General features: G+C 43.5%; 7 protein-coding genes and 1 non-coding gene across 24 annotated transcripts; 4 read left to right on the plus strand and 4 right to left on the minus strand.

Moving 5' to 3' along the window:
• Window positions 1-52,960: 52,960 nt before the first annotated feature.
• On the minus strand, window positions 52,961-67,982 carry KLHL28 (kelch like family member 28). 3 transcript variants are annotated; one of them, XM_055715166.1, is made up of 6 exons: window positions 67,850-67,948; window positions 66,987-67,144; window positions 63,985-64,883; window positions 60,513-60,956; window positions 57,578-57,786; window positions 52,961-56,947 (listed from the first exon to the last, which is right to left on the minus strand). In XM_055715166.1, the coding sequence occupies exons 3-6, from the start codon at window positions 64,881-64,883 to the stop codon at window positions 56,784-56,786; spliced, it is 1,716 nt and encodes a 571-aa protein (XP_055571141.1). In that variant the 5' UTR covers window positions 66,987-67,144; window positions 67,850-67,948; the 3' UTR covers window positions 52,961-56,783. The 3 variants fall into 3 exon arrangements, with proteins under 3 accessions (XP_055571141.1, XP_055571140.1, XP_055571139.1); XM_055715165.1 differs by having other exon boundaries at window positions 66,929-67,144; XM_055715164.1 differs by lacking the exon at window positions 66,987-67,144 and having other exon boundaries at window positions 67,850-67,982.
• A 276-nt stretch (window positions 67,983-68,258) lies between these two features.
• Window positions 68,259-113,302, plus strand: TOGARAM1 (TOG array regulator of axonemal microtubules 1). Of its 3 annotated transcripts, none has more exons than XM_055715157.1 (22): window positions 68,259-69,808; window positions 81,030-81,186; window positions 82,474-82,608; window positions 84,656-84,949; window positions 86,928-87,193; window positions 89,131-89,366; window positions 91,424-91,524; window positions 94,986-95,141; window positions 97,179-97,280; window positions 97,703-97,872; window positions 99,045-99,213; window positions 99,511-99,645; window positions 100,358-100,511; window positions 101,120-101,225; window positions 101,632-101,867; window positions 105,669-105,827; window positions 106,394-106,520; window positions 106,828-106,946; window positions 108,482-108,671; window positions 109,608-109,827; window positions 110,600-110,686; window positions 112,759-113,302. In XM_055715157.1, the coding sequence occupies exons 1-22, from the start codon at window positions 68,333-68,335 to the stop codon at window positions 113,010-113,012; spliced, it is 5,049 nt and encodes a 1,682-aa protein (XP_055571132.1). In that variant the 5' UTR covers window positions 68,259-68,332; the 3' UTR covers window positions 113,013-113,302. The 3 variants fall into 3 exon arrangements, with proteins under 3 accessions (XP_055571132.1, XP_055571133.1, XP_055571134.1); XM_055715158.1 differs by having other exon boundaries at window positions 99,568-99,645; XM_055715159.1 differs by lacking the exon at window positions 94,986-95,141 and having other exon boundaries at window positions 97,182-97,280.
• Window positions 113,303-113,713: 411 nt separating this feature from the next.
• PRPF39 (pre-mRNA processing factor 39) lies at window positions 113,714-130,002 on the plus strand. 9 transcript variants are annotated; one of them, XM_055715161.1, is made up of 14 exons: window positions 113,714-113,832; window positions 116,932-117,295; window positions 117,560-117,685; window positions 118,326-118,444; window positions 119,223-119,390; window positions 120,168-120,333; window positions 120,993-121,100; window positions 123,241-123,405; window positions 123,723-123,849; window positions 123,943-124,211; window positions 124,818-125,002; window positions 126,367-126,441; window positions 127,080-127,200; window positions 129,160-130,002. In XM_055715161.1, exons 2-14 carry the CDS (start codon window positions 116,966-116,968, stop codon window positions 129,208-129,210), a joined length of 2,010 nt encoding a protein of 669 aa, XP_055571136.1. In that variant the 5' UTR covers window positions 113,714-113,832; window positions 116,932-116,965; the 3' UTR covers window positions 129,211-130,002. The 9 variants fall into 9 exon arrangements, with proteins under 9 accessions (XP_055571136.1, XP_055571137.1, XP_014137567.1 ...); XM_055715162.1 differs by having other exon boundaries at window positions 113,762-113,846; XM_014282092.3 differs by lacking the exon at window positions 113,714-113,832 and adding an exon at window positions 115,105-115,167.
• LOC114016567 (small nucleolar RNA SNORD127) lies at window positions 124,303-124,387 on the plus strand. The gene has a single exon (XR_003561081.1). It is a non-coding gene; the product is annotated as a small nucleolar RNA SNORD127 (small nucleolar RNA).
• A 567-nt stretch (window positions 130,003-130,569) lies between the features above and the next one.
• Window positions 130,570-135,460, minus strand: FKBP3 (FKBP prolyl isomerase 3). Its single transcript, XM_055715168.1, has 7 exons — window positions 135,299-135,460; window positions 135,121-135,222; window positions 134,935-135,045; window positions 134,464-134,599; window positions 133,403-133,470; window positions 131,682-131,779; window positions 130,570-130,812 (listed from the first exon to the last, which is right to left on the minus strand). Exons 1-7 carry the CDS (start codon window positions 135,410-135,412, stop codon window positions 130,758-130,760), a joined length of 684 nt encoding a protein of 227 aa, XP_055571143.1. The 5' UTR covers window positions 135,413-135,460; the 3' UTR covers window positions 130,570-130,757.
• Window positions 135,461-135,508: 48 nt separating this feature from the next.
• Window positions 135,509-211,411, plus strand: FANCM (FA complementation group M). Of its 4 annotated transcripts, none has more exons than XM_055715153.1 (23): window positions 135,509-136,140; window positions 136,827-136,999; window positions 138,693-138,770; window positions 139,451-139,609; window positions 163,258-163,389; window positions 164,175-164,307; window positions 166,162-166,290; window positions 166,785-166,886; window positions 171,740-171,933; window positions 172,655-172,861; window positions 175,748-175,982; window positions 181,008-181,165; window positions 181,805-181,963; window positions 196,571-198,332; window positions 200,475-200,554; window positions 200,674-200,742; window positions 201,282-201,419; window positions 204,005-204,161; window positions 205,123-205,226; window positions 207,238-207,798; window positions 208,522-208,906; window positions 210,406-210,697; window positions 211,162-211,411. In XM_055715153.1, the coding sequence occupies exons 1-23, from the start codon at window positions 135,651-135,653 to the stop codon at window positions 211,307-211,309; spliced, it is 6,045 nt and encodes a 2,014-aa protein (XP_055571128.1). In that variant the 5' UTR covers window positions 135,509-135,650; the 3' UTR covers window positions 211,310-211,411. The 4 variants fall into 4 exon arrangements, 3 of the variants coding, with proteins under 3 accessions (XP_055571128.1, XP_055571129.1, XP_055571131.1); XM_055715154.1 differs by having other exon boundaries at window positions 196,574-198,332; XR_008733041.1 differs by lacking the exons at window positions 204,005-204,161; window positions 205,123-205,226; window positions 207,238-207,798; ... (1 more) ...; window positions 210,406-210,697; window positions 211,162-211,411 and having other exon boundaries at window positions 196,571-196,723; window positions 201,282-201,352.
• On the minus strand, window positions 141,586-155,459 carry LOC102058438 (heme-binding protein 1-like). Its single transcript, XM_055715167.1, has 5 exons — window positions 155,153-155,459; window positions 148,760-148,851; window positions 147,338-147,479; window positions 145,782-145,965; window positions 141,586-145,334 (listed from the first exon to the last, which is right to left on the minus strand). The coding sequence occupies exons 1-5, from the start codon at window positions 155,376-155,378 to the stop codon at window positions 145,163-145,165; spliced, it is 816 nt and encodes a 271-aa protein (XP_055571142.1). The 5' UTR covers window positions 155,379-155,459; the 3' UTR covers window positions 141,586-145,162.
• A 1,386-nt stretch (window positions 211,412-212,797) lies between the features above and the next one.
• MIS18BP1 (MIS18 binding protein 1) lies at window positions 212,798-240,207 on the minus strand. Of its 2 annotated transcripts, XM_014282074.3 has the most exons (16): window positions 239,605-240,207; window positions 236,561-236,686; window positions 234,845-235,350; window positions 233,040-233,116; window positions 230,943-231,073; window positions 226,375-226,462; window positions 225,807-225,967; window positions 224,455-224,621; window positions 223,393-223,501; window positions 220,983-221,811; window positions 219,900-220,072; window positions 217,287-217,429; window positions 214,970-215,133; window positions 214,240-214,324; window positions 213,544-213,601; window positions 212,798-213,334 (listed from the first exon to the last, which is right to left on the minus strand). In XM_014282074.3, the coding sequence occupies exons 1-16, from the start codon at window positions 240,131-240,133 to the stop codon at window positions 213,237-213,239; spliced, it is 3,444 nt and encodes a 1,147-aa protein (XP_014137549.3). In that variant the 5' UTR covers window positions 240,134-240,207; the 3' UTR covers window positions 212,798-213,236. The 2 variants fall into 2 exon arrangements, with proteins under 2 accessions (XP_014137549.3, XP_055571135.1); XM_055715160.1 differs by having other exon boundaries at window positions 212,798-213,601.
• Window positions 240,208-285,816: the final 45,609 nt, after the last annotated feature.

Below are 285,816 nucleotides of genomic sequence, written 5' to 3' on the forward strand. Positions count from 1 at the left end.
GACACTTGGGTTCTCACTTCAGTAAGCACAGGAGAAATGCACACCTACATGGATTAGAGAGTGTCTTTTTGAGGTTGTTTGGATGGCTAGCTTTGCTTAGTTTGGGGATTTTTATCTAACATATTTTATAAAAGCATCTGAAAACAGGTTTGCGCGTGGAGTACTTTCATTATATATTATGAAGGACCAGTGTTTTGATCGTTATTTTAGAGTTCAATTAAACAACATGAAAACCTGTAAGAAAAACTGTAAATCAATCACTCAAGTCTTCAGAAGCAGCTACACCAACCATCTGAGCAAGAAAGACAAGATTGCTTGGTATGACACAAACTTTGTTTTCCTGGTGCATCGCTGCAGCACTAACGATGCACTAAGGGACTGAGCCACAGGCTCAACAGAGATATCAAAGCAACACAGGGCTGCAGGAGCAACCTGCATGACGTTTTGCAAGAGGAGAAGGAAGATGGTGATATTCATACTGAAATAATACAGCCAAACATCCGTTTACCACTTCAGGGACTTAACATGTGGGATTTAGGCACACAGATTTGATCTGTTCCAACCTACCCATTGCTCAGAAGACAAACAACCCTTTGAAATTTCACCAGGAAATCTCACTTTTGCATCATCCATAGGTATGCCCTTTCCAGCAGTTCTGTCTCTAAAAAAAGCACCCAAGCATTTCAGCTTTATTGAGGTGAAACGGGCTCATCCCAAGTTGGATAATATCCAAGGGTGGGTGCACCCACTCCTCTCTGGACTGTCTTTCTAATTCCTACACATTTTGGGAAGTCTGGCCACCAAGATAATTTCCAGTGGATTTGGTGTGGCCATCACTTCAGAGTTAACAAAACATGCAGACACTGTTTCTTTGGGCATGTTACCCCTGAGGATGGGCATCAATCTGCTCACGGGCACCAGTCCCCGTTGGCTTACTGCTGTGATGCGTTTGCAGCAGTGGTCCCTGGCATCCAGGCTGTTGCATATACATATGACTCCTCAGATGTCTGCTTACAGGATGGATGTGTGCTCCTAAACTGTCACCTGGCCCCCACACACCATCCACCTTCACAGGAAAAAGATTGATAAATGCTTTGCACTTCCAGCTTGCTCCTGTTGTAAGGTCTGTGTTGCAGGAGGAAGCCTACACGTAGAAGTGACCATGCTCCTCCAAGAGTTAACATCTCAGCACAGCAGGCTGCACTCTGCCCACTCTTTCTACTTGAGTCTCTCATCCAGCAGTCTCAGAATTTGCGACATGGAGGATCTAAAGTGGAAAAATGATGAAAAAGAGAAATCTGTGCTCAAGTTGTGCTCCCTATAAACTGCCGTAATTGGATTTGTGAATCCAATTACAACTGTAGCGTATAAGGCCACAATTGAGCTCTGTATTGTGTTTGTGAAACTGTGCACCTTGTGTCTGAAAAAAAAAGTGGGCAGAAACGAGCTAACTGCTTTTACCCTGGAACAGCTTGAGAAAATACCTCCTGACCTAATTCTAACCTCACTGAAGTCAACAAACCCAGAGCCTGAGGCACTCTAATTAGAAATCCCCAAAATGTATCAAGCTAGGGTTTAAATAAGTGCAACTCCTCCACTAGAGCACTTGCAGATCTCACATTGTAAAGGGACCAACCCAGAGCTCAAAAGACATATATAATTAGAAATAATTCAGCTGAGTTACAAAATTTCACAACTGCAATAGGTGACAGAAGCCAAACAATATTGGGGGACAGTGGGTAAACTGCTGGCAAATAAGGAAGGTGGGAAAAATGAACCAAGCAAAATGAAATAAATTGTTAAAAAAATAATAAAATTAGTGGGTTCACATTGCTACGGTAGAGAAGGTCGTGCCTTAAAAATCTGTTGCAGCCCCTTGATGACACCAACATCTCTGTGCATAAAGGTGGGTCAGTCAGTCGAGCGTCTTGGGCGTTAAAAACATCTGTCATCAAGAGCTTTGGAGAAAAGAACCTGTTGTAGGACAAGAGGAAAGTCTCTCTCCTGGGTCACTTTGTAGGGAGAAGACGACAGGCAGTCGGCCAACTAGGCAGTCATCGCACTGGACAAGAGTGCCAGGGGGCTGGCGTACAGGGAAGCACACTCAGCAGGATTATTTTGCTCCAAGAGAGGAGACGTGCAAGGGGGAAAAATTTGTTAAAGCAATAAAATTATCAAAGCTATTCACTGTCAAAACTGAAGTTCACAGACAAAACATTTCACAGTACAGAACAAGTTGGCAAGAGGAAGGCTGATGGCACTCAGTGTTGATCAACCAAAGTAACGCACGTGGGAAACCCACGGACCCCCATCAAGGGCACGGGTCTGGTGCCCAGGGATGTAGCGGGGGAGGCAAAGGGGTTCGGGGATGTACCTCAGAGATGCTCAGCCGCAGCACACGGTTTCTTGCCAGGTGCCTGAACAGACCAGCTTTGCTCAGCCTGGAAAAGGCAGGGAGACAGGCTCTGGGGCCTGGGAGACACAGAGAGCCAGAGCAATTTTTCATTACACAGGTTGTAGGTTATCTTGTGAAATTATTAGGCATTAAGCTGAAAATAAAGCTTAAGGGGGAGTTAATCGCACAGTACATAATTAAGTTGTGGAATTCACTCCCCCACAGACTATTGCAGAAACTAAATTATAAGTAGTTTCAAAAGGCCTAGACAAACTCGGGAAAAATAGATCCGCTGATGGATATTAAGCATGATATGACTGCCTTTAAATTTCAAGCAGCCATGAGGAAATGCTAGAGGAAAACCCTCCTACTATTTTTTAACCCCATAGCCTTTCCCTAAACCTTTTTACTGCCCTGAATGGGAGTATATCTTTTCCAGGATATTTGCTAGAAACATCCCATAAAGGATATTTTCTCATGGAGAGTTGTTCCCATCATCAGTCTCCACTGATCCCAGCTGTGCGTACTGGTACATGCCTGTGCTTTGTGCAGCCGCGCTCAGCGCTGCCTGCACAGGGGCTTCTCCTGGGGGCTGCTGCGCGATCGCCACTGATTTAAAGAATCACTTTACCAATATTCGAGCGAGCGGAGGTTATCTATCTTTATTCGGCAGTGCTGGGTGCATGGGGGATCAGCCCCCTCTTTATACACATCACTCATGTCTATTCATTAACTTTCCGGGAACTCATTAACATATCTTGCACCTGGACTATTAGCACAACATTCCCTATGTCACCCATTCAAGGATTTAGTACATCTTCAAGTTAACAGTATTAGCATATCTTGTGCCTGGACAATTAGCACACTCCCTATGTCACCCATTCAAGGATTTAGTACATCCTCAAGTTAACAGTAAGGGTCTCCTCAGATAAACATGAGCACACTGTTCTTTAAATAAATCGTATATGGCCCATTATTCACCACACAAATCACAGCAATGCCTTAGCTTTTCCTACAGAAAACACTGCTACCGCTCATACATGCATCTCCTACTGCCTTTAAAATTCAGGTTGTGTACAGTTACCCACTTTAAAAAATGAAAACATTTTCCTGTACGTTGATGGTTTGGTGTATTCAGAACCTTTGCTTTCTAGCCTATAGTGAATTTTACTTTTTCAGACATTACCAGCTGCCAGGTTTTGGGGTGAAAAACATCACATGCAAACGATATAAGGTTCAATTAATTGTTCCAACATTAGCACTTGCTGGGTTTCTGAGTGGAAAATGTCGCATGCAAACAATATAAGGTTCAATTAATTGTCCCAGCACTCAAACACGATTCTGATGGAGCCCTGCTTGGACTTCCAGCCCTCTTTCCAAAAAACAGGTATTTCCACATCTGACAATACCATGGCTGACACACAACGAAAACTCCTAATTAAAACAACTTAAGAATGAGGAGATAAGCAAAAGAGCTACAACAGGACAGGGCTCCCACATGTCTTCCAAATCTGGATCATTTACACTGTGTCACTATCTTGAGAAGAACTACTGGAGAAATGCAGCAGGAGGAGAGGGTCTGCAGGGAGCCCCCCCGCTTTTGGTGACAGGGCTTGTCACGGGTGTCGACGGCCACAGTGCTCCCCAAGCAGGGTGGCACAGGGGGGTCTCCCTGCCTGCAAGGGTGTTCGGGTGGAAGTCAGTTATCCTTTCAAACGTCTGGGAGAAACAGAGTACTTCAGAGAGAAAACCAAAAGGCAGAGGGTTTTATGTGACTTGATACAGTGCATGTAATGTGTTGTATATATTCCGCGAAGTATGAGAAAGAAACACGTAGTTGTACAACTTAAAGAATATGCCTTTTTACATTTATATTGATATTTCCAAAACGAGTATGGAATTATGAGGGACTAAAGAAAAATTGCAATGAGTTCTTAGAGATATGAGGAAGAAATTGTTCCCCGTGAGGGCGGCGAGGCGCTGGCCCAGGCTGCCCAGAGCAGCTGTGGGTGCCCCATCCCTGGCAGTGCCCAAGGCCAGGCTGGATGGGGCTGGGAGCAGCCTGGGCTGGGGGGAGGGGTCCCTGCCCGGGGCAGGGGGTGGGAATTAGGTGGTCTTTAAGGTCCTTCCCAACCCAAACCATTCTGTGATTCTATGATATACATCAGTAGATGATGGACACTTCACTTCTTCCCCTTGAAGGAGTACGTTTGTGTAGAGGTAGCTGAGGTAGCTGGGTGGGCTGCAGATCTCTAGGTGATGGCTAAAGGGGGAAAGGACTTTGTTGTGGTCAGGCTGGCCATGTATGTTTGGTCTCACCAAACCAAAGAAATCAAGTGGAGTATCTGTTCTGGAGCCATCTGACAGAACTGTCTAGCACAGAAGAACTGGTGGTGAAGGAGGGGATTTTAATTATCTGGACATCTATCAGCAAAAGTGCACAGACGTGCCACCACCCTCACCTTGAGCTGAGCACCGGCACAGAGCCCTGCTGCCCACAGTGTGTGCACAGCGCAGCCTGGGTTTCTGCAGGTGTGTTGGATGAAACCGAGAGGGCTGGGTTATTTATTCTAGTTTCCATTTCTTTTGCTAACAAAAGGCTCTTGCCTGATGCATGCTTTGAAATGATAAAAGATAATCCTTAAAATCCTGAAGCATAAAAGCAGCAGAGGCAGCATGTGGTGCTGCAAACCTGCATAGCGAGCTGGCCGGGCAGCACACAGCATATTTTTTAGGTATACATCTCCAGCGCAGAGGAGAAAATTGTTACAGCAAGGAATTCAACCACACATCTGAGCCTCCCGATATTTATCGCTGAAAAGCAGAAGCAGCAGAAACAAGCAACGCTCAATCATGAGCATGGAGCAGCTGAGATGTCCCCACTGCCTCAGTCGCTCAGCTGCTGCGGCGATGCACAGGGGAGCGAGGCGGCAAGTCATGCTTCACCTCCAGCTGGGACCTCAGGTGTGCTCCAAGAGGGATGTGTATTCAACCTCTTTGTTTACATATTTCTCCAAAAATATCTCTCTGGCATATTTTCTTTAAAATACATTCGGTACTCTCTGTTTCAGAAAGTGAAAAACAAGGGCCAGGAGCAATTCACAGATGCAATTTAAATTTAGGCATGAAAGGGAGAAGCTTGTGCCTTTTCCCCGTGGTGTTGACCTACATAATCCTCATATGTCCAACCACGCAGGGACACCAATGTCTTTTTAGACAGTCCAGATCTACCTTCATCTGACCATCCTCTCTATGTAGATTATACACACACACACACACACACCCCTCTATACCAGTACATATATATACATATATACACACACCCCTATACCAGTACACGTGTGTGTGTGTGTGTGTATATATATATATATATATATAAAAATATGCCTATACCAATACAGTACCTGAATTTTTAGGAGCAGATGGAACCCAAGTAACATTAAGAATAGTGAAATTTTCTAATCCAAAATGATTGTTCAGTAGAAAAGGAAATTCTTTGAAAAGACAGTCACAACTCAAAGGAGTAGAAATCAGGTAGAGATGCAAAACTTTGATTTGTACCTATATACTTGAATCTGCTAATTGTGCCCTCTGGGAGCTGAGCCTTTTGAAAACAGTATTTCTTTATACATACATGAAATAATTCTTGAATATTTCAAGCACAGTCTTTATGTATAAAGTAAACATATGTTGATCAGTTATTTCTAGAATAATATGCCATCTGCTATTTGACAACATGTTCCTCTAAGTGTAGTGATTAGTGATGTGTGAAAGTGGAAAACCATTTTCTATGAAATTTTTGCTCACTTGCAGACATTTTGTGCAATTCAGAATCTAGAAATATGAAACCTGAAAAACGATCAAGAGGTTATTTAATCCGACCCATGTGACTGTGGAAAGAAGACCCCACCAGAAATTTTCTAACCTGCCTTTGTAAACAGCCACTGGTGCCACACACCATAGCCACCCTCACCAGCTTCTTGGCTCCAAAATTTAAAAAGCTTTGCTCATCCTGAACTATTTCTGTTGAAAATGAAGTTTGCATTTTTTTCCAGATTATTGTATTAAAATATTATGGTGAAAATCAACTGGGAGCTGAAAGCTCACTTCATTACATCTCCTCAAGACCTACCCTGAGGACAAAGCCCCATGCACTGTCATGGTGGATGGGATCTACTGTGCCTCACACTCTTGAAGCAAGATGCCTTTTAATGGGGCTTTTTAGCCTGACATAATTCCATCCACCAGTCTTAACCATGCTCACGTGAAGACCTCCCTGCAGGGAACTCAGGGGACTCCCCAAACCACCTTCCCAGCTCTCTACCAGTTGAGTGATGAAAAAGTCTGCCCTCTCCTCAAGGAGGAAAATGAGACCTGTCAGTGTTTTACAAGTCAAACCATTTGGACATTATTTAAGATTAATCTGATAGCTGAATCAGGCAAAATCTAATGTTTGGTGGTGGGAAGGAATGATTAAAATATAACCGCAAGACATGTTGAAACAGAAATTCAATTCAAACTGAAAAGAAACAGTATTTTAATTTCATAAATACTAACTACAACCAGTACTCCAGGATCACCAGCACCTATCTGAAAAGCAAATTATGATTTTGAAAGATTTAGGTCAATAATCACTTCAGTTTTCACTGGACTAAGTCACAGAGAAGCTAATATCTTCCAGAGCAAGAAGTGCACTTGCTTTCAGAGCAGATGGAACAAGATGGAGATAAAACACCATAAATCTCAAGAGAGATACAGCCCAGCACATTGGCGGATCGTGAAAACTGGTCTGAAAGCTTTCATCAGACTGTGCTGTGGAAGAGTCTCCTCACTTTTCAACTACAAAAAAGCTTGAGCAGCACCTGAAAAGCTCTTCTCATCTTGAAGCCTGGTGCAGGAACAAAGTAGGAAGGGCAGCGAACATGTAGCACACCTTGTAGAGCCCAGAATAAAAGTGCTTTTCTCATGTCAGACTCTCAGGCCTTTCAGCATGGAAGAAATGAAGAAAAAAATTCTAGGAGCACCTCATAGTCCTCACTGCCAGAGGAGGCTGGCACACCTAATGGTATCAGTGTGGGCACCTGTTCTTCATTCATGGCCATTGCAGATGGAAATCAGGTAGCAGATCCAATTCTCCTGCATCCCCTGCTGACCTATCTCCATTTAAGTCAAGCTCGGTGGCAGTAGACATCAACTGCAAATCTCACTTGACACAAATGCTTTTTTCTGTCATGCACAGGTTGCATTAAAGCCTGTCTGAGATGAACAAAGGTGACAAAAATGAGCAGACCACAAGAAGGTCATGTGTCTCAGCTCATCATCCTGCACTCACATCAGGAGCCTGGGCTTCCTCGCGGCTCTTCACAGCTTCAGACATGCAATGCCTGTAGTGCTTTCTGGCCTCGTGGCCATGTCAGTGACAGGCAGACTACAACACTGATGATGGAGTTGAGGTTAGTCTTTCCTTTTGTCCATGCCTTCCTTCCCGGCCCCTCATGTCTTTTCCCACAGCCCCTTTCCTAGCAGTGTCCCTGGTCACCCCCTGCACCATGGTCCTTTCTGCCCCAGCAAACCAAGCATGGACACACTGACCAACTTTCAGACTGTGCATGCATGTGGCAGCACTAAAGGAATTTTAAAAAAAATTACATCTTATTTATCAAAAGAGATGTTTGTCTGTTGATTGCCTCACCCTTAGAACATTTTCCTACCTTATATGTACTGGGAACATCAGCTGACATCACGCTAACTCCCTCTTCCCTCACTAAGCACTAGTATGTAGCTATGTAAATGCTGTATTGCCTTACCTTGATCATTATTACCCTTTACAGAAATGTTTATTTCATTCTATGGCTTTCATTTTGTCACTGAGATTTACCTTAACACCTGTAGTTAGCATGTGCATAAATCGCTAATCCTGCACATGCAAGTTCTCCCTTCCCCCACCCTCTTCCTTGTCATTAGTGAGAACGTACATATTTTGTTTAAGGCACTGCACCCCCCCTTGCTCATTTTTCTCTGTATTAGCTGAAGTGGCTTATTTTGGAAAATAAGCTCACAAACATGTCTGATCCACATTCATTAATCCTCAGCCAAGATCATTGAACAGAATTCATAATAATTAAAAAAGCAAAGTGCTTTGTAGGTGGTATACAGTTAAAAATGTGATTTCTTTCATCAGGTAGCAGGAAAAAAAAAGTTTATAGGCCTGGCAGTATCAGTGAAATAACCAGCAGCCGAGCAGGGAGGGGGACCCCCAGGGCAGCCCTGGCTGCCTCTCGTGGGCACTGCACCCCCTGCCCACTCACCTTCCTGCAAAGTGAATGGTCAAAGTCACCAAAATATAAACCTGCAAACACAAAACTTCAAAACACAAGTTTGAAAATATATATCAAAAAATGGGCCCAGACCAGCTCTATTTCACAGCTGGGAAACCGCAGAAAAGTATATTTTAGCTGCCAGCAGCAACATTGCAAATGGATGACCAGATGGCACATCCTCTGCTGAAACAACACTGTATAGACTTTGTATAAATACATCCACAAACGTGTACCTGTATTTGAATATGAGTTCATTTATGTCAGCCACATGCATTCTGTGTGTTATGATGTAAAAGTGTAGAGACTAACAGGTTCTCAAGCAAAACCATCTATTTCTGTGTATTTTTTTCCATAAGCATCCATGCCATCAAATGTCTGGGCTATCACAATGCAAAAGATCATAAATTACCTGTAATACGAGAGGTGCTAATCCAGCCCTTTGCATCCGCCAGGTGAGGCTGTAAGGGCTGAGTTTTGCAGTTCCTCATGCACACATGTAACGGGAGTCTCCTTCTCACTCCATCCCTTGGGAAGCAAACTGTGGTGGATCAGGATCTCCAGTCTTCTCAGTTGACTTGCTTTACCTCCATTCCTGGCATCAAGAACTTTGCCTTAGTCCACCAGCAGAGAATATTTTTCTGAGCTGCCTATTGCGTAGGTACAGCCATGGCAATGAGCCAACAGGACCACGCTGCTCTCAGAGTTAGTGCTTGGCTCTGCTCACCTCTCAACGGGGAGCTCTGTCTGAGACCGTCTGAAAAATCCTTCGCTCCCAAATGCAGGTCCCTGGGTCAGCATCACCCCCAGGTCACCTCTTGTGGAAGTGGAAGCAATCGCCAAAAGCGTTGGCTTGTTACCATTGATCTGTGGCTTTTATCACTGACAGAAGGGAAGCTTTCGGACAAACACACGCAAATTTTCCTTTTCCCACCTTTCACTGAGGTATGTTCAGAGCTGAAAAGCATTCCTCTCCTGCCGTTGCCCGAGGGGCACAGCATTAGTAGAATTTCCAGGTGATCACCAACGCATCTTCCTACTTTTCCATCTGCCAAGGCTCAGAGATGGATTACAGAAAGATTTTCAGAGCTGTGTGCCTTCAGGAGGGAAAGCCCACAATTCTTCAGATGTTCGGGTCCCAGTCTGTAAACAGCCTGCCCTAAGCAGAACTCAGAGTTGTTTATCCACAGGTACACAGCCATTTAGCACATCTCCATTCAGGAGACATGAAGAGTTTACCCTGAGCTTGTCAATGTTTCTCAGAATTAGACTTTGATGTTTATCCAAAGTGAGAATATTTGTTGAATTTGCTTAGGAAGTGCAGCACTACTTTAAATGCAAACAGGCCCAGATAAAGGATGGTTCTTGCAAAAGCAGCTCTGCTCTGGGTATCTGCAGACCCTGCACAAAGTCAGACAAATCCAGGAGTGGTCTAAGTCTCTTGATTCGGGAGACACAAGTGATGTTCCTCTCATGTCTTAATCTGCTTTTGTACCGGTCTGGAAGGAAGCAAGTGAGCAGGAAGGCTTACAGCGGCAAATCTGTCTGGCTAGGTGGGAGTTCACCCGCCACGTCCCATTCCAAAAAGGTCTCGAGTCATGGAGAGGTGGCGTGGTTGGTGTCTGTTCCTCCCATGGCTCAGAGGACAGGCACCAGCCTCCAGTCACTCTGGGCAATGGCTGTGGGAGCTGCAAACCCTGCCTGCACCAGGCGAAAGGTGCGGGCAGCTTGCCAGGGACAAGCAGCACCGGCTTAGGAGAGGGAACTTTACCCTCAGCTGTGGGCTGGCTGAATTTCTCCCTGGAACTCTAAAATCCCCAGCTGGTGAATACTGCACGGCATGACACACACGGCTGCACAGAGCTGCCAGGTGGGTGTCACGGGGGCTTGGGCTCATTGCACTCCTCATACAGTCCTTCTTCAACAACAGTACCTCTGCGTGATGCCTTGTGCCTCCTGTGTCTTCCCCCAGAGGAGATGGGGAAGGGTAGGAAGATGGGAACTATAAAAGAGAAGGGAAGGGTAGGAAGATCAGCAGCTTGATTTTAGAGTCTGTTAAAAAGATGTATTTTTTAAAAAAAAAGCCCAAGAGGGAAAATACCATAGCCTCACCATCCCTGTCCCTGCTGGGCAGAAAAGCAGCGCAGCACCGCGAATGAAGGGTGCTGGCACAGGGAGCTCTTCAGCACTTTAGCAGGGGAGCTGGGCCATGCAGAGAGCTCTGCTGCTTCCTTCTGGGATGGGTCCAAGAGCCAAGGAGCAAACGGCTGCTCCTGGAAACCCACGGGGCTTGTGCTTTGAGTGACCGACAATGCAGAGACCATCTCTGGGCATGCAGGGTGCCCAGAAATCCTGCCTCTCCTTCTGGCTCCTGCTGCAGGTCACAGGACAATGTGCAAACTGAACTGCTGAGCTGAAGCAGTCTACAGAACAGAAGAGGAAACAGAAATTAAACGTCTATTTGCATGTGGCAGCTAGGATGTAGTAAATCCCTGTTATTTTTGCAGAGCCAACTGCATTGGCCTCAGCATCCTGCCATAGCATTTCAGGTTAGAGGACAAAGGGAAGGTCCTGGCTCTGATCCCAATGCCCTAGATGTTGTCCCATTCGGTGGTGGTGTAGAGCTGTGAGGGAAGTACATGCATCCATCCCAGCACACACCCCATCTTATTCCTAAAGACCACACAAGGCAGAGGCTCCTCCAAAATGTGCCGCTAGCAGAGGACTGTCTTTGCTACTGCCCATATGGGTGTGAAGCTAAGGTGGTGCTTTTCTGTCAAAGAAATTCAAGCTCTTTTGTCATCCTTTCATTAAACATATTGAAAAGCCACCTATGCCTGTGACAACTTTCAGCATACAACCAAGGCGTTACTGGGAGCCTTCACCAACACAAACATGGGTGGGTGGGAAGGGTAACGGGGACATAAGCAACCCCAAGGTGGATGCACGGGAGGCAGGATTATCCGTGTTAATTCCTCGTGTACGTGCCCACTGGGAAGCTGGTAACACAGGGAGAACAGAGACACAACAGCATGCAACATGTAACACAGCTGATAAAACATTGATTATGTCATCTTAATAGCTCTGCAGAGACTGAGGCTGAAAATTCAGCTGCGTGGCCTGGGCAGAGGTATTGCACCAGGAGACCAATTAGGCACCAGTCACAGGTAATTGCCAGCCCCAGCCCACCCGTGGGTGCCTGCGCCTGCCCGGGGAGATGCCAGAAGACAACTCTAGGATAAGCAAGGGGCACCCAGAGCCCAGCTCTGGTCTCCAGGCCCACAGCTCATGAAGCGTGTCTGGCCTCGGGGTTGGGGGTCAAGTGGTGTGGGCTCCTCTGTGATCCCCCTCGGTGCACCCTCGGCATCGGAGGCTGGGCACCCACCTCATCCAGCAGTGACGTACCCTCCCCACTGGCAGGAATGAGCTGAGAGCTTTCCTCTCCATGAAAACAGAGAGTGCCTGGGATCACAAAAATCAGCAAAGCAGAAAAAAAATATTTTCTGGTTGTTTTTCTAGATGGTTAAACACAGACCTGCAGAGAGGATTGATTCAAAAGGGTTCAGCCAAGAGACTGAAGATAAAATGTGAACACTTCCAGAAGTCAGTCTAAGCAAATAACAGCCCTTTCCCTCTCGGGTAGCTGCCAAGGTTTCGTACATCTGTGCAATTCTTTTGGAGGCAAGGGCAGTGTGCTCTCCTCAACCCTACAAGTTCTTTTCAAATTAAAATGAGCAATATTGAAGATGGTTTCTCATTGCACGAGTTGTACACAAACCCATTTTGTGTAGGTAAGTGCATGCCTGTATTATTGGATGCATACTTTAACATATACTAGGTTGAAAATATCAGAAAACTATCCCAAATATATATATATATGTATATATTTGGGATATGTATGTACGTATTTATTTATTAGAATATTTCAGTTCAAGGCACTTACAAAAATCATCTAGTCCGACTGCCTGACCACTTCAGGGTGTCCAAAAGTTAAAGCATGTTGTCAAGGGCATTGTCCAAATGCCTCTTCAACACTGACAGGCTTGGGGCATCGAATCCCTCTCTGGGAAGACTCCTCTAGTGTTTGACCACCTTCTCTGAGCCCCAAAACTGAGTTAGCATGGAGAACAGCAGCCATCCCTAGTGTAATGGCTGTAGACTTTTTGGGTGATCTCTCAGTAAATCTATCGAAGTGAACAGAAGTTATTTTGGCAGGTACACATCTACTGCACCAATATTTAGAGTTTGCAGCATGAGTCATGTGGCCATAAATCACATGGAAAACAACAAAGCTTGAAGAGTGTGTCATGGCAAAATCAGAGCAAAAGTATATTACGACTTTCAAGAGTGGGCAGAACATTCATTAATTATAGGTCCAAAAGATTGCTGTGAGTTACTAAGATGACAGTATAGTGTATTAGTAACTCCTTAGATATTATTTTGCTCAGTTTACTTGTTCCCATGGCATGTAAATGTTCTGATTTAACACTTAATGATTGGTGCACAGAAATACATGTGGAGCACTTTCCCCCTGATAATGATACTTTTCAAATTTCTTATGGCCATAAACAGGCAGATGAAGAAAGGCTGAAATAATCACATTATATATTACAGCCATTTAGTTGTAGAAATGAAGCATGAAATAAACACTTTAGTTCATTAGCCCTGGTAAAGTAGCACAGTGTGAGCCTGCTATCCATAATCACCAGTAATCCATGCTTAACCTGGTGACACACTTTATTACCAAACCTGTGAAGCGGCACAGGATCTCACCCTGGAAATGCAACTGGTGGCCCTAGGAAATGGGTTTTTGGAGGCAAGAGGCTGCGTTTCATTAATGCTGTGTGTGCACTGCCTTGTTTCCCCTCTGCTGCCCGCCCTGCCCAGCAGGTCCCCGCAGGGGTCCAGCAGCTGCGCCACAGGCAGGCGATGCCAATGTTGGCAGTGCTGCCTCTCCTCGCCATGGCCAAGTAAAATCTGTACCTTGAGGTCTGGCTGACCCACCACCTCAAACCATTGCCTTGAGAGCGCAGGGGAAGGCACAGCTCTCCTTTGATCAGTGTTTGTTCTATCTGTTAATTCATAGGTGCAGCATCCCTGATATTTAATGCAAATGCAGCTACATCGGTGCTTGTGCGCATGCCTGGGAGGCACCAGAGCATCAGATGGGGACAGGAATAGGGATGGGGGTAGAGGAAAGTCCTGGATTTGTGCCCCAGGCAGCTTGAACCCTTTCTGACATGGTTTCCCGGGATGGGCCCAACTCAAGGACCACAATACAGACAGCCACTTCCACAACAGAGAATGTAATGATTTTCTGGGATTGAGGATGTGCCCCAGGTTGTTCAGTAAAGCATAGTTTTGCATTTTTTCCATGACTAGGGCCAAGCTATATCCCTGTTTTTTGAGGTGTGCTATTTGGAAAATGTAGCTACGATCCATCTTTGCAACGTCTGATCCACAAGGCCATCGGAGTCGATGTAAAGGCTTCCAATGGCACGAGAGCAGGTTCACCTGTCCCAAGACTGCCGGGCAGAAGCGCCACAAACACTGCTGACCTTCAGAAGAAATCGACCTGGTCAGAACTTCGTATCAGATGCGAGTTCCTCCACCCTGAGTCTCTGGGGTCTAAAACTGGAGGCTCAGGTACAAGCCTGATTAGCTGAGAGCCACAGCGGCGGCTGATTCCTGTGGGCACACGCAGCCCTCCAGCATTAGCAGGAGCTCCATGCATGGGCATGTGCTGGGGGCTTCTCCTCCCACCACAGCGCACTGCAGAACGGCCGTGGCTGGCTGTGGCTGATGCGTGCCCTGGGCAGCAGCCCTCACAGCACCTTCTTTTTCCCCCAGCACCCCCAGGCAGGGCTGCAGAAGAGGGACAGTGCACAGAGCCGGAACTGATTGCAACCAGTGGCTGCAGCATCTCTCTACCCAGCCTCCAGTACTGCATTTCCCTGCAGGGAATTTCAGCCAGGGAAGGGCAAGGTCAAATCACCAGCAGACAGGGGCTCAGGGGCTCAGGGCCAAGCACAGCACTGCCACTTCCCCGGGCAGAGCCCTCCTTTCCCTGCTTTTATTGGTGTATTCCTCCTGCTTGCAGCGTGGTCCTTCTCTGGGAGAAAGCGATGCCAGCACTTTCAGGGAAAGTCGAACTTAATGACAAAATGGGCATGAAACAATCTCACTTCATTAAAAGCAAATGGAGTAAAATCGACATGTAACAAAGCAACTAATTTGCCACAGCTGTCCGACTGGCCCTCCTCCAGAAACTGTTCCTCCCAGCCTCCTCCTCACTGCTCGGGAGGGTGGCTTGAAATTTTGGGAGGTGGAGGCCAAGGTTATGCTGTTGGCACAGGACCTTGGCGGTGCACAGCCCTTGCGGCTCCCTCCGTGGTGCTCAGTGCCCTGCAGGGAGCATCCCCTGCGCCCCAGCAGTGCCAGGGCTCGGCACACACATCACCCGGCTCAGCAGCACCAGCAGCAGGATTGGGCCCAGCACGCCAGCAGTGCTGCTTTGTTTTCTTTCCACAGACCAAAGCCTTTGTTTCATATCCATCTTTATTTCTTTTTCTTTTTTTTTTCTTTTTTCATCTCCGCCCTCATCACTGCATGGCCACAGAGGCTGGCAGAGGACCCTGCGCTCCCCACAGCCCCCATGGGAGGAAAGGTAGCAAAATACCACAACAGACTTGACTAAAAACCTAGCTGAACCTGAAAGCTTTGGGTTTGGTTGTTTGGGGTTTTTTTTATATTCTCTTTTTAACAATAATCTGGCAATAATGAGAAAATCATATTTTCCACAGAGGAACAGAAGGCTGTTGTAGGCACTCCAGAACCAGAGAATATTTGAAAACATATTCAGTAAAATATATGCATGTTATCTACAGCTTTACTCTGTGGCTCAAATAGCTCTGTCTTCTTGGAGGGAAAAAATGAGATGGTTTCCATCGGAGGGAAGGAACTACATCTCCTTTAATAATTTCATACCAAACCATGTCAAATGCAACTCCTGTTCCTGTGTTCTTTTAAAAACCTGCACCCGATAGAATCGCAAATGACCAAAAAAAAGTATTCAGAACTCATTTTCATGCTCTGCAGGCTCTAACCTTGCCTCCAAAAGCCAAGGTTGATGTGTCCCATGCCAAATTACATCCAAGATGTATGCAGTAATGAAAAGGGTAGCATTCCATGAAAATCCCCGCTTTTCAGTTAAAGAGGTCATGGTTTATTAGGTATGCAAAAATTACAATGTCAGGGTAACTTTGCAAGTTGAGTCTTTTTCCTAAATGCTCAAGCATCTCACTGGAAGGAAGAGGTTAGTTCAAGATTTTCATAATTTATTACCTGGATACTCTAATTCAATAAAAAATTTCTCTAGCAACAAGAAATCATTTGTCTCTTAAAACATCAGGGAAGTATCCCCCAACAGGGTGGGGGCGGGGGGCACCGGACACCAAGCAAAGCAGGATCCCCACAGCAGCAACCTCAGAGCAAAGAAGCTCATGATTACATGGTGAGGCATCAGCAGAAATTTCCATTCTCTTACAAGATTTTGCTTCCCAACACAGAATAAAGGCCCCGACTTCCAGATCTGTGTTTGATATCTGACCTATTTACATGAATTCCTTCGCTGTTAGCAAGCTACAAACGAGAACAAGAGCTCGTTACCGATCTGCATAGCCAGATGAGTACCCAAGGGAAGGCAGAGAGAAGCAGATCCCCGGGTCGGGGCGGGGGGGGGGGGGGGGGGGGGGGGGCGGGGGGCAGGAATTAAACACAGTCACTGAGTCATCAGGGGTGAAGCCCACTGGGCTTGGTGCGGTCCCACTGCTGGGTCCGTCCCTGCGCAGCCCCCGTCCCTCCTGCTTCACAGCAGAGGGCAGAAGAAAGGAAAAGGCAAACAGCATTTTACTGCATTTGTAAAGTGAAACTGTGCATGAAGGAATCGAAAAAAAGAGCAGATTCAAACTCATTGCAATCCACAGAGCACATTTAATCATGATTTCTGTTTTGAAAGAAAAACAGTATTAGAAATCGGCAAGGCCCAAGATTTGCATCTGAGGCCAATATGCTTTCCCTTTCTCATCTCCATTCCCCTTAAATCTTTTATAGGAGTCATTAAAAAATGTTGCGCACTACCACAGTCATAACAAATAAACTTATGCCCATTAACAACTGCCTGGAGCGCAGCAGGAAATCAGGCAGATATATCAGTACCCCCGTGCAAAACAAATCTGCTCCCAGCAATCACAGGGCTCCCTGTGAGCCCGTGCCACGGAGGGCATGCAGCCCTGCCTCTCCAAGAGAAACAGCCTTCTTCCTCCACACGCCCCACGCTACCCCATGGCCCCGGCTCCCGCATCGTCTCCCCATCACCTCTTTCATTCCCCAGTTATTGCATGAAAAAGCACATCAAAGAGCACCGCCCAGCACAGGCAAGAGCAGGTGAGGGGAAGGCGTGCAAGGAGCCGTTCCTCACACCGCGGCGGCCATACGAGCCTGCAGAGCTCTCCTGGGAGAAGCCTGCTTGCCAGCGAGGCTGTGGTCAGCAGCAGCATGGTCCTCAGCCATGCCTGCCCCTGCACAGGGCTCTCCAGGAGTGGGCTGCACCTGGAGCATGGGGGCATTCCAAGGAGAGTTTTACGAACGGTTTATGAGCCACGGCAGGTTGGTATAAACCATGTTTGCTCTGTGCGAAGCCGGCTGAGGTGAGCCAGGGGCTTTGCGTCTGGTGCTGGTTTGATGTCTGCTACCCTGATGGAGTCGGGGGAAGTGCTGCTGTGATTTATTCATATCCTAGCAAACAAGTCTTCATTAACTACTAAAACTTGCATGTGGAAAAAGCATGTACTGCCAAGTGCTGGGTGATGTCTAATGAAGAAAAATGAGGCAGCCAGCAAATACATGGCAGCCAGAGCTGGATCTCTTATTGGCTTTCTTCCCTGGGCAGCTGTTCCCTCCTCCCGTGTCACTGATTAATGTTTTAAGATTTCTGCAGCATCTCCCCCTGTGAGTCTCGGCTGGTGCCCTCTCATGATGCTGCCCAATGCTGGTACAGCCCCAGGGACTTTATGCTATTCGCATACATGCATGGCCGCATCCTTCCCACGCCTGGGCTGTGCACTGGCACAGTGCTCAGGGCTTTTTGGACCTCTGGCTCAGCTCCTGAGGACAGTTAAACCATAGGGTTTAGCTAGCTTAACATCCATCAGAATAAAGGAAAAATCATGGCATTATCTTTTCCTTATTTTCTGCGCAGTCGACAAGAGCTATTTCTCTGCTTCAGGCCAAGCAAACTACACATAATACCATATTGCATATAATATATTGGGCTGCATTCAAAATTCACTTTCAATTTTAATGCATTTGAGGTTTAGCTGGCTATTCATGGGGAAAGAAATAATACAGGCAGGCAGCATAGTAAGACATGCTCAGTGCAAAACAGCAGCCTGAAGGGCAAACAGCTTGGGGAGGAGGTTTCCCCTGCTCCCCATAGTTACCCATGTAGGACTCTGTATGCACAGCGGGGGTACAAGCACTCCACTGGTTGATGGAGATGTAGTAAAAGGCAGGGTTTAGGTTTAAAATGTTCAGGTTATAGAAGCTCAGGCCAGTCTGGGATGTTTCTTCACAAGCAAGATGAACCAGTTCCTCCACAGAGGGTGGGACACCCAAAGCATTGCCACAGCCAAGAGGACCTGCTGCTGACGTTCAAAGCCTGTCCCACTGCAGCACCACTGCCAGCACCCAGCGGGTGTCCGGAGCCACCGTGGGTAGTGAGGCAGTCTCTGCTGCCTGCACACGGCCAGCCCATGTGCACACCCATTTGATTAAGCTTTCCTTTTTTTTTAATTGAAATATTTCTCACGCCTGTTCAAACACCTCTTCAGAGTACTGATATTTATCTAACATATTGAAAAATTATTGTAATCTTCAGATATTTTTTTTTTTCCTCCTTGGCAAACTGGCATAGATAACAAAGCAATGAACAATTCTCATTCATTTCATGCATTTCTGAACATCATGGCAACCACTGTCAGAAAATTTAATCATGTTTCTTTCATAACATTTATTTTGCATATTTCCACAGTCACTGCATGGAGCATGGCTGTGGCAAACATAACTTCCCTAAAGTCACATGCAGAAGATAGTCCAGTACTTCATCAAAATTTGATACTGAAAAGACCTGCAGAAATAAAAGCTTAGAATATAAAAGGGAAATGTTCATTACACCCTTCTTGTGCTCTTCCCTGCATTTAATTTAAAGCTTGCTTGTGGTAAATAGGTAGGAGTCTGCTTTGCCTGACTGCATAGGGAAAGGGTAAGTGCATCTCAAGAACCACTTCATGTGAAACACTCACTTATCTTTAAACTGACTCCGTCGATATCAGATGTGAAACTGCCTCCAGGTTCATATATCTCAGCTTCACTTACCTGGATTTAGCAGATAATAATCAAGGAAATATTATGTGCCTATGGCACCATCTGTGCACTTACACTGCTCAGCATCACTAATTAATTATGCCTTGAACAGCCTTCTGGACCAGCCATGGGGACGTACAGTACCGGTCAGAAGTCCCAGACCACCCTTCCTTTGAGGCGATTCATTTGCGATTGACATTTCAGAGCTCTCCAGTTTCATAAAATTTATTTCTGACTTGTTTCATGTAAATCAAATTGCATGAGACTTCTGCCTTCAGATTATAAATGATCACATTAAACCAGAAGATGCTTTTGGCCACAGTGAGTCTAAAAATGAGATTTTGTACAGTTGCTGTTCTTTTTCTTTTTCTTGTTTGTTTTGGTTTGGTTTTGGGTTTTTTTGGTGAACAGGCAACTTTGTATATTCCCAAATCAAGTAATTTTCATCTTTGTCTAAATAGAGATTGGTAGCTGGGCACATGCTGTATTTGGGTGAGACCCCACCAGGAGTATGGCACCTGGCTCTGGGGTCTTCAGCACAGGAAAGACATGGAGTTGTTGGAGTGACTCTGGAAAAGACCACAAAGATGCTCAGAGGGCTGGAGCCCCTCTGCTGTGGAGACAGGCTGGGAGAGCTGGGGCTGTTCAGCCTGGAGAAGAGAAGGCTGCGGGGGGACCTGACAGCACCTGCCAGTGCCCAAAGGGGGCTTGTAAGGAAAATAAGGACAGACTTTAGCAGGGATTGTAGCAATAGGAAAGGGGTAATGGTGTTAAACTAAAAGAAGGTAGATTTAGATTAGATATTAGGAAGAAATACTTTACTGTGAGGGTGGTGAGACACTGACACAGGTTGCCCCATCCCTGCAAACATTCAAAGCCAGGTTGGATGGGGCTCTAAGCAACCTCATCCAGCTGAAGATGTCCCTGCTCATTGCAGGGGGCTTGGACTAGATGAGCTTTAAAGGTGCCTCCCAACCCACACGAGTCTGTGATTCTCTGATTCTGTTTTGGCACGGGGTCACCGCTACCTGCCTGGTGCCCTGCATGGGCAGGAGGCTGCTGCGCTGCCTGGGGCATCCCTTCTCCGGAGTGCCCGACCTTCCTGCCCGTGCGGCAGTACACAGGCAGGCACACCGCAGGGCTGTAAACTCTTCTGTTTTCTGCTTTGCCTCAGACATGCCATAAACATGCTCTGTTCCCGCTAGCAACCACCATATCGTTCCATTTCCAATGGAAACATGATTCCTACCGTAAAAATAAGTCATAGCAGCTCAGTGAACAATAACAATAAGGTTTTGCTTCCTCTTTCCATTTTCCTTTTTTTCCTTCCCCCAAGCTGGCTGTTGCACGAAGCTAAGCACTGCAAAGGAAAAAGGAAAAGAAACATGTAACATCACAAAGGGCCTGGGGACTCTGCTGGGGCATCCATCCAGATGCCGATCCACCCAGATATGCTAGATTATTTTTCTAACGGTATTAAGATGGAGCATGGGAAGATGTTAGTGGGGTGCAAAGGCCTGGCCAGTAATGTCCTCCCAAATACCCACAGTTGGGATCAAAAGTGATAAAAGAAAACCCCAGCATCTGGGAAGGGCTTTGGGAGCTTTACCCGTGGGTACAAGTCAGCCCTTAGGTCACACTCTGGGGGAGGGGGTGGGGGGGGTGGGGGGGGTGAAACTCCTTTGATCAGGCATCTGAGAAAAATGTGCATCCCCTCCCATGAGCATCCTCCAAGTGGGACCACATCTGTGTCTGCACCCTGGAGTGGGTCCCCAGATCCCAGTGGGCATGAGCCCAGCACCTACAGCCACCAGGCAGGGGGGGAAATTCCTGGACTGCCCCAGCCCTGCTCACACTGCTCCAGTCCAGGCTGTCTCAGGCTGCTTTGCTGTTGTTTCCTTTAATGAAGTGGGGAAATATCTCCCTGGGCTGAAGGTATAATTGGCAAAGCAGCCTGGGCACTCAGGAACTTCGTAAAAATAAATGTGGGAGGCTAAATTAGTTTCAGCATTTTTAAGTTGCAGAAGTGCTAAGGCAAAAAAACAACCCGACAGCAGCAACAACAAATATTCCCACTGAGACCCGTTTTGCTTGAGGCTGAGGGAGGGAGGAGGAAAGCTGGAGAAAGACCTTGGCCTGGGTGGTCCCAAACCCACAGATTCCAGCCAGAACAGCCAGAGCCAACACAGCACCAGATCTCAAACATGAAGACCATCCGTGCCCATGGGCACCTGTAGCTGCTGCTCCAGTCCCACCTGCCCTTTGGCCACCTCCATTTCAGGACTGACCTCACATCTGGGCATAAGCCTAGTTGTTTGGCTGGGTCTTGATGTCTCCTCTCTTAATGCTCCCTGGCAGGATGCCAAGCAGATGGTGCTCCTGCTGCATTGCCATGGAAATCTGTGACTTCAAGGGAAATGTTCAGGCATCTCCCTCGGGGTGGCAGGACCACTGGAACAGCACCAGGGTACTTAAAACTGAGGTCATTGGATCCATCCTTGGGGGAAAAAAGAGAGCGAGCTGTGGTCAATCCTATGCTGTGTCACAAACCCGCGAGTAGGGCAGCTCAAGAGGTCCCACTCTAGACTACCTGTAAACCTGTAATGAGCTCTGCCAGTTACACTTGAAATGTATTTAATCTCCCTGTTGACAGCCTGCAGGGACCCTCCACTCACAGGGCTGCTTGGCAGGACACCGAGATGGACAAGGGAAACGGTGCCCTAAATCATGATGCTTTAAAAGGACAGGGCACAGGTGAGTATGAAGCCAAAGTCTTCGGTGTATGAAATATTTAAATCAAGAAAACACTCCTGTGCCTGATCCCAGGCATCCTGGAGGCATCCTGCAGCTCCAGATCATTTAAGCACCCTGCCCTGACAGCCAAAGTGCCCTCCCAGCCACGACTTGCTGCTCAACCCCAACCCAAAGCACTGCAGCACATCAGGGAGGGAAAAAGCCTCGCACCCTTTTCCCTGCTGGTTCTCTCCCACTTCCCAGGAGGGAAGAGGATGCTCTCTCCCTTCCACCATCCCTACCCAGTGCACCCCTCCCTCTCCCAAACCACCCAGTGAGGTTACCCCATGTACTCACAACCTTTTTTACCTTTTCATTAAGTCAGTTCTCACACGTAACCACACAGTCAAGGAAATTTAATGTGACACACCAGTAGCTGTGGAGTGCCACGAGGTGATGTTCGTGGGTATTCTCCAAGTGATGTCTCCACCCAACACCCAATACCAACATGCGCAAGCAATGCACAAGTGTTGTGGTTTAAGCCTGGCCGGCAGCTCAGCCCCACGCAGCCCCTCACTCACTCCCCCCACAGCGGGATGGGGAGAGAACCAGAGGGTCAAAGTGAGAAAACTCCCGGGCTGAGACAAAGACACTTGAAGAGGCAAAGCAGAAGCCGCGCACAGCAGCAAAGCAAACCCAGGAGTTCCCCCACCGCTGCCCAGGGCAGGCAGGTGCTCAGCCATCCCCAGGGCAGCCGGGCTCCATCAGGGTGACGGGGGCTTGGGCAGACAAACGCCATCCCTGCCAGCGCCCCCCCTTCCTTCTGCTTCCCCAGCTTTACATGCTGAGCGTGACGCCGTATGGTCGGGGCCGTCCCTGGGGCCAGCTGGGGTCAGCTGTCCCGGCCGTGTCCCCTGCCAGCTCCTGGTGCCCCCCAGCCTGCTCGCTGGTGGGGTGGGCTGAGGCGCAGCAAAGCCCTTGGCTCTGGGCAAGCCCCGCTCAGCAGCGACTGGAACAGCCCTGTGTGCTCAGCGCTGTTCCCAGCACAGACCCCAGCCAGCCCCACGCGGGCGCCGGGACCAGCAGTCACTCCAGCCCGGCCAGCACTATCAGGTGCCAGCAGCACCGCACTTCCCACTGGGCAACACTGGGCAAAATACGGCCATGGTGTGATGAGAAAGAGATGGGAAAAAGGGAACAGCTGGCATCTTCTGCAAATTAATAACATAACTATATAACTAGATGTACATATACATGTGTAAGCATTGCTTATATAATATTTTAATCATATACAAATAATATTTTTATCTTACGTGACTAATATTTTGCAAAAACCAAACACATCAAACACTGCCCCAAATCACTGCCTCTGCCCGTTAAACCTCAGTCCCAGGGGGCTGCGTCCCACCCAGGGCAGAGCATCCCTTCAGCCCAGGCACTCGTAGGGGCTCAGCTGGGCAGAGGCCCCCTCCCTCACACACACAGTGGGGCACCCACAAACAGCGTCCCCATGGGGGAGCATGGGCCAAGCCAGGGGTGAGCTGCTGAGGTTCCATTGTAGCCATTTAATTCTGCTTTCAAGAAGTCTGAACTAAAAGAGTCTGTATCGAGCCTTTCTGTCAAAGACCACAATGGGTTCTCTCTCTCAGTCAGGCTCTTCCAGCAACACTATTTAATTATTTTCTGTGGCTGGTTTCCCCAGCAGGCAAATAGCCAATGTGTCGCCCATCACCCATTGCCCAGCTCAGCCCCGCGGGACATTTCCACTGCTGTTTTCAGCTTTCCTTCCTGCAGAAACCAAACAAGCAACGTAAAAACCCTCAACAACCTCTAATCAGCTTCCAAACTTGTGCCAATCAAAACAGTTATCTGGGGAGCCTCCAGAGAGACAGAGACTGGCATTGCAAGACAACATGGCATATGTATTTTCAAAAGAAGAATAGAATAGGAAATAGGTGGCAATTTGCTTTGTTATTTTGCTGGTTTGCTACCCTGCGGTCCTTTACGTTATTTTCTACAGCCCACCCAAGGCATCCTGCAAACGGTTGCCAGAGTCCTTTGTGGCAGGAATGCTTGGCATCCCTAACAGCAGTAAATACTAGGGAAAAAATATCTTCTGTTGTGTTTCAGGGTCAGTCAGCCCCTGTGTAGGGATCTGTGGGGACTGTTTAGCCCCCCAAGGCAGCAAAACACAGAATCTCAGCCTAAACTCTTACTATTTCTAGCTAAAGCTCTTATTATTTCTTTCCTGAGGGCAACACTTAGGTACCCACTAGGAGGGGGCCAAAATGTCAGCCAAGGTCCCAAGACAGGTCCCCACCAGCATTGGGAAATGCTTGGGTCAAACCCGAATCTCCCAGGTCCTGCACAGCCTCCTGTTCACCCAAATTTCCTGCCTATTTTAAAGCATTTATTTAAAATTAAGTTTTGTGTACAAGCTTATTAAAAAAGTGTGGTTTATGGATTTAATTAAAGTACTGCATATGAGACCTTGCTAATCCTGTTTGTGCTGCAACTGTATTAAAGTGCTAAAAATCAATATATTTGAGTTTAAATATTTTATTATGGCAAGCTGTTAAATATTAATGATGTAACAAGTAATCAGTGTCACCGCTTCTGTCTGTTCTGTAGGAAATCTGCAAGAAATTAGGGAGGAAAAATAAGAGAAGATCTGTTCAGTTTGATGGTCAGGCAGCTATTTATTTCTCTGTTCAGGAAACAAGGGGTTTTGGTGATTTACATAAATCACAAAAGCATCTTCCCATGGCTGTTCTCCACCTTGTTACACATGGATGGAAAGGCATGGGGTGCAGAGTGGTGCTGGAGGGCTGGGAGTATGCTCATGTGCATCAACTTCCACAGTGCAAGCCAAGATGTGACCTTGCATTGCGTCAGCAGCTTGGACCTCTGGGTGCCGTGTCCTTCTCCACCGTCTCCATGGCCCCAGGGGATTGCCCAGCTCATCCCACTAATTGCTCTGGCAGTGAAAATGCCCGTTTTTTGCCCTTCTTGGGATTTTCTTCTGGGTTGCTCCCACCAGTGGAAGCTGGAAGAAAGCCCCAGGTCACTCAGGTATGAAGGAAGCAGGCAGGTGGCTGCGGCCCCACTGCCTTACTGATATGCAAATATAATCATGAACCTTCTCGTGGCAGATAAAAGGCTATTTTTAGCACACTACATTTGGCCATGGCAGCAATCTCTGGCCTGATGGAAATCTGAAGGTTGCAGCCAGCTGCCAAAGGACTTTGGAAGTTTTTCACCCAAACCTTGTCCCTGAAATACACAATCCTTAACGATGCTTCTGCTTCTGTCAAATTATACTGCACAAAATGAATCGCAAACACGGGTTTTGTAATCACATTTTAGAGAGATCTGAGCTTATTAATATACATGATCTTGTAAACCTGGCTCCCACAAAAAGGCAATGAAGGAGCCAATTTGTTTGCGATCAAATCCTAATTCTAGAGCAAGTCAATCTTATTTTCTCTCCTGCCACCTCGCACACAGCACCCAGCGGGGTGATTTCTACCAGGACAACCCCTCAGCCGTGCCTTGCTCCCGGAGGAGGACAGCGGGTGCAGATGTTCCCAGGGGAGGATGCAGAGCGTCAGGAGAAGGAGCACCGCACAGGCTGTGTGGACCAGCGGCTTTTGGAGGACTTTCTGTGGCTGATTGTGATTAACCCTGTTTTTAAGAAACACACCCTGAGCATAACTGGGGTGGGAACTATCTGACTGTCTGTGGACATTGGCCATGTAGCTATCGACGACTGAGACAGCCTGGTCATGCTTCCCTCACGCCTTCACCCCCAGGAGACCCTGCACCCCGGGGGCAGGGGGGGTGTCTGCGGGTAGCCGGTGAGCACCCTCTCAGGGGTCCGTCAGTGATCAGTCACAACATGGGATGCAGCCAGAGACTGGGAGTATCTCCAAGTGTCCACCCAGAAGCCGGGCACGGTGAGGTCACTGAGACCATGAAACTGCGCATGGCAGGAGGCTCCGGGAGCAATGTGGGCCTTGGCAGCTTTATCCGAAAATATGGGTTCTCTCCTATTTTGAAGGCCAGATCTGGACATATTAGACCCCTATTCCCTCTGTGGTATGAGGACACACATCTCCAGTGCCTGAGCCCCAGGGACCCACAGCACCCCTTTCTCCCGTACGCCGGTCCTCACCTCTGGCACCTGTTTACCCATTTCCTCTCTACGAGGTTGTTTACACACTCTCAGGTAAATTTATGCACCAAGTTTCTGACACAGACTTGTTCAGCAGCACTGTGCATCTAATTTTTAATCTGACTAATAGAGTTGAAATGTTACACAAATAGCGACTGCTATGCCTCATGGTTTTCTCCTATCAATCAGTCCTTCATTATCAGGTAATTGGAAATATTTATCTCATCCTACATCGCACATTTTTTACCTGAACAAAACCTAAGTTGATATTTCCGAGGTGTAAAAAGCCATCAGGGATGGTGCAGGGGAATGGCCTGGCACGAGGATGGGGTCCCTGGGCTGAGCACTGCCCAAGGTCAGGTTGGAGAGGTCTTCTCCTGGGCTTCAGATCCCCATCTCACACCTCATGCAGCCACTCCTCTCAAGGTGGGATCAAATCTTTGCCTTACTGGAGGGCAGCACACCTGCAGTGAGCTCCAGCCTGGTCCAGAGGCAGCAGGGACCCCCGTCCCCCACCCCCACCTCCCTGCAGTGGGGCATGGCAGCAGCTCCCCGGGTAAAGCCAAGGTCCATCCCACTGCCCTGCGTCCCACAGGCAGCCAAGGAAGCCCACAAACACCAATCTCTGCTGGGGCGGGGAACGGTAAACCCTGACGGTGGGTCCTGAATGGGAATAACCAATTATCACCAAAACCCAAACCCCCAGCAACTACTGGAAATGTCAGGGGGTCCCTGCCCCAACCCCACGGCTCTGTGCTCCGGGGAAATGCACACATGCAGAGACAGGGACATGGGCTCAGCCAGGACTGGTCCCCTGCCTGCCGGCAGCAGGGACAGGCACACAGCCCTCAAATCACAGAATTCTGCTGTCACTTCTCACTAGCACTTTTCCAGAAATATTATTTCTACGTTTCAGTTTGTTTTTTCTGGGTTGTTTTTTTTTTTTTTCTAAGAAAACAAAAGACTGGAGAAAAAGACCCTTTCAGGTGTTTGATATATGGTAAGAAAAAAAAAAAAAAAGATGAAAACAACAAACTGATTCTGCTTTAAAAGTCATTAACAGGTTCAAATGGAGAAAAATCAAGTATTTGTAATTACTACCACTGGAAGTGGTTATTTTTCCTACTCTTGTTAAAATCTTCTTTGAAACTAATAGCATCCTTCCTGCCAAATCAGAGCCTCTTCCGTTACCTTAATTTTTTTGCTATAAGGAAAATCACATCTTTGCAATTCAAACTGAAACCAGCACCCCTGGCTCCTGATGCACATGCTGAGCCCCTGCAGCTCTGGGTGCAGCCCAGATCCCGTGGGTGCCCCAGTGAGGACGAAGGAGGGGCAGAGCTGATAGGACCCCCTGCCCACACTGAGGGGCTGCCCCATTGCCCACCCCTGCCCCAGCGGGAGGCTTCAGGGCTGTGCCCAGCTCCCAGCTTGGCTCTTGGTTTTCTGCCAGGGCAGCAGGTTTCTGCTTGAACATCTGCATGACCCTGGGCCTGGCAGCGATGCTCCACGTGGCAGCGTTATCCGTGAAAACACAGCTAGCTGAGCCTGCCGGTGATTTCTGCCTGTACGTACCGTTACAAATCCTAATCTCCGCTGCAGTAGCCCTGTTCTGTGTAACTCCCTGCAAACACCGTGATATCACATCACACATAACCTCTTACCTAATGCTATTTAAAGAAGACAGAGGGAGTCACGTGCTACTGAAAATGCCTTTTCGTCTCACAGCACTTGTCGCTGTGGAAAATACTTGCCAGCGCTCAGCTGTTAAGTTGGAAATCTGCTGTGGTTAGGTTTAAGGGAGATCAGGAGTTGTTACTGAAACCCCCTGAGGGACCCCTCCAGGCAAACCCCAGCCGCCCATCAGCTGCTGGTGCCATCAGTTCGGGGTCTACACACCATGGACTTCCTTCAGTCCTGCTCGGGCTTGCAGCCAGACTGTGAAGATGCTTCTGAGCGAGAGCGAGCAAAGGCGCCTTTTCCTTTTCTAGAAAGATGTGCAAGAAGCGCATTTCTGAGCAGTTGAATTCAAGGCACAGAGGTGCTCGGCACGCTGCTGCCTGCCAGCCCAGGATGGAGGCCATGGGCTGCAGTAGAGCTTTGCTACCATCTGCCGGGCACCCACCAGGCTGCTGCGCATCTTTAAGACCTGGAAGCCTAAGGCCAGCTGAAGGGAAGCTTCACCTATCCCTTGGCTTAATTCCCAAAGGCAAACCTGGACCTCATGCCAACAGCTATCCCAAACGGAGAGTCACACGCTCCATCATGGGCAGCTTCCCCCACCCCTTTGACCTGTTTTTAATAAAACACAAGCACCAAGAGTCAAAGGTAGTGTTTTATCGGTGCCCCACAAAGGGAACACCAGTGCCAACACATTACATGCAATAAATATTTCTCCAGCTCTGTCCTTTGCAGGAGGCACCCACCAGCTTCTGGAGCCTCCAGCTCCAGGACCACTGCACCTCACAGCCCCTGGCCCAGGGTGAGGGACCATCTTGGAGGAGATGAGAATGTCATAACTCTGTTTCCATATTTCATTTAGAAAAGACAGAGAGTGATGGAAGGTGGCACTGCCCGCAGGGACGGCATGAAGCCCAGGAGGTGATGCTCAAGTGAGGCTCGTGGTTCTAGCAAGCCCATCCAGCACCCCTCCCCACCCTGGCTCCATGTCTTCCCAGCAGAGCTAGGTGAGCACCTTGCTCCTGCTGCTGTAGGGACCAGACACATCTGATGGCGGGCAGGTTTCTGACCGCAAGGTGGGAACGCATCCCACCCCGTCCTTGCCCTGTTTTCCTGCTCCTTGGGCACCCAGTACTGCAGAGGTGCCTGCGCTTTCTGCATGCTCTGATTTCCTGAAAGAGCATCAGCATTTCTCAGCCGAGATGTCAGAGTTGCAGTTCCACAGACACCTCTCTAGAAGACAGACTGTTCAGCCATGTGCATTTTGCTTCATGTCTCCAAGCGACTGACACCCTGCGACAGCAAGTGCAGAGGAATAGCCCGCCTGCAGCAGCCGCCCCCTGCTCAGGAGGTTTCACGGAGCCACAGGTAGCCTTTGCGAGGAGATTCCGTGCCAAAAGCCAACCTCCTGCCTCCCATTGCTGTTTCTCTGTGGCACAGGACAGACCTCATCCTTATTCTTACATGGAGCCACCCAACTCCACGCCAGTGCTGTGATGGAGCACAGTGGTGCCATGCGGGCGGCCCCTACAGCTCCATCCATCTGCGGATCAATCAGGGGATTTGGGATATGAGGTGATGTTGAGGATCAATACTAAACACCCCAGGCCAGTGCTTGCAGGAGGAAGTTTTCCTGGCACAGAGCTGGAGGACAGCACCACAAGGGTCCCAGCAAGCACCAGCTGGAGGGTCCCCAGCGCCCCTGGCACAGCGGTGCTGTGCAGTGCCCCTCACATGCCCACTGCCTGCCGCATGCCCGCACATGGCAAATCCCATGGCAACACGTTACCGCTGTACAAACGCCAGATAAACTAAAATGGAAATGACTAAAAGCAAATTCCATCGTCTGCTCCGGTGACAGAGCCAATATCTGCACCCATCTGCCTGCATTACTCCTATGGAACTGGAGAGAGAAAAAGAGAGGGAGAGCAAAAGCCACAAAGTGAGTGTACACTTACTGAATGCAACTGTCCTCAACTTCAACTGAAAATCAGTCCCCCCCCTCTGCCCACCTCCTGCCATCCCACACCGGGTCACTGGTGAGGCCAGCAATGCTGGAGGAGAGCAAGACCCCAGCCCCGGGCAGTGGTGCTCAGCCTGCCTGCAGCATCCCCCCAACCCGCTCCAGGGGTGCTCCTCAGGGTGAGGACCTGCGCCAGGGTGGGCAGCTGGCCCCACACCGCCTACTGGGGCTGCTCCAAAGCCCGAAACACTGGAGGCAGGAGGAGCTGTAGCTCCCTGCTAATTCCTGCCCTGTCCTCCTCTGGTGAAACTTGTAATTCACTGCTTGATGGTTCAGAGAAATCCTGTGGCTTGCATTATTATTCAGTACAATCTCATCAGCTTTTATCCTTTAGCAATGACCTTATGATAGTAAGTTAAGCCTACAGAAATAGCATTTGTAATTAATCTATTTCCATAAGATTAGCATGTCAAATGTCACAGGGATACATGTAAGATCCCTTCAGAGCTTAAAATCCTTTTGTCCAAATTGCTTTAAAACCATGACAGTCTCATCAGTAAGCAAACAGCCCAGCGGGGTCAAGCAGGGCTCTCCATGGACCCCTCCCGGCTGGCCCCAGCCCGCCACAGAAATCACCTGCTCCGGCTGGTGCTGCCGAAACCCGCTTTCTGCCCCAGAAAGTTGACTCCAAAGAGCTGCTGAGCTCACCCCAAGGCAGGGAACAGTCCCCCGCGCTGCTGCCATCCCACGGGCTGAGGCCGGGTGTTTGACACCCTCACTCCCTCCTCTCCTCGATCATCCAGCCCAGCTCCAGTGCTGCTGCTGTGGGATGAGTCGGTGCCATCACCAACTTCTTCCACTTCAACACTGATGCATCATTTAAAAAACAGTAGAAAAATAATGCCAGAAGATATCGGGAGATTTATTTTATCTTTCTTTCACAGGAAAACATTGTGTACAAAGTCCTATTTACCTGTAAGGCAAATCCCTGTTTCATTCCAGCACAAAACATTTTTCGAGTTTAACGCTGTGTATTCTCCTGGGGCTTGTTAGAGAACACCCCAGATCCCTTCAGGTCTCTGCTGTCGCTCCTCGCACAGCTTTGGTGCCCTCTGCTCATGCCAGCATTTACATTTCAGCTTAGCCACACCGCTGGCTCACAGCTCAGCCGAGCTCGGCTGGTCAGGGGTTGGCAGCAGGCTGCAGGGGATGGTGAGCCCCAGGCTGCTGGGGCAGGATGGCATCCGCAGTGTGCCCAGCACCCTGGCACAGGGGTTTGCACCCCATGCTGCCATGGGGGTCTGCACCCCATGGTGTACCCAGCACCATGCCAGGGGGATTTGCACCCCACGGTGTGCCTGGTACCGTGCCACGGGGGTTTGTATGTCCCCTCAAGGAGCCTCCGTACCCACCCCAGCCCCTGCCCTTGCTGCCACCGGTATGGGATCAATGCACCAAACCCCTGCATTACCCCCAGGTGACAGCATTGTCCGAAGGAGGCCACAGTCATCACTGAGCAGCAGCTGTGGGGCGCAGGGAAATGCTTTCAGCGTTTCTACACCCTCCCCAGCACCATGCTCAAATGCATTGGTACCAAAGCAAAGCAAACACCCGCTGAGGGCGAGCAGGGGCGATTGCATTGCATGGACTTAAATATCACAGACCCCCAGCACACCCTGGCCCCATCCCACCGACCCCCACGCCCGCCCACGTCCCCTGCCCAGACGGGGGCTGGCTGCAAGGACTCCTGCCATACAGGGCTGGGAGTCAGCACAGCAGTGGCAGGGGCAGGCAGCATTATAACTTCCTTCCCTTCTGGGATGGAGGAACTTGCCCATGCTGAAAATTTTCTTTTGAATTTTTATGCTTTTGTAATAAAAGGAAAAAATCCCCTAGTTTGGAAGCACAATTTTCTTCCCTCTCAAAAATTTTCACCTTTAATCAAGTTCTCTGTTGAGTGGGGCTCTTTCTTTTTTAGTAATTAAAGAAGGGTATGCCCCAAATAAGAATATTTTTTTCTTTTCTTTCTGCAGAATAAACTAAGTTTTCCATCATCACATCCACATTGAAGGCAAGTGCAGGTGCAATTCACTGGAGGAAAGGCTCCCCCCTAATGCCAGAATGGGGGTTATCATTAACCCTGTTTTCTGACACCTCAGTTATTCACAGTTTACATCCCTCAGCACCTACCCCAGGAACAGGTAGGGCTACTGAAGGACACTGTGTGTGCATCCTCTGAGCACAGAGATGTTCAACTCCCAAACTCTCTCACTGAGATGACTTTGCAAAAGTCATTGAATACTTTTACCTCCACAAAAGCACTTTAGAAGTGCACGTACACACAGACAGGCATGCACAAACACACGTTCCTGGGTCTCTGCACCTCCTCTGCAGCTGCTCCAGATGGAACTTTGCTTGCACCCGCACCCACATTCACCCATGGCCCTGCTGCATGTGCTGCCCCAGGGACCCCCATGTGCCCACAGGCACTGGGAGCCCCTCACCCAGGGCTCAGGCCATGCCACAAGCAGCCAGGACAGGCACAGCCAGACCAGTGCACCCACCAGCCACCGTCTGCACGGGACTGGCCCTTTCTGGCCCTTTACCCTGCAATTTCCCCACGCTTGTTCCTCCCTAAATCACCTGCATTCATCCCTTTCTCCACCTTTGGTTCCTCCCTCAGTATCCCAAGCTAAATCCTGTGCAATCTCAAAATACTCTCCCCCACATCCCACAACGTGTCCATGCCCCAGGGTAGTGCCCCCAGCCCCAAAGCTGCTCTGGCGTCGTGCAGAGCCCTGGCTGCTCGCTCCCAGGAGATGTCTGGGGCACACCAGCCTCATCCCCTCATCTGCTCCCAGCCCTGTCTGTTCCCAGTGACTCCATACACCCCCAAGCTCCCAGCACTGCCACCAGTCCTGGTGACAGCTCCCAAACGACCCCTCTGTCACAGCTCATTGTACAGCAGCTCCAGGGAGTATTAAAATTATTATTACACACTCCTCTCCCCTCCTCACCCACCCCTACCTCCCCACCCCCCTTTTCTCACTCTATTTCTCTTTTTCCTCTTGGAAATACAGGATGACACTGTGTGATAAGGTCTGTCACTTTAAATTAAACCAGCTAGACTGCTTTTTATCCTGTAATAATCCGAATGCAGATAAAATGCAATATCCCTGGGAAGAAAGAAGCCATCAGAAGGAAGAAAGGGACCAAAAACCAGATACCCAGATATCTCCCAGGATTAAGCAGGCACTCTTTGACTCTAGCCTCCCGACTCTTTTTTAGTAACATAACACAAATCAGACTTTGTTGTCTTCAAATATTTATAGTGCAGCCTCCGCGGAGTCAGTATTTGGGGTCCCAGTGCAAAAGAGATTCCAGCAGAAGCAGTGAGCCCAAGGGGCTGTGGGACAGTGGGCACAGAGGTCCTGTCAGTTGGAAGCCCACCTGCCAGAGCCCGAGCAGGCAACCAACACTTCTCCATCACCATCAGCATGTTTTGCTCTTTAGAGAGCCATGGCCAGCCTTCATAAGGACTTGGAACAGGTGGGTGACCACGTTAAAAGGAACAGAGCACCTCAACCTTTCCCACTCACCTTATTAGCTGCTCATTCAAAAGTGTTCGATGGTTTTGGAAAACCCAGCTTTGAGTCATAAATGAAATTGGTAGTGACCATTCAGAGCAAAATCCTACAGCTACGCTGGGCTGACATGACCCCTTCGGTGTTGCGCCTGGCTAAAGGGGTTTAGGCAACTTGGGGAAAATGAGTCAACGCCATCAGTGAAGACAAACATGTCTCTGGGATTACAGGCACTGGATATCACATAAGGCAGAATTAGAGATCCTTCGTCTATCCGCTGTGCAAATCACATTACTGGAGCTGAAGGCCCTTCAGCAGGGAAAACCACAGCAGGCAGATGTCTCCCACAGGTGGTGCCAGGAAGGCAAGAGGCTCAAAAGGGTGAAATGTCACCAACCTGTTTCAGCTTGTCCCTAGAAATATTTCTCTTTAATTCCAGTCCCTGCCTCCAGATTTACCACCTCTCTGACTGCTCCAGTCTCTCTGACCCAGTCTTGCCCCCAAATCCCCAGGAGTAGCTGTGGCTCCGTGGGCTGCAGCACCATTGCTGACACACAGCCAGGTGGAACAGGGTTGAAAACAACAGCAAACAACCAAAAATGTGTTTAAAACCTGACAAGAGGCATTTCTAGGAGCGGTGCCTGCTGCTCCTTGCACACCCCATGCTCCATCTCCTCCCTGTTGGTCACAGCCCACACACCAGTCCCACTGCCTGGCTCAGACCAGGGACTCAGGACAAACCTCACTGTTTGGAAAGGGCACCACAGCACGATCCAAGCCCACCTCATACAAATCTACTTTTTCTCTGAGACCTCACTGGGGCAGGGCATTATTTTTTCCAAACTCATCCCTACACCCTCAGAAAACGAGGTGCTTATGGACTTGTGTCTTTGCCTCCCACAACCCCTTTTTCAGTCCCTTCTCTTACATGTTTCACTGTGGGGGGAAGAAAAAAAAGCCTGGACAAGTGGTTTGTGGGCACTGAGAAGCAGGTCTCTGCCGACACCTGCCTGGGATCCCAGGGGAGTGGGGGTCATCCTGTAGGTCCCCCCAGCACCAGGCTCATATGCAGACGTGCTGGCTGAGCCTTCCTGCGAGCCCGGCCGTGCCCGCATGCTTCCCTGGCTAGAAAGGGGGGAGGATGCCCGTCCAGATGAGGGGAACATCTGGATAAATATATTTTCAACTGGGATGCTTGAATAATACTGGGTATGTGGAATATGCTTACAGCAGTATAACACCTAAAATACACTGAGCAGCAGGTTACTGGGCTCCTCAGCTCTCCTAACGCTGCCAGCGGGTGCACACTACAGGCACCAGAAAAGATTTGCTTGCACGTGGTAGTGCTGTTTGTTCAGAAATAGGATGCCTTCATACGCACAGCTAGCCCATACAGCAATCCTGCAGTGCCTAGAAAATGCCCTGCTTTCCTGCACCATGTGCATTTAACCCTGCGCGGGAAATGTTTTGATTAGCCCATCATTTCTGGCTTTATTCTTTTTCCTCCACTGTCAGAGACTTGCCCTCACCAGGAGGAATACACGAGCTCCATGCTGAGGCCATATGCACAGTGCTTCTGGGTGCAAAGCACCAATTACCGGCCCTGGTAGCGGCTGCGATTTTCAAAGCTGTGACTGGGGGAGAGAGCCAGGTTTACAGACCTCGCAGATGTCATACCCAGGAGCAAAGACAAGGGACAGCGATGATGAAGACTTTGGGCCTTACATCATCTCATAACCATTAGTCCCCCATCTGGACCAGGGAAGAAAACACAGAGAAACAGAAGAGCTGTTTAAAGAAAGACAAACTCAGATTATCTCCAGAAGGTTCAAAGGGTCCTAATTTCAGCCAGAGGTGGGCGAGGGATGGGTTAGGGAGGAGTGTGAGCACCGCTTGTGCCTTGCCCGGGGTCCCTGGCCACAGCAGCCCTAGCACCAGTGGAGGAATGGGAGGGAGGACAAGGACAGGGGAGAGGTTACTCCCACCACAGGCACTACCATTGGGAACAGGGTACTTTTCTGAGGAGCACTGGACTGAAGGACGCAGCCACCATGTCTTTGGGAATAGCTGGAGCTCCACGTGCCACCCGATGCTGGTGGGAAGGCACCGGCTTTGCCAGGAGCACACCGTGCTACCAGCACTGCTCACATCTTTAATGCTCAAAATAAATAATCAAAAAAAAAAACCTGCTGGAGATTTTGGGTGAGTATCTGACCGCCCTCAGCCCCTAACCTGCTGAAGTCCTCCCCACTTCAGACACTGCTGTAACTGGAGACAGTGGCCGCATGGTCCTGCCGACGGCTGCAGACCCGGCTGGCTGCTCGCTGGGTGCCTTAAGGCACATCTTCAGGATGAAGGTGCTGTGTGCCACCCTGCCGTGCTTCCCAGGCTGGCCAGCCATGTTTTGGGGGCAGGAGGGACACTCTGGTGCCCTTCTTGTCCTCCTGGGGGGCTCTGCCTGCTCCCCACACTGCCACCCAGGCCAGTATCTGGTGCCTGCGGTGCTGAAACTTTGTGGTGAATGCAAAGGAGGGGAGACAGTGCTGGGGAGGGCACACCTGGGAATTGCCATTCTGCCAGCCCCTCCACCTGCCACCGTTAATATTTGCTGTGTTTCTCGCAGCTGTTAGCACATGCTGTCTGCTGCTTTATTCCCACTGCCAAAGCCCTTCCATCCCGCTACCCGGCTCGAATGCTAATATCTGACCATGGCATATTATTCATCCTATCAAAGGCAGAACAAGTATTTTAAATGCTGCAGTGATTCACAGTGATCAGAGAAACTCTTGCAAATACTCATTCTCTTCTTTTTCTCCATCCTCCTGATGCTGATGGCAGAAATACAAAATATTTGTTGTTTAAGATGATGGGACGGGGATCATCAGCAAGCTGACATCCCCCCCAGATGTGCCTAAAAACACTTTGTGAGCCGCTTGCTCACCCTGCTTCACAGTCCTGCCACAGGGTGAGACAGCACCAGGGAGCACGTGTTGGACCCCTCCTGGCCCCCAAGCTGGTGTGGATGCTGCTGGCCCCAGGGACACCGGGGAGCTGCCAAAGTCTGCATTGACGCATATGTGACCTCAATATTAATTAGGCAAAAGCCAGATTTCCACTTGCCACATGCTCAACTGTACAGCCCAGCCAGGCACAGGGCTGGGCACTGCTGGCAGTCCTGCTGGGGGCTGCCGGGGTTGGGGGCATGGTGGGGGCTTCAGGGGGCCCTGGGGGGGGGGGGGGGGGGTTACGGCAGGAATGCAGTGGAGACTTCCAAGGTCTCATGCTGCAGCACCCTGCAGGGCATTTGCACCTCTTCCCTGGTATGTGGAAAGTCACCTCAGCACTGGCACAAGAAAACTGGTGCCCTCCCAGTCCCCATGCTGGCGACAGTGGTTTCTGCCCAGAGCCAGTATTTGGTCCTTGCCCATGCTGCACTGGGACTGTCGGTACACCATCCCAGCCCCCACGATGCCGGCAGCTGCTTTCGCCCTTCCTTCACTCTGCTGCAAGCTAGCACTGCCTGGAGATGACAGGTGACAGGGACATGGTGAAGGATGGCTTGTCCTCAATGAGGCAGCATCCTCTGCACTGCTGCAGAGACCCCAGGCTGGTCACTGCTGCCCTTGTGGCTCTGCCCACCAAGGCACAGAGGACAGCAGCAGCTTCATGCCAGGAATTGGGTGCAAGCAAGGGGGCTCTCTTCGATGCTGAGATGCTAACATGGCTTTGGTGATCACCCGCTCCAAGCCATGCTGCTGGGCACCTTGTCCTGTGTGCCTTCAACCGATGGGCTGCCTGCTAGCAGGGCAGCGATGGTGTTAGCACATGGAGATGGCCAGGATGCCCTGTGTGGCATGGAGGTGACAATGCCAGGATGGGGGTGAACACAGCTCCTCCCAGCTATGCACCTCTACAGAATGCTTCTGGGGCAGAGCCCACAGCAGGGTCATGCCCATGCCTGCCATCCTGCTCCCTGCATGGCTTGCTGATGGTGGAGAATTCCTTGGAATGGCAGGGATGTACCATGGACATGCCCTTCCCATCCCAACTAGGTCGTGCCATGGTGCAAAGCAAGGGTGGTCCAGGCACCAGGCTGGGTGATGGGATGCCCTCACCCCCCCTGGACCTGTACCTCCAAACATCCCCTTTCTCGAGGTGCCTTCAGCCCCTCCTGCCCCTGCTTCATTTGCCCTTTCCTGCAGCCTCAGGCATGGGGGCAGTCATGGGGAAGGTTTCTGGGGCAAGAGGATGCTTTGTCCCCCTCTGCCTAGCAGCCAAGATGAGGCACCACCCCACTCCCCCGCCACCCGTCCTCTCCTTCCCTTGCCCACCCTGTCATCAAGGACCCAAACCTGGTCCCCTGCATCTGGGCACATTCAGCCTGGACAGCCTCCCCTCTCCTGGGATTTCACCACCCCTTCATTTCACTTTGTGTTTTCACAGATTTCTCGCTGAGCTTGGTGAGGATTTTGAAGAAAAAAAACCACACAAAAGACTCTGTTTGTTTCCTAGTTGGGTACCAGCCTGAAATGAATTAGTTTAATCTGAATAACCACAAACCCTTTGGGAAATTCATGTTAAATTTATAAAATATTATTATCTCTAGCTCTCCAAATTAATCTGCACAAGTACAGCACTTTTCATTTAGGACAATTCAGGGTTTAAAATCAACAGTAAGGCAGAGAAAACTCAAAACATACTTTCTGTATGCGCCTGCATACCTCCAAATATTAACTTTGATTTCCAGTACCACATGGGAATGAAGTAGATGCTAGAATGCTGTATTTAAGAGACACTTATTCATAATCTCCACTGCCCAGTGGGAGCTGAAGGGAGGCTGGATGCCTCAGCGCTGGCACTGACGGCTGCGTGAGTGTGGGTGAAGTCAAACAGCAGCTTTGGCCAGGTGGGCAGCGCCTGTGACCTTCCCATACGGGGTCTTTTCCCCGTGCGCTGCATCAGTAGGTCTGGAGAGGGGCTGGGGTGGGGGGAGCTGCTCAGCGAGAGGAGGGTCCTGCCGTGGGTTCTTGGTCAAGGAGAGCAGATGTACAGAAGAGGTGGGAGCTCTGCCGAGGTGGAGATGCTCCCTGGGGCATGCAGGGCTGGAGGCATCCCACAGAGAAAAAGGGACCCCAAAGCAGTTCTGCAGGGAGAGCTGCAGGTGAGAACCAGGTGGGAGTTAGGAGTTGGTGTTCCCTATGGAGACATCCAGGGCATACCCCGGAGGAGAGCCATGCCAGCAGCGCCCAGTGGCACAGAAAGCCTCTGCCTGCCTGAGGGAAGAGTCACTTGGACAACAGAGCCCCCTTCATTGACACATTCCCTCTGCCATCTGTAAAGGCAGCCATAAGCTGGTGGGGAGGAGGAGGAAGAGGACATGAGCGAGCAATGCTGTGAGAGCCGATGGAACCTGTTATCAAGACATGGATCTGCGAAGGGAATTCCTGGTGGTGCTGCTGCAGCCCCAGAGCTCACCAGGACATGGGCTGGGAAGTGCCCAGTTCATTAAAGCACATTTTGCAGTAACTAAAAGGAGGAGAAAAACCTCCTTGTAATGCCTCCACTACAGCAGAAGGCTTTACAGCAAGAGATCACTGGTGCCTTAGTACGTTTAACTCCAGCTAAAACACATTATGCAACAGCTCAGCTGCGAAGCCCGACATTTCTCAGCCAGCTGGCAGTGTCTCCCATTACAGCAACCCAACCCAAACCATTATGGGCCATTTCTGCACCTGCACCCTGGTCCAGGGGTGGGCTGTGCAGGAGAGGGGGGCAGCCTGTGGCAGGGTGAACCCCCCAGGACGGGAGCACCCCCTGATCTCAGCACTTCTCCCAGCGTCGGTACTGGGATGCTCAGGGCTGTCGGTCCCTCCAGCAGCTGGGAAGAGTGGAGGCATCGGCCCTCCCCGCAGCTCGCTAGCACCCTGCTTTCGCAGGGGATACAATTTTTCCTCCTCCTTCTTTAACCACGGGCCAAGACCAAGCATGTTCCATGACTCCATCCCCACAGCAGGCTCCAGGGCTGGAGGGTAGCATTGAGGGGTCCTTCTCTGCCCCAGCTGTGCCATTTCAGGCTCTTTTTCAGCCTCCAAGGGCAGCCTCAGCAGCCCAGACCTGCATTCCCTGCCAGCCCAACGCTGCCCAAGACCCACTGCGCCGCCCTGCCAGGGCTGGGTTTGCAGGGGCAGCCCTGGCAGCAGCCCAGGGCCAGGAGTCCCCACAGCACCCACGCTCGCACCTTTCCACTGATCGAGGAGGGGTGCCGGCGAGGGGGCATGGATCACACCCCACAGCCCACTCCCCAAATCGCTACCGGTGGTCCTGCCAGGGAGAAGGCCCTGCTTGCCCACCTTCCCTGGCCACGTGTGGCCTTGCAGCAGCAGGGACAGCTGGTGGGACAGGAGGTGGCAGCCAGGGAGAGCTGGGGACAAGCAATGCTGCGGGCTGGGACACTGCTGATGGGGGATGGAGCGCTCACCCGTGGACGTCGGGGGAAACATCATGCCTGAGACAGCGGTGACAGGGGCACCCCGACATCCATGCCCACGGTCTCAGGACAGCACCACGCCGCGAGTGCGGTGGTGTTTGCTTTGATTGAACTCACGGCAGCTGGCCCTGGGCTGGGGGGTCTGGCTGGGTGTGGGGGGCTGAGCCTAGGGGTGCTGAGACCCCCCCACCCGTGCCTATCCCTGCATGAATCAACACTGACATCCAGTGACCACCCAGCCCCACTGCAGGCTCCTGTTCCCAGCCATCACTCGGTGAAAGAGCTAGAAAATCTTTTTTAAAAGAAAGGCTTTTCATTTTCCTGAAAACAGCCTTTGAAAGCCCGTTCCTCAGGGAGACGCTCACGTTTTCTCCCATCTTTCTAAACACAGCGAATTGAAGCCGACAAGGAAGAGACGCGCATCGCTGGAGGAGCTCCAGCAGCCGTGACCTGGGCAGCCTCGGGCACCCTCCTCAGTGCTGAGCTGCCCAGCAGCCTTGGCACCGCGTACCTCCCCCCAGCTCAGTATCACCTCCCACCCCCCGGTTCGGGTACCAGCCCTGGGTAGCGACAAGGGAGCTCTGCCACCCCTAAAGCCAAGGTGGTCCTCGAGCAGCGCGAGCCAGATGTTGGGGTGTCGGAGCAGCGTGAGGCTCTGCCCAGTTCCCTTTGCCTGGGGATGGAGGAGCTGAACTCCTCCCTTCTGGCCCCAAAAACGCGTCCCTGAGCCTGCCGGGCTGTCATACATCCTGAACACAATGTCCCTTGGGCTGTTGCCTTTTGCAGTGCCTCTAGTGCAGCCGCAGCCCTGGGCTCCCCCAGCATCCTTCATGCAGCACAGCAGAGCCTGAAGCTTGGGGGTAGTCTGGGTGCCTGTCTGAGAATATATGGGTGTAAAAAGCATAAATGTGAGTATAAAATATCCTCCCTCCATCTCTCCTCTCGCTGTGCTGTGGACATGGCAGAGCCACCCTCCCTGGGCTGAAACATGGGTGTTTGTGAGCCCCTGTGTGCCCGCTGCCATACGGCAGTTTGGAGCTGACGGATTGGGGCTTTCAGCATCCCCTGGTGACTCAAACATGTATCTGTGCTGGTGCAGAGGGAAGCAAACACTTTACCTCAATTTATTTTTCCTGACAATATGCGTATCAGTAATTTGGAAACATTAACTTTTTATTTAGGGTATTTAGGGAAATATATCTAGTTGTTCATCCCTGAGGCAGACAGCGGGGGATGCCTGAAGCTTCAGGTGCATTTTTTAACCATATAACTGGGTTCAGCACCCCCCAGGCTCTCTTGAAGCTCAGCACAGCCTGAGCATTTGCTGATCCAAAACAAATGGTCCCCAGGGCCACCCTGTGCTGGGACCACCCTGTGCATGCCGGGAGCAGCACTGGCTCCCTGCCATGCCAAACCTCCCAACAGAGCGCTCAGTGTTGCTTTTAATGAGAGCAAAATTTGGAAGCAAATTAGTGTCAAAATAAATCCAGTCCATCCAGCTCCTGGGAAGCGGGAATTGTTCTGAGATCACCCTTGCTTCTGAGGACAGAGTATTTCCACTGCTGGTGACCCCTATTAGAAAATATCATTCAGAGAATGAGCTACTGCTGCTTCACGGCAAGGTCCAGCGAGGAACCGCCATTGTCCTGAATCCAAATTATCCAGAGAGTGATGATGAGACTTTAAACCCATATTTCTTGCTCTTGGTGTTTTGAAGTTTACCCTTTTAAAGTCAGAAAACTTCCAAAATAACAGGTTATGTCTGTTCATGGCAGGTATGTATAGTTTCTATTGTGCTGAACTCCTTTCAAGAATGAAATGGCATGTTGTTTTGTGAGTGAAGGCAGGGAAAGGTGGCTGGTTAAACAAGGAGGAGGAATGGGGGTGATGGGAGATGTGACCAGTGAGCAGTCACTGATGGGGGAACCACTGGCAGAGGTTTCAGCCGCTCCTCCCTGGCATTGCCAGGCACCGCTTTGCCGCAGGGCACAGGGCACCCCCCGCCCAGCTCCCACGTTGCCCCCTGTGCCCCACCTGCGCTGCCACACTAAGGCATTCAGATCTATAAAAAAAAAAAGGCTTAAAGTGGCCCAAAGGCCAGCATTCAGCACTCACTGCTGGCTGTTTCTGTGTTTCATGCTGTAATCGTAACAAGCGTTATTGTCTAAGTTTGTTGTGGGCAAGTGTAAAATAACATAGCCCCTGTAGCTGCTGTAGCTGCCCACAAAAGCAGTAGCAGCTTTGCAGGTCTCTGGGAAGCTGAAGCTGGGTGAACAGGGTCTTCCCCAAAAGCCTGGCTCTGCCGGGCATCTTCTGCCACCAGTATCTCAGCTGGGGACCCACAGTCCCGCACGGGGTGGGCAGCACACACGTACCCCCCCGCAGATGGGCAGGCAGAGCTGTCTGCAACCAGCCCTTATTTCTGCTTTGGTTTACCTCCTCATTTCACCCTTTCTCTGCTTTAAAAAACACTCTAGCTTGTCTTCTGGGAAAGCCCGGCCTTTGCTGTTTGAAGCGTGAAAGCCCTTCTCTGTGGGAGCGCTGCCAGAGCCAGCAGAAGGGCCGGGTGGCACAGCAGTGGCACTAGTCACCATGCACCAGCCCCGTGCGTGGCACGGTGTGTCACCCCAGCAGGCATGGGGCAGCTGGTGCTGGGGGCAGCCTGGCAGTGAGGTCGATAATCTCATCGGTGACCCAGTGGTTTTCTGCGGAGAGGCACCAACCAACTGCAGGGAGCCCGATTTTAAAATTCGGCAGATAACACCCTGCAAGGTATAAAACACAATCCGCATAACATCAGTTGTTTTTTCCACTGCTCCTGCTACTTTTAGGTACTTCCAGTATCAAAAAGCCTGCGGGAGGAAAGGCTGAAAGTGGTGGGGCAGGAGAGGAGGATCAAGGCTGGGGAGCAGGTCAAGCAGGATGGAGAAACCCAGGCTCCCCGCTTGTCACAGCACTCTCAAAACTAGCTGGCTGCAACAAGGCTTTTACCACCCCATACCAGGTTAACCTCAATAAGTACTTAGCTCACCTTGCCCCGCACAGCCACTGATCCCACACAAGGTTTCAACAGCCCATCTACTGTTTGTGCTGTTTCTTCATACTCTTCAGGCCAGTCCCTCTGTTCCTTGCATCTGCTGCACCCTTCTCCTTGTCTCTTCTCCATCCAGGGCACTCTCTCTCCTCCCTCTGCTTCTTCCAGGTCTCCCTTCATCAGCTGCTCCTCTTCCCTCCCCCTTAGAGCTATTTAACTCCTTAGCAGGAACCAGCCACAGCTGCACCTTATCCACATCAGCCAACCCACCGCCCCCAAGCCAGCCCACAGCTGTATGTTATCAATGGTAATTAACCTGCCTGCATTCATCTACACCCGTTGTGCCTAGCTGGGTCATGCCCAGCCAGGCTGGCTTTGCAGTGCTGAGGGGAGAAAAGCTCCCTGCAGAAAAAGCAGCCTGACAGAGGAGATGCAGCCTTCTCCAGTCTTTAAAGACAAACTGGGAAAAACCCAACCTGCAGCTCAGCTGCTTCCATGCTCTAAGGCCCCTCCATGCTGCCCATGGGCAGCACGCAGAGCGTGGCGAGGCAGTGGAGGGTTTGCAGCCCTGGCCGCACACCCCTTCCCTCTGGGCATGCTTGGGGGGTCCCTGCACCGCGCTCTGAGCTGCCCCTGAGCTCTGACCGCAGCTTCCCTCTCTTGCTTCATGAACACTGAGCAGAGCAGGAGGCACTTGGCTCCAGTGAGGACAGCCGCAGGGATTTCTGTCTTCCCGGGCTCCTTCTGTGAGACAGAGCAACCTGATGGGTGGGAGGGCAGGGACCGCTGCCCATGGGCGCTCTGGGCCCTGCCTGCGGGAGGGCATTAGCCAAGGCATCAGTGCAGGCACTGGCCAGGTCATCAGTGCAGGCACCAGCCAAGGCACAGCAAGACATAACGCTCCCTGCCGTCAGAGCAGTAATGAGTACATTTTCCTGTGGTCATTTAATGTACTAAGACATCTTCACACAGGGCATGCAGTATATGTGTGCATGCAGGTCATGGTTTAACCGCAGCCAGCAGCTAAGTACCACGCAGCTGCTCACTCACTGCTCCCCCCACACCAGGATGGGAAGGAGAATAAGGAAAAAGGTAAAATTTGTGGGCTGAGATAAGAAAAAAATAATAAATGAAATAATAATCATAATCATAATAATAAATAACAATTGCGATGAAAAGGAGGGAGAAGGGGAAAGGAATAAAACCCAAAAGAAAAAAACAAGTGATGCACAATACCATTGCTCACCATCGCTCTGACCAATGCCCATCCCATCCCCAAGCAGTGATCAGGGGCCCCTGGCCAGCTCCGCCCAGTTTATATACTGGATACGATGTTCTATGGTATGGAATAACCCTTTGGCTAGTTCGAGTCAGCTGTCCTGGCCCTGCTCCCTCCCAGCTTCTCGTGCACCTCCTCGCTGTCAGAGCACAGGAGGCTGAAAACTCCTTGACTTAGGGTAAGCACCACTTAGCAACAACTAAACCATCACTGTGTTACCAACATCGTTCTCCTCCTAAATCCAAAACACAGCACTGCACCAGCTACAAAGGAGAAAATTAACCCTATCCCAGCTGAAACCAGGATAATGTGTGATTCCCATGGGCAGGGCAGGTGGCAAGGGGCAGCCAACTCCTTCCAGCCTTTCGCTACCTCTCCTTCAAGATGCATCTGTTTCATCGGCAAAACCACACAAGGGCAGTTGCAGGCAACTGATGTATTATTACCTGCTCTAAGGCTTCGCCCCCACCCATATCCAGACTCCTACCATCACACCACTCCTGTGGCTGTGGCCCCAGCTCAGTGCTGTGCCTGCAAAACAGGCAGCAGCTGCCTGGACGAGGCAGCAGATCCACGCTTGTGCGCAGGAGGCTGCGTTTGCCTCCACTCGTCCTCTTTTGCTTGCAGAAGGGCTTGTGCCTGGTGCTGCATTATTTTCCATGCTGTTTCTTTCAGTGCTGACTTCCCAGCAGCATTTTCCTGCGTGATTTGTGCAGTGGCTGGTCAATTCCCCTGCTTTGGCTCAGATCTGGCATCTGCAACTGAGAAGAGATGGCAGCAAGCTTCATTTTAAGAATTACTTGGAGAGCAGCTGCATCACAAATAGATCTAAAAGGATGCTGGCTACATGGGCGTGCAAGGTGACCGTGCTGTCTACAGCTTCCCTGCTTTAAAATGCTGTTTGGGTTAAAGCTTTGGGGGAGTTTTTGTGTTTTAGAACCTGCATGCCGAAGAGGTGGCCCTCAGAGCAACAAGGTCAGACACACGCAGTGCATCACCCTGTTCGTAAAGCACAAGCAGACCCTGCAGTGGTCTATTCATGGGGGCAGGTAAGAGGCTGGAGCACTTGGGGAAAGGCTTTTCATACCCTTACATCTGCATCTTCAAATGCTTTCCCTGAAAGAGACAAAACATGTTGTGCCTTTAGGGACTGGTGCTGGCAGAGGGGGACAGGATGGGTCCGGGGGGCCCACAAGCACCCCCAAAGGTTGGACCCTCGAGGTCCTGAGCACCTTCCACAATGTTGGCTGTGATTTGGGGTGCCAGCACCATGAGGGGAGCAGGCACAGCCAAGGTCCTTGCTCTTGGAAGTTCATGCAGGGAGACCACGTTTCCCCATGCAGCCCAGGCACGGGGAGACTGGGGGGCTGAGCTATGGGTTCCCATTCCCTTTTCTACAATAAAGCCCCATGGGCACATCCAGAACAAACAGTGGATCTGAACGTTAACTCCATGTTACTGGAAGATTTTTTTATTGGAAGCTGGAAACATGTAGTTTATCATGTCCATACAAGGGACATAGACCGGGCTGGGTTTCCCATCAGAGCTGTGGAGCTCTTCCCTGACCCTTCACCCCTCTCCATCCTGCCCAGCCCACCCTGCTGGCGATCCCAGCAGCTGGGAGCAGCACCCTGCAGGTCCCCCCTCCCTCCTGACTCCAGTGTTCTGTAGCTGGGATGGACTGGGGCTCTCACAGACAAGGTCAGAAACACACAGCATTTTCCGAAGGGCAGCCAAGCTGGTTTCCCCTCTGCAGGAAGCTCAGTGACCCGGTTGTGTTTTGTTTGAGGCCAGCCCCCGGTGCTGTGCCGGTGCTCTCCCAGGTTAGGCAGGAGGGGTCCCACAACCCCTTATCCACCTCCCTGGGGATGCTCTTGGCACCAGTGGGTTTATTCGGTCCAACAGCAGCAACTTGGCCGAAGAGTTTTCTTTTCCTTTTTTTCCCCTTTTTTCCCTTGCCCTAGGCACTACTGGAGGGAGCTGCCCAGTGACACGCGTGCCCCCCGCATGCTCTGCTCACCCACACTAAAGAGCTACGATTGCTCCCGTGGGCAGGGGAGCAAATCAGGCTGTTACCCAGGCACTTCCCTGAACTGTAAATTGGTTTTGGCTTCAGCAGGGCTTTTCTTCTGTGTTTGATTGTTCCACTTTCCCGCAGACAGCAGCCCCTCTCTTTCCAGGCTGTAAGGCTGCGTTTTCTTCTCCCTGGCTTATGGAAGTCTCTTCCATGGGCTCATGCATTGGTAGCAGTTGTAGGATCATAGTATTATAGATTGGTTCGGGTGGGTAAAGGATGACCTTTCAAGGCCATCTAGTCCAACCCCCCTGCAATGAGCAGGGACATCTTCAACTAGATGAGGTTGCTCAGAGCCCTGACCAACCTGGCCCTGAATGTTTCCGGGGATGGAGCATCCACCACCTCTCCGGGTAATCTGTGTCAGTGTCTCCACCACCCTCACTGCAAAACATTTCTTCCTTATATCTAGTCTATACCTACCCTCTTTTAGTTTAACACCATTACCCCTCGCCCTATTGCTACAATCCCTGCTAAAATGTCCCTCCTCATGTTCCTTACAAGACCCCTTTAGGTACTGGAAGGCTGCTATAAGGTACCCCCTAGAGCCTTCTCCTCTCCATGCTGAACAGCCCCAACTCCCTCAGCCTTAGATCAGATGTTTCTGCTCATCCCTGCTCTCCTCACACCCTTGATAGCCCTGGGGAACCAGCCTGTTCCATGGAGTCCCACTGGGATACCTGCTCCCAGGCAGCTTCTTCCCCACCGCTGGCATGTCCCTTGGCAAACTTCTGCTGATGGCAAGGAGAGTGCAGTTCAGCCCTTTGGGGGTGGCAGAGGGGGTTTATAGGACTTCCGATTCCTTCATCACACCCCCTTTGCTGCCTGCAGTTGTAGTGTAGTTGATAGGTACAGCATTTAAGTTTAGCGTACACAGGAACCTTAAAATGTACCTATTAATAGTGCAGAAGGTGATCTCTTCGCTCAGCACTGTTCAACAAGCACGGAGGGATTCTGCAAGGCACATTCAGATCTACAACAGAATGAAATACCTGCTGCATCCTAACATCTATAATGGGCCAAACAACTGTTCTGCAGCCTGGAGGGTTTAGGACTAAAATATCTACCAAAATGTGCAGCTCAAAGCTATTAGTATTTGAATTTCATCTCCAATTAAATAAAGCACTCAAGCATGCACTCAGCTCTAATTCAAGTAACATCACCAAAAGCAATATCATTTTTCTACTTCAGAATTCATAGGACTTGAATTTCTAATAGCACCACCTAAGAACACAACCTGCTGCGTTGGGGGGTGGGGTGGGGGGCAGGGAGAGAGGTGCTTTTTCTCTCCTCTAGAGAAGAGAAGGGCCATGGCTGTTTCAATGGCTATTTCCCTTCTAGCTAAACACTGTTCTACCTATTCTGAAAAACTAAGTTTTGAAACTGAAGCGCTTTCCTTTTCCCCTCCAGCTGCCCCAGGCCCTGCTGTCCCTTCGGTCCCTAGCTGTGGCACATCTTTGCCCCAGGGTGTATCAGCTTTGGAGCGGAGGCAGTGAGAGAGCCTGCCCCTTCCCACCCACCCCGAGAGCACCGGCAGGGTCACACCGTGTCACACCCCACCCAGGAGCCCCCCGGCCGGGTGTCACCACCAGCCAGCACAGTGCACCTCGTTACCTGCATTTGTGTGGGTCAGCAGCATGAGCTAGGGAATTACAGTGCGAGCACGGCCAGTTAGTCGAAGCATTCATTTACAATAAAATAATACCGAGAGCACTATGGTGTGAGAGCACCTTCGTAGCACAAGCCATGCACAGAGGAACAGCATCTCGGTACTTTGCGCACAGGTGCTGGACCAGCCCGGGTGAAGGATGGGTCTGTGCAAGGATGCGGTGCCCCACGCCTGCCAGGCAGAGAGGCGGGGGAGCAGGGACCCCACCGGGCTCCTGCCCGGCCATCTAGCCTTCCCAAGGACACCCCCGTCAGAACAGGTATTTACGTGACTCCTCCAGCTAAGAAAAAGTGTTTTTCTCTGGAATGATGAATAACAGAAGTCACATTACACAGTTACCTTGCTCTGGCATAATCCATCTATTGGGCTGCTCCTGCCACCACCTCCCTCCAGCTCCCCGCTGCAGCAGCGTCACTGTGGAGCTGCCCAGGGTGGCCGAGGGGACAGACCTGGCAAAATGCTGCGGCCAAAAAGGGCCCGAATCTGAGGGTCTGGGCAGGCGGGAGCTGCTTCCCCTCAGGCAGGGGGCTGATGGAGCTTGGGTGCCCGCCAAAGGCATGCTGTGAGTGCGGTGGCGGAGGGCGCGCAGGGTGGGCACCTTGTTTCCCCGAAATGCCTCCTCGCTCAGGCAGCGCACGGTGAGGTGAAGCGTGAGGAGCAAGGGCTGCAGGGCCGGCGGGACAGCACGGGCTGGCTGGGGGCCGGCTCGGGGCAGTTACAGCACAAGGGGTGACTTGGCTCTTCTGACCACAGCTGGCTTCAGGGGCCCCGAGCTCCTTTCGGCAGCCCATGGGCTATGGTGAGCATCCCTCCTCCTCGCCTTGGCCGTGCCATGGCAAACCTCTCGGTGCTGCCCCTTCCCTGACTCCCGCGTAGCTCAGGCATGGCTCTCGGGGGCAAACCTGGGCCGTTTGCCATTTGTCGTTTGCCAAAGGGATGCATTTCTCTCATGACTGTGTGATGGAAACACCAACATTATTTGGACAGACGGTCATCACAGCACAGTTACAAGGAGAGTAACTCATTGCTGTGTTGCTTATTTCTAAGATGACAATTAAATTGCCGGGGGAATATTTATATTCTCGAGTGTATCATGTAATGAAATTATTTCAGTTTTGCCAATGTCCTGACTTTTTGCAGCTGATACGTTAATGTCTGGAAAGACTTTAATCTGTCTGTGGAAGATGAATGTGTGCTTCCAGCTCACACACGGTCTGAGGACTGTATAATACAGTTTCCAAATCTTTTTCTCACTTGCCAAAGGCGTTTCAAAATTACAGAAATGCTGGGAAATATTCAGGCATGGGGTCTGCAGTTTGGGCAGCTAGTAAGTTCTCTAGCTATTAAAAATTACTTTGCAGAGTCATTAAGACTTCATCATTGCAATTTTCAATTCTGACAAAGTTCAAGGCAATGGGAAGACACTTTAAATGGCTGGATACATCTCATTTTACAGTGCAATAATTGTTTTTATGTCAAGTCTTAAAATTGGAGTACTCTGATCCTGTATGTGCTGGAGATTGTGAAACTGCATTAATAGTAAATTAAAGCAATATCTGGGTAAAAAGTGATTTGATCATAAACTGGTTTCACAGACTGGGGGAGAAGGGGCCAGTGGCCACTGCAGCGTGTTGGGGCGGAGGTGGGAGCAGCCCCTGCAGCACATGGGGCTCCACGGCTCTGACTCACGAGCTGGCTGCTCTGCAGGGGAAAAAGGCGAGGGTGTACAGGGGGTGGCACTGCCTTGAGAAAAGCCTTTCACACCTTGGTGCAGGAAGGCTCAGGCTTTAAAAGGGGGCAGGAGGCAATTGTAGGTCATGTCTGTGTGATGGAGGTTTGCCCAAGAAAGGGCTCAGTGGGGTGGCTGCGCTCAGGAAATCATCCAAACGGCAAGAAAGGGGTGTGAGAGGAGCTGGGTGCACACCCCAGCCATGCCTGTTCCCTCGGCCAGATCCGCTGGCACAAGCGGTGTGCTGACCCAGCCTCTTCTTGGAATCACTCAGGTTGGAAAAGACCATTGAGATCATCAAGTCCAATTGTTCTTGGGCTTGTACTTTCCCTGGAGGCCCATCGCCAGGCCTGGTACGGACCTGAGCAACCCAGTACCACCTCAGCCTGCTCCTCCTGCTAACGTGGGCGGTGGCGGGGCTGGCCCTGCTGACCCTCGCAGGTCCTCTCTGACCTACGTGATCTTCAAATAATTTGTTCCTGTCCTCCCCTATTCTTTCTATGTAAAGAGTTTCAGTCTGTGCTGAAGCTCTTGGATTTTGTTTTGATTTACCTTACGTACAAGTAGAACCAAACTCCTACATTTTCAATTTACAGCAATATTTTGTGTATTTTGAGATGTACGTTCTTGTTATTTGAATAATGCATGAAAATATTAATCAGTCAAGAAAATTTGTCTTGTCACTTACAAGGTTAGCACTTTTGCCTTCCATTTCAAAGTGGGTAGGATACAGGCAAGCAATACTTTTAAAATACATCTTCTTTAATCTACTGTAAAAAAATCTAACTTTCACAAAATGGGTCTTTTTTTATGTGTATGACTTTTAGAAACAATTGTCATTATTGTTCTGCACTAGCAGATTATGGCAGTTTAATAACCAGGTCATGTGATTGTGATTATTTCCATCTTTCACAAGAAATTCCTCATGGAGCCCATACTCAGCTGCTGGACATCCCCAGGTCAGCATGGAAACGTGCTGGTTCTTTTTCTTTTATCTAGTAGTCCTTATTCTGGCTTGGGAAGATCACAACAGCTGAAATTTTCTGTGCCCACATCTGACCTCCACCATGCCCGTGCCAGATGAGGTGTGCACCCACCTGCCCACAGCAGCTCTGCCAGGAGACCCGAGCACGCGGGTGGGTGCCGGCACCCCCAGCCGCCCCTGTGGCGGGAGGGAAGTGAACATGGGGTGGGACGGGAGCATGGAGACATGACGATTTTTTGTTTGGTTTCTCTTGGTCTGTAATGATGGGAATGACCCTACCCAAGAAGGAGACCACATACTAATGCAAAGTGGCAGATGATTAATCACTTGGACTCTCATTTAATCCAAAACTTTTAAATAACTGAGTAGAAGCGTGAGCACGCTGCAGCTGGTAATAAACAGTTCTGGGGTTTTTCTACACCAGAGCTTTAGTGGCAAAGAGAGTCACCACTTGAGAAGCTTCAGATAACACTAAACCAGTTTACTTTGCCGTATCTCCCAGATACCACTTCCCATCCGATAACGCTGGCGGCGCGGTCCTGCCTGGGTACCGGATGCCAAGGAGCAGGGAAGCACAGGCGGCCTGACTCACCGCACCGGGGATCGATGGCCAGAGGGGAGCCCAGATGGCCAAAGCGGTGTTTTCCAAGGAACGTACCAGTCCTATGAAACCTTTATGAACTTTATAGGCAGCTAGGTCTGTTAGACCTGAGTGCCAGGCACCTGCCTTTTCCCTGGGGCAGAGCAGTCTCGGACCAGCGCTGGGCTGCCTGGGGGAGCCCAAAGCCATCCTTTGGCTGGCAAGGGATCTTCTGGCCTTGCATGTTGACCACCTCAGGGAAAAAGACAGGTTTCTGAGAGCTGGGTTCAGGGATGACCCATCTGCAGGGGCAGGTGCCTGCCAGCCACCTTTTTCCATCAGCAGATGTTTGTGCTATCCCTGTGAGCCTTTATTTTCAGATATTTATGGGAAGGTGCCATACTTCTTCCATAAAGAAAGGCACTATACTGCAGCTTTCCAAATCAATATTTACTGGATGCACCTACGGTGGGCTTAGAAATATTTTTTTTATAAATACTTTTATATTTTCTCCCATCTCTGGTTAATACTAGACAGCTAAACCCCTCTAAGCTGCACGCCTTTTACCATTATGTTCCTGGGGATTCCTAAAATTAAAGTCTGTGTACTAAGTACACTTGGGACCCGGAGAACGAGTAGGACTGCACTAGCTGTGGATTACACTGCCTAGTGCTGTTTGAAGCCAAATACTATTCAAGGTGTTTGTATTTTTCTGACACAATCTTATTTTTTTTAAATATAGGTAACTTTTATTTAACTGGGAAAAAAAATCCTCACCTGCTGTGTCTATCCACCAAAGGTGTTTTGAAGTACCTGCTACATCAATGTGTAATAGCAACCCTTAAACCTACAGAAAGCTAAAACTAAGTCCTTGATGGGTATTACCTGAAAGTCTTTTATTAATGCAGTATTTTTTTTTTTTCTTTTTACACCCCAAGGAACTCCTTTGCGTATTTTCCTTTTGTGCCAGCTTCAGCATGACTAAGCCTATAAAAGGCAGTGTTTTCTAGCTGGAGTTCATAGATGACGTGATATTGTCTGGTTTACGAACAGTGTTGTTGAGTACCTCTGAGTACCAGTGGTAAATGGCATCTCCTACAGCAGCAACCAGAAGCTGAATTCAGGCCTTGGGCAAGAAAGAGAGTTGAACACACTAATTCCTGCTCTCGGTTATGTAAAATATTAGCTGTTTCTGCCTGTATTTAGGTTAAGACAGTACAAAAATTGTTTCAGCGCACAACTGCCAAACCATAAACTTCCATTTCACTAATGGACAGAGGGGTGCCTGGTGTTACTTCATGTAAACCATCTCCCAGAGTGAAACCACCACCTAACAGACAGGTGCAGAGCTGTCTAACAGCAAACTACAATTATTTAGCTGCAAACCCCCTTAGGCCCTGAACAGATCATGTTTCTGCACTCACTCAGTGACTGCTGGGTCTTTACCAGAAGAGAATAGTCTGCATGAGAGCTTTCCAGAGCATGCTCTTCCGCCAATGAAAGCGGGAACAAGTGGGTTTCTGTTCCTTTGAGGGTTACTGGTTCCTCAGGGAGGTGATAGTTACAGCTACAGGGGCAGATGGAAAATAGCAAGCCACATACTAAAATCCTCTTCCAGAGCTTTTAATACCAATGGGGGTAAAGACCCAGTAACACTGTTATTGAGGTCAGGGTCTTCCAGGCAGCTCAACCCTCCCCCAAAAGGGCAATTGTCCTTCTGTCCCACCTGCCCTTGGGTCTGCTGTTACCTTGCAGCACTGAGGCATCACCATTTTTGATCAACAACTCACAGAGATGTTACTGGCTTAGAAGAGAAAGCTAAAGCATTATTTATATGCACCATCCAATAGAAGTGTAACAGTGAGGGGTTTTTTTCCCCATGTTTATTTACTAAATCGTTTCACATTCAATGAAACAGTTACAACAATACTTACAAGAGCATTATCACAAGAGCAAACACATTGAGAACACTAGTAAAGACCGAGAATGCAGGTTACAGTTATTTTCCTGTTGAACTCAAATGCCACTTTTGTAAACAATAACAAAACCAGAACGTTGCTGCTACAAAAGATGTACACATAAAAACACTCTACGTACACAAAACTACATATATCATTTTATACTCTCAACCAAAGCACTCTGGTCAACTCCGAGTACAATTTGGTAATCTCTGTACAATTATTAAATCCTGCTAAAAATTATACTTATCATTGGGTTTAAAATACAGCACAGCGCATAAGGCAAAAAAATAGGAATTATCATCCAGTTCTTTGTGTTTCAGTTAAAATATCAAGAATTTAAGGCAAGTTTGGACATTTTGCATTGTTTCATATAGTGAATGGGGACTTACAGATGGCAAATTCACAAAAGTAACACGCTATCTTCCAGAACAAGTTAACTAGTTGTAATGCGTACTGGACACATTTTCCCCTCTAGGAATTTCAACAAGACTTTCTGAAAGAAAAGCATATTCCTAGTAAGAGAGACTGTCAAGAAGCTTACAGATGAGTAACTGGAGAAGGAAAAAAAAAAAAAAAAAGCAAAAGTTCAGGAACTGTATGTACACATATAAACTCATACCCATTTTAAAGTGCTTTACAGATAATTTTGAGTGATTAAGAAATAGAACTGGATGATAATTTATAGTTGTATGACATCTTATTTGAAGGTCCCTAATTTTTAAACTGCAAGACAGACATTACAATGAGAGTATTCTTCTTTAAATGCAGATTTAAACTGATTGTTGTGTCTGCTCTTCCTATAACCAAGCACTTCAGTGAACAGGACAAGCACCCAGAACAGAAAGTGAAGATGGCATGATTTTAAGTGACACAATCCCTAAGCTGATACCATGTTCAATCCATGTCTAGCTAAACAGTTTATTCAAGAACAGCAGTATAGTTCATTACATGTTTTTTCCCCATTTTTCATACCAAGCCAGCATTCTAAAAAATTGTTTATGCTGCTATCTTAAATTTAGCAATACCATGTGACACAATAAAGGTCCAGTCTCTACAACCTAATTTAACATTACTGCTGCCTAGGTAAAGAGAATAAAGCATTTTGCCATTTTAAGTGCTTTGACTTCCATAAATCAAAGGTGTTTATATACATATTAAATAACCATCAACACCGCCCTGACCTATGTATTTTTTTGTTCTGATGAAGCCAAAACACCTTTTATACCTTGCTATATCACTGTCTACTAACTGAAAACAGTGTTTACTAATACTTCCAATCAGAACATGTATATGAGCATCTTCATTCACAAATTCCTATTGGAGTTAAACTCTAAAAGGTATGGCATATAATGAACTGCACGGAAAGCCTCCAATAAGTAAAAGGCATAAACTTCTCTTTTAGGCAAGGAATTTTTATTATTTCAATATTAGTTTGTTAAGCATCTTTATCTCCAGTGTATATTGGAAAATCTGATAATCAATGGCATCTCTGTGAAACAGACTGAAAAGTAAAACAGCACAGGTAACCATTCCGCTTGTGCATTTACCTGAACAGAACGAGAAGGCAATCTACACAACAGGCTGAAAAATCTCTGTTAACCCCTAGCCCCAAACCTATTCCCCTTCCTTCTCCTCCACATGCACAAACACACAACATACAACCAGGTACCTACTTGTGTCCTATCAACAGATTCACTGGAATAATTAAATTATGCTATTATTGCTATATAACTAGAATCCTTAGTGGGTCAAACTGCATGGAAAACTCTGAAATTTTTTATTTTATTTGCTTTTAAAGTCCTGCTTAATTCTACCAGATCTGAAGAATACGTGCAGGATTGTAAAATCTGTGCAAACACCTGTTACCTACGAATAAATAATGTTTTATGGTGAAAACACCCTTGTCTCCTTGACTGTTTAAAATCTGAACATTAGCATATGGAAGAACAAGGAACACCACTGTTTGCCTGGCTGCAATTAGCTTTGCAGGAGCTTAGAATAAATCAAGTACACTCAAAACCCTTCCACTTAGCATACTTTTAACAAAATGGCTTTTAAAGCAACTATTTCAAATATTATTGCACCTTCAAAAATAATACTATATGGGCTTGGAAAAAAAAGGGGGAAACATTAAATTAACGTTAAACAAGGGGAAAATAACTCTGGAGGAAGAATTCTTCAGTACTAAGCCTGGCAATACACATACAAACATAAAACAGAAATTCAAGATAACCATGATTCCTAGTTAAAAAGCAGAAGACAAACTGAAACATTCTAAATTAGCTAAAATTCATATTTATTCAGTCATCTATTTTAAATAATGGTTGTAACGCACAGCATGGCTTTCTATTTCTCTGCCCAAACTTTCATTAAGTTTAGGGCTATCACAAAGTTTTATCTCTTGAGATTCTGGTTAATCACGGGAACTGACCTTCAGTATTCCATGGCATAGGACACACCAGGGATGATGAACTATGCCCTGTGCTTTTCATTCATTGCGACTTGTGTCAAAGGCAAGACTGAAGAACCCAAGATGGGATCTCACTATTCACTCCCTATGTATGTATTTGTGAGAACAATAAACAGATCTGAAAAAAAAAATAATGTAACAAACAGAGCTCGTTCAGCACACTGTAATTCTTGACAGTTTTCATAGGCACAAATGTATCAAGCAAATAAAAACACTAGAACAATCAAAACAATCATGCTTTATGCATACTGCACTAAAATCAGTAACAGCCTTATTGTTAAGTCCTACATTTAGCACCATTTTTATATCTGAACACTCTGAGAAAGCAGTCATACATTCTTTTAAAAAAGGAAGTTATACGGAATCTGGACACAAGTGCGCTTGGGAGAAGGATGGGATGGATTCAGTTTTGAGTATTTATTTTATTTCATGCTATGAATGCTGCTGTGGCGTCTTCCGATGCATTACTGTTGTAATTTTTCCGTGCATTACCATTGAAAAGACACAGCAGACTAGCAAGACCAAGTCATTTAATCTAGTACTCATTTATCCACAAAAATAAGGGAAAGATAAAAACGTGATCTCTCTTCACCAGATCCAAGTATTTCATTAAGAAGCAATAAATTTGCCTCTTCATTTTTTTGAGTAGTATCATCCCAGCCCTCCTATCAGTAAGCAGGTAACAAAGGGGAGTGTACAGGCAACATACTATGGCATTTATTATTTACAAACCTTGAGATACAGAAACAAGGCAGCCCTTTAGTTACTGTTCATAAAAAAAATTATGAAGCACTGGCAATTTCTTAATATGAAGACACAACCAGACAACAATCAGCAAACTGTCCAGTCATACAACACATTCACACATCTCCCACCCAAGCACAGTAAACTTCATGTTTTATAGTAGGCAGGAGGAAGAGAGAAAGCTGTAGAAAGTGAAAGGGTTAGATACACAGTAAGTTTTCTAACCATATCCCAGGCATGTACAGTACTCTCTAAAATTCACTGCCATTAACAGGACGCTATCTAAACCCAGCCGGTAAATAAGCTTTCCGTTCCTTCTGCCCATGTCACTACGCTAACAAAGGCCAAATACCAGAAGAAAACAAATCCTTCCTCATTTCTTCACCACATTCCTCCAACCTTCCAACTTCAGAAAATGCAGCTTATGGTCTCCGCCACCAGGGTTTGTTTTCAAGCAGATTAAGCTCCACCTTTGCGTCAGGTCCATAAAGTTCTGATTTTCATCAAAGTGCAGTCAAACCAAAATTGCATCGACAGTACATCATCCCAGCAGAGTCCAGCCAGGTATCCGAGATGGGATCGTATTTCTGTACAGTGTTCAGATAGGATGACCCTGAATGACCTCCAACTACATAAAGGTAGTTATCAATTACAGCTGCACCAACTCCTATGGGGGGAAAAAAACCCAATAAATCTCAAATAGATTGCATGATCACCAAACATGGAAATAAGTAGTACTTCTGTTCCTAATTGAACACTCTCCCTCGCCTCACACCAGCTCAAGGCTGAACAGACAAATTCTCACAGCCTCTATTTTGGGCTGTTTTTAAAGAAAACAGGTGTAAATTAAGAGTCCCTCTCTGTTCTGGTCTTACACTCCTTTTTTACTGTTCTCGCATCCTTTCCTATAAAAAAAGCAATGATCTTCTGTCCCAGTGCTCCTTGTTAGGGAGACAGAAGAGGGGATGCACTACTGAGTCTCAGCGTAAAGTAAAATACAGCAGAACAGTAATCACAGCATTGCTGAAATGCACTCAAAATCAATGAAGAAATGGAAGGTAGAGTAGAAATATTACTACGTATTATTTTTGTTACAGGTCTGTATTAATACACTGGAGTAATTAAAAACGAATAAATACTTATTCTTTCACACAGCTCATTAAGTGATATATATTTACAGATGAAATGCAACACTCTGTAGACAAGTCACCGCAACTTTATTGCGGCTTCTCTGAGGTCAAACAGTTTATTTCTGAATGGATATCACAGTTAACTGCTGAGTTTCGTATGCCCCTACCTGTTCTGGGTTCCTTCATGGGTCGACACACAGTCCACTGATTTTGATGAGGATCATACCTCTCAATGCTTGATAGGTGAGACACACCATTGTGTCCACCTACTACAAAAATGAAGCCCAGCATGACACCGACGCCAAAGTTTATTCGTTTATCAGCCATCGAAGCTACTGTCTCCCACGAGTTTTTACTTGGATCATAACGCTCCATGCTGCAAACACAAACAAATAACTTGTGAGGCTTGGATTTTAGTGACATTTGAATTTCGCTCCACAAGCAATCTGCATTTGTCAGAGGTACATCTAGTTCTGTCAACCAGCGTTACCACACACAGCAATAATGCAACATAAAGAGAAAGGGCTTGAGCTGATGGAAAATTCTGCAATGTAGTTGCTTTGTCCTACCCAATGGTAGCACACAAGAAGCTAACGCCAGTGTTATCACTTCAGAAGCAATCAATCACATCCTAGGGTCCTTTGACAACAAAAAGCAGCTGGAGGTTCTCAGCAGAGCATTGCCAAAAAGCAGTTTTAACATATTTCATCCCAACACAGCAACTGCAGTTCAGCTGCTTCTCTGATGTCTTCATGCCGCTACCCTGGATCTTCAGGTTACATAGTGAAACAAAGCAAGATTTTTCAAAGCTGGCCTCAGAACTGAAAGGTCTTCCAAGGATGATTGCTGCTATTTATAAAAAAAGCAACCCATGAAAAAATGGACACAATGCAGACCTGAAGTATATCTATTTGGGTAACACATCAAATCAAAAACTTAATTGAGGCTTGCCTGAAAATAACAGGCAAAAAATAACCCAATGTGGAGAGCATATTCCTCAAGAAAAGTAGTAAAGAGGTTGCTGATGAAAAGACTAAGGACAGAAGAGGCCTTCAGGATAAAATGGAAATGAATTATTATTATTAATTTTCACCACTGGAGCTGTACAGATGGTCACAGCCATTAAGACACTCATGACACACAGCCATTCCCTGTCCGAAGCGCGGCATGAAGGGGCAGAAAAAAGGGGAGGAGAAAATCAGAAGCACTACAGCACTGGAAAAAAGGTGCTTAATTACACCGTAGTGCTTGTATGAATCTAGTGACTGTATGGTATAGCATATTACTCACATCCTTGAATAATTAATAAACCCCAAATTATTCAATAAAGTAAATTACTTTTAAAAAGGCAAACAATTAAATAACAGATTCCATTAACTCTACAGGAACTGCTAGCAATTCTTTTCTGACCGAAAAAGAGTGAAGGAGTAAGGCTACTGCAGAATTCTAACGCTGTTAAGAGCTTTCCCTTTAAAGGTACCAGCTTGATAAAGACATTTCCTCTTGCTGCAGTGGTAAGTCTCACGCTTCCTGGAAGGATGTTACCAAGTTTCCCTTCCAAAAGCCTTGTGTACACTGAGTGTTCAACTTTTGGGAACCAATTCTGGCAAGATCGAGAGCTCGATCATCTTCCCTGTGTTACAGTCTGGGCAACAAGGCTGCAGTGGAGTGAGCACCCCCCAGTAACTCCCCATACACCTGCTCTACTCTGCTTCTGACTCTGCTTTAAGCTCCTACTCAAGCTAATAGCTCTGTATGGTACAAAGGTGGTACAGAGCTGAGCGACCACAAGAGGCATCAGCACAGCTGAATTACTGCTGGTCAAGTTCTCACGTAAGGAAATCCTACAGTCAACAGAAAACTTTTGGAGATGGTTTCCAGGTCTATTAAGTATTTCAACTGTTCACACAGCTCAATTTAAAATATAGAACATCAGAATGATATCACGTTACATTTCATAAAATCCTGTCACAACCATACCAAACAGTTTAACTTATTGCTGGTTTGTATTTCAGTAACGGAATGAAAACTACTTAGTTATACTTTCCTATTTGGAAACCAATCCTTTGCTTCATAAACTGTTTTATATAGAAACATATCAAGTATAAAAAGTAAGTACCATTAATGAATAGTGTAATGTCATTACACTACACTGTTAAACAATCCATGTATCCCTTCCTATAATAAATAATAAAAATCTTGCTTCAGCTATTTAGATTTGTATTTTATTAATTTGCTTCCTGGAGGTCCATATGGCTGATTTGTTCCCATTTTAATAAAGAAAAGGGAGTACAAATGACTTTTTGGTCTAACTAAATGCTCCTGTCCATCTGTAGACAGCGATGTGGAACAGAACAATTGAAAGAGCCGTGCTGGTACCAGAAAACATTCTCGTGGGTATAAGGCCTGAAGGAATCCTAGTTCTACCCAGGGGCCAGACCAGTAACATCATCCTGAACTTTACTATTATCATTGAGACTACTTTAAGATTCCAGCTGAGATAAACACTTATTTTGTGTATATTAAGCACGTGAAAAATGATACTCATTTCAACAAGTGCTTTCAATGTTAAAGCTAGCCACACATCCTAGTGTTTTCCAGGCTTGAGGTACAAGGATTTACAGAGCACTGGCAAGGTGCTAAGCAAGCCTCTCCACAGACCTCAGTAAATGAGATGCAACAGCATGACAGACACAAAGACACTACCTTGGGGCCTGAGCACATGAGCCCACACAACATTATTCTGCTGAGTTAACCAGCTTGGGTGTGTGCAAGGTCAGGTGTCTTGCACCACCTTGCTTAGTAATATGTGTATGTGTCTTTGTCTTTACTATTTTTCCTTCTTGAGGATTTAAAAACAAAACACCACACAAAAACCACAGACAAACCAGCTCCGAGCTGGAACAAGTAAAGGTAAATTAAAATAAAGATTTCCCAGTTGAGTTATTAACCTGATACGGCCCAACAAGGATTAATGAGCTACACCGTGGATTTCCAATCTATCTTAGAATATTTTTAAATAGTTGCTGAACGTAAGCTTAGCAGTGAGTTTTGCTGATTTCCAGCCGATGATATTGAGCTAGACACATCAAAAGCACATACCTGTTCATATGGGCAGGACCATAACCACCAATGGCATATATCATTCCATCCAAGACAGCTGCAGCAAAACAACTTCTTGTTTTGTTCATCGGGGCCACTAGCTGCCACTCCTTCACTTTAGGAATGTATTTCTCTACAGTTCGTAAATAAGATTGCCCATCGTAGCCACCTAAGGCGTAGAGTTCTCCCGCCAGAACCACCACTCCCAGAGTACTCCGGCTCTCAAACATCCTTTCAAGAGATGTCCAAGTGTTTGTATCAGGGTCCCAGCACTCCACTGAATTCTCATGCTTTCGGTAACTGATGCCTTGACACACGTGGGTTGCAATCCCTCCTACCACATATATTTTCTGGTCTAGGACACATATTCCAAATTCATAGCGGGGAATGCTAAGAGGTGCCAGGCCTATCCAGGAGTCATTCTGGGGAAAATACATTTCAACACTGAAACAGAAAGACAAAGATTATGTGAGCAAACCTAACTTGCTAAAGCTCTGTGAAGTGCAAATGAGCATCAAGGAACATAGCCTTAAGATTATTTCCTATGTCCCATCTGATGTTTGCTGTTGCTTCCAATAGCCCAAATGTAAGCTAAAATCAAATGCTGTTTACTGTTCTGATGAGTTAAAACCCCAGGGCCTCACCATCCAGTGCGATGCAGCAACGCAGCAAGAAGCCACAGCACTAAGTCTGAGACCTAAGATGATGGAATTTTGGAAGTACAAACCAGACAGACTCACAGAGAAGGCAGGACAGCATCATGGATAACGCAAGGGAAGACAATATGGTGCTGATGCCACAGCAGCTTTTGCAGATAGGCTGTGACTGAGGTAAGCAAAAAATATAAACCAGAGAGTAAACTGGGGGTGGTGGAAGTCAGAACAGCCACAGAGATGGGAGAGAAAGGAGAATTAAGAGGGGGAAGCGCATGCCTACACATGTGTACAAACACACATTTAGAAAGTACCATTTGTAGTTTTGTAAATACCTATTTTACATGTACTGTATAGTTTAAATAAAATACCAAATTAGAACAAACTAATTTTGAAAAGACTTTTCAAAACACTGCTTATTTGCATTTTCTTTCAATTATACTCAGTGCTAAAATACGGTGAGTTTAGCCTATCACTTATGAAGTCAGGTCAATCTACCTAAGTAGTTAATAAATTACTTAAATGACTTAAAAGAATATCTAGTTCACAGGGAATATGATCTGTTGGAAGAAGGGTTCGCCAGAGTCAAGAAGACACTCAATATGAGTTATGCATCTTGCTCAACTTTATTAGTTTCTAACGCTACTTATATAGAACCGATACACATGCACATTTGTAAAGCAGAAATATAACTGGTTAGTAGTCTCTAAATGCGCGCGGTTCTCACACCCCTAATTATCATGACTAAAATAAGCATTCTATCCATGTAGCTAATTGTGTTGCTGTGCTTCAGCCTTGTAGTTTGTTAGTTTGTTACTCCCTATTTTCCCATACCGGTCCCTATCTTCCTTGGCCCTGCACCTGCTTTCCCAGCAGCTGTAGCTTGTTACAGCCACGGCCTGTTGGCACAACATAATTACTTGGTCTCAGGATTCAAGAATAGCTCAAGGCCACCTTTCTTGTTAACTCCAGCACAGCAACTTCAGTACAATTCTGATTACAGGCCTATTCTAATACCAGGCCTGGATTGTGCAGATCTTCAGAGACTCTAAGGCCACGCTTCTGCAGCCATTCTTCTACAATGATCCCTTCAAAAAACGTACAAGAAAATGAAGCCACTGGAGAGCCATTGATAGTCACCAAGAACCCAAAAGCAGAGACTGCCGAAACAGCACGCCGGCTCTTGATATCAACAGCCGGGTTAGAAAAGAGCAGTACTCAGTGTATTCTAAGTAATTTTGTTATTATGAAGCAGCAGCAGCTAACTGTAAATGAAAAACCAGCCTTCCTGCAAGTCAAGAGGAAAAGTAGAACAAGAATAGTGAAATTAAGGTTTCCTGCTTCACAATTTTAATTGTATTAGGACTCGTTTGTTTAATCCATCCGAGACTTCTTTTTTTGTATGTCGAGAGCAATTGTTTAACCTTAATTCTTAACTGAAACAACAATTTAGGAAAGACTAAAATGGATAATAAATTAAGGAAGAGTAAGTTTTTGTACACATTACAACATGGTTAATAGTAGTGAAGAGCATTTTTTTTTTAAATATTAAAATAATCCAAACTACATTGTTATGTAGTATCATTACAATCACTGAAGAAGCTGTGAAAGAAACAGAGCTGAGGAATATCAGAGGATGGAGTTTATTCACTCACACAGATTTTTTTATTAAGCACAAAACTCCCTTTATTTTTTTAATTTATAAAACCAACAATTCCCAGTCCCAACATCTAGTTTACTATTGATCCCTATTATCAGGACGGTTAATTTTAAATAACTTTAACATCTCTAAGCACAGCAAAAAAGAACATACAGATCTTCCCAGGCTTTTAAGTATATTTATATATACAGAAGCACGGAACTGTCACAGAAGAGAGTATCTCAGAGTAAACTATTATCCCAGAATTCAGCTATGGAACCAGTCTGGGTAATCTGCTATAACACAGAAAACGTTTACCGAGCTGATAATGGTACATTCGACATCAAAGCACTATACGTGTAATTGTAAGTACATGATATACGCAGACCCACATATAGTTTATCTACCATTTCTGGTAATGTTAGTACAATGTTTTCAGTAAACCCAACCATATTAGTACAGGGAAGAAATTTATTTTTCTCCCTATTATTTCCTTTTGCTCACATCACTAGTGTCAGCGATGTACTCCAGTAATTGGAGAATTATTGTTTTTATTTATTTATAAATATATCTATATATGAATTAAAAAAATAAAATCATTTTGTAAACAGAGTGAAGAAAGATGGGTACGTACCTGTTCCTGCCAGCAGAGAATAAAGTCATGATTATATTTTGACCAAGAATGTGACATGGCTAAGAACTACCTCTTCACTCTTTCCTGATTAAGTCTATTTTAATTCCAGTAACTTTTGAGTTATCAGAAAGCATATTTGTCATATATTAGGTTAAATTTTATGATCTGATTGTCTGCAATAATAATAGATCAGGGAAAAAATTACGTAAAGTGAAAAGACCTGAAAGGATAAAGAAGTAATGTACAAACTATTACTAACCAAATTCTTAATCAACAGTATTAAAATCCCATTTTATAGCTATTTGTGTTGGCACAAACAAAACCCTGTGACAGATTACTGGTGAAACCAAAGAGCATTCTGAATTCAGAGCTTGTCTTTTTTTTTTTTTTTTTAATCTACTTAAAGAGATCTTATGAAGGAAAGCAGTAACTACAATCCTGCAGACCACAGCTCTTCAATGACTGTCTTAATCCTGACCCAAGGTGATAACAAACATGCGGGAACATCACACACTCAAGCGCTGCTACAACTTCACTATTACTTACCTTTCCAAACACGCAAACAGTCCAGCTTTTCCTCCTACAGCACAAAGAACTTTCGGGGCACAGCGAGGTCGTGTCATCAGCATGGTCTGGTGGGAAAGTCTGTGTTCAGGCATAAAGTGGTATTTTAGGGCCTCATTTAGCAGATGTTTACAAGTATGGTCATCACGAATGAGATGGTTTGCTTCATATAACCTCGTAAGAAACTTAACACTCAGCAGCGGCAACCGAACGCAATGTAGCAGCTGTGCTAAGTACTTCTGTCGCTCCTGCACATCACATTTGATCCATGACTCTAGTGCATAAAAAACTGTTTCTTCTGTCACAACATTCAAGCAGTCATTGGAAACAATTTCATCCAATTCAGAATGTGTAAGCTCAAAAAATTCTTCCGTCTGACAAACATCTTCAAAGTTTTGACAAATGTACTTGTTAGCAGCCAAGTAGAGGTCGTGGCAGCCATAGGTCTCTGCAAAACGGGAAATCCCGATGCAATTTCCAGGATCAAGCTGGCTTTCAAGAAACGCACAGCACTCCTTCACTACCAGTTTGATCTGAAGAAGATTTGCAGCTGGAAGAAGCGACTCCACAGTGTCTTGTGAGATAAACACAGTTCCCGTGTAGGCATACTCCACGATGGCCTGCAGGGCCGTCTCATCAATGCACTGGAACTCCACCTCCGAGTTTTCCTTCTCAGAAAGATTCCCAGTGAACATGGCTTTGAAGTACGGACTGATGCTGGCAAGCACCACTTTGTGGGCATGGATCTTGACATCACCAACTCTAAGGATAATGTCACAGAGCTCGTGATGTTGGCGAAGGAGGTTCAAGCCTTGCAGAAGCTGTTCAGAATGCAAGTGGGTTAAGTTGGCAAGCATGTAGGTTGGAGACGACTGGTCCATCTGTGACAAACAAGAATTTTAACGCATTACTCAGGGCTTCACTTCAACAGCTTCATTAGTCATGTTACTTAGATATGCCACACATAACATTTAAAAAAAATATTTTTCCATTTTTGCTTTTATCTTAATTAGGTTTATTATTTCCCAATTTACTTTTTCAATCCCTGTGCACTATGTTTTTTCAGGCAAGTTAAATCCAGGACAATCAAATGTTTACTAACAGCATATACTATATTAATCTTTGACTTAAAACAACAAAAATAAAACAACTGCCACCTTTTTTCTTGTTGTTCTGGAGTAAAAAGCATATTATCTGAAACACCTAATAAACAATAGGATTCTATATCAGGTATTTCAGAGAACCGAACAGCAACTGAAATAAAGAATAGAACCAGCTCATTTGCAAGAAAGTTTTAAAAGTTTTTAAACTACTTTGTGCTACTTGCCTGGTGGACTATGTAGGACTACTGTGGTGCAGTCAAGCCCTGCTGTGCTTCCCCTCCAAGCAGTGCTGTGGGCAGGGCCCCACCAGGCAGGCAGGGACCAGCTCTCCATTCCCACCTCCTTGCCCAGAACAGAAAAGGCCCTCCCTCCGCACACAGAGGGAAGACTCACAGAGCAGGCTGGGCCGTATGTGCAGGAGCAGAGGTTACTATACTCCGCACAGGCAGAGGAACACAGGAGAAGGGGAAGATCCTCGCCTCACCTTACAGAGTGTCTTCCACTGTGACAGAAAACCCCCCAGCGGACATGCCCTCACCCTCTGGAGAGATCAGACCCAGGGAAGACCGGGAGCTGGGCCTTGCCACCACCATCAAGATGCAAGAGGTGGGAGCTGGTGCTTCCCAGGGTGAGCAAGGCGTGGTCCCAGGTGGGCAGGTCAAGCATCCTAGTATCTACCACCTTTTCCACACCCTCACAGCACCGGCAGCTACCCACACTTCCCCACACCACTAGCAAGGGCAGAGAGAAGGATGCTCATTCCTACTTACAGCTCCACAAAACCTCCAAACACTTCTTCCACAAAATTTTAGTTTGTGTCATGACACTTGAAGGCATTATGATACTTGCTCTAATTTCAGTATCGTTACAATTCAAATGGTGCTGCCCACCACTACCTGTTGGAGAAGCAGTTCTTCAGTTCTTTATTCAGACTGAATCATTATACCAGTGAGAGGGTGGAGAGTATGAATGTGTCAGGATCCTGGACCACGAGGAAACAGAACAATAGTTCTACAGAGAACACTGCAACCATCCAATTTCTGAACTGAAAAGCTGATTTAATTTTGATTTACTAAATGACTACACAAACTTCAAGGACTCACTACTTTTATCTTAAGCAGTTCATTTTTATAGCTCTTTAACTGACATCTAATTTGCAGTGAGCCTACCTAAGAAGTGCTCAATCTGAAAGAATAAAATTAGTTGCCAACATTTAAATACAGAACATAATAGCATCGACAGAGAAGTGAAGGCTTACAGCTAGGAATAGAAAACCTCTCACCCATTAAAAGACAAGTTCACAACTCTATACTGGGGAAAAAAAACACCTATCTAAAAGAAAGTATTTTAAGCAGCACAAATTTTTTTTTGGGAGGGAAGCTGTTCAGCAGCTAAAACTTTATTTTCCTTTAATGTTTGCAATCAGTTCTTAACTTGATTCTACAAATATGTAGAAATCATAAAACACAAGGTAATACTACACAGAAGGCAAAAGGAATAACTACAGTTGAGACACAAAACCTGTAAGAACAGTTATAAATAGCTACACTTAAGCTATTCTGCAGAAATAAAACTTTTTGTACCAACTTGGTAAAGATGCCTACTGGTGTATCTTGCATCCTTCCTGCAGGGCAATGCTCGCCCACACCACACAATTGCATGTATTTATTTTTTTGTTGAGCAAGAAGACAGAGGCTGGAATGTTAACCAGCCCTGAAGAAGGTACGCTAGCCCAACAATCTGCACTCACAAAAAAAAATCAAATAGTTGCCCCTAGGCTCTGGACTATCAGATTCTTTTCACAGTCTGTAGGTAAAACTTACCTTGAAGAGCAGGGAAAGAGTTGCTGGAAATAAAAAGGTTAACTAGAAGTGTAAATACCTAAGCTCACTTAATGAAGGCTTTTACTTTTCTTGAAACCACGGTATGCAACAATGCCCAGTAAGCGATGCAGAGCACAGCATTTTCTTTATGTGAGCAGCAGGAAGAGCTCCAGGCGCTTTTCTGTTCCACGGTAGAATTTAAGTGCTCGCTAGTTCCTTATTTAGGGTACAAAATGGTTGGAGGCAGTCAGCAACTCGTCTAGTTTTGTTACTCACTACACAGCATAAAACCACAAAAGCACCCACCCCAAGCACCGAGCTAACTTTGGTTCTAAACACCCGACACATCACAAAAACCATCTTCTGCATGCCAAAACCAGAAATCCGTATGCCAACTGCAAGAAATAAGTTACAAGCGTAAGCTCTCTGGCTTACGAAATCTTAGGATCTGGGAGCCGTTGCCCTCAGCCCCGTGCCCGCAGGCTGCCCGGGGGGCGGAGGGGCGCGGGGCAGAGCCGGGCCGCCCTGCCGAGGGGCTCCCGGCGGAAATAACAGCAGTGCGGACCCCCCCGCCTCTCCCGGGCAGACTGCGGGGAGCTCGTGGGACCGGGATCTTGCACCAGCCACCCCGCCGCCAGCTCCGGCACTGCCGGGACGGGACTGACACCCTTCCGCCACCGCTCCACTTGTACCAGTGTCTTCCCGGGGTGGGTGGCCGCCCCCCACCCACCGAGTACTTGAGGCCGCCCCTGCCCCGCAGCACGGTGCCGCTCCATTCCGCCCGCACTCCGCGGAGCCGCTGGTCTAACAGCGCTCGCCGCCACGCTGCAAACGGGCACGGAGGCGCTGCCGACACCGAGGCAGCCCCGGGCGGACAGACCGAACCTCTCGGCCGCGGGGACCCGCGCCGGCCGGGCTCACCTGAGGGCGGGGGTGGCGCAGGCCGCGGCGAGGCCCGGCCCGCGGTAGGCGCCTCGCTAACCTCCGCTCGTACGGCAGCGCCCGGCAGCGGCAACGTCACTTCCGGGCGCCACCGCCCCGCCCCCCCACCCAATCAGTGGCGGGGGAGCGCCGCGCACGCACAATCCCCTGGCTCGGGCGGTGCCACTCCACACGCCGGGGGGGGAAGGGAAGGAGGTTCCGCTCCACCGGGAGCCCGGCAGCGCAGCCCCGGCCCCGCCTGCTCCCGCCCCGCGGGTCTCCGTTTCGGCAGCGGCGCTCCCGCGCTCCGCAGCGCCGTGTGTGTGTGTGGCGGGGGGCGGCGGTGAGGGGTGTGCCGGTCTCCCCCAACCCGCCGCGCCGTGGGCGGTGCCGCGCAGGCGCGGTGCGGGCCGGCGCCTGGAGACGGCGGTGTTGTGCCGCGCGGCGTTGCCGGGGCGGGGGCGGCTCCGTCCCGCGCCGCCCATGGCCGTGGCTGTTGCGCTGCCGCCGGCCGCCTGCGCCATGGAGGAGCCGGCGGGCCCCGAGCGCGGCGGGCGGGCGGCGGGGGAGGGTGATGCCGCCGCCGAGGAGCTGCCGTGGGGGCTGCGGCCGGTGCTGTGTGGAGAGACCCTGCGCGGCCGGCGCCGCGGGCCCGCCCGGCCCCCCCGCGCTCCTGCCGCCGCTTGCCTGCGCGCCCTCCCGACGCCGCCCGCTGCCCGCCGCGGCCTAGGTGAGCTCTCCCGTAGCCTGGCCTGGCAGCTGGGCGGCCCCGGGCCCGCCGGGCAGCGGGAGGAGGAGCCCGGCGCCGAGTCGTGCCCGCCCGCCGGCCGGCCGGGGCTGCTGGAGGGCCAGCTGGTCGCTGAGGGCTCGGCCCCGCCGCCGCCCCCCGCCCCGCCCGGCAGCACCGGCCTGAAGTTCGGGCTGTTGCCGCCGGAGCTGCACGCTCGCCTGCTGGACCAGGAGGACTACAAGAAGCGCACGCAAGCCGTGGAGGAGCTGAAGAGGGTGGTTGAAGGTGCCAGCCAGGCTGCGGTGACCTCCACGCCTGCCCCCAGCCTCCTGGGCCTTGTCCAGTTCCTCTGCTCCCTCCTCGATGATTCGAACTTCAAGGTGGTGCTGGGGGCTTTGGAGGTGATACATCTGCTGGCCCTGCGCCTGGGCGACCAGGTTCAGGCCTTGCTGGCACCTCTGGTTTCTGCTGCTGCTAAAGTCCTGGGGGACAACAAGCTGGCCATCCGGCAGGAGTACAACTGCCTGTTCCTGTGGCTGATGAAGGCAGCAGGTCCCCAGGAGGTGCTGAGCCTGCTGCTGCAGCAAGAGTACTTGCAGCACAAGAACTCCAGGGTCCGTGAGGAGGTGGTTAACATCTGCATCGTGGCCCTCCTCACTTACCCTGGTGAGGAGCTGGACTTGGTCAGGCTGGCATTTGGGCTGGCTCCTGCACTGGTGGACAGCAAGCGCAAGGTCAGGCATGCTGCCATGGAAGCATTTGCTGTGCTGGCATCTTCCATGGGACCGGGCAACACCACCCTTCTCTTCAAGGCAGTGGATGCAGTGGAACTCGAGGATGATGGGGATGGAGTGATGCACGCAGTGCAGGCCAGGCTGGCCAGGAAGACCTTACCGAAGCTAGTGGACCAAGGGTTTGTAGAGTATGCTGTGCCCTTACCATCATCTGGTCCTAACAGGGGGTCCTGTTTACCCCCTGGCGCAGATACAGACTGGCTGTTGATGGGCAACAGGACTCAGAGCGCACACAGTTACTGTGGGTATCATTCAAGGGATGATGCTCTGCATAACGTTGGCTCACACTATGCATGTGCCGATCTGGGTGTAAGTCCGAGAAGAGTCTTGAGTGCGGGTAAAGGAAAAAACAAACTGCCTTGGGAAAATGAGCGTGCTGGAGACAGGGAAGGTGGATCAAGAGTTAAGATGCCTTCCACAAAGGGTGTGGAGCAGGTATGTACTCATAGCTTACTGGGCTCGTTTATTCTAAAGCATGTTCCAAAGGGGGATTGGAAAGTTGTCAAAGGCTTATTAAATGCCGGGTATTTGCAAGGTATGGTTGATGCTATAATATTTTATGTGCAAGGATCTCTGTACATGTATCAATCTGGAAAGACAAATTTGAGAACTCCTTATGTCAGATTTAACACTAGTAGGAACCAGACAACTTACCACAAAAAAAAAGAAAAAAAAAAAATTTTTTTTTAGGTTAGCTAGATTCCATGTGACACTTACGTCTAGCCATAGTGACCTGTCTCTGACAATGATTAGATAAAACCCAAGGAATGAGTAAAAGAGTAGGGAAACTATTTCAGAGTTTCTGTTTATATATTTGTATTTCAGAGTACTTGACTGACTGCAAAGGTTGTCCTAAACACAAAAGCTGTTTGGAGCAAAAACTGACAAGTTACTTCATCTCAGGCTTTGAAGGCAGAGCACTGGAGTTTGGCTCAGCCAGTGCTTTTTGGCAGTGCACTGACCGGTAATAAAACTTGAGGATTGCCAATGTCTATGTGGCTCTTTTTCCTCAGTCAGATTTGACTACAAAAAATGTAGGTCAGGATGAAATAGCAATTCTGATTGACTGGAATTTTGATTTTATCAGTTACTGATCATGTCGGCAGCTGCAAAGGGAAGGAAACATTGAAAAATTATTCAGGTCCTTTTTACTTTGGCAGTAGTTCTGTTCAGTGACATCTGTATCGGGTACTGTCCACGTATTTAAGACCTGGGAGTGTATTTGTGTGTGGTGGGTTTTCTGTTGTGTGTGTTTTTTTGGTTTTTTTTGGGTGGGGAGTTGTTTTTGGTTTTGGTTTTTTTTTTTTTAAACTGGACAGGTTTAATTTATACTTGATCTTCAGCAAGTGCGTTTAAACAAGTAGATCTTTTTAAAATTTGAAAGCTCTTTAGAAAAGACTTCCTCACTACTGTGTTTACGTATTCAGAATTTAATCCTTAGTTGCTTAGTAACTGTATTGGATGAGGTCATAAACAGGGCTAATTGGTGAGGGCTAGCTTTTAGTGAAGTCTCTTAATAAAAAGAAGTGCAAGTTAATATCATTGTAGTGATAAAAACTTGAACTTCACATATATATTTGTACGCACACATGCCCATGTCCTTTGTTGGTGTGTTACCTTATTCAGACCCCTAAAGAGATTGATCTGTATCTTTTTGGCTTGATGAATCAGGCTACTAAGTTCCTCTGGGTTGTCTACAAAGCAAACAGGGTCTGCACAAGACATGTAGGAAATGCCTTTAGATCAAGAAGGGTTTTCTGTTTGAAACAGCTTTTCAGTATTGACTAATGCAACTTGTATAAGTAATCGTTAATTGCCAGCGTTCTCTAGGCAAATTGGGCAGAGTTCTGCACTGCTGTTTGGTGCTGGCTGGGTTCATGTTTTTCTGTAGACTTCAAACAAAAAGCAAGCCAGTACATGCACCAAAACCTGGCTGTTGCTTGGCATGGTGGAAGGTCTTCTGCCTCAGACAGCCCTCTATTGAGTTCACCCTTAGGTGCTGTGGAAATCTTTCCTTTTTTTTTTTTTTTTTTTTAATCTCTTTGTACTTGTGGTTGGATTTATCCCTGTAAATGGGGAGGTGGAGCCAAAGTTTCCAACCCAGGTGAGAAAGCAATTAATTTGTGGTTTCATGGTTTCATGTTGCATATGTAAAGTGCATTTAGAAACGGTGTGAACTACATATTCATGGCTTCAAGTCACTGATGAGGAGTTACTCAGCTTACTGGGGAACATCCTTGATACTAAATGATAAAAGTTCTTAAGAATATATGCCCCATACCTTGAAGTGTTCAAGGCCAGGTTGGATGGGGCTTGGAGCAACCTGGACTAGTGGAAGGTGTCCCTGCCCATGGCAGGGGGTTGGAATGAGATGGTCTTTAAGGTCCCTTCCAACCCAAACCATTCTATGATACGTATTTTTAGATGTGTACTATGAGCTTTATGGGCATAAATCCCATTGCATAATACTGGGATGAAAACCAGCCCAGCTGCTGGGGATCTGGGGTGTGAAGTGTGCACATGTGGGGTTTGGGGTTTTATAGTGTTACTCTCAAAGGTGTGCAAATCATAAACCAACTGCTGGAAGCTCTTGTGTAAGACAGCTAGTTACCCCCTGTACGTAAAGCCTAACAGGATAAAATAACATGACTTTCAGATCAGCTTCCTGTGTCTGACAAGCGCTTAGCTTGTCTCTTCGTCATCCCCGCATTTGTCTGTGTGACTGAATTGTGGTGGGATGACAGGTTTTCTGCTTTTCTCCTTGAAAGACTCTTTCAGTTACATAACATTGTGCAAATACTTCAAGTTTAAATTAACATTTTCCTTTGTGATCGTCTGTTCCTATGTTCTTGTGTTATTATGCCACATTTTTCACTTTGTTCTTGCTTATGAGCAGATGTAGAAGTTACATTTGTGCCATCTATTTTTTCAGAATCAGAACAAAATCAATTTCAGCCCTTATTTGGTAAAAGCATTGTTCTGAACAGGGACTACTTGGGACTATCAGTGCAGGTTACTTTCCCATATCTCTTTTCCTTTGCTGCTGTGCGGGGACTTGAGCTGTAAGTTAACCAGTCTCGTTCTGCTTTCGCTGCTGCACACAGTATGGAGTAGTACATGACAAACAGGAGAAAATCCTGTTTGTCATGTACTGTATTTATTCCTTTTAAATGAGAAGTATTTTTTTTTTTTGCAGCTAATGACTGATTCTGTAAGATATCCCGTGCCTCCTAGAGATTCTGTTTGTTCCTGTCTCTTCCCTCTGCTTTCTGACTTGCTCTGTTTGCCTCTCACTTCCATTTTGTGTTTTCTTGCATATTTAAGTTGGTAGGAAGCAGGTCGATAACTTTGAGGTGTCAGAATTTGAAGACTTCGTCAGTTGCACTCTGCCAAAGGAAACATGTTAATGCGCCTTTTGCACTCTTACTTGAAAGATGTCTGAATAACCAGAAACCTCCAGTTAACCAGAATTCATTTTACATGGAAGTATAACACCTCTCCACATAGCTTTTTGCTTACATGCGGGTAAGTCCTGACAAAAAACCAATTTGATGTCATGTTTGATAGAATTTGAAAGTTGCCAATTTTGACTTGGACATAAATGAACACAGTACCAAAATTACATCTGCATTACCAGCTTATTTTAGTTGTATTGGTTCACCTGATGTGAACAATGTCAAAAGTGTTCTTCCCATCATTACAAAGAAACATCTGAGGGCTGATACAATACAGCAGGTAATATTTTGCATTCAGTGGGTTTTAAAAATTTGGTTCAGTCCATGTGAGAATGGAAGCTTTTTCTTTGCCAGTGGGCAGAGTGTACTACTGGCAGACATGAGGTTTTACAATTACTCTTCAACTGGCTTTTGGGAGCAGTGGTTTTAAAAATTGCTGTGGATTAACAGCTGCCCACTTGCCAAGCTCCTTGAAGACACAGTAAGTTGAATGTAAGTTGAACCTGGCTCAGGGAGTAGCTTTGTGTCTATATACAGTCTCATACCAGTTTAGTCTGCTTAGCTGCTGTAACCATCATGCATCTCTCTCCAATAGCGGTGGTTTAACTAGTGCTGGTGGCACTTGTTTGTCACTCAGAAATAGTGGTGGTACTCAGTTTTCCAGGTTCCAGTGATTTCTTTTTACTTCAATGTCTGTAAAGATAAGTCTAGCTGTAACATTGCTCCTGTGACAGACAAAACCATAATTTAAGGTAGCTACTGCATCTTTGCCCTCTGTGAGGGAAAGGAACAGCCTTGTTTGAAAAAGCACATCAGGGAGGCCTTTTATTAGAAGGTAAAGCAAATGCTGCTCATCATCATGTATAAGGGAGGAAAAGAATAGGGATTCATTTTAGTTACCTGAATGGTGACTGCTTAAGCAGCCCCACTGTCAGTGGAGAACTAGTTTGTGCAGTCAGTAGACTGTGGAAAGCTGTCTTTGCTACCAGGGGCCTGATTTAGCATGAGATTATTTTCAAGACATTGAGTCCTATTGACTAGACTCACTTTTACTGCAAAGGAAATATAAACACAATTTATTGATTTTTATTATAAATTGAAATTTATCTGATTTCTGTAGGTTGACAACTTTGCCACCCTGTCTTTGTATCATGATCATTTGTCTTATCTTACTGTTATGTCTTACTTAATAGATGGTAAGGCTCTCCGGGGTGGGCGACATCTTTTTATATGGCGCTGTGATTTTTGGTACGGTATTTGCTGGCTTGTTTTGTTATATCTGTGCCATGAAAACCGCTTTATCCCATGGAGTGTATGTATCTTCGATGCAAGTAGTAGGTGAACTGCGTTTCCACTTGAGGCACACTGACATGAGTAAACTTGGACAGTGTTTCCTGTACTTGAAGACATTCCTTCTTAACTGAAGGAGATTGCCATAAGCTGTATAAATAAAGTTCTTTTCCTTGTTCTTTATCTCTTCACTAAGGTATATCATGCATAAAATTTGGGTAGTTGATTTGTTCATGTAAATGTAAAAAATTAATTATTAATTCAGACATTCCTTTGAAATGAATTTGTTTAAAAATTAACTTTTGGAGTCATTCTGTGGCTGAAAGGAAGCATGAAATGAGCTTAATGTTTAAAGTTGTTTTTCTACTAGTATTTTTAGGGTCATGTTACACAGTGATTGTCCAACGCAGTGTGTAGACTTTCCTGATCAGATAAGATGTAAAGTAAAACATGTGTAAGTTAATGTGTACTAAAAATACAAGGTGATAAAGCACATTGCCTTCAAGGATTTGTCTAAATGCAGCTTCTGTCAGTGATGTTAAATTAGATTATTGATGAAATGTTTTCCTGTAATCCCTGAAGTCCTTTGGCACTGATTTTATTTCATACCCATCTGTAAACTTCGGGCTGCCAGCTGTGCTGCAGGATTCAGAACAATGATCCAACTGTGCTGACAGACATAAAATAAACCAAGGGTGTCCGTCCTGCACGGTGTGTTTCTGTATGGCACAGTCCAGGTGTGACTGTGGTCACACATGTGGCTGCCACCTCGAGCAGCGAGATATCACTGGCGAGTGATGCTTAGCCTGGCACTAGAGATGCAAGCACAGAGTTTTTCTTAATTTGCTAGATTCTCAGGAGACTGTAGTTATGTTCAACATTAAAAACACCTTAGTGAGAAGCTCTAGAGTCAAGAGATGCTTGAACTGCCACCACCCCAGCTTCCAAAGGATGCTTTTGTTCTGCACTCGGAAAGGAGTCTCCTCCCTAGTTGTAACAGCAGAAGAAAACAGGATGGATAGGTAAACACTGCAAGGTTCTTCTCAGGAAACCAGTGCCTCCAGCTGTCTCTTTCAGAGCCAGAGAGTGCAATCAAAGGCCTGGAGAGAAGTGGTGAGTGCAGCAGGACTGTGTGGTCACCCAAGGAGTTGCCTTGCCCTGATGCTGTGGCTGACTGGGAATAAGGCACAGAGGCACGGAGTTCTGCTGGAATGGCACCAGTGACATAGCTCAGCAGTGTTTGGTCTGGAGGTGTGCTCACAAAATGTGGTACTCATGGGGTGTATAGTATGCATCTCTTAAAAAGGTTGTTAAATAAAACATTTATACCAGTCTTTATTTAATCTGTGGGTCTTATTTCTGCCAACTAGTATCTTTTGTTAAAGTGCGTGATTTCACGCTTCAGTGCTTTATATGTTGAAATTGAAGGCTTATGGCTTAAAAGCTGTTTACAGTACCTCAGGTTTCCATTTTTCTTTCTTTCTGTAAGCCAAACCTCAGTTTATCAAATAGAGCATCATGATCTGTGCTTCTGCGCTTCTGGTTCTTGGCAGCTGCACACATCTGTCAAAGCTTGAGGACAGACTCTGCCTTTGACTCTGTCCTCTTCTAAAGCCAGGTTTGAGTAGCCTGACCTCTGCCTCCTTACATGGGACAGGTAGTTACTGTCACCACTCAGCTTGCCTCGGTAGGCTGAAGCTTCTCTGGTTTCTAGCTAAATTAATAAACTGGTAACTGTTCTGGGTTTGTTTGGTTTTTTTAAGTACCTGCAGCATATTCTAAAGCAAATACAGGAGCCTTAGAACAGCACCAGAGGAACACTTTGTTTGCTAGAGATGGGAAACACTTGGCAGCACAGGCTGGTAATAAAGTGTATAACCCCATGATGTTTTTCCTTTGTACTTTGGTAAGGTCCTGTTCATTTCCAGTCTCAAGCTGGTAGAGCCAGGCTCCTGATGTTCCATCTGTTACCTGTAAATCCAATGGATAAAGTTGCCTGAAGTTGCTGAAGTGAGCGTTCTCTTTCTGGAGACACTGATGTGCTATGTCTGCTCCCATTCCTTAGGTTTAGCTTTTTAAAGTATAAAAAATTCCCATCTGATCCAGACCAGATCCTATTAAAAAAAAAAAATGTTTCTGTTGTTTGCTTTAGGACTTGACATGATCTACTGATCTTTTGGGTGCTGACGTTAAGTAATTGAAATTAGCTTGCAGTGACCAAACACGTTGCATTCTCCAGTGGTTTGGCAGCTTGTGCTGTTTGTGAGGGGTCACAGAAATGAGTTTAAGGACAGTGTACTAGCAATCCCCCATTCCCTTTTTAACTCTCATCTTGTATATTTCCAGTTTAAGCAAGCTATCAGAACAAAACCGCTCTGGAGTTTGGTGTACAATTTAAAGAACTAAACGTTGCTACTTGTGTAGACCTTACTAGCTCCACTGCCCTGCTGAAACACGAAAAACAAACTGGTTGCCACAAGATTGGCTAATAGTGTGCTGGGTGTTCCTCGCTGATCTTTTGGTAGCTAAGCCTTCCTGTGTTTACCTTGAAAACTCTATGTATTTTGAAAACATATGTATTATGTGCTCCGTGTAGAACATAGCATGCCTAGTAATTATTGCAGGATTAGAGTTATCTTACCCCGATACTGTGAAAACATGTCTCCTTGTGGAACACACTCTGTGGGTCCCTTTACCTGCTGTAGAAAGCAGTGCCCTTTGCTGGGGAAGCAAAAGCATTTCAACATTTTACTGATGTTTTAAACCATGTTACAAAGTATACCTGAACTCTCTGCAATTTACCATAGCTGCCCTGTTTGGCAATACGTGTGGAATTCTTTGCCATTTACACACTGATCTGATAACCAGGTAACTCAATAGGTGGACTTTATGAAGACCTTAGTGAGTGTTCAAATGATCTGTGAAATTAGTTTTATGAAACAAATACTCTTTGTTTTCCACAGTGATAAGGAGGAGTAAAGGGACACAGAGGCCTGTGTGATGAAGTTATCCTTTCGTTGTGAGTTGAGTGTCCATCTCTGGGACGAGAGTTGTGGGTTTTTTTGGAGGCTGGGAGAATATTTGAGGAGATACCATTGTATACTTGTGCTGTTGTCGATCTGTTCCCTGGTCACATGTTACTGATGGCTGCTGGGTGTTATTTGGTTAGGAGAACCTTTTTGTTTCATCCAATGCCACTGCTCAGCTGGGAAGGGAATGTAAGAACAGAGCATTTGTCAGTGATGGGTCACTCACAAGCGCTGTGCTTTGGTGACCAAGTTAATATTTCATTTGGTGGATGGATGAAAAAATTTTCTGACATTGGTGGTACTAGTGGAATGTAAATGAACCTGAAACCTTTTGAGAAATCCCTTTGACAGGGTCTACGTCAATGAAAAGTCTGGCAGCTGTAGGTTTGCATTTATTTGCCACCACCCTGCATGCTTATGTTTAGGAAATTTATAATCACTGTAATTATAATTTGCATACAATAAAGCAGACAGTTTTTATTCCTGTAGCGGGGGTTGGAACAACTGAACAAAGCTGTACAATCATGTTAGTTTTGTGCATTTTGCTCCTTCTGCATATATTGTTTTGTCTGTGTGAAAAGATGGGGTGTAAGTAATTTGTGCAAGTAACATTTATTTATGGACTGAAAGATACATAGATTGAAAGTGATGTTTTCTGACCGGTTGATCACAGAAGCAAGAATGCCGAGCTCTCCTCTCTTCTTTTGTCCCAAATTGTAATAACTTGGAGAACAAACCATTTCACCCATTTGGCTGCTCTTCTTTTTTCTCATTTGTAGAGTAAAACTGGTGTCCCTCAGGGTACCTGGGTGATAAAAAGCCAGCATAGCACTGAGGGTTATCGGTGCAACTGCTGTGATTTAAATCATTGTTCTTACTGTATACCCAGCAATCGGAATTTGCGGGTTTTTTCTTTGCAAAGCTTCCTATTTCCTGCTCTGGCCTTACTAGTAATTTTGTACCTGCTGGATTCCTCTGTTCTTCCATCACAAATAAGATTTAGACAGATCCGTTTTGTATCAAGGTTCCTGAAATTTTCCCTCGCTGTCATATGCTTTAAGCAGTTGTGTGCAAATATTTTAAGTGAGAGTCAAATCCCTGAAAGCCAATTAAAAAGTCTGGTCCTACATTAGCACCAGCTTTCAGGAAGGAAGGTTTTATGTAAATTTTTAAGCTTATGAGCATTTCAGTGTGTTTGCTTAAAATACCTCAGGCTGAAGACTTTGCTATGCGGATGACTTCAGTCATATCTGCTGAACTTTGAGCCCATGAAGTGCAGTACATAACAGTAAATTGGAACGTGCCATTTTGTAAGTAAATAAAAAACAAATTGCCATTTTTATTAACCAAAGATGTCTCTGGGAACAGGGAAGCTGTCTCATCTGAGAGCCTGTGTCCACGTAGCTGTGTACCTTGGCACTCAATGCAGGGAAGAACCGCGGTTCCTTTGGGAACCAGCTGGGTTTTTAAAGCACTGAATGGAAATACAGGCAAATTGCTGCTTCACTTATTTATGTACTGCTAACAGGTACCCTGTGTGAGTTATTGTTTTCGTTTTTCAATGAAAAGGAGGAGGAGGAAAACTAGAAATACGTTATTTAAAAGTTTGAATTGTGGCATTTATTTTTTCAAGAGGAGTCTTGTTGGTTGGGTATGGAGATTGAACTTCTCTTGCCTTGTGTGTGTATCTTGCTAATGTGTTGTGAATCACCTTTACTTGGGAGGGTCCTGAAGGTTTTGTTGAAACTCTTAAGTATATATGCTGTAACAAGGAACAATTCCATTTTTAGGATACTATGTGAGACAGTAAATTTTATAACATTTTAAAAACAATTAGTGTATGCGCTCGTAGTCATGCTACTCATGTCATGACTGTGCCGCTTCAAGTTGTCTGTGCTTTATTTTGTGATGCTTTTGTGAAAAATTTTTTTATGGTATTAAATTAACCTCCATCAATATACTAAATCAGAGCATTTAGCTGCTGTTTATTTGACCTAGTCATTTAACTTTCAAGGCATTGTAATCTGTTGAATCACTGTGCGATTTCTCCCGGCGCATGGAGGATGTAGCAGAGTGGCCGTTTGCAGGCGCAGCGCGGCATGCCGTGTCCTGCGGAGCTGGGCGCTGACGGCGTTCTCCCTGTCCAACACAAGCTGCATTGTGTGGGACGCTGTGCACTGAGGAGATGACTGAGTTACGGACTGATGGAGAACTGCAGGTCCGTATTGCAAGAGTTTATGTGAAGTTCCCAGTCTGAGAATCCATCTTTACGGTCAACTAAGATCTTCAGTGAAATTAAAAATTATGTATTTTTGTAAATGAATGTACTGTGTATGTGTTAGATGACAAATTCTCCATTCACACAACCAGTATATTGAGTAAAGGCGGGTGCTAGACTTAACATGATGCTGTTCTTTCCAATACTGAATAAATATTTCCATTTCTGTTCAGACTTCTCTTTTGACCTCTGTGTGGAGCCTTGACTGTGAAAGGGCAGAACAGAGTTAATATAGCCAGGAAGCGATTAAGTTACCGATTTTACTAATTAAATCGGAAAGCAAGAAACCTTTATATAAAGCATGATCTTTTCTTGGCGAAGTAATTATATGATTCAGATGTTTCCTTTACCTATAACCAGTTCTCATTACAAGGTGCTGATACTGCCAGATGCAGCTTTTAAACTAAATCTGAAGCGTGCTGTTTTCATACCTCAAGTAGCGGCTGTCTGTTTAAACACTTACATAGCTAATATACATAATTTAAAATGTTAACATTTAATTTTTAAAATTAATGACTAGGGCAATTCTCTACCATTTTTTTGTTGTTTTTTTTTCCCCTTCAGTGTGAGTAGTGTCAACCTGTAAACCAACTAAAATGCTTTCTAACGCTTAAAGAAAACTTTAGTGAAAGTGTTTTGCATTTAAAAATCAACTGCCTTTACTAACAAAGGAAGTCGTGGCATTTTGTATTGATGACCCGTGGTGCTCAGTGCTAAATTTCAAGGATTTAAAAACGTTCTCACACAGTGTCTTTTCATGTGAAGGATCTGATTTTTTAAGCCAGTGACCTGGCCGTGCTGCAACAAACATCACACTTGGTTTCACGATGGTGAAAAGCTTCATATCTTGTCTTACCCATCTCTTAATGAAGGCTTAGGTGAGACTGTTTAGTGTTGGGAAATAGGATTAGTTCTTTTTAGAAAATTGGGTGGTGCTTTGGGTTTAGGCAGGTGGCTGCTGGAGGGTGAGGCTGAAGACAGACTGAGCCATGTCCCAGCCCTGTGTCAGTGCCAGGGGCACTGGGGACAGCTCGCCCCTTCTTGGCACCCTGGTGGCACAGCAGCAAGTCACCCCAGGGCACTGTGGAATACATGGCTGGATGGCTTCTGTCCATGGGTGCTAATTTTGGTGCCTTTTGCAGTTCACGCCCCACACCACTGCAGTGCACAGGAATAAATACACGGGGGAGGCTGGGGACAGCCGGCACTGGGAGCTTCTACTCTGGTCTGCTGTCACCATTCTTGGGGTCTACTTTTTTTTTTTTTTAAAAAAAAACTTTTCTGCTTTTTGCTCTCTTTGTTCATTAAGCTTTATCTGTGGATACATGCATGATGAAACCCATTTACTTCTGTGGATACGGCTCAATGTACACACGCTCTTCCTTTCCGTTGTCTGAGTGATAGGGAAGAAAAATTTTCTGTCAATTCTGTCTTCTTAAACATATTGACAGTGTTTTGTGTAGCTTTGTTATAAAGAGAGACAGGTCTGCGTGGTGATGAGGTCTAGATGACATTTAAGTGGGTAATTCTGCTGTTCTTACAGAAAAGGGTTGTGCATTCATTTCACACACATGATTGTTTCTTTATTTTCCTTTCTCCTACAGTTCTCTACATCTAATGATTTTCTTCATTCTCCAAAGTTAAGGCCCTCTCAAGGAGAACCAGTCAGTGATGAGTTATTTTTTAGTAGAAAAAGAGCTTCAAGGAATTTATTTCAGAATAGTATAGATTTTAACTCTGAGCATTCTTCTGTTTGTGCTGGTAAGTATTGACACAAAAATGTGTTTGATCTCCCATTTACAAAATAGATTTAGAAGAACCTGAGAATGAATTTGTAGCTTCATGAGCATGTTTTATCGTCTGTTGATTATTTGTTTTGTTATTTATTTTCATTTACTGCAAGGAATTGAGTACTAGGCAAAGGGCTACGCCTCCAGCTGAAGCAAGCGGCAGCAGTCCCATCCCTGCCCCTGGTGAAGCGTACACCATCTCAGAACTGCTGTTTTCCACTCCTGCTGTACACACACAGATTTTCACTAGTTTAGATAGCCACAAGAGAGTTTATAGATCAGCCTTTTTTGCAGACAGCAAGACCCAAAAGATACAGTGTGGTTACGTGAACAGATGTATTGAAGAAAAGGGCTCGGGATATCCCTGAGATACAGAGCTTTCTGCTGCTTCTGTAGAATTAGGGAAAAGTACCATGTAGATCAGCAATAGAGTAATTCAGCCAAAGTTCTTTCACACTGTAATGTGAATTGCAGGTAATGTAGCAACTTAAAAGGAGACACAGAATTTTACTGACTTTTGAGGAGGAGTACGTTGTTTGCTAAAATAGCAGTTGTTATTGTAAAAGGTGTGGTGGCAGGGTATGAAGTATCAAACCATAAACCGAGCAACATGTCGGGAAGATTGTATTTATGTATGGTGGGCTGTTCAGAAGAGCAGATCAGCACATACATATTGTACATTGGCATATTTTTCTCTTTTTGCGGTGTATAAACACCTAGGGTAGAAAGCTGTCTGGAGAGTGAGCTCTAAAGTTTGTTTTAAAGGATGAAAAGTGTCACTTTGTTGAAAACCAGGTCTGTAGAAGATTATAGGCATAGTCCTCCACTTAATTTACACTAGCAACATAAACTCAGTGATTTGTATTTTAATAGCAAAAGGCGTGTGAAAAGGCTGGGCAAGACAAGGCCTGATTTCTTCTCTTCACTTGGTGGAAGGTTCTATTCTCTGCTTTTCCCGAGGAGCACTGGCATGTGTGGCATGCCAAGTTTACTCACTGTTATGCTATGAGTGAGTGACATCACTCTAAAGAAACTCATTGCAAAAGTGCCCTGGAAGAACAGCCAGCCATTTGTCCTTTTTGTGCGTATGAACGGTATTACAAGGTTACTTAGAAACTAAAATTAAATACTTTGATGGTAGTTATATTTTACACTGGAAGTTAGACAGAGAGTCTTAATTCAATATTAAATATTATTACATATATTTTTAATACCATATGGTAAGTTTATCTAATTACTTGTTTTTTTCTTTTGAAAGGTGTTATGGGCTCTCATCAGCCACAAATTTCACGGAAGTGTGGAATGCTTGGATATACGCAGACATGTGGGAAGAGTGGTAGTGTGGACTCTGATTTACAATTTTTAGGATTAAATAACTGTCAGCAAGACAAAGGTATATGGATTCTAACTGTATTGTAAGTCAGTGCACATTGCTTCGGAAATGTCTATATGCTGCCTTAAGAAACAGCAACTATTACTAATATGTTGTTCAGTCCCTATTCAGATGTATTTGTGCCTCCCTCCTGTGTAGTGCTTTTCATTTGTGGTTGCTAATTTGCAACCCACACCTTTGGTATCTGGTGGCATCAGTGTGCTATACAAAAAGTGGTGCTGGAACAGAATCTGAATTTTTCTTGAAAAACCGATTTTTAAGATTTCTGTTAATATTATAGGTCAGATCAGCCTGCTTAACAGCAAGGGCTGGGTCTGTTCAGAGGTTAACATACCTCTCTTGGTCCCCTCTAAGGTGTGGAGGGCGGTCAAGGTGTCTCGGCAGGAGTGAGTGCAGGAGGAGGTACAGGCTGCTCCTTTCTGCTGAGCACAACAGCCAGATGGAAATGTCCTCGGTGTGCTGCAGAGACACTGTGTTGGTACAAGTAAAACTCCTAATTCTTACATCAGTGCTTTAATTTGTGGTGGTTTGTCTACAGCTTTTAGTAGACAGATAGCTGGGGCGCTGCCATGTCAGGTGGCTTTTGCTGCTAGCTTCAAAAGTGAGGTTAGGGATTTGATGGAGTGCACCTTACCCTTAGAGCTGGAGGCTGAGATAAATCAGGACCTGTAACAAATAGAAACTTTTCTGTTCATCAGTAATAATAATAATAGTAAATGCCAGATAAACACTTAGTGAAGGAATAAACTCACTGTCTGGATTAATAGATGGTAACAATACGAATCTGTGGACAGAGCTGCTTTGAGCGGTCCAGATGTGTTGGACAAAGGATAGAGCTGACAGCCTTCTTGGAAATTATATAGGAACTTTGTCTACTTCTAGACACTTAGGGGCTCTTAGATCCTGTGGTTTTCTCATGCCTACGGAAAGAAAGAAGAGATTTCCTCTTTTTTTTTTTTTTTGCCTCTCTACAAATCAATGTTCTTTTCTCTTAGCCTTGGCCTTCAGAAGGGCATCAGGTACTTTGCCCACACTTGCCAATTTATTTCTCTGCAAACAGTTTTTGTGCCAGATATTACTGTTCCTTGAGCCTCTCTCCAGTAACACAACCCAAACCTGACTTGGTTCTCTTGGTTTTGCTGCCCCAGGGTATCTGGGGAGCGGCAGGATGCTGCAGCCTTGGAAAGCAGCAGGAGCAGTAGATAAGAGACCTTGGAGCAACCTGATTTGTAAAGGGATTTTTTAAACTATAACTAAAGGCACAATTGAATGGTTCTCTTTGGAGTGACACAGATGATTAATAGAATAATAATCTCTGAGCCTGACTCACATTGTCACCTGTTCTTGCTCCCTGGCTCTGCTTTCCCATTCTCCCAGTTATGCCAGTGGAATTACTTGTGGAGCTGTTCTCTCAACAAGATTGCTGAGGTGGCTGAATGTACCATGATCCTTCCAGAGGCTGTCAGGAACTGTGTTAATACTTGTCCTTTTTTTCACTTGCACGGTTAAAAGCTTGAGTGCATGTGGGGGAACATTTTCCATGGTGAATAATTAAAACAGTCTAGTTCCAAATCTAATCTTTCTATTTTTGACCTACTGGTTTCTGGGAAAATAATTTTTGGATTATTTTTTTTTTTTAAGGAATAGAAATAATAACATTTGTGCTTTATGTGTACTTTTGTATCACTGAGTTTTGAGAGTGGCTGCAAATTTTATGCTATGCAGGCTTGGAATACAGAGAGCAAGCAACAGAACAATTTTCAATCTACTTGCATCATTCATTTTCTTAAATATAGTTCTTCAAAACATAACTGCAAAATAGCTTAGGCTTAAACTCATTGGATCAAATGCAGAAAAAGGAAATTGCTGTTTTGAGGAACAATGCAATTTATAAAATGAAGTTAACTGATTGGCCTGTTTGCTTTGGTAAAATGCTGATCTTCAGCTTTTGACTGTCTAAATGGTATATTGTTTCCTTGTAAATTATTATTATAAGAGCTGTCAGAGGCTAATTACCACAAATACTGTTCTCTTTTTCTTTGCTCAGGTTGTGGCAGCCTAAATCTTTCCAGCAAGACCCAGAGAAGTTTTTGCAATCAAGCAGAGCATACGATGTCCTTCCAAGGTTCTAATGTGAGCCAGGGCTCCTTCATTCTGCCGTCTTACCCTCTGTCATCACCCAGGAACAGCCCAAAGCACACCTCTCTGGCTGACTCTCCAAAGAAGTCACAAGATAATGGCATGAGCTTCTCAAACTCCTGGCCTCTTAAAAGCTTTGAAGGACTGCCTAAGCCTAGTTCACAGAAGCAGCGTCTCAGACAAAAGTCAGGAGACAATACAGGTAGGAATGCTGTCAATATGATGAAAACTGATTTCAGGTTTGCATTTTGAGTGACTTCAAGCAGCGGTCAGAAAACCTACAGTGGCAGGTAAATGCGGAATTATGCAATGCCCCAGTTTTGGTTAGAAATGTGGTTTATAGCTTCACTAGGCTAATCACGTCACTGGATGCTTCTCTTAAAAAGTGAAATCTTTGTATTTTGTCATAAAGCGTGATAAGCTACAGCTCTGCTTTTCTTCTCAGTAATGTATCGGGGAAAAGTTTTTCTTCAAACTAAAATAAAATAAAAACAAACTCCAAAATCTAGCATTTTTAGAGAAAGGCAATACAGAAATACCTGTTACTTTTAATACTTTTAATTAATACATGTGCAAAAAATATACTACTCATTGTATTTTGCCTTTTTGCCTCTATTCTCATTTAGAAATGTGTGTGTTGAATTCCCCATGCTCAGAATAGCTCTTTAAAACCTGGTTACAAACAGCTACATCTCTAATGAGCAGAACCTGTGCTGATTTCATCCCAATTCACACTGACAGCTAATGGCACAGACTGCTGTTTATCGTCTGATTTCCCATCTTTGAAGACCTCATGTACACATTGGTTAACCTGAAATAGTTTAAAGTTTATTTAATTACAGTTGCTTAAACAATTTATCTTGCTTTCAAATACTTGCTAAAGACAATCTTATTTTAGGTTAAAAATAGCTTTGCAATCTGTTTAGCCTAAATTGATTCCTAATCACCCATGAGGCATACCTTCTGTAAGCAAAGTAACAGTTCCCACATAAGATTTTGCACTGATGTAAAGAAAACTGTTTTAAACGTTGTCTTCATTGAGACTGGTATTCTTGTGCATATGTAGAAAATTTCTAAGTTAATGCTTTGGAAGCCACCTGTCCCTGGAGTGCAGGTAACTTTATCTTCTAGGTGTGTGTTCATCACTTCTTGATTTTCTGTACATTGTCCATATGTATTTAATTTTTTTTCTGTTTCTTTGGAGTAACTTTATTGTTGTTAGAGCAACTAGTCTTTTTTTCTTAATTAAGGAATTAATTACTTTTTAAAGGTAGTATATGTTGGCACACACATGGATGAAACACTAGTTTATATTTTTTTAAAAGGAGGAGACACTAAGTAGAAGAGATTGGCAACTGAGCTTGGAATGCAGGGGGGTGAAAGAGGTAGAGTCAGGAGGTAATAGACAGTACTATGCAAAGAGGCAAGTCTGGTAATGTTCCTAATGATTTTGTAAAATTAAATATTGCAAAATGTGTGCAAATAAATATTCAGGAACAGGAGTTTGGTGCATTTGGAAAATTGATGTTGAGAAGGAACGTTGAAAGCTTCTCACATGAGGAATGGTATAAAAATAAAGTTAGATAGGGACTCACTATCTACTCTTGTTCATGTGAGAAACTTTCATCTGTGAGTGTGCATATTTGTACACATGAATACGTGTATACACACATACATGGAGGAGCTAAGAAAGGGGTTTGGTGACATCAGGTTTTATAAAAAAGGAAGTGCTTTTTTAATGCTCATTGTAGAGCTGACTGCTGCAGGCTGCTGAAGATGCCAAAAGCAAGAGCTTATTGATAAAGCAAGCCGATGTATGTACCAGGACGGTGCGTCAGCTTATGTCAAGCCTCTGACCCAGGAACTTCCTAAAAGTCTGAATACTCTTTAAGTGTTGGTTTCTTACCTTGTTAGGGGACAGTCCTTTCATCTGACTCAGTACAGCTGTTTTATGTTCTTACTGGTTTTATTTACATTTGCTGATACTCAGCCAAACAAAACGTCCTTGAAATGTATTTATAATAGTAGATAAAATTGCATGCATAATTATGTTTAACACTCACCTCATTGCAAAAGGAGTTTTCTGGTGTGATACAGAAATGAGACATGAAGTTTATTCTGGTGCATGCAGTGTTCTGTCATCCCTCCAAAGGGCTGAGATCTGCTTGTATCTTGTTCAGGGGACAATATGCAGGAGAAACATTCTCCTCTGCAGCTGAAACCCACCCTGGTGAGACACCCAGCCTCCCGCTGGGGCCTGAATGGGACCAGACCTGTCCCCCCCATACCCCGCCTCACCAGCCCACTGCCTGACAAGATTGACTTAAACGTGATGAAGTGGAGGAACGAAGAGTGTGAGGACATATGGCTGAATGAAGTGCATAGGAAGATTGCAACTGATCTTTCAGAGCTAAATGTTGATGGCGAGGAAGTGGACCAAGAAGAGGTTCGTTCAAATATGACATAACACACTTTTAACAGTTGATCTGTTGTAAGCTTTTTTTTTTTTTTTCTGAACAAGAGCCAGAAAATACCGTTTCTGACTTAAATTTTGTGACACTGTCATCTACAGCAAGTTTTGATGAGAAACCATTGAGCATCTGACAAAAGCTAAGTAAAGCAATGAAAAGTGATGCTGAAGCACTCTTCCCATGTTTGTTCCAGATAGCTTAATTTCCCTTGTTTTTCTCAGAGCTCAAGTCTGAATATTTTCAGTTGTTGTAGTACCAAGGCAGAACTGTAAGCCTTTCTACAGCTTCTGTTCTCATTACCTTTACTTCATTTTAAATTTCACGTCAGATTTAAGTAATAATCCTGCCTTTAGTTATAATAGGGGGCTCAAAATAGCAAATAACTTCCTTGATGAAGGGTTTGTTTGACTCAGCCTGGGAGCTTCCTCAGCCTCCTGACTTTGCTGAAGCGGGCTGTCACTGATATCCACGCAACTTGTCACAGCCCTCTCAGAATTCGGTCATTTTTTCATGGAGTAAAATGAGAAGGACTGATGTGAAGCTGGATTAGTATGGTGTCACCTGCAGCTGTTTGGTATGACACAGACATATTTGACACAAGGCCTGGCAGGTCGGCATCCCTCCTGGATGTGGGAATCCACTAGTAATAATTTGAGCCAATTATGTGTATTCAATGGCCAGTGTTCTGGCCTTTGTGTGTGCCACTCCACCTGTGGCTTAGAAAATATTTGAAATATTTAATACCTTTAAAAATATTTACCTTCTGTGACACGAGACTTGTTCAACAGACTTTATTCTAGCATCTCCGTGTGCTGTTCCATGAAGTACTGCAGCCAGTGTAGCTGCACATCCTGCATAGCTGTTTCTCAGTTGCATGGGTTGTCTCGTGAGACCCCCCTGCATACAGGAGCCTAGACGTATGCCAACCCTGGCCACTGTGCCCAGCGCATCCCAAAGGAATCTGTTGCTCAATCTGTTGCTCGAGTCTCTCTGATTTTTGAGAAATACCAAATAGCTGCACCAGTCTGAGGCACAGAAAAATACTGCCGAGGCTGCTGGATAATTTCCAGGGAAGGTGGAACTGTGTCGGCAGTATCCCCATCAGTACAAATTGAAACCATTGCAATGTTGATTATGTGGGAAGCATAGCTATGGATTTTGTGTCATCTTCTCCGCATGGTCCCACGCAACATGTCCTTATTTCTGTCACAGTTCATGGCGACTGCTTGAATCTCAAATTCCTTTGTTCCCTGTGGATCTGAGAGCAGTTGCAGTAGGGCTTAATGGCTTTGCCTCACTGTCTTTATCTTCCATCCTCTAGTCACTACTGAAAGTAACTTGAGGTGGTAGTGGTAAATGGACAGAGGAAGAATGTTTTCTACACCAAATATATTTAGCAAAAAGAGGAGAGAATATGCAGTAGCATGAAGCTTTATTCATTATAGATTTTCCTTCTTATTTGAGTAGGCGCTCTGCTTGCTAGGCACAGTTTTCAGGATTCACTTCTGCAAATTTACCAGCTGGGCACAGTTCTGTTGTGAATAGCCTGAAGGTCCCAATGTGTGTACTAGCAGCCATCAAACGCTTCCTTTCATCTAATAAAAAAGAGAAGAGCAGCTCATGTATTTTTGTAGGAATCTATTCTTTTTGCAAAATGAAGCTAGGATACAGTATCGCTGTGAATTTGCATTTACTTGCAGGATAATTATTCTTGTGAAGTAAAACAATGAAAAGCATCATTATCATACTGCATAACCTACGTAAGTGGTCAGTCACATTGCCCAACAGGGACATGTGCACTGAACTCCTGTGAATTGAACTCAACACTCAGAAACATAATTTCTTTTGCTTAAAAAAGCTTTTTACCTGTGCAGTGAATAAAACCTGTCATTTTGTTTTCAATCCTGTTTAGATGCAGAATTCACTTAGATCTCTACGAAACAGCGCAGCTAAGAAAAGGGCAAAGCTAAGCAGCAACAGCAACATTTCAGAACTTGAAAGTCCCGATTCTGCTCTTAAACTTGATCTCTCTGCAGACTCCCCCTCCCATGATTCTTCCCCCAGCGCGGGCTCCTGCAGCGAAAGTGGAGTTTACAGCCAGGAGTCTGTCATTTCACCTGAGTCCATAGTCCTCCAGAGAAGAAGAATGTGAGTGAAACTTGTGTGTTAACTCCGCCCTGCAATTCTTACACACAGTCTCTGCTGTTGTTAGTTAAATATCAAAGGGGATGAAATCTGTACTGTATTTTTTCTATAGGATTGCTTTGCTTAATAGCTTGATTTTTAAATGTGAATTATTTTCCTATCTAAAAATATAGTGCCCTGTACAACAGCTGCTTAACTATATTATTCTAGATTGTGCTTGCTTTTAATTTGAAAGAATTCCCTGGTGCAGCCATAGTAACACAGTGCCATGAAATACTGCCAGTGGTAGTAAATATTTTATTAAGACTTTAGCCTCCCATAGAAGTTATGTGAACCATAGCCTAAACAAATGAGTAAGAAGGCAAATGTGTTAAGAGGAAGGATAAGGTTTGCCAGTTATAGCTTGGAAATTGAAGAAGGAATGAGTTGGTTTTTTGCAATAAAAGGACATTGTAGATGTTTCTTATTATTGCAGATCATGAACTATTTCCATTTTATTACTGACAGACTATTGTCAAGTTAAAACGCTTCACAGAGCTGTTCTAGAAGGAAGTTGTGTGATAACACATGCTGCTGTGACTTTAAACAGCAACGTTCTAGTTGTTGATGAGCAGTATATTTTATTTTTTAATGAAATAACAAGGTTTTTGAGGATTTTTGCAAATTTTTCAGTACAGAATTTCCTTTTCTGCTGTCAGAGCCCATGAGAAAGCTGCTTGTAGCTCTGATCCAAAGATGGATCTTTTATTTTTGTGTGTACTCGATGCATCTTTATTATGACTGGCATACAGCTGTATTAACAGAATAGGAAGGAAGAGAGACAATAGACAAAACAAAGGTTTTTCATACAGAGGGAGACTGGAGTGATTCAGAAACAGAAGGTTTTCACAGTTATGCAGTCTCAGAACTAATGAATACATACATATCTTCCCTGTATGCATTACTGCTGAATCACAGTTGTAAAAACAACATATTCAAATGCTAGAATACCTAAAAAGTCAAGACTATAAACTTCTGTGTGTTATGTTCTTCCAGGCAAGGTTTTGGCTAAGGACACATCCTATACGACATGCCGTTTCCATTATTCAGTGACACACAAGCTTGATGTTTTGCAGAATTCACAGATACAGGAATTCTGATCTAGCAAGGAAGAGAGGGGACATCTGGCAGTAAGACTGTATTTGTAGAAGTGACAAAATATATCCCAGCAGACACTGAAAGCTTTGGAACGTTCATAAAATATCAGAGAGTTCAGTTCAGGTGCTTTGTGAGCATTGGAAATTGGTATTGTCTATTTACAAAATGTGTGTAGCTGGGCAACAAGAACACAGGCTTTTTGTGTCTGTTTACTTTTAGAAGGATTGGTTTATCTACTGATAAACTACCATGAGAAATGGGAGCTTGATACTGGTATTAGTGAAGTTTCTGAAGCATGTGCTGTCCTCAGGGTCTTAAAAGCAAGTCCCCTAGCTGTGTATATTTTGGTCCCAGCAGAAAGCGGAACAGCTGCTGTTTTGCTGTGACTATGACATAGCTAGGCACAGTATGTAACCGTGCAGGGCTCTGGGTGCCATCGGCTTTAATAGTCAAATGCGTAATTTTAAAGATTTTCTTGTAGATAACAGCATTTTCCTGGTGAATGTTTGTCTGCTAGACACTAAGCTGGAAACAGCTCATTCCTGGAAGTGAAAGGTTAGTGTATTTGGTCACTCTCGTTTGCCATTCTTTGCTGGATTGGAACCAGCATCATCAATCCCTAGGGCAAACAGTTCCTTCGCTTTTCCAATGTATGTTAAATTTCATCTTAGTGGGAAGTTTACTTTTAAGGATTGTCTTTATGGTGTTCTTCATAATGGACCTGCACATCAAATAATTTCTACTGAGTTTTCTTTTTCTACTCAGTGTGAACATTTGTGGAAGTATACTGGAAATGTTTGTCCACCAAGTACATTGGGGATGAGAAACTGAAATCTGTTGTCTTTGCTACAAAGTGTTATGTAGCTGGGCTTTCACTACTGTGTAGAATTGTACCTATAAAAAATCCTTTTCTATTTTCACAGGTCAGACACCTTTCCACTACTTGGCAGCAAATCACAGCCTGCAAGAGTGTCTTCAGCAAGAAACAGAGACCCAAATGTGGCAGAACATAACTCCAGCACAGGTATTGCACTGTGCTTTTCAATATCTACCTTGCTTCATTGATGTAACAGAACAGTCACTTGCTGTGTCTGTTCTTATTGTTCAATGAGCTCACATCCCTTCAGCATTTAAAAAAAGGTAATTGCTAGATGCTGTTTGGTCAAATTAAGATTATACTGTGATGCTGCAGGTGAGAAGGAACTCCAGGGTTCTGCCTTTCTATGTCAGGATAAAATGTGTGTAAATTCATTGGACACCAGCTGGGTAAGAGCAGGAAGGGTCACAATGTTGCAAACGGTTAATTTCCTAGTAGGAAATTGAATTTAAGTGATGCTATTCTATTTATGCTTACAGTGAAGTACAGGTAACTGCAGATTTCTGTAATGGGCAGAAACCAATTGTTTATGATTATTTATGCTTAAACAATTTTGATTCAACTGGGTGGACGAAAGGAACCGAGGGAGTTGTGTCCACAAAGTTGTTTTCAGACCTCTCTTCCCAAAGACTGCTCTGTTGCACCCCATTGCAGCCTCAGCAGCTAAGTATTTTTTCCAAAAAGTTTACAAAACTTAGTTAAGATTGAAGGGCACCTTACAGGCCTGAATTTGCAAAGCCATTACATTCACAAACGAGTAGTTGCTACTGAGACTCACGATCTTTTTTTTGAGAAATTGAAGCTATTGATCCCCATTTCAGTTAAGGCTACTTTTCTCAGGGTAAATTAGCAAAAAGGTTTTTCAAGTAACAGCATAAGCCAGAAAAGCAAATACTGCATGTACATAGTAATACATACTGTGGTTAATGATTTTCTATTCTTTATATGAAAAGACCTTCTGTGAGAAGTTGTCCTTCAGTGTTAAATAATGAGGAGTGCATTTATTTTGCTTATTGAGCCAGTTGATCAACCAGAATGCACAGCACTGGACCTCCTGCGGAGTGCTGACAGCCTACTACCGATAAGGCTGGTGTAAGACCTGTGCAGCTAATTGGTAAAGAAAAGTAATTTGCTCCTACTGCTGGCTGGACTCGACCCATCACACAATTCAAATCTCAAAAATCTCTGAATTTTCACACTGGAACTTGGAGAACTTGTAAAAATCAGTTTGATATTTAATGGGTCTTACCAGATGAGGTTTTTTTCTAGCACTGAATATAAATCCCCCTTGCTGTAACTTACCTCACTGCATTCTACTTTTATTTCAAAGGACAGAATGTCATCTTCTTCCAAGCAGCTCCCTTTTTTTTTTTTTTTTTTTTTAATTCTTCCCCCCTCTTTTGTTTTCTGTCCTTTAGACTAACTCCTATTTTTTCTAGCCTTCCTTCATAGGTCAGACTCTATGGACTTTCTAACTGCTGTCATCTAGGCTGTTTGCAACAGATCTGTCTTTCTTGCAATGTAGTACCCCTGCAATACCCGTTGCACAGTTAGAGTTGAAAGGGTTGCTTTGTTGTAAAACATGCAAAATCAGTCCTGTCCTTCCTGAGTCTTGTTCTTCTTGTATTGTTGTTCTATTTTATCATGAGCTCCTTGAATTTAGATCCTGTCCTCAAGCACGTGTGTATGCTTCCCATTTGCTAACCTTTATTTGAATTCAGCGTGCTGCCTTATTATCCGGCTGTTTGGGCAAACTGCTGGATAGTAGTGCATCCTGAACAGACTGTGGCAGAAACCTGCTTGATATATCCCTCCATTTGGAGAATGAAGCTTTTGGTAACTACTCTGTGTATGAATGCCTGGGATGATACATGGCATCTCTCGCTTCTTTCCTGCCAGATCCTGCCAACAGTCTGTTGCTGTGTCATAAAAGGAGACCAGATTTCTCTGATCATGCTGTTTTCTGGTGGATGCTTCCAAATGCATTAATTTACCCTGATAGAGCCCTGGGAACTGAATTGCCCAGCATGTGGGTCAGTCGTTCCCTGGCTCCTTCTTCAGTTTTTTTCTATTCTTTTTTTAAAGAGTTTTACACTTCTGCTCCTTTTTGTTCTGGAAATCTATTTGTCCCTTACCTATCATTAACTTGCTAATTCTGCTCAGATTGCTTCAGCTGTTTCTCTGAGATGAATTTTATCAGCTCCTGTTAGCTTTGTTATAATAGAATGGCAGCTCTCAGACATTTCTTACTTCCCAAATTCTTTCTGTAAGAGGAAGTTTGTGCAGCTTTTAATAGTCGACACCTTGAAAACCTCTCTGTGGCCCATCTTTCCTCGGGATCCTGACAGTTTCAGAGGCCAGAGGGTGCTGTCATACTAAATACAGCAAGATCGGTCCTAACGTGTGAAGTCTTAATGTTGATACATGAAACACTATAATGACTAGACTCCGTTGGGACAGTGCAGAAATTCATGGTTGAGGAGTTGTTGGACCTTCGGGGATCTGGCCATGTAGTAATTTTCCAGAGCATCTCACACCAGTCCGCAGTGTTCCTTGCTGGAAGAGCCGCACCTTCTCAAGCATCCCACAGCAAAACATGCCCTTCAGTTTTTGTCCCCTAGCAGAGCAAAAGAGTCAGCTCTGATCCAAGCTCTCTGCTGAAGAAGAGAAGACAAGAAACCTTTGTAAGGATTTCAGTACAGCTCTGGACCTCATGTGGATGTGGGGGGGGTTTGACAGTGACAGCCGCCAGCGCAGAGCTTCGAGGCAGATGGGCAGGCGGGTGTAGAAAAGGCAGCAGCACTGTCACGCCTGCGGCTGTGGGAAGCAGGGCCACCCCAGTAGCCCTCGCAGCACACTGGTCACCAGTGGTCAGCATTACCAGAGTTGGGTCACCCGGGTCGTGCCTGTCAATCTCTTCAATTAAATGGGAGGCTAGTTCAGTGGGATTTGTGGAACATGTAGTAAAAACATATATATAAAAGGACTTTTGTCTTCTTAGGTATTTGCATTTTAGGGGTATTTGAAAAAGCAGAAATGATGCTTTTAAGGATTCTTGAAGTAATTAGAGTTGGGGTTTGTTGTTTGTTTTTTTTTTAAACCAAAACTAAAATGTATTGAGAATGGCATTGCACAATGCATTGCAGACATAAAAATGCTCCATTTCTGTTGTCTGTAACTGTAATGTAAAAATGTGTTTTATGACTTCTAGGCTATGTAAATTGAAAAATTTCATGTGTTTTAACTAGTATTTTACTATTTTCACTTAGTTGACATATGACTTAATTTGGCTTTTAATGCGTAATTACTTAGTATTCAGTTGTTCATATTTGAAAGATTTTAAACTAAAAAATAATTTTTCAAACTTTGAGTTAGACTTTCAAACTGGGAATATCTGTTGATGACATGCTTTGCATGTGAAAAATGAATAAAGCTTGAGCAGTTTTGTTGAAACACTCAGATTTCTGTAGGCAAAAATGCTCATACTGTAGGCATAAAACTAGTATGAGGGTCTCTGAAAAAGTAACTATTGGAGAATCCTGTAGTACACAGGAAAAACTATTACTGATTTTCTTTTAATATTTGATTTTTTCCTTTTGTATGGCTAGCATTTGATGATAAGGGGACTTCTAAGGTTAGCGTAGTTGGCCAACATTTGAACTGTGGCAACGGATGTGGAGATTCTGAGCACAAGAAGCAAGAAGTGTCACAGACTATTTTTCAAAGTCAAAATACGGAACACCAAAGAAACTTTATGTTTTCAAAAGTTTTGTGAGTTTGTTACGTTGCAGTTCATCTGAGCTCTCATTTATGGCAAAAGCTGAGGCTATGTATAGCCTTCTGTAAAATAGGTTATATAGAAAATACATTTCAAAGTTTTTAGCATGGTTTCCTCTTTTCTAGTCTTTATACCTACGCTATACAAGTAGGGTTTTTTCCTGACATTAACTGAAGTTACACTGCCAATTAAATTACAATTAAAAGTCAAGCGACAGTACATGGCATGACAAAAGGACCAAATTGTTCATTATCTCAGTCTGAATGAATGAACAGCTTTAAAAGTTTGTGTTTAAATTACTCTGTTGTTCATTGGGAAAATTAAGGAACTTCAACCATTATATTTTACTCAGTTTTAACTGTGTCATTTTAATGTGTCCTAGGAGCTGCTGTTCCCTACATCAGAATTGTTGTGTGTGCAATACAGATGTGTTTTGCAACTATAAGCTTGTTAGAACAGAGCAGCAACTTTTTTTTTTTTTTTTTGACATCAAAAGTGAAATGTAGAAGTCAGCTTAAGGAGCTTGTGGTTTCACTGCCTCCTGTTCAGATCTCCCTCAGACCTGGCAAAAATAGATCTCAAGTCATTATGTTTTAGTGACAAATAGAAAATTAAATAGATATTGAATAACGAATGTGAACTTTATGCCAATAAGATTTTTTGTTTTCTCCATCTCTTGTTTCAACATGGAGAGTTTTGTCTGTTCTCAAGGTTTTATCAGTCTGGTGGAGTGCTATTTCATGTGAAACTTCTAAAGTTGAGCAATGGAAGTAAACTTTATAATCAGATTTGTAAATCCTTCTGGTTTTCGTTTTTAACACCTGCGTATCCTGCGATGCCTGTGAAATGGAAGTTTCTGGGTTTTTTGGGCTAGAAACTGAGGTTAGGACAGAAGGTCCTGATCTGGGGTAGGTTCCAAAGAGGACCAGTATTTGATGCCCATTCAGTTATGGTCTAAGGGAGAATTAATTGCTCGTGAGTCCTCAAGATTATGTTCAAGAAACTCCCAAAAGACCAATTTCAACAATTCTCAAATGTTAAAACTTGGAACATTCAGCAACCAGTGACTGGGTTTGTGGAAGGACAAAGCAACACTTTCAGAAGAAACCTTTTAACTTGATCTTTCTTCTCATAATGTATAAAAAGGACAGCTCCAAAAGTAAAACTGTGGAACTGGGTCATTTGTAAAGTAAAGAGGCATCTGTCATACTCTTACCTGTGATTATTTTTGACAAACTGAAAACTGAGATGAGAGCAGAAAGCACAACAGAGCTGTCAAGAGCCCCAAACGACATGTTGGGATGCTGCAGTTTGCCTGGCAGAGGGCATTTTACAGCAGTCGTCATTGCAGACAGAAGCTGTCAGCTTACTGGGGTGTTTTGCAGCAGGGACGTTTCACTGGTCCACTTGACTTCATTTATGGACTTTCTAGTAGGTGATCAGGCTTTGCGGCGTCATCTTTTCTGTTCAGAAATTTCAGTTTTTTCAGGTTAAATAGCAAAAGCAAATGGTCTCCTTATTTTACCGCAAACTAGCATTTTTATTTGCAACTAGTTTAGCCAATATAGAAGTGCATAATACATGTCATCCACTTTGGTGAAGAAATTGAGGCACTGCTTTATACAGGAAACAGCATTATGTGCTGTTTGGGGTAAAAAATATTTTGGCAAATTCTTGTTTGATTAAATTGTGCTGAATTATATACGAAACAGTGCTATACTTCCACTAAGCAAGTTTGAAACATCTAGTGGTTTTTTTCCAGTGGAATCAGTTGATTTAAAAATTCTCTTACAAACATTGGTTTTCTTTATGGTCTTTTGGCAAAAAAATTTGTTTCCTATAATCTTTGCATGATTTTGAGGGTAACAATATTTAGTAAATCTTGTTAACTCCAGTAACTTGAAAATATACTGATTCATAAAGGTGATAAATTCAGATGTCAGCATATGATGACATAGTAGAACAAAACAGCTACCTAAGTGTAAACTGCATGATTTACTTTGGGTGACTTTTTTGTTTCTTTAAGGTCTTGCAGAGTCAGCGCCTGGTTTCCCACAGATGAACAATCTAGATTTCATTTCACCAAGTGTCCTGTCTGAAGATGCAGTTGTGATTGTTCATAAAGGTATTAGAAAACCAAAATTATCTCCTATATGCCATCATGTTATTAAAATGAGGGACACTGCACCTTTAGGAGGGGGGGAAATAGATTCCATACATCATTTCAGATTGTGAACAATCTCCAGTTTAAATTGGAATAAAAAGAATTACACTTGGAAGTTTTGCAGTTCCATTCCAACAAAGAATAGTGGCAGTTTTATGAATTATGAAGGTTAGGTTGTGGCTGAGCGCAGTGTGCACGCATGTATGTGCATCCATCCTACCTGGTAGAGTAAAGGAAGAGTACTTTTGGGTGGAAACTGGCACTAGTGGTATAAAGCAGTGGTTTTTCCTTCTTGAATTACTTTTAGTTTTCTTCAGTTTTTACTATGTTCTGCTGAATAAAATGGTTATTTTGGTGAGGGCACAGCATGATATGCCTTTCAGGTGTTTTTGGAACGCCTCCTTCTGCACGAGCGTACAGCCCGTCCCTAACATGTGTAGTGAATGGAGATGACCAAGCTGTCAGAGAGGAGGCTGTGCCATCGTCAGGAGTCTGTGGGAGAAGCATCCAGCAGCACAGTGCTTCTCATTTCTATATTGAAAATGAAAAAAAGGTAAAAGTTTCAAAACTTTTTTATAGTCTCACTTTATGTTTTTATATGTGTGAATACAGCTTGATAACAATTTTTTAGCCTGTATGTTATGGTAAAAAAAATTTTGATTATAATAGCCTAGAGCCTGCTTTTTCTTTTGGTTCCTCATTGGATATTTTATAATGGCAAACTGCTGTGTCAGAATCTTCCCACCTAACTTGAAAGTCTCTGGGAGAAGGGCTGCAGGAGGGACTGGAGCTGGAAAATGTCCTTTTCTTGGACTCCCACAGCACATAAAAGGTGGAAGGAGGAATTTTCTGGGTTTGGTCTTGTCTTGTTTTTTTGATGGACATATATTAATATAGCTCCATTCTTAAGTTTTTTAAAAAACACTGTCTGAATATCTGTCCCGTAATATGAGATCATAAAATGAGGAATGGTGCTGCTTTGTTAAATACTATTTTCATCCGTTATAATGTGGAGCAAGATTTATCTGAATGAAGTATGATACAAATTTTAAAAAATTTGAATTGAAAATGACAAGTCTTTCTGAAAGCATTTAAAATAACATTTTAAGATACTAAAACTTTTAAGTTAATTATTAATAGTGTCTTAATTTTCTGATTCCCACTGAAAAGATGAATACTTGGAGAGATCAAATTCAAAGCAGTAAATGGAAGAATGTTTTAAATGTTACTAAGTTTTCATGAGGAACTGTGAGGAACTGTGTCTTAAATATATGAGAGAGTAGGGTCAGATCATGCTGTTAAGGACCACCGTTTAAAAAAAACCCTGTGCAAATAAATGTGAGTTAGCCCAGCCTGTTCATTTGTTAGTTAAAATCCTAGGAAACTACTCAACGCTGCCAAGGAATTGGTCTCGTAGACCTTAATTCTTTAACTATTCAGATGTTTTAGAGTAAATGATTATTTCTCTTAAATGTTTAAACCCGGAATGTTGCTTCTTTTTGCCAGTAGGACTGCTTACCATGCAGAAAGCCTACATTCAGCTCTTTTCAGGATTTGAGTTTAATATTTATATGAATAATTTCCTTTTGCTGTGTAGAATAATGGTAAAAATAGTAATTTTCCATGCTTCCCTTAGACAATATCAAGAAGTGGGTAATAAGTTACTGTGTAACTTCTGCATTATGTTACATTGCATATCATAATGGGTGCATTATTTTTTTGCAGATAAAGGTGACCATGTCAAAATCTGCCCAGGATAAGATGAGGTGGAAGAAAAAAGAAGAAAAAGAACACAATCATAAAGAACATCAGGAAGTCAAAGACTTCGAAAAAAAGGAAGAAAACCCTTGGGGAAGTATTAAACTGAATGAACCAGAGCAAATGACAACAGAAAGTGAGGATTAGTGTTTGTTTTAAATGAATGATATACTGTTAAATGCTGCTGAAATGGAAATTACAATTTTATAATTACCAAAAGTCATGACTGTTTAGTGTGACGTGAGGTATTACTATAATTAATTTGTTGTCAGTCTTATAATGCAGATATTGGAGAGTAAAGTGCTTATGGGAAATAATTGAAAGGCTGTAGTTTAGAAAAATTTCATGAGACAAATTGGGACTGGAAATACTAGGTTTTTCCTTTTTTCTTATATGTTGCTTTGTAGCTTGGGCATTTTATTCTATTTTCTAGAGTTAAATCTCTGTGGGGATATATTAACATCATCAAGAAATGTGTCTTTGTCATTAGAAAACATGGCCTTCAGTCCTTCATTAAAAAGAACATGCAGTTTGAAGAAGACAAAATGTTCAACCTTGCTAGATTCTGGTAAGCTGTTACAGTAAACTAAAGACTGTTAAAATGTTTGGACATGTGGACTGGGACAGTTCCACAATCAGATTTAATATGTTTTGTTTGTACAGTGGGCAGTCCTGAGGTGCTCTGGAAGATCAGAAGTTTGCGGGTGGTGGTGAAGGGGATTTGAATTCAGCATTGCTCCCTTGAAACATTTTTCATCTGTAATGTCTTAGGAAGATTTTGGAAACATGAAAGGGTTTTTTATTTGCTCAGATGTAATGTATTAATGGCACCTTGTCTCCCTTCTGTCTCCCCAAAAAACATTTCTGGGTGCATTTTGTCACCGAGATGCCTTTAAAATGTGCAGTAGAAATTTTTCAGAACAGAAGCTCATGCTGCTGATGGTCAAGGGTCTTCAGATTTTCACAAGTGGCTCTTCAAGTTTTACTGTATTGTATCTTAACCACACTGTGGTTTAGCACATTGTGCATCTGCTTTTACATTAAACAACCCACTACATTTTGTTTGTGATTTTTTTATACTCGTGATTGTCTGCAAAAAAATTAATTGACATGAATGACATGCTGAAAGATCGAGGATGTAACTGGAAAAGCTGTCTTTTTGAAAACCTGGTCCCTCAGGAGCAGCAGTCTATACCTCAGACTTTTTGTATTTCCTTCCTTTGAATGAATGCGTTTCTTCAGGTTATGCTAATTATTTCTTATGCTTCGTGACTTTGCAGATGAAATTTCTCTTGGGGCACGAGGACGCTATAAAGACCAGACCCCATCGGTCACTCATAGCCCTGAAATAATGGACCCATCAGAACTGCAGCCCTTCTCAAAACCAGAACTGGCACTGACAGAAGCCTTGACGCTTTTAGCTGATGATGACTGGTAGGTATAAACATCTACCTACAACCTGAATGTAATGTAGAAGGTGTTTATTTTGATAACTTACTTTAAAAAAAAACCAGCAAAATGGACATAACTTCAAAAATAGTGAGAAGGATTGCAAGTGATACATGGGAAAAAAGAAAAAAAGTCATTTTAGTCCAAATCTGCATTAAACTGTAACTGTTGTAAACTGAGGCTTCATAGCTAAACCTTCAGAGATTTGTAGAGATGTCTGAGTTTAAGCCCTGTTTTGGAGAGGGCCTCCACCAATACCTTCTTGTCACTTTCTGTGGAAGATAAGGCTTCACTTTGCTCTGGCTGGTGACATGGGCTTACAGTGCTGCTGCCTTTGCAGACTGGGGGAAGCAATCCTTTAATTGCCATTACTGGAGCTGTGGACAGAACTGTAGGAAAGAATTGAGAGACTGGTATGCTAAAACATTCCTGCTACCACATTAAAAGACTCACGTTGAAAGAATTTCCTAGATTATGTGTCACTGCCTTATTTTACAATAATTTGTTTGCTATTTGGTTTGTTAGAGTTCTGCATTTTAATGTTTTTATAAAAATTTGCAAATGTTTTGAATTTAAATATTTTTTGTACATAGGAAGAAGAAAATCAAAGGTCTGAACTCTGTTAGATGTTTGTCTGCCTACCATGCGACTATTCTTACTGCAAAGCTACATGAAACAAGTTTGGCTGTGGCTCAAGAGGTTAAATTTTACTATCAAAATATTTCAATGGCTTTATGTGTGTATATGTATTTTATAGCTCTCAGGTACACTGAAGTGAAATGGTATGTTCGTCTGTGGTTAGTTTTCCTCTGTTGGACAGTCTTGAAAGGATGAGTTTGTCATTTGGCAAAGCAGCTCACACTTCAGATTACCAACACTTGATCTGATTTGCTAAGAGACTAAAAAAATTTAGATTGTAACTTTATAATATTCTTCATGTGTGTGTGGTTTAATTCTCACATATTGTGAATCAAGTTAGAAATGTATTTCTTAGTTGCTTTTAATGTTACTTAAAAATTACAAAGGGAAACATTAAGTTTTACTTATTTTAACGTATATTTTATAAACATTATTCATTGTTTGTTTGGGTTTTTCCTGTGTGCAGGTCAAGAATTTACGCTCAGGTGTTTCTCGAGCTGCTGTGGTCTGTTTAGGGGATTTGTTCACCTACCTGAAAAAGAGCATGGATCAAGAACTAGATAATACAGTAAAAGTCCTTTTGCACAAAGCTGGTGAATCCAACACATTTATAAGGGAAGAGGTAGACAAAGCACTGAAGGCTATGGTTAATAATGTGACTCCAGCACGTGCACTTTGTTCTCTTATAAATGGAGGGCAAAGGTAATTCTTATAAAGACTTTATAAAGAAATAACTTGTTAATAGATTAAAATTATCAAATATAGTCTTTAAAAAAAATATCTAAGTACAATAGGCAGAAATGGGAAAATACAGTAAGTCAGCTCTGCGAAACTTCTACCCAGGGCAACGTTTGTTGGGATGAAACCAAATTGTCACCCCCCTGTTCCTTTCTGTACATTATGTAAAAGTCGGCTCTTAATTTTGGATCTTAGTATATTTTATGGTCATTTTGCAACACTTTGGTGGTTTTATTCACTGTTAGTATAGTATTTTTAGGAAGCTGCTACTTGGCTTTGCCTAGTAAAGCTCACATAGCATTCTCATTTTTCACTTGCTCTGCAGTCAAATGCCTGGCTTTTCTAGTTTTTAGAAATGCTTTTTATTTAGAAAGATGATTTTTAACTTACAATTTTCTGTCTTCAACTATCTTGATTCATTTCCTCTTCTTCTGCAGACTTAGCTGGTTAATAGTCTTTTGTCTGCATTTTAATTTCCTTTGCAGTGGTGGTGGCCATTATTTTCTTGAGTACCTCAAACATACAAGCTCCATTTCTGGTTGCATGGTTTGCTTCTGACCTCTGGCTTACCTCACTCTGTAGTAGAAGTTAAATTCCTTTCTTTCACTTTCCCTGTTAAGTATATTGTTCTTTTATATCCTCATTCACTGTAATGGCAATACTTAATTAAGGCATTAGGCATTCCAGTATGTTAGAGACATATATACCTACTTATACTTAATCTCTTATCTACCTGTCATCACTTAATGACATTTAATAGGCTACATGTCTTGTAGCCTATCCCTTTCATTAAATATTTCAGATGCTACATTATAAATCAATCCTTAGGCTTTCTGCACAGCTACAAATTGTGAGAGTAAGTCTTGATTGAAAGTGTTTTCTTTGTTGTTTTGTTTCTGGGGAAGCTGGTTGTTGTGGAATACATTGATCCTGTCTCCTGAAAGCCAATGAGAACTGTACTGCAATTACCTGCACTTGAAACTGAAAGGCAAATATCAGCCTTGGGATTTAAATTATTGATGAATCATGCCCGCACATAATTGTTCTTGTGAATTTAAGAGCAGCAGACAGTAACTGCACATCGCTTTACTTCAAAAGCCATGCTAAGCGGTCTGTTCATACACTCCCATCTTTTCTTTACAAACCCTTGGCCAAGCAATACTCATGATCGTAACTGGCAATGTCTGAGCTCCGCATTTTCAGTGGCTGAGTCAAAACACACTGACCTATCCTTATGGGTTTTCTAGACCTATAAAGATCTGACCCCTCCAGTTTGTGAACTCAGACACATTTTCAGATATCTAAAGCATCAAAATTATCTGAGCTGTGAGTCTAAATACAGCATTTGAAGCAGGGATTAGTTTCTTCACAGCTCAGAAGACTTCAGTCTAAGTGGTGTCTCAGTTGTGGAGTACAGTATGTTTTAAATGCATGACACATCAGTGGATGGCCTAAGTAGCACTGTGAGTTTCAGCTTTTCTAGTACTGGCTTCAGGAAGCTTTGGCCGTATTAGCAACAAAGCCTGTGCAGCACATACAGAGCTGTGATCTCTAGAAGCTGCAACAGTGAATATGAGAATTATCTTTCAAAGTGGAAATCTGGCAAAAAATGGCATGTCTTCAGTTCAAAGTGGAAAGGTTCTGTTTGACACCACTGTGTAATTACACAGAATATGTATTTTCTAAATTTGTCTCCTACATTGAGTTGCTTATGTTCACCCCAACTTACATATTCAAGTTAACAGTTACGGTTTTGCCTGCGATTAGACCTTTTAAAATCTACCTATTTTCTGCTCAACACATTTTAAGCCTACTGTGATCATAAGTATTAATGCTGGAAACCCTGAGGAGATATATGTAGTGATTCCTTATCTGCTACAAAGTTGGTTTTGACTTCACCAACAAGAATAAAAACATTTTGTTTGCTTTTGTGAGCTGCTGCTCTAAAGACACTGGACTATTGCTGTAAATTTGCCTCTGAACAGATGCTTGATCCAAGAACATGATTCCAGGACTAGATCTGAAAGTGATTGTATCTCAGAAGTTTTTAAATCATGTTTCTTATCTATATGAATTCTGTTTAATTCTAAGGTTTTATGTGCAGGCAAAAAGATTTCCAACGATTTTGCACCAGCAGTGGGCATTCATGGGGAGCGAGGGTTTATAGTAGGGCCTATAGTAATAAGACTAGGGCCACAGTGCTTTTAAACTGAAAGAGAGTAGATTTAAATCAGGTATTAGGAGGAAATTGTTCCCCGTGAGGGCGGCGAGGTGCTGGCCCAGGCTGCCCAGAGCAGCTGTGGGTGCCCCATCCCTGGCAGTGCCCAAGGCCAGGCTGGATGGGGCTGGGGGCAGCCTGGGCTGGGGGGGGTGTCCCATGGCAGGGGGGTTGGAACGAGATGGTCTTTAAGGGCCCTTCCAACCCAAACCTTTCCATGATTCTTATTTGTTTCCATGGAGCGAGGCCTTTAAGCCTCATAGTTTGTGTTTCCCCATTGGTACGTGCTGCAGGAGTTGGTCTGTTACTGTCACACTTCTCCCAAGCTCCCAGGACCTGTGGCTGCCGTACAGACCTAACTGCAGGCACTGAGCACCAGCCAAAGCTTGTCTTAAAATAGGTGCCTCAGCAGCAGCTGAGTCCTGCATGGGAGCTGCCACGCCACAGGATAAGATGTTGCAGCCTGGACTGTATTGAGCTGCCACGTTTTGCAATTCGGATAGACTCGGTTAGTTGCCTTTGTGCAATTAAAGCTGCTTTGTGCAGTATAATCCAGTGGCAGCTTTACTTCCAGTGAGGCCATGGTAATCTATCCAACCACAGAAAACTAAAATCTTGGTGAAATGGCAACAGTCATTCAGAAAGAACACCTTGAGGATGTCTGTGTCAAACTGCAAAGCTGATGTGGTTTACCAAGTCAATTCTTAGCACTCTCCTCGAAACCTGTTTTTCCCTGTGAACGATGAGCCATACAAATGTGTCATTTACTGTGCAGGGAAACTGTCCTCAAAGTAGGATTTTTTCATCCAAAGACAAAAATGAATTTGGAAAAGTTTGAATTTGCAGAATTGTGTACTCTGAAAACACATGGGACCGGCAGGTACAGCAGAATTTCTATACAAGTTTAGTTTGCTGCACAAGTTTGAAAATGGATTCCAGTTTTTCTCTCATTTTCATCAGCACAGGTGTTTAATAGCCCCCATTTTGTAGAAAATAGACTTCTGCAGGATTTTTAGAAGTCAATAGAATACTGCTTTATTTAATACTAAATTTATATAAAATACACAGGATGTGTTTCTGAGCATAGTGACTTGTTTTTCGTATAATTGATGGAAAGAACAACCAGAAAGTGTGCTTTCTAAAACATTCTACAACTATTTTAAGGAAAACTAGAAATTAAATTCTAAAAGGAAGAAAACTATTAGTTTTATTAATCCAAAAGTTACAGTTAGAGGTTGAAACTGACTTTGAACAAGAGGATATATTTTTTCTTTTTTCATTTGCATTCTTGTAGTTTCGGATTTTAAGTGTATGAAATTAAATCTAATCAAATGGATTATCCTTTTAAATAAAGTAAATAAAATAAAAGACTTCGCTCCACAAGGTCTTCTCTTGTACAGCCAGAATACGTATCTGCGTATCAGCAGCATACTAGTTGTAGATATGCTAAAGATGAGAAAACTTGTGTACCGTATGTGGTAGAGCACATAAATACTGCTGTTTACCTCCTGTGATGAGTTTTTATTAAGCAGCTGTGTTTTCTTTAGCCACCTGCATTCAGCGGTGAGAAGATGCACAGCCCAGCACCTGTCAGACATTGTAGAACACATGGGACCAGAGCGGATTCTGTCTGGAACCAAAGCTGTTGCTGATCGGATTTTCCCTGCAATAGCCAGATTTGCACAGGATAGTTCACAACAAACCAGGTTAGTAAGGTTCATAGTTACGATAAGCACATTCCAGGTGGCTGAAAGCTCTGCCTAGCTCGGTGTGTGTTCCTCTGCAGTGACGGAGGATAGAATCATTTTGGCTGGAAAAGACCCTTAAGATCATCAAGCCCAACTGTTAACCTAGCACTGCCAAGACTGTTCAGATAGCATCTGTGGCAGGAACTACCTGCATGCCTGCTGCAGCTGCGCTCACCCTGGCTGCAGGAAGAAGAGGGGCTCAGGGGACATACCGTGCTGGGCACAGATGGGATACAGGCCATGGAGGGAATGCTGGCACTGGGATCCACGGCATCTAACTGACAAGGCTGGGTCATCCTATTCAAAGATGGCTGAAATGGAAGATTGTTCTCATTGATTTGCTTGATTGTTGATTAAATCGTGATTCTTGAGCATAGTTTCTTTGTGAGAGGATGAAAAGTGGGTCTGGTTACACATATAGATAGCAGTCTTCCTGAGCTTTTTTATTTTGGATTTACACACCTATAATTATCAGTAGCAAATCCATGTTTATGGATGTATATGTCATGGTCTGTTTCCTGCAGGTATTACGGTCGAAAGATGCTCTTCAGTATGATGAGTCATCCTGAATTTGATAAAATGCTTGAAAAGTATGTGCCAGCCAAGGATTTGCCTTACATTAAGGAATCTGTTAGCTATCTATGTGAAAAGGTATGTGGCAAAGCTCATGTTTAACGGCTGAGAAATGTAAACGTGTACTAGTGGGTGGGAGGTGTAGACAGTGAACCTACAGGGAACGGGGGAGTGCATTCAAAGCAAGACAAGCAACCAAGTGACTACAGCATGGCAAGGTACTGCTTGTAAGCAGCCCTGGGCATGCCTTTACTCCTTGCAGATGCACTGAATGAAATGTACTTTGCTCCTGTGCTTTGCATGACTATCAGACTTGCTTGTACAGGGTCTCCAGCAGTGCAGAACTGTACCAGACATGTTAATTAATGGTTACAACTTTGTGCAGGGTTTGGGGGAGATGCCATTAGATACACCGTCAGCAAAAGGAAGACATTCCCATACCAGTAGTGTTGGACATCTGAGGTCATCATCTACTTCCAGAGATGCTCTGAACATCACTGACAGGTAATGATCCTCAGTGTTTTACACTGTTAGTAACTTGACCGTTAGGATAATAGTCTCACTATTATCTTCACTACAGAAGAAGAGAGTACAGAAACATTCACAAAAGGGTTATGAAAATTAAACATACCTGAAGGAAAAGGAAAAAGTTGACATGTCCCAGGTAAACTCCTTTAAATAGGGTAATCAGTAACATTAAAATGGCTTTGTGAATTTTTAATCTTAATTTGTCTGTTGACTGTCTGGGAAAACACACACACAGCATACAAGAGACTTTTTAAAATTCATGGTAGATCCATGTCACCATCACTTTAAGATACTGCTGTTCGGACTCTGTAGAAAAAACTTGCCTAGTGGTAGCCACAGTACCAGTTACCTATTTTTGTGCACTTACCTGTGGAGTAACCATTTAGTTAGCTCCTAACTGGGGATGCTGAAGGTTTTAAATGATACTCTGTTCATTTTTAGTTTTCTGGTTTGTCTTCTGATAGGTCTTCTATTGAAGTGAAAAAAGAAACCCTTTCCAAAATTTAAACCAAACCAAAAAGCTGCATCCAAGAATACAGAGTTCCTAGGGGCAGTGACTGCCTCCAGGTTGAAGAAAGTGTGTCTGTTCAGGAATAGGATTTCTTTAGCACACTCTCTACTATTCAAAATAATAACTAATTCCACATTTGATGGTATATTTTGCTTTGGCATGTGAAACTATATGTCCGCATCCTTAGAAGAGGTGCTATTTACGGCATTATGCCAAAGACTCTCTTATCTTTGATTCAGATACTTTTGGTAGCCTGTAATACACTAGCAGGACAGGAGAGTTTGATGCCGCCTTTTGTTCTCGCAGAGCTGATAGGTTTGAATTTGAAAATGCGAGAAAGATGCTTATTCCATTCTCCATCAAAGACTTCTGTTCACGAATCAGGCATGAGCTGGTGACTCTGTCTGGACTGGTCTGTAAATGCAGGGTACTTATGTGGACAGTGGAGTGATTCCACAGATTTTATAATTCTTTCCATGATTGTGTAATGACACTAGATACTACAGAAAATTTGTTTCAAAATATTCTATGAAGAGTTGTTGAATTACCACCTCAGCACAGCGTGTGGCTTAGATGCCACCTTGATTGGGATCAGTGTTTAAAGCACTTGAAGAATAAAGAATTAAACTACAGTACCTTTTTTTTGACCTGTTGGTGTGAAGGGAGGTCACAACTGTTTCTGGTCACAAACTCAGCCGCTGTCATCCAGAAACGTGAAACAGCACAGGGCTTCTGCCTAGCCGAGGCTTACCTCTTGTGCGATGGGTATAGATGCATTTAGAGTGGAATGTGTATTGAGACTTTAGGAACAACAATTATTGTAAGGTGGTTTTTTATTTTTTTTTAAATAATAGCACCATGTTTAAAGTGAAAGTCCTTCATCAGAAAATTTTCTGTTTACTTCTCATATTTGCACTATATGGAAAGAGGATGCCTGAAATTAAAGCCTCCTGTTTCAACTTGCGTATGGATTGACTGAATAACTTTTCCTTTCCAATAGAGAGGCTACAGAAGCCTGTGAAGTCTCAAGAAAACCAGCTCCTCGTAATTCACTAGAAAGCGAAGAATATGCTAAAAACATTATAAGTTTATTGAATGCAAAAGATTTCCGTGATCGAATAAATGGCATTAAGCAGCTCTTATCAGATACAGAGAACAATCAAGGCTTTGTTGTTGCAAACATTGTGAAGGTAACTATGCAAATATTTTATATTAAAGGTCTTCAAAGTTGTGTCACAAAGTTTTCTGATAAAAATCACAGCTCCCTCTTTCAACAAGAATGTATGATTAACAGGAAAACATTGAGGAATAGGTGAGGTAAGCTCAAGGGGGAGATATGTAAGCTACAAAGTTAGTAAAGGAAGTAAATAGGAGGAAGAAGCTGGAAGCTTTCACTTAGAGCACTCTGAACTATTTCTGGAATACTCTGTGCAGATTTTCTTGCCACTGTGCTGAGTAAGTATCAAAATATTGAAACAGGTTACAAAAAGAGCAGCAAGGATCAATAAAGATCTGAAGAACTGTCTTTGAAACACAGCTGTGAGTTCTGCCTGCTTTGTTTGTCTAGAAGCTGAGGAAAGGTCTTTATTATGATCAAGCTTGAGTTAAGTATCCTTTCTAATAGGAAAGGAGGTTCTTTAGGAGAAAAGTACTACAATGGGGTCCAACAGTTGTAAACTAAAAATAGGTACAATGAAAGGAAAACCAAGATCGTCTTCTAACAGTGCAGTGTCTTTGCTGTGAAACTACAAAATGCTTTTGTGGAACTTCACAATGTCTTAACTGTAAATGTTTTTGAAATCTTTAGAACATTCTTTTTGCTAAATAGAGCTGTGTCTTCCTAAAAATACTTGCAGAAAATATTAGTCATACTGAAAGTTACAGATGGCTAATTTACCTCCCATTACATTGCATAGGAATGATTCAAATTCAGATAAGGTGAGATAAAAGTATGAAAGTAATCAAATGTTGCTTTACTTGCTAAAAAAGTATTTCAGGTACTTACATACCAGAGCCATCTTTTGCTGAGATGGACAATTAAAGTGTAACAATAAAGCAGGAAATGTAATATCTGCCTCAAACATTAATTGTTAATTCCAATGAATGCTGTTTGGATACTTTTTCAGATCTTTGATGCCTTCAAGTATCGCTTACATGACTCAAACAGTAAGGTAAATCAGGTTGCTTTGGAGACGATGCACAAGATGATTCCACTGCTGAAAGACAGTTTATCACCTGTGATCAACATGTTAATTCCTGCGATAGTAGACAACAACCTGAACTCCAAAAATCCAGGGATTTATGCAGCTGCCACAAACGTTATTCAGGCTCTCTGTCAACACTTAGGTAAGTAATTTACTCTTAATTTTGAAGAGTTTTAATTGTATTAATGAAATTCTAAATGTAGAGAGTTACTCTTTCCAATAGTTTCCATCCGATCATTACATTTTGTAATGAATTATTGGTTTTACTCTCACAGTTCTTAAACCATACAAGTCACCTTAGTGTTTTGCCAGTCTGATACAGAAATACAGATAGCTGGACTTGTAAGTGCATAGGTGGTTTTGTTATTTTTCTATAGCAGGTTCTTCTTGCTGTCAGGGTGACCAAGTGCTGTCTCAGGTTGCCCAGGGCAGCTGTGGAGTCTCCATCCTCGAAGATACTCAGAAGCCATCTGGACACAGTCCTGGCCAGCTGGCTGCAGTGGCCCTGCTTGAGCAGGGGGTTGGGCCAGATGATCTCCAGAGGTCTCTTCCCACCTCAACCATTCTGTGTGATTGTGTTTCATTATCCAGAAGCTTGTCACACTGCCAAATCTCTTAAAACAGGTCAAAGAAATAGATTCTTGCTGATTTGTGTATGCCACAACTATTTTCCTTGGCTTTGTAGCAGAATCTTGGTGTTTTCCACAAATTAATATACTATGTTCTACCACATTCTAGGAGTCAGGGCTTGTTAAGGGTATATTTTTCTGCTTTTATGTCCTTAAATATATCACTGTGTTTTCTGAAGTTTAAGTAAGTAAGGTTCTTATTTACATTCTTCCATATTGTATTTATTACCAGACTGTTTAATTTTCTGTTTAAGAATTTTAACGTGTTTTGTTCTTTGCATTTAGACAACTATTTGCTCCTCCAGCCATTCTGCACAAAAGCCCAGTTTCTGAATGGAAAAGCAAAACAAGACATGACAGAAAAGCTTGCTGGTAAAGTGGTGTTTTACTATGCTTGTTTGTTTGCTTGTGTACCATCCTAATTAGACAAATCCACTGTAGGATGGTGGTGGCTATATATCTTCCCTTCTGTCACAGTAGATTGTGGGCATTAACGATGCAGCAGTTGTCAAATTTCACCTCCTTCCAATGCAAATTTAAGCCACTGCTGATAAACCAAAAGATTATTATTATATAGTAAGATGGAAGATGGATAAATACCTGAGAGATGTATAAATACCTTAAGCTTATAGTAACTTTAATATGGAATTGGAGAGAATTAGCTGAGTTTTGTTTTCTAATGAGTTTCACTCTGTCAGTAACCGAGTGGGATGTACTATATTGAGGCTTGGCCCCCACATGCCTACTTCTGCCCAGCCAGCACGTATCTGTTTGTGTGTAGAGCCAGAGGTGCAGGGCTGACCGAGGAGCTGAGGCTTGCGTGCCTCCCTTGCTTCAAGCCATATATTCCCTCTCACAGTACTCATTCCTCATACTCTTGCCAGGAAGAAATGAAAGGAATGAGTGACTCTTTTTTTCTGAGATTTCCCAGAACAGAAAATATTCTGTTCTCTGAGGCTGGCTCCTGCAAACTCGTGATTTTTACTTGTGTACCTTTTTGCTTTTCGCAGTTGGTCTTGTTCTCATTTTAAGGCTCTTGGTAACACATACTGGCATTCAGTCAAAGGAGACAAGCTGGCAAGCTGAGCTGCAGTCCACAAAGACAGCAGACTTCATAATGGTCATCTTCCTAAACTGGTGTCAAAAGCAGAAAGACCCATTTGCTTAAAAATTGAAGGCAAATTTTACTTAGATTTTATATATTTTTTTTAATAATGGGGATTATTACTAGCAGTGCTGAATTTTCTTTTGATGTTTTAAGTGAACAAGGCATGTCTTTATGGGCAATATGCTTGACCCACGCATGTTATTTGACTTACTTTCAGAGCAGCTGGGTGTGTAGTAGCTATGAAATTCAACTAAACATAATGGACAGTCTGTTCTTGAAACATTCCTAGATTTATGCTGTCTGAATGTGTTAGTCACCAACCTTTAAAGAATTCATCTCTTGCTGGCATTTTTGGGAGTAGTTTGTATATCAGAAGAGTCCATTTTAGCAAAAAGGCAAAAATTTGGAAAAGAAACACTTAATTCATGATGTAATTATCCAAGTAGGGGAAATGTTTCATCTTATATATATTTATAGTATAAGGCTACTTTGGTCCTGAAACTCAAATACTTACTGCCTGTTTTTGAGGTAGAGGGGAAATCGTGAAGTATTAGATGTTACACAGTGCACTGTGAGAAATAAAGGTCCTTATGATAATCCAAACTAAAAAAATCTTAATTTCTTTTACTTGTTTTAATTTAATGGAAGATTGTAATTATCAGCAGTGTAAACTCCTGAGAGAGGATGAAAGGGGAATTTTTTGATTAGAGCGCTGATGCTATTCCAACAACAAGCTCATGTGTATAGCAAGCATTCCTTCATTAGTTGCCCTGAGAAGATGATTTAACATTAAGTGCTTTTTAACACCCCTCAAAGCAGGGTATTACTTCTGAACTGTATTTTTAAAATTAGAATAGGCCTGTAATCAGAATTGTACTGAAGTTGCTGTGCTGAAGTTAACAAGAAAGGTGGCCTTGAGCTATTCTTGAATCCTGAGACCAAGTAATTATGTTGTGCCAACAGGCCGTGGCTGTAACAAGCTACAGCTGCTGGGAAAGCAGGTGCAGGGCCAAGGAAGATAGGGACCGGTATGGGAAAATAGGGAGTAACAAACTACAAGGCTGAAGCACAGCAACACAATTAGCTACATGGATAGAATGCTTATTTTAGTCATGATAATTAGGGGTGTGAGAACCGCGCGTGTTTAGAGACTACTAACCAATTATATTTCTGCTTTACGAATGTGCATGTGTATCGGTTCTATATAAGTAGCGTTAGAAACTAGTAAAGTTGAGCAAGATGCATAACTCATATTGAGCGTCTTCTTGACTCTGGCGAACCCTTCTTCCAACAAAAAAGTCTTAAAACACTGCTCAATCTATTATCTTTCTTGCAGATCTTGTTACGGAGTTATACCCACGGAAGCCTTGTGCTGTGGAGCAAAAAGTTCTCGTTGTCCTTTGGCACCTCCTGGGAAATATGACGAACAGTGGCTCTTTGCCTGGAGCAGTAGGAAATATCCGAACAGCCACAGCGAAATTATCAAAAGCACTTTTTGCACAGATGGGTCAAAGCCTGTTAACTCATGCTGCATCTCAGCCAGCACACATCAAGAAGAGTTTAGAAGAATTTTTGGAAATAGCAACCTAAAATAACTGTCTCTTGTGTGTGCATGAAAAATCACTCAACCAACTGGCCTGGGCAGAGGGACAGCTGTTTACATGGAGGCAGGCAGGCCCGTCCCCATGCTGCTGGCTGGCAGTGACAGCGTTCCTAGCATGGATAAGCTGCTGCGGGGACAACCGGCCGTGGGGACAGCCCGCCGAAGGAGGGCCAGGCGCTCCTGCTCGCCTGCACTTGTCTTTAGAAGTTAACAGCACAGCACCCAATTTGTAGTAACGGACGTCACGTTGTAATGAATAAAATACACTTACCATATAGTCATGTTTTGACTTGTCTTAGCATCTAAGCTATACGTTGATAAGTGGAGGAAAACCCTGGAGATAATTATACAGGGGTTTGTGTGGTATTTGTGAGAAATACGTATTTTTTTAACCCACTTACAGAGCTGTGCAGCATTAGCCGGTGACGTTGCCGGGGAACGTCCAGCTCCGGCAGCGCGCGGGGAAGCGCAGAGGAAACCAACGAATCTTTTCCTTTTCCCTCTTCCTTTTCCCCTTGGCGCCAGTAGCCGCCGGCCGCGGTGCCCCGTCCCCGTCCCTCCCGCTGCCGGTACTGTACGCGTTCTACACGAACCTGACGCGAACAAACGGATTTATTTCTGTAACGCCGCGGCCGCCGCCTGCCTGCCTGAGGAGGGAGGGCGGGGGGAGGGGGCGCCGCCATTTGGCGGGAGAGGGCGCGTGCTCCAGCGCCTGCGCGGTGCCCTGTGCGCAGGCGCAGCCCGCCCTTCCTGAGGCCTGGCGGCGGCGGGCGCGCAGCGGGCTGGCGGTCACCGGCCCCGCGGCAGGTACCGGGGCCGAGGTGGGGGCCGCCCTGGGGAGCATCGGCCCTCCGCGGGGCGAGGGGAGGGCTGCCGGGGCCCGGGGGCGGGAGAGGTGCCCCTCGGCCCGGGGAGAGCGGGGCTGGGCCGGGGCCTGGCGGGAGGCGGCGGCAGGCGGGGGGGACTCGGCCGGGCCGGCAGCGGCGGCGGGCGGAGCGGGCTGGCTGTGCCTGAGGGAAGCTGCACGCCTGCCCTTGCATCGCCCCGCCGGCTCCTGCAGCCGGCCCCCGGCTAGCTGCTAGCGGGCGCCGGGGCAAACCAGCGTGCCCGTCCTTTTCACTTCATAGTGTAAATTTTGTTGTTAGGAAAAAAACTCTTTTATCTTTATTTTATGTGCTAGAATAGTCGCTAAATCTCTGAGCGAATACTACGCCAACTCAAAGCTTTACAGGACTTTACTGTTCATTGAATTACTGCTATGTTTTGGCCACCAAAACGCTGTTCTGTGGGCAGCGGCCGCGCAGGGCCCGGCCCGGGGAAGGGCCCGGCAGCTGCTTATCGGCGTTGTGCAACGGCGTCGGGAGAGCTGGGAGAGCCGGGAGGCGAGGCTTGAAATCCTTTGGTGCTGCCCGCTCGTATTTTTTCCTAGATGCCTTCCGTTAGTTCAGTATTTATAAACGCCAGTATTGTATGCAGTAAACGTTTAATGGAAGCAGGCTAAACAATATATGTTGACGTAAATGATTTAAAACTAGCGCATGTAGTTATCTGATATGCATATTATTTAGCCTGAGTCATGCGAAAACGCCAGGAACTTAGTTACTCTGTTACGTGGATTTCTGTACTTGATGTCTGTCAGCCTCATCTCAGCTGCCTTTGTAGCTCCGTGGATTGGATTGACGGGCGCTTGTTCGGTACCGGGCAGGGCTGATCATATCGGCTGTTTTAAAAGTCAACTGTAACCTCTGGTTACTGTGGGAGTCTGGGATGGGCCTTGGCTGCCTGGGGGTGGTTTAGACCAGCTTCTGTTGGTACTGAACTGTCAAATAGACTCTTAAGAGTGTGTTGAAAACCTTGTTGCAGAGGTTACCCGATACCGCTTCTCCCTCAAATCTGAAAACCACTGGGTTTGAGGGAGTTGGTTTTTTAGGCCGGAATACATCTGAATTGGCTAGAGGGGGAAAGCATCTGTCGAATGCCAGAATAAGTTTAGGTCATAAATTATTGCATGTTTAAAAACAGTTGCATTCATTTTCTCAAATTTTAGAGCTGTAAACTTCCTTTGAACTTTTTTTCAAGTGTTAGGGCTGCTGTTTGGATAACGCACTCCTCTTACACCTCGATTTTGTAATCTTTACAGAGGTAAGCTATGAATGGTAGCACTTACTTTTAATGATGCAGATGTCTTCTCTATGTTGCACTGGAAAAGACATAGTGATACTGCTGCGATATTAATTTCTTAACTTGCAAATTATGTTTCTTCTCAAAATCAGTACTGAAGACTCATCTCCAGCACTCACTGAAGAAGCTGGCTTTTGATGCAGGCTTTCTAGAGTGGGCCAGGATGTGGGCAAGAACTAGTTATTAATGAAATAAACTGCTTGTCTTACACAAGCATCCTCTTTTCCTATGGAACAAAAGCACTACAGTGCTTTGTGGAGTCACATCGTGTTTGTGTGACTTCTAAATGGCATGACCCATTCATTTTTTCTGAACGCTTACCATAAAAAGTTGCAAAATTATGAACTGTTTACCTTAAAGGAAAGAAATTGTGTTTACACTAATGCCAGATGTTGCATACAATGGAGAATAGAAATACTTTTAAAAACCTGTTATTAGAAAACTTACAGAGTAGACCATGTGGGCTTTCTAACGCTATGCCAAAGTTACTTGGCTTAGTGAACTCCTAGGAAAACATGAATTGTTATCTCACATGTTGAAGCAGCTGATATATATAAATACTTTTCCTTTCTGTCAAGAATTTCCCGCTCGCTAGATTATTGATGGTTGAGCTATGTGTTTGATGTGTTTATTGATGTGAAAACAAGTGATTTGTTTGTTCCATCTTCAGGATTTGAGTGGGAAAGAATTCTGGAGATACTGGGTGGGGTGGGCACTTTTTTTTTTTTTTTTTTACATGCAAAACTTATTTGCCATCTTCTCTGAGGAGAACTGAAGGGAAATAGTAATGACAGTTACTACAGTGCATGTGAGGATGATAGTCTCACACTGTTCTTCATCCAAAATAGATTTACAGCTAAGAGCTATTGTATTCGATGTGAGTGTTGTATTACCTAGAATCAGTTAGTCAGTAGGATCTAGGTTGTGTGTGGAGAAAGTTCTGTTGAGCGCCTTACAGCCAGGCTGCAGGCACTGATGGCCGAGATCAGTTGAGGCTGAGCAGCATGCAGCCAGGTGGGCTGGACTGGTGTTTGCAGAGGTGGGTAGAGCTGGGCAGAACTAGGCAGCAGCATTTGGCAGGAAGATCAAAATGAAGAGTAGGGGGAAGATGGGAGTCTGTCCTGAGGGTTAGGAGGAAGCACCTGGCCCACGAGTTTTGTGTGGGAGCGAGTGGCTACGTATAAGAGGCTATCCTAAACATTTTTGTTGCCCTCTGATGCTGGGTAGTTTACATAGACATCCTTGATACAGACTGAATCTAGTGCTGATAGTAACTCTTCTTTGCAAAGTTATCGCTTAAGCCGGCTCAGCTGGGCGTTGGGGGTACATTTTAACATGTATTTATTTTGCGAAGAAGTTATTGATTTGTACTAAATAGGAGAATTGGATAAATGTGAATGTAATTTTTTATTTGGAATAAACCGCTAGACTCGTGCAGGAAAAATATATTGGTTCACTTTTACACCTTGTTGGCTACTTGTGATAGTTTTTTAGAAAAAAACAGATGGGCTTTGACCCATCTGTGCAGTTTTTAAAACGTGTGACTGCTATTAACAGTTTATTAATTGTGAATAAGGGTCATGAGTGAAGCAGATATAATTGATGACAGTTTGTGGTGAAATACATGGGTGTCTGAAGCACTTGGAAGACTCTTAGCTGCTAATTCACACCCAAGTTCTACTTGGCGCTTTGCTACATGCATACTGAATCTTTTTATTTCCGCAGGATCTAGTACTACAAAACAGCAATAACCTCAGCTATGGAGAACACAGATAATACAGAGGAGGAGAAGCCGACTGTAAGCAATGAGAGCACAGACAATGGCACTGAAACGACAACAGAAGAACAGCATATGGACTTCAGTACGGAAATCATGAGCGTAACTGAGATGGAACAATCGCCTGATAGTTCCCCTGACTTGAATGAAGAGAATACACAGGAGAGTGAAATTCCAAATATTGAAAGTTTACAGACAACAGATATTGAGGCTTGCTTCCCTCCAGATTTTGACAAGTTCTGGAAAGTAGTAGAGGACAATCCCCAGGATTTCACAGGATGGGTATATCTCCTACAGTATGTAGAGCAGGAGGTTAGTACATGCCCCCTTTTCCCTTAGACTTCCAGAAATAAACAGAAAACCAAAGCAAGTCATAGATGTTCCAGTGACAAATCTAGAACTGTACATCAGGCTTTTGTAGATAACGTTTTAAGACAGTTGCCCTTGCCAGTGTTGTCATCACAGATCAGAACATAAACCCAGTGGTTTTCAAAGCAATATTAAAACAATAATTGTTTTTAAATTAAGTTATTTTCAAGGAGAGGATTCATTGCTTGTATTGTGTATTTCTTGCAGAACCACTTACCAGCTGCCAGGAAAGCATTTGACAGGTTTTTCACGCATTATCCATATTGCTATGGGTATTGGAAAAAGTATGCAGACCTTGAAAAGCGACATGACAACGTTAAACAGTCTGATGAGGTATGTAGGTAGCTGGGCACAGCTATTGCCGTTGGTCCTGTTAGCCAAATAATGACTAACCTACTGCAAGTCATTTGGCTGCCAGTACCTGCCATGTATGGTCAGGTTTGTAGGGATTTTGTTTGCACTTGTCACATCTGTGGCATTTGTAGCTAATGTTTTTTCTCTTTGTTGGCAGGTGCGTTAAACCTCTACAGTTTGTCAAGCTTTGCAGTGCAAGCCTCTGTATTACACTGCAGCTTAACAAGTAGGGCAGGGCTTTTCTGTCACTTACATTTATTACTCATTTTCAAAACAATATAGTTGGTTTGCTGGTCACAATTGCTACATCTTATTGCATTTTTGGTCAGACGCTGTCAATGATGCTCTAATGGGTCTGTGCCCTATGGTCTGTACCCCAAAGCCTGCCCACACAACCTGATCAGAATGCAGGGACCGCTGCGCTTTGAAGATCAAGACTCTGCACGTGGAGATCAGAACATTGCCATGTTCTATCCAACCTCCACCCAAATGGTAATGGTAGATTATTTAAACAAAATTCCAGTAATTAGTATTTCTAAGGTTCACCGGATAACACAGTGTTGCCTCTCTATTAGGACGCCATTAAGTATTTGAAGTACAGTTCACGTTCTCTTCATAGGTTTATCGCAGAGGGCTTCAGGCAATTCCTCTTAGTGTTGATCTTTGGATACATTATATAAACTTCTTAAAGGAGACCTTGGACCCTGCTGATCCTGAAACTAACAGTACTATTCGAGGGTAAGTTGGAAGCAGACTAAGTGATAGCAAGAAGCCAGTACATACAGTTACATAGCCATGTGGTGGGATTAATATGTTTAAGCTAAGGGGCAAGCTAGTAACAGCCTGCAGTTACTTTAAGGAGTTTTAAGAGATGATAAAGCCAAATTCCAGGAGAAGGGGTAGACGATACGGTGTGGTACAGGGGTCAAAAGTTGTGACTTGAGAGCGTTAGTCTAGATGTTAGGAAATACTTAGCGCAGCACTGGAACAGATTCCCCATAGAATTTTTGAAATATAATTCCTTGGAGGTTTTCAGGGTATGGCTAGGTTGCATCTGACCTCATCTGTTGCTGGTCGTGGTCCTGGTTAGAGGTTGGACTAAAGTTTGATCCAAAACCTTAACTGAATTTTAACTGAAGCAGCTTCTAGCTGCGTGATTGATGTATAGCTTTTGTGTGTCAAACTGCTGAAGTAATAACTGTTCTAGAATCTTTACAATATAGAAGTAGTAGTGGTTGCATATGTCCTTAGTATCTTGCACTGCTGCAAGTGGCTTTTTCTGTTGCCTTTATTTGTTCTGTTGTGGTAGTGCTGAAGGAAAAAAAGTGGGCAAACTTCCTGAATTTGTAGAGATCTTGCTACAGATATCTAGAAAATACTTTGAAGAATTTAAGTAATGAATGTAAGTGTTGCAAGTAAATGAGGATGCTTATAATTTTTAAGTAAGAGCCAGAACTTTTCTTCCTTGTTGTGTCATCGCATTCAGAAACACCGATAAAATTATTTCATTTTTCAGAGCCTATGAACATGCGGTCTTAGCTGCTGGGACAGACTTCCGATCTGACAGACTATGGGAAATGTACATAAACTGGGAAAATGAGCAGGGAAACCTAAGGGAAGTTACATCCATCTATGACCGCATCCTTGGAATTCCAACGCAGCTCTACAGTCATCACTTTCAGAGGTAAAGAGAAAACAAAAGGTTTAGTTAATGCTATGAATTGCTTAATATATGCTAACCTAAATCTGTAAATGTAAAAATGTTCACTCAGAACAAGAACTTGAAATAGTTTTATATGCTTGTTTACTTATTTTTGTACTCACACAGTTTTGACTGCTTGTTTTAAAGTACTGATAACACGTTTTAGGAATTTGATTTTAGACAAATTCACAAATTCTGCTGAGGAATAAAGGAAGGCCTTGAAATGGTGAGGAAGAAAAGAGGATGTCTTAGAAAAATCAGAATGAGCAGTTTTAACCTTTAATTCTTTGTGTAACGCTCACGTGTGGAGAAGCACTGATTTAATTGGCTAAAGAGAAATACTTGGTTGAGTTTTAGGTAGTAGAGTTCTGCATTAATATGGAGCGGTTGAGGGAACCAGAAACCTTAAATTGTGCACCGTTCTTTCCCCACAATTTCTACAGGTCTTTTGGTCTTGGAAATAAGGTATCATCTTCTGAAACTGATCTCGTCCTTTGTCATCAGTTTTACGTGGCAAGTGGTCTGTCTTTGCCACTGAAGTTCATTGTCCTTTCATTTCTCTCTGAAATGTGAAGCTTTTAAAGTCTGATAGATAGCAGAAGTTGCATTTTTTTGTTTGTTGTCAGAAGTTGTGTTTTCAGTGTTGCTCTAGATCAATAAAGTAATGCAGAACCCTGCTAGGATTTATTATTGTTCTCTGGTTAGGCAGCGTGTTGCAACATGAAACATGAAATTTATGTTGTTTCCAACTATTCTTAGGTTTAAAGAACATATACAGAACAACTTGCCTCGAGACTTCCTGACTACTGAGCAGTTTGTCCAGCTGCGCAGAGAACTGGCATCTGTGAACGGCCATAGTGGGGAGGATGCACAACCTGGAGATGACCTGCCCTCTGGCACTGAAGATATAACTGACCCTGCCAAGGTACGTACACAGATGATGTTTGTCAATGTTTCTTGCCTTACTTTATGGCTGAAGGCAACTTCATTTACGGACAATTCAATGTATCTGTAGCTGAGGTGTTCCCATAGTTCTCTTGCATATCACTGCTCTTTGGCTCATGTGCTAATGGCTTTTGTCAAACAGGACATATGTTTCCAGTGTTTTCATAGGTAATAAAGAAATGGAGTTAAAAAACAAAAAGGAAAGAAGAGATGCACAGAACTTTAAGAATGAGTATTAATTATTCCAGGTTAACAGATTAAGGACTGTGTTCTAAGAAAGCTCTTAGACACAGCAGTGGTCTGTGCAGATGGGTAGCCTTCACAGGCACATGAGACTTGGAGCTGTCCAAGAGAATTGCTGACTGTAAAAGCATAGACATGCAGAAGCCAGGTTTGACTTGGATCCAGATTCATGTTTAATCTCAATCATTTTTAGCATAAGAGCAAAACTTCAGATAGAAGACCAGTTCAGCTCTATTGTGCTAAGGGCCAAGGCACCATCAGGGCAGTGCCCCATCAGGGTAATATTTAATACATCTGTGATAATTTTAATTCATGCATATTACTGTCATCATAAGATGCATTTACAAAGGTGATGCAGTGTCTACCTGTGTTACATTTTTTAAAATTACATTTTAGCTAATCACTGAGATAGAAAACATGAGGCATAGAATCATTGAGATTCATCAAGAAATGTTTAACCACAATGAACATGAAGTCAGTAAGAGGTGGACGTTTGAAGAAGCGGTAAGTTTGTTTTTTCTACGTAAGGCAGCATGCGCGCGAGTTTTGAACATAAGACTGGGAGCTAGGAAATTTGAGTAACAGTTAGGCCTTACAATTTAAACCATTGTGGGGCTTTAAACAAAGATAAATTTCACTTCTGTGCCATTTTTCTTGTGAAAAGGCAATTTCTGAGATCAACTCTGTCATCTGATGATTTAGAAATCTTTGAGGAGTATTTGGAGAGAGGCAAGATTAGTTACTAAGCAGTCTTTAAATTACGTGCGTGAAATGCTTTGTAAGTTTATACTGCCTTATGCATCTGAGGTGTTGCAAAGTAATAGGAGGGAGAATGTTCCTTTAACTGGAAAGATAAGCCTATCCTAAAAGGAGAATGAAATCTGTATGGTTTTGTATTTTTATGCACTCAAATCTGAAGTCAGTTAACTTTTGTTTTCCAAAAGTAGCCTTCATAACATGCAGCTACTAGATGTAACTTATTAAAAGTTGTGTCACTGAAGATAAAGAACTTTTTCTGTGTAGAATTAAGTTTGGTTACTTTTGAAAAAGCAACCTGAGTTTTTAATTCTTGGTCTTTCCAGGTAAATACCATGTTGCATACCATGGTTCTTGTTTTAAATGTACTTTCAAAAAAGAAAGTACATTGTATTAAACAGTGGGGACAGATTTTTGGAGACCTCTTATGTGGTGTCAGAACTGTTACGTTGTTTTATTGCATGTTACTGGACTAGGCCAGATCCCTTGTAAGGCAAAGGAACTTGAAAACATAGTATGTGGCCAGTCCTAGTGCCATAGACTGGAGCATGGTCTTGCTGGGGTGAGTTCCTCATTCTGTTACACAGCAGCCTGAAGTGCCAGTGCGAGCGCTACATGTCACAGGCTCACTTTGTACCAGTTACCTGGCGCAGAAGGAGGCAGACTGTGCAGTGTGTCCCTAGGGTAGGTGAGGCTGAAATCTGCTGATGTCTTATGGAAAGCAGTGTCAGTATAGGTACTCCTGGCTCAGGAAAGCTTAAGCTGCAAATCATTGAAACTTGGAAGAATGCTAAAACTGTGGACATGCTGCAGAAAATGTGTGAGAAACAGGGTGTCGTCTCTTGCTCCTGGCCAGAATCAATACTTTTCCTACCAAGAGAGTATATCTGCTATGTAGATACCAATGTGCTGGATCTATGAGGATTTAAAATACAAAGTTAGACGTGTTTGTAACGGACAGAAGTGAGGCAGATGGGCAACAGGTGTCACATAAGTGATGGAGACTGCTTAGACCTGTTTTACTGTTGTTTTAGCAGGAGCAAACACTCCTCTGAATTTGCCAAAATGGAAAAAGAGTTTTGGGTTCCCTAGTAGTGTTCATTGAGAAGCAGGAAGGGGGTGGTTGGCTTTCAATTTCAGGTGGCCCTGAAGAACTGAATGTTACTCCTTAATTTTTGTAAGTTCTTTCTATGTATCTTTATCTGAGATGGAATTGCAGTGCAGGAGAGAAATAATGAAGTAAAATTCAGGATGAAGGGGAGAAGAAGCAAAAGATCTCTGGAAGGGTGCTTTGCTACGTTCAGTTCTAAGCAATGTTTAAATTTTCTGTGCTGAAAAAACTCTGGCTCACCCAGCTCCTCTTGTCATCAGTAAGAATGCATTCTCGCTAGCTCTTGGAATAGTCATCTTAGTGTAAATATTTCCTATGAAGTTCATTTCAATGCTGCATTGTTCCTTGTCATGTTTCTCAACCAAATCTTGAATTTAATTTGTAGAATATACGCTAGTACGACAGTAAATACTTCAGTTAGATGTATGTATGGCAACAGTGTTCATTGGTTTTTATAGTGTTGTTGGTACATTGTGACTGCAGGTTTGATAGGGCTTTAACTGCATTGAGTTCCTTCCCAGCTTCTGTAAACACTTGCACTTAAAAAGCTTTCTAGAAAATCAAGTTACTAACCTAGAATTTAATTGTCAGCAAAATCTCTTGATCAGTACTTGGGTAACCCCAGCAGACTTACTTGAATAGATAATGACGTGTATCAGTTCTGAAGTCCTGTTATTTAAATGGCATTGCTTGAGTGTTGTGTGGCTGTTTGGGGTTTTTTAAGCAGCGTGGTGGTATGCTTATTAGTGATTGGTTGACGTACTGTGACTCTTGCAGATAAAGAGGCCTTACTTTCATGTAAAACCTCTGGAGAAAATTCAGCTGAAAAACTGGAAAGAGTACTTAGAGTTTGAGATAGAAAATGGCACTCATGAACGAGTTGTGGTCCTCTTTGAAAGATGTGTTATTTCATGTGCCCTCTATGAGGACTTCTGGATTAAGGTAAGGGAAGTGGTTTACCACCTATCTCCTGCCAATTGCATACATTGATCTAGTGACTAACCTTTTGTACTCTTGTGGAATGTTGTTCATATATAACTATATCTGTTGCATTAGGAGATGGTCTGCTTGCAACCAGATTTGACTGCTGCATATGCCAACTTCGTTGCCTCTCTACGTCCTTCCTTACAGAAACTAGTCTAGTGGTTCAATAAAGGTGCTGAATGGGTTTAAACAAAAGAATTTTATCGTTCTGTCATGTTTTTAAAGACAAATACAAGCTTTAAATTTTTCAATCTCTGCTCTGTTTTCAACTATAGTATGCCAAATACATGGAGAATCATAGTATTGAAGGCGTGAGGCATGTCTACAGCAGGGCTTGCACAATACATCTTCCTAAGAAACCAATGGTTCACATGCTGTGGGCTGCCTTTGAGGAACAGCAGGGTAAGAGCAATGTTAGTTTTTGCTGGGCGGGATTCTGGTTTTAAGAGGCTGTTGGATGTCTCATATCTTAAAGCATCTTCACCGGTGTTTTAGGCAACATCGATGAAGCAAGAAGAATCTTGAAAACATTTGAAGAGTGTATTCTAGGGCTAGCAATGATTCGCTTGCGAAGAGTAAGCTTAGAACGCAGACATGGAAACATGGAAGATGCTGAACACCTGCTTGAAGATGCTGTTAGGAATGCCAAATCAATTAGTGAATCGTCATTTTATGCCATCAAATTAGCTCGACACCTCTTCAAAGTACAGAAAAATCTTCCAAAGGCAAGAAAAGTGCTGTCAGAAGCCATAGAAATTGACAAAGTATGTGTTCCCTCTTCGCTGTATTTAACAAAAACAAACAAAAAAAATCCTGGCATTTTTCTCTCTTTCTGAACCTTTTTTTTAAAAAATATGGCAACAATGATGACAGGAGTTGTAACTGTATGTAATGTTTGTTACTACATGGAGACAGCAGTCCCTCTAAACTGATGTTGCCGTATTAGCAGCTTGCAAATCAGGACGTTTGTGATTTTTTTTTTCTTTAGAAGCACAATGTGCTTCATACCTTTGTTTTTCCTTTTTCAAATCTTAACTATTATAGGCATGTTCACATCTCAAGGCAAGCCAAATTGATTGTATAGGTAGTACTTGTAGATCATTCTGTATAACCACAGTATTTGGCACTCCAAGTACTATTAGCTTGCTTCTAGCGAAGTGTTACATCTGTTTTTGTAGTGTTAGACTGTTTCTAATCTATTTGTGAAAAAAACAGGTTAAAGATGACAAATGTAAAAAGAAAATCTTTTTCTTGACTATTCTGGCATATATTTATGATGTAAACGTTCTAGTATGCATCTGGTAGACATACATTTGGTGTTAAATACCCAGCATGACAGATGTACAACTTCTAATACATCTTTTGTACAGGAAAATACGAAACTGTATCTCAACTTACTTGAAATGGAATACAGTGGCGATCTCAAGCAAAATGAAGAAAACATCTTGAGCTGTTTTGATAAAGCTGTCAATGGCGCATTGTCTATAAAAATGAGGATTACGTTTTCTCAGCGAAAAGTGGAATTTCTTGAAGATTTTGGTTCTGATGTGAACAAGTAAGATGTAATCTGTGCAAATGGCCACAACAGGGTCACCAAAAGAGTGCTTGTAGAAGTTGTAGGGAAGGGGTAGGGTTAGCGGCATCTATTGAATTGTTTCTTCTGTGCCATCAGTTCTTTGTTGAGGGATAGCTGCTTTTCTAAACCAAATTGTTGTTTTTAAATAGGAATCTCTTCTCAGAAAATTATGCCTTTTTTTTCTGAAATACCTAACACCTGATAGAGAAAAATTGTGTGGCCCATAACTTCTTCCTGTAGTTTTCTCTTGCTAACCCTTAAAAGGAGGATGTTCCTCAGAGAGAACATGAAGTGTTTTGTGACACAGGTATCATTTGATGCTCTGTACACTGTGAGCGACTGCTTGAGGTTTCCAAAACCACATAAATTTGATTTTTCTACATTCAGAAGTACTAACAATGCTGTACGCGTATGTGGGAGGATCAGATATTAAAGTGCCACTTTCTGATTAAATACTAGATATACTTTTTCAGTCTTAGTTCTGTATTGTAAAACAAGCTCTTTTTATGCTCATTTTGCAGCTAGATAACTTGGACGGACTAACGTTGAGTTAGTTTTTCTGCTTTATATGCTGTTAACAGTAGCTGTCCTTAATTTCTGCTGACTCTGACCATTCTAACTTGCGTGTCAGCCAAGCATTGCAAGTTTGGATCCCAGATACACTAAGCAAAGTGAAGTTTTCAGTTTCCAAATAATACTAGAGCGTAAAACAAGTCCAAGAAACTTTTCACCAAGAGCAATATTGACAGAAGCAGCAGTTTTCATGTGATACCTTGTAAACTGGTATGCAGCAGATGAAATGATACTTTGCTATTTGTGGGAATTTTAGCTAGGGCTCTTCTGTGCTGCATTTAATACACTTTTCTTCCCATGCTGTTTGGGAAAAGGCCATAGGTGCTACTTTGGAATTGTAGTAATTTTGTATAATACTAATTCCAATATTAAAAAGTGTTGATTCCTAAATATCAATGCTGCTCTCAATGGCATCAGCACACAGCTGGGGGAGTGCAGTCACTGGAAGGAGCAGCTGTATCACAAACAAGGTTTAGAAAACTTATTTCTAAAGGAACTTTATAAAAACTGCATGAAGTATTGAGCAAGGTAGGAATTTCTGAGCTAACTGAAAATTCTTTGCTATGTGTCGTGGAATCAAATTAAGGGTTTTTGGCCTTCCTGCCTTCATGATGGATCACTTACTAAAATTTGATTATGATTGAGTTCGGCTTAGAATGTTTTTTGTATTTTTACAGTTTCAAGTAGACAATTTACAATGGTTGGGCATGTGTTTAAAACGTTTACATGAAAATGGTGAGCAAAGCTTTATTTCTTTTTGTCTCCTTCAGGCTTCTCGATGCCTATGATGAACATCAAGCTCTTCTAAAGGAGCAGGATTCTTTAAAAAGGAGAGCAGAGAACGGGTAGGAAGTCTGTTCACCTGAGGGTATAAACTGCCTTGGTAGCTAATGCAGTACGGGGTACCTGGAACACATGCTACACAGGACTATAGCTGATACAAAGCACTTTGGAAATGCTTTTAAAATAGTTCAGAGAAGAATCTCAGAGACTTTTTTATTTTTTCTTTAGTCTGTGAATATATATACACATCTTTTTTTTTTTTTTTTTTTTTTTGGCTTTAAGCCTACTGCTTGCAAGAAGAAAATCACTGGTTCTTTAATCACATTAAAGCGTATACTGAATAGGGCTGTACTGTTGGCGTAAATATTTGGAAAGAGATTTGAGATTTATTGGAAAATAACTTTTGGAATTAAGTTTCACAGAAAGGCTAAACAGTAGTGGTAAAAATAACTTAATCTTTAAGCAGAGACACGCTTCTGCTGTCTCAGTTTGAGCACCCGAACAATTTAAAACCCAGACTATTGTTCTGAAGCACAATATACTACTGTCTTTCTCTCTCTAAATCAAATGCTGTTATCCTGTTTGGACAGGGCACCAAGTTAGAAAGTATTACTTCACCTTACCCACTACATTTCTCACACAAACACATGCTCAGAGTTTAATCTAAGGTACCGTTGATAAGCATGTATTAACTTCACAGGTCGGAGGAGCCAGATGAAAAGAAAATGCTCACAGATGACCCAACTTTGGCATCAGCACAGATGATGGATGGCGACATGCAAGTCAATCAGGCAGCATATAACTACAACGCCTGGTACCAGGTTGGGTGTAGGCTTTGTTTGCTTCCTTTAACATGCACAATTCTCAGTATTTATACATTGTGGTTTTCCCTGTGACTTTATCTGTGGCTCAGTGTCAGTTAGCAAGGACAGCGTGGAGTAAAAACTTAGCTCCTGTTCCTGTTGATACCTCTTTGGCCTGTTGTGCAAGTGTAAAATATGTCTTTCTGTGGAGCGAGGTGAGCAGTTTGCGGACTAGCTCTTCACGTGAAGGGATGTGCGGCAGCAGTTAAGAATATTGGTGGCTAAGGGCAATACACCTGTTGTGTGCTGAAACATTTAGCCCAGGAGGCTCACTTTGGGATGCCGATTTACTGCGCGTTTTGATATTTACTTGCTCCAACTAGTAGTTGCTGTAACATCCCGGTATGGGTTCTGCATCGGGACATTTGTGTGCAAAATCTGTCTGTTGGGTAGCTTGTCTTCTGGGACTATTCTTGCACGGCATTTCGTTTGGTCCCCTGTAGGGGCTTAAAGAGTGAGTCAGTAATACTATACCTTGGTTTTCTCTTCTTGCTGGTGGCAGCAGCAACCTCCAGCACGTGCTCTGCTTGCTTCTAGACTGAGAGTCCATTTTGTGTTCTGCCTTGTCTGAGGGGCAGGCTGTAAAGTCACAGCTTCAAAACTTGCCTTGCTGTAGGAGATCAGTGCTGGGGAAAGTGGGCACTGCTGGTGTCCCTCCGCTGGGACAGGAGTGATGTGCAGGCTTGGAATGCTTGTTCTTCTGAGCTACCAGTCAGGGACGGTCCAGCTGAAACTTTTGCAGAAGCCGTTCAATGGGAACTGCTATTGAGAGTGCAAGGAGCCTACCGCTCCAGCGAGAGCAGTGTTTGCAGACAAGGCTGTTGTCTGACTGGTTCAGGGTTGCCCACATCAAGGTCAAGTGTTATTTCCAAAGTCAGGTGGTGCAAGGTGTCTCGCCCAGCGTGGGGAAACTGCTCAGCTCTACGCCAGGAAAAATGCCGCAAGTTTTCAAACACAGAAGGTAGGAATAGCAGGCTTACGGTGTTGATGTAGAGCTCCGTCCTGTGGTTGGCATGGTAACTCCATTGCTGTTTGCCATCTGTGTACTCCACAATCTGATTGAGAGCAGCAGAGAGAAACCCTTTCAGAGGGAATGGGGGCATTTGGGATACCCCAAGAACCTTCTGCTGCTGAATACCTGCTTTGGCTCAGCTGGGGTTGTTGGGGTATGGCTGCTCGTAGTAAGACCACGGAAACTGCCTCAGTGCTGGTCTCTGCTAGCTGCAGACTGGGGGATTCAGAGGGAGAGGTGCTGGGGCGGTTCAGCTGCATGCCCTGGCTCTCCTGCCTTGTGGCATGTGCTGTCGTAGTGGACATGGAGCTGGAACACAAAGCACACTTCCTCACCTTCTGCTCCCTCCCTATTTCCTTCCTTTTATGAGACTGTGTTGCAAGGGAGGTGACAGGGAGCCGCCAGAGCAGGTACCAGAGAAGGGATCTGAGGGGCACGAGTGAACCTCTGACCTTCCTAAACTGGAAGATGTAGCACATGCATGTTCATTAAGTAACTAAAAGTAAAGCAGACAACAGTGCCAGCTTCTGTGCTGTGCCATGGTGCAAACCTGACCCTGCACTTGCAGCTGAACCATGCTTCAGCTTTCCCTCCCTCATAAAGCGGATCTTTAGGGCGGTTCGGAGTTCCCGGGCTCACACTGCAGAACCGCACCCTCGCTTGTTCCACTCTCTGCATTGGGCGAGATACAGGCTGCCCGCAAAGGCTGGTAATGGGGTGCTGAAACCCCCGACATCATGGGTGTGTGATGTGGGCTGTCAGTGCTGGCGTGGCCACACAGAGCCCTTGGTTACAGAGGGGTGTAACTCATCTGTGCCTCTCTGGAGCCATAGCTGGCTTGTTAGCAGGCACTCCTCGTGGAGCACGGCATCATCACTTAATCATGTTCTTTTCTTTGTTTCTAGTACAATTACCAGAACGCATGGAATTATGGACAGTATTATCATGCAACTTGATCTGAAGAATGAGTGAAGTTCACTGTGCTGCAGTTTCAACAAAGATGGAATAAAAAAAAATATATTTTTTTAAATTAGGGATGTGAAAGAACTGTTGTAATACCTGCTTTTTGGTCTTTTGCATGTGAAAATGAGCTGATGTTCACAGGGTATGTGTGAAGCAAGATTTGTGTGCTGGTAACTGATAAATGGTATCTGTACAATTCTAGTTTACCATAAATGCATTTTGTTTTTTAATGCCCTGCACTAATTTATGGAGATATCTGAAGATTTTTTTTCAGTCTCTTAATGATTCCATAGACTTAATAGGTAAAGCCGCAGGGGTTTTGGTTCGGGTTGGTTTTTTTTTTCCCTGAAGCTGTTCTTCTGACTGGTGTTGGCCGTCGCAGGAAACAAGCAGGTGGGGATGGCTGCCAGCACGGGAGCCAGGCTGTCTTCTCCCGCCTGCTCTGCTCTCCAACCAACTGTCACGACTTGCTCCTATCATGACATCCTCTCTGTGCCCAGTGAGCAAATCCCAGGCCGCTTTGTTTATGTTGCTACGAATGAAACTCTTCAGATTACAGTGGCAGCCTTTGCGAGCTGCAATACGGATTTTCTATTCTATGTGGGGGTCAAAAATTAAAATGCAGTGCAAAATGATGTTGCATTCTTTTTTAAAAAAGCACAAACTGTGTTTGGGATGATGATTTTTGTATTTAGAGTTTTTCATGTACACAGTGTGAGCAAACTTTTTTCATTTTGATCAAAGTGATCATTCCCATTTTTGTAATAAAAGCAAGGAATTCAGTAGTCCTCTGAGCTTTCTTGGATTGCCTCATTCAAGCCAGCAGTAAGAATGGCAGAGTTGCAGTTCAACACCTGATTTATTGAAACAAACTTCTGTGGCTGCAGCGCAGAGCACCTCGGGGCAGTTGTGGGGGCGTGGTTCCCTTCTACAAGGGGGTGGACATTGTGCCTGACACTTCTATAAAACACCTTTAAAGGAGAAATGGGGCGGATTTTTTTTCCCTAATTCAGCAAAGCTTAGAATATAAATGTAAATTTTCCTTCTCTACCCCTCTGCTAGTATTTTAGGTTAAATAAAATTGTGGGGTGAGTGCTCCTGTAAGACTCAGCAGCTGCACAGAAGATAAAGCTGAAAGGGAAGTACCTGGCTGGAGACTTGAGCTAGGGGTGCAGCACATGCTCTCCAGTATAAAAGAGATCGCTCGATACTGCAAAGGATAATAAAAGCAGCTGGGGCAGTTTCAGGATAGGGCTAGTTCTTTAAGTGTTCGCTGGAGATGTAGACAATTCTTCCCCCCTAGTAAAAGAAAGAACCTTGGAGATGAGCATACACAGAAAAAGTGAAGTCACTTGCATGTATAAACTATGTTTTCTTTAGTGGTGTGTTACTGTACAGCAGTCGGGAGCAGGGAAACAAACTTGGTTTCAGTACAAGGCCACGGTTGTAACTATATCCTGAAGTTACAAGAGCAAAACTGCATTGTCAGAAGCTTTCTTGATCATAAATGGATTCCCAGCAGCAAAGGAAATGCTTAATTTCATTCAATATCCACCAATTCCACTTCAAAGAAAAGTTTTGCATTTGGTGGAATCCTGTTCAAACATGTTAAGGAAGCTTAAAAAACCCCTCCAAGCCAAGACCCCACCCCAGCAGACGAATCGGTGTTAAGTGACTCGCCACCTGCTCTCCCATTCCTCCTGTGGCAGTTTTGTATTTCACTGGCCCATTTTAACATCTTGGATTTAGTGCAAAACCACAGCTGCTGCCTAATGTGAGCTGTCGGGAGGCAGTTGGTACCAGTTCTGTGGATACACCTGCCTCTCATCCTTCCCACTCCTCTGAGGTGAGCAGCTGCATCTGTCTTACCTGAACTGCCTCCATTTCTGGGACACAGTCACTGCTCTCCCTCTGGGAGGAGGATGGGCTGTCCTGCTGCACTACAGAGGGAAGAAGAATGTCTGGACAGTGCTTTAAATTACCATGACATAGGAGTCCAGTGAGAGAGAACAATCCTCCCTCCTGAAGCACAAGTCAAAAAGAAACAGAACTGCCTAAGGTGCTCTGCAGGGTCACCGCTCAATCCCATATTCCGGCTGTATCCCGGAACTGGTTCTCGCCAAGGTTTAACTGCTGTCCCCGCAGTCACCCCTCCTCCCACCACACTGGTGAGCATCCCTGTTGGTGCTGCGAGAATAAGCGCTTGGAAGCAGCCAGAATAAAAATGCAGGCAGAAAGTAGCAAGTTCTCCACCGCAGTACTCCCTGCAGTTCTTTTTTCTTCAAGACAAATGGGCAATTGCATCTATCCGCTAAGTTCACATAATTTTTCTATGCTGTTAATGTTCTAAGCCTGCTGTAAGTAACCAGTGAGCGCTCCCCCCTGCTATACCCCTGCCCATAAAGCACTTTGTTCCCCCCAGCACTTCCAGTTACTGAATGAGCAAGTGGCTGTGGAAGGATACTTGGCATCCGGCTGCCCTTTCTTGCCGTATGCCCACTCGGGTTCAATTTCCAGTTGAGCCTTCTCTCCTTTACTCATTGTCAAGAGAGCTTCATCCCACTAAAAAAAAAACAAACACACACACCCACAAAAAAAACCAAACTGAACTCAAACAAGGAAAGAACACATCAGCCTAACCAGCACCTCAAAAAATGTACATTTCATACGCTGTTCCCATTTGCTCCTGTGATGCTGGTGTAATACCACATCACCCTCCAGCGGGCTTGCCCCCCCCCCCCCCCCCCCCCCCCAGCGGGTGCTGTGATGTAGCTTCAGATCCCTTTTATTTGTGGAAACACTCCCCCTTGGCCAATGTTCCCTGCTCCCACGTTAGCCTGGACTGTGCTTCACAGTGCAGATCGTGCTTTGATGTTGTGATGATACTCAGGAACCAATAAAGTACCGTGCTTGTTTCTAAGTATTCAGTCTCAGAACACATTTCACAGCGGACCACCGCACACACGCTACCAGGAGGTTTCTCTCTCTGCCCCGTGTCTCCCCACCATTCTGCAGTACCAACGGACTAGTGTTTGTTTAAGGCTAATGCCCGAGGGCTAATTTTATTTCAGTGCTTGTCCCTCTTCAAGACCCTCTCGTGTGGCCCAAAGCCAGTATTCGTTTAGCACCGTATCAACATTCCACAAAGAACAGCTGCTGCTCTGTCCTGTAGCTGCTTAAGGAAGCTACCTGGCACCCACACAAGCGCAGCAGCGCTGCGCCAAGAGACTAAAGAAAAACCCAGGCAACTGCTGCTTCTGCAGTACTGGCCACAAGCCCAGGGATGCTTTCCCCATCCCATTCCCAACCCCATCACTGCTGAAGGCCTTTCTCCTGCACAGCAGCAGCATGGTAGATTATGCTGGGTGGGGTTTGTTTTGATTTTTAAAGTCAGGTAAGCGTAAGATCCTTCTTGCATTCCTACTTTGCGCAGCTGGCCACCAATTTCAGCACTGGCTCAGCAGCAGTGAGGTAAGAGTTAAGCACCTCGTTGGCTTTGCACACAAGCTGTATCTCCCAGGCACACCAAGTTCACAGCAGGGTCTGACTTCCAAGACGTAAGCTAACAGATGGGCGTGCAGAATCATTCTTCTACCTAGCGCTCTTAGTCCACCTAGATACTCCCCTGGCACAGCTTCTACCTGTGCTGCTTCAGCACTCGGCAGTCGACACAGCAGAAGAGTTAACAGCATCAAAACTGCAACTTGGTTCAGTGCACAGCAGCACTGGGAATTTGGAGTTTCAGCATCCCGCTCAGAGTTAACAGATGAACCGATCTACACACCAAGAGGCACCAAGGCCAATACAAAAAAGCTGAAGAGAGAAAACAATCTTCTGACAGACTAAAGCACAGAGTGCATACTATGAGCGACGGAGCTCCAGGAACCCGATAACCTTGTCTACTGTGCAAAGCACTAGACAGACAGGCGCAAGAGGCTGCACCTGTCCCAAGGAACACGTAGTTGTTACACTGTTTTCCACACTTAATGAGAGGAATTACACTGCAGATGGATTCACGCATCCATAGAGAATAATTATTACATCCACAGGATGTAAATGCTTTCAACTTGCCTTTTTACTGCCACCAGAATAAAACCAGCAGCTCAAAATTTGCACCCCAGTCATAAATCTGGCGGAACGAAAACTCTTTTCGGATTCTGAGGGAGTAATTAATGGTTTACTTACACCTCTGATTACTTTTCCTACGCCAACTTTGAAACTTAAAGGTTTTGCTGCTTTTTTCTTCTTTGAACCTGAAAGACAGTTTGATGTTCATTTGCTTTAACATGACACCAGCTCATACCACACTTCCATCTACAGTTACTATTATGATCATGCTCTATATAAGTATCTTTTCTTATATTATTTTTAGCCCTCTATCAGATTTTTAGGGGAAAATTTAGTGCTGTACACTGAAAATGTTGTGAAATGTTGCACCAAGAGCTAAAGTGGATCAGCATCTTTCAGACACTGATGCAGTGGACCTCAAAGACTTATTTCTGAATTACTAAAATTGACAGTACAAGTTGTAAACACATTAGCAAAGTGAAAATAGTTAACACAGAATGCACATCATACAACAAGTACAACGACTCACAGACAGTATTCCAGTGACAGCCCTGCTGTTCCTCTCAATGTCAGGCATCACTACTGGAAAAGCATTTCTAGCACTACAGAATTTCATACACCCAAATTCTCTGATTGAGAAACTGTCACAAAAATAGCAGCAGACTTCTCCACAGTGGATGTGGTACCCCAGACTATTTCACATCACTCTCATTCCAGGGCCTCCATGTTTAAGGTTTTATTACAGACGTACACCAAGAGGTGTCCATCTAGAGAAGCTAACTACACTGTTGGTGCTCAACTTCCATAGATAAGGGAAGCTTCCAGAGCGGGAACCATCCTTTCTCCAAAGCAATTTCAGCACAGATTAAATCCCCTCATTTCACATTATCTATGGCCCGGAGAATGCTGAACGTGAGGTCTGGCAAGACGCAGCAGTGTCACTTGACACCAGCCAGTCCTAAAATACTGCATTACCTCACGGAAAATCAGGTTTCCAGAGCAGGCTGCAGGGACACCCTCAGTCAGCTCAACCAGACGATGGCAAAAGCAGTTTGTCAGGACTCCCGCCATGCATACCTTCCAGAAGCAAATGCCTTCCCAAGGCTGCTTAATGAGTCCAGCTAATTTCCCCTACGTGCATTTGCAACAAGATGCCAAATGTATATACATGACCTTACTTGTTTGAATATTGGTATCGAAGACAGTTCCATCCTGTAGCTTTCCCGTATACCAGCAGTGAACGGTGTCTCCTTTCTTCGGAAAGTTGGTTTTATCACCCTTCTTTAAAATTGACTTTGTATACTTTGGTGGCCCCTAAGTTTTTAAAAACAGAGTTATGAGTGCTGCACGAACTAGCCTCAGCCCAGCTACATTTGAGATCCAACAACCACTTAGTTCAAGGCACCAAATGAGCGCGCTAGCGGACAGCACGTTCACGTGTTATTGCAGGGCTGCAATACTTGGGGAAAATGTAGCCGCGTCGCAGCTTTCAGCGCAGGCTGAAGCTTTGGGGGATGCATTAGTGGCGGGCCCTGCGCACGCTACAGACGCCGCGCGAGGTGCGGGCGCGGTACCAGCACCGGCCCACGGCTGTCACAGGCTTCTGAAGACGCGACCGGCCAGCAGCGCGAGGCCGGGGTGCCACCGACCTCCTCCACGGCCTCCTCGGGCTTCGCCGCCGCCTTCCCTTTGGCCTCCTCCGCCTTAGCGGGCTTCGCCTTCTCCGCCGCCTTGTCCGCGCCGTCCGTGCCCTTGAACCGCTGCGGGGAGGAGGAGGGGCGGCCGTCAATGGCGGCCCGATCCCGGCCCCCACCCCGCGACCCCCGGCCCCGCACCTGCGTGTGGAAAAGCTGCGTGTAGGCCGCGATGAGCTGCTCCTTATTCGCCGTCTTCGCCACGTTCTTCACCTGCCCCAGCAGCTTGTACTCCGCCAGGAACTGCAAGACACGCCGGTGAGCGGCGGCGGGACCCCCGCCACCCCCCCCGCCCCGAGCCAGCCCTTCCCGCCCGCACCGCCTGCGCTGCGTGCTCCTGGAGGAACTTGATGATATCCTTCTTGGGCAGCGCCTCGCTCCGCAGCTCCTCAGCCGTCCAGGGCTGTGCCGGAGCCGCCGCCGCCGCCGCCATTTTCCCGCCCGCCGCCGCCTCCCCCTCACGCACCGCCCAGCCTTCCCGTCGGCCCCGCGGGAGCCGCCGCACGGGACGAGGGGTGGGACGGGGATCGGCACCGCCCCAAAGCCGCGGCTCCCGCGGGGCTTTCAAGCGGCGGCGGCGGCGCTAGGACAAAATGGAGGGCGGTGCGGGGCGGCGGGCGGTGCCGCAGGGCGGGCGGGAGCGGCGCGGCGCGGCGGCGCCCTGAGGGGGGATGAGCGGCGGGCGGCAGCGCACTTTGCCTCAGCTCTGGCGGGCGGCGGGCGGGGAGGCGCCGAAGGGGGCGAGGAAGATGGAGGAGGCGGCAGAGGAAGAAGAAGCAGACGACGACCTGCTGTTGGCGGCAGCCGCGGCGGCGGCGGAGGGCCCGAGCCCGGCTGAGGGCTCCTGCGCGGCGGCGGCGGGCCCGGCACAGGGCTTCTGCGCGGCGTTGGGATCCATTTGGATCTACCCCACGAACTACCCGGTGCGCGACTACCAGGTGCGCATGGCCCGCGCCGCCCTGCTGGGCAACACGCTGGTCTGCCTGCCCACCGGGCTGGGCAAAACCTTCGTAGCCGCCGTCGTCATGTACAACTTCTACCGCTGGTTCCCCGGCGGCAAGGTGCTCTTCCTCGCCCCCACCAAGCCGCTGGTGGCTCAGCAGATGGAGGCCTGCGTCCGCGTCATGGGCATCCCGGCCCGGCACATGGCCGAGATGACAGGTAGGGCCGGGAGCCGCCGGCACCGCGGGGCTTGGCTTGGAGGCGAGGACAAGCGAGGTGTAACGCTACAGTGTGCGTGTGGGGGGGGAGGGGGGGAAGGGCGGAAAAAGGCCGTTTTTAGGACAAGAAGGTTTTTAAGGCGTTAACTCCAGCTTCTGTAATCGCTGCAACCCCAGGTCACCACCGTCAGGGTGGCGGCGTTCTGGGCTCCCCGGCCCAGCCGCGGGGCTCACGGCGCTGCTGATCTCTGCACAGAGAGCTCCCTGCCTGTGAAACTTAACACTAAGAATAATGGCTTTTTTTTCTTCTTCTTTCTTTAAATATGCAAACCCTGCGAACTGCAGTTTATTGCTTACTGCAGTAGTAGCCTTAATGACTGAATCCCTAACTTGTTTTTAAGTGTGGGTGCCTAGGCGGTGGCTTGAGCTTTCTGGCCTTATTTTACACGGTTCTGGATTTAGTGTTTTAATGCAAAAAAAAAAAAAAAAATCTTCCTAGCCATTGCATTGACTTTTTTTTTTTTTTTCCTGAAAATGGGACAGGCGTCAAGGTGTGCGCTAGTTTAAAAGGCACTTATTTGCCAAAGCTGGTATGTGCCTGCCAGCCCCGTCGGCCTCCTGCTGTCACTGCCAGGTCAGCTTGTTCTCAGCAGAACCGTTTGCTAATGTTACTTCTTTAATTTCCAGGGGGAACCCAAGCTCTCAGTCGGAGAGAACTGTGGACTACCAAGAGAGTCTTTTTCCTTACGCCTCAAATAATGGTCAATGATCTTTCTCGTGGGACATGTCCTGCCGTAGAGATTAAATGTTTAGTTATTGATGAAGCCCACAAAGCCCTTGGAAACCACGCCTACTGTCAGGTAATGCTGGATTCACCCCACTCTTGTCTCAAGATTACAAAAAACCTCCCCCAGAATCACTCACGGGGTCTTAATAAAGTGTCACTGTCATCACTGCTGGAGGAAGGTTCTCCATTAGGTCCTTAGCTTTGTTTGAAACAGATCAAACAGTCCTCTGTGTCGTCAGTGCCTTGTTTTTAAGTAATACCTGTATTAGAACTTCGTAAGGTGAGGTGAGAGTTTTTCTACTGTATGAATAAAATTGCAATTTTTGTTTCAACTGATGTTTTTGACTGGAGCAATCTAACAAAAAAGAAAGTCACTATGCTGTTTTTCAGACATATTTGTATTTGCAGGTGTACTCCGGTGTGTTTGTGTTATGTTGGAACAGCTCCTCAGTGGGGGGAGGCATTTTTCGGGTTTTTTTTCCCAAGAAAAAATGTATGCTTTTTTGGTAAAGTTCTTTATTTTAGAAATTCTGAATTCATTTTAATTTTTAAAATAGGGGTTTGTATTGGTTAGCAAAGACTTTGTTGCATACTGTGACTTAATCTCATAGTAATAGGTGACCTAATAGAAAGTTAGTTTTATATACTGGAGAAATTAAATATATGTGGAGTTATGTATAGTTGCTTACTAGGCCTCTTTAAAGGAAAGTGGGTGTTCTTTGGTGTTTGTCTGGCTTGGCATGCTGGAAAAGAGACAGTAGCTTGGCAAGTTAAAACAGTGTATGTTGGTTTGCCAGTGTCGCAGTTTTCTTTTATCATTTATCAGAACTATATCCACTTTGTTTTCAAAGGACTTCAGTTTATGCATTACTTTATTTCAAAATTCTGTATAAAAATATTTTCTTAAAATATTTTGCTATTAGCGAATCACCCAGTAACACAGAGCCAAGACTTGCATTCATTAGCTTTTGCGTCAGCTATAGCTGAGAGAAATCTCTTCTGTCACCCCTTGTCCATCCCCAGGGCTGTGAAATTGGCACGCTTTGTTCTCTGGTTTGGCTGTGCCTCTGGGTGATTTTCAGTAGAACTATCAGCACAAATGGAATTCCTCTTTAGTCTCTGTTCGCTTATTCTCTGCGCATTGCAAAGTGGGTCAGAAGTTCACTGACAGCTGGCAGAGTTCAACTCTGGGAGAATGAAGTAGGGAGGCAATTTGGTTGTTGCCTGAATGTTCAGCAGCAGTTGCGCTTGTCCCAGTTTTGGTCTTGGAGAGGGGTTGCGAACATGGGAAGTCTAAGGGATATTCAGCCATTTTCCCAATTGCTAATGCAACATTTTCAAGTAAGACTCGACTGAATGCTGGTTGGCATGGTGGTTATCATCTAATCTCTGTTCAGACTTCATGGGACTAATCATCCATGATTTACTTTTTCTGGGGGGGGGGGGGGGGGGGGGGGATGGTTCTTACTCTTTCCCAGCTTGCTTGAGTTAATGTGCTGTTAATCTTTTCTGTTAAATCCAGTGAAAAATCCTTTCATAATTTACCAAGGTGTTTCTGCTGAGTGGGACTGAGGTAATATACTTAATTGAGATTAAGTGTTCTTGCATAAAATGGTTATAAACTGAACACTTCCTGGTTTCCATTTCAATTTGGATATACTCTTTTTAGAATATTTTGTTAAGCTTTTTCTACTTAGTGGGTATTTTCCTTTGCTTATACAGTTAATCTCCTTTAAGGATATTAATGGAAATTTTCCTGGTTTTAGGTTGTAAGGGAACTAAGCAAACATACAAGTCAATTTCGGATCTTGGCTCTAAGTGCCACACCAGGCAGCGATACAAAGGTGAGTTACAACTACTTGCATAACTGAAATAATTTAAGTTTCAGTAGAAGCTAATGTTTAATGCCAGTTTGAACACTGTGCAGAATATTGAAGTCTGTTAGAATTCCGCATAAAAACTGAATCTCTTTGCAATCCATTAGTTGTTAAGGGTTTGTCTTTTTCATGCTATAGACTATTATTTCCTGATCTTTCTAAAAGGAAGTTAATACCTTCTAGTTTTTGAGAATACAAACCTACTTGAACCAAAAAGAATATACTCCCACTGCAAAATGGGTTTCGTGTTCTGTTCCATGTGGTGTACTTGCGTAAATATAAGTAAGGCTTATGTTTTCAGTCTAAGGTAGATGGACATCAAAATTCAGCTTAAGCTGCTAGCTCCAGGTTACTTCTCACTGGGTATTTCATAGTGCACCTAAAGCCAAAGGGAGAGTCCTGTCGCTCCAGCCCCAGTGCAATAGCATGCTTTTTGTATTAATGAACTTACCATATGGGCTGTTTGTATAATACTTGAGATCTTTAAGTGGAGAGTCTTTCATTTTTCATCTATAGTTAGTAGGTGCCTTTTCCTTACAATTATATTCAAGGCCTGCTAAAGTATGAAAATAGTTACTTTCATGTGATACTGACTTGCACTGTTGGAGTGTTAAGCAAATAGTCTTTTTTTGTGGCTTCTCTAACAGGCTGTGCAGCAAGTTATTTCCAACTTACTCATTGCTCACATCGAGTTATGTACTGAAGATTCTCCAGAAATTCAGCCTTATTCTCATGAGCGACAAGTGGAAAAAATTGTTGTTCCACTTGGTGAAGAATTGGTAGAAATTCAGAATGCTTACATCCGGGTGAGTTGTTCCATTTCTTTGTTGTTAAATGGACAGTGTCACTAAATACATAATCTCCCTTCCTATTTTAACATTTCTATCTAGACTAGCAATATCTTATAGAAGTAACACTTTTCTAGGCAATTAACTTTACCTTTGAGTATAAGGCAAAGAAAAAACCATGGTTTTGACTACAGCAGCTGCAGTTTCATTTTGCCAGGTAACACTGGTGTAATTACTTAAATAGCTCTGGTGGAAAACTTAGTTGAATTAGTTTTCTTATCCTCTTTCAGGAGTCATTGCCAAGCTGACATGAGACCTAAACCAAGGGCTTCTAAATTTGCCTGAATTTAGTAGTATTAGGATGCTGGGAATGGCCATGCTTGTGTTGTCCAGGTTGTTGCCAGCCTTATGAAAATTGTATATTGACTGAAACGTTTTCTCTTAATAGGGAGTATTCTTTAGAGCTTTAAGTGATCTGTAAGTATACTTAGTTCTCCTTGATTTTTCTTTTGGTTGGTTGTTTTTTGGGGTTTGTTCATTGTTGTTGTGGTTTTGGTGTTTTTGTTTTTTTCTCTTGAGAGCTTTTTTCTTTTCCTTTTTACCAGTAGGCAATGTCCAAATACAGGACAGAGTAGCAGGGGCCAGAACTGTTGACACAGACCATTAAGTTGTCATTGACTGGCTCTCTGTGAGGTACCAGTAGACAAATGATATTACATAAGATACTACTGCAAAAAGTTCAAAATGCACGTTCTTTTTTTTTTTTGGTTAGAGACATTAAAAAAAAAATAGTATTAAGTCAGTATCAGACTGTTGGCCTTAGAGAATGTTTTCAGTTAAATGATTTTGGTATAGTTATGTGAAGACCATTGGAAGGCAAACTTGGTCGTTCATTTTCTAGATTGAATTAGAGCAGCTCTTTTCAAACCGGTAACCTGAGAGTGTATTTAAATCAGGAAGTTCCACTGATAAGCTACCAAGAATTTTACAGATAATTTTGCATCACTGCAGGTGCCTCTGAATGTTCGCGTTGAATGCAGGCATTTTATTTGAGGTGTTTCACTTGAGATTTAAGCTGAAATAAGTTTGTAGGTTTGGCTAATCTGGTGTAATTGAGGAATATAGGCAAACACTGGCTAAACTGTCGCTGTGGTTTCAGCGTTTTCTATTTCCTTTCTTTGATCTGGTATTTGCATTTGTATTGCTACTGCCTTACTTAGGAAGTACGACTTGTGAAAACACAGAAGGTATGAAAGGATGGTGCCCCAGCCTTTTCTAGTGCTGGCAGCAAGCCAAGCTTTAGTCTTGAAGATCTCAGCACTTTCAAAAGTGGCTCATATACTTCAGTTGCTGTGGAGGTATTTCTGTAGCTGTGGAGTTTTCAGCAGCACACCTGTGGACCTTTGTCCGTGCCCTGAAATTAAATTACATCGTTTACTGTGCTCCTGCGTTCTGGCCTTTGAGCAGTTTGAGATCAGGGTATGTGAGTGCAGCCACAGAAGCAGCAAGTATATGTTGCATTATCCTTGTCCCTTGCCAAAAGAATCAGGAAGTATGTTCTGTATGGTGTCAGGATTTAAGAGAAAACTCAAATGCTTGTGTCACTCTCTGTGAAGTATTGCTTCTCTACAATTTGATTCTGAAACCAGTCCTACCCTAGCCTGTGCTGCAGTAAGAATTGTGGGAGACTGTGCTGGACACAACAAAAATGGGGTTGCAGATGGCCTCTGCAGTGAGGAGGAGTGAGTTTGCTAGCAGACCTGCTGACTGCAGCACAGAGACTCCAAATGTATGTGTTTATTTCGAAGAGTGCAGGGCTTTTGAAAGTTATTTAAGTTTTTTGATGTCTTAGAGTGACCATCTCAAATTTGGGGCTTAAACAGCTCTTGTAAAATCAGAATAGCAACTTGTGACTTCCGCTGCTCCCATTCAAAGGAAAGATAGCAAAAGGACTCGTGTCTTACAAAAATGAAAGCCAGGTGTACACTGCACAATACAATCATTATCTTTAATTTTGACAAACAGTAACAGTAAACAAGACAACACTTCAGTGAAAATGAAGGACAGTGTGAAACAGCACAATGCAATAACACAACGGGAAAATTATATTTGTGTACATACAATAAGCAAGGCCCTGAGTATCACAATAGCTGGAGTAAACTTCTTAGGCACTAATGCTTGTTTGAAAAATACACAGTATGCAGGACAACATTTATCTGTTAAGGCTACTTAATTTAATCTTCAAAAAATATGGGTGAATTCTGTTTTATTATCTCCTTTGAATAGTGGAAATCTAATAACTTCAAATTTAAAATCCATTAATTAATGGCTTACAAAGTAGAGCCACAGATGGATAATAAAATACCTATTCCGATAACAGGAGATAACCATGCTTGACATAATGTTTTCAAACTGTCTGAAATTATGTATTTGAGTAACAGTGATGTTTCCGTGGCATTCACTGGTGTAACTATTAGGTAAGCTTTATTTGTGTGTTGGTTAAAACCTGCAATTCTTTATGCCCGTGCTTGTGAGGGCCAGTTACGGAGGTTGCTGTGACATTCCATAGCCATAAAGTGTATCTTCAAACTTGAGATTAATGGGTTCTTTCCCAGCAGCAGAAGCTGTCTAACATAAGTCAAAATAAATACTATCTTGGAATTCACAGTTTTACATAAAACAACACTGAACACTTTGCTGCAGTTAGGATATCAGCACATTCAGATAAATTATTTTTATATTTCAGTAACAAGAATGTTTCTATAACATACTGACAAGTAGCTGAGTCACAGAAGTATTTAGGTGAAGATTGCCTATGGAAAGAGACATAAGATATAGCAAATGCTTTTTGCAACAGACATTTAAAATGTAAAGTATGTACAAACCAGTACTTTATGGTGAGAGGATTTAACTACTTTCAACAGCTATGATACCGCTGTGCCAAAGCGTTAATATAATTGGCAAAAGCAATCAAATTGCAAAAACTTCCTCAGTTTGCCATAAAATCTTGTCAAAGGTGAAAACTTTTTATTGTCTCTTGTGAAAATATTTGGGAGGCCAGATGAGGGGAAACCAAAACCTGTTATTTAATGCCTCCCTGGGCCTTCTACTCAACTTTGTTTTTAAAAACATTGTCATTAATTTGTTAGCTTTCACTTTAATACTGGCTGGCATTTCCAGCAGTCTGAGGAAATGTTAAAAATAAATAAAAAGCGAAATAAATAAAAATCAAGAGGGATACGATCCAACATATTGAAAAGGAAGTTGTTGGTTTTGGTGGTTTTTTTTCCCCCCCTCAGGGCCATGATCCTGTATCTCAAACAAACTGAGAAGAATAAGAGACGTGACAGGTACCTTCATAGTCTCCTTCTGTTAAGTAAGAATTCCTTTGATGTGCATTTAAATTAGCACATCAGACAAAGCGGTTCCTACTTGTGGCCACAACTGACACAAGCATTTGTCCTGTCACCTGGCAAACCAGACTTGATAGCTTTCTGGCTGGAGTAAGAAAGGCCCCAAACCCACTGTCTTGTTTTGAGATCCCCCCCACCTCAGTTTAACATCCAGTTAATTTGTGGCAATATGAATGTCTATGAATGCTGGACTAGTGCAGGGTATCTGAACAGCTACAGGTTCAGAAGAAGCGAGGATTGCTGTTTTGGTTTGGGGTTTTCTTTTTCCCTCTTCCCCCCAGACTATCAGTTTGTTTGTATTAAAACTAAGGCTTTTCTCTCTCCCCCCACCCTTCTCCTTGCTGTCTCCCCAGCAGATCTGTGGGCAGCAATCACCAGAGGGCACCTTGGTCATGCTTAAGCCCAGTCAGCCAGGGCCAGCCAGCACTCTCTGATCCTGCTGCTCAACAAGAGGTTTTAGGTTAAGCATAAAGTTGGTTTTGTGCAGCAGAGCGCCTTATGGAACTGGGATGTTTAATGTTCTTGAGACCTATACGTTCATTCAGAAGTACTACAGAAATTGGTTTGGCTTGCCAGCTGACTACTGTAAAGCTAGCAGACACTGGCTCTGGTTGCAGTTCGTATGTTGTAACTGAAGAACACAAAAGCTCTATTTAAAGCCTAAATCCTGTAATCCATAAATAGTGCTGGTGATGCACTTAATGTCTTTGTATATAAAATTTAATTTACTTCTACTAAGATTAAACTCTACCTTTGTATCCGTAAGAAAGAGGAGACATTAAGAAGTGATTTTTGAGAGCAAAACTTTGCTACCCCAATTCTCCAGAGCAGCAGGCACTCTTTAACTGTGGTGAACAGCAAAGTGTGCATGCTGCTCTCAGACCTGATGTGCACAGAGCTGTGTCAGCTTGGCTTTCACTCACAGTGTGCCAGACCACCAGCTGTCTGCTTCAAGAGTTATCATATGGATGAAGGGTAAAAGAAACAAGCTGTAACATAGAAAATTAGATATTAGGAAGGGAAAAATTCTCACAGTGAGGATGGTCAAATACTGGAGTTGGGCCCAGAGGGGTTATGGGCTCCTTATCCCTGGAGATAAGTAAAATCTGGGGGTGTGAGGCCCTAAGCAGCCTGCTCTGCCAGCAGCGCGGGCCCTGCCTTCGGCAGAGGGCTGGGCTGGGTGACTGCCAGAGGTCACTTCTAGCTGAATTTTTTTCTGTGATTCTGTGAAGTATTTGTGTCACTTACAACATTAGTAGTGTGGTACTGCCATAAAAGTGTAAAAGGTACTGAACAAATTAATGACTTCAGCTGCAGTGTTTTAACATTCAGCAAAGCTCTAAGAAGAACATGCTCAGAAATCTGAAGAGTTAGAAATAACCACTTTCTATTAAGGAATGCCAAATATAGTCATGGCATTACTATGTGTGTGTGATTAAGGTAACTTGTAGTTTTTGCTATCAAAACTTTAGTGAGCAGTAAGACTGTTCTGCTTTCTTGGCCTCTTCTCAAAGTTAGAAGTACTTTGGTTGAATGCTTTTTGAGGTAAGCATTAAGAATCTCTGTTCCACAGATGATGATGTTAAAAGCAGTCAGCATTGGCCTACTCTTACTCCTTGGTTTAATCCCAGTGGTCTAAATCTGGTAGTTACCTTCAGAAATTAAGACCTGAACATTCTTTTCCTGAAGCGTAGCCTGCACGTGTGAGGTGGTTTTACTGTGTGTCCCGCTGAAAGCCCCACCAGGGTCCTTGTGTAGCTGGTGCAGCACTAGGTGGCTAGGGTTGGGGGCTCCAGGGTCTCCCCTAGCACTGTCCTAGGCCACCAGCAGTCTAGAGATGCTAGTAAGGGGACGAGGAGAGAGGTCTCTGTCTCCCTTATCTTGTTAAAAAAAAAAAAAAAGATAAGGTGAACTAACTTTTAAAGTGCTAAATATCTCCATTAAAAATTGTGTAAAAACTGTAAAAGTTGACACAGGAAACTGTTTCAGGTGTTACCTCTGATTATTAAATTGGAGCGATTGCCTTGCTAAACTGGCTAAAAGCCACATGTCTAAAATCTTTGAGGGTCTGACATCTAGTCTCATGCAATTCACGTGTAAGATTCTGCCAGTAAATCAGAACTGATTCTTGTGGCTGACGAGCATCGGAAAGGGGAGGCTATGGTCTCTGGAGGAACCAGATCTCGTTGTGTCGATTGGCAGCAGCTGGGTTTGTATATCCTGCAATGATGAATGTATCCTGCAAACATAACTCGGGACTCTCCAGAATTTCTGCCAACAGGTTTATTTCTCTCATTATAGAGTCTTCATTGGTGATTCCTCTGAAGCTCCTGTAACAATCAACTTCATATCAAGTTCTTTTTAATACCCACAGTTTTTCCAGAGCCTAGACATGCCTCCTAAATCATTTAGTCATGTTTCACAAATGATACTGTCTGACTGTGATTGATCTCAAACAGATAACAGGGTTGGGTTTTTTTTTCTTAAATTTTCAGTGATATGTCAGGCGCTTTGTTCCCAGCTACACAGAGTAGTCTGTGCTTTGAGATGCTTGTTACATCTCACACTTACAGATGCATCATTTTACCAAGTAAGCTCGTAACCGTTATTTCCTGAATATACCAGTTTCATGAAGCAGGCAGCTTTTAACCATTCCTGAAAATCAAGTTTTACCATTTATTAGCTTTTAGAACTTGATTCAAGAGACATAACATGCCCAAATTGAAAACTGCATCTTTTTACCTTTTCTACCAGAAAAAAATTTAAATGGTTCTTACCTACTATAAACAATAGTAGAAGGCCATTCTTCAATGCTGATGTCAGAGTCAAAAGGGTGAGGTGGCTCATCCTGCAGCACTTCAGGCAGGTAGTATGCTACTGTCACTGACTGTGTCATCGCCGATTGAGATTCATTTGTATGGACTATGGTCACAATGGGTATTGTTATCCCCAAGTACAGTCCTAAGGAGACATACGTGATTTCTTAAAAAGACAAAAAAAAGTCTACATACTGTGCTCCACTTCTGAACTCATACTGAATAATATAAAGTGAGTACCACAGAGCAGTTTTGTTACTAAAAGGAATTCAGTAGGATGTTTTAGAAAATGGAGTTGTGTATTCTGACTTGGAAGTAGCATTTTCTTATACTTTGTAGTCTGTGTGTATATATATATATATCTCTCCGTAAAACTTACATGTGCAAATGTGTGTGCATGTATGTCTAAAATGCAGTATATGGTGAGCTCTCCTATCTTCATGTAGGGTGAGGAGTTTTAACTTCTGTCTCTTAAGAGGGTTGTGTTTGTCTTGTAAACTGACCTTATGTCGTGATTTAAATATTTGGGAGCAAAGAACGTAGTTGAGGTAAAAGGGCTGCCTTGTGAATTCACTGAGAATTCGCTGTTACCAAAATGTTGCTATGTTCTTGGAACGCTATAGGAAAAGGTTGGCTTTCTTGACTGTGCAGGTAGCAGTGATGACTAGGCGTGGGTTCTGTACACAGTTTGAAAACAAAACCTGCACTGTTCTGGAGCCAAATTTACTTTTAAACGATGTAAAAGTGTTAAAAGAATGAGGAGAGTGGGGAAAATACCTGATTAAGGCAAAGCTTTTGTGATCAATGCTTTTAGTTTCTTGGAAACAAAATTAAGGTTTGACTTGATTACAACCCACGTGCTACTACAGAACAAAACACTGGCCATTGCAAGACTTCTTAGTCAACTGGAGAATGAAAAAATGAGAACTGATGGCTGGAAGTTTGAAACCAGATCAAACTGCATTGGAAACTAGGTGGATGTTTTTTATGCAGGCACAAGGACATTGTGGACTTGCCATTATTTTAAAGTTCTTGACTTAAAACTGGATTATCTTTCTGGAAAACATGCTTCGACCACATAAATTTTTGGTGTCCATTCAGACATGCACAATTTAAGTATCATAAACTAAAATGGAGGCAAAACATTATAGTCTCTTCTGGCCTTACACTCTGAGTAAATCAGTACTGCTGTGAAAACTAAACCACTAAAATTCTGTAGTGAAAGCCTTATTTCTAGCTGACAGCTGTACAAAAATAGCCATTGTTAATACTCAGGCAGTTGTCACAATGGCCCTGGAAACAGGGATGGCTTCCTGCAGATGTTCTCTTCTAGCACATACACAGAGGAAGCAGCACTTTGGTTTAGACTCTGCTGGAAAGGCTGTATTGTGGGAAGATGTCCCTCTAGGCAGGGTGGTGTGTTTGGAAAAAGCTAATAAAAGTATCTCCCCAGTTAGGACATGCTAGTGCATAAATACAGTGTTTTAACTTTAATGTAGAATTGTGGTACCAATTACCTGAGGAATTCTGCTCACAAATGTACCTCATAAGCTTCATGAATCCAAGGCATATGCTCTGTTCATACTGCTTTTCTTTCATTTTTATACAAGCCCACTTGGCTTTTCCATATTGACGTTTTTCATAAAGCAGATCTCCAAGCTGCAAGCACAGTAAGATAACAATTTTGTATTTTAAGTTAATCATCTAGAAAACCCAACCAAACAAGTAAAAGTCAAACAGTATTTCATTGCTTTACTTACGGCATCAAGAAATCAACTTCTCCAGGTGTGTGACCAGGAGAATGGCAAGCATAAGGAATGTTTTTAAGTCTGTGCCAGCTGTACCTTAAATGCATACTATTTAATACTTACATGCGTTTAATTTCAAGGTCTAGGCTGGCATATAATTAGATAACCAAAACCAATGCAGTGTGTGCATCTTCCTTGAATGGAAGAATAACTATTTTCAACTGTTTCAGCTGTTGGTGAAATGATCTTGAATGTGAATTGCAGTTCTCATATAAGTCAAGAAGGGGTATGCTGCTGATCTTGGACCAAAACTTATTTCAACATTCTTTAAAATAAGAACCTGTCATCTTCTGGACTTGCAGTATTAAACATTTAGTTGCAATTAACACTGAATAACCTTATTTTTTTATCTGCAGTTATTACAGTAGTACTAAGAAATTGCTTTCAAGCATTTATTTACAACATAAATAGCCAGGAGTCCCAAACTGTATAGTGAAATATACTCACGTGAAATATAATCAAATTGTGATATTTATATGTTTGAATTGTATAGCTTTGCTTAAAAGAAATGTGACAAGAAATCTTCATGTGTGGTTGGTAAAGATTTTCTTGATTCGTCATATATTGAAAGTTAGACACTTGTTTGCACATTTCCTGAGCTACAAACAATTTCCTGGGCATTAATTTTAAATTTTGATTAGAGGGTAAGATGGTTTTGATAAGATGGGTTTGGAAATTGCTGCTTTGTTTGATAATGATCCATGATACAAAAGTACATGTTTGGCTTTAAGTTCAGATATTAATCTCATTCAAGTACTCTTTGCTAAGGTTTGATTAACATGATCATGTAAAGAAGCAAATGCATTGATTTAAATGAAAATAGGTATTTTCTTTCAAATGTCAAAATACAAGGGGTTTTTGTTAAATTAATTATAAAATGTCATAAATGTGTAATTTGGTCATCTGCTGACTTTCCTGATAGTTAGTTTCTGCTTTCCAAAAGGGAAAAAATTTCATATGTAAAAATGGTGAGTTGTTAAAAATGAGTAGTTACCCCATTGTAATGCTTTGTGCTTCTGACGTTAAAAATCCTAGATGGTTAAAATAATTTTCTAAAGAAACATATTTTTGGAAGCTAGGTATTAATGTTGAAAACATTGTTAAAACTTCAACTGGGAAGGGAAACAGTACCTTTTCTTTGCGGTGGATCAGAGTAAATGGGATGGTCTGTCTCTCCTGGGGGTTGTTGTTTCTAGTCAGCTGCTGAATTGGCTCTGCCATGTCTGCAACAACAAACCACACTTCCAGTTTTAGACATGAGGCTGTAGAAATAAAGATTAAATGTGTTTCATTCTGTCCCTTAGTTAAACTTCAGGGAACATTGTAACAAGTTTAGGTTGTCCTTTGATACTAACGGAAAAGGTTAACTGACTTCTGTCTCGGTACTGCTAGAAACAGCTTTCACTCCTGCTCTGCATATATGACAAATATACACCTGCCTATGGGAAGCCTTTGGCGATGCTGGGCGTTCTGGCCCTGTACAGATGATGTTGCCAATTCTAGCAACTCTTTCATGGTGGATTGATGTGTATCCGCATGAAGAAGTAAATTGAGTTGCCTGCTCTTGATCACAGGTCCCAGGAAATACTACTGTGCAAACTCAGTCTTTCCAAAAGATGTCTTACGTCTAATATTTCACTGTATGTTTGAAATTACGCACTTTTCAGTGCTACCTATTAGTTGGGATATACATTGAGTGTGAGGCCTGTGTTTTTGCTCAGAAGCCACAGTGCTGGAGCCGTTGGTGCAGCCCAGGCTGGCTGTTAGCCGAGTGTCCTGGCTAGCCTGGCCATTCCTGCTGCCCAGGTACCACACTGCTTTTCTCTGGGATGCACTGCCAGCTGCAGTCTCTGCAAGTGATAAAACAGAAACTGATGGAGTATGCATTCCAGCTGTGGGGATCCAGCTTCAGTGATGAAAAGTGGAGTTTTGCATTTTAAGTGAATTGCATTTTATATATATATATGTATGTGTGTGTATATAATTTTCTTTTTAATGCAGGCCCTTCTAGTAAGACCTTGAAGGAGGGGAGGACTGCAAAATAAAATGCAAACAAATGTTTTCATTAAGAAGTAGAGAACATGAACTTTTGTTTGTAGTTTCAGAAGGAGACCGCACAGAACAGGACACATGCTATATCAGCAAGACTGCAGTCAGCCAGTCAAGGGAGGTGACTGTTCTGTTTGGTTCTCTTGAAGCTGCATTTCACATGCTGTGCCTGGTTTGGGGCTTCATGGTACAGAAATTGCATTGATGAACTCGAGATACAGCTGGTTAGGGCAGGATGAAGTGCAGAAGGGTCTGGGAGAACTGGATGTGCTCAGGCTAGAGGACAGACAATGAAGGTGAGGTGTGGAGTGGGGACTGAAGGGCAGAAATTATAGATGAGGGAGGAGAAAAGTGTCCTGTTAAGTGAAAGAAATATAAGATGAGGAAACTTAACTCCTCAATGTATACTTCACTAAAGAACTACTTCTTAACAAGACACATGATTGTTTAACAAAGAAATTGGAACATAGATTTGTGCTAACACAGTTGCTTTTTGTTTCGCAGTAGTTTTATATGTATGTGCTGTCTGATCAGCCAAGTACATTAGATGAAAGGTTTTATTTCAGTTTGGAAGGGGCAGAAGACTGTTGACTTAAAGCAAATACTAACATTCTAGCAAAACTATAACATAATATATATTATGGTAGGAATACAGCAAAGCAAGTTTCAGTGTTCTGGCTGTCAGGATCCGATACATCTGGCGGAAAGAAATAGTGGTTCAATGTTCTCAAATAGCCATAGTCCACATAAAGCATTAGTAAAGATGAAATGGAACATACCAACTTCATTTAACTAACAGGGATGGTGTATGTTTGGCATGCTTTTTATGTTTGCTGTTGCCTGTTGTCTTGCCCTTTGGAACAAGAAGGACTCAGAGTGCAGTCTAACATGTCATCATTTCTGGTCTGAGTTTGCACACTGTGGTGGCAGATCATTATGTGAAGGAGAGTGTTAATAGTTGATAATTGCTGAAGTACTCTTAAGCACCTGCATGCTCACCAATACTGAGATGGAACTGAAATGTGCGGTGACTTCTTTAATGATTCTCGTGATTTGTAAGGAATGAAATAGCAAAGCTATCCTATTGTTTCTAGATGTAGTGACACTAGTAGTCATCCAGTCTGTAGTAATCATTATACTCCTAGCCAAACTCAAATGGATAGAAGGAGCAAAAATATATTGCACTTGCATATATAATACTAGCGTATTCTAGTACTTCTCCTACAGTTTTGTCATTTAAATGTGGTTGGATTAGGTGTGTTTGCAACTGTTGTTGTCTTGACATCAATTCTAGCTGCAGTTTATAAATAAATTCTGCTTAGGTGTTGTTCCCTAACAGACAGGCTTGGAAACTCTATATACAAGTTTAATCTTAAGAATGGAAAGACTCATTTCCAAAAGAGTATTTCCTTGTCTTTCAAAGTTCAAGTAACAGACATTTGTGTACTTAGATACAGATTAGAAACTTAACTTTTATGTACAGTGTTTGAAAGTCTGGTTGTGAATTTCTGCCATACTCTACCTCACGGTACATACCAGATGTGCATGAAAAGGACTAAAGTTTCAACTGAAGTAAAAGCCCTTCTCTTGGGTGTTTTAAGTGCCTCAGTATCTTAAGTAGAAAAGTCAGGATGATGCGGCAGGAGAGTATAATCCATGTTTCAGAGAAGAGGAGAATTAAGATGCAGGAGAATTAACGTGGCCTTGGTCACTTTAGTAAATCTGTAGCTGAGCTGGGAATCAAACCTACATCTCCTGGCATTCCATCCAGTGTAGGAGTTTTAGGTTTAAGACTATTTGGAGTAGTAAAGATCCCTTTTAATGAAGGGGGAAAGGCTACACTTCAGTTAATTTTTAACATTTTTTTTTTTAAAACGTCATTGGAAAACATTTAAAATTAAGTAATAACTGATATGTAAAATTGATCTCTTTGGAGGCTGAGAGAAAAATAATTGTAGATTAGACTTCAGCACTGAATTTTCCAGAGTATTCAATAATTAAGAAATGTTTTAGGACTCTAGAAAAGTTAACTCTATTTTTAGATCCCTTTATTGATAGGATCTTGATTGCAGGGCTTTTAAAAGTTTTTCTTCCCGCCCCCCCCCCCCCCCCCCCCCCCCCATTATTGCACAGGATAGGGATTGCAACTAATTAAAGTCCTTTCAGGAGTTTTATTCTTCTGTTTGTGAATCCCGTGCCTGTCAGGCAGGACAGTATAACATTTGGATTATAAGTATTTTAATCTGCACAATACTTAAGACTATACTGCCAAAAGCAAGTGAGTTGCTCCATTTACACATCCAAGCTTGCAAACTTGAATAGTGGTGTGACAAAACAAGGCACGATGAGCTGTAGCAGTGCAGCTAGGTAAAGGCTTGGCTCAATTATATTTCAAAATTGTGATTACAGTTGCTACTATAGGTAGGTATTGTGAAAGTGGCATATCTTTACTAAGGGATTTATATAGATAGGACACACTTGACAAGACTTGTTCATAGCAGCAAGATTGAACAGTATTTAAATTGTTGCATTTCTTAATTTGTGTCTGACTGGACCTGTTGGGAGTATCACTGAAGCAGGATATACTTGTCAGCTGCACCCTTAAATAATGTACATGCACATGAAACTTTGTCGTTCTGGAGTAGAGGAGACAGCCTTTGTAATGATGGGAACCAAAATCTTGATTCTGGAGAGAACTAGTAGACATGCCCCTTGGAGAGAACAATCCAGAAACAGCTGTGGGAGGTGCCTATGAGCACTGTTGGGGACGCAGGCTCAGGGCTGGGCTTCAGCATGGGGCTGCACACCAGGGTGACCTCCAGCAGCAGAGGCTTTAGTCTGTTCCCCCATACTTCCTTCAGCAGACAGGGGTTCTGGCTGGTACAGAGGCTGCTGGGCTGCCCCTTACATGAGGTAACCTCAGCAAGGGGGGTATGTTGGAATTGTTGGAAAACCACCTGCCATTCAGAGCTGAAGTTTGATCTGGAGCCTGGGTACTTGACCTCAGAGCACACCGGTTTGTATGCTGAGTGTCGTTAGACAGCTTTACACTTCAGCAAGCAGATGTTTCTGATGGGTAGCAGCTTTCCTGAGCTTGCTTGTTAATGGATGTTCATAAATTGAAACTAGAATTGAGAAATTTAAAAGTAACAGCTCTAGCATGTTTTCTGCTTCTACTGGGAGTAGGTAAAATACAGTTTTCAAGCCAAGAAAGTTAGATTGTACCTTTCTGCGCCTTTAATTTTCTCTTACCTTTTGGTTGTAGGTATGGCATAGGCCAGTCAGTCAGTCTACGGAATTAAGATCTTGCTAACAGTGATAAAGTGCAGTGCCAGCCATATAAGTATCCGTTGTTCTTATCTTGCAAAATATCTTGGATTATCTTTTTTTTAAGAATGCTTGCAGTGTTCCTGTTATCTTTAGAAGGTGCTAACATAAGCTATGAAGCAAGTAATAATTTAGAAAGCTGGACTGTCACCATAGAACAAAACAAGTGTCAAAGCCTGAGAGGGATGGTGATGTTCTTATTTTGCAGACTTTACCATTAGACTACAAGAAACCGTGTTCTGTTGTTAGAGTCTTGAGTGCTCTGTTGGCACAGTCACCACGCTGGCAGTCAATAGTCAGCCAAGTAAAGCTCTTGTATTTTCTTGTATTGTGGTGTCAGTGACTCCAGCTGCTTGGATGGGGCACACCAGTCAGGAGAGATGCTCTGCTCCCTCTTGATGGGGGGGATTTCTCTCCCCAGAAAGTCATCTCTGTGGCCCCTCTGTATTCCCTGAGGCTCAAGTACATTTTAGCTGACTGGGTACTAAAGGTGGGTATAAAACAGTTAACTTAAACTTTGAATGGACCATGTAAACTACTCAAACAGCCTAAGAGAGTTTGCCATAGTTGAGATGTAGTCTGCTCCTGTCAGATAGCCCTGGGCAGATTTTTGTAACACTTGTTTAGCATTACAGAGTAAACCTTTTATAATACAGTAACTAAAATCTGGTAAAATGCTACTTTTGAACATATTTCCTAGACTTCATATCCTGCCTAATAAGTCCTAGACATTTCAGTGCTTCGTTTCACTATGTTGTCAGAATATATAATTTTGTGGGAAGGAATCTTGTTTTCTGCTGCACAAAGCTACTCTTAAGGAGCAACTTGGCAGCCATCTGTTCACCCCTCACTCATGTACAGGTAAATAGGGAGCCCCTCTCCTCTCCCCCTCCCTCTGTGCTCCTGCAGAACCTGAACCTGCCAGATCCGATGCACGGGTTACAGATCCACAGCTGCTGGAGCTTGTGAGGCTACTGGGTGGCACAGCCGGTGCAGAGCACGCAGAGACCCCTCCTGCAGGGCACTGGGAACAAGGCAAGCCATGGAACTCTGCTCAGACTGACCTTGCTCTTTTAGCACCTGACAGGACATTAGTTTTAATTGTTAAAACGTTAGAAATATGAGACTTCCAGGCATGACTTGAAAAGGAGGTTGTACCCTGACTGCAGTGTTGGAATATAGAAAAAGTTTAAGTAAATAATTTCACTTTGGTAGCATCTAGTGCAGTCTGTTGTTCAGGGATTTGCTGCTTCCCACCCTCTTTAGGGGTGGATTTATCAGAAGAGCAGAGATGCTAAAGATCCTTTTCTGCTTCTGTCTGCAGGACAGAGCAGATGAGTTAAACTTTCTGAATGAGCCAAGTTTGCAGTTACTCTTTCCTGCTTGTTAGGAGTTACCTGACTTGTTATAGCCTTTCAGAAAGTTGAAAATAATTTTTTAATAAGGTAAACCTGGGAGGTTTACTGTCAAAAAGCAAAGTCCATCCTTTTACTTGTTTAATTCTGTGCTGTCTTTCATTTCAAGCATCTTTCCTTAAAGAGCTGCATCGGTACCAGGGAGATGTTCTTACGAGCGCTTTTGCAGGTAGTCAATTTAATATTTAATTAGGACTGAAAACTCACGTCAGTCCTTTTAGTCTAAGTGGGTCAATCCACTACTACTACAACCGCTTCTCTAAGCTAGAGAAATCCTTCGGCTGGCCCTGCGCAAAGCTCCTGCCGGGCTCTGTGCACCGACGCGTGCGGAGCTGGGACGGGCACTCCCGCGGTGCCCGGGGCTGCCCCGCCGCCCCGCTCCTGCCCCTGCCCCGGGCCAGCCTGGCCCTGCGGCCGGGGGCGCGGGGAGCCGTGCCTCGCCCCCTCTCCTGGGCAGGCAGCGGGGTGCCGGCCCCGAGGGCGGGCTCCGCCGGGGCTCAGGGGGAGGTCTGGGGTGTCGGGGCCGATTGCCGTGGCCCCGCCGGCGGGGAGGGGGGCCCGGGAACCTGTCACCGGCGTGGGGGCAGCGGCTGGAGCTGCCGGCCGACGGTGAGCAATACCGGCGCCGGGGGCGAGCTCGCGTGCCGCCTCCCGGACGCCCCTGGCCCGGCGGCCGCCGTGGGCGTAAGCGGCTTGGCCCGGCCCCAGCGCTGCCCGGCGGCGCGGCTCTTACCCCGGGGCACGTCCACCTGGTGCCCTCGGCCCACGCTCTGCCAGTAGCTCAGCAGCCGCTCCTGCTCCTCGTCCTCCATGCGCTCGGCCTCCTCCTCCAGGCTGCTGCCGTTGCTGTGGTACGCCGAGTCGGGGCTCTCCTCCGCCATCCCGTCCAGGTCCTCCAGGGTGATCATGGCCGGGGCGCCCGGCTCCGCGCCGCCCATGCGGCACCCGCCCGTCTCCATTGCGCCCAGCCGGGGAGCGCTGCCCGCGCCGCCTTATGAAGGGCTCGCCCTGCCCGGGGATTTGAGGGCGGGGGGGCGGGAGCGGGGTGTGCCTGCCCTCCCGCGGGCTGCGCCCCCCGGGGCAGGGCTGCGGGGCAGGGCGCTGCCGGCAGTCCTGGTGCTCTGTGGCTTCACCCGGTGCTGCAGGCAGGATCCGAGCAGCACAGATGGGAAAGAAGCTGGTGTTTCGTATGTGTTTTCGCATTAACTCGTGCTCTCTTTCCTAGCCGTTCTCTTCATCGCCTTTTTCCCCCGCTGCTCTGCACGTCCTGTTAGTCCTCCTTCATTGTGATTTTCTTCTCCTATTTTCATACCATGCCAAAAAGAGAGATCTTTCGTTTTACTCGGGAGTGGAGTGTCTGTGAAGTCATTCCAAACTGGCTCCGGTTTGGAGTGCAAGAGCCATGGGTCATCTGGTTGTTGGAAGTCCAGCAGTGGAAGGTGACAGCTGCGTAATTTTGCCATTGCTGAGGCGAGCCTTTGTGAGAGAGGCGGGTGAACAGACCTCTTACGGGGATGGAAGTGATAATTCCAACAGGACCTGAATTTGAATCAGGAGTCTGTGTGGGTTCTATTTGTAGTTGTCTTTCATTCCAACTTTAACGTGAAGTAAGTGTTGTGGTCCTTCTTGCGCAGGCAGGAAAGGGGAACCTCTGGGCTTTTAGAATTTTAGAATAATAGGAAAACAGTCACCTCCCATACACTGTTGAGATGCTTGCACATCTCAAGGACAGCCAAAGGTTAGGGATGGAAGTGTTGACTCTGTGATGTGATGCTTAATCTCCCCCCTCCACCCCCACCCCCCTTTTTTTTTTTGTTTTTTTAATCAGTATCTTTCTCCCAGGCTCAGCTTTGGTTACTTAACCCCAGGAGGTGATCTTGGTGTGACAGTGAAGTATTAATTGCCTTAGAAGCCAGAGACGTGCAAGTCCTGACTGTGTACTTCTGACACTACAGACTGAAATCCTGCTGTTCCTATAAAATGTTTCTTCTATCGGCTAAAGCTGACCAGCCAGGGACTGGTTTCTTTGAGAATTTGAAAATGGAGGAACAACTGCCGGTGGGAACATCCTGAGAGAACGGTTCTTTCCTAGTGAATTTGGCATGTGGGTTTTTCTGCAGAGAAGTGGGATGCACTGGTGGTAGTAAGTGAAGCAGGTGGTTCTGCCGTGAGGATGTTTGGCCTCTTGGTTGTGGGCAGCGTGTCAGAATCACAGACTCCTCTCTGATCTGAAATTCACTGAGAAGGCAAATCCTTGACACATGTTGGGGATGATACTTGCTTAAGTGTTTGGTTGTCTGATTATTTGATTTCATGGTCAGCTACCTAGTGTGCAGAATCACAGGATTCATTGAAAGCATGCCAAAGTAGACTATTTTCTGGCAGTTATCAGATTTTCCTCACAAATGTAGTGGTGAACTTCCTCTGCGGGGCAGCTACGTGGCTGTGGGTAGGAAGGTAGCTTGAAGTAAGGCACAATGTGAATTGATCCCTGTCACAGGTAGTTTCTACTTATACTTCAGTGCAGTGCTATCACTGACTTCAGTTTTGTGGGTAAGGAATTTTCCACATGATTTTGGAAGCTGGATTATTACTACCAAGTGAGGGCATCCTGACTTTTGGAGATTTCTTCCAGGAAGCCATTACTCTTGAAGAGCTGACTTTTTGAGGCAATGTGTAGAGACCCTTCCTCTGCCTATCCTGCATAAATAGTTCTGGCACTTTCTTGCAGAAAACAGTCCCAACTCTTTTGTTCAGGCATTTATTATGAGAATGAATAGTTGCTTACTTGAAATTATTTCTGTTTAGAGGATTGCCAAGCATCATTGCTGGAGATGAAGAAAAAAGAAACCAAAAATACAACCAAAAGAAAAATTATTTAAAATTACAGCTAAATTTCTCTGTGTGAGAAATGCCAGAGTACTGACTGGCTACCTGTGAGAGAGAGACTGATAGGAGTTTAGGATGCTATTTTAAAGATCCACCTGCAGGAATTACTGTGTGTGTATTTTTTTTTTTTTTGTCTTTGGTTTGTGATATGCTTAGAAATTATGTACAAAGGACTACATTTTATAGAGTACTGAAGATGTATGGTGGGCTGTGTCTAGATGCTGCTGTCAGCTCAGATAATAGAGTAACTGATTGTTACTGGATTTGAGCAAAGCTAATTTCTGTTGTATGTTTTTCCCCCACTAACTTGTTAATTTTGTTTGTGACTGCTGGCTAATAAATAGTCACTCTTGAAATAACGTGGTTTTGGTAGTGCTGTATTCTTTGTGCTTTCCTGGCAGGTTATATCTCTGCATATATAAGAAAAATAAATATTCAGTCTTGCAAGTTGAGACTACGAAGCATCCTCGGTAGGGTGCTTCTTTCTATCTGATGGCTAAGCGATGACATTTACTGGGTGGCATATTGATATAGAAGAGCCACTTATAAACTCTCAAGTGAAAGAGTAAAAATGTTCTTGGTGAAATTAGTTGAAAAGTAAAAACTGTGTAGACCTTTTTTTGTAACTTTTAAGAAATGAAAATGCTGCAATAGGAGAAAACCAAGGTGCTAGAAGAGGACAAAGTGTTATATCTTTTTGATGAATACCAGCCTCCAGGGAAGAATGGTATAGGTCCAGTGTGTAACAGGCTCCTGGAGAGCGGGAAGACTGTGAAGTGTCTGAATGAGTTAATATAAACTTGACAACAAAACTTTCAGAGGTGCCAAGATCATTACTAGGCTGATCAGTATTGGTTCTGGAGAATTATAAGGTCACCTCAGAAACACTGCGCCCTGCTGTGTCCCTGCTGCTTTATTTTCGTTATTGGAAAGATAAGAAAATGTCAGTAGAAAGCTTACACAAAATAGCACTTTCCTCTTTCTTGTTTAGAGTTTGTTTGTCATGGCTCTGAAGTTTTACAGGGAGAATAACTAAAAGTGAGCACTAGTCATAGCTCCAAATGCCTTTCTCTGTTGCCTTCCCTGTCAGAAACCCAAATACTTTTTTTCTGTTGATAGTTGTCCTCCTTCCCTTCTTTGATGTACTATACTATGGTTTGAGAGGCTTCATCAAATGTTTATGTTTAAAGTACAAACTTTATGTACTTTGTGGGCCTGAAAGTTTTCTTTAGTCAGGTAAAGAATACCCATATGCTGCCCTAGCTCATCCGTGAGATACCGCCCTGGGGCTGGCCTGTTCTCCTATCGCTGCTGGGCTCTGTGACCCCAGGTGCTTTCATTTTTGATGGATTCTCAAAATCCTCTCACTAAGCCTGCAGTTACGGTTGGCAGTGACTAAACATGGTTTGTTACTGGGACTTCCTTCTGGAAGTTACTTTCAGGAACATCAGGTTTTCCGCACTGACACGTCTCAAGATAGCATGGTTTGTGAAACCCAAACCTTTCTATTTTCAGTCCTAAAACAAAACAATGAATGCTCTAGATCTTCATCTGACCTTCACTGGGGCTGCTGTTCCCTGGAGCTGTAGAAGGCCCTGGCTGCATTCACGCCTTCCTGAAAAGTTTTTGCTCTCCCCTCAGACAGTATGATCACAACTCTGTTGTGAAGACTTGTGATAGATACACCTTCTGAGCTGGTTTTCCAGCTGTGGGTGGTGGGGCCAGAGCCTGGAAGAAGGTGATTCTTTCCCTTTCTTGTCTTCCTTCACCCTCTTTCTTGAAAACTTGAAAATCTGGAACAGAGTGGTAACAGTGTGATGTCCATGTGGTGCACAGCCACAGCACAAATCTTTGAGTTCTGGAGTTGCTTGAGTTGCTTCCATGCCCTTGGTTTTAGTGGTCCCTTGTTAAGGCAGGCCACTGTGTCGGTGGTCTGTGTTCACATTCTCGCACACCTGTAGGTGTGATGGTACCTCACCACCACACAATGTAGTCTCATCTTCTTGCACACCAATTCTGCGTCTGCCCCAGCACGTTTGAAAGGTCTCTGTGGTCTGTTGGGCACTGAAGATGGCTGGAGCTGGGTGAGTTGGGAGAGCAGGGAAAGGAGATGAAGGGAGGTGACAGCTCTATTTAAGTACAGTGTGACTGTATAAAAAACCAAACAGTCAGGTGTATCAGTTGAGGCTGGGTGTGCTGTGGAGAGCTTCTGGCGCTTAACCTTTCCTGTGGATAGAAGTGGACCTCCTGAGCCTCTGTTTTGTGAAGATACAGTCTGCTTAGTGGCTGGATTCTCTCAACCCCCTCCTTCTCCACTCTGAAAAAAAAAAAAAGGAATACAAGCAGTTATTTATGTGTGGCAGATTTCTTGGTTTTCTTTGGTAAAGAAGGCTTGCAAATCTGCAGTAAAATAATTAGGCCGGGTCATTTCTTTAGAGCCTTTGTTTTTTACTGTGCCAAGAGAAAAGAGATTAATAGCAGGGTTTTTTAGTGGGGTGTAGATGAAACGGTAACGGTTCTTTGCCTTGCCAGTTCGGCTTGTAATGCTCATGGTGGTCCTCAGCTAATGTTGTAGCTCCAAATGGCAGGTCCTAAGCTAATCTCAGGTACATGCTTCACAAAAGCAGCATGATTTGCTGTGGAAGATACCTTGTTCAGCAAAAACCTCTGTGTTCTTGTCAAGTTTAGTGCAGTACGCAACAACTTTGCCACGTTGTCTGTTATATATTGGTAGGAAACCTGTCATCTTCCTGAACTCTATTTAGTGAGTTAGCAGAAGCCGTGAGTCCTAGTAAGCGGTTAATTTAAATTAGTTCTACAGTTCTGTTTTTAAATGGATAACATAAGGCTTAAGTGTTTTGGAAAGATTGAGGAGACTTTCTAGAAGTATTATCTTTTTAATTAAAAATAAAGGTACGGAGGCAAGATAAATGTAATTACTCTGAGTAGTGCTTGTTTCTGTGTCTCTTCTAAGTAGGTTATGTTTGCTGTTCCTTATTAGTTTTGAAGCTCCAGGTGACTGGATCCTGCTGTCTTCTATAATAGTCTTCCTTGGTTTGTTTTGCAGAAGGTGATTAAATCAGACAGGGGTGTACAATGAGCAAACAGTGACAATATAATTTTCTTACATGTTATAAACTAGGTCAAGGGATGAAACATAAAATTACGTGTAATGGAGATATCTTTTTAAAAAGCTATGCAACAATTATAGGAAATAATAAACCAGTGCTGAACTATTATACTTATGTGGGCATTACTTTTTAATGAAAAAATTAATTTTTTTTCTAGAGAAACATATTTGTGTTCAGAGACTGACTTCTTTTCTACTACACAAGACATAGTTTAAACTTGGTCTTCAGCATTTCAAGTGTCCTCATGTCCAACTGTTTAGAGTTTGGTGGGAGGGTAAAGAGCTATTTCAGTGGCATCCCATTAAAATGAACACTGAGTTATCCCTTGCATGGTCAACATTTATTTATATTTTTAGAAATACTTTTTTTTTATAAGCTGGCACAAACATTTCTATTTCTGTCCTTTTAAAATTGACTTGTCAGATATAGGCCAGATTCAAAAACAAACTGTTTGGTAAAAGGAAGTTTTGAATTTTAAACTCTTAAAACTAAACCAAATATGAGATATTAATTTCTTATGCATTTAGACTTCTAAGTGGCTTGGTGGATGTTCTTGACTGTATTTTAAGAAAAGATTATTTGATTTCTTTGTATTTTCTTTTCCTCTGGAAATTCCTAGCAATAGTGTAGTTTTCTGTTGGTGTTCACTTGTTGGAGTTACTAGTGTTAGTTGTTTGTTTGGTCTAAGTAATCCATTTGTGTTAATTAGAAGGAATGCTTCAAGATGGAGGTCTCTTGACTGTGCTTCGCTTTGCCCCGGTAGCCGTGTGAGGCAGTGACCCAGGCTCCCTGTAGGTAAAGGTAAACCTGAAGATGAGGGTTGGAAGTGCCTTGGGGCTCTTTGGCCCGCACAGCTGGTCTGGCATCTACTGCCCCAGGAGACCTGGAGCAGGCAGTGCTGCTCAGCATCATCCTGCCCTCGTCCCTGCTCCTGTGGGCATCGCCTCTAGGCGCGAGCAGGTGAGCTGAACTAAAAGCAGCAAGCTGCCCGAGACGTGGTATCCCATTCTGAAGGCCCAGAGCAAGGAAGAGGAGCAACCTAAGATGCCCCAAAGCATTCAGAATTTAGGCTTTGTTTCTATTGTCAGCAGCCTTTATCTGTTGTAATCTGCTTAGCCTGCTGACTCCAACTAGCTGTTTTTGAAAGACCTGCAGGCATGGAGTGGGCAGTGTGGAAATTCCCCAGCCCATTGTTTCCCCAGTTTCGATGGTGCTTTTGCAAGTTTTCCTTCACCCTTCCAAAGTTTTCTTTGCCTTTTTGATTCTTTGGGGGATTGATGCCACTGTAGTTGACAGTGGCAATTATTCCCACCCTTTTTCTCAGGATTGGCCATTTAATGCCATATAGGCACTGTATGCAGAGTAAGAAGCTAAAGGAATACCATATTATAAAATAATCAAAGTTACTAAGCTGCCACTGTATTGCCAGGGTAGTATGAGTAGACTGTGGTTGTTACTAATATTTGTGCATCCTAACAGGCTCTAAAAGCCCAGCATACACTACGTGTGTGACGAGGACAAATGGAGTGTTGTTACTTAGTGTATAAACACGCATTTTACTTTTACGGTTGTCTTTCTCTTCCTGTTTAGGGCATTTTGTCTTTGCAAGCTGAAGAGGTACTTAGTTCAGTATTGTGCGAGGCCTGAAAGTTATACCTGTTTCTGTTGGTTCAGTTGTACCTGATCTTCAGAGGGCTGAAAGACCAGCAATAAAGGGATTAGGTGTTTGTTATGCTATAGCCTTCTTAGTGTCGTTCTGCTGAACCGGTGTTAAAATGCCTGGAAGACTTGGGGAACACTGCATGCATGTAAGGGAACCATCTGCTGGCAAACGAAACCAAGCCTGCCTCTGGAGAAACTTGTTATTTTGCACCAAGATGTTCTTGGTGCTACTAGCCAAGTGGGCCAACAGATTGTAAGTAGTTTTTGTAGAACAAATCTGATTACTCCAATTATTACAGAGTTAGCGCTCATGCAAAACTAAGTCTATGAAAAAAATTCTGACCACCTAAGGCTGAGAAACAAACAGAGGAAAAACAGGATTAAGATGAATTAGTGCAGTTCACTTTCCCTGTTTCACAGATGTGGAAAGCAGATACATGTGATGTATGAAAACAAATTGTCTTTTGGCACAGCTTCCGAAAGAAATGGGGCACGCTGCTGTGCCAGGCCCATCTGCCGGATGCTCATTCCACTCTGCTCACATCTCCCGACTCCTATCCCTTCCACACACAACTTGCTAACCTGTTGGCTGGTCCTCCACCTGCAGTAATTTAGACTTCTCAAAGATGAATACAGGTTTCCTGAGACTGAAATGCCATTCAGGTTAGGGGTTACTAGTGAGTGGGAGCTGCAGCATGAGTTCAGTATCTGGTTACACGTCTCTTTCGTTTCCTCTCTGCTGGGTCAGTACTTGTGCGATTATAAAAGCACAGCCTGTGTTTCCACTTCCTAGTTATCTGATGGATATGGGGTTTTCTTGGGGGCAGGAGGATGTTTGTCTGTAGAATGGAGGGCACAAATCCTTAGGGAACTGAGTTTTAATAGTTCTACTGGTCTTAAAAAAAAATCTGTAAATAAGCCTAGAAACATCCTAATAATGGAGAACCTTACGGTGAGGCTAAGCACTGCGTTGTCATGTGGTACAATGACAAATTATTTAGAAACCAGTGTAGTTTGTTTTGAAAAATCCAATGTTTCAAATAAAATAAATGAACTGCTTGTGTTCTGTTGTGTAAGAGCTGTAAAAATAAAACTACTTCAAGGGGCTGAATACATACCTTCACATCTTTTGTATACTTCTGTGTTTTCTTTGCAGGTGCTAGAAACATTTGCTGGACGCCTGATTAAAATAGGAGTTTTAGCAAGACGGGATATTCCCAGCCTTACAAAGTACCAGATAATTCTAGCAAGAGATCAATATAGAAAAAACCCTTCTTCAAAAAATATGGTAAATGTCTTTATTTCATGTTATTAAAGTAGTGAATAATAAAGAAAGAAATAGAATAAAAAGTTTCCTGATACATTTTAAGTTAATTTCCTTTGTAACATTCTACTTTTAGCCCTGGAATAAAATATGCTTACTTGTTCGACCTTTCTTGATGCTAATATAGGAAAGTTAAGGAAAAGTTGAAGAACTCAATTTCCAAACTGAATTTTTTTTGAGAACTTAACTTGGCAGTCAGTAATTACAATCTTATACTTTCCCCTCAGAACTACATCAGTGCTTCTATTTATCTGTAAATTGTCATGGAGTGTTCAAATTTTGCAAACTTTACAAAGAACATTATCTAGAAAGAAAAGACAAAAAAAGACTGAGTACCTTAAAAAGAACATTAGGAAATGCACTTCACAGTAGGCAAGCCAACTTTCCTGGCTTCAGTTTTGTAACCTGGGTAGACATGCTAGAAATGTCCTGTTTTGCCCAGCTACTGATTGATGGTTTCGCTGTCAGATCTTGAGTATTGCTGCATTGGAAAGTAATGAGCTAATCTTGGTAGATATTACAAGTATTTTAGGGAGAACACTGGAGGTGGAAAAAGATTGCCTTCATTGATCATTAAGAATTGTGTAACCTGTTTCCTGAAGGTTTTGATAGATAGACTACTCACTGTGCATTAGTTTGTGCTTTGGCTCTTTTTTAGATGTCAATCTTATTTTTGTCAGAAGAATGGCAGTATGATTCCTGCTGCTTATCAACTTCCTAATTTAATGATGACTCTTTTCTTTTTAAAGGAAATACATCAAGGCATAATTGAAGGGGATTTTGCACTTTCTATCAGTTTATATCATGGTTATGAGCTGCTGCTGCAAATGGGAGTACGATCGTTATTTATGTACCTTTGTGGAATTATGGACGGATCAAAAGGTGAAATATCTTCAGAAACATCCTTCCTTTTGTGTTCACTCACTCTCATTTAATTCACCTCATCTGTACAGCTAACTGTGCCCAAAAGAGCTTATGTAACAGATGGATTGCAGATGTAATTAGTATTTTGTTCCCCCCCATCCCTGTTGGAAATATGTTAGCACAATGTTAAAGATAGAGTATCTTTGGGAAAGCAAATACGTCTATATGGCAGCAGTTCTGAAAAAAATAAGGAACAAACAGAACGCAGAGTAAGTGGCAGTAGCATTTCTGGAGAGATGGAGAATAACCATTAAACAATTTACACTGAGAAATCGTTTGGTCTTGTAAAGCAATTCGCCCCCCTATAGCAAAACTCATATATGCGTGAGTTTGGAGCGTCTTTGCCAGAGGATTACAGAATTAGATACATCACACTGGAAGTTCTATCCCAGCTGTGCAACATCTTCTGTGCTCACAAAGCAACATATAAAGCTGTTACTGCCTTTCTCTGTACCTCTTCTCATTTTCTCGAATGAGACAACAGTGCACACTATTCCAAATCTGCATACAGCATGAATTCATACAGCGAGGCAATAATATTTTCTGTTCTGGCCTTGTCTCATTTTCCTCGTTCTACCACTAACGATTATGTGTCTTTTGCAACTCTCCATGGCCATTTTTAGACCTGTTGGGTTGTCATTGCTATCTGGAAGACCTGGTTTGGTGCTGATACCTTTTTTGAGGGGACAAGTTTCAACATGGCAATGTCAATCCAACTGCAAGCTTTTTAAACACTGGATGTGGGAAGGGAAGGTTCTGGCTTTTCATCCATGTGGCTGTCAGGTTTCTTGCTTTGTTTTGGTTTACACTTAGCTGTGTGACTGTGTGTTAACTTAGAAAAGCTAGCCTGCCTGCAGCCCTGCTTGATTAAAATGACACTGCTTCATCCTACGTCTGAACCAAAAGCATACAGTGCTTGCTTCATATTATAGAATATCTATAGGATATGTTTTTATAGTATACATGTACTAATAATTTCTCATTTAATTTTATGTTTTTGACATTTTTACAATTTATTCCTTTCGTGCATGCAGATTTTTACATTTCTGATGGTATAGTTCTGTTAGACCTGGGTAGCGGAGAGTATTTCATGTATTTCCAAGCTTCTCAGATTCCTTAAATCCCTGTCTGCTATTGAAAAATGATCAATGGAAAATAGTTCTAATAAATAGATCTTCTGTGCTGGTGTTCTGATCAGTTTGGTTTCTGGTTTGAGCAGAAAAAAATTCTTTTCAACACCAACGTGAAATCATTCAAGAAACTTCTTATATTTAGCTTTTAGTCTAGGTTCCCTCCTCTTTGAGTAGCTTGGCAGCATTTCATGGAGTCACAGGATAGTTTGGGCTGGAAGGACCTTTCAAGATCATCTAGTCCCACCCCTGCTGCCGTGGGTAGGGACCCCCCCCCCCCCCCTCCCCCAGCCCAGGCTGCTCCCAGCCCCATCCAGCCTGGCCTTGGGCACTGCCAGGGATGGGGCACCCACAGCTGCTCTGGGCAGCCTGGGCCAGCGCCCTGCTGCCCTCATTTCTGGATTGGATGGCCTTTCTAGTGCTAAATGGTTGATGTAAAACTTTAGTTTACCTGCAGAACCAGGCTTCTGTCTGTACATATATTTTTCACGTTTGAATTCTGTAATGGCATCTTCCCTAAAGAAGTATTGGCGCAAAGCAATATTTATTACATTTTCTAAAGCTAACGTTTCTCTTGGCTCTCGAAAGGAACTTGCTACTTTTGAGAAAGCTTGTCCAAAGGCAGCAAAAATGATACTTGCTCGGGAGATTAAATACTAAAGTATTTCAACTTTTTACAAAGGATTAACTCGTACAAAGAATGAACTTGCTCGTAATGAAGACTTCATGAAGCTGTATCAGCAGCTTAGAGACATGGTTTCAGACACATCTGCGGCTTCAGCAAATGGAAATGTTTGCAAGAATGGAACAGGTCAGTATTTCCTTTTTAGGGACAGAATATTTGCTTTCTGTTTAAACAAAACACATACCTCTGCATAGTTTGTAGAGGCAGGAAGCTACTCATTGTGATACACGTGGCTGGTATGTTTTTGATTCCAGTTTGTTTTCCTCAGACTTTTACCTATCTGTCTACCTTTCCTCAGTGGTTTTAGCTACCTTCAAACATGTTATCTATATTTGAAGTTATTAATTTGAGTGAAGATGAAAGGTTAAAATATATTTATATTTGACTGAATATCTTTTATAGTCTGACTGTAACAAAAGTAACAATGCTTTCTAAAAAAACTTGGTTTAACAAATGTACTTCTGTAAGTAGTTTACTAATTTGTTTAGGTCAATGCAATTAGAGCTGATGTCAGGAATTTGGATGTCTGACTCATAATGATAATGGGAGGAAATGTTCATTAAACCTTCATACTTGTTGCAGGTTTAGTTATATCTTTAATTGCTTTATTTCCATTTCAGTGTTTGAAAATAAAAAGGAATTTTTCTATAGCCATCCAAAATTAAAGAAATTGGAGGAAATTGTAATAGAACACTTCAAATCCTGGAAAAAGGGATGTTCTGGTAAGTAGCAAGTCAAAGAAAAAATATCTGAACAGTTGAACCTGTGGATGAAAACAAATAATATCCTACCAAATTTATTTCCTAATTTGTTCAAGTGCTTCTTTATTGTTCTGTATGTTTGTATATGTTTTGTATGGAAAAGTCCTCTTCAGAAGAACTATACCATAACACTACTTTAAGAAAAAAACATTCTATAAGTTATTATTCATTTGATTTAAGCTGTTAGAACAGTTTATATAAAAAATAGTGATAGTAAACTCATTCCTAGTGCTACTATGTCTCAAGATTTTCATGGTCACAGAATTTGTTCTGGAGACCATCACTCAGTGCAGTGCTACCATTACCTCCTGCAGTTACATGCAACATATTTATGGAGCTTAAGGATAAAAGTGCTGTTATCCAGCCTGTTGCAAAGAATGACAAACTCTAAGGCATCAATTTGAAGTTTAAAACCTTCAGTTGCATTCATCCGTGTCTCATTTTTTTCATCTTGACTGAAATGGAGAACAAAAATATGTCATACGGTAGCATTGAGACTATGAAACAAAGTATTCTGAATCGTTCAGATGTCTCTGGAATTAGGAAATTTCAGCTTTTTGATCCAGTTGCTGCTTTTGGAATGGCGATATCAGTAACTAATTGTTTTTGCAGCTTCTTTACTTTTTTCCGTGTCTATTTGGATCATTGTGCTCTGTGAAGTTCTGATGATTTCTGACCTGTCCTTCCATTTTGTTTTTGGTTTGGGGTTTTCTTTTTCTTATCTTAGATGCTTGATTCTCAGAATACACTTTAAATGATGGCTGCTTTCTAGTAGGCGACTTTAAGTTTCGTCATTTCTGGGTTTGTTAGTTTAGAATATGTCCAAATTCACTTAATCAAATCACTTCTCCCCTCCACCCCCCTTTCCATTCATACTTCTTTCTGTCCTCCCTGCCTCTGTCCATGCCACTGTCTTGTTTCCTGTAACGGTGTCTTTCTAAGCTATTCCTTTTGTTTTCAAATTCTGTATTCTGTACTGGAGTTATTTTAACTGTGTTCTATATTTAACACTCTTCCATCTTCTTTTGATAGCATGGATTTTTGCTGTCATATGAATCCCATCAGATATGTTTTACCTTGCAATGTTGGTCAGACATGTCTTTTAATATTACTAACAGGTAATTAATATACAAATATTTTGATTTTGTGTTTTGTGTCTGTGTGCATGAACCTCTGAAGTGAGTAGACATGAACCGTAAATATTTACTGTTATAAATGCAAAATTACAGTAATTGTGAAAGAAGAAATGCATAATATTTTGTGGCATAGTTGGTGAGCTATGGTACCACATTTGGTTATATCCTGAGCTAGGTGTGTTCGGCTTTCTTGCTGTCCTTCCTTGCTCCTGTTCCCTGTAACCTTCTTTATCCTCGTAACTAATGTGCAAGGCAAGGCCGTGGGGGATATAATGCAGAGTCCTGAATGTAGTTCTCTCAATGCATGTAGTTAATTTTTCAAGCAAGTACAAAAAAACAGTCCTCAAAGCAAGGTCAGAAAGCACTTTACAATTCATAGACTGATCACAGAGTTGGAGCTATTCTAGTAACCTAGGGAATGTAGTAAGCTCCAGCTTGTGTCTCCTGTAGAGCTTGTGTATCTCCAAACCAAATGCACCGGGCAGTAGACAGAAATAGTGAGACACTGAATTTATTTATTTGCCGCCTTATTCACTGTGTCGTGGTGTCTCTGGTGATACCTTTTGAGCAATAACCCCAAACCTGTATTTCTACCCTTAATCCCTGTTTCTTGCAAGTAAACTCTAAATTCACATGTACACAAGTAGTTACACCCTAATTTCTGGTTTTGGACTCTGGCTGAATAGAGTACGCACCCATGTCCTGATTTCTCCCTCCTCCAGACAAGAATTTGTCATGAGTCTGTCAACAAAAATTTGAGTACTTATTAGGATTCCAGGCATAATTGCATGTATCTTTGCTCCATCAGAAGGGTCTGAAATAAAAGCCTTAGTCATTATATGAGCAGTGGAAAATACATGCAGCATTTGTTTCAGGAACCCATGCAAGTGTGTAGTATTTCTAGGGAAAAAAAAAAATCAGAAGCAAACAAAACTCCTGAACTTAACTCTGCTTTGTTCCAATTATGCATTACTGAACTACTCTGCATCATAACTTATTGTGTTTATTCCCATGTAATTTTCAAAACAAATAAGTACTTCTGCAGAGCATTTTCCTTGAAAAGCCATACATTTGAGACAGAGAGTGTCAGTACCTCTAAGTCATTAGCCGTATCGGGAACAACGCTAGCTCTTTTTGCTGCATTTGAAATGAAACCTCTCACATGAGAACTTGTGGGAGTAGTGCCAAGTTGCTTGTGCAAACTAAACCACTTCCAACTAGTGATCAACCAGGTTATGTCTGAGCTTCCTGAGCACGTAGCTATCACCCCTGCTTTGCCAGATGGACTTACCAGCAATTCAGGTAAGTGCAAGATAGCATTCTAGCCAGCCCTTAAGAAATGTAGGCTCAGCATAATGAGCTTCTCCCAGTTAATCTTCCATACCTGGATTACTTGTCAGATTGATTATGGGCTGCTAACGTGTTGAATTTTCTAAGTCTGGCTTTAGGTGAGTCAAGGAAGTAATGGCAGCAGTGTATCTGTATATTTTTTTTTTTTTTTTTTTTACAGTACAGGGGCAGATGCTACTGAGCATTATTGCTATTCAAGTCATGAGACTGTGCTAAAAATAGCTATAGAATAATGTTGTTCAGTGTAAAGATTGTGAAGGAGAGTAACATGAACTCATGTAAGATATGTCCAACCTGCACTTATTATGAAATATTTAGCTTTTCAGTCTTCTCTGGATGGCAAATTATGCAGAACACATTATATCAGTGTTGCAATTGTCTGGTTCCTAGCTAAAAATATTGAATCATATTCACAGCACAGTTTCATTTCTAGGCCCTCACTGGGGACTGGTTTTTGTATTTGACAGATGACCTCCCATTCCACAGTGCAGTACAATATCACAGAATAATTTAGCCTAGTTGGAAGAGACCTCTGGAGATCCTCTTGTCTGACCTCCTTGGCTGTCAGCCTCAAGAGTGAATTTGTTTTGACCCGAGGCAGCCATCTTCATAATCTGCCTGCGGGCTCATCTTAAATGGGCAGAACAGTTAGCTTCGGTTTCTCCTTTCTGACTTAAGCTGCTGAAAGCATTTCTGCATGTAGATGCATGCAACTAAAAACTAAACTGGAATTTCTGATAGTTGGTCAGAAATATACACATACTTACCTGTTACACTTAATGCTTTAACTTCAAGGAACAGGTTGACACTGGAATTACAGGCATAGTGTGAAACTGTTGTCAAGCTCCAAGTGACTGTTCTTTGGATGTTCGGGAAACAGGTTTTTACACATTCAGTCTTGAGAATTTGAATTCTTTGTCTAACCTTTCTTTTAATGAGATAAAGGTGTTTTGTGGAGAATTGTGCAAAAGTTCTTTATCGCTGGGAATCTGTTTGGCTTGATCTGAGGGCTGTGGCTAGGTAATGCATGCAAGCTGTGCCAATTTCAAATATTCATATATATACAATACAATACCGGTTGTATCCTTTGAGAGTCTGTTTTTTTAACATGGTAGGTTTTTACTTTGTAGCGTGCAGTAATGGGCATGTTGGTTTAGTATTTGGTTAAGTGGAAGCTGACTCTTCAAGATTTGCGTGTTGCATAGATAGCTTTTGCTTGTGCTCATGAGGGCAGATACCATTATATGTTTAGAAAAAAAGAAAAAAAACCTACAACCCCAAAACTTAGTGCCCAAAGACAAAAACTGTGATGGTATAACTTAAGAAACATGGTTTTGGTCAAAGGCACCTTGCTAAAAAATTCTGTATCAATGCAATTATTTTTCCCTTTTCTTTGAAAAGGGAAAAGATATCTTTGATGTTGAAATAAGAGATAATCAGTTGTGATCAGCATCCCTGGAAGTGTTAAAAAAAAAAAAAAAAAAAAGGTGTAGATGTGGCATTTAGGGACATGGTTTAGTGGTGGACGTGGCAGTGCTAGGTTAACGGTTGGACTAGATTTTCTGAAAGGTTTTTCCAACCTAAATGGCTCTGATTCTATGATGGGAGATCATTCAGAGCAACAAATTATAGTGTCAAGGTAAGTTCTTGCACATTTCTGCTGTCATGAGGATCCTAAGCTGTAGAACTAGAGATAGCTTGCTCTAGTAAATCATAGAAAGTTGATCGACATCTCTTTTGTTCTACCGTGCTGTATCCTAGACTAATGGTAACTGGTTTTCATTGCTATATATTGCTAACCTCAGCTGGCCTGGGGACATTTAAGTAGCAGATTTAAAAGTCAAATTGTAGGCTTTTTGAAAGAAGGCATCTTAAACTTGTTTTAAGACACTTGCCATCAAACCTGAGGTTTTTAAAGTAACATTAATAATGGTAGCTCAGACATCCTCACCATAGTTGGTGTACATTCTCCAAAATTAGAATACTGCTTTGATTCCAAAGAGCAATTGTTTGAGCATTTTCTGGGATATTGGCCTAAATAGGCCGAGAGAGGCTCCTAATTGCCAGTTTTCCCTGCTGTTTTGGTTGTGGTTTTTTTTATTATTATTTATTTACTTAGATTTATTATATTTTTTTAATTACATTTCTTTTGAATAAAATTTCTTTGAAAAAAACCAAAATGAGATATGCTTTTACAAAATCTTCCCAGTAAGTGAGATGAGAGCTGTGAATGTGTAGCTTGTGGGATGACCTGTCCTTACTTTTTTATTGGCAATTATTTTTAAATGATGCATAAAAATGTTTTTCCGGCTTTTCAAAATTAAACAGATCAGGTCACAGCTGAAAGTACATCTGCAGACACTGTGGATACCAGAGTGATGATCTTCTCATCGTTTCGAGATAGCGTGCAAGAAATTGCAGAAATGCTTTCCAGGCTTAGCCCAGCTGTTAGAGTAATGATGTTTGTTGGCCACTCGACAGGAAAGAACACAAAAGGCTTCACACAAAAGGAACAACTTGAGGTAAAGAAAAGATGAGACTTGTATTAGGAAATGGTGATAAAGAGTATTAATTGTGTAAACAACTACATGAGTATCAATAGCGATTGTATGGCAGTGACTGAATTTTAAAGTGTCATTAGTAAGTTCCTATATAGTTTAATTGCTTTTGGAGTATCCAAAATTATACTCGCTGAACAGAATGTGAAAGTAGAAATATTTTATATATTTACATTATATTAACTGCTAACTTACATATATTTGAAAATCTGGGGAGATAGTCAAATACTTGCTTAGGTTTTTTTTTTTTCCTTGTATGTAGAAAAAATAAGATATATCCTTAAATTTTGATCTAGCAAAGTTTAAAAAAAAAAAAACAAAACAAAACAAACAACCACAAAAACCCTACCACAGAATGCAGCTCCCCCTCAAAATGCCCCAAAATACTTAATTGCAAAGTTGGGAAGAATCAGTTTTAGAAGAATTACATGATTGGAGTCAGAATAAGGTGTTCTTTTTTCCCCCCTTTATTTTAGAATTGAAGAGTTGATATGTTGCCATTGATAACGTTAGCTTGTGGCATTTGATTGTGAGCTAGTAGTTGACAAATTGAGAAAGACTTAATTTTGTAGTTTTAAAATATAAATTAACTTTTTCAACTTCTGTCTGAACCTAAAAAACCTGCAAAGTGTATATAAGGGGCTTTTGGCTAACCTGTTAAATCTAGTTTTAATCACTTATTCAGGTGGTAAAACGCTTTCGTGAAGGTGGGTATAACACTCTGGTCTCTACCTGTGTTGGGGAAGAAGGCTTAGACATCGGAGAAGTGGATCTCATCATCTGCTTTGACGCTCAGAAAAGTCCAATTCGCCTTGTGCAGAGGATGGGCCGAACGGGGCGCAGGCGGCGAGGCAGGATCGTTGTCATCCTCGCCGAAGGGCGGGAGGAACGGGTGAGTTGCTTTCTTCTCGCTGGGAAAACAAAGTGACTTGTTTAGTCTGTTCCAGGATACTATATTTGTATGTTTCAACTATTTTTTTAAAAATCGCAGCAATCCAGAGCACTCCTAGAACCATTTTAACTACCCCTACAAGTAAGTATAGTAGCCCACAATATTCGAAAAATATGTGCGCTTCCGTGATGTGAAGGGCTTGAACCCTTTGTAACACTTATTTTGTAGATGTATATTCTGAATTTCAGTTTATCCATTATTTTTTTTGCCAAGGGTACAGAACAAGGTGTAGATGAGATAGGGCTGGAGCTCGGCGAGGGGGAGGGCTGGCAGCGTCTCGCTCTGACCCGCTGACGACACTGTGCTTTCGGACAAGTGCTTAGTGGTAGCAGACTTGTGTGTGAGGTCTGAAGAGATCAGCTTAAGTGGAAATCTACTTTTGCTAAATTTCTGAACCTCAGCACTCAACTCGGAGTATAATTAATCATCTTTGAGCGCAGGCTGCCCTTGGTAAACTAATGTACCAGTGGCAATCTAAGCTGTGAGTTGTGAGCAGGGGGATGGAGTTTCAGCCGAGCTGGCACGCCGCCCGGCTTCATCCCGTGGGCACGCCGTTGTCGGACCTGCGCCAAGGAGGCTGGCACAGCCCGGGTGAGGGAGGAGGAGCAGGAGGCAAGGCAGTCCCTGTTGGCATCTCCTAGGTGAGCATGGGGGCAGAATAATGTGAACCTGCATCTTTACGTTTTCATTGTGTACCCCCTGTTTGAATGCAGGGCATTTTTAGGGTGCACGTCACTGGCTGAAATTGATTTTATTCTTCGCTGGTTTGGGTTACTTGTGAGGTTGGTTCTGAGTTGGTTCAGAATTCACGACAGAGACGTCTGAGATCTGTGTAAGCTAATTTGAAACCCAGAATGTCAGAGTCTTCCTATTATTGCATTTATTCCAGTCGGTGTTGTGCCTATGGTTTAATTTGCACGTAGCAGGCATTTAGTTCTAAATGGAGGTACAAAGAGTCCTGCCTGAGGAAAAAAGCCTCTTTGAAGGGATGGCAGTTAAAAATTATTAAAGTGAATGGTATTTGTAAGTAGATATTTTCTCCTGCTGCATATGAAGTCTGGTTACTACTGGAAGCTCTGCTCTGTAATGGAATATTAAAATGGTCCCTTAAATTCCTTGAGTGTCAACTAAAGTAGTTAGATTACTGGAATCTTCAGATTTTCTCAGGAATCTTTGAAGCAGAACCTTCTCCCAGGTAGGATAATATTTTTTTTTGTTTTGTTTTTTTGAGATCATGAAGTAAATTCAATTGCCGAACAATATTGGTTTTGTTTGATTTTGCTTGGGGGTTTTTTTGTTGTTGTTCTTTTGTTTGGAATTTTTCGTTTGTTTTTTTTCTGTTTTTGATTGAGTCTCCTTCCAGGTCTGTTAATGTGGGGATTCTTCCCCATCACATAACTTGCAGCCGAGTAATTAATGGTCTGGTATTAACTTGTGGGAATCTGTTTTAAAACAAACCACTTCAAGTCAATTATAAAGCTTTTAAAGACATTTTATCGGGAAAAATTAGTAAATGCAGGTCTGGAAGTTTGCCTTTCGACAAGAATCTTCTTTACAGAAGTGTTTATTACTCTGTTCCAGTACTTGCCTCCCCACGTTTCCCTGCCTGGTGCAGCTGTCCCACGTGGATGCACACTCGCTCTCAGCGGTGCGCTGCACGTCACGGGCTACACCCTGCTAATGCCCCGGCTTCCCTGAGCGTTCGGCTGACGGATCGTCTACCTTTCTAATTCGGCTGTATTCCATGATGTGCTGTGTTTTGGGATTTTTAATGTCTTGTGACAGCTTAGCTGCATGTGCATCAGCCTGGGAGGGAGCTGTTAGCTGCAGGTTTAAACCAGTAAAAAAAAAAAAGAAGCACCAGGGAGCTCATAGCCTCTCAGGCTCCTATCAGGCCAAGCTCTGTGAAACAAGGGAAAAGGAAACATCCTTTCTTAGTAACAGCAAAGTAACAGTTCTTTTAAGCAATGAGTTTGGTAATACATGGTTTTTTTCCCATAAAAAGAGTTTTCTGCCTGTTCTAGGATTAGAAAGATATATGTTGGAATGCCTGAGGGACAGTTTATTAGAGCTAGCTGTTAACCTCTTCCCGTTTTATTCAGAGAGCATATTCTTCTGTCTGTGTCCTCTAACCCTGGCTTCCAAAGATCACCTCTCAGAAGAGTGTAGCTGCTATAACATCACACTCAGAGCTCGTAGTCTGACTGGGTGTGCTGTCTCCATTGGTGACCTGTCAGAGAGACTCAGAGAAGAATATTAGGACAAGAAATATTTGTTTCTTTGCCCCCAGTTTCTTTCCTTAGTTTCTCCATCTTTGTCCTGGTTTCTCTGTTGCACAATAAAAATGAAGTGTAATTAAAAGAACTTGGAGCATGTATGACATTAACAAATAACCTTATGCCTTTTTTTGGCTTGACCTCCTTTTTTCGTTTCTGATGTAATCTAATTGACATCATGCCTGTATCTTACGGACTGTAAATTCCCACAGGCAAGGACTGTGTTTCTTTCTCTGTCAGGTGCTGTGCCGCCTTCTGATCTATTTACAAACACTAAAAAGCTGTACAGTGGCACTAGTTCAAGAACTTGAACAAGCAATTATGTTGACCTGCCTGGCGATATTGAGGGAAGACGCAATATGGTTGGCTCTCGGGGCCTTGCATCATATTTCGTTTTAATTGTGTTTGCAGAAAAAAACCTCCAAAAAACATTTTGATGATGGAACATAAAATAATGAGAAACCTGACAGACACTCAGATTTCTTTTACTTTTGAACAAATCATGTGAAAAAACAATCCAACAACATATGATTTATCTTTTCTTTTACAGACTTACAATCAAAGCCAGTCTAACAAAAGGAGCATCCACAAAGCTATTTCAGGAAACAAAATGCTTCATTTCTACCAGCATAGCCCACGCATGATTCCAGAAGGCGTAAATCCAAAGTTGCATAAAATGTTTATTACTGCTGAAAAATATGAACCAAGCAATTCAGGAAAGCTTTCCAAAGGGAGAAGACCTAGTTCCCTCCAGCATAAATCTGCTCTCTTTTCCTATGTCACCGGTAAGAGGATTATGGTGCTTTTCTAAGCACTGCGTAAGCTGCTATCTCATGTTGTTATATTACAGCACATCAAACCGGCATGCTCACATGAGTTTTGGGTCTCTAGGAAAAGCATAATTTCTGTCAGCTGTAGCCTTTTGACTATGATCCTGTGCTGACTGTTGCTCTGATTCCTCATCCTTTTCCTTTAACATCCTCAAATCACGGTCTTGTCCTTAAATATCTCTACTTCAAATCAGACATTCATTTTGTCTTTTTCCATAGAGCTTCTCATGGAGTCAGTGCCTGAAGGTCAGAAACTCCAGCTACAAACAGAAGAGGCAAATGTTAAGACGTCTTCTTAAAGGCTTCTGATAGACCTATGTCAGGCGGCATAACTGCCACTGAAATATTTAGTGATAATTCCGAGCCAAATCTGGTTTTGAGCTTTAACAGTTAGACTTAATAGTGGATTTTTTAATCAAAGAAAAGTACCTTTGTAAATGATAATAAAACAGAAATGCTTGAAAACTGAAGGATTTTGAGGGGAGCAAAAGGAGGAATCAAGGGTAGGCTATTTATATTGGAAGAAAATTAATCTAAAAAGAGATATGGCTCTTTAGTTGATGCAGTTACATGGCAATGAAATGCTCAGCAAACCGTACAAAATCATAAGATAAGAAGAAAGAGCTAAGTTTTGTAAATACTTGGAAATCATTGTGCTCGATCTCTTTGGTTAAGTGCTTTCTGTAAAGACCAATAGCAACTTCTTGAAAGAAAAAAAACCAACTCTTAAAAACTTCATATTTCATATTCACATAAAAACTCTTGGGAAACTTCGTATTTCAATCTCTGAGTATTTAGACTTTAGAATTAGTGTGTTTTAAATGCTTCTGATCACAGAAATTGTTACAAAAATCTGTATCTGATCTCTTTCCAAACACCATACAGGGCAAACAAAAGGCTGAACTTAGAAAGAGGAAGCAAGCTACAAAATATTGCAGAAGAAAATTCAACTTCCTCTTTGGCTTCCAAAACAGTTCATGCTATCTCCTGTTTTGCAGGGTAGGGACGTAACGGAGAGGAATTATTATCAAGAAATCAGTCTGTACATGCCATCCTCAGCCCAAACTTTTAAGTTTGCACATGCTGCAGACACAGCTGTAGCACAGTTGTGATGGTGCTCCTGGTGACGGTGCCCGTTATGCCTCCGGAGCCTTCTGTAAGGCACGCTTCTCTGGGGTTTGTGCACAGCCCGGGTGGCAGCCAGCGAGGAAAACCGAGGATGGAATAAACAGACACAACGTGCAAGAAAATAAGCAGAGCAAACCATAGAACTAAAATAATCGTTTTAGAAAGTTTCTAAGTTACTCTTAGGAAAGAGAAATGAGAGGCAGTAAGTGCATAAAGAAGATAATATGTGGAACATTATTTCCTGCTGTCTTTCAGCCACTTCAAAGGCTGTAATTACCAGGTTCCTTTTGTGTGAAATAGCCTAGCAGCTGCCACAATTGAAGTACACAGTGTGCACGGAGGTCTGCCAGTCGCTGAGGGTGAACATGATTGAGTGCCTGTCTTGCAAACAAGTGTTACAGGAGCGCAAATTATTGAACACCAGTTTGTGTTGAAGTCCCCTTCATTACTGTATGAAGCAAGTGGCTGTTTCTGATTTTAATGATAATGATTTTTGAGATAAAACTCAGAAAGAAGAGGAAGAAAGGTCTTGGTTTTTTCATTTTCTCCTCTCCTTATTTCAGTGCCCTTTCCACATTGTAAAATTGAAAAAAGCTAATAGTAATGAATAAGCTGTGTATGTTCTTATTTGTGCTTTCTTACTTTTCATTTGTTCTTGAGGTTCAGTTGTTCTTCAGGTTTGTCCATGGAAGAATACATGTTCACAGAAAGTGAAGTATCAAGGCCAGAAGTATCATAGTAATTTCAAGCATTCTCCTTTTCTACTAAAAATTATATATTTCCTGTACTTCATTTTATTCAATTTCTATTAATTTTACATTATCTTTCCATTTCACAACCTGTTTCATAAACTTTATGTTTTTCAGTACCAGAAGGACACGTTATTCTTGTCTTGTCCCATCACTAACCAAGTGTGTTCTTCAGTTATATGAGCTTTTCCTCAACAATGTAGCAACGAGATCAAAAATCCAATTACTTATCAGTCCTCTTATACTGTTTCTTACAGTTTGAGATTCTTTTCTCTCTCTGTTTTGTTTTTTGTTTGGTTGGTTTTTTTAATTGTGTTTTTTTACAGTGCTCGTGAAAATTAAATAGCCTATTAAGTGCAGTGATATCAAAAGTATTTTAAAAATAATAGCTTTGTGCTTAACATGGCTTAGACTCATTTGAGGAAAAATCTCTGAACATATATCTTTGGAGACAACTCATGGGTTTTTTTATGATCATCTTTTTTTTTTACTTTTAATGAGAATAACTGTCCCACAAAGTAATTGAAAAGATGGAAGTGCTGAAAGGTCTGGATAATCGTGTCTAACGTTATCTATGCAAGTTCTTTGCCAATCTTCCTGCTCTGTGAGAGGTATGAAACCACAATGAGCATGATAAAAAATAGCTGAGGTGCCTTAAAATGCACTCTCTGCATACCCTGTTGTTCCTGGTAGCTGAATGTGATTTTTAAGCCATCAGTTATTTCTTTTGTTTTTCTTTTTTTTCATTGCATTTGTCTAGATGAACTCTCATTTTTTTCAGATTGCATCAATTTATAAGTTGTCTATAGCTGTGGTTTTTTTGATCAATTTTATAATTTCATCGGGTTTTTTAATTGCTGTTTTTATCTTAACGAAGTACACTTCTTTTATTGTCTCTTTCTAAAATATGCCAATGCCTTCCTTACTCTTTTAGACCTTGGGGGGGTGGAGCTATGCCTTTCCAGTTGCCCATGTCTTTTAATATAGTTCTGTCCAGGCCTTTGGATGGCTGATATATTTTTCTGAGTTGATCTATCTGAATTAAACATGCATAGTAATGCACATCACCTTCTGAAATGATTGTCAGAAAACTACGGAAATACTGCAGAAAATTGCTGTTTTCGATGTTTATTTTCTTTGAAAAAAAACCCACCAAAACAGTTAACCGAGGATGTGTTTATGCACTTCTGTTCCTTAAATTCAGATTTCTTGTCTTGACAACATCCATGTAGGAGGAAGACACCCTGCTTTGTGTGCTGTGTTAAGAATAAAACACTTTATATGTGCCTTGTACCAGCTTTGTCTTGTCCTGCTTTTCTCAGTAGAGAAATATCTTTATCCGATTCAGGCATCTGGCCTTTTACATCTGAAAATTCAGTCGCTTGCCTGCTTCCTTGTGTGTATATATATATATGTGTTTTATTATTAATTTTTTTTTTGAGAACGTTTTAGCTTTGTCTTTCTTGGGTTGCACCTTTCACTGCTTGAGCTACACGAAACTTTCCTAATGAGGTGGGTGGGAGTTTTTAACTAACTTCAGCTACGCCTATTTTGGAATTATTATTTTTTTTCGGTCACTGACATGGCTTCCCTAAAATACCAATTGCAACCTTTTCTGTAGTCATGTCTGCCCCAGACAAGCCATTTGTGCTGTGTATGGGAGCATGAATATCAAATTTACGGGGTAAAAGTGACCTCAGCAGAAGTATCGTGCTCCTTGCTTTACCTGTCGTTGTTCCCTGCCCACTCCCCCCACCCATTCGCAGTTCCAGCAAAGGAAGCACTGTTCTGCATCGGTAGGGCAAAACCAGCAGAACCTCTGGAGACTTGGAAGCTTCTTTTGCACCAGCAGCTTTCTTCTGGATTGAATCAAAAATATTTTAGTAGCAATTTTGATCTTCTGAGTTTTTTAATGATGGCCTTAAACTTCAGTGTTGGTTAGTTTTTTACAGCTGTGAAAGACCTTTTCTGAAGAGGCCTCGAACCTAGAACTCTCAGGGATCAGTTTTTTGAGTCTCTAACACATATGTCACACCATCCTGTGGTGACAGTCTCTGGCAGTTGTAACTTGAGAGGACTGAGTGGTATGGGCTGCTTCCTTTTATAGGACGATCGCTGCAGATTCATCCCAAATCCTGTCTGCAGAGTGACCATCAACTTAATTATTTTTCTCTAAGCTTCATACATCTGGGCTGAAAGCTATGACATTCTTAACACGCTCAACAGCGATTCTTGGGACATTCCTTTGCTGTTAGCACCGATGGCTGTTTTGAGGGGTTTGGCATTTTTGGGGATAGCAGAGTTATCGCGGCTTGCTGCCAGCCTACCGAAACTGACTCCGTTTCTCTCGGTCACTGCAGCGTGCTCACCCAGAGCCAAGCTGCATCAGCACCTTGTCTTCAGTAAGCTGCCATATGAGCACTTGTTTTGTTTTTATCTAGCATTGGTGCTCACAGGTGCCCTATACCTTTCCACTTACGGTTATGAGTCTTAAGTAAAACTCATTAGCCTCTTTTTTCCTTTCTGTGCTCCTGGAGAATTTTTACAGTACTTCTGGTTCTGTCTTCTTATTCATGTGCATGCCCTTAGTAGGGGAGATCAAATAAAAAAATGAGTAACAAGTATTTTTGTTATAACGAATTAATGTTGCTTTCCAGTATTTAGAGAGTAACTTAAAAAAAAAAAAAAAAAAAAAAGATGGGGGGGGGCAACCTTTTACTTATTTACAGTTTGTTCCCCAGGGTCTCAGAGACGCATATTTAGAAATTCAAGCCATATGCTTTCCCTGTTTGCTATACTGTCTTCGGGACATATAGCCCTTTAATTTACTTATATCTCTCTGTCAATCTATATCTTTGTTTATATGATGCCTTCCCTCAAAACAATCAATAGATAATTTTAATAAATAGTTTTATCCATAATTATAACATATGCAACAATTTTGATACTTGTTTCTGACATCATATTCTCTATATCTGTTTTGCTTGTGGCACAGAGAAGGTATTTTTTCTTTTGACTGGTATCATACAAAGTTCTTTTTATTCTGTGTATCCTTTTTCTTAAAGTAGTTAACGTTTTCCTGATACTGTTTTCCTCCTGGTAGGCCAAAAGCAAATACACGGTCATGAGAACTGGTCTCTGTCACCTGAGGAATTTGAAACATGGGACAGACTTTACAGGATTAAGGAAAGTGATGGAGTAAAGGAACCGATATTGCCTCAAACTCGGTTTGAAACCTTAGAAAACATGGAAGAAATACCAGTGAGTTTAACTTAAATATGATGTTTCCTTTGACATGAGGCCTAAAGGATACCTTAAGTAACAAAGTTAACTACAAATTTGAAAGACATCTATATTAAAGATGCAGTTTTCAGAATTATATGTAGGCTTTTGAGGTTAAGAATTTAGGAATTAGATATTTGAAAATGGTCTTCGATGTTAGGTCTCCAAATTAAAAATGCATTAAAGAGCCTCTCAGTATCTGTTAAGTTCTATTATCTGGATATTATCAATATCCATTAAGTATCCTGTTTCTAAGGATTTAATGCAGGATGCTATATTCATCATGATGGTATTGTATCTGTGCTTTTTCATTCCCTTGCTTTTGTAACTGCAAAAGTGTTATTGAAATGAAAACCAAGTTTTACAATCTCTTTTCTGAATCAGAAAAAATATGGTGTTTTTCTGTCAGTTTACCACTTAAAATAACCTGTCTTCCATGAAAAGGTGTGACAACACAAATTGTGGAATTTTTTTGGTTTAGACAAGACTTAAACCTTTGTGGTGATGTTTAGGTAGTTCTCTGCATATGGAGTATTTATTGTCCCTGACAGAGAAGTGGACATTAGTTTTGCTAAACAATTTCTTTATTAAAACTTCCTTGTCAATCTTAATTTCAAGCTGCAGGAGCATGAAGAGGAGGAAACTCACAAACTTTCCTTGTCTGAATGGAGAATTTGGCAGAATCATCCTTTTCCTACATTTGTGGTTGATCACTCCGATCGCTGTTACCATTTTATCAGTGTTATGGAAATGATAGAACTGATGAGATATGAACAGGTAAGGTGTTTATGTTCGTCTGGGTGCAAACATGCACAAGTATTTAATGCACAGTTAGAATATTTTAAAAATAGTGAGTGCTCTAGTTCTGTCTGGTCAGCTGAAACAAAAAGTGGGGAAGTGTTTGTGTGGAACTAAGTTAAGCATTGTGGAATGAATAATGTGTATGTAATTTTGTTTCAAAATGCCTGGCACTGATATTCTCTAATTCTTAATCTTTTCCACAGAAGTTGTTTAAAAACAGTTAGTGTTTCCCTACACAGGAAAAAACAAACAAACAAACTCAAACCCACCCATAAATCATTCTTTTTTTTAATGCATCCAAGTATCAGGTTTTTTATAAAAGGACATTAAATACAAGAACTATATATGTCAAGGAGCAAGTCACCAAAAGTGATATTAGAATTATTCCAGAGTGTAATAGCAATAGGAAATAATTTTATATCATATATGTACGTCAAATGCATTCCATAAAAATGATGCAGGAATATATTGCATGTTTTAAGGTCATTGTGTTTTGAGGCTTTTTGGTTTGTTTTCTGTGAAAGCTTTAATAACCTAATTGCTCCTAAGAATTAAAGGATAAGAGGAGGGCGGACAAAGAAACATGGACGAAAACCATTTGGGAGATGAGAATTTTGTGTACTAACAGTTATAGATAGCAGATACGCCTCTATAATGAAGGGTGCATACAAGGAAGTGTGTGTAGAGGTGGATGCACTGACACTACGTGAAGACTGCAGTTGTTCACCATGCTATTTTTCCCTCCAGTTTAGCTCTTCCGTGTTCCACACATACTGCTTTTTAGTGTGTTGAAATTTTCTAGGTCATCAGAATCTGTTGCTAAGCTGCCAGAGTTTCCAGAATAACTGGACTAATCAAGGAAGAGAATAGAGACATTGTAGTTGGGCTCCTTGCTAGGGAAGTGTATTAATGGAAAGTTGTAAATAGACTTTCAGAGCTAAGATAAGCTTCTCTACTTCATCACAGAACAATGGCATTCTTGACTCCTTTGAGAGCCTGTGTTCCCAAGCTAGGGTCAAGAACATATTGCCAGAGAGAAAGGACTTTGGGGAGACCTCAGGTATAGAGAGTTGAAGGAAGTCAGGAGGCAAAGAAATGGTTAAAAAAATTAAAATTGTGTTTCTAATTGAGGACTTCCCTCCCCAAGATCTAATCAGGCACTTGAAGTATTTGCAGCTTAAGTTCCTTTCGTGAAAGCGTGTTGATACCTGAAGTCTGTTCAGGCTCCCAAGTGCCTTCAAAGTTGTAGATGCTAAATCACCACCTGGCACCCTTAATATAATGTCCCGAGCAAATTTATTTGTCACCGAGTCTTCAGTCTTCTCCCCCAAACTCTGCCAAAGTAAGTGCCAGAAATTATAAGCGAAGCAGAGTATCAAATGCTTGCTTTCACAAGCAAGCTTTTACAGAACTTACAGCGCTAGGTCTGCCGGCTGTCCCTCGCAGGAATGAGACAGCCCAGCTCACCTACTTCTGCTCTCCACTGTGTAGTGAACAGAGAGGATGTCCCTTCAACAGGCGGGGCCCAAAACTGTGGCTTTTTACACTGTGGTCATCGCTTTACATTCTGCTTAACTCTGATGATGGCCGTCCAGCATAGGCAGGGTGTGTGGTGATGTGTTCTCTGTGCTCTGCTCAGAAATCCTGCTGCTGCATGCCATCACGCAAGCCCTCTCCCCAAGTACTTCAGAGCAGTCCTGCATACACCACATGGCAGTGCTGCAGAGTCTGCAGTCTTGGAAAATGCTGGAAGAGCTGCATCAGAAAAGAAGGGATACAGCTATTAATTGATAGCAAATGCTAAAGAGTTGGTTTTCACTGTTTCTAATTTAGCAGCCGAATGTCAGCTGAATCACGATGCACTGTAGGTAATGTTCTCGCAGTCAAAAGGCTGGGACTGCCTGTTATGTCATTCACCTGCCTCCCAGCTCAAAGTTTCATGCATTATCTGGATTGACTTCCAGACAGCTTTCTCTGATCTGTCTTAACTGGTCATAGCGGAGACATCGATCTTTCTTATCGGTTAGAGGAGAGATCATAACTGAATGTCACTGGCATGCTGAAAACACCTTCTGTTGACTCCATTGAATACGAGAGGTTACAACATGACATATCACTCCACCCTGTTGAATTCTTCTAGGGAAAACCAAAGCACGAGCAGTAACAGTGTCTGACAAGGTTGACAAGGCAGAAGCTGTAATTGGCACTGACACCCGGTTTTTAAACTTCCGTGCTTATATCTAACCCAACTTGTCAAGGTTCAAGGACATCAAAGCTTCACCAGAATCATTTCACTAAAAGCCAAGGACGCAACATGTCTTAATCTATTTTGTCAGCACTGACAGTGGTTTCTTATATGTGAGTTTGATTAGTACATTCTTTAGTCATCCTTGACTTCTCTGAAAGGCACCAATAGCCTTTCCAAGACGTGATGTGTTCCCACTGAAATTCCCCAACGGGAAGGGAAGTGGGTGATGTGCGTGATTTTTGCAGTGGCGTTGCCTTGGAGCAGTCACTGCACTGCGGCAGTCCCCACTCATCAGGCAGATAACACCAGCAAAAACTTCTTGCCCTGCGATTTGGAAGAGAGCAATCTTCCATGCTGCTAACGCCAGAGCAGGTGTGAGTGTGCAGAAGGTGGTTTTGGTTTCCTGTAACTACCAATCTCATCCTAATTCAGTCTGCCTACAACTTCAGTTCTGGTGAATCAGAAAGAAAAATGGGTATAATTATATAGTAAATCAAGCCAATGAACTATTCAGTATAATTTATTTTTTTAAATATCTGTGTTATAAACCATTTCTGTTAGCAAATGCTGCTTTGAGGGCTGTCACTGTTACCACAGAGCAGTTTGGACATGGAGCTCTCTGGCGCAATCCAGGCCTGTGTAGATCAGGTGGCTGGGGCTTCAGCAGGTCAAGCCTTCAGGATCTCCAAGGTGGGAATCCCACAGCTTCTCTGGGCCCCTAGTTTGGCATTTGATCACCCTCATGGCAAAAAAGTTTCTAATATCTAATTGAGATTTCCCATGTTTCGTGTTGCGCCCATTAACTCTGGCCTCAGTATACCTCCAGGCAGCCTGGCTCCCTCTTCCTTCTGCTTTTACACTAGATAAGACTGTAATAAAATCCTCTCTTCTTAAGACTGAACAGAGTTCCTTTGTCTTCCTTGTGCATCCTCGTGCTCCAGCCCTGTGACAGTTCTGGCTGCCTCTGTTGGATTTAATCCAGTCGGAGATACTTCTGTACTGGGGCCCCAAATCTAGCCTAAGCCTTCCAGGTGTGGTCTCACGGGTGATGCACAGAGGAGAATAATCGCTTCCCTTGCCCTGCTGGCAGCTGTCCTGCTAATGGAGCCGGGGTGCTATCGTCGTTGTTGCCACAAGGGCACACTGCTGTCTCATTTTTCTGTCCTGAGGTTTCTGTTCCTGTTGAGGACCCTCTGGACAGCAGCCCTGCCCTCAAGCATGTCACCTGCTTCCCCTCACCTGGTATCATCTGCAAACTTACCACAGGTCCGCTCTGTAGTGTAGTCAAGGTCAGTAATAAAAATGTTAAACGTGAAAAACCTCTGAGAAACACCCCTAGCAGCTAGCCGCTGGCTGGGCTTCATACCAATCCTCAAAACTCTTTAATCATGGTGGTCCAGCCAGTTTTCCACCCACCTTTATTGTCCATTTATTCAAACCATATCCCGCCAGTTTAGCCAGGAGATTATGTCAGAAGCCGTGCTAAAGCCGAGGGAAACAACATCACTGCGCTTCTCTTGCCCACAAAGCTGGCTACGTGTTTGTAACAGGTAGTCTGGAATTCTTCATCCCTATGTGTTCTGTATGTTTGTTGGGATATTCTCTTGAGAGCTTGAATGTTTTCTTACTAGTTTGATTTGAAGTTTGTGCTTTAAACTTAAAATTAATGTAGCATTCTAATTTCATACATTTAGATTTTCCTTACGATACAGTATTCCCAACACTATCGTATATAAAATTGTTCACATCAGGATCTTTTAAAAATTAAGAAAGCTTTGCCAAAAAGTGGTTATGCCACATCGCCCATAGCCAGATGTACGAGGAGGCATGGATGGTTTGCTTTGACACTAACTACTACACCAACTATCTATTTATTTACTTGCTTATTTATTTATTTATTTTGGTTGATTGCTTGTTCTTAGAAGAAAATATTAATGAAAAAATGGAAAAGTAGAGCAAAATTAAAGGAACTTGAGAGATTTGTAGGCAGTGTTTTGGGTTTCTGCACGCCTGCTAAGGTGTGTTTGTATAGGTGGGTGTGTCCTGGCTGTATTCCCGACTGAGCTGTCAGGTATGGGAGCAGCTGTGCGGGCAAAACTCACTGACTGGCTGAAGTGTGTTTGCGGGTGCAGGGCTGTACAGTGCTGGCCCCGAGCCTTTTTCACCACTGTAGTTTTGTGAGCAGTTCAGCATAGGATTGGGAAAACCTTGAGGTTTAAAATCGTGCTTTTCTACCAGATTTGACTTCAGGCCTGTTTAGTATCCTGCTCCGTTTCACCAGGAGACCCCACGGATGCATTGTGCCTGCCCGAGGCGCAGGCGGTTCAGGGACAAGACGGCTGCTGTCTCCTGCATTAGCTTCATGTGCTTCTGCTGTGGCTGGATTAACGGATCCCCCGGCGCATGACGTGTACTCCATAGACAGCACAGAGATCCAGATGGTCTTAATTCAAGCTCGGTGTTTTACGGACTACTTTGACCTAGGCATTCGTGATGAAGATCATTTCTATAGCAAGTTTAAACTTTCAGAAGCTTTGCTTTACTGTGGTGTTTTGATGTGTTTTGAAATTGCAGGAAGTGTTACTATTAAACAGTAGGATGGTATAAAGGGATATTACTCCAATCAAGCCTGTTATGCCTAAAATGTTAGTCTTCTATGGAAACAATATTTTTTTTTTTTAGCAGTGATTCAAAGGTTTTTGCATGTGTGCACTGTGCACACCAAGTTCCTACTATAAATATTCTGTTGCCAAATATACCACTGCTAATCTGTTTGACGTTAATTTACAGTTCTTAATAGCAGAGGGATTTAAGACAAATACAAGTCAAAGCTATTTCCTTAAATAACTAAGATACTGAACTTCAAACCGCAGTTCTATTGATTATTTTCTTATTGAGGGATAAAATAGAAAACCAGGCAAATCATTATTTTACTATGAATAACCAAATGATCTGGAGGTTTCTGATGAAACTGATTATTTCTTGGGAAGAATCTCATTCAGAGATTAGTAATAATACGAGCCAGCTCAGGAGGTGTTTGTGTGTTCTTGAGGTGTGTTTTCTATTGCAGAAGAAAGCTCAGGAATTCACTGGGGTGTAGCTTTCCTTTCCTTGTGTTCATGCAGTGGTTCCAAGAAACCTCCTATGCAGTTGTGGTTTTGCATAATAGATTAAAAAAACTCAATTAAAAGCTTTAGATACTTTTAAATAGATGAAGTGAAAATGTTTGGAAAAAAATTCTGTTGTATTTACTTGCTCTTAAAAACTTGGAGAAGAAGTTGGCACAATCAAAAGTAAAGAAGTAAAATCCTAAATACGAACCCTGCGATGGGCACATCCACTGCAGAAAAGCCTTTAATGCCTGTGTGGCTTTATTACTACAGCAACGAGAACTGGGCAGATGGGATTGGATTTTCTACTAGCTTCGAGCAGGGATTTTTTTTGTGTAACATGGTAACAAATCAAGTTGTCCTTATGCAAAATAATTCAATAGCTTTTAAGCATTTTTGAAAATTAAACTGTACTGTTTGGAAACAAGGTCAGGGTAAAGTATTATTTTTTATTGAAATGGTATTTGTTCAAGTTTCTGAGGATAAGTAACAGGAAATATTGAAGTGCCAAGTGCATTTTTTTTTTCCTGGGAGGTTTTAAAAGTCATACTATCAAATGTGGGAGGAAGACTATGGGTGTCTGTTTCCCACTTCAAAGTGTGAAGTAATTATCCTCCTGAGAAAGACAAAAGAAACCCCAAAGACTCCCAGTAGAAGGTTTTTCTCTCTCTGTTTCACTCAAGTAATCTCTGATACCACACACCTTGGGAAACAGGGTTTAGAAGGTGAACCTGGAAGAACTGCCACTAAAATCATCTGTCATTTATCATCTGTCATTTATCATCGGTCTTAGGTTGCCTTGAAGGATTCATTGGATGAAATGCCTGATGGCAGGAAAAATGTATCTAGGTTATCCTAAAATTCCAAAGAACTGGAAAAGGCTTTGCATGATTATGAAGCTTTACATCAGACATGTTTTGGGGGAAAACACAGTGTTTCCAGCCAGCTGTGACTTTCCAGGAGACACTGAACGCAAAGTTAAAAGTGGTTCAAATAAGGACGATGCAATGTTTGTTTGGTTTTTAGACCTTCATTGCCAGCAGTATGTCTGGTTAAAATCCTGATCTGAGATGTGGCAAGACTTCTTCCCCAACCAGCACCAAATTAAGACAACAAATGACGTTCAGTTACAGCGTTTATGAGAGGCAGACTGATGCATCTTGTGGAACTGCTGGCTTGGTCTGCGGGACACTGAATCTGGCTTAACCAACAGAGAACAGATAATCAAAGCAAATAATCTGTTTTGGGATTCTCAAAAGAGAGCTGTGCAGGCATGGCCCAGCTTGTTCTTTATTCCAGAAAAACCCAACAGGAACACACTTCCTAGCAGGAAGGTGGAAGGATGTTTGTTTTGTTCGTAGACAGTAAGGCTGCCAGGGAGACCCTGCGAACCTAAAAATGTCAGCTCTCCAATTAAAATAGTTTCTTTGTGCCATATTGATTCTTCTGATCTTGTTGCCAAATTATTTGAGCCTGAACGCTAATTGAGACCTGGTTTAGATTGTTCAGACCTCTAATTGCAGGTGCTTTCTGTTTTTAATGATCCTGTGGGGCTTTGTGCTCACAGTGAGAACAGAGAAGTAAGAGCGATTAGGCAAAGGATTTTGGGGTGTCAGCCATGTGCAAGGTACAAGGGGATTGAGCAGACTGCGTGGCACCTGGAAGGGCTTAGCTGTGTTAATTTGAGATAACTTATCTACTGTGTTGAGGGGTGACTCAGTGTTGCTTTATAGTGCTGCATGAAAGACTCCCATAGCCTTTATGCCATGGGTTCAGGCATACCAACCAGAAATATTCTTTCCACCCAAGTTAAATGGTCTCAGTCTTTTGGAAAATGTGCTATAATATTACATCTTATGGAAATCAAATAAAATACCAAGTAATATAGAGCTGCCAACTTAAATCTACAGAGAAGGGAAACTTCATGTGCATTCTGTGGTATGGTATATTTAACACCACTGTATAGAGCTGCTTGCCCTTTGTAGGTTTTTATTGTAATGTATGCACTCCTGAACCCCCTCCCTGCTGTCAGTAGAGTAGTAGAGTACATACCAGTTCTGGCCACTGTTGACTTCTGTTGGTTTTGTTCCATTGTTATTTTATTTGTTTAGCGGGGTGTGCCTGTGTACAGTAATTTTGCATTTAGGTTTCTGGATTTAAAAGGGTTATATGCTGTTTTTCAAAAACTGTCACAATATTTATATATGTGAATAAGGGGTTGGCTGTTCCTTAACTTTTTACAGAAGACTGATTTGGCAAAACTTTCACAGTAAGCGTGCCAAGTGTAAACTGGCCATCCATTCGTATAGTCCTGGAACTCCTACAGGAGCTACTACACACCAAATACCTTGGAAGATAATATTTCAGTTTTGAGAGGGGATAATATTTTTAAATTGGTTTTAATATTAAAATAATGCACTGGTGACAAACCTCAGTGCAACGTAATCACATTAATTTAGAAACACTGAACTGCTACTGTAGTTGAAAAACTACTTTTAGACGCAGCAGTCCTGCTATCTGCTTGGATATACCTGTTGTTGCTGGTATTTTTAGTATTGGCATGGAAATGCAGTAAGCCTAGGAACTTTTTGTGGTCACTGAGATTCAGGAATGTCTTGCTATCCATATTTTCATGGAAATTATGTATCAGTGTCTAGGTCATTGCTGTATATCTCCCTGTAGCGTGCTGGGTTCCCCCCTCCCTCTGTATATTTTTACAGCGTTTAGCACAGGGCCATCCCATCCTAGGCTAAGGAAGTCAAATAGTAAATGTCAGCTTCACCTGTCTGTAGTGTCAGGAAACAGAACATCTGCAGTCACCAGGTCAGACACCTCTAATCCTAACTAGCTATCACTTCTGTCCAGGAAGTTTTATAAAATAAGCAGTTACTAAACCAGAGATTAACTTATTTTCAGATGGTCTTGAACATTCACTCTTGCCCCTATAGCCTCTTTAATGATACCTGTTCCCCAAATTGCTAGCATACAGACCCCGTATTTTGCTAAGAAATCTCTCTTTTTTAGGGATCTTTTGAGTGTTTTTATTGTGTAGCTGTGTTTGCTGTGTAGGCAGATGCTCTCTCAAATTAGAGTATCAGCAAAATAAGTACAAGCAGACAAATGAATAGTAGCCAATTGCTACTAAGCAGGAGGAGATGGTAGCTCTTCAAGAATTCCCAGCTGTTTAGATCAGCCCGGGTGTCGCAGGAGTAGGAGGTGTTGGACACTGACTTGGGTTTTGAAGAAAGTTGTTAGTGGCTGTGTGAGAGAGTTAGTGATTCCTTCCAGGCAAGCTGCCTGAAAGCAGAAAAGCGATAGAATTAATAACTACATCAATAAAGTGATACTGTTAGGAATTAAAATACCACAGCTTTTGTAGAAGGAAATTGTGGGTTTTATGTCCCTTAGGCTTCTTTCACGAATCAACTAAATATTTTTTAAGGGTCATCTAATATAATATATTTGAATTTCAAAAAAAGGTTTTTGAAGGTGTTCCTTCTCCTAGAGTATCTTCTGGAAACCATCATGGACTAGGAGAGATTGATTATTCTGTTCACTAACCCATCCCTGAAAGGTATAAATAGGGGCCTGTGCTCAAATGCAGGGTGGTTAGCCATGAAATCATGTAAGCATCAAAATTGTTTAACCTATTTGTAAATCATTCAAAAAAGTGATCATTTTTACAGCAGTAAAAAATTATTTTTAGTAATAAAAGTAAAAGATGATCATAAAGAATCAAGATCTAAAAAGTGGGCGAATTAAATTCCATACCAGTAAGTTCAAAGTTGAGTGTAGGAGAAACCTGCATCACCCAAAAAAAGTGATTTTTTTTGGAAACTTCTGTGTAAACGTTAGTTTAATGATCACTGTTACTCCAAAAAAGGCTTAGAATTTCAGAAATCTGTAGGAAAGGAATATAAAATAAAGCAGAAAAAACTTCATGATAGTTAAAATATGTCGTATACCCATATCTCGTATATAGTGAAATTCATCCACTGCCCTTAAGGTCATTGGTGTAGATGTAACTTTTAGCCAGTGTAAGCTCATAGTAAGTGGCCTAGGCGGGCAGATGGACATGTTTTGGGGAAGGAGCATTCTATAATGTCTTTATTCCAATATTTTTCCCAGTTCTTGGTCAAATACAACAGACTGGTTAAAGCAGCCTTTGTCTGGCAGCTGTGGTGTTTGTCCTCTTGCATTCTTGGGTTTCAGTCTTGTTCCTAGGCACTAATAAACACTATGTAGTACATACTTTTATGTTAAACCTTAGTATTTTAATGCCTGCAGCCCAGCTTGCCAAGCAGGTGAGCAGGATTCCTGAAAGGCAGAAGCTCTCCTTGTAGGAATAAGAGGAGCTGGAGGGGGACTGCACGCTGTCATTTCTCTATCCTCCAGAAGCCTTCCATGGTAATTGAAGTGCAGTTTAGCTTCCTCAGTGAGTGTATGTGTCATGGTTTAACTGGGACATATCTGATAAATTAAAAGCAATAATCACAGCCTAGGAGATATTTGTAAACAAAAAAAGGTGTTTGTGGGGAGTGGGTAAGAATGGTCATGGCTGAGAGCATTTGAGGCACAGCATTCTGTTGTCCAGAATACATGAAAGGCTGTCTCTGCATGTTGAGGGTCATGTGTGAGGGCAAACACAAGGGTTTTCCCTTGAGTATTAAGGGACCAGCTGATCACCTACAAGGGAAAAATTGTAACTACTTGTCATTGGAATAGATTGGAATATGCTGCTTTGATATCTGCTTTACCTACTCATGCAAAATACTGTAGGAAAACCACCAGCCTTACTGTTGTAATTTTTGTTAATATTCATGCTAAAGCATAAGTTAACTGGAAAATATACCCATGTGATTAACTGTGTTTGACTCCATGGGATTTAACACTCAGTATGAAAGCTGAAAATCCAAAAGCTTTTCTTCCTGAGATCTAACCCAAAAACTGTTCAGAAAATAGGTTCTGGTTTGTGTCAGGAAAGACTTAAACACCAGTTGTTCGTGCTGCTTTTACCTCTGTTTCAATCAAGCTTTTGATTGAAGAAGTTGATTGCTAAAATCTATATTTTGTCTGTTTACAGACTTGTCTTTTCATTTATAAATAGTGAAATCGCCAGGGTTTTGGCAAGCATCTGAATCTCGTTAGAAAACATACATCCAAAGCAGCTTATGAGGAGAGAGAGGTTAATTCTGATTTTGATAGTAGATGCCTTAAATTTAAATGCTAGAAAACAGCATGTATGTGTGTATTTATATGTATATTTATATATTAAAAATTAACATTTTAGTATCTTAAGCTTACTTTTTCCTTTCTGTTTTCTGTATCTGAAAGGCTATCGGTTTTTTAAACCAAATCAGTAATTCTAAGCAAGGTCACTGATTTAATATCATAAGAGAGATGCCTGGTTTTCTGCTCCTGCATGACCTATTTACCGAGTAGCTGGTACGCACTGGAGCTTACTGGGTTACAGAAAGACTGATCAGGTAATTTAAGATTCTACAGGCTGTACACATTCCAGCTAGAATGTGATAATTATAATTCTGTCCTTTCACTCCATCAGTATTAACTAGACTCACTGGGAGAAAGTATTTTGTTTGGGAGAAAGTATTTTGAATGACTGAGTTGAACTAGAACAGTTATATAACTTCATGTAAGCCTGAAATTAGGTTACTAAAGTTTGTCCTAGATGCTAAATTTGTCTTCCGGACTGTTGTCCTGGTACACAGCAGTTCTGCTGGACTCTTCCTTGCCTCCCCTCCACGTTAAAACATCATCATGGATATATGCAGTGGCCTAATGAAGTCCTTAAGTGTAACAACTCCTCACTCCTCCTGTTTTCTGTATTGTCCCCAGTTATTTATTCACGCAAGAAATTTCTGTTGTGCTCTCTCTGTTTAAGTTTCTTTAAAGATTTTGTCAGGGACTTTTAAAAGCCTTTCATAAAGGTGGGAAGATGGTATACATAACAGCATCTCGATTTATTTTGCTTGTTGACCTCTTAAAAAAAATCTAATGGTTTGGTAAAGTCTGATTATTTTGTGGTTTTTTTGTTTGTTTTCAAAAGCAATATTGACCCTTCTGAAGAACACTCCTCCAGTAACATAATATTATTCGTTACAGCTTCTACCAATTATTCATTATGGAGATAAAGTTAGCAACCTATTCGTTTCCTCCCTGACCATTACAAAATGGCATCAATTTGCCACCTCCTAGTTCCTGAAGTACACAGGCAAGAGATTACACACCACCATTACCAATTTAGTAACTTCATTCTTGAGTTTCTGTAGGTCCTTTGGGTTACATGGTATAGTTCTGTCTCCTCTTACCATCTTAAACATTCAGCTTCATGTTGGGCCATATGAAAACATAAATTATTTGCTCTTACCAGCTCTGCCTCTGATCCAGTTGTGATTTGAATTATCCTTTTACCCGCTCACACCCCTTGTCGTTTCCTTCAGGTCTGATTAGTTTTAGGTTGCTTTACTTTGGGTTACCTAAACCCACAGAAGACTGTAGAGCCAAGAATGATGTGCGCTGCACCTCTTTGACGTGTACTGGGCAGGCAAGAGCATCACCTGCTTCTGTTTCAAAAAAGTTTAGTGGTTTGGCAGCTAATCAATCTTAAATCCATTTAATACACTTTGTGCTCTTCTAATGCTTGGATACTTTAATTTAAACATTAGCAACATCCAGTCGTTACTTACGTAAATCGAACATACAATTATCAACCCTGTTATCTTGTCAACCAAATGTGTATTCTCCTCAGATGACATTTGTGAAATTAATTGGACCAGGTTGCGTTGGTTGTTGCTTGTTGCTCTTCTTTGATTTCATACAGGGACTTCCATATCTTGATTCTGTGTTTTGACAGAGCTTGAGGGAAACTAATTATTTAGAACGCACACGTATCAAAACATTCCTTTAACTCTCTTATAGTAAATGTTCTCATCACCATTTAGGTATTAGGCCTTCTTAGAAGCCGGCTGGTATAGTCTGAGGATCTCCTTGGAGATCTCCTTTTAAACCATTCTAACTTTGAGTTACTTTGGCTATGTTCATAAATGGATAGCCTAAGCATAGGCACCAAGTGTGTAGCAGCTGAGTAACATCTTCTGTAGTGACAGTGTTTCCTAGCCCTTAAGAGACGGTTCTCCAGCAGCTGACCTTCCTCTCCCTGCTCTGCTGACCCGGCAGGAATTGCATACGTTGTCGCTGAGATGCCAGTGTCGTTGCTGTAAACAGGGTTTGCAACCAGCTGTGCCCCTGACGCCAAAATAGCCTGTACACAGATTCTTCCTTATTTATTCTGATTATCATCCTTTCTGTAGCGTGTGAATGAAGTTAGTGATAAAATCTAAATATTTGTTATCATTATTATCATTGAGAGTGAAAAAATACTGTTGGTACTCAATAGTATGCTTTATGTATTGTAACCAGGAAGGATCCACAGCTGTGTTAGGATGCAATCAGTCTTCAGATGCTCAGAAGACAGCTTTGAATCCTGTTTTCAGGAATACATTAAGACAAGCCAGGCAGCAGTAATTTTTAGGCATGGTAATTTCTGCCTTGTGTGATGGGGTGGAATGACTTTCCAGAGTATTTTTCAAACCTTGTTTTTCACGATTGACTCCTCTCGGTCCCCTAAGGACTGTAGCAGTAAAAGGTTGTTTAACAACAACCCCAGATGTACCATCTGTGGAAACTTTGACTAATTTAATTTCTTCACAATCTCTTTCGGAGAGTTGTCCCAGGGGTCCTGGTTCTATCAAGATCTTGATGTCACACTGTCGTTGGTTAGAAGAGCTTTGGAAGCTTTCTTAGCAGCTCAATTACACAGAGACCAAGTGTTGAAGAAACGAGAAGTCATATTCTCTGTGAACGAAGACCAGGGGTTATGCCCATGGGAGAAGAGTCTGCACATTGCTGGGGTACATATGATAGGGAGTGAAGGGTCTAGTTTGTGAAGAGCTAGAGAAGGTTGGGATGCTACTGGAAGATACAGATGATGATGTTTGAATAGTGAATATCAGCACAAGCTGAGGTAGAACTGCTCAAATAATGTTCTCACGGGGCAGTGAGGAGGGTTCAGGAGGCTATGATTATGAAGACCTTAATTTTTTCCTACTTATATATGGTAGGATTTTTGGAGAATGTTACTCGTATAGGAAGCAGATAACCTCTTATTGTAAAAGTCAGTTTTATCACCCACTGTTCTATAAATGTGTCCTCTTTAATTTCAGGGATTAATGAGTCTAGAGATTCATCTTACTGAACTGCCACAAAATAATTGTACCTTCTGTTTAGATTTTACATCCCCGTTTTTATTTTTAATAGTGAAACGGGTTTGAGCTGTGAAGGCGTGTTTCAAACCATTGCTTTCAGAGCCTCATTTCAGTCTTACTGTTCCTTTTGGAGATTGCATGCCTTAATTTTGAAATCTTAATTTAAAAGGGAGAGTGAGAAGAGCAATAAATAAATAGCTTTTCAGTCCAGGTACATACCTTGTATGGGTACCTAACTGGGAGTGATGTCAAAGTCTATTGTGCTTTTTTCAAGTGTATTTTTAAAAGAGTTCATTGCCTAGGTCAGTGCCATTTTGAACAGAAGATTAATAAGCATCTGGGAGGGGGAAATAAGTTGGGAGTATGTAAGTGAGAAGATCTTAATGAGCCGTCAATGGCAATAGCCAAATTACAAACAATAGTACAAAGAGAACAGAGAGCTCCAGGCTCACCTGTGCCTGAGTAAGGGTTTCTTCTGCTCACAGCACCTGTCTCAACTTGCTAGTCCTCCCAGAACTACAGCCTGTAAACATTAGCCTGTCTGAGGACAAAGTGCCTTGCACATTTTATTAGCAAAGTGATCTTGCTTGCTGTTAAGGTTCTGAGAACTGCATCTTAACTGCATGACACGGATGCTCAGTGCAGAATGCTGTGCAGTGGTGCTCAGCTAAATGCCATCTTTATTCATGCACGGTATCTTGTGGTCTTCCTAAAACGTTCAGCTTTGACTACCCAAGCACGGATTTGCTGTTACTGCTAGCAAATGAAAGTTGTGACCTTAAATGCAAAACGCTTCACCCTACCGCACCCCACACCGCACTCCCACTTTCTAATAACCTTTCAGAGTGTGAAGACCTTTTTAACTTCTTTTAAATATCCTTAGGACAGGTCCCTGTAAGCTTGTATGTATTTATAGTAAATATTACACTGTGTTTGTCAGCAGGGAGATTGCAGCTATGAACTGGAGATTCGGCCTCACTTACATCTCGAAGACGTTAATGTTCAAAGGAATAAAAGTCATGTTTTGACGACCAACTCCACATTTGATCAGAAAGCATGCTCATCTAGAAAAGACATGGCACACAGATCAAAGGTAAAACCCTTTCTACCTGATACAAATGATGATGGGAGTGACTTTTTTACCACGTTTAAAGTAACAAAAGCAAAGACTCTGAAGAGAACTTCTGGATTAAATTTGGAAGTGCCTGTGTTGCCTACGGATACTAATACTTCAGCTTCTTACTCAGCAAGAAGGCTTGCTCTGCCTGAAAATACTGACCAGGGCAGTCCAAAGGATAAGGAACTAGAGGTGACGTTTGACTTAAATGCATTTATTGACCTATGTGACAACAGTGAAAATACTGTAATTCATGAAAGTGCAGCAATAAAGGAATACAAAACTGTGGATAAGGCTTGTAGCTCACTGGGGACAAACCATGCAGCTTCGGGTTATAGTAGCTTCACAGCTGAGAAATCGCCAGTGTTCTCTGACTTATTTTATCTTCCTGAATCATACATGGATTCCTTTGCGCTTGTGACAGCATCTGAGGGGCCTTCATGGTTGAAAGAAAAATTTTCCCATGTGAGAAGGCTTTTATCCCAATCTCCTCCCTCTTTGAATAGTGATTTTGAAAACACGATGAGAAATGAAGAAACAGTATGTCCTCCTCAAAAAGGTACTTCTGGCAGTTATTCAGAGAGACTGCAGGACAGAGTCTTTCCTGTGTCCCCAGAAGTTGATCGTTCACTGCTGCTCTTTGAAAATCCTGAACTGAAAGTCACCAGTGAATTGTGTGATTCTGTAAGTACATGTTTTTCAAAAACTGTATCAACTCCTAAGACTGCTGCTGTTAAAGCCAAAGAGGAACTTCACTGGAACGACAGCTTTGATAGTCTGTTTGACAATGAAGAATTCACTGAAATTCAAAAGAAAACTCCAACAATAAATCACACTCTGACAAATAACCCTTCAAATGAGTATTTTGTTCAAAAAAATAAAGAAGATCTTGAAATTAACAGGAACAATGTGATTATTGAGGAACAGAAGAGTATGCGTTTATTTGAAGATGAACACGTTTATGGCACAAATAATGGAAGGTTTTCTATGAGCAATAAGCACGTGGTCGGGCCAGATTCAGGTGAGAGTGTCGTTAGGCCAGTTGCAGAGCAAGGCTGCGACTGGTTTCCTTCAGAGGTGTGCTGTGTGGGTGCTGACAAAACCTGCAAGGAGCAGCCAAAAAGCAGTAAAACCACAGCCACGGAAATGCCAGGTGATACTAGCGTGAGCGAGCTGTTTCTGGATAATGAGAGTCTTTACGACTATTCTCAAGAACTGTTTTCTGTTACCTTTGATCTGGGATTTTCCATCGAAGAGTGTGATAACAAAATCTTTGAAGAAAATACAAATACTAATAATATCATAAAATTAAAGAGTGCCTCGGGGAGTCATGCAGATGTGAAATCCACTCAAGATGGAAAAGAATTATTGAATGGTGGCTCCAGACTTGAAACATCGCCGAAGCGGGATTGCAGAACTCCTGAGAAAAGAGACTTTTCCACACTATTGCCGTGCCGGAGTGGGAGCATGAGTGATAGGGAAGGGACGGAGGGTGGTACCGCTGCAGTACCTTTCCTGGAGTCAGGAGGCAGAACGGGAAGCAGATCACCTGAAGCTTTGGCTTCTGCACTTTCTACTCCAACAGGTAAAAAGGTTATGAATATTGAAGCTATCAGAAGAATTCCTATGGCTGTCTTCTCTTAGTGCCAGGGAGGAAATTCTAGAGGTGCCTCTTACAGATATAGTAAATAAAAGCCCACGCAGGCAGAACTTTGCAAGTTCAGCTGTTGAGGCACTTGATTGCCCTTTAGGAAGAACTGAAAACCTGGAAGAGACCAACCTTCATAGTTCACCTGTGACTCCTGCTAAAGGTAGGGATTTCAGTGGTGCAGTTAGTTCATACCTTCTTGTTTAAATAAATAGAATCCAGTATCTTTTGGATCCTCAATTTGGTTTTATGACTTAGGTGGGAAGGATGAAAGGAAAAGGGAATAATGATTGTAATACTAGAAGCTGGGTCAATGAGGAGACTTTCCTGGATCTTAACCCGGCATACAAGCTTAGCCAGTTGAGGCTGAAGTGAGTGCGTGTGTACTGGAGGAAGTACTTGGATTTAAACCTCTTGTACCTCTTCACAAGTTCTAACAGTGCAGCCGTGTGAGACACAATTGTGTGAGCTAGAGCTGCCTTTAAATCCCTTTCTTAATCTTTTCTGGATCTGTTGCATGTCAGTCACTGAATCCACACCTTCTTGCTTTCTTCCTGAGGAACAGAAACTCTGCTGATGGATTTCTTCAGTTTAGTTGCATGATAACTGACTTATATTTAAAATTTTCTGATTATAACTTCAGCACAAACCCAGATTGTCTTAAAAATGTGCACTGCTTGTAGGCTTTGTTCTATTTTTATTTCCTCCCTATTCTCTGCTCTTCTGGTTTTTTTCTGGTTTAGCACCAATGTACCGTAAATATTTCATATTCAGATATTACCAATATATAAATGAACGTTGTTCTTCACCCATAGGTCACTTACAGATCATGTTCACACCCTTTGTTCTATTTATCTCTGAATAACCTTGAATTACTTTCAGAATATTTCAGGCTTCATAGTACTTGGCCTGATTCATAGGGCACAACTGAATTTTTCTGAATGATTTTGTTACTGTCCTTAAACACCAAAACAAAGCATAAACAGTCCTTTTGATGGTTAAAGCATCTTTTTTTCCTTCTCTTTGAATTTGTCTGATAGGCATCATGATTTCTGAAGATTATTGTTGAATACTGCCTTTCTTCCTGAATCATCACACCCTCAAATTGATAAGTTAGTTTGCTGAATTCAAAAATTGTAATCTGTGTAATGAAAAATAGTTATTAAAAAAACCCCAACCCCCCAACCCCCCCCCCGCCCCCGAAACAAAACCACAGAAAGAAACAAGTTGCTGTCTTAGAATTGCAGGTTTGAGAGTGAACTTTGGTCTGGCTGTTAAGGGCTTTGTCCAGTCGGGTCTTGAAAACCTCCCCGGATAGCATGTGTTGTTGAAATAATAGTTACTGCTATTTAAAGATGTTATTTTAGAAGTGGAATGTTTGGGAGTTTTGTGCTTTTCCTTCAAGAAATTCAAAGCTTTGACTGATTTAATTAGAACCAACTCTCTATCCCACCCTACCCTGCCATACTCCCGAAGAAAGAGAGTTAAAAATAAGCCAGGGTGCTGTAGCTGCGGTTAACCCCTGCTTTGGGGGAGGAAGGGGGTCATCGTGGGCAGCGTATCGGCTGCACCAGGCCCGGGGGCTGCCTGGCGGAACGGGAGCCTGGCCATGCAGAGCGAGAAGGGAGACCTTGTGTTTCATAAAGGCAGTCCTCTGTAAGAACAAAAAAGGCTGTAGCTGGATGAGGAATTGGAAAGAGGACTTTTTAGGGAGTTCCTCAGTGCACCCAAACGGTATGTTGTTACAAGATGCTTCCAGAAGCACAACTCTTATTCAACTTTTAAGGGCTTTTTCTCTTGGTTTCATTTTTCACCTCCCTTTTTCTGTATCTGCACTGCCAGGGGTAATCACTTCCACTCAAGAGACTCCCCAGGGAAGTAGGATTTATTGTACATCTCAGCTGGAGGTTATTTATTTTGATTAACAAGGCTAAAGGGAACAATATTTGCCACAGATCCATAAGTAATCTCCTTTGTAGGTACTTTTATAAGAGACAGATTTTGACTGCTCAGTTATAGCAATATTGTATTGTGAAAAATGCATTTTCTTGTGAATGTTGTTTACTATTTTTTCTGTAGGAACCAGCAGTGAGAGTGAAGAAGAGATCGTTTTCCGGAGAAAAAATAGGAAAAAAAAGAATGTTTTGAAGTCTCCTGATGTGAGTCTTGGAAAGAGAGGGAGGAAAAAAAAACAACAAAAAGATGAGAGAAGCAAAATGAAGTCAAACACGAAAACAGAAATCCTCTTTGCAATTATACTTATGTTCTGTTTACATAGGTCATGAATAATAGTGATTTTGAATCGCCAATTCGTGCCGTCAGGAAACGTCGACAGCCACTTAACGTGGTTAGTAAGTGCTTTGTTGTGACAGAAGGAAAATAATGCAAATTCATTTATGGAGTATATATTTAAACATTTACTCTTTCTCCAGTCGGTAGGCAAGTGTTCTTATTAAAAATATTTTATGCCATCTGACCTAAAGCGTATTAAAATGTAATTGCTTTCCTGCCTTCAGTTCTTCCCCGAGGTCTCCAAAGACGATTTTGCAGTTGTTGTTTGGCAGTGAAGTATTGCTATGGGCCGGAGAGCTGAGCCTCTCCCTTTGTGAAAGGCAGTAAAATAACTCCTACTCCACAAGGCTTTGCATTGGGGGGGGGGAAGTTCCTGTCAGATTTGACCTGATTTTTCTTCCAAATAACATGTTTTTCTGTTCTTTTGTATTTAATAAGATAATTGGGGTTATCGCATTATTTTGCCATAGCAAATCAATCACAAAAAGATTAGGTGCTGCTTAAAAGAACCCAGATGTCGGAGTTTGACTGTGTAATTAAAGTATTGCTTGTTTGAGTTTTATTCATTGAAGTTTTTGTTAAATATTCCTGTAGTCGGACATGTCCAGTGATGATGACAAGGATTTTCAGAAGAACTCCAGTAGGACCATGAAGAGCAGCTCAGCAACCTGTAGCAAAAACCAGCTGAGAAATACAAAACAGCAAAAGGTCAATAGCAAATTTACATACAAGGTATGTGACATGACACGTCTCTCTTAATACGTTGAAGGTCATACTTGGAGCAGTTTGCATTCAGGTGGCAATGTGGATAATGGCTGTGCTTTGTCATACGTGTGTGTGTGTAAGTGGACGTTTGCCACATTGCAAAATCTAGCTCAGAAGAATGTGTCTGTGAACACAAGCAGTGTGTTACAAAACAAAACCAAAAAGGAGACGGAAAGAGTCTTGGTGAGATTCTACTTTGTGTTCAAACTGCAAGAATGAACTGAAAACATTTTCTAATTTGTCTATATATTTAAATTAAAAAAAAAAGAAAATGCCAGAAAAGTTTCACATATTTCAGACAAAAAATTACGGTGTCATTAAATTACTTGTTCTGGAGCCTGTATGTATTTTATGGTCTAAAAAATGGAGCTCCTGTCTATTTTATGGCCTTTGTAGGCACTCATGGTACAACTGTACTATAGTAGGCCTGCAGCTGGGCAGTTGTTTGTTTTTAAGACATGGTTTAGGAGGGTTGAGGCTTGTTGCTATTTCACTCAAGTTTATTGCAGACATTTGAGATGAAATCTTTGAAACACTGGGTAATGACCTGAACCTTCACATCCATTGCCTGGCTCTCAGAGGAATCTGCAGGGCCCTGCATAATAATCTTCTGAAGGAAAATAACAATTTACATTGCAAGTAGAAGATACTCAAAGATTAGTCAGACTCGGGAAGCTTGGTTTCTTGTCCAGAATTTATGCTATTAGGATACTTGATCATATGAATTTACGACTTACGCTAATGGTTTCAACTTTGAACATGTTAAGATAGCAATGGTCCCTTGCCCCAAAACTTAATTCTTAACTTAGCATTTTACATTTTAATCTGTCACTGCATCAGGAATGGATGCAGGAGAGGATGTAGGGCCAGAATCATATATTCATAGTAAATTGAAAAGCTCTTAAATATACATTGATGTGGAGATGGAGACTTTCCTATAGTATCAGTATTTTGTGTTCTGGAATAGAAAGAATGAGGTAGATGAAAAATCCATTTTTCCATGTTTTTTTTTTTTAATGTGAGACCAAAAGGTTCATGGAAAGGGAGTGTGTATACTTAGGAAATTCTACTCTTCCTTCACGTATCGTCTTAGCTAAATATCCATAATGATGAATATGTCAGAATTTCAGGTCTACAGATGATCCAAGACATCAAAATCATTTTGATCAGTCCACCGCCTGTTACGGCGTTCAGTGTACAGAAGTACAGGTAATGGAGCTGTAAGTGCAGCAGTGATCTGCAGTTAGATTAACTGAGACTATGAGAAGTCCCAAGGTGACTAAAATAGCTGCTGGCACTGAATTCAGAGACTCAATAAGGAATTTAAGAACCTGGTAATTTATTGTTTCCCAAGTGTGACCAGACTCTTGCCTGTTAGTTTCTGGTGTCACAGCGCTTTTACACCACAGGGTTTGTCCTCTCCGTAGTCCTTCACTAGTTGTGAAGTCCCTCACATAGTCTTAATCACAGGATTGAGACTAATTGGCAATAGCATTGAGAGTTCTTTCCTGTAAACAGGTAACCTCCAGTGTGTTTCACAATAATCAAAACTGTTCTAGAAAAGGAACTACTAATAAAGCCTGTCATTAAGGTTTACTAATTGATATAAGCAAATAATTAAAAGACTTGGGAAAATCTGAAAATCAGCGGTGTCACTTACTGTAGCACAAAATGTCCTAGTCTTTCGTGTACACATCTAAAATTCACAGCTTTGTGCTTTTTAGTAAAAATAAGGCAAACAAATCATTCTTCTAGAGTAATTGGGATACATAATGCTTCTAGGGGCTTTTCGTGTTTTACTTTAGTACTTTATAGCTGAAACTATAAGAGACAAAGTTAGCTTAATATAAACTGTCTCTGAGAAAACAACTTCCTGAATTCATTTGTTTTGTTTCCATGTGCATTCTTGTGAACTTAGTACCAAGGTTTGTGTCGTGTCTCCTGGACTGCAGTTCATGTGTGAGTGCTTCATCTTCCCTGAAACATGACCATTTCTCCATAAGGAGTTGGCATTGTCTGATGAATTAATGAAACAATTCTAAATCCTAAACAGAGAAGGACAAACCAGTGTGAAGTCTGTATCTGAAGCTTCTAGTGGACTTGGGTTCAGAGTAATCCAGCACTGCGAAATCAGAACAGATTTCTGAAAGCAAATAAAAAGAGTAAAACTAGATTTGTAAGTTACAAATTAACCTAATATTTTTGGGTAGCTTAGCTACAGCGTGTTAATAAACTCTGCCCGTACTACTAACTAGCTTGGGTGTAAACAGTGCTACACGCTGTGGTTGCTTTTGGCCAGTGCTTTGAAATGGACACCAGCTTCACTCTTCTGTGCTGGTGGGACAGGCGTTTGTGCGCTGGCCTGCGTGTCGCTGACCCGCGCGTGCTTTCCTTCACCTCTTTTCAAAGCCAGAAGCCTAGTAGCTGTGACGACCTAGACAGCTGATGTTCAGAGTCACGAACTGATTTAATCAGAGGTCTCATATGTAACGTTAGTTAACTGGGAGCCAGCTTCTAACTAAAATTTTGTTTGGATTTTTTCGCTTTTTTAGAATGCAGCAAGGCAGTTTTTAGATGAAGAAGCTGAGCTGTCCCAGCAAGATGAAGATGCTGTTTCATCTGATGAGAGTGATGATGCAGAGGATGAGCTGAACTCTTCACTTGCTCAGTTCTTGAACGATGATGCAGAGGTCACACAAGTGTTAAACAGTGAGTGAGGAGAGTTGTTTATGGTTTTAAGATAAAGAGTGTTGCTTAGCAAGTGGTGTGGGAGAGGCACGGCCGTTTTGCTAGCTAATGTGTCAGCTAGTAAGCAGTAACCTCCTCAGCTGTGATAAATCGAGTGCTTTCCATTATCTCTTATTACCTTTTCTGGTTTTTTATTCGCATGGGTTTCTTATGTACTATGTTCCTCACTGGAGTCTCTACTGTGTGATGGCTTTGGGCTGGCCGGAGTCAGTTCTTTGAGGACTGTCACCTCTTATGAAGCATCAATGCTCCATCATCACTGAACAGAAACACAGTTTTCCATTTCACTTAGAAATTTCTGATTCCTTCAGGTCTTCTGTTACAGAGAAACCTAAAACGTGATATGAAATAACAATAGATAAAATTACAGTGTCGACACTGTCACAGCTGAGAAGGTACTGCTGTTTTTTGGCCAAGATGGTTTACTTACCCCTGTGCTTACGAACCTTGTCCTTCCCTGGAATATTTAAAATTCCTAGGTGTTGCTGAGGATTTTCCTTCTCCACTGACACTGAGTTGTTCTCTGTAAGATCCTGTGTGGGCTTCAGTAAACCCATCCCTTTCTCACACAGTTCCTGAAACCAGTTTTTGCATCTGTTCTGGGAGAGACTTAAAACATGGAAACGGGAGTGATGTGGGTTTCCTGTGGCAGTGTGGCCCTTCTCCCTGCTATGGGCCTCCAGAGCTCTGCCCGCTGAGAAAACCACCTACGTGGCAGCGTTCAGGATGGCGAGCAGGGTAGACCCAGTCCTTTGCTTTGGGATTTTCATAGATGTCTGGAGAACTGAAAATTTTTGTTTTTTGAAATACAGGTTTTTGGGACACTATAAAGGAATTACTTACTGTTCCATCATGTCTTCTATATTAATGAATTTAAAATCATATCCTTAATAATCCTATATTCTGTCTTGTTTTGATTCAGACTGTGAGATGAAAGGAGTTTACCTGAAATCTGTGCGTAGCCCAGCTCTTGGCAACAGATACAAAATGGTTCATCGTGAATTCAACATGACGATTTTCTCTCAGGTACAAAAGGAAATGACAGCCGTCCTCATGAAACTGGTCATGTGTGACTGTATTTAGGTTCTAGTCCTACTCTGAAGTGTAGCTTGCGGCCTATTGCTGATAAATAATAAGTTCCAACAAATTACTTTTGACTTAATTTTGATTTTTAAGTTAAAGTGTGCAGACACTTATGCTTTGATAGAAGCACCCCCACCCCATTCCTCAGCCAGAGAGAGGCTGTCAGCCAGTCTGAAGCAAAAGCATCCCAGTCCCTAGTTGTCTTCTCACTGAAGAGCAGAGCTGTTACAGTGACCACTGTTGATCCATGTAACACTGCAGATGCTCCAGGGTTGGAAGCTGACCTCCCCGTCCCTGCTGCCTTCCGCTGTCCCAAAGGATGCTGACTGACATCCTCCGAGGAAGAGTCCTCTCACCCAGCGTGTGACGTTTCCAGTCTCTTAACCGACTTCCCAGTTTGGTGAATCAAACAAGCCCCATGCAGATGTGGAGCAGTTTGGGTGTATTGCTGGAGAAAATCTCTCTCTCTTGGCACCGCTGCCCGTTACCCAGTTGTATGTCAGATTGCCGTGTGCTCTTGCTGCCGGAGAAGCCGCAGTGCCAAGAGATCACATTTTCTCTAGAAACTAGGTTAGCTCCTGAAATGCAAGTTTGGAAATGTTTATGAGAAAATAAAGTAGTATATTTAACGGTGCTTGTTGCTGCTCCTCAGCACTCTCTGGCAGGGTGCCTCTTGCTGTCCAGTGTCGCCAGCGTTACTGGGGCTGACCCTTTCCGTGGACCCCAGATGTTAGTTGTGCCCCTGCTGCATGGGGTAACCACTGAGCATGAGGGACTCTCCAAAGCGGATCCTTAGCCACTTTCTTGCCCTATTACGCACCGTATCGTTACGCACAAATCCTGCCTACTCATAAAAGGGCCAGTGAATGTATGATCGTGATGGAGCTGTTTTCAAAATGATAACTTCTTCTCGTGCCTGCTCCTGGCTCAGTTCAGTTCCTATCACACCTGGCTGTGCTCCCCCTCAACATGAACGCTGCATGGTGCTCAGCTGAGATGATCTACAAGATCTATCTTCTGGCTTCTGTTTTACTCTGAACTCTTTGTATGTCACGTGACATAAGTCACTTGTAGAGCAGTTTTTAGCTACTTCAGTTTTCCCTTGAAAGAATTATTTTGCCTTGGAAAACTAAGTACCTAAATAGAATTGGAAAAACAGATATTCAGGATCATTCCTTATCCCCTCTCCACATTTTTTTTCCCCTGTACCTTGTATTCCTGTTTTCTATATCACCTTCAGCACAAGAAAGTGGAGATCTGTATTGGATGAAAAGGGTAAATCACTTTTTTTTTCATTACCATAAAAAAATGCAGGTTGTGCTCAGTGATTATTTGCAAGCAGATAAGAAGAATTCATAAGGCTCGATTTCCAAGCAGCCTCAGCTTACGATGTCGGTTTTGTTGTTGTTTCAGCTGAGGCAGAGTGCTGCTGAAAACACAAAGCTTGAACTTCCATTTCATTTTACACATTGCAAAGGCATCATGAAGTGCTTCTGTCAGCAAGCCTTGCGCGTGTGCTGCGGCGTTCCTTGTGCATGTGGTGTAGGGTGCGGGGTCTGCCTCAGTGCAAACCTGCGACCCAGTGGGCCAGTGTGGCGGTTCGGTCCTTTCGCCTGTGCAGACACGTGCAAAGGAGATACTCCTGCGGGCATCCCAAGCTGTGTGGCAGCAGTATTAGTGAGCAAGTCTTGCTTCTATTGTGATGCTACAAGTAATATTCCCTTTAAAATCTTTCTGGTGAGAAGCCATGGGCCCAACTGAGTGTATGTGTGTTCCAGCACAGCTACATGTGCTGGGCCTTGCGGGGCAGTAGCTGAGGAACTGCAGAACGTGCTCAGCGCGGAGGTTCTCAGAGGCATAGGGTGGGTTGGGTAAGCAAAGTGCCTTTATGGAGCGGAGGAGCAACATCGTTACCGTATTTCAAAACTAACTTTGGGTTTCCCCCCTGCCCCAGATTCCTGAGCAAGACCAGTCTTATGAAGAAGACAGTTTCTGTGTTGGAGAGGTGGAAGAGGAAACTTGCAAAAGTGAATCTAGTGAGGAGGAAGTGTGTGTTGATTTTGATCTCCTAAATCATGAGAGTTTCACTAGTGGAAGAAAACAATACCTCACTCGCCGCAGAAAAAACTTAAACCAGGCTGGAATGAAAGAGGACTGTTCTGTCCCAGTGCCAAAGAAGAAACCGTCCCGAATTATTGTTGTCAGTGATTCCAGCGGGGAAGAAATAAGTGTCAGCAATGAGAAGCCTGTGAAAACAGACTCTTTCAGGGCAGAACAGGAAAATGCTCAGGTACCCAAGTCACTGCCTTCAGCCTCTTCTGCGCAGCCCAGAAGACTTGCTGGGGAAGTCATTGTTCACCAGGCAGTTGAGGATAAGAGCAAGATGATTCCCAGCTTGAAAGCTTCAGTATCGGAAATGCTGGATTTTCACCCAGACCAAGTCAGGAGCACGTGCTTTCCGCCAGCTGTCGCCAGTTCTGATGCAGGGAAGGAGGCTCTCCAGGCTCGCAGTGAGGTTGGTGTTATAACTCAAAACCAAGGACCTTGCCCCTCACGTTTTGCTAAAGAATCCCAGCCGGTGGGAATCCGGCCCATCGCGCTGCTGTTTCGAGGGCTGTCAGCAATACAGCAGCGAGCGAGCGTGCTCCTGGTGGTAAGGGAGCAGGTCCAGGCTGCTTGTACCGCGTTAGGTAGCTCCCTTTTCTTTGGTATCGGAAGTTTTTGTACTCACAGGGTAATCTGGCGAGTATTATTAGTGGTCGGGAAACAAAAATGGGGGCATTAGATACTACCTTGAGTCTGACGGTCGTGGAGGAGTATGGATCTGTTTTGAATAGCAGAGAGTGTCCACTAATTCTCTGGGTTTTGTAGTTGCAAAATACTTGTTCAGTGTCCTGAAGTAACACATTCATAGTTGGAGGCTGGGTTCCTGATCTCGTACGCTGACTTCTACCATGTATAATATTCCGTTTTTGTTGAACTTCTTAGTGAAGGCTGCATGCTTTCGTCATTGGAATTTGGAAGACTTTATAGATTAAAGTGTTAATAAGTTTTGCAATATTGAGAAATACTTTTTAGATTCTATTAATTTGATTTAAAAAATAAACTGGAACAAAGTGTATTTTTTTTTTTTTTTTATTAAGCTATAGGTATTTGAAAACTTTTTTTCACCCACGTTGTTCTTTGGCCTTATGCTTCTGCGATCAGTTAGAAATACTGTGATTCTCAACATTTACAGGTGGAAAGTTCTTTGAAGAACACCTGTAGGAGCACTTCAGTCCCATCTCATTCTGCTTCCACAAACCCCTCTTCAGCTCCAGCTCTGTTTTCATGTGACCCTCTGGAGAAAAAGCCTTCGCTCTGTATTCTGGTAGACAGTCGTGAGATCTCCTCTGGAGCGGAGGTGATTTCTTCCTTGAAGGCAGTTCACGGAGTAAAGGTGCAGGTTTGCTCGCTGAGCAGCAGCGATTACATTGTAAGCAACTGCATGGCGGTGGAGAGGACGTTTCTGTCAGACTTAGTGAACTATGTGAACAGGAATAAAGTCACCCAGCGGATCCAGTGCCTGCAGAACATGTTTAAGAGAATATGTGTGATTGTGGAAAAGGACAGGATTAAAACAGGTGGGTGTCACCAGCCTGGGGCAGCACGGGGACGCACTGGTCTCTGCTCAAGGCTTGCACTGGCTACACTGGCTTTCTGTATAATACAGGATGGAAAGTAGATTGAAAACCTGCATTTTACCCTCTGTAGGAGTATTACAGTAATAAGCTGAGCGTTAAGATTTGTTCTGCTTTTGAGGGCCTTTTAATATAGGCAGAAATACACAGCCAGAGCCAGAGGGATACGCTGCTTACTAATTACTGAGGGAGGGCAAAGCAAGTTAACTCAAACGTTAACTGACCTATTAATATGTGCAAGAATACCCCAACTTCAAGATTATTTCAACAAAGAAGGTGAGAATAGTAGAAAAAAGGAACAAGCACAATCTTACCTGTGCTCTGCACTAAAATAATAGCAGACTCCGGAAAAATACTTTTTTCGAGCAGCAAGCTAAGAGGTTTAGAACCAGTGAGAATGGCAGCTGGCCTGAGCACAGCACCCCGCATATTAAGCCCACCTCCAAACTGCAGAGGCCAAACCACGTAATGACTGCTGCTTGAACAAGCAAAAGATGAGCTGAATAAAATTGTATTTTAGAAAAAAAAGAGCACTCCGACAACGAGTTGCTTTGGGAAGGCTGCGTTTGAGCTATTGCCTCGTGTCACAGCGCACGGAACAGAGGAGTCTCAAGAGCAGCTCCTGACTTGATTAAACATTTGTGGAAAATTCAAGATTATTTCATTAACTTATATAGTCTGGACCAGCCATTTGTTTTAAAACTAAAATCCAAATTATGCAATCAAATGATTTTACTAACGCTGCCTATTCTCAGTGCCATCTAGAAAATAACGGAGAGGTCTTGCTTGCACCTGCTTCAACTAGAGCTCAGCATTCCAATTAAATGACAGACGCTCTGGGCTATAAAACACCACTGTTGAAATCAAGTTGTGGACGCAGCTTTGTTTTTGTGACATAAATTTAATTAATTGATAGTTCAGATGTGGAAACGATAGAATTGGTCACTGACGATGTAGCTGCTCAGAAGGGGCTACAGATCAGGGCATTGCGTTTGAGCTGCCTTTTTACCAAGCTGCTGAAGGCGTCATTCATTTTCATTGGTGTTGTCCAGTTTTTCTCATTACGCTGTTTCTGGAGTGCTGCTGGTTTCTTATTTGACAGTGTTCAAGTTCATTGTTACTTCTATAGCTTTACTAAACCTCTTCTGATTCAGTCTGTCCTGTCATTTTATCCTGTGTTCCTCTCAATCCGATCTCCTAATGACATTTCATTTGCAATTTCTGTGTTAATTCCTAAACTGTACCTCTCATGTAACCAAGTCTTGCCCCTGTGACCTTTACTTGTTTCCTTTCCCCGTGGTGTTCTCCCTTATGTTTTTTGTTGCAAGTTCTCAAAGCAGGTGATCTTTGAACCATTTTGTTTTGTGAGTGATTCATATTAGATTTTCACAGTAATTTAGCACTTAAATCTCAGTGAGTTTTTCTGTATTTTCACTCTGCAGGAGAAATGTCACGATTTTTCCAGAGGACGCAGTACTATGACAGTATGCTCTCAGCCTTGGTCCAGGCTGGGGTCCAGATTCTTTTCAGCTCTTGCCAAGAGGAAACTGCTGGTTTGCTGAAAGACCTGGCTTTGGTGGAGCAAGGAAAAAACGCTGCCATTTGTGTGCCAACGGAGGTGGAGGGTCACAGACAGGAAATGCTCAACTTCTACTTGACTATTCCTAACCTCAGCTACCTGGCTGCTCTCAACATGTGCCATCACTTTGGCTCTGTGAAGAAGATGGCCAACAGGTAACAGCAAAGATGTGTGACAAGTGCTTTCAGGCCCGACTTTCCTTTTGCTCCTGTCTCACCCGGGACCTCCTGCCAGGGCGGTTGCTCAGGGAGACCCTTTGTACACCTCTCTGTTGCTGCCGGCGCTCCCCTGTCCTGTTCTTCGTGCATTTCTCAGGCTCTTCAAGCAGAGCAGGGCAATGACACGGGCTCTGCGTCTACCATCCCCCCTACTGCCATACCTTTTCCTTTCCCTTGTCGTGGTATTCCCTGTTTTCACTGCAGTTTTCTTAGGCTTGCTTAGTCTGGAGTGCTCACCGCCCTCAGGGGCCTGGGGAGGGGAGATCACCGGCAGCTCGGGCTGGTCCTGTTGCTCTCTCGACGCTTCTTGCTCACTGGCAGTTTCCCCTTCTGTCCTGGCATCCTCCACTGGGCTCCACAGAGCTGCAGGTCAGGTGCCCTCCTACTGTGGTCTCTTACAGCTCGCCCTGCGACATCGCCGCCGCTGCCCAGGTCAGCCCGCGGAAGGCAGAGGAGATCTACCGCTACTTCCACTACCCCTTCGACAGGCAGATGCTGCCTGACCACCTCTGCCCTAAGGGGAAAAGCAATGCAGCCGCCAAGGACTGAACCCAGTGAAAGTTCCCAGGGCCCCAGGCTGTTTTCTTTTAACTGCACTTTACTAAGTTTTGATTTGCTGTAAAATATGTAAATAAACACTTGTAGAATGACCGGGGGCTCTGAGTGTGCTATGTCCTCTGCTGTTGGGCACCTACTGGGAGGCTCTGCTGGGCCTTTACCAATCTGCCTCGGGCAGGGCCACATGCCTGCCGTGTCACCCAGGCCAGGGCCTCCCTGGTAGCTTCGTTACGGCCAGGCACGTGGCTCTGAGCAGCGTGGTGGCTGCGCTTTGGTTGCTGGGTGCGATCATTCCAAAATGCCTTTAAAAATGAGAATAAGGGCTGAAGTGTTTTGGCAAAGTAAAGCTTTCTGGTGGTGACAGGGGAAGGAGCCACCTGCAGTTACTTGCCATTTACTGCAAGATTGGTACTGGTTTCCTAGGAAAAATGGGAATTAAATCCCAGACTGGTGGGGGCTGGAGGGGACCTCTGGCGACCACCCAGCCCACCCCCCTGCTCAAGCAGGGTCTCCCAGAGCGGGCTGCAGAGCCACGTCCAGGCAGGTGTGGATGTCTCCAGAGCAGGAGACCCCACCGCCTCTCTGGGCAGCCCGTCCCAGCGCTCCGGCACCCTCACGGTAAAGACGTTTCTCCTCAGGTTCAGGTGGAACTCCCCGTGTTGCAGCGTGTACCCGTTGCCCCTTGTCCTGTCGCTGGGCACCGCTGAAAAGAGCCTGGCCCCGTCCTCATGACTTTCCCTTAAGGTATTTGTGTGTATTGATGGGATTCCCCTCTGTCCTGTCCAGGCTGAACAGCCCCAGATCCCTCAGCCTGTCCTCACCAGGGAGATGCTCCCATCCCCTCATCATCCTCGTAGCCTCTGCTGGCCCTGCTCCAGCAGTTCCCTGTCTCTGTGGAACCGGGGAGCCCAGAACTGGACACAGCACCGCAGAAGTGGCCTCACCAGGGCAGAGCAAAGGGGAGGATCCCCTCCCTCGACCTGCTGGCCATGCTGCTCCCAATGCCCCCGGCCGCATTGCTGCCCCCCCACCCTCCCAGGCCCTTCTCCGCAGAGCTGCCCCCAGCCCCTGCTGTTCCTTACTCTCCTTGCCCACAGCACTGAAGGGGTGCTAGGGCTGCAGCAGGCTGACGGCGGGAAGCAAGTTCGCTGCTCTCAGGGGGCCGCCCAGCTGCCACCTCCTGCCCCCGGGCCCCCGCCTGTGCCCACCGCCTCCCGCTCCCGTGGGTGCAGCCCTCCTGCAGGGTGCTGCCGCCAGCAGCTGGGGCTTATTCCTCCCTCCCCCGGCGCACGTTCCCGAAGAGGCCCGAGCAGAAGGGCAGGGAGCAGCGGGCCCCAGGCTCCCGGCACCCACCCACCCACCACACGCACCCATCTAACACCGAAAGAGGACCGAAACCTGCAGGCCGGGCCAGCAAGACAAACGGGGCTGCCGGGCGGCTTGTGAACGCTGCTTCCCCCCCCCAGAGTCCCATCCATCTGAGAGGACAAGGCCTTTTTATTACATTAAGAAAATGTAAAAATTCAAACTCTCAGTAAACTAAAAAGCAATTCCAAATTATTACACTGAACCATTACAAACCTGCTGTACAGCCATAGTACAAAAAGGTGTTTTAACTTAAAATGAACCACTGCTCACCCGCGACAGGTACCTGGGTACAATTCTCACTCCCCCAGGAGAAATGGGGGGGCAGAAAGGAGGCACCTGAGCGTGAAATCACCATTGTGTACACACACACAGTGGCACACGCTGCTGAAGGAGCTGCAAGGTGAGCATGGTGTTAAAATCAGTACAACCACCACACATTAAGTTTTCCCAAACATATTTTCATAGGAATACCATCTCAGAAGGGCAGCCAGACCCCTCTGGCTCCACCTGAGAGGCACATTAAGCGTTGAACTAATAAAACCCACAGAGTTCATTGAACAAAAAAATAGGAATCATCCTCTTTTTCAGCTGATGACTCTGCTGCCTCAGCCTCAAAGAGCTTCCCTACCAGCAAGGTCTCTTTTGCTTCTGCAATAAAAAAACAAACAGGATTGTTAGTGTGTGTGCCCAAGCTTGAAAAGCAGTTACAGCAAGTCCAACAAGTAAAGATGCTTATGAGAAAACGGATGGAAGAAAAGCTGTTAAACACACAGGGTGGGGACACCCAACAAGCCAGCACGGATGGGAAAGTAAGCGAAGGAGCCTGAAATGAAGGAGGAGAAACAAGAAGTACTTACCTTTCTCAAAACTGAACTTGGTTCTGCGTGAAGCCGGTGTGCCAAGCACACCCCTGGCCTGAGAAAGGACAAAAAGGCTCCGTTCCAACAGCTGCCCCAGCACCAGCCCAGGGTGCTGAAACAGCTAGGCGGGACTGGCACCGGCTCAGTACTGCACCCAAATTAAGCTGCCCTATCGCTATGCTACATTTTCACTAAAAATTTAAACTGTTTAACCACCACAAATGCTTTCACTAAACTAGAGGCACCAGCCATTCTTCTGCTGCCGGGATCTCAGCTTTTCATGAAAAAGCCAGAAGAATTACAAAACCCAGGATACTGAATAAACAAATAAATGCATAAATTCAGGGACTGATACAAGGTGAGAATTAGTTTCCTTGCCCATTGTACAGAAGAATATAACAGAAACAATGTACCTAAATATCACAGAATTCAAAAGCAGTTACAAATCCTGAAAAAAAAGCAACATACTTAATACTGACAATAACTGCTCTTTTCTAACAAAAAGAACTTTTCTCCCAGAGAAGTAGATACAAACCCCAGCAGTCTGGGAGGAAGTGGGGGGGGTGGTGTTCCTGCTTTCCATCCTGAATATACACACCAGTCTGTGATCCTGGGATTCTTCTCCCTGCTCCTTTGCAAAACTTTGCGTCATTAAGGTGTAACTAGGCAACGTATAAAGGAAATCAGCATTACCGATGACTTCTTTATTTTGTCCCAGGTGCCTCTTCTGCCCCATGTGTTCTTCTGCATTCTGAACACGTGCCTGTCATAATCCTTCCTGCAGATGTAATCAAGCAAGTTAGTGTCACCAGCATGCTGCCTACAGACCCCACTGGATACAGTTGAAGGCACTGTACATACAGCTCTAATTCAGAAAGAAAACTAGCACAGCCGTTAAAAACAGTTCTTGGTCAATTAAATGTAACAGCAGCTTTGGGAGTACAACACCAGATCACATGCTAGAACTCTTAATGCAAGCATCAGACAAAGCTTCATCATCTTCCCAGATGAAGTTCATTTCTTCTCCGTTAGATAAAACACCACTTACTCTGCAAGTTTCAAGATGATTCCAGCTTCAGTAAAGCCTGAAGCAATCGCATTACCAGGTTAAGACTCAAAACGAGCAGAGAAACCTCTACTGAAGCCAAGTCGCTACCTTCTCTGGGAGCAAAAGGACATGCGATTGGTATTGGTTTTGTCGCCCACAGTTAGCCGAGCTGTTCAAACAGCACGCACTGTCCAAGGAAAGAGCTTTTACTACACAAATCCCTCGAGGGCTGCAGGATTTACTACGCATGCTCTAGGTCGAGAAGTGAACTGGTGTCCCAGTTGCAAGAGTGATCTTCCTCAGAAGACAAAACACAATCTTGGCAACAATGAGAAAGGAAACGGTTAGCAGAGGGACAGCAGTAAGAGTTTGTACCTGTTGATGGGTGCCAGCATACCAGGGCTGATATGCTCACACTGAGGGGTTTTCACCATAGGTAAGAGAGCTGAGGAAGGTGTTACCGGGTTGTCTGTAAGCTCAAAGTCATCATCATCATCATCGTCATCATCATCATCTTGGCTTCCCTGGAACATTGGCAACTACAAAGCCATATCAGAGCAGTCAATGACCTGTCTCCTTCTTAACAAAAGTCTGCTGAAAAGGCTTCTTGTGGATCTGTCTCAGAGCAGCAACAGGACACAGCCTCTTTATAGCTCTGTGAGCCTTGACTGTGTCCCTCTTCCCCAGAGGAGTCTCAGACTCTCTAGCCTCTCCTCAACAGGCAGTCGCTCCATCCCCTTGCTCACTTCAGCTGCTTTTTTTGACTCCACTATGTCCCTCTTGAGATGCAGAAACCAGCCATGTGCACCATACACAGAACTCAGGCATGCGAGGACTCAACATCGCAACCAAATGATGCCTCAGTCTTGCTCTTAATACTCCTCCTGCTGATGCCCAGCATTTTGCTGGCCCTTTTTGGCTGCTACTACACAGTCAAAGAATAACCTCTCATGAAAATTAAAAGCTCAAAGCTGACCATTACTAGTCAGGAGGAGGATTTCAGGATTACTTGGTGAACTTCTGGTCCTTCCAGTTTGAAGAGAGAGGAGAACTGGAAGGATTCAAAGAGGAGCACAACAGATGATCAAAAGCAGAGGATAGCTATAACTGGCATCAGGGGTGAACAGGGACCAGGACAGTTGTTTGCTGTCTCCTCCCCAGGAGGAGAGGAGGACAAATAAAAGATCATTGCTTCTTCACACAGCAAACAATTCAGCTCTGGAACTTAGCACGAAAAATTGCAGATGGGAAGAGTCTGCATGGGGTCAAGGAGGGGCTGGGCTTGTTCATGGAAGGGGAGCTCACTCATGACTCCTAAATACAGAGAATTTCTCTCTGGAGGTACACAGTATACCTCTCCCCATATACTGCAGAAGGAGGTTTGTTTCTTTTGTACCACACAAACTAGGCCAAATGAGTTTGGAAAAAAAAGAGGGGGAAGAAAAAAAGAGAAAAAGAAAAAAAGAAAAAAATGGAACCCTTTTGAACCACTGGCTGAAATTGTATTCTACCAAAAAAAGAAGTGTCCTGGAGAATCCCTCTGCAAAAACACAGTGTCTTGGACATGGATGCATCTGTTCCTCCATAGCCAATTCGCTTACACTAGTCGCAGGGCTCTCTCCACAGCACATGGCAGTTTATAGAAAGCAATGAAATTCACACTGCTTAAATTTCAGCTTTCCGACAAGCAATGGCCTTACTCTACTTATGGATGGTGCCAGAATAAGAAATGCACTGTTGCTAAAAAGAAAACTCACAGAAGAACACGTGTCAAAAGCCATGCAGGTGCTGTTGGGAGTCCCCGCTGGAACTGAGGCACTAGTTTTAACAGGCAGAGCTAGCTTGGTCAGGTAACAGGAAAAAGATGCATTACGAAATATACTTCAAAAATTCTCTAGAATGGAAAAAATAAGACTAATTAAAAAAATCATTCTCTTGACAAATGAGTGGCTTTCTGTTTACAAATGAAAACAGAGTTAACTAACATCTGGAATGCATAACTGCGCTTCGCCACAGCGAAGCGGAGGTTTGCTGCAGGTACGGTAATCCCTCCAGCTCTGGTGCTGCACCTGCTGGGTGTGGGGGTCTCTGGGGGCTGCACGTGGAGCAGGCCGGGAGGGCACTCCCGATTTGGCTGCTGAAAACAAGCCTGACCAAGAAAAGGGGGCAGCTCTTCCACCCGAATAGGCAGCAGATGGGGGGAGTACATAAACAACAGGCAAGGGCAAGAGGGTAAGAGAACTCCCAAAGAGAAACCGACCCACAGACAGCATCGAGAGAAGTGGTTTTAACTGTGAGATGTGTGAGAGGAAAGAAAGAAAAACCTGTCAAATATCAGCACGACCTCAGAAAGCACCTGGTTCCATGGCATGGGGATCCAACGGTCATCCCCAGGACAGACATCACTGCACAACCAATGCTTCACAGCATCCAAACTTCACAGAAAGCACACCCCTACCACAGACTGCTTTTGCACATCCATTTAGCAGCAACGCTTGCCTGAAGAAGTCATGTTCCACACGTTCTCACTGCTGGCATTCCAAGTATTGCAACAACAAATCAAGGAAATAAGCCTCTGCCCCCAAATCCACAAGATTTTATTGGTGGAACTGAACCAGCAAACATGTAACACACCCTTGGAAAAACCAACCAGAGAAGCATACACATACACACACTGTTTTCCCAGATTTACCTTGACTCTTCTGTTCTGAAAGGGTGTCGCAGTGAAAATATCATCATGGTTGTCCTTTGGCAAACGGTCCAGGAAATCTCGCATCTGCTGCTTTCTTCGAAAGGTCCCCTCTTTGGCAGTTATCATAACCGGCTCTTTCTTACCTACATGAATCACAATATTAATAGTTCTAAGACATAAGTTATGTAGCATGGTTTTAAAATTCTCCAACTACAACCAAAGCTAGTGAGAGTCCAGTTTGTCCTTTGTGGAAACATCTTATAGCTTTGTGATCCTTTGAGTTCTTACACAATTTATGCTTTAAATAAAGTTTTCTCTACTACATCTTAATTGGAACCTTACTCTACAACCTTATGTAGCCATTGCAAGTGTCACACATCAGCTATTTTATTACAATTTTAACAGAATTATCCATGCACCTGCATTTCAGAGACAAAAGACACTGAGATTTATCGCCCATGCCAAGAGGCATCAAGTGCTCAGACAAAGGCTCTGCTGCACAGAGACCAATCCAGCGTTCTTGACATGAGGTTTATGGAATGCTCATCTGAGACTTTAGCGTATACAGTCGTCTCCTTACAAACCTTCATCCAATTACCGCACCTAAACAACAAGCCATTAAACCTACTTGAAGGAAAGAAAAGACATTGTCACATCCACTGGCGTATGTATTCCTATCCTCTGTTTTCCGTTACAAGTTACTTTCTGGTCAAATTTAGGAGAACACCTTTCCAGTATCCCCATCTTCAAACAAAAACTAAGATAACTGCTTACACAGGCAGTCAAGTGAAGAAGAAAATTAATCTACAATCTACAGATTTTCAGAAGAATAAAGTATTTTTGTCTCTGTGCTAAGATTCGTTGTTAACAGGATGCACTTACTTTCTGTGAGAAAGCCAAAGAACAGCTCCTAACTGCCAAGAAATATCCTTGCTTAGTATTATGCAGGATTGCATTTAGTCCTTCACTTTGCTACAGTCATTTTAGATTTTGTTAGAATTCATAGAATCACAGAACTGTCTGGGTGGAAAGAGACCTTAAAGACCACCCAGTCCCACCCCCTCCTGCCATGGGACACCACCACCACCACCCTCCCCCCCGCCCAGGCTGCTCCCAGCCCCGTCCAGCCTGGCCTTGAGCACTGCCAGGGATGGGGCACCCACAGCTGCTCTGGGCAGCCTGGGCCAGTGCCTCGCTGCCCTCAGTCAGGAATTTCTTCCTAATATCTAATTTAATTCTACCCACTATTCTAGATCTATTCAAAAGGCCCAAGTAACTCCGAGAGCTCCCAGATATTGCTTTCCTCAGAGCAAAAAACCTTAAAACCACTGTGGCAGACTGACGCTTTACAAATGCTCACTAAACAAAACAACTGCGTCTTCTACTAAGCTGCAGTCTGAAAGTGTCAAACACCACGGTGAAACAGGAAAAATTCTCTGTAGGAAGTCAGCAGTGCAGAAATGAACAGCAACATTAGAAAAAAACTTCCATAACCACAGGAGTGCACAGGATTTTGATGCCGTAACAGAAGTCAAAATAAGACTGTTTCTCTCTATGCTCCAAAATGCTCGAGAACACAATACCACCCCTATCCCATTCGATTCATTAAAAAACTAACACCCAGTAGATTCTCACACAAATTCTGTAACTGCAACACTCATTTCAAAGAAACATTCAAGTAAGAAAGTGCATTGTCCTGCACTTGAACCCTCAGTCTGCTGCTTTTTCAAGTCTGCACAAAATAAGTTTCCCCAACTCCAAGGGCAGGGAAGCCTACTGAGATCATCTGGTCTGGTCTTTGTTGCAGAGGTTACAGAAGTGGAACCAAGCACTCCCGTGTGAAGTCCAGTAACTCCGAGTAACCTGGGTCATTTCATTTGGACAGAAAAAAATCATTTTAATGCTTTCAGTATATGGAGACTGATGCACAGCTTTAACCACTGAGAAACATCACCTGGGTAACACTTAAAGCCTCAGCTTCCAATGACGGCATCATTAACAAGTCCTCAGCTCTGTGACGGCATCTCTTTGTCAGCTACAGGAGTTGCTATCAAATGGCTTTCCTTACCTAAACACTTATTAAGCCATTGTAACTTTCTCTGTGTTAAGTAACTGGACTGAGCATCTTGCACTTTTTACTTCAGAGCATATTTGTTCTCTGCACACATGAACTACTGACTTCAGAGCTGGACAGAAAACAGCAACAGGCATGTCAGTGCCAGACACCAGAGAACGTAACTCTGCTGTTCTTACTCTACATTGCCTTTACTGCATCTATGTACCCCAAATCCTTTTTGGATAGACAGCTCTGGATTATCTACTAGGCCCCCCAAGAGTCTCTTAAGATATAAATAGCAATTTTCCCTTAGGTGGCAAGGCCAGTTTAAGTCTTCCCATCATGCCAAAAACTAGAAAACTAAATATACTATTTTGCTTCTTGTTACTTCAGTTGTTAGCGACATCCTCCAAGGTCTGCAACAAACCATTAACTATAGAAGATGATGTTCTTCACTATCAGATCTTGATGTGTTTATGTCTGTACCTCTCAATATAAAACAGACTGAATTTAAAATTTAAAAGACAACAAAATACCCAGAAACAAGATATCACTACCTTTCTCTTCTGATTTTCCTGAAGCGGTGGTGGTCTTGGCATGCTTTTTGGAAACTTTCTCCTGTTGCTCTTCTATGTACTTTTGATGGCATTCTTCAGCAGAGCGAGACCCCACCGCCATGGCTACGTCCACCCAGAAGCCCTTCTTGTGCTTGGGAAATGAAGCGACGGCCCTGCAAAGGGGAACAAAGTCACAGCCTTCGCCACTCACAATAATCCACGCAGCACTGCCAAGTAAAATACCCAGAGACCAACTGCCCTTCCTCGAAAGGCCACTGTGCATCGTATGTAGAGAGACTTGTCTCTGGTGTCTTTTCCAGATTCATTAAGATGTGCAAATCTATTTGAACAGTTTAAGCCAGACTTTACAAGACAGATTTCTTTCTTATTTGCAGCAGACCCCACTGAGACACGAGCGCACACCTTTTCTGGTTTCTAATCTGAAAGAAAAAAATTCTCCAAACATGGTCATTTTATTTCTTAATGTATGTATAAAACACTGCCCAGTAATTTAAGTAATTGGATGACGTATTTAAGTGCAATAATGTTTAACTAATAATCTCCCCTTTACAAAACTTAAATACATAAGCATGTCACATTTACCATTTTATTCCATGAGGAGATAGAATATGCTTCCTCTGACTTACTGTCTAAATCATAAATATGAATACTTTTATTTTATTATATACCTACTCTTGTTTTTTAAATTTTACTAATGGGAATGTTTATCACTTAACAAGATTAAATATGTGTTTTTGAAAAACAGGTAGAAGAGTAGATCTGCAAAATTTTGCCTACTATTTGTGTTCCTCTGATTTTACACTGATAACAGGCTGCTATAGGTTCATGCATCTGCAGTTATTTTAGAAAATACTCAGTTGTCTCCTTTATGTCACTGTTTTCCAGTTTGTTAAGAAAATTTCTTTTTTAAGAGGGAATTAAAATGTAAAGTTCTAGATTTAAAATAACGTGAAAGAGATTGAATCTGAAAAATCCAAATCCAGACCATTCGAACCCTCCACATATTATGCCTCCCAGTGTCCCAGGGAAACTTTGCCCCATGAAGAGAGGGAAACCACTTGCCTGTACAGCTTCTGTAACTCCTTTTCAGACCAACCATCAGTTGCCCTTGGAAAAAGTTCTTGGGATTTCTGCACCTCTTCCCTCTTGGATTTTCTTGACTTTGCTGCTGAAGTCTTGGCAGTATTAGAAACTTGACATCTTGAGGTTTTATCAGATACTTTTGAATTCTTTTGTTTTATGTGAAATTCCTCCTTGCTGCTTTCGGGCTCAAATTCAGAGAAATACTTTGGAGGGTTGGTTTTCCTTTTTGTTCTCATTGCCTTACTAGGCATGAGGGAAGCATCAGACTCACCAGAAGATGTTTTTCGTTCAAGGAAATCGGAACCACCAGTGGATTGGGGTGTACTTTGCCTTACTGTCCTTTGTTCACACAACACCTTGTTTGCATCATCCTGTGACCTTTCACAGTTAGAGGAAGATTTAGAATTTTGAGTCTCTTTATTAAGAGGAGGTTTAGTTTTCCTTTTGATAGACAGTGGGATATCTTCACTGCATTCCTCTTCATCATCTCTAATTGACAATTCTTTTGTTAAATGCCTATCTTGAAGTTGTTTGGCTGAGTACTTCTCAGCCTGCTGACACACAGTCAATTCTCCATACTGTGCTTCTCTCTTTTCCTTTGTCCTTTCTGGGCTTCTGCTTTTACAATTAGGTTTTAGTACTTTGGTGCTTAAGGGAGTCAACCTAACAATAAGCTCTCCTTCACATGCTGCACTACTGACTGCATGATCACTTTCTTCATCATCTGAAAACAAGTGCCTCCTGGCCTCCTTACATCCAGTGGACCTGGTTTCTCTTTTGGAACTTACTCCTTTTTCATTGTTTTTCCCTGAAAGACATGATGTCACTATAATATTGCACATTGTAACGTAAATTACTGTGTTCTCAGACAAGCAAAGACTAGCCTGCTGCAGGATGCAATGCAGCCCACTGTCATTAAGATATGTGAACTTATATCTGTTCTATAGTCTGTAGGAAGAGACAAGCAGCACCTCCAGCATTCAGCTCCCCATGTTGTGCAGAAGCCTCTCCCCACATTAACAGAACAGTAGAGTTCTTCAGGACAAGGAGATATTCTGTTGAATGGTCATGTTGGAATATAAAATTAAATTAAAACACTGCTTCCCTCCAAAACACAGCAAAGCGTCACTTGGGAGCGATATTGGTGAACCTAGGAAACACTACATCAAGCTCTGTGCTGCCCCTCCCTTCCTCATTTAAGAGGCATGTAGCACAGGTAATCTGCAACCCATTTCAAAAGATCTACCTGATTGATACTATAAACTAACTTCTGCTTTTAAGGGATGCCCGTAACTTTACCAAACATGACTGAGTAAAACCAGCACCTAGTGAAGCTTCCCGAGATTGCTACAGCTCCTTTCCCATATATGCATCTCAGAAGGATTAAGTCAAGGCCTTCTGCCTTCACACACTCCTATGTATTTGGAATTAAATTCTTCAGGAGCAAGAGGCTACATGATGCAGACGTGTCCCAGCAGGCAGGCCATTCCTCTGCAGAGAAGCAGAGGAAATCCATTTACACACAACTCTTACAAAGAACACAGCATGAAACCAGTTACAGGCATCGAATTCGTTCTGAGCAACAGTCCACCTGCTCGGAGGGAGCACAGCCAGCAGTGGGGCAGACTCCTCGTGTACGGGAGACATCCTGTTGCTGCCCAGTTCACTTGCATGGCAGACTGCCTCCAGACAACCAAAAGAATTATCAAGGCTACAGTAGGGAACGTGAAAGTATTAAGCAGGCAGAGAATAATATAGTAAACAGGAAATGTTGCTAAAATGCTATGACTGAAACTGAGCAAACACCAATGTCCCCAAAGCTTTACTTGTGCTGTGAATAGCTTTTCTGCAGGAAACACTATGGTCGCTTTAGAAGAGAAACTTCTGCTTTTATTTTATATTGGTTTTTAGCATTCTGTTATTTCCCAAATTTTATTAAAAATAAAGGTTTTAAAACACTTAATATTTTTTTTCCTAAATAGGCATTTATTTTAATTCATCCAGCTTAAAAAGTAAAGCCAGACCAACAGTTCACTGCACTGGTGAACTCTGCTTCTCTTCAGGCTCTCTCAAGTCGCATGCAATAGCTATGTTGAGACATCCAAAGTACAGGAACAGGAACAACAACAACAACAACATCATAATCCTTTCATTTCAGTTTCCAGAAAGAACTCTGCATGTTCCTATTATGTACATAAAAGTGAGTTACAAACACAGTTTTATATTCGGAGCTGTAAAACTGGACATTAATGCTACTCTGATAATTCTTCATAGAAGCAGCAATTGACCATTAAGATTTAAATAACTTATTTGAATGAACAGGACATCACCATGCTGCTCCAGCACTCAACTCAATTTCACGGGTTTAAATAAATTTATTTATTTTTACCTTTACTTTGGCTTTTTGCGGTTTTTTCTGCTGTCTTCATTACTTCCTTCCTTTTATTTGTTTTAGAGAAGGAAATGGACTTTTCCGAGGATTTTCCATTAGCAAACACCTGCAAAATAAAACAATTTAATCTAAACATCAGCAGAAGATTACATATCAAGTCTACTGACGCCAGCTCTGAAAGCCAAATATTTACAGGGTTGGTAGATACAAAAATCACCTACGCTGACCAGTATCTACTAAATACTATTTGATAAACACAGGTGTTTATACAAATGCATGCAAGCAAAGCAACTTAACTAGGCTCCCTTCAAATTTAGATGTTGTAAAACGCAAATTAAAATCTTGAGACCTAGAACAGCTTGAGTTGGTGGTAAACTGGACATACACCTTCACTGCTGCAGATGGTGACTAGTGTTAGTACTCCCCCCATTCCATAAGGCTGACTAACTGTGGACAGACTAAAAAATAAATAAATAAATGCTCACAGCTACCACAGAGAAAGCTGCTTCAATTTGCCCATTATATTATCAGAGCTGCTTAAAGTGTCATAATAAGAACAGCAAAACTGGGGTGACCTTGACAGATCAGGACACAATAAATGAGGAAGTATCTGGTCCTACTGAATGGGAAACCCTACACAGGAAGGAAAGAATCCAGAACAGAACAGATTAACAGAAAACCTTACCTGCAGCGCTGACATCCCTTGTGTGACTGCCCTGCAGCAGGGACTTCGTTACAGTATTACAGCACGTTTTACCTGGGAACCTCTGTGACCCAAACCAGTACCTGTGTGCACCTTCCCATTTGATATATTTATCTTTAAAAATACCACCTATTTTTCCACAAGTAATTCCCCATTATCCCCATTTTACATGCATCAACTAGCTAGTAATACAGAGATTAAGACTGCTGGTTCTGTTTTAACATGTTTTTATGATGTTTTCAAGATTTCCTGCCTCTTCGGGTACTTAGAAGAGGTGGACTCTTTCTATTAGACACCTAGCAAACTTTGCTATAATTTAAAACACATTTAAGTAACAGTATGCAAAGGGATCTTACCATGCTCAAATAATCTGTTCCACCTTCTTCTATAGTAACATTTAGGTTCCGATCAACAAATGCACGTTGCCCACACCAGAAACTAAATGGTCGTTTAATAAGGCGGCCACTACGAGTGTGAAGTCCATTTGAGTAATTCGATATAGAACTGTGCTTTGGTGTTGCATCTACAAGAAAAACCACAAGAAATATAACTTTGTCCCAAATACTGTACAGAAAATTCAGTTTTGTAGACTTCACAAGCATAAGAGCAAGCCAGCTCATTTGCACCGACTACATGGAAAATATAAAACTCGCTACAATGTCATATTGTTCTTTTTAAAGGCTCAGGTTAGAAATAAACATACCTTAGCATGACTGAAGTAATAATCTTTACAAATTATAAAATTCACTGTTGTGAAATTATATTTTTACTTTGTTTAGAATGTTATAAATACTGTGGAAGTCATATAGGGAAGTAACATGATAAAGAAAAGTTGTCAGACAGAACAAACCTTAACTATAATGAGGGAAAACAATAAAACAGCTTTTAGATTGTTAGCAAGAAAACCTGATTACAGTATTAACAAATATTAAAGTTTGGCCAAAGCCCCTATTGGAACCTAGGACAAGATAGTAAAAATAAGTCAAAGTTAAAACCAAAAGCTATTATGGTCCGTAATAAAGCTAGGATTGCATTACAAGGCAAAGAAAAGCCAGGACCGACAGGTTATGACTTTACCCCCACTTCCTTTAGGAACAAAGCCAATCGAATGAATTTTTGCACCATCCATCCCCAATTGTTATCACTCTGTGCCTCAACTGTAGCAAAAATATTAAGATGCCATAAAATAAACCCACTCAAGGACTTGACGCGAGTTAGAACTAACCCAGCTAAAGAAGGGGTGGGCATTGCAGGGCAACAGTCCCAAGGATGGAACCTTGATAGAGGTACTAAATCCCACAGGTGTCCCAGGAGGACTAAGAGAAAACGTTACGCAAAATGACAGATGGAAAAAAAATTATGTCATCTGATGTCAGAATAAACAGCTCACGAGTCACTGCCTTCAGGTTCTACAGAATAAAATAGACTCCTGCTTCTTTCCCAGGGTTAACCCTCAGAACAGCCCCTAAGCATTTGCTGTAGCTCTTGTACATCAGCACACCAGAAATAAAGAAACAAGTCAACAATCTTGGTCATTGCAGTCTAAGTGAACACAAACAAAAAACTTCACCCAACTAGTTTGTTACCTCTTCCATACAGCCTAATTTACAAGATACAAACCAGACATATTACATAGCTGTTTTCCCCAGCAAAAACTATCAAAAAAACCCTAACTTTTTTCCAAAGAAAAGTATTATTAAATGCTCACCAGTGTTTTCATCATTCCTTGATAATACTTCATAGGTGGTCTTTCCAGTTTCAGGTTTCTCTGCATCTCTTGCTGAGCCTTCTGCATTTTTCAACACATCAGTCCCGTCTGAGTAACTCTCTTCATTTTCATCCTTACTAGTATTTTGTTTTCCTTCTTTCCTAATGGAGTTTGAGAAAAGAAATAATAAACATCTAAAAGACTTGTCCTTTAACAACACATTAACTTACATACACTTGAAGTCTTCTCATATCAGCAAAAGCCCAATTGCGTAGGGCAGCTGTACTCACACAGACACTAAATTATTTAGCAAGCCAATAAAACAGTGAAGCCCTTGGCTTCTGTTTGCTCTAAGGCTACGTAAATAGGTGGAACAAAACCAAACCAGTATAGTAAAAAGAGGTAGAGGGATATCCCTCCAAAGCAGTGACCAGTATTTGCCTGGAACAGTCTTCATGCACACATCTACAGTCTTCTATACTCCTCTAGTATAGTATTCTTAAAAAGCAAAACCTCAATAAATACTTAAAAGAACACTGCAACGAAACAATCTCCAAGGAATTACCACCTTCTTTCCTCAAGAAACTCTTCAACATATTTCTTCCAGTTTTTGGAAAACCCGTATGTAAATCTTCTGATGAAACGGTAGGGAAATCCTGTTTGAAACAAAAGCAGCATTAACAATAGCTGAGCAATACTTGTAAATAAAAAAGGATAGAAATAATATCCAGTACAATCATGGTTTTGGAAGTACCTCAGAAGCTCGCAACATCTTTAAATGCTAGAGAGACAGGTTTCCCCAGTTTAAGAGAACAGTGTACTTCATAGAAAAGTCAACCAAGGGGTCATTAATTACAGGCGTCATCTGGAAACAGCATGCTGGCTTTCTCGGAATAGGAGGACAAGGATTCCCAATTCATCTAGCTGGACTGGCACATGGTGTCTCTGCAGAGTACCAGCTATCCTTCAGAAAGCCTGAAGTTTTCAGGCTCCGGTTAGGTCTAAGCTGTTCAGGACTTGCCAGATCAAAGGAACTCCACTTAGAAAAAAAACCATTATTGTGCTTTGATAAGCTGTTTGATGAAGAGCATACAGACTGCTTATGAGACAAAGAACATCAGGATCAGATGTGGTCAAAGTATCTAGCAATGATGTTACAACCTGGAAAGTTCTTCATGGTATACAGATAAAATAGAATTATTCTAGTGTTGTCTCTGAAACTGGAAAACAACCCTAAAAGCAAATATTGATGCAAAAGTATAATGTAATCCTTTGCTGCGACACAGAAGGAAAAAAGCATCACTTGAGCTCCAGCCTTTCTGAGCAAAAGGCTACACACACTCATGGATACTATCACGTAGCCATCTTGATAAGATGAAAGCTGTGCAGGTGCAGGAGCACAACACCACGAGCCACTGCTTGCCTGCTCACATGTAAAATACCAGCTGCATTGTCTCTGATAATGAGATCACTACTCATGAACTACTACAACTACCCAAAGAAGGGGTCTACAAAATGTGATTAGAAAACAAGCTTAAGTAGTAGGCTATTTATCTGAAATTATCTGAGATCTGGGAACCAGTATCTTTACTGGAAAGCCTTTAAGAAGGACATGAGTCAAAAGAAAAAAAAATAATAATCACATCCACAAACTTAATCTTGGGAGCTGAAAGGCCATTAATACCAGCCTGCACCAACAGAGTTCCAATAACTGAGCTCCTGCAGGATAATGGGAAATGAGAAAGAAAAAAAAATAATCTTTCATTGATTTAGTGTACAACAAATGGTCCATCTAGTCCCAACCAGGAAAAGGATACTAACAGCAGAGACCAAAGTAGAATATAGAAACAAGGTGAGTATACAGGAATATTCCCTCCAAGCAATCTCCCAACCTGCAACTGAACTCAAGACTGATTTCTATGTATTAAAAAACCCCAAAGGAATTGGTCTTCCAGAAGATGGCTCAGTTTCCAACAGAACTTGTGTAGAACTTCAGCATCTACAAGATCCTGTGCAGGGATTTCCACAAATGAGATGCATGCTGCATGAAAAACTTTATTTCCCCTCTACTAGGATTTTTTTATTTCCTTCTGTAATTGCAATAGACTGCACACAACTAATCTTTATTTACCACCTCCCTTCCCTTTGTTATTTCATTAACCTCTCCAACACCACCTTCGCCAGTTTCCTGTTTTGCAGGCCAAAAAGCCTTAGCTTAGCTTGTCCTTTGCCCTGTGAAAACCTTTTCATAACTTTAAACACATCATTCTGCTCCGCATATTTCCTACTTGTTGCGTATTCTTTTTGAGAGCAAGTTGTTGGGGCTTCTGCAGGGAGGGGAAAGGAAAGATGTGGAGTTGTACTCAGTGTTCAAGACGTTTATGTATCAGGTTTTACAGCTGATGGCAGTCTTTTGTTGTTGTTGTTGCTCCATTCATTTTCAACGTCCAAGCTGTTTAACTGGTAGTGAGCATTAAGCTCTTAGCAGAACCATCTATCAAAACCCCCAAACCTTGTTCCTCAGTTCTTACAGTGAACTGAGGGTCTTACAATGATAGATCATCATATACCATCATATGGGGGTTGGACTAGATGATCTTTAAAGGTCCCTCCCAAACCAAACTATGAAACCATTGTGCGATATATTTAACAATACGCTTTCCCCTACCACTGCAGGCGTTTTACATTTATCAAGACTGAACGTCACCATTTCAACACCCATTCTGAAGTTCTGATGACAAGCTTTGTGGCCAGCACTCACCCCTACCATCTGGAGCAACTTAGCAACGTCAGATTGCAGCTGCTGCTTCCCAGCTCACGTTCCTTTCTGCGAACTTATGAATCCACTCAACAGTCCACAGCAGCATGGGATTCTTTTTATTCCTTTCGTGTTCTATTGTTATGTAAACCCACAGAACCTTCTCCTCCTTGTCGCATAGCTGCTTTGCGTCCTTACAAATCTTCGTCTTTCTAAAAGCCCAAAGTATACAGGCCCCATCAAGAAAGTCTTACACCATTGCAAGGCATTTCATCTACAGCAGCACTGTAGATGCCTTCTCCCATACCTTACTATCTGTACACCTACCAATCCCACTTGTTATTACAGTTTCTATTAGTTTACCTCATATGAATGCAAACACCACATTTGTTAATTTCAAGGGACTCAGGAAAACAACTTTATTAAAAAAAAAAACCAAACCAAACCAAAAAACCACCAAAACCCCGCACTCAAACCACTTTTCATCAACCATCTTTCAGGCCACAGGCATCAAGACAGGTTTGTTGTGAGATCTCACGTGCTAGTTATTTCATCCTTCAGCTCCTTTAAAGTGCTTTAGGAGTAGCACTTCATTACAGCACACAGGTTCATTCTCTACATGGACCAGATAAAATATTTCATGACCATCAGGAAAGGCTCTAGGCAAAGCCCAGCAACTGCCCTGGGCTGGAATGGAGGGAGCACCACAAGACATTGCTGCAGCACTCCTGCTGGGGGGCTGCTAGGACATCGGCCACAGAAAACCCCTTTCCAGGGACAGAGCCTGCAGCTAAAACAGCCTGTACTGTCCTTTGCAGTCTCATCAACACTGACCAGTGGATGGGTTTGGTAGCACACACAGAGTACTGGACCACTAATAACCACTTTTGATAATGAGGCAGAAGTGTCCAGCCTGTGCTCTTACTACAGTTACAGTGCTTTGAAGAATCACTTGGAGTAATGGTACACAGTCAAATATTTTGCACAGGCAAGTAGTTCTTTACTGGTGCAGCTTTCTTCACAAACCAATGATGCCACTGCTGACAGCCCCAGATGTCCCTGGCTGCCAGTACCACTGGTTTAGGTAAATACTCAGGCCAGACTTCAGATGTGGCATTCCTTCTCCTCTCTACCTACATTAGCCTGTCTTTTTGTTTCATATATTAATATTGAATCTGTTCAGGGTATTTCCAAGCTATTTTCTACACCAACCTTACAACAGGGTTTTTTTTGTGTGCCAGGGGATATGCTAGGAGGTGAGGGGGAAGCTGAGAAGGAAGGACTTTTTGCTGTAAGTGCAAAGGTCAGAGGAACTGACCTAGCACAGTCCATTAATTCTTAGGAAACCTCCATAGTACTTTTGAGCCACTCTGCTCAGAAGTCTCCTGTTGTCAATCTTCCTTCTCAGAATATGAAAATACAAATAGAAGTAAGTATTTAGCAAAGGAACTAAACCCACAAAATTCAAGTCAGAGAGCAGCCAAATCAGGCATTTATCAGAATGCACCTCAGTACTGTAAACGAGAAGAAAAAAATGAAAGCCACAGACACATCTTTGGATGCCTTGTGCTAAGCCTGAAAAAGCAAAGAGTGCATATATGCTCCTTGAAAACAAGCATGAGCATGTGCACAAGGCATGTCTGTATTAAGGCAAGCATTTATTCCATCTATGCCACAGACAATTTTACACTCCTAGATCTGTCTGCAAACACTAACACAGCAGCTCATTTACTAGTGAATATGACAGAGGACACAGGTGAAGCAAGAAAAAAATAGAATAAAGCCTAGCCTAACTTTAACTTTGTGTGTAAATTAAATTTCCTTTAAAATTCCACATGCTTCAAAACAATCTGAAACAGGAAGTTTTGCTGGATTTGGTAAAATGTATCACATAGACCCTAAAGATGGATCAGTTTACTAAATTCTAAAGCACTGATACCATAACTCAACCGTCTCTAAACAGAAATTCCACATAGCATTGCAAAACTAGTTACTAATTACTGAATAGCAAGTCAGATAGAATGTGAACACCAGAGTAATTTCAATAGTGTATAAACAATTCCTATTTAAATGCAAAAACATCGACCAAAATGACAAAGCAAATCTTAGAAAAAAAATCAGTTTCTTTAAAAGAATATACCCATTAGTTGACTCCATGCTCTGAAAGCCCTCTCTCTAACTGCAGCACTCTAAAAATGCCAGCTACAATTAGCACAAGATAGTATTTAGAAATCTGATGCTGGAGTCATTTTCCAGCATGTGCTGAATACCCACCAAGCCCAATTAGCAGAGTAATCAAAAACATGATTGAACCTACTGCTGAAGCAAATAAGTCTAAAGCCCTCCTCCGTTTGCAATGTTACATTGAATCATCTTACCTTTTTTTTTCATTGAAGTTGAATCTATATTTCCCTCTAGTAAGTAGACACGGCCAGATGATGTTTTAACTTGGTTGCTTGCTATGCGTTCTGTAATTGCATTACTATGCCAATACAGATCTTTCATACCTCTAAGAAAGGACAGGTAACATTAAGAACAGAAATAAAAAACTTGTTTCTATAAAAGAAGGAAATTAAAACTAGGATATTAATATTCCCTATGAGACTGGCAGTGTTACATATTTCATGAGCGATACAGACACTGGCAGGATGCACTAGGGTTTTTTTTCTTGGCTTGGAAGAGAACCATTTCTGGCCTTGCCTAATACTTGGACAGGAAACAAAGTTAGCATGTTAACCACTGCAAGTGTTAGTCACAGAACATTAGCTTGACATCAGGCTGCAGAAGCAAAATGGATTAAAGGACTCCATCCAGCTCATTACTGCCACAATACCATTATGCAAGTTACAAAGCTACCATTATACAGGTCAAATGTATATTTTCACCAGGATTATTGTATTTACTTCTGGCCTTCCTATTTAAAGACATGAACAGCTGAAAAAGGAGGCCTAATATGTGCAAAAATTAGAGTTTAAGAAATTATTAAGAGGCTTCTCCATGAGAAATAAAAAAAGAGACCCAAGCATTGAAGTAGAAAAATCTACCTTTTTGGTTGGTTATTTTTTGGGTTGTTTGGGTTTTTTTTAACTATACTTTTACAACAGTAACCCATAGATCAAACTGCAGAACAATATTAAAGACTGAAACCCAAGACAGTGAAGACACACAGCTTTTTAAAAAAAATAAATTAACAGATGTCAACTCAGAGAGCCTTTAAAGCAGATGAAATATATACCTTGCGTAAGCAACATGCATCAGATGCACACCAATGCATATGAAAAGAGAATGCGTTGCTAGTAGTGAAGGGTGCAAAGTGAGAGAATCAGACATTTTCAGAGCTGTGAGACATGTAGAATTCCTCTTACAAATCCTACCACCGGATAGTTAGCCTCCCTACCTCTCTCAGTAAGCATACTGAATTACTTCCTTTCACAGGGCTACAGCTGTTGAGTGAGGTTCTGAGCTCTCAGTAAGTAAGTAACTGTGTTAGGTAGTTAGTAACTACAGAAAGAGCAGAATGATTTTGCAGAGGTATATTTTCACAATGTCTTCACACAACTTTACGGCAAGGCAAATCTCTCCTTTATTTGGACACTTATTTTCCTGATTTTAGAGCTATTTGAATAGGATCTGACCAAAAGCAACCAACAAACCCACAGTCAGTTTTTAGGTATATCAGCTGCTGCCATGGTTCACTGTATAGCTGTAGGAACAGAGCCATCACAAATTATATGGCAGGTACATACAGCTGATGGCAGTCCACACCAATTTTGACTTAAAGCAGCCACAAAATAGTTTTTGTGAAGTAGAAATTTGTAAGACCTCTACTCAGCACCAGTTGGAGGGATCTATTGGATAAACACATTTATCTTTATTCCTCTTAAACAGTTTGATTGACTCAGGACTGGACTTTGAAATAATTTTTTAACAAATAGTTTCCTGTATGTAGGCACTTTACCTCTTGCACACAGGAGTGAATTAATCTCTTCATTGATAAAGAAGTTTAAACTACAACATCACTTTGTACCTACCAAAGGCTAAAAATAAGTTCCACAAAGGTGCAGCTCCTATGGTCACCTAAGCCAGGACAACCACAGTTCCTTCTCCCCCACCATTCCTCAGCCTCCAGCCATGCAGTCCCTGACCCACTTGTGCACCAGCAGAGCCATTTTGCAGGCTCTGAAGCAAATGGATTCAGCACGCTTAGTCAGGAGATGGGTAACTGTTTATAGAAAACAGTAAGAGCTGTCAGCACTGTCACAAGGGTTTGGATGCAAGCAAGTGGCCAGATTCCCTGTGGCTGGGGCGTAAAGCAGTAGAAGTGTACAGAACTGCTCCCAACCAAGATATTCCAAGAATACAAGTCTCAAAACCACAGCTATTCAGCCTGGCAACGATGGTATAGCCTTTCTAGCTCAGATGCTGAAAGCCCACCACATTTTATACTGCATTTAGATGAGAAAACTTCGTCTTACTTCCGTCTTCCTTTAACATATATTGCGGTGTTACCATCCATCACTTCAATTCTCCAACAGGTCAGGGAGATGTTTTTCTGTAACAAAAACACCACAAAAACAACCAACCAAAACATCATTTTTAAATTAGGCTAAGCTACACAACTAAAGCATTAGCAAAATAGAAATTAACTCCTGTATAACCTGAGAAGGTATTTAGGCACCATCCTCCAGTCCACAAAAACTGAAAACAACTATTGTACAGATAAAAGTTGAAGCATAATCAAGATGAAGTCAAACACACAAGTGAAGACAGGAATTTAAATTACAGAAACTTTGAGTAATTTAATGTTGACTTTCAGAAGACAGTCATTGGCAGAGATCTCTAGCAAACCCAAAAAATTCCTCGCAAGAAATACCAACACTATGCCACACCTCTTACACTTAGTCATCTGTCATCCATTACTGTTGAGAAGACATAAAAATATAATTTTTGATGAATTTATAAATAAAATGAAAAAATAGTTGTATTTATTAGCTACATTATTGCTAAAATTTAGACAGTATTAAAATGTCTATAAATGGCTTGTCAGACTACTGACACACACACACAGAAAGCTGCAGTACCTTCATTTTGCATTAAACAGCCAGTAAGTCAGTTGCACTGGAGTTGCAGTTTGGAAAACTGTGTGAGAAACATGCTTTTTAGCTTTAAAAACAGGTTCTCAGAAAGCAATTTTTTTTAACATCTGAAGCTACCACCATTTCTCCTCATAACTTCAGCTAATAAACTCCAGATCTTTTCTTCAGTGATGTTAGCCTTCTGACCATCAGCCTTTACTTTGCTGAAGATCTTACCAATGATTTAACTTTGACATGGGCAGCCAGCACATAGCCAACGCTCAGATCTGTAGTGTCCAGTAACAACATCTCATTCAGCGTCTTTCACTCTGCTACAAACCTTCAGTATTAATGGATATCTGTTCCTTATCCAAACCAAAGCTCATCATAAAGGTGACTTTTTAATACAGGAAAACACAAACACACTTGACAACAATGAAGGAGAACAAAACAATTAACTTGCAGAGGACTGCAATCTCACAGATTTCTCCAGGGAACAAAGGAAAATCAGACCTTGGGAAGGTATGCTTCCATCCGTTTCCTAGGGTAATCACTGAGGCATGCAGCACACTTCAAAATACACTGATTTCCTTGAGAAATATTCAGAAGGTTGTAATTACTTCCAAGCATGTATTTAACTGAAAATAAGGTCTGCAGACTAGTCTCGTAGGAACAGATTCCTGTCCCATGTAACTCAGCTTAGATAACTCTGTAGGAAAGCCAAGACTTCCACCTCACCATCAACTGTGCAGATTCAGTTAACTTCAGAACCACCTCTAGCCTACAGCTAGGAAGGATCTCTCCTGCTTGGCTTGGTGCAGACAGCCAAGAGCTGACTGGCCAGTGATTTGTTTCATGTCCATCATACCAACACAGGGCAATTAACATATCAAAAAGATGATTAGGAGGCTCCTTCAGCTAGAAAACTCTTTCAGCCCATACTGCAGCTTGTGAAGACTAAACCAAAAGGCCATCTTTTATGCCAATAAACAGTAAAAACCCCCACCTGAACATGGTTACCTTGGAGTATGGGAAGAACGAAGTTCTTTTAATGGGAAAGCGTTACTAGTAAGATCTACCAAAATCATAACTTTATTGTCTTCTGAGTGTGCATTACTTTGACAAGGAAAAAGTAAAATCACAACTATGAGCTACAGGCAACCCACAGGAATATACCAACTGCCCTAAAATATAAGTTCTCTCACCTCTTTGTCTGCTTTGCAAGGAACTTGATTTGTATGAGGTTCATCCAAAGAGGCTTCACAGACTTCTTTCAGCTTTTGCTTCCTTGGAATGTGGACTTTGAGAGGAGAGTTCATATTACCTAAGCACTGTGAGAGCTTTTGAGAATTAGTCTCCAGCATCTTTCCTACTTCAGCAGCACCTTGCTTATTACTTGGCTGCAGCTCTCTTATGGCTTGATGGAGTTCAGTATGGTTTGCTTCTCCACTTCTGTGCTTTTTTCCTACCTCATACCCATTTTTAAAAGGGGCGGAGTATAAACATACAGAACTAGTCACTGTATTTTGAGATCTCTCTTCATCAGCATCCATTAATTCCACAAGGAAACTATCCCGATCATCCTCATCAGTGGCCACATTACTTGTAGGATCATTCCTGAGCTGCTCAGCACAAGCAGATTTTACTAAAGGCTCTTCCATAGTTGTGGAAGGAGGAATGTTCTGCTTGACTGCGTTGGAAGGTATTGGATCTGCCCATTAAAAAGATAAAAAGAATAACAAACAAATCAGTGATATTTGAGAACTAACCAAAAAATACATTCATCAAGCTAGCTCCATTTTTAATACAAGGAGGTTGTATCAATTAAGCACTAAACAACTGTGAAAGTTAAACTGCCTATTTAAATTGTCAACATTAACAGCAAGCCACTCAATTTGTTCAGACTACCTTTTCCTCACCACCAGACCAATACCTCTGCGGTTAAACATTTATCAATACACCACTTTCCCCCAAAACCAAACTAACACATAGCATATATATTAATAGTATATCTTTACCATTCTTCCTGTCTTTTCTTTAATTAATCCTCTTAGAGCAAAAAAACCCCTGTTTTCATAAAACCCAAAATGTCAACTATTTCCACCTTCCCAGACTTCAAGATCTGGACTTGCAGCTGTGCTGCTGCTATGCTGGGAGCTACAAGCATCTGGGTTTGAGTTTTCAGATAAATTAAGTTCAGTTTTGAAGTTGAACACTACTAAGACTTTGACGTGCATCACTTTCTTCCTCTGCATTTTCAAAACTCAGTTACAGGACAAAAGCATATACCAAATAGGAGTTTGGAGGTGCCTACAGATGGGGTGCATTTCGTAGTAGCATGGTCTAACAATACTATCCCCTTCTGGTAGTCAATCAAAAGCCATTTCTCAGTTTGTGATGCAATGATGCAAGGTTTGCTATTAAGTAACAATATGGAAAAAAAAACCCCACCACAATCAAATACATGAGAATTCCTCACAGAACCAAACGTTTTCTCTTTATGTACTAAAAGCTGGGGGTGGGTGGAAGGAAGAGGCAGCAAGTAAGAGGTTTAGGATTTTTCCACCAAGTTTCACATTCAAATGGCAAAGTGTTACACTTAGCCTCTAAAGAACTCTTAACCACATCAGGAACATGAAGGTAGATGGCTTTTGTCGTCAGAGGAGATAGTGCACTCAAACAGACTAATAATGTCAAGTTTCACGGTCAAAAGTCTATAGCCCTAAAACCTAAGCCACAGTTAAACCAAGTCTAATGCCATCTCCAGGTTTGAAAAGATAGATTTGCAGGTTTCTTCCTCCATTTTCCACAGTATGCAGTCTTTAAAGAAAGAATGATACTCTGCCAAAGCACACAAGAGACTGTAAGCAAGAACTGAAACCCTGAAGCCAAGGAAGCTTTTAAAGAGCTATACCAAGTACCTTTTCGCTGCTGCTGCAATTTGTATTTCATACGCAGGAAGAAATTCTGAGGGGTTTCCATTACAAGAGGGTCCGAGGGTAGTGCTTTCACAGTTTGGTTCTCAGGATTCTGAGTGCAAAGTAATTCTGGATAATAATAATAGAAAGAAATGTTTGAATTTGGGGAGGAAAAGCGTTTTCATGTGGGGGGCAGTGGAAAGAAGGTAATACTTCATAAGATACTAAACTGCACTATACAACAATATGTTTTCTTTTCTTTCCCCAAGATAGATGGGCAATATGACCTTTCCCTTTTCATCAGACAGCTGTTCTGTTGGCTCAGCTGCACGTGAGAAACACTCGCAGGTGTGCATATACACATCTGGATGTAACCCAACCCCCAGGGATCAACAGGAGTTTGGAGGTGCCTACAAATTGGGTGCGTTTCATAATAGTAAGGTCTAACAATACTATCCCCTTTTGATAGTCAATCAAAAGCCATTTATCAGTTTGTGATGTGATGATGCAAGAGCAAAAATATACCTTTTGGGAACCTGTTAAAAAGAAAGAAAACTTCAGAGAATCATAGGATGGTTTGGATCAGAAGGGACCTTTAAAAGCCATCTAGTCCAACACCCCTGCCGTAAGCAGGAACATCTTCAACTAGACCAGGTTGCACAGAGCCCCATCCAACCTGACCTTGAACATTTTCACCACCCTTGTGAAAAATTTCTTCCTTATATCTAGTCTATATCTACCCTCTTTTAGTTTAACACCATTACCCCTTGCCTATTGCTACAATCCCTGCTAAAACGTCCCTCCCCATCTTCCTTACAAACCTCCTTTAGGTACTGGCAGGTGCTGTCAGGTCTCCCCAGAGCCTTCTCCTCCAGGACAAACCACCCCAACTCTCTCTGCCTGTCTTCACCAGAGAGGTGTTCTATCTGATAATTTTCATGGTCTCCTCTGGACCTGCTCCAAGAGGTCCCTGTCTTTCCTGTGCTGAGGACCCCAGAGCTGGACACAGTACTGCAGGCAGGGTGTCACTAGAGGAGGAAGAATCACCCACCTCTCTCGACCTTCTGGTCACACTTTTTTTAAGAACTTCACGGCCCAGGATATGGTTGGCCTTCTGGGCAGTGAGTACACACTGCTGGCTCACATCCAGCTTTCCACCCACCAAGTCCTTCTCAGCAGGGCTGCTCAACCCCTTCATCCCCCAGCCTGTATTGATACTGACTCACATACAGGACCTTGCTCTTGGCCTTGTTAAACCTCATGACATTCACCCAGGCCCACTTTTCAAGCTTGTCCAGGTCTCTCTGGACGACATCCTGTCCCTCAGGTGTGTCAACTGCACCACTTAGCTTGGTGTTGTATGTAAAACTGCTGAGGGTGCACTGTCTGTCCCTGATAAGGATATTATACAGTACTTGTCCCAGTATGGACCCCTGATGGATACTGCTTGTCTGGATGGAGATCAGTGACATTACGTTGTCAACCACTACCCTCTGGATGCGACCATCCAGCCAATTCTATATCTACCAAGCAGTCCACCCATCAAATCCATATTTCTCCAATTTAGAGAAGGATCTTGTGGGGGACTGTATCAAAGGCCTTACAGAAGTCCAGATAGATGACACCCATAGCTCTTCCCTTGTCCACTGTTGTAGCCACTCCATCACAGGCCACTAGATTGGTCAGGCAGGACTTGCCCTTGGTGAAGTCATGCTGTGTGGCTGAAAGCAACCCCCATCCTCCATGTGCCTCAACATAGCTTCTAGGAGGATCTGTTCCTTGGTCTTCCCAGGCACAGAGGTGAGGCTGGCAGGTTGGTAGTTCCCAGGGTGCTCCTCTCTACCCTTTTCAAAAAGGGGTAACATGTTTTGCTTTCCCCAGCCACTACAATAATGGTTTAACCTTACTTTTATTCTATCCAACAGAAATAACAAGTGGTTTTATGTTGCAGCATGATGATTTAGGAAGACTTTTTTCATATTTAACCATAAGATTGAGGGCATGCCTCCCTCATAACAGCAAGTTCTGAGAACAACTCAGTAACTTTTCACCCCAGTGAAAACAGCATACTACCCATGGTACTGGCCAGATAAGACAGGCTGAGCAGTTATCCTAGCTTTCTGCAATTATGTGTTAAAATGAACACAGACAAACCAAGTAGTTCTTAACCCCCACCCAAAACTGTTTAAGTTTAGTACAGGAGATTCTTAAGTACTGTACTTGGAAGAAGAATACGTGTAGCGGTGAAGCATGACCCTTCTGATAAACAAACCAATATTTCAGTGGGTCTCCTGCTGCAGGCGATCATAGCATGAGAATAACAGGGCACCACTGCAGGACACCTTCCTCTTTAAAAATTTTTGTTACCTTTACAGATACACATGAACCAGGAGGAAGCCCATTCATACTCAACTGTAGCGGCTACAGTACCTTTACAGTAGGGGGCACGGCGCTTGCAAACTCGTATTAGGCCAACTACTCAGAAGATGCACTGGAAAAGTCACCAGAGTACCCAGTGAAATGCCCCAGAACGATTTCAAAATGCAAACAATTCTTCCATGAACCTTTCCCCTTTGTGTATTGACTGTAAAGAGTAGTTAAAGTAATTGTTTTGATTTTTTTTTTTTTTTACTTATTAAGTTTAATTCTCTGGTTTTCAAGATGTTGTAATGGATCAATCCTATCCACAAACACAACAGAGGGAGAAGTTACAAGTCAGACTGAGTAGAAGAGAGAGAGAAAATACCACGGAAGGAATTCTAAGGTAAAGAAAGGGGAAATCAAATACGCTACAGACGTTTTTGCATAAAAAAAAAAAAAAAAAAAAACAAAATAAAAAACCCACACCATCCAATTTTTTTTTTTTTTAAAAAAAATCTCAGTCACCTAGGGGAAAACCCGTCCTGGTACCAATGTTTTTTTACACCTACAAACACACATTGGTTGTTTTTTCTAGACCCTGGAAGAGTCACGAGCGAAATGCAGAAGTCATACCGAGCCAAAGGTTAAATATGAGGCAGGTGTCTCAGAGAAACAACCAAACTCACCAGTTTCTGGCCGCGCACGCCCACAGGGCACCTCGGCGGACCCCTGCGGGGCTGCCGGCACAGGCGCCCCACGCCCTGGCCTCGGCCTGGCGGGGCGCGGGGTGGGAGTCACGATCACGTCAGAGCTGCCGCCGCTCGCCGGGCCCTGCCTCCTCCACAGCGCCTGGGCCTTCATCCGCTGGAAGATTTTGGCCGGGGACTCGCAGGCAGGAGACTCGTACGCCCGTCGCTTCAGCTGCCGCTCCAGGTCAGAGCCGGGGTCGGTCCCGTAATCCGGCACCTCCTCGCCGCTGGGCGCCGGCCCTCCAGCGCTGCTCTTCTTCGTGACCTGCAGCAGGTCCTTCAGGGGGGTCAGCGTACCCACGGGGATACTGTCGAAGGGCACCGACCGGAACGGCGGCTTTCTCCAGGGACGGGCAGGGGTTCTCGGGGGACTTCGGGAAGCTGTTACGATCATCTCGTCGCGGAGTCCCGTTGGGAGCCCTACCCGGCAGCCCGCTCCGCTCCCCTCAGTGGGCCGCACTACCATACGTGCGCGGCTGCACTACCATAGGTACGGCCGGGCCGCAGCGCAACCCGCCTTAGCTGTTAGAGAATTTGAACGCATCCGCTGCGCCCTGATTGGCCTGTCCATCACTGCCTGCCTGGGCGGGCAGCAGGAACCGGCGGGGGGTGTGGGGGGGTGTTAATGGCGCCCGCCGTGAGCTGCGGAAGGACATTTATAGGGAGTTGGCAGCGCGGTCTTCTGGTGCAACCCCCCTGGCGGCGGCAGCGGTGGTGCGGCCCGTCCCGCCCCGCGGCCGTGGGCGGCTGGGAGGGCGAGCGGAAGCGCCTCTGTGGAGGTGGCGGGAGCCTAACGGCTGCTTGGTGCAGCTTTCCCCGCGTTGAGGGGCGTGAGCTTGGAGCCGGGGGCTCTGGTGAATGTCCCTGAACCCCTGAGGCGGCATCTGGTCAGCCTGGCTGCTAGCAGCAACGTGTGAACGCTGAAGGAGCGGGGCACCTGAGGGCGAGGAGGCTGGGAGGGCGTGGCGGGCGGCGCAGGCCCGTGGCTGAGTGTACAGGCCTGAGGGAAGCGGGGCAGGGTCGGACAGAGTCGAGCGCGGACAGGCATGTGTGCTCCTTGCTCTCGGGTAAAGGAACGACGCCGAAAGTCTGCGTGCAGCATTCACCTCCACGTCTTTGCAGTGTCAAGGCTTCTAGGACTTTGCCTGCAAAGTGACTCCAGGCTGTAACTACGTGTAGTTTTTTTTTAAAAGACAACAATAAACGCAGTCTATAACCATTACCTTAAATGGGGGTTGTAAATGGAGCTCTGAAAATTTAGGCGAGCTGTTGCCTCTGTCTTGGCTGAAAGGTTAAGTGGTAGAGTTTTGTATTTCAAGTGGGAAAGGAGGCCAGTTACTTGCATGATATGTATAGCAGAAATCAACAGCTTCACCTGGCAGCCAGGCTCCCACCTAAAGAGGAGGCACAGTGAATAGTTGTGGATCAGGTGTGCCCAAGACTCGGATCAGGCCAAGTAGGCAGGCTTAGAAATTCGGTTTGGGGTAAGAGATGACTTCAGTGTTTACAGTAATTGACCAAATGACTGTTAATGAAGAATAGCTGCATTAAAAAAAGAAAAAGTTATGCCGGGATATTTTGGGGTTCTATTTGGTATTTTTCAACTCTTAACTTTTTGTTTGGTAATTGAAGTCTTTTGGCTTCTTCCAGGAAATGCATATGCTAATTACTGGCTCAGATAATACAGCAAACAATTATCCTGTGCTTACTGCCCCTAGAATGCCTAAGAATTCATATGCAGAGGAGAAAACCCCAGGTACACAGTTGTCAGTGTTAAGAATCAAAGGCAGGTGTGTCTGTGGGGAGTGTGGTCATGAGTTATAAAAATAGTTCAGTGAGAAGCATGTTTTAGGTTACATGAATAGAATAGGTTACATGGCCTTGAAGCCTCTTCGTGATGGTTACATGTGTTTCTGAGCTTCTTCCCCAGTTAAAGAAGAGTATCTGCTACAGAGATTAAAACTTGTGAGTAAACTGTGTTACTACTGTTAGGCAGAGGTGCATGGACACTTGGAGGCCAAGAGCGAGCGTTTCAGAAGGTGTTGGTCACAGAAGGGATCTCTGCAAGCTGGACTAGCTCTTCTGATGCCTGCCACTCGCCTTGGCTCTGTGTGCTGTTCCTTCTGCCGCAGGGGAGTCACGGGGCTGGTAGCCCTCTTGGCAAGGAGGACACTTGGAGAAGGCAGTGGGGAAAATTAAAATAGAGCATGAAAAAGTTTAAATGGAAATGGCAAGAAAAGGCTGTATTTAATTTTACGTTAGTTGTTACATGCCTGATTGTGGTTTGTATAGAATTCACTGTCCATTCAGCTGGTGTGGGCTCAGCCTGGCTTAGCACAGCAGTGGTAAGCCAAAAGTACTAGAACAGTTTAATACGCTGTAGTATTGCCAGTTTCTAGTGGTGTGTGTTGCACTGTAATGGTTCAGCTCCTCTTAAAAGGCAAAAAAAGCTAAATTCAACCCACAATTTATGGGTTCTCTAATGTTAACTTATTGCTACCATAGTTTCTTAAATACTTGCCAGATCAGCTTTTGCCTAAGTAATCAAAAGCGAAGAAAATTTGTTTTGCTCGTTACTTGCAGAAGCCATCAGACTTTTTCTTCCTTTCAGGAAAAAAAAAAAAAAAAAAAAAAAGTAGGACCTGAAGGAGGTTGAGTGAGTGGTAGTTAGTTCTTTCTAGTAAAAGATAGGTTTAAGATTTGGGGTTGTCATTTACATAGTTGTGGGTGCCCGTGCTTATTATAAATTTTGTTAACAGGGCAAAGCAAATCCCCCTTTGTACCTACTACCAGATACTAGTGGTGCTTCCTCAGTAGTATTTCTTGAATAATTTTTAAGCTTGTTTGCTGATCCTTTGTTCATAAAGGAGAAAACATGTTAATTATATAGAGAAGAAAGAATAATCTAGACTAAGTACGGTAAGCTGTTAAGGTGGATATAATTAATTTGATTGTTCATTGGGTAGTGTGGTATCAGGTACTGCATGTAGTTGGAACAGCAGCTGTGTACACAGGAGAGCTTATTCTGTGGGACAGCAGATCCAGCTGGAGGCAAAAAGTGCAAGTTCTTTAGTTCAAGGCCACACCTCCAAGTGATGGGTGCTTGATAGCCTTATCAGGTCTTTGCACTGTGGGCTTAAAAGAAGACCTATGTATTTCACTGATTAGAATGCATCTAGTTTAATCTTAACAATTACAAGAAAGGACCTGAATATTGGCATCCTGACAATTGGTTCTCTTTGGGCAGGCTGCTGATGCCAATAAAAGTCTCTGGAAAGAAAGGATTAATCACAGGACAGATTATGACTGCATTACAAAGGGGGTTGCCAAGGTATTTTTTTCAGACTTTCTGCCTCTGTTTAGTTTCTGTGGAGATGCAATCCATGCTGATGAACTTGAGTCGGTATTACTCTAAGCAGTGCCTCAAGCAGAGTATCAGCCAATAGACCTGCTTCTGTTACTTGGTTGCTGTTGTCCCCTTAGAGCTGATTCGCCAACCACCACAATCGTAGATAACCTGTATGGAAGGAAACGCCAAATGTGTCTGTAAACACGTAAAGTGTCATTCTCCTGACTGGTCTGGCGTAGGACATTTTGGTAGTAGCTGCAAAAACACGAGCCAGAAAGTCTGGTTTGTAGATTATATGTAAAGTCCAGTAACCTCAAAGCCAGATCTGTAGCATGAGTTTAAACTGAAAAAGAAGAAAACTTGCATGCTGTTTGGCTGAGAGGTGCATGCTTTTTCACATTTTCTTAATGGAAATACTTAAGGTTTTCTCTTTTTACTTTGGGTGGTGATGATGGTGGTGTCTTTTTAACAGCTACTGTCAATGAGGCAATCCTGCAAATTATGTATACATATAGTAGGTATAGAGGCGTAAGAATAAATGTCTGGAGTCTTCTGAGTGATTTTACCTTATTGCAATCTGGCAGTCACTGTTCTGTATAATGTTTTTGTCCTGGAGAGATGCCTGATGAATGAAAGACCAAGGGGACAAACAGATTCTGTTAGTCCTTTATTGGCTGCAATACCTGTGAGAGAATGCGAAATGTTCTGTGTTCCCAAAACAAAGTTCCAATGGGAGAAACGGAGCAAAGGGAGGGAGCTTGTTTGAAATTGAGTCTCTTTTGTTGCATCGTGTTTAGCCAAGATAGATTACTGTTGATAATTAAAGAAATGTCTTCTTGCCCTCAGGATTTCTATTCTGTATTCCTGTAGTTATTGTGAAGCTCTGTGAAGAAGCTTAGTCTTTTATAGCTCCTTTCCTTTCTGGAGCTATTTTTCTGGTAGCTTAGTAATTATGTTGGTCATATCTACACATCTGCCTAGCTAACTGTTGTGTTACGTACTGGCAATACCCGTACTGCGCTTTACCCATTTCTTGATGAAAGGCGTACTCCCAATTTCTGAGAGAAAAATAATTGTTGTCTTAATTTTCCATACATTTTTATCATTCATTTTTTCCTTCATTCAGATTTTTGAAATCTTAAATGAATTGTATGGCTGAAAAAACATACCCTACTGCTTCCTTTGCGGGAGGGGGGGCAGAAGAAAATCCTTGTATGTTACATATATGTCTACATATAGGTATATACAGAATGTTTTATTACTGGCTTTAAAATATAAAAATACAGAATAACCTTCATTAAGCTTAATTAAACCTGTTCCCACTGCAAATTACTAATAGAATTCACTGCATATCAGATTTCTAGCCTATATTTTACTTTCCTGTTTTCTTTGTAGGATCGTCTTGAATGAATTAATCTGTTTCATTACAGCTGTTAGCTGTGGAATCTTTACCTAAGCTTGCTTCAGTTTCCAGAGAGTTGGAAGGTATTCAGTGAGTTAACAGAGTCCTCAAGACAAAAATAGTCTTGTGGTTACCCTGTGAGAACTTTGTGCTGTCTCCAATCTGCTTCTGACAGAGTTCAGCAGATGTCCTAAAGCAACATTTTCATGGGCAGACTCACAGAGAATATTCAGTTTTCTGAGGGCCTGATTATTAAAAGCCCCAGATACTCCTGAGAGCTGCTGGAGTCCACAGAGACATTGAGCTGCAGGGGCAGCGTGGTCTGGGTAACAGGGCTAAGTCTCCATTCAGGCTGGCTGCTCATTCTTCTGCTCCTGCACCACTCTGGTCTTGGCTGCAGCAGTTTGGTCTTCTCAAAGTGGGGATGGGGAGGTTTCTTACATCTTTTTGATGACCTTAATGGAAGTTTTGGAGACATATATGTTTTTGTTTATGTTAGAGAAGTGATAGCTTGCTGCGGTTACCAGAAGAAATTTTGATGGGGATAACTGGATTCCATCTTCCTGTAGAAAAAGCTTGTGCCTTGCCACCTGCTGTCTTGGAAGATACGTGGCTGGCCTTCCCATTTTGTGGTGAAAGAGCATAAAGCCCTGCAGTGGCTAAGCACCGCCAGTGCCAAGCTCAGGAAGGATGTCACTGCTGTAAGCTCAGCAGTCTGCATTGATCAGTGGAGGCAGATGGTGACATTTCTTCCCAGCCTGCTAACTGTGACTGAGGATTCCCTCCAGCCTGAGGGTTTGCCTGAAGCATTTCAAATGCTCAAGATCTCCAGGAGCAACACTTGAAAACATGGGTATTCTGTCTGAAAAAAGCATAGTGGTGGGAGTTCTGCATTTCCCACCACTTGCTGTTGCGGTTCCTGAATGCCTTTGAACCGATCAGACTCGCTCATGTCTGCACGTGCTCTCTGCTGGGAGAAATCTCTGCAGAATTTTGTACTCCATTTTCCAAAGATAAAGAGCTACTTTTCTCCCAGGTAAAAAGCCCTTTGTGTTCTGAGCTGGCTTTCCACAAAACTAATTTACCAGCTGCTCTTCTCAACACCAGCCAGAATTAGTAAATTGATGGGACTAGTCAGGATAGTTAAGCATAAGTTTAACCACTTGTAACATTCGAAGGAAGGGTGGAAATCTGTGGAGTACTCAAAACAACATTTACGCAACTTTTCACTTGTGACTCACAGGCTGAGGCCTTGCTCAGTCAGACTTTACTGGCATCAAAACAGAGCAGTGTGAAGCTATGCTGCAGGGTGTATTTCAGACAAACAGTATTGCTGTCCAAGACTTGCAAAAGCATCGAGTGATTTTTACTTGTTGCTGTCCTTGAAAGAGAAGCGTTAAAGGTTTTAGTTTTCAGATGCAAGTCTCATCTGTTGAAAGTGGGACACAAGTAAAGTGTCTTGAGTTGGATCCAGTCCAAAGCCTGCAACTGGAGATAGCTCTCTGAGGACATTGTTTTAGCATTTATATTTTGTTTTGCATTTAAAGATCATGGTTAACAATGTTTTTAAGAACATTCTCATTCTTAAGCCCCTAGCTATACCTGTAATCCTCTCTCTGTCATGTGCTAAGTCAGTCAGTTTGAATATTGGTCAAACTCCCTAGATAAAGGTCTTGCTATAAATTGACTAAATTAGATCAGATTTGAAGTTTCACTTAAATGATGTTGATTAATTGAAGTGCACTCACCTGTGGGCTCCTTTACTTGCCATTGATCTGAATGTACCACTGATCTAAATTTAAAATTAATCTAAACGTGACCACCCTGACAACTGGTGGAACTTGTGCTGTTGGACAGGAGGGGCCTTTTGGTAAATACCTTGTTGTTGTCGTCGTCTTTTTTTTTCCTTTTTTTTTTTTTTCTCCCCATCCTTCAGTGCGAGCACTGTCCCAGTGCATCGTCTTCGTGTACCAGTCTCAAAGCAGTGGTTATAGCTGTTTGACAGAGCATTTTCTCTACCATTTCTTCATCAGCATGTCATTGCTGTCCACCTGTCAGACTTGAAGAATACCTTTGGGCAAATTCTGAAGAGCCTTCCAAAACTGAATTAAATCGTATATATGAGTAGGCTCTACATTGTTGAGCAGACTGTCATACAAGTTTGCGATCTCTTAAATGCTCTTCAGCACAGTAAACTTATTTGTGTGGGTATGCCTCACTCTATTGTTCCTTTGAAAGAAAATCAGAAAGAAAAAGAGCAGCTTCCTCAAGCAGTGCTGCTTCACACAGCTCGTAATGCTCTAGTTTCCAGTGGCGTTCCTTGGACAGGGTCATGTTCAGCTTGGCTAAAATGGGGCTTCTGCAAGGCCTTGCTTGTCATTACTGGAAATGGGAACCAGATTTAAGAAGCTGTTCCAGATTTTGGTATTGGAACAGTCCAGTTTGTCTTCTAAGTACAGCTGCTTGCAAAATGTCAATTATTAAGTTTATTTTCTTTTTTCTTTTAAGTTCAATCTAGCACAGTTTGGAGTTATCCAGGTTTCAAATGCATGTCTTGATTTTTCTGTAAAGTTCTGCTAATATTCCACCAGGATGAAGGTGCTGTAGAAACAAATGATAACTGAATAGCTGTTCACGGCAGCAGGTGGTTTATAAGCAAAAAAAGCAAAAGGTCTTTTGTGAGTCTGTATGTTGGCTTGAGCAGTAAACAAATACTGACTTTTCTACAAATGCTTCTGAATGAAAGCACTACTTGTCACTGACAAAACACCACTACTGTCGTCTTTAGGTGACATCGGGTTGCTGCCATCAGATCTTTTTTTTTTTTTACTTTTATTTTATTCTTTTGCCTTCTCTGAATGGTATAGTATTACTTACGTTCTCAGCCAGCAGCTCAGAGGGAGGGAAGAGGGAATAGAATAGGAAGCTGTCATTTAGGGATATAAAAAAAAATATTAAGTGAAATTAATGAATAAATGAAGTGTTACTCCTCAGGCATCTGATATCATGAAAATTGTTTAATGTGTTTTGTATCTAATCTGTACCTACCTTTTAATACAAGACAGTGATTACCACCTTTGATAACTGTGTTTCCTTAATTGATTCTTTTAAAGAGTTTTTCAGAAGCCTGTAGGAATCAGAATAAAACTTTTGAACTGATTTTTTCACTGCTCTCTTATTCATTCTGATATATGACCGAGGGATTTTGTTTGCAGAGGTAATATTACTTATCGAGATAAGCTAGGTGATTTTCACAAATCAGAAATAGTTTGTGCATAAATGAGGTTTGTTGGGCTCTCATTTCCAGTGTACCTTTGAGATTTTCCATAGCCAGGAATATAATACTTGTTTATGTTCAAGAGATCTGGATATTGTTTGGAAAAGCACTGGATTTATAAGCAGGTGCTAAGTCTTTTATTAAAAATGGCACATCAGATTGCTGTGAAAAATTTGCTTCCTCAAAACATGTTCATATCCAGCATATTCTGTCATTAAAATTGAGAGTTTCCATCAACCCCTTATTTCTTACCGTTTCTTTCTTATTGTTGTATTTTCCCGATGGTTCATTCTTCTGAAGGACTTTATGGATCATCAATGAGATTTACACGTATAGCGGTTCCACTCCATGCTCTGGTGACTCCTGAAAACAGCTTCTAAGTAAAGGAATCCAGAAATGTGATCTCACATTGATAATGTCACAGCCTCCGTAACAAATACTAAGCCAAGACTGTATGACAGTCTATCCGTGTTCCTCCTAAATGTAGTTACTCATTGATTTCAGTTACACACAGTGTATATGGCCATGTCAAATTGTACCTAACTCTAAAACTAAAATGGAGAAGAAGAGGGGCCACTGTGAAGAGAATCTTTTGAAAGAGCTTCCTTTGGCCCATACGTTTCTTCAGAAAATGTCATCCTAATTGACAGATTTTCTTTGAAATAAGACCTGAAAGTTGTTCTCCAAAGTCAGATCTGGGATAGGCAAGTGCTGTAACAGGTAGTGGCTTTGCATCAGGATCGATGGCACCATGAGGGTTCGACACCATTAAGTTTCCCATTAGGCTCTGGATACCCTCTGCCAATGCTTTTCATGTTGGTTCCTCAGGCCTCCCCTCTGCAACTGGAATACCTGTCAGGCTTTTATGAAACAAAATATTTTGACAAGTAGAGACCACACTGGAAGCCAGCCTTGTTCTGTTTGTTACCAGTGTGTTGTCTTGCTGCAGCATGTTACCATATGTCTGTTTTAGCCTTTCTTCTGTTACATATAAAATAGCAAGTGAAATTACTGTATGAACACCATTTTAATAGAGCAGTTGCAGTCCTTTAAGAGCAGTGTGTCGCCTTACAATAAGTGAAACTTGATGTGAAATTTTGACAGCTGTATATCAATAGGTAGACACCATAAGAGGACTTTGCAGGCAGCGTTGTTTAGCAGTGGATATATGTAATCTGTTATTTGGTGCATGAGTTTTGCTCTCATTTTATTAACAGTGAATTCATTTGCATTCATAGTGTTCATGCTTATTTAGTAATTTTGGTTGGAGTACAAATGTGTTAGTGAAACTGATTTGTTTTGCTGTGAAAGATTTGCCCTTTATTCAAGCTTTGTTCATGACTGAAGAGATATTCAGGCAAATAATGGAATGAAAGTTTTAATGACATGGACAGTGTTAACCAGTGTGCTAACCTGTTGTTCTTCAGAATATTCTGCATAATGAAATGATAAAAAGAAAAGAAAGAACTGAGTCTGGTTTTATATTGCCTTCTCAGAAGGCTTTCTGGGTGGAATGCTGGCAATGTTTCTCATCTTTTGAACATACCATCAGACAATTTGGATTTACATTTTAAAAAAATAACATAAGACTTTCAGAAATGTGCTTCTGTTCTAAGCCCTTCAGTAAAGATGGATGGAGCTGTTGGACTAGCTGATGGAAGTGATGCTTTGCTCTTTTTTCAAAATCAACAACCAGGTTTAAAGCTACTGGTCCAGTTCTGGAGCTGCTGGAAAGAATGTCAACATGAGCTGAGAAGGTAATATTTAATTAGTGTGCACTGGGAATCTCTCTCACTGTGCTGTTAGCAAAAGTCTCTTAGTCTTGTGAAGAGATTGGTTGTTTTGACGATTGTACCACTCTTGTTAGAAATGATCTGGCATTGGAGGTGTGGGTGCCATTTTGCATTCCTGTCTTTGACTACTAGACTTGGCTTCTGGAGGAAAAATGTGTGGAAGCAACACAATTAGTTAGCTAAGTAATACATGAAATAAATCTAGGTCTGGTGCATGTGAAAGAAGCCCATGGGAGAGCGTTGTCTACCATGGGGAGCCTGAAAGGAGGCCAGGTTTGATAAAAGATGTGGAACAGGTCAAGTTCGTTCAGACGAGGGGAGATTGTCAGGAGCTTTCAGGAACGCTTTTGGACTACACAAGAATTAGTTTGCTGCTAAAGTCATCCCAAGACACTTAGTTTAAGTCTGTGCAATTGTAATGGGTTAGACTGCAACTTGGTGTGATATATACCCTGTACCACTCGCTCACCCCTATGCCCCTGTTGCTGGATTCCTTGTTTTAAGCGTTTCAGAGCATTTTTTCCTCTTTAGGAGTAGCCGACCATTTCTGTCCTTTCCATGCACACTTTCTTTCTGCTTGCCTGTGTTTCCCATTGTGGCTGGACGTGTTTATTACATTCCATCTTCACCCTGGCTGTTTCATGTGCTGATTGACATTCTGGCCTGCTCTTCCTGCTTCTGGCCTTGCTAATTGGATTTCTGTGAACTTTTCTCCTGCTGATGTAGCAGTGTTGCTGAGAGCCATGTGCCTTGTGCTTTTCTCTAGGGCTTTTATTTTTGTTCCTGTTTATTCCTCTGCTTGGCATATCAATATCACCTACTGCAGTGCCAGGTCCATCTCCCTTAGTAACCATTCATATCCTTTCCATTGTTATTTCACTGAGCAATCTGCTCTTTAATGAGACTCTCTTTAATAGCCCATGTTAATTTTTTTTTAAAGTTCTTCTGTTGTTTCCTTGTCATTTGGCAGTGTATTTGTTATCCTTTTGGGGAAGCTCAAAAGAAAACTAGAAACAGAACAGAGCCATGCTTTCCTGGAAGACATCATGGAGGACAGGCTGCGGTTGGCTTATGGTTCTGTAAAGCCAGTGAGATACCCTGCAACCCTGGGGAGGAAGTGTGAGGCCTGACAGGGAATCCCAGCCAAACCGTGGGTAGTTGGGATCAAAGATTAGGAGCTGAGGAGGAGAGGTTTGAAATCAGAAGCCAAAGATAGCTAAGGGCAAAATTAGGTCCTGAGGGCTGAGCAGGAAGAAGGTGCAGGAGCCAAAAGCATGTTGAATCAAAGGCAGAAGCATGATCAGAGCCCTGGTTGAATATAGGAGATCGAAGAACTTCTAATTTAAGGTAAATGCAAAGACAAAGTGCCAGAAGGACTGGTACAAAGGCAGTGGGCTGAGCAGAAATTAAAGAGGCAAAGTGCAGACACTGAGGAGTGGTGAAATGGCACGATGAGTACTTTGTCTCCTACATCCACAGGTTATGCATGAGCTCACAGACTCAGGCTTTTGAGATGTTGTCCTTTGTCACTAGAGCGAGCACCTGAGAAAGTGGAGAAGACCTAGAATGCAACTGAGATACAGGAAAGAGAAAGGACTGGACCAGACAGAGTACATTGCAAACAGGTTGGAACAGAAATGCAGTCAGCTTTCAGATATACCAAATTACTCCGTATTTCTCTAAGCAAGGATATTTGTAGAAGCCATTTCATCTATTAAGTTAACTCTTAGCAGGGAAGATGGCATTGGTTCTGTTTAATTCTGTTTCCAGTGATAATTACCTTTGAGGACTGTGATGAAACACACACTTACAAAGGAATAAAGAGAGGATAAAAAGAATTGCAGTTTTCTGATGATATTGGCAGGAAGCAGAGCAACAGAGCTGAATGCTCTGGGCCTGCAGATATCAGCCATGACAGCTGGTGCTTGAGACTGTCTCATTTCCCTGATTTGAGACACACTTAGCTCCTGTGGTTAGCGCTTCTCTATCACAAGAAATCCCAGACTGACCAGAGCTCATTGTACTCTCTGCTGCGTTCTGTTAGTGCTGCAGAGTGCGGCTGATCTCAGAGTAAAGAGAAAAGCTGAAAGAGCAGGAAGAAATTGATGGGGTATGTGGGAGTGGGGCATGCAGAAGGGAAGATGGAAGAGGAGCTCTTTGTCCCTGGATGGTCCCTCCATGATGCACAGCAAAGGTCTGACAGCTGTATCTAAATTCTCTGTACAGACCTTGCCCCTCTTGTCAGTACCTTTCAGCAATGTTCTCTACCCTTTTCCCTTCCTAATTCCTGCTTTTATTTTTTAGAGGTCAGGGGGAACTTGTGGTGCATGGAGTGCCCTATACTTCCTTATTTTGCCCACCAGTAGGATCTAACTTCTAATACAGCATTTTTCACTGTGGTATCAGGATTATATTTCTGTGTTTGGTAGGATGTCCATAGCATGTTCCTTCAGTGAACGACACAATAATTTGTTTGGTTTGCTTCAGTGTTTCACCCTTTAACACCTTTCCCATCAACACATCCTTTTACAAACCTTTGTTCCCTTTCCCAAGCTGCACAGCTCACAGTAAAAGGAGTTCCTCCCTCTTCCTTTTACCTTTTCCCTTTTTTGTTCACCCTCTTCCTTTTACCTTTTCCCTTCTTTGTTAATCTGTATCTTTGGGCTCCTAAAGGCGTGAGTTTTCTAAGGCTGTGGCTGTCCCTGCAGGTAGAAGTGAGACACCCACTGAGCCTATTTCCCAGGGTTTCTTTTATGGAGTGGAAGGAGAGGCAATCAAAGTAGCCTATGAAGCCATGTGAAAGCAGATGTCTGAATGCTTGTTTCTTTCCACTGGGTGTGTAGAGATGATCAGTGTGGGTGCAAAAGCCTGTGCTGTAGACTGCTGAAGTTAGACAAAGTGAATTTCTCCCTGTGTGTGCCCAACAGGGAGCCTGTCTCAGCTGGAGCATTTATAGCCACGTTACTGGCCTTGGCTTGCTCCAGCAGGAATGCCATTTCATGAATCTCAGAAGACTGATTTGATGGCAGGGTCACACTGAAATAAGAAACATGTTTCTGCCTTGGCCTTGGAATTTTGTTGTACTTCTTGGTGTTACTTGCTGGGTGTGTATCACTTCACTAGTTTTCTGTGGTGAATCATCACAGGAATACTGTAGAGGAACAAACGTGACCTCTAGAGGAGTGCTCAGGATAGCTTTAATTACATGACAGATAAACTGAAACGCTATAAAACCTGCAAATACTCTTGTTTCAGGACATCCACTCAGCAAACCAGGGTTAGGAGAGAATGCCTCCTCAGAAATGCTACAGCACACTTGTTTTATTTTTGTAAATGTTTATAACATACAGTCATGGGTTGGGACTGCTTGTGCTAGGCACTGTACAAAGTGCTCTAGAGGCATGTAAGCCATGCAGGAAGACGGTAGGTGGATGGGATGAAATTGAGAAAAGCAATGAGGCAGTGTTGGTCAGAACAGCGCTTTCTGCTTCCCCACGGTCTAGGTATAAAGGCTTTTGGCTGGTTTCATAAGGCAACAAGATGTGCTGGTGTGCTGTGTCTACAGCTGTGTTGCTGTTCCATCCCTTGTTCCTCCCATACTCCTGGCCAGAGACTTGGTTTTATTGGCTTGTGTCAGTTACAGTTGATGGAGAAACTCAAGTGTGGAGGCAAAAGACCTGAGACTGATCCATTTGATGTAGTATTGGGTTAGAAGCCCATCTCTTGTCTGATCTGAGAGACAGCAAATGGTAGCTGAATTTGGGTTTCTGAATAAGACCGGCGTTGTGCAGAGGTGAACGAGGACCAAGGGCAGAACTGGTGGGGTGCCAACAGGTGTCCGCTACAGACAGCGGGGAGTTCCTGGAGGACGCGTGGATTTTAGCTCAGGTGACACTGACAACCAGACAGGGAAGACAGAAAAGAGAAGGGAGTGGGAATAAAGGAGTGTTTACTTAACTGTGAAGATGTATGTGCCGTGATTCAGCGTGTGCTAAACTCGGAGCTCTAGGGTTTAGTGGCTTAGGAGCAGGCTTTGGCACAGGGATACTGAGTAGCATGGCAGTTTGTAACTTCTTACAGATGAAAGAAAAACACTTAAAGCCTAAAACTGCTTTTTTAAAGTATGCTGATTAAAATTTCCAAGGCCTATTCATATACCGTGATAGAAAAGTATGGATACAGTGTGGACCCTGGTCCAGTTTTGTTTGGTGTGTTGAGATCCTATTAATAAGCTAAATGTCTTCAGCTAAAGTATTAAGCTGCTAACGTGCTAATTTGGCTAAGCATCTTTAAGAAAAAGTTTAAAACCTTGAGCTTCACTCAAACATTATCAATATACTTGTTTTAAACTCTAAAAGGAGCTACTTCGTAATTTGTTTTACAAAGATACATCTGTATGCTGTATAGGAAGTGACAGTTTCAGCTTTGTAACATCTTGCATAGGTAAGATGTAAGAAGTCTTCAAAATATTTTATTGGTTAGAGATTATCTACTTCATAAAACCTTTCAAAATTGGATTTTGTCGTAGACAGTCTCGCTATCTTAGGTGTAGAGACAAAAATAACTAAGCTGTAGGGATCAGCCGCTAAATGCCAAGTATTTCCTTCCGAGCCTCACCGGGCTGAGCACCGACTCACAAAATCCATAAGCAGATCCGCATTTCTCCCTGATGCCGTACATGCTGTGTGCGCTGGTGGGGGGCTTCCTTACGTCAGGGAATGTTTTTCTTCTGCGTCCAGGTGGAAAGAGCCGACTGAGAAGCGTTTCCAGTGAGGAGGTACCGAGGGAGGAAAAGCAGTGCATGTTCCAGCTGGTTTGGTGTGGGATGCCGGAGCGGCGCTGGAGGGCTTGTGTCCACGAGATGGCAGGAGCTGCCTTCCGTGCTTCACCAGGGGTCTGCCAGCACCCGGCTCTGCCCGAAACGGACTTCTGCTGGAAACGTAGTTATGAATAACACTTACAAGCATTTAAAGGTGCCCATCATCTTAGAAACATAAACATAAGCGAGAGTTCAGGAGGATGTGTTGTGTTGTGCACAGCTAAGCTAAGCTTGTCTGGCATTTTGAAAGCCATGCCTCATCTCCACGCTCTGTTCTGTTGCTGGTTACACCCGCTCCCACAGAGCCCTGCCCTTGGCAGCGGGTTTGGAACTGGTTTAAGGTCCACTCCAACCCAGACCTTTATGTTATTCTGTGATTTTGCAAGAAGTTATGCAAAAGTAACATAGAAGTTTAAAAATTCTTATGGCTCATAATTAGGGCTGTCTTATAAAAACTGAATTTTGCTGGGAGTAATTTCCTAGCAGTGTTTGTATTGCTGTATTTCCATTCATGGAAGAGAAATCACCTCAGGAGTACCACATATATCAAAACATACATGTGTGAAGAAGTCCCTGACCCAAAAGGGTGCAAACTAGGACAGTGCTTTGGGTGGAGTCCTCCATGTTTTCCCTGGTTTTGTCTCTTTTTCCCAAAATACCTGCTTAGGCCAGCATCGGAGCCAGGGTGCTGAGCTTCACAGACCGTTGATTCTTGCATTCTTTTGTAGTAAAGGTGATATGTCCTAAATGCTGAACAAGATCAGTAAATTAATTTCTGATCCGAAGGGTTTCCAGCCTTGTTGGATCGAAGAGGAGAAGAAACATACTGACCCCATCTTACAGGCTAGTTTGAGTGACTGAGCTGAGACTGGGACAGAGCTGGAGGTCCTAGGCCAGTATTTGGAGAGGGACACAATGGCTTCACTGTGGGTCAGTGCAGAGATCCGTGTTAGGGCAGTGCCCTTGCTCTGACTGTAGCTGTTAGTGAATGCTCAGGTAAAGAATAGGCACCAAGTGGAGCGTGCACCAATGTTTCATTGGTACAGTCTCGGGGCACAGACCCGTTTACCTGTCCAGAACCAGTCCCAAAGTGTGTTTCTGTTTTCATTAGTGATGTAGGTCAGGGCACTAGTTAGCCTACAGAAATCTCAGAGAGAAAATTATGGTAATGGCATGGGTTTATGTGTTTTTAAATCTGTTCTTTTCACTTGAGAAACCCAGAAGAGGTTTTAGGTGTGAAGAGCTTTCAGAGAAAGATCTTGTTTGTAAGCTGTGTAACAACATTGCCATGTTCATTTTGATTCTGCCCGGAAGCCGTGTGGAATTACTTTGCAGTGTCACTGAGAAGCACTTACCACAAAGATGTATTTTGCACTGCTGATGAGGGCAGAGTGTGGTGACTGTGATCACATGGTCCAGTCTCTTCTGTAATGAAGTCCATTCCTCTGTTCCACTTTATCCATTTAGAAATGCATCTGATCAATCTAAAATCACCCCTGACAGAGGCCAGTCTGCTGACATCACTGGTGCAGTGGTAGTGGGTGATGAGAGCTGTAGGAGGATGAGCAGCAGAGAATAGCCTGGTTCACTACCCTGACAGAGATATTTCCCCTTGCTGTTGTAAGGGTAGAGCTTGGGGACAAAGGTGGCCGAGGTTCAGCCTGCAGGACAGTGGTCCATGCTCTTGACTCCATCACATCCATGGTTCTGCTGCTTCGGCAACTACTTCCTCTGTGCCTCCCCCACCCCCAAATTTTCCTGTTACCTATGTTCATAGCATCACAGAATGGTTTGGGTTGGAAGGGACCTTAAAGATCATCTAGTTCCAGCCCCCCTGCCATGGGCAGGGACACCTTCCACCAGACCAGGTTGGTCAGAGTCCCATTCAACCTGGCTTTGAACATTTCCAGGGATAGGGCATCCACAGCTGCTCTTGGTTTCAGCCTTCAGGCTTTGAATCTTAAGGGGCATTAAAAATGGGCAGTGTTTTTACATGGATTGTGAGGGCGGGAGGGGCAGTTCCTGTCAAGTGATCTGATTGTCCGTCCAGTACCGGTGATGGTTCTGCTCTACCCTGTTACATGGGAGAGTTTCCTGGACAGGTTTTGCTCATGTGCCAATTTCTAGACTGTGATCAGGTCTTTCCCTAATCTTCTTTGATAAGCTAAATAGATCAACTCCTGAAGTCTCTTTATTCTAAGGCAAACTTCCAAATTCTCTGTTGGTTCTCCTGGATGAGCCCTCTCTGATTGATCAGCCTTTTCCTACAACTGTGAAGGCCCCATGGGAGTCGGCATTGCATCTGCTGCTGCCTCAGAGCCACACCAAGCACCTCATCTCTCTCTACCTGCATCTCTCTGTGGGCAGTGGTGTGTCCAGAGGAGGCAGCAAGGTTTAGGAAAAGGGCTGAGTGAACACAGCAGGAAACAGCTGAGACCAAGGTGGGAGCAGAGGAAGTGTCCCAGTTTGGGAGGTGTGGAGCAGCACAGCCCCCTGGAGCCAAAGGCCAAGCTGGGCCCTGACAGGCGCTACTGAAAAAAGAGAAATCCGTAAGCACATTTACATGACTGTGGGTAAACTAGCAAGGCCTGGGCAATGAACAGTGTGTAGAATGTAATGTTGATCGCTGGAGTAAACAGACTTGGTGTTCTGCTGGTGGGGTAGTTAGTGGGCACGAGCTGTGGAGTGGAAGCTCTAGGCACAGAGAAAGCTTCCTTACGTTGGCATGGAAAGAAGATGCAGAACAAACCTCCATAACTCCTGCACTCTCTGAGGCAGGTTTCACCTCAGCACTGGACAAGTTGGAGTATTTGTCCCCTTCCCCTGTAAACAGTAGCTGAATCCCTCTTAGCTGAGGAGTAGTAACAGCTTCTTACCAGTGAGCTGCAGTGGGTAAAATCAGGCTGTTCACCCACTGTGCAGTCTTCTGCCAGTGGCTGGTGCTTGCAGGAGTTCCCAGTCATGTGTCCTGTTGATCTTGTGGCACAGAAAGGATGGAGAAGTTCCCCTTTCTCAGATGCTGTTCTGGGCTTACCCCCAGGGACATCTGCCAAAGGCAGGTGTTAAACAGGTGTCCTGGTTTCAGCTGGGATGGAGTTAATTTTGCTCTGAGCAGCTGGAGCAGCGCTGTGGTGTGGATGTGGTGTGAGAGCAATGCTGACAGCACACGGAGGGTTTGGTTGTTGCTGGTGATGTCTGTACTAAGTCTAGGGGGTTTGGTTTCTCAGGCCCTGGCAGCAAGAGGGATGGGGGGGCACGGGGTGTTCGGAGGAGGCACAGCCAGGACAGCTGACCCAAACTAAGCAAAGGGATGTTCCATACCATAGAACATCATGCTCAGTATATAAACAGGGGAAGAAGAAGGATGGGGTGGGGACACATTCGGCATTATGGCGTTTGTCTGCCCAAGCCCCCGTCACCGTGATGGAGCCCGGCTGCCCTGGGGATGGCTGAGCACCTGCCTGCCCTGGGCAGCGGTGGGGGAACTCCTGGGTTTGCTTTGCTGCTGTGCGCGGCTTCTGCTTTGCCTCTTCAAGTGTCTTTGTCTCAGCCCGGGAGTTTTCTCACTTTGACCCTCTGGTTCTCTCCCCATCCCGCTGTGGGGGGAGTGAGCAAGCGGCTGCGTGGGGCTTGGTTGCCGGCTGGGGTTAAACCATGACAACAATTTAAACCAGTTTAAACAATTTAAAATAATTTAAAAATAAAGGCAAAGTGCTTGACCAGTCTAGTGCCTGTAAACTATATGCAGCTGCTTTTAAATAATAACAAACTGCAATAGCGTTGATACTTATGAATGTTAACTGTAAATGTTAAAATACATGTGCATTATGTATTAGAACAGGGAAAGTGACGTCTGTTTTGTCTGAGGGGTAAGTTCTTCAATGCTGCTTTCTGTTTTTGTCACTTAGGAGACATTTTGATCTAGCAGAAAGCAGGAATCTTTAGCCATGCTAATGCTTGTTCTTAACACAAATTATAAAGCCATTAGCAAAGTAGATGTTGTATAGCTGCAGATTATTCATCGGTGAGCACTTAAAACAATTTAAAATTGTTGTTACTATTTTTTTAGTACATCATTTTGTAAGTCCCTTGGATGTTTGCTAAATGCACTGCCTTGCTCAAGCATCTGCCTGGGAAAAGTCATCTTTCAGGTCTGAAAGCTCATGCAGTGCACTTATAGTTCAAGTCACACTCAAGCTTTCCAAATTTCCTATTTTTTTAGTTTCCTGCAAAACGTTGTGCAGCATCTCCATGCAGGAAGATGAACTTTTCCAAGCAACTACAGTGTGTTTCTGGGATGCCTCACTCAGGGAATCCAGCCTGGTGCATAAGAGCTATGCCCTGGATAAATCAGAGTGGTTGAGGTTGAAGGGATATCTGCAGGTACTCCCTCCTTAAAGCAGGGTCAGTTTGAGCCGCTTGCTCTGGGTTGTGTCCAGGTGGGTTTTCACTGTTTGTGAGGGTGGATGTTCCAAAACCTGTCCAGGAAACCTGTGCCAGTGTTCTATCAGCCTTGCTTTAAATGTTTTTTTTTTTATGTTAGATGACATTTTGTGTATTTTTGTGTGTGCCCATTGTCTCTTGTCCCTCCCCTGGGTGCCACTGAGAAGAGTCTGGCTCCGTCTCTTTTCCAGCCTCCCATCAGGTATTCATATACATTGATGAGATCCCTCTGAGCCTTCTTTTGTCCAGGCTGAACAGTCCCAGCTCTCTCAGCCTCTCTACGTATGAAAGATGTTGCAGTCCCTTTAGTCCAGTCATCTATGCGGGCCTTTGCTGAACTCTTTCCATGTAAGCTCCCTTCTTTGACTTGCTGCCAACCTCTGCCTGTTGCAGCCCAGGAGGCTTGTGGCAGTCTTTGCCATGCTGCTGTGTCATGTTCAAGTTGTTGCGCATCAGGACCCGCAGATCCTTCTCTGCCAAGTGCTTTCGAGCCAGTCAGCTCCCAGGTTCTATTGGTGTGTGGACTTATTCCTCCCCAGTTGCAGGACTTTGCTTTTCCCTTTATTGAACGCCATGAGTCCTTCTCAGCCTCTCTCCAGTCTGTCCAGGACCTTCTGAATGACAGCACACCCATCTGGTATATCAACTGCTCCTCCCCATTTTCTATCATCTGTGAGCTTGCTGAGGCTCTGTGCCATCTTCCAGGTCATTAAAGAAAGTGATGAACAGTACTGGCCCAAGTACTGATTCCTGGGGTGTGCTCATTCCCCAAGGTATTTAGTCAGAGCAGGCAGGGGAGCAGGCGAAGCACATGTCCAGAGTCAGTAGGGCCAGGATTACAAGGGGTCTCTCCTCACTCCCTTTTCCCTGTGTAACTGCTTTCCTGCTGCATTTTAGTTCTTTCATGCCTTTTCCAGAAAAAAAAAACCCCAAACAAATGGCAATACATGTTTGGGGTTGCTTGGCATGAAAGTGGGGAGGCAGTGGAGAAACTTTTCCAATCAATAACTCCATTCAGACCATAAAACTGAAGCAGAAACTATCCAGAAGGCAGCCAATCTCCTGGCCTCAAACTCCTGACCGTAACCAGTTGAGTTGTGCATGATAGCACAAATCTGACTTCAGCAGGTGCTTGACTTTAACTGTATGAGCAATTTTGCTACACTGGGACTGCCTGTAAACATACAGGTAACCACATACTGAATTGACATGCAGATGGGGACATCTCTGATACTGGCACTGAGGTAAGGTACTTCTGGTTTGCACATCCTGACCAACCTTTTTAACAAGCCCCTCTCATGAATTATTCTTGTGGGCTGAGCAAACTGCATCTTAAAGTATGGCAGAGGGTTTTTGCCTCTGCCCGTACCACTGAGAGGCTGTCTCAGAATTTCACTGCCATCAGGATTATAAATTTTCAGATAGCCAGCCTGGATTTATGACTGTTTTATACCATTTATAGTTGTGCAAGCATTTTTGCCTTTTAGTTTTAACATCTCTTCTCCCTCCCTGATGTTTGTATCCCTAAATACACTGAGGAAAAATGCCCTCTTACAGTTTTTTGTTTGTTTGTTTGTTTGTTTGTTTTGGGTTTTTTTTTTTTCCTCACTGAAATAAGCCAAGCTCTCTGGGGGTCTGCTTGGGTCATGCTGTGATTGTGGTGCAGAAATCTCTCATCCAGCAGACCTCTTGCTGGCCTGGTGACAGATGCAGGATGACACTGCTCCCAAAGCTAATAAATCCTGCTAAAGTGTTCAGTTTAAAAGACCAAGCCTGGCATCAGTATGTTAGTACAGCCAGGGCTGGCTGTGAGAATTTCCCCATCTTGGGTTAGTTCCGTACTTCATCTGATGTGTTTGCCTGTGTTTTTCTGCCATTTGCAAGGTCTAAACCCAGTTGATTTTTAACATTTCTGGCATTACTGTATATTTCTATGTGCTCTTTAGAGATGTCAGGTGGTCCATCTATTTTCCAGCAATTTTCAAAGCAGTGATTGTAGATGCTGTATTCCCAATATCCTTTTAGAAAAGGTTGGTTCATATAAATAGCTCTACTTGGTTTTCACCTTGCTGGATTAGGAGTTCTAACATTTTCAGACTTTCATGTCACTGATGCATACAAACTCCTCAGTCCAGTTTTCTTAAATTTGCTCATTTAATAAGAAACTTGTGAAATCAAGAGCTGTATTTATAGACCTTTTCATTAGAATGAAGCCTGTGATTCCTCACATGTCTCAAACCTTTCTTTGACGTGCTCTTATTTTTACATGACCAAGGTGGAAATATTATTGCCAATTTTTATTTCAGTGATTCTTTGATGAAGGTACGAGTGCACTATCAGGGCCCTACTGTTCCTAGCAAAATCTGGTTTTTGTTCTAAAAAAGATAATTTAAAGTCATCTGTAATATCTTTTTCACTTCCAATTGAATATGCTATTTCTGTTGGAAGGGACCTACAACAATCATCTAGTCCAACTGCCTGACCAATTCAGGGCTGACCAAGTTAAAGCATGTTGTCAAGGGCATTGTCCAAATGCTTGTTAAACACTGACTGGCTTGAGGCATCGACCGCCTCTCTAGGAAGCCTCTTCCAGTCTTGGAATTTCAGTCTCTTGCAGCGTAGGAGAAACTGCGCAGTCCGGTTGTATGGGTCTAGAGTCGGTTTTTCCATTAGTCAAACTCCTAAATACTGTACAGAAGGCTTAATGAAGTTAGATGAAGTGATCAAGTAACCTTCTCAGGTAATTGCTGTCAGGGGTTGAGTGTAGCTTTTATTTTAAAAAAGTCCCACAGGCATGATGTGTGTGTGTGTATCTGTTTTATTTTGCTCCTTTTGTCTTCCAACCTTCTGTTCACTAGTATGTCTTGTACAGGAGCTGCTCAGAGTTAGAGTTTTTTGGGAAAGACATTTAATGGTACCTAAGTAACAATACATTAATATTTGCCTACAAAGAAGGAAATCTCATTTCCAGGCCCATTATTTAGGAGAATCATCTTTCCCAAATGAAAGAAGGGACTTGGCTTCTGAAGCCACTTTCACAGTCAGAATGAGCTCTGCAGTTTTCTTATGTGGGTTGTGGTGTTCACTGTTCTCATGCATGTGTCAAATACAGTGTCCAGACAAGGTGGCTTGACCATGGGCTTTGCTACAGTGCTTCGGCCAAATCCTAGGAGGTGGTGGGACCTTCCTCTGAGGCAGTGAGCATCCTTACAAGAACCTTACACAGCCCCAGCAGAAGTTGGGACTCTTCAGAACTAAAAAATAAAACTTTAGATGGGTTTGGGGGCAGTGTTAGATTTCCACACATAACCTGTATCTTAGGTAAAACAAACCCTTTTGATGATTTTTTTCTTTGAAAGTGAATCCTTGGCTAGCCCATGTCTTTGTGTCACCCAGCCCCCCTCTGAGGCAGAAGCATGGGCTTTTGTGGGAAAAGCATCATGCCATGGGAGAATGCGTCAGGTATCAGGGAGGAGGTGGATAAACCTCCCTTCATGTTACCTATGCTGGGGAATTACCTGCACTAGGTAGGGCTGCATCACTTGATTTTTGGCAGACAACTCTTTGTATTATGCAAATGAAAATATTTGCTGTGTTGTCTTCTGTTTGGTGGCTTAAATCATGAGGGTGGGGCAGATGTATCTCTTCCAACTACCTTCCCTAGTGGATAGCATCTAATTATTTGGCAACTTGGAACAGGTACGTGAGATGAGTAGGCAGCTGTGTATCTATGAAGGATCTGTATATACCGCCACTTTTATTCTTCACCTGAAGTCCATGATGAAATGCAGCAAACAGATAGGCCAAGTGGTTGAAGGTGATGTAAACAGTTGAAACCCTGAAGAAGGTCTCATTTAGTGGTATCCAAATGGCCATCTCCTTCTGGAGTTGTTGGTCTCTGGTACGTTCCTGCTCTGAGATGTGCAGTACTTGGCATCTCATAGCTCTTCATCGTGGCCTAAGCCAGTAATAGAAAGACTTGCCTGCATAATTCTCTGCCATCTAAGCTCTGCTAATTGGAAATGAAAAAAAAAATGTTTCTCTCTGTTTTTAAAATCAAGAGTTAGTGATTTCACTCTCTCTTGCAGTGTTACTCTAGTGGTTATGAAATTTAGCTTAATCTGCATTAATACTGCCTTTTAGCATTGGTTTAGGAAAGAGACCAAAACCCCGCATCGAGCTCCAAAGAGCTATTATAGAATAGTTGCAGGCAGAGTGCTGGAGATCCTTCCTTTATGGCGAATAATAAATGTTAATGCAGTCCTTAGCATTTCAATGTCATGATTAAATATTCCAGAGGCTTATTAATTGAATATTTTATATTCGTGCAAATGGTCTTGATCTGCACAATGGCATACTAATTCCAAAGTGCCTTTTAAAGGAAAAGGAGAAAGAACATTTTCAAATTCCTTCAAGGAAACAGTGCAAACAAGTCTTTTTATATAGAATGCATTAATATGTTCTTTGGCAATTTACTTTGCATGAAGTAGCTATGTGGAGGAAATGTAAATATCTTTGCATTTTGGTTTTTTGGCGGCCCCAGAGTCATATAAGATGGTTTGCTATTGGTACTGCACAGAAAAACTGTCAGTGATAAAGTATCTGAGGGAATTAAAATTCTGTAGACAGTGGTCATGCATCCTTTCAGTGACACCAGCATTGTGGCTCTGTAGTGGTAGATATTAACCTTTTCCCTCATGAGACACCATGTTACCATTTAAGGAAGTTTCAGGCTTCTACTCCCCAGAAGTCCTAAAGAGGCAGAAGGTAGTTACAAGCTGCAGAACCTAGTTCATGACCCCTTTCAGCAGACAATGTTAGCTAACGTTCTCCTCTGGAAGATGTTACCCAGTGCAGTTCTAGGTAGTGTGTGATAAAACGGTCTTCTTGTATACCTTGCTTTGAGGTTTTGTTTGACAAAGGGCTTAGAACACTTTGTCTCTCTAACATGCATCAGGCATGGCTTAACACAACGATGTTTGATTTGGACATGATCTCACAGGTTTCACGGGACCGTCATACTTGCTTGTCCTGTTCATTAACCAGTTGTTTTTCTTCCAGCAGAATTTTCCTTCCGGTAGTAGGTGATAATTTCTTTGCCAAAATCTATGCAGCCCAAATCTATGCTGAAGCAGGAAAGTTTCCTTTCTAGTTAAAATTTGTTATCTAGGAAAAGCTGTGCTCCTTTCATGTTTGTGATGATAATATGAAGTAAGTTCCTCTGCGGTGAGGTGAGGTTCCTGGGTACTAGCTATTCCTACTGTGTTATCAGACATGGACTCATTGCAAAACTGGTGTGTGGCTGGTGTTAAGTGCATGCACTCACAGCAGACCATTTGCTTGGGTAAGTGTTCCTGCTCCTTATGTACAAGTGTAAAAAAAATGACACATCGGTTTCCTTGCATTTAGTTAACTCTTGTAGAGCATCCTAATTTAGTGCTTGCCTGGCAGAACATCAATGCAACATGACAGGGAGTACACATTATTATAAATTTCAAATGCATCTTTCTTTTCTTCACTCTGTCCCCTCTTCCTCACATACTAACAAGAATAGTAAATAAGTGATAAATAAGTCATTAAGATTCTGCAGGAGGCAGCCAATTTTGACAGCAATAACCTGCCTCTTCTTTTGTGAGGGTGAAGTTCATCAGTCCATTTATGATGAAATTTAGTGCCAGTTGTATGGCTTTTCTCTTGTCCTAGTTTTGCCCTAAATTAACCTGTTTGGACCACAGGTCAAGGCTGACCTTTATACGATGGGCCCTTCATATTGCAGAAGTGAGGTAGGAGGAGAGAGCCAGTAAGTCCGGTGGGTGAAGCTTAGAAAAAGGTGGCTGCCTGTGTGGTTTCTCTGAGAAGCAGAGGCTGAGTCCTACGGTCCTTACTTGACTTGCCCAAAGTGGCTCCTGTGCCCCTCTGTGCCACGGCTAGCTGCAGTCTTTCCACCATCCCTTCTGCTGTCTCTAAGAGGAGCACCAGCGGGTCACAGGGCAGATGAGGGGCCTGTAGCTGCCTGTGAGGGCGAGGCTGAGCACAGATGCCCGAACGGGAGTTACCTGTTGGCTTCCAGGCTCTCCTGGTCACAGGAATCCCGGCAAAACAAAGCTGCCATTTTCACATAGGAATAGTGAATCAGAGTAACATACATAAATGGTTACACCAGCTTGCTGTCTGGTGAGACTAAGCACTGGTGCCATTTTTTTCCTTTCTCTCTCCTTTTTAGACAAAATCCAAGTTCACTGCAGCACTTTTAAGATGACAAGAAGAAAGCCTGTTAATAAAATTATTTTCAAAGAACGTTAGCATCTCAGCTGGCTGGAGATCAGTTGAGCCTGCGGCTTTTACACTATGATAGAAAATCAGTAGCATAAGAGAAAAGCACTAATCCAGTAAGAAGGAAAATAGATAGCCACTGCGGGTTGCTGTGTTTGGATGTCTTCATTCCAGCATTGGGTTGTATTGCTTTGCAGCTGTGGTCACTGGTAGCGTTGTGACCATGAGATGACCAGTTTCAGGTACAGCTTGGTGCTCCCAGTAACACTTGTAGTAGTCTGCAGCTGGAGCTGCTGGTGTTATTCACAGGGGCAATGCGTGGGTTTGCACGGGACAGGTTCTCATGGAGATGAAGAGAGCAGCTCACTGGTGGGCAGTGAGGCTCAGTAGGGGGTGTGGAGGATTTCCAAATCAGGGCTGCTTCTATCAGCGACATAGTTCCTTGGGGCAGAAGGGGTGCAACTGCTCAGGTCTTTATAACCCTCTTGTTTCAGGAAACTAAGTTCCATCTAATGATCACTGTCAGAGACTGCTGTCATAGCCGGCTGCTGGTGTTTGCTCCTGATGATGGGGAACATCCCCATTTGGTTAGAGATAAACATTGTACACAGAGTGAGTGCCGTGCTTATGGCCGAACTGGGATCTCCCCAGGGAGATTTCTGCCATGTGATGTTTTATTCTCATTGCTGCAGCACTACCCTTTCCCCTGCCTTGCCACAGCTCAGTTCATAACCTCTGTTTAGCAAAGCACTTTCAGCAGACTCTTAGCTCCAGTTACTCCAGTGACATACTCCAGTCACTAGCCACATAATGCCATGCAGCATCAGAGCCTGGATTTTCAAAGAATCATCCAACTTTGGGTGTCTTTGTCAGAGTGGGACACTAAAGGACATGGGTGCCCACTAGTGAGAGATTCCTTAGGTTACACCTTCAGAGTCTTCTGCATGAGTCCGTGTGTGCCTTTGACCTGTTATACATGGATACTGTTAGCCGCTGTGCCAGTCATGGGCTTAAAGTAAGAGGTTGCTTTACTTTGGCATCCCACGCTGTCCTGCCCGAGTGTGGGAAAAGCCCCTTCTCATCTGGGGAGTTGAATACTTCTGAATTACTTCCTAGCACCTCCCCTTCCATGATTCTACATATAATATTTTACAGTCATTCTGTCTTCTATTCCAAGTCCGTGTGTTTTAGAGGAACAAGCAGTAAGTTAGCTTTCTGTACTGGTTTTATATCTGATAATTCTGCATATCATTTTACTTTTATCATGAACATTTTCCCATTCCAGTACTTTGTAGTGGACTGCTTCTCCACGTTAGAGGAGAGAGCTCTGCACTACTGCAGCTACCGCAGTTTACACAGAGATTGACTTGTGCGTAATGTAATGTCAGTGATGCCTACTACTGATCCTTCTTCACTATTAGTGCATGGGAGTTACTGTACTAGAGGAGGTCATGGAGAGACCTACAATAGGGTCTGCTGTCATTAAAGAAAAAAGTCAGGCCTTGTTCCATCATTCATTTGACAATACTACTTTTCTCTGCTGATTACCTATCACCTTGCTCTCCAGGGTACCAGGACTGATGTTCCCTTTCACCTGCTAGCCTGGTGTGAGCAATCTGTTCTTCCTTTACTGTCATGGTGGTGAAGTTTGCACCCAGACACTGCAAACACAGAGCTTGGGTTCAGAAAACATGCATGCTGCTGGCGCTCTGCTTGGCTTTAGGAAGAGATGCTCCATGGGGCTGGAGTGATGGCTCTGTGGGCTGTGTTTGCACTAGTAAAATACAGAGCTAATGATCTGTGCTTTCTGTGGTGGTAAAACTGATGTGATACTGTCTTTATTAAAAGCAAGTAAAGAAAGAGTATCCACCTGTCCTGAGGGGATGCTAATCTATAAACTAATTGTGAGGAAATGTCATATTTCTGGGCTTTCTTTCTTTACTCAGCATCCTTTAATTAATTCTTGCTATTCCCTTGTCTTTCATAACTCATTTTTATTAAAGCCAACATCTGTTGTTGGTTTGAAGTTGATTAAAACTCTCTTTAATCTTTTTTTCTAAAATTGTTATTAAATTTCCAAAAGAAGCAGTAGAACCACAAAAATATCCCTCCTCTTTGTTCATACTCCCAGCCAGGAGGAGCTCAGATGAAATACGGTTTCAGAGCAGATAGGAAGGAGGAAGCGTTGGTGTAGGAATGCAGTGCAGCATCGGGCTGACATCTGCGTATGTATGTACCTGTGGTGTATGAGAGAACTCAGGTGCCATTACAAGATACCTGTGTCAGCTCTCAGGCCTTTAGGGGCTAATTTGCTCTGCTGAGAAGTTTGTTCAAAACTAGAAATTCAGAGGGCTGGAGCCCCTCTGCTATGGAGACAGGCTGGGAGAGCTGGGGCTGTTCAGCCTGGAGAAGAGAAGGCTGCGGGGGGACCTGACAGCACCTGCCAGTGCCCAAAGGGGCCGACAGGGAACTGTGTGTGTGTGGGGGGGGCGCTTCTTACAGGGGCATCGAGTGACAGGACAAGGGGGTACGGCTTTAATCTGAAAGAGGGGAGATGTAGATGAGATATGAGGAAGAAATTCTTGACTGTGAGGGCGGCGAGGCGCTGGCCCAGGCTGCCCAGAGCAGCTGTGGGTGCCCCATCCCTGGCAGTGCCCAAGGCCAGGCTGGACGGGGCTGGGAGCAGCCTGGGCTGGGGGGAGGGGTCCCTGCCCACGGCAGGGGCTTGGAATGAGATGGTCTTTAAAGGTCCCTTCCAACGCAAACCATTTGGTGATTCCTGTCTGGATTCTTCTAAATACTTTAGTATTATTTTTACACCCTCTAGAGAAGCCCGACGTTCCCCACATGCTGGGAAGAACTTTGGCAATGCATGCTGTATTAGAACTGGAATGGGTGGACAGAAGATGCAGCATCTGTCAAGATGATACTAACACAGACCTCTACTCACAGAGCTCCACTTACATAGGTTATTGGGACAGTATCATACCATGAATGTCATGTTCTGTTTAGGGCTGGATTGGACAGTGGTTGTACAGTTTATTAAAATATAAATATTCATTGTGTTTAATGACATTGTGTCGTTTTCCATGTCACTGGGAAGAGGAGGCCCTTGTGCAAGCCTAAGCCGTGTAAAAAGAATGGTGCGTAAGGTCTGCTTAATCTCTCCTGTCCTTTCTTGTGAAGACATCTTGGGGCAGAGAGGCCATGCAGAAACTACTTCTTAGAGGCTCAGGTTTGTGCAGTGAAGGCTCCCCGAGGTGAGGCAGTCCTGAGAGGAATGGGCATTCATCTCTGTGCTGCAGACGCTCTAGAACGGTCATAGGGCAGAGTACGGCTTTAACCTAATTGTGGGGCTACTGATCAGTGAGTGGTCTAGCTGTGGTCATTCTGGCCAGTCTGATAACAACCCCCTTGTTGATGTCGCCAGAGCCAGGGTTTCTGACTGGAAGTCTAGAGCAATCCTCTCTCCTGGTCTTGGTCTCCTGCATTCTCTGTTTCTTGTCTCACTTGTTCCAAAGTCTTCTCTCTTTCTTGACGTTATTTTCATCTACCTTTGTGCTCCTGAAATACCCAGTTAGAGGAGATACTGTTCTGCCTCAGCTTGCATGGGCACTATACATCTGTGAGGCTCAGTGGTAGCTTAGTTTCAAACTTCAGGGTGTGGATCTAAGTAACACCATGCTCCTAGAGCAGATGCCCAGAATACAAACCATCCATGAGACAATGATTACTTTCAAACAAATGAGCTGGCTAGGCAGATAAGGCTCACATCTTAACAACAGAGATGATGCACATTTGTCACCATCCTGCGTTATTTTGGTTGGTTTCATGAGAACTGGCACAACCCCCTGGAAGGGACTAATGAATTATTCATTCATGGTGCAGACAATTTACTTGTCATTGGTTTTGATGTTCCAAGTTAGCTAAGGGTGTCAACTTTCTACCTTAATAATGACAGAAATAATGACTTGGCAGTGTATTTGTGTGCTGTAGTCTTTTTTTTTTGTAGTTTACTGAATTGAAGCCCAGGATGTTTGCAAAAGAAGCAGAGTTGAAAGATGTCTGAGACAAGGAAACCTTTGTTTGTGTAGGTTTTTTTAATTCTATAATGAATGTGATTAATACCAAATAAGATTTTTTCTTGTTGCATTGTTTACTGTGAAGCTACTCTGCAGAAATTAGGTTTTTGTAACGATTGTGTCTTTCTGTGTAAATGCAGAAAAGATACATTCTAAATATTGTTTAATTATGAAAACCTTGCTAAAGCCAGCTATGTTATGGATCTTCAGGCTTGCTTGTGCTTTTCAGAAAAACAGAACAACATGGTAGCGGTTAGTAGTTAATTTGGAGGTTTTTCCATGTGGCAGATAGAACAAAGCAGTAATTACCTGAACTGCACATTAGGCGGAGGCTGTGCACTCTGAAGCAGGCAAAATATGATACATAAGGTAAGCAGCCATGGCACAACGTTCTTCTGAAGTGCAGGTAAGGGTGAGTGTGCAAATGATACCCTTTGAGTCTTGGGTAAATCCTTTGCTGAGTAGCCTGGAATGGTATTCCACATGCTTCCATCTCATGGACTGATCTGTAGTGGGGTTGGTTTGGTTTTTTTGGATGACTCCTAATTCTCACTCTCTTACCAGACTAAATGAGCTCTGCCTATGAGTAGATAATGAAGCATAAGGAAAGGAGCAGAATTTTAGTATTAGACTAACTATAGAAAGTTAGTGAATTATTCTCTGGCTTCTTTTTAAAGAATTAGTAAAAGGTATAAAAAGAGATTCTGAAATTTTAGTCCTTTAGATATTGCAGAACTGAAGGTTTCTATTTCAGGAAGTGATGAATGATACTTTTTTTGGAAATGGTTTTACTCTTTAGAGGTGTCTTTCGCAATAAAGAGGCGGCCTCCATTTTTACAAATGCTTAAAACTTAGCTGGTGGTGCCCTTTCAGTTACTTTGAGTGATCCCTTCTGGGGAAATTAAGGCATGGCTTATCATTTGATTGATACAGATGCTGGCAGATCAAATTATGTTTTCCTACTGAGAGGAGAGCATTCCTTGTAAGATCTCTTTCCTCAGGGTTTATGAGTTAAATTGGGCAAACAGCTACCTTCTTGCGTAGCTGTGAAGGATTTCAGAACATGCAACCTCATGGTACATGCTTTGCTCTTGAAATTATTGCTTTGTAAATCCCTGAAATCTCACTTTACCTCAGCTTTCGCTCGCAGTATTCCTTTTAAGCACGAAGAGCAGTAGGAACAGAGCTGAGGAGGCAGAAATATGCCGTCTTGTTCTCTTACCAGCCCCAAAATGCAGGGTGCAGGCAGGACTGCTGCACACAGGCAGTGCTGGCTGCCACCAGATTCAGTCTGTTTTTACCTTCTTTCACAGTGCGCTGACAGCAGGTTTTAACACTGTGGTGGATGTTGCTCATCTTGCTAAGGTTATCTTCATGGCTGCCTCACATTAATTACGCTATACGCTAAAGTGTGCTTTGCCAAATGACTTTGCAATTTTAGACCCATCACAGAAAGGCAGCTGCTGGGGACTGTTCTCTTACAGAGACATACTTGTGGGAGCTGGTGACTGGAAGATGAGGTGACAAACCTTGTTTTCTACCCGTGGCTGGTGGCTGTTGGGCACCCATGTCCTCACTGTCCTCTGACACTTGTCTGTCCACCGGAGAGTGCCCCAGGGGAAATGTGGGAATGGGAAGCACAGCTCCCTGGCCTTCCCTGCGCTTCAGGGCAGGTCCCTGCTCAGCTCTTCAGCTCTTCTGTCCTGGGTGTCTTCACACAAGGACTGACTGGCTTCGAGAGACTTGCCCTAGCAGAATTTCTGGGCCTAAAGGGCATGTTTTCTTACTTTTTTTTTTTTTTTTTTCCTCCAAGAGATTAGATAGGTGTTGCAGTTTAACCCTGATCGGGAGAGAACCAGAGGGTCAAAGTGAGAAAACTCCCAGGCTGAGACAAGGACACTTGAAGAGGCAAAGCAGAAGCCGCGCACAACAGCAAAGCAAACCCAGGAGTTCCCCCACCGCTGCCCAGGGCAGGCAGGTGCTCAGCCATCCCCAGGGCAGCCGGGCTCCATCAGGGTGACGGGGGCTTGGGCAGACAAACGCCATCCCTGCCAGCGCCCCCCCTTCCTTCTGCTTCCCCAGCTTTACATGCTGAGCGTGACGCCGTATGGTCGGGGCCGTCCCTGGGGCCAGCTGGGGTCAGCTGTCCCGGCCGTGTCCCCTGCCAGCTCCTGGTGCCCCCCAGCCTGCTCGCCGGTGGGGTGGGCTGAGGCGCAGCAAAGCCCTTGGCTCTGGGCAAGCCCCGCTCAGCAGCGACTGGAACAGCCCTGTGTGCTCAGCGCTGTTCCCAGCACAGACCCCAGCCAGCCCCACGCGGGCGCCGCGACCAGCAGTCACTCCAGCCCGGCCAGCACCAGCACAACAGGAGATTCAAAACAGCCCCCTCATGTTTTTTCAGCAGTGGCCGTGTCCGAAGAGGTGGTGCCGCCAGGGAGCAGGAGCAGTCTGGGACTGTTGTCAGTGCAGCTGTGGCACCTCCTCAGCATCTTGGATTCAGTTCCCCGCACTGGCAGGACTTCACGTGACCATGGACAGGCAGCTTGGAAATGTGCTGTCCGCATGTTAGCAATCCTCTTAGTCAGAGGCAGTAAGCTAATGCATAACAGCAAGTGTCTTTTGGTCTTTTGGATGATTCCTTGCTTTCTGCATTAGTCCTCTCTGTAAAATAAATGCAAGAATTGCTTTCCTTGCTCTTGTTCATTGAGACTGTGTTTGTGTGTGTACAGCCTTCAGTGCCACAGAACTCGGAGCTGAATTGTCACTGCTTTCGTGTGAAATAATAATGATGGACAAGTTCCTTCCTTTTTGTTTATCCACGTAGGCTGCCAGACTTATGCCTCGTTTGGACTGTGCATTTGAACCGTGGCAGGCTGTGAACCACTCCTGAGGATGTGGAGCCATTTTTAAACAAAATAGGAAGGGACTGATTTGAGTTTCCACAAGATCTCTTCTTAACTCTTCTTTTTTCCTCAGCAGAGAAAACCAACTTTCGTTGTAGTGTATTCCCCTAATGCTGGCACACCTGCAAAAGCAACATCACCCAAGCTGCATTAAGGATATTTTTTCTTCCAAGTTCTTATTCATACTGACATCTGTCATGATAAGGTGATTGTCTCCTCCCTACGTTCTCATCATCTCAGTGTATTCTGTCTCCCCAAATCATTTCGGATAACTGTAGGAAATAATCAGAGTATCACAAATCTGTTTATCACTTAAGACTGGGCAACAGCTGTAAAAATAGTTATTATGACAGACAACACACGGGTATATGTGAAGCGTGGAGAGAGAAGAGTGAAGGGAGCGCAATGTGGAAACTGTTCAGTCTGGAAGCAATGTTGGTGGTCTCCCAGGTGCAAAGACCCTGTGTTCCTGGCCACACATTCTGGAGCCTTTCTACAGTCTTGGTCATAACACAGACTAAAGGAAGAGTCCAGCACTCCATGTTACTGGTAAATAACATTCCTGAGGGTTTTTTTTACTAGCTCACGTGGTGTGTCATGAAATTACAATACGATAAGCAAAGTTTTATTTGCCCTCTACATGGGAGACAAAGTAAATTTCACTTGATATTCAATTTCTGCCTCCCACATATCAGGAATTCTAAATGAAATTAACAGACAGTAGTGTGACAAAATGACATATTGGAAGTCCTAAACTGCCAAAGAGTTTTGTGTGCAGTCAGTATGTAAAAAACCACATCCTTGTGCAAGCTGGGGTGCTGCCCGTGCTGACTGCTCTCCCTGAGAAAAGAAAGACAAAGAACCCATTTTGTTGTCATAAAGAAAAAATAGTATTGTTGTTCCAAGTGTCTGGTATGTTTCCAAACTGTTCTATTAAGAAGCAGGAAAATAAATGCATATTGTAAAATGAGTTTAATTTGGACAGGCACTAAAACTCATGATAGTGCAAGGATCAGAAGGAAGCACAGTGATCATACAAAGCCTCTGATAACTCTAAACTGTGAATGGACCGTCATTTCTCTCTCAGTGAGATCCATGTTGCTTTGGAAAAGGGGAATGGTTTTGGCAGTGGCACGACGTAATGACTGGTTTATTGCTGGAAGAGCACTGTAATACAGATACCTGAGTCTGTACTGCCTGCAGATCACACAGCACGCTGCAAGTGAGTCCAGTGTCACTAATCTTTTTATCCAGTATCTTTTAAAAGAGGAGCCTAGCTAGAGGTACAAGAGTGACCATCCCAAAGTCACCTACTAAACCAGTGGCAGCACATATTACTGCCTGTCCCACCATGCCACACTGACTATCTTCACGTTGGCATTCAGTATTTGGGGTTACCTTTGTTTTCCACATGTTTGGGAAACTTAAGTTTACAACTGAAAGCATGAAAGTGCTTCTTTTCCCAGCGCTTGCAAAGTATTTTGAGCATTCCAGTTTCACTGTAAATTAAAGGGATAAGACTCAGCAAATAGTTAACATTTATCTTGCAAAGGGTTGACATTTGTTAACCAAGGGTTAACATTTGTCTTGCTGGTTTTAAGAGACAGTTGTTGGATTAGAGCTGACATTCCAAAATTAGATGGTGCCCTGAGAGAGCAGGAGATTACCAGATCTTCTTGCAAGAGTGGGAGTTGTTGCTGTGACTAATTCAGGGAGCCTGCAGGCAGTGCTGCAGTCAGCAGTAGTCTTTAGGGGGAAAGCAGCTTTATCTCTCTGGATGTCCACAGAGTGCCGTTTCCCTGCTGATGTGTAACATTCCTATTGTAGAAACAGCAGAAAGAGTTCGTGGTTACTGTCTTCTAAGACACGGTTGGGCAGAAGGCAGATGGAAATAATGTTTCTGAAGCAAACAATGGAGAATAGGTGTTGTGTCAGCTTCCCCTGGTGTCTCCAAAGGCTACTGAGAATCTGCTTGTGAAACAGAGCAGAATTTCACTTGCAGTCATGGTTCCCTGCAGATACATGAGTCAACAAGAACCAAACTTGACTTGCCAACCCCAGGCGAAGTCTGAGGAGCAAGCAGAAAGGAAGTTCATTTTTTAACTTTATCTCTGGATTCTGTGTGGCAGTGGCATTTTACAGAGTCTGCACTCTTTCAGCTTGTGTTCCTGTGATTTTTCTGGTTTGCATTTTAGCAAAACTAAATCCCTAGATCTTGCAATGGGCATAACATAACTGTATTCATTCCTAGATGTTTTACCACTGCAGGATTTTGACCTTGTGCAAAATAATAATAATAATAAAAAATAAATCATTAAACACTATTTCTTTATAAACATTAAAGCCACTAATGAATGCAGTCCCAGTCTGCTCAGCCTCACAGAATATAATCAGACTCTTACAGAGCTCAGCTGCTGCTAATGGGGATGTGGTAATCAACCACAAGCCTTGTCCAAACCAGCCAGGAAATATTCAAGATCATGAAGGGAGTGATGAAAGGGTATCAGAACACGGAACCTGGACTTCAGGAGAGCAGATTTTGGTTCTCTTTGGAAACGGGTAGGTGAGATCCCATGGGAGGCATGTGAAGGACAAAAGAATTTAAGGAAGCTGTCAGGTCTCTAGGGAGAGCACCCTTCAAGCACAAGAACTGTCCATCTGCATATTCTGGAAGAGAAGCATATGCATCAGGAGACAGGACCAGCTTGGCTGAGCAGAGGAGTCAGGATGGAGGTCCTGTGCAGAAAGGCAGCACATGGGAGGTGGAAGCAGGGGCAGGCTACAAAGGAGGAATTTGGATATATTACCTGGGCTTGTAGGCATGGTATCAGGAAACCCAAATGCCACCTGGAGTTGAGACTTTCAAGAGATGTCAAGGGCAACAAGAAGAGCTTCTACAGTTAAATTAACAATAATCTGAATAAGGAACATGTGAGCCAGTTGCTGGATGGCACAGGTGATTTAGTGACAGCAGATACAGATGAGGCTGGGGCACTCCATGCCTTCTTTGCTTCTGCTTTTACCAGCAAGGTGTCCTGGGCTTCTGTACGTAGTGAAGGGGTTCAAGGAAAAAAACTACCAGCAATGGATAAGGATCTATTCAGGAATTGTTTGTGAAAACTTGATCCATACAAGTCCATGGGACCGGAATGGATGCATCCAAAAGTACTGAGAGAACTGGGTGATGTCCTTGCTAGGTTGCTGTCATCTTTGAAAAGTCATGATCAAGGGGAGTTCCCTTGCAACTAGGGAAAGACGGATGTTGTATCAACCTTCAAGAGAAGCCGAAAGAACAATCCAGGGAACAATCCCAGGGAAAATTACAGTGAGTCACCTTGGACCATACTTCTGGGTGCATGAAGGAGAAGAAGGTGATGTTATGCTGACTAACCTGATTATCTCCTGTGATCAAACAGCTGGATGTGCAGATAAAAGCAGAACAGCAAATGGCAGTTACCTTGAATTTAGTAATGTTTTTGACACAATATTCTTCTGTCCTACAATATTTGCATTTCTGAGTTTGGACATTACAGTTGGAGCTGGCAAAAAAATAGGCGAGTAAAAGCCTGGTTGGATGTTTGGGCTCAGAGGGTGGTGGTGGTTCATAGGCTGTAGACCCGTGGGGACAGTCCAGGAGAGGAACAGGTTGCCCAGAGACATTGTGCAGTCTCCATTCTTGAAGGTTTTCAAGACACGACTGAATAAAGCTCTGAGCAACCTGGTCTGACTGCACTGCTGACCCTGCCTTCAGCTGGAGGTTGGACGAGAGACCTTCCAGCCTGAGTTTTTCCATGTTTCTGTGATACTAATCCATCCATCAATGTACTACATATGCAACAGAGGTCTAGTTATACAGGACCAGTACGTATCCTCAAATTTTAACACTTGATTTATGACTTCACTGAAGTTTCTTTACTAGTTGTGTTTATGGAAAAATAAATCCAGTTGTCCCATTGATGCCTACAGCCTTGTGACCCTTTCAGCCTCTGCACAGATCTCTGCCACCCCTTCAAACAGCTTTAATTAGATCTGCTTTTCTGTGCAGAACATAGAAAAGGTTTCCCTCTGAACAAACCAGGGGTGAGATATGCATTGTGATACAGCCTTTATAGAAATTACATGACGCAGCTGAGACATTTAGACCGTGTACAGATCTCTGTTGCTAGCAGAGCTAAGGGAGCAGAAGGGTGATTTTCACAGCAGCACTTGCAGGGAGCAGGACATGCATGGTACTGTGGGATGCCAGCGAATGGTGAATTAGAAGGTTCTTCAGCTTTATTCCATGCTGGAGGCTGTGCTCCAGGAAGCACTGCCCTTTTCCCCCAGAGTCATGAGCTTTTGACTTCTCTTTGCTTATCTTCATCCTTCCTCATCATTCCAGTCCCTGCACTTTTCCACAAATAACCCTGGTCCATCCAGGTTTCTCATCCCTGTTCCCTCCTTTCTCTTCCAGTTACCGTTCCCATCATCCTAGTTCCTCAGCCTAGACCAGGGGTCCTCAAACTACGGCCCGCGGGCCGGATACAGCCCCCCCAGGGTCCTCAGTCGGGTCCCCCTGTATTTACAGACACACACACACACCCTGCTGGGGGTTGGGGGGGGGAAACCAAGCAGCTGCAGATGACTGCCTGCCACTTCATCCACGCGCCGGCCCCCTGGTTAAAATGTTTGAGGACCCCTGGCCTAGACCATGGGCCTTCACCTTCTCTTATGTTTTTCTCTGCTACAGTTCTTAGAAATAGCCTTCTTATTGCAGTGGAAATGCTCCAGAAAGATCAGCTTGGGACTGACCTAGCACAGGAAATGAAAACTGAGATGCCAAAAGCTTGTCCAAGATATAGACAATTAAAACAAGGTACTACAATGAGAAACGCCAAGTAACTTCCTTAGATGGAATGTTATCCTCTTTTTATCAAGTATTTTCCCTGCCAGGGAGCAGGGTCGGGCATGGGCACTGTGGGGCTGTGACAGGGAGCACCCAGACAGGAATCGCAAATTTAACTTCAGACTCTTCTCCCGAGTGTGTTAGGATTTCTGCCTGCCCCGATTGTAGGCAGAGGGGAAAAGTCTAGCGAGTGCCCAAGACTGAAGCACTGCAGAGATGAGCTGTTGCCTTTATGTTAACCAAAACTATCTGCCCCTTGCCTTAGTCAGCAGGGATTCATTTTGCAGAAAATGCTTGGAGACATTTAATGGAAAATGGTACAAATAAGTGTGCAAGTGGGTGTCCAGTGAAGTTCAATAGTTGTTTCCACAGAGCCAGGTTTGGTTTCGCTCTGAGAATACAAACTCTATTGATCTGTGTAGCACTTTCATTTTCTGTATAAATACAAATAAATAAAAGTAATAATCCTATACGCGTGTAATTCAGTTCAGTTCGTGTAAGCTACATTCTGACTTTCCATAACAAATCAGAAAATTGCAGCTCTGCTGTATATTTGCTGCTCTAACCTCACTCAGAAGCCCACCTCAGGAGAGCACAATCAACCCGTATGTATTCTCTTCACATCAACTTTGCAAGGTCACTGGCTGCCAGAGCAACTCTTTTATGCAATTTCCTACCTTTAAGTACAGTAGAAGTAAGTCAGCCTTGGTAGTTTATTTATAGATCCTGTAGATGCACAGTTCTCGAATTTTATTAACGAGGGCAGAAACAGGATGAATTTTTTATCCATTACAGACCTTGTGCTGCGTAAAATACTGTGCATTTTTACTAGAGGCTCTACTGTTTTAACCTTTGACAAGCAATTAATGATCCAGCTGCTAGCATTTCACTGATATCTTGTGGAAGGCCTGTGTGGTGCATGTGTACTTAGCCACTTCATACTCGAATTCAATATATTAATTTGATCCTGTTTATAATAATAAGTCCAAATGTTCTACATCACCAACTGTGAAACAAGCATTATTCACTTGGAGAACACATGCTGTTGTGGCGAGTCATATGAGGTGATGAGGCCAGTGCTCCCTTCTTTCTTTTCACGTTCTTCTCTTTCTATTTGCATTTTGGCCACCACTTCAGGTTGCAAAACAGAAACATACTGCCTGGGTTTACCTTCACTGCTGACCCTTTGGGAGTGTCTGTAGTGATCACTTAAGAGAACGAAATCGGTACTATTATTGCACATGTGGACAGCAGCCATAATCAGCAAGGGTTGCTAACTCTTCTAGAGTTTTGATAATTTTGTTAAGGTTTCCTTCCACTGTTTTTTTTGCTCTGTGTCACAGGTCTCTTGTATAGGTGTCACGGGTGACACCCAAGGCATCATCTGTGGTTCTAAAGAGCAACGTCAGCAGAATTAGAAAGGCAGCACAGCAGCTCCCCTACCAGGGCCGCTGAAGGACCTGGTGATTCAAAGTGACATAGAAATGCAGACATACTCTGAACACTTTTCTCACAGTCTAGAGTCATTTCTGTGGGAGAGCAGAAGGGGACATCCTTAAATAATAGAGACCTGGCTCCTGAGATACAGAGAGGTGCTGTGGCTTGCGGTTATCCACCAAAGTCCAGCAAAGAGAGATGCTGAGGTAGGCATTTCTACTGGGTGACTTGATCCTGGCGAAAGGAAATGTTCTTATTTTTAAATTTTTAAAATCCTATTAAATTTCCTATCCAAAGGCTTGGAGTGTGCCCACCACAGGGACTAGGCTTCTGTGGCTGGTGAAGGGGGGTTAGAAGCCTTCTTCCACTGGCAGAACCCAGTCTCCTTGGTTAAGCACCCAGCCAGATGGTATAAACACTGCTCCCCCATCCTACCCACCGCCCTGAGTGCAGCAGACCTCTTTAAAAGGTGCCTGCATCTCCCTCATTGAAGCTCTTCAGTGAAGAGATTGAAGTGAGGTGCAGAGAAGCCAGCTTTCGCCTTCCAAACACAGTACATAAGCAACGGGAACTGAGAAAAATGGGGGAAGACAAGAGCCATCTCATCTCTGATTGCTGACAGTGTACTCCCTGCCCAGAGCCTGTTTGTAGTGTGATGGCACGTGTAGTGCAGCATGGCCGTACAGGTCTTGGCAAAGCTGAGTCTTCAGAAAAAGGCTTCTCCTCACCTCAGCTCACCCTGCTGTGCTTCCCTCCCCTACAGACTCAGTGGACAAAGGCATGGATGACTGGGTCTGGTGTTGGTGACAGTCTCTTGTCCAGTGAGAGGTAGGACCAGAAGCCTTCAGAGGTCTCTTCCAGCCACCACTTGTGTGACTTCATCTGCGTTTTCTACCCTGGCAGCCCTTTGTTCCTAAACCCAAATCTTTTTTCTTTTTGCAGGGCCCACATAAGCAAGGAGGAGCCCACCAAACTGCTGTTTAACATAGTCTTGCCACAGCTGTAAACAGTGACCCACATGAGGCCAGTTTGATTTTTAAGTCTGTCCTTTTCTCTACGTGGCTGCAAACATCTGGTCCTTCAGGATGTAAATGGTGAGTGGTGGGCTTTGTCCCTCTGGATATCCAACTTCTGCTCAGTGAAGTGCCATGCACATGGCGGTCCCTTTCCTGGTTGATGTTGCAGGGAACAGAGTGGTGGCAATTTTCAGCCTGTGATGCAAAGCTGTTCTTCAGCAGCGGTGGGGCAATGGCATGTCCCATGGAGCAATCCTTCCAGCATGTTCTCTAGTCTGGCCCATCCCTCTCCCTGTTCGTTTGCAGACTGGGAGTTTCACTGGTCAGCTGCTACCCCTGACTGGTCTTGGGTGTTTACACCAGTCCTGGCCCCTTTTGTAAGAGTCCCATCAGTTCGTATGAGGGGATAGCTCTGGGCTAACTCCACCTGCCTTTCCCGTTCCTTGCCATGGTCCTGCTGTGCTTGTACCACTCTGATGCGATGTGGAGATTGGCGAGCTACCTTGTAAAGTGCTCTCAGAGTGCTGGGCATCTCAAAGCTGGGACTCGTTGAGGGGGTTGTCACTAGTCATTTTTCCAGCAGACATATTTCCCTCTAGGATTTCAGTGGGTGAGACGGCTGCTGACCACCTGCTGTAGGCAAAAGCTTTTCCAGGCTGATGTGAAATGTGCTCTCCCTCATCATCCCCTCTGTGTGTGAAGTGGGTGGGACAGGAGGAGGAAGATGCTGCATGAGGAAGGCACAGGGCTGTATGGTCTGTCAGGGGCACCGGTGGCTGTGGCTTTCAGGCAGCTTGTAGGGGTCTTTGGAGAAAGGCTTTTTTGAAGACACTCCAGTCATACGATGTGTATAGAGGCTTGGGCCTCCTGAGATTTGAAAGCCATTAATCATGTGGAATTAAGGCAGTTAATCAAGTCTCAGAAACTGACAAAAGATTGTCCCTGAAGCTTTTTACCTTTGGAAAATGGTAGTTTCAGCTTTCCACTTGACTACCTCTGTAAGCTAATTCATTTTCTTCAGAAGCAGCCCAAGGTCAGCCATTATGCGACTGTGTCAGCCTGAGATGACGCTTCACTCATGTTAAACTTAAAGCTCTGCTGTGCCCTGCGCTGACGGTCTTGGTGTCATGGGGGTGCCATCAGGTACTCTGGCAGGAGCTTAACTAGGGGGAAAGAGCAAATGCTGAGGACCTCGGTTTATCCTTGTCTGAAACTTGAAATATTTTGGTCGCCAAATACACCAAATGAGCTCTTGCATGTGCAGTCATGGAGAGTGCTAATGCAGAGCAGGAGTGCGCTCAAGGCACAGGCCGTGGTTGTGCTATCTGCATACTGAGTTCATGCAGAAACACTAATTTAGCTAATCTTTTCTCATTACATAATTTATATAATTAATTCCAAAATTGAATTGCTCCAGATGCTGATTCTGCCCTCTCGGTTGTCTGCTGCTTCCTTTCCCGTCGGGTCCAGTAGTGTTCCTAGCAGGGGCTGAAGTCCACCGTAGGTCTGCTCCCTGTGCTGCCCTGCGGCTGGCCTGCCTGCCGGTGAGCGCTTGGGCTGCAGAGTCCCCAGTGGGGAAGAGAGTGGGTGGATGTGGTGCAACCCCGACACCACACTTGTCTGCGGCATTCACACCTCACAGGCCTCCTGCCAGTGCTCTGAACTGCGTGTAATGGTAGCCCTGGGATCATTTCCCAGCTCTGTAGTCAGGGTGCAGAGCACAGTCGCTGGAATGAAGAAACTCAAAACACTGGAAACACTGAAAGTCAAGAGAATCTGCGAAATCCTCAGCATGTCACTGTCACCCCAAATTCACACAGGGATGGTGCTGAGAGGTTCCCGTGTGAAGCTTCCCATGCAGGTCACACTCTGGGATTTGTTCTCTGCAGTTTGAAGGAACGGGGAACAGTTTCCACAGTGAGTGCGTGGATGGGCCGTGGTGGAAAGATGGGAGGGCGCTGGGTGGAAGGGCTGCTACAACAGTGTGGTTCTTTGCCAGGAGGCAGCAGCACTTCACTCCTTTATCCCGTACACAGGCAGGAGGAGAGTAGCTGCTTATATCCAAATAATTGTGTCTCTGTATGCGAGAGTTTCTCCTGCTTTGGTGGTAGGTTGGCAAACGGTCCAGGGCTTAGCAGAAGTGCTAAATATCTAACTCCTGCACTGCACCTGTGTCATGCTGGAACACTGGGAACACTGGGTTTGTGTGGCACAGAGGAGACGTGTTCTAGATGTGGGTTGGGCTGTGGTCCCAGAGTGATTCAGAATCAAAGTACTGGAGCCTTGATGCAGAGCCAGTTCATATTAGTGGGATATTTTCTGCTAGCTTCAAGGGGCTTTGAAGTTATTTCTTCTTGAAAAGCTGGATGAAATAGTGCGTGGTAGGCATGTAGACACACACAAAGTGCGAGCAAAGCACTGCGTAACAGCAGAAAGGTATTTAGCATGTCTGAATCTAGAAGATGGTCCATTTCTGCAGGTGCAAAGCTGCCATCACACAAGCAGCTTTGACTAGGAAAACAAATCAGATATCCAGCCTGGGGAATGCATCTGCACTGAAGCAGGCATCCCAGGCCATCCACTTTGCAATGCAAATGGAAGAAACAGCAGCTGTTTTGTGTTCTCTCAAAAAACTGCAGAGTAACAGTGTTAGTATTGGCGTTGTACCTGTGTGGCCCTGAACAAGGCTCCATCTAGTTCTCCATCTAGTTCTGCTGACGGCAGTTAGGATAGTCCAGTTTCATGTACAGTTTCCCTGAGAAGGCAGGTGGAACACAGGACCAGGGCATGCCATCACTGCTCTCCTGTAATTACCATCAGTAGCACCAGGTGGCGAGAAAAGTCTTTATTTCAGGTCCTGCTCGGTGCCCGGCACCAGCTGGCAGGAGTAGTGCTGGTAACAGCAAGGAGGTAGCCTTAGAGAGGGCAGAAAAGAGTTTATTTCTTCCACTTGCATTAGCATCACAAGGCAGGAGGGACAAGATGTGTCAGCTCCTTGTGTGGATCCTGCTGCAAACGTTTCCCCCAGCCGGGGTATGCCATGTCCCCCAGAACAGACCCCCCAGCCTTTCCCACCTGGGGAAGGAACATCACAGTGTTCATGCAGGCTTTAAAATCAACACAAGCAGCAAGCGTTCTCCTCAGCTGCAGAGTCCTAAGCGCCATGTGGTAGGTTGTCATGGATTCTCTGCTCCACTTGTTTCACCTCATGCACTTAAAAGTCTAAGGCAGGGTTTGAAATTGCCTGGAAGTGCTTGGAGGACTCCTGGGGAGGTAAGCTCTCAGCTGGTGAAATCTATTTCAGTATCAGCTTCTCCCACCGCTGCATCAAGAGCAGGCAGTGCTGGAGCAGGGGCTTGGACCAGGTGATCTCCTGAGGTGCCTTCTGACCTCCAGTGGCCAGGGGGTCCGGGGTTCAGTGGGCACAGCGGGTTGCAGGGCCTCAGCACCACCTCTGACCTCAGCAGTACCCGTGCTGGTGGCATGGAGACACACACTTTAGAAAACTTTCAGAAGAACATGCCCAGAAGAACTTCTGCAGTATTGACCTCTGGCTTTTGTACTGCCTTACCTCTGCAAATGCCTTCCTGTCAGGGAGCTGAAAGTGTATGCAAAGAGAGGACAGAAAAATGCAATTAATGGGAGCGGGTGAAGCAGCTTCCAGCTGCATGAAGCCACTCCAGCAATCTGACTTTCTCTTTTTCATATTTTTTATCGCTCTGTGGAGAATAAATTAGATCGGGTCAGAGATGTTGCTAGAGTGAAGATAAAGAGGTCAGAGAGTATCTCTTCAAGTCTGTGTTACCCTGCACACCAGCCCTGTTTTGACTTATCAAACGAAATAAGTTGGTAGGAGTTGGAGTTATTAGTACAGCTTAACTAGAGAATGGCACTGAATGAAATAACTAGAACAGAGTGAAGCAAGAAGCCTCTTCTCTGACAAATTAACTTGAATCCAATTACAGAGATAAGTTTCTAAAAAATATTTTTTTCCCCCTGTGATTATTTCAGGGGAGAAATTGAAAACATTTCTTGCAAGATGTGTCCAGGGATGATCTCAACTTCCTGGCAAAACCTGAAACATGGAGACACCTGCCTAAGGCTAGAAATGCTGCTGGGCGTGTTGTGTCTTGCTGACTAGAGCAGGGTTTAAGTTGAATTAGTCTCCTGTGATTGTGCGTCCTTCCCATTTGGATTTCATGGCATCCTTTCCTACATGAGGCATTACAGTGTATGGCGTTGGGGGTGTTTAAGCGGGGTGGCATTAGCACATATTTGGATGGCTGTGCCAAGGCACGAGAGCAGGATTTGTGGTGGAAAGTATTTTGTTTGATATTCTGAGCTGGAGTGCTGTGGCTTTTGGAGAAACACTTTCTGCACAAAACAATCATTTTTCTGAAATTTGGGGTTTTTTTGGAAAAAAAGCCCAAACAAACCTGCAGTCAGGGCAGAGATTTGAGTTTATCTTGATTCCCCTGCTCACGTCACAGAGCCCGTCCTCGTTGAGGGTCCCCTGGCATCTGCACGCAGCAGGACAGCAGCAGCCCTGGGCAGAGCCAGGTGGCTGGCAGGCTCCAGCTCTTCCTGCATGGCTCTGCGCTGCAGCTGCCACTCAGCATTAACTAGCATGGGTTTCTGACAAGAGTTGTTATCTCATGTAAAGTTACTTGAAATTAATAATTTCTTTAGTAAAAGTTAAAATTTCAGTACAGATAATCCAGCTGAAGCTCTTAGTGTTAGTACATCCTTCTCCTCCTGTCTGAGGGACAGAAGCAGAGTGAGAAGTTTTTCCATTGCATTTCCAACTGCACAACTGAACAATACCAAATGGACTGTGGTTTGGATCTGGGCCGTGAAGACACTGCCAAGGAGTGGTTGTCTTTCCCATGTCTCATGTCACCTTCTTATGTCCCCGAGCAGTCCAGCCCAGCTCTGGGAACGGTTCCCCTGCTGCCAGCAAAAGTTTGTGGATATCTGCTCAATGCATCAAATGCCTGATATCTTCTGGGAGACCGCTTGTGCTTCCTAACAGAAGGCAGTGACCTGAAATTTTTCCACAGAAGCACCCTCCTTATTGTTACTGCATCCTGTAGAGCCCTGATGTCCTGATGATACCCCACAACCCCAAGCCCTGTAAGTGTGGTCTGAGCTCATCTGCAAATCCAGACCTGTTCATCATCCATGCTGCTTACCGCAGGGTCACTCTGCCGAACACAGCCCAAGGCACCACAGGTTTCTGGAGGGGAAGTCCCGATGTGCTGGGGACCATGGGACAGTCCCAGTCTGTTGTCTGTGCAGGGTGGGCAGATGAAGCACAAGTGCAGGTGGGCACCGTGGTCCAGCCCCTCAGGGGCTGCCCTGAAGGTGGTGTGGCTGCTCTGTGTGAGGGCTGACCACAGGCTCACAGCCAGCAAAGCAGGTGAGAGCAGATAGATTGTGATTGGCACCTCTCAGGGCAGCCTAAAGCCTACGTGAGTCCAGGATCAGTTCTGGAGGCCAAAACCGTATTGCTTTTTAACACACAATATTTTCATTCTGTGTGGGTGGCTCTCCAAAGAAGGGAGATGCAGCAGAGAGGAGATACAGCCTTCACCGCTTCTCAACAGGCTGCGAATATTGTGCAGCTGCCTTCCTCCTGCTGTTCTCAACCTTGATAACAAGTGTAGCATGGCATCAGAAATAATGGACTAAGAAACCATTTGGAAGGATTTTAAACCCTTGGTTGCACATCAGTCTGCAGTGTCCTCGCACCTTTAATATTCTGGAGAGAGTAATGTAACACAGCTATCTCATGATTACTGTGCTGATTACAGGGCATCATTATACATCCCTTTTGGAGCTTTCAACTGGCTGTATGCTTTGAAGCTGAAGACAAATAATGAAGGTGCAGAGCAGAGAGCACCTTCTCTCTCAGTATCTTCAGGTAAAATACCTTCTTTGATTTATTACCTACTCCTAAAAAAAGCAGGACATAAATTACTAAACATCGCCAAATCTTTCAGTTCTCATAGGCAAGGCTATTTGCTAAGTAGTCTATTTGAAGGTCTTTTTGATGCTGCTAAACATCCTAGTCGTAGTTTACTTGGAAACATGAGTTCTTGATGAGTTTTGCTATTAAAATATACAGGAGGTTTTTTTCTTACTCAGAGTATGTGTCTTAAATGAAGAACACAGTTCGGGGGTTTTGTGTGTAACCATGGTATCATCTTCTGTGGATACAGTCTGAAATAGTTTTATTAAAAACATTGGTTCCTCTCAGTTGCCTTCATTTATGGAGAGGTCTGACTATGGGTTCAGAGTGTCAGTCTACAGGACAGAAAGGCAAACAAAAAAGTGAGATAACTAAAAATAAACTTGGTGTAGATGTTGTCAGGCAGAAAGTATGCCTGTATCCTTTTTGTACAAGGACCCCCAAAAGGGAGGAGACAGCACTCTGGTTGTGGTACTCCAAGAGGATCAGTTCTCTGGACCTG

The sequence above is a fragment of the Falco cherrug genome, chromosome 7, assembly GCF_023634085.1.
Source record: "Falco cherrug isolate bFalChe1 chromosome 7, bFalChe1.pri, whole genome shotgun sequence".
NCBI classification, from domain to species: Eukaryota; Metazoa; Chordata; class Aves; order Falconiformes; family Falconidae; genus Falco; species Falco cherrug.

What these genes read in the sequence shown, in the direction of transcription:
- KLHL28 (XM_055715164.1), bottom strand. Translation starts at nt 64,883, where the DNA reads ATGGACCAGTCGTCTCCAACCTACATGCTTGCCAACTTAACCCACTTG. An exon ending in GGTCCTGCCCATATGAACAG is followed by an intron (nt 57,787 to 60,512) that starts GTATGTGCTTTT and finishes TTGTGTTTGCAG; the next exon opens with CATGGAGCGTTATGATCCAA. An exon ending in CATGAAGGAACCCAGAACAG is followed by an intron (nt 56,948 to 57,577) that starts GTAGGGGCATAC and finishes TTCCCCCCATAG; the next exon opens with GAGTTGGTGCAGCTGTAATT.
- TOGARAM1 (XM_055715157.1), top strand. Translation starts at nt 68,333, where the DNA reads ATGGCCGTGGCTGTTGCGCTGCCGCCGGCCGCCTGCGCCATGGAGGAG. An exon ending in GTTTGGCTGTGGCTCAAGAG is followed by an intron (nt 101,226 to 101,631) that starts GTTAAATTTTAC and finishes TCCTGTGTGCAG; the next exon opens with GTCAAGAATTTACGCTCAGG. An exon ending in CATGACAGAAAAGCTTGCTG is followed by an intron (nt 110,687 to 112,758) that starts GTAAAGTGGTGT and finishes TCTTTCTTGCAG; the next exon opens with ATCTTGTTACGGAGTTATAC.
- PRPF39 (XM_055715161.1), top strand. Translation starts at nt 116,966, where the DNA reads ATGGAGAACACAGATAATACAGAGGAGGAGAAGCCGACTGTAAGCAAT. An exon ending in ATGAGGACTTCTGGATTAAG is followed by an intron (nt 123,406 to 123,722) that starts GTAAGGGAAGTG and finishes TTTCAACTATAG; the next exon opens with TATGCCAAATACATGGAGAA. An exon ending in ACTACAACGCCTGGTACCAG is followed by an intron (nt 127,201 to 129,159) that starts GTTGGGTGTAGG and finishes CTTTGTTTCTAG; the next exon opens with TACAATTACCAGAACGCATG.
- FKBP3 (XM_055715168.1), bottom strand. Translation starts at nt 135,412, where the DNA reads ATGGCGGCGGCGGCGGCGGCTCCGGCACAGCCCTGGACGGCTGAGGAG. An exon ending in AGGAGCACGCAGCGCAGGCG is followed by an intron (nt 135,223 to 135,298) that starts GTGCGGGCGGGA and finishes CGTGTCTTGCAG; the next exon opens with TTCCTGGCGGAGTACAAGCT. An exon ending in AAAGGGCAGCCGGATGCCAA is followed by an intron (nt 130,813 to 131,681) that starts GTATCCTTCCAC and finishes ATGTTTGAACAG; the next exon opens with GATTCCACCAAATGCAAAAC.
- FANCM (XM_055715153.1), top strand. Translation starts at nt 135,651, where the DNA reads ATGAGCGGCGGGCGGCAGCGCACTTTGCCTCAGCTCTGGCGGGCGGCG. An exon ending in CCGAAGGGCGGGAGGAACGG is followed by an intron (nt 172,862 to 175,747) that starts GTGAGTTGCTTT and finishes TTTCTTTTACAG; the next exon opens with ACTTACAATCAAAGCCAGTC. An exon ending in TCTCTTTTCCTATGTCACCG is followed by an intron (nt 175,983 to 181,007) that starts GTAAGAGGATTA and finishes TCCTCCTGGTAG; the next exon opens with GCCAAAAGCAAATACACGGT.
- LOC102058438 (XM_055715167.1), bottom strand. Translation starts at nt 155,378, where the DNA reads ATGGAGACGGGCGGGTGCCGCATGGGCGGCGCGGAGCCGGGCGCCCCG. An exon ending in TGATCCACCGCAAAGAAAAG is followed by an intron (nt 147,480 to 148,759) that starts GTACTGTTTCCC and finishes CTGTGCTTGCAG; the next exon opens with CTTGGAGATCTGCTTTATGA. An exon ending in TCTACTATTGTTTATAGTAG is followed by an intron (nt 145,335 to 145,781) that starts GTAAGAACCATT and finishes TGATTGTTACAG; the next exon opens with GAGCTTCAGAGGAATCACCA.
- MIS18BP1 (XM_055715160.1), bottom strand. Translation starts at nt 240,133, where the DNA reads ATGGTAGTGCGGCCCACTGAGGGGAGCGGAGCGGGCTGCCGGGTAGGG. An exon ending in GCGTGCGCGGCCAGAAACTG is followed by an intron (nt 236,687 to 239,604) that starts GTGAGTTTGGTT and finishes ATTATTATCCAG; the next exon opens with AATTACTTTGCACTCAGAAT. An exon ending in CGCAAAAAGCCAAAGTAAAG is followed by an intron (nt 221,812 to 223,392) that starts GTAAAAATAAAT and finishes CATGTCTTTCAG; the next exon opens with GGAAAAACAATGAAAAAGGA.